Source organism: Psittacula echo, assembly GCF_963264785.1.
Source record: "Psittacula echo genome assembly, chromosome: 2".
NCBI lineage: Eukaryota > Metazoa > Chordata > Aves > Psittaciformes > Psittacidae > Psittacula > Psittacula echo.
The window spans coordinates 56,114,350-56,402,707 of NC_137737.1; the positions used below are offsets into that span (position 1 = coordinate 56,114,350).

Consider the following 288,358-nt stretch of genomic DNA (forward strand, 5'->3'; position numbering starts at 1 on the left):
ATGTGCCTGGTGCAGCCACTCTTTCATGGCAGAGGACCACCAGGCTCAGGAACAGCTTCGCCTTTGGTATAGCGTTCTCCTCCAGTGCCTGGTGCACCTCTTGCTCTCCTGATGCTGGTTGCCGTTGGAGACAAGATGTTGGACTAGATGGAGTAAAGGTCTGATCCAGATTGCCAATTTCTATGTTGCTTTTTCAGACAAATCTAACTTTGTGTTTAACCAGCCAACTGTATCTGACAAGGCTGCATAGGAGAAGTGAGAACTAAATTTAAGCCGAGCTGTCATATGCTCCAGTGCCTGATTAATTATACAATGAAATAAAAATGGAATTTGGCAAAATAAAGGAGGAGGGGTAAATGAAATTTTCACTGTGCTTTAGAAGGAAATATTGCTGCAGGTTTTATTAAAGATGCCACAGTTAATCATGTCAGGAGGCTTGAGGGCACGACGTGGCTTGTTGTGCTGGGTACACACAATGCTGGAAAGCTGAACAATGTGACATGGAGAGATAAGGGAGCAAGAAGCCCAGTTATTTGTTCAGGTGAATCGGTGTTTGTTTCTGAGATTTGCAAACATGATAGGTGCCAGCTGAGCCTGAGAGAACCCCTAGTTGCCTTGCTACACTGTAGATTCTTTTTATTAATTTAAGAAATAACTTTCACAGTAAGGCAAAGTGATAAAGGAGAATAAACTGTTTAAATGACAACTAACTTTCTATGCCCTTCCAATCCTCCTGATTTTCTTTAATTGCTTTTGAGCATCTAATTAGCAAAGAAAGCTTTTCTTTTTTTCAGCCCGTATCTCCTACAGCTTCATTGTGTAGCCCAAGCCTACGGTTTCCTGTACTGCTGCCATGAACATAATTGCGGTGTCTGTGGCTGTTTCCATATCCACCACACTCATCTGATAAGAGCTTGAAATTAATAACTGGTTTACACACAAATGGGCCTGGCACTGATTTCCAGCCTGGCCAGATGACAATGATATGTTTGCTTTTCTGCCCTACAAGCAACAGGCTTCTCATTCTTGAAGACTCAGTTGTTGTTTGGTTTTGTTTTCCTGGGGAGAGCTGCAGTCAGGACTGGTGACTGCAGGGCTTCTATCAGGAGTGAGAAGGAAGGTTTATGGCTGTAATGCACCCAAATTGGAAACACCTCCTTGCCCTGCTCTGCCCCAAGTAATGTCAGCATTTTGGGACGTATCAAACATCACCAGGTCTTCTACTTGGTGAGCAGGGAACTGGGGTGCTACAAGGACCTTGGGACCTAGCACTGCACTAGTCACCCTTTCATCCCTGGAGTCCCACTCTCTTCACCCTTGATTGCAACTTTCTTTCCCAAAATGACAACCCCATCATAAGATAACTTAAAAAACCTAGTAAGGTCCAAACGACATGACCAAGCTTGAACACCACACCAGCAGCAGAGCAGAGAAGCATCTCAGAAGCTGGTGTAAAGCATCACAGCTCTGCTGCTTAATAGAGCACCCTTCCGAGTCCCTTTCTAACACAGCAGCTGCTACCCACTGCTCTTACTCTCCTGATCTCATCCTTTCTCCACAGACAAACACCATACATCCTCCCTGCTGTAATCAGTAAAGTTGTAGCTACTTGAGTAGTGAGTGCTACTTGCCTTCTAATGTCTTCCATTCCTCACATTCTACTGAGAGGGAACCCAGACTGTTAGGTATTTTCCAAGCCCACATGATAAAAGTGAAGTCTGGGCATGAATCTGGCCTGTGCTGGTGCCACAGTTTCCTTGCCTGGAGGGCAGTGTGGTCAAACTGAGCTGTAGGCACTACTGAGAAGGTGAAGTCTTTGCTTTCAAATACCTGCAGCAGAGCTAGGCTCCCTGGCAGTGAGTGGAGCTTGTATTTAGTGGAGGAATTTCAAGGGCATGATTCATCTGCTCTAATTTAGATACCTGCCTTAGGCTGAGGTGAATCACTTCTGGGCCTCCCTGACTTGGTTTCTCCATGCTACCTAGGAAGCCCGGCTCAGGCACCGATATGCACATATTGCTGTTGTCAGCGACCTGCCAAAGGGACCAAACCTGATATGTTGGCTCCCCTTTCCTCCTGACTCTTGCCCGCACCCCTCCTCTCTAGGATTTGTCAACAGAGACTAAAGGAAAGAGGCAGGTGTGAATTTACACATCAGGAAGACAAGGAGATGTTATGCCTCCTCTAATGCTGCCCATGTCACAAAGATGCAGGGCACAGGGGAACCCCCTGAGCCACATACAGCCCTGAAAGCTGTGAACAGCTGTGGAAGAGCTGCTAATAAATGTAAGATTAAATCCCCTAGGCTGCCCTGCTGCACTGATCTTTCTCTTTCTTTGCCTTTTAGTGTAGAGAATGTTTCCTTCCTCTTTGCATTGCTCCCTAGATACTGAAATGCTCCATCTATGCTTAAAGGATGGGCTTCCTTTGGCATGGATCAGTTATTTCTTCTTTCTGCTACAGTTTGACTTGATCTCTCTGATCCTCTCTATCACCCTTCTCAGACTCATTCTCTCTCCTTCACTTGAGAAATGAGAGTCAGGATTTCTATATGTAAAGTCTACAAGACTTAATAAGGACAGTGAAGTCATTTTTAGAGGTTAGAAATACAAGTTCAATGTAGTTTTATCTACTGAGGACCAATTATCTGGTGAAGAGAAAAATCTGACCAAGACCTTCCATCAGCTTTAGTAACTTCCTCAAAGGCCTAGAAAGCCTAGTTCACAAATTTATCTCTTTTAAATGATGTGAAAGGCCAGTGGAATTACCGTCTTCGTATTCATCCTTCAAATCCTGTCCGCTCTCATGTTTAGTGTGCTTTTAGCCAACGCAGCCAGAAAACCCTTTGGATTAAAAACAAGCATCCCTAAAAGCCAAACTGGCAGATGAAGAAACAGGGTCGTGTGGAGTTACAGCAGGATGTGGAAGCCAGTATTTTAAGAATACTCTCTGAGAGTCCTCTTGCTCAAGGACATTTAGGACCAGTAACACTCATGCTCCTAGTGATTCAGTCACCACTCTGAAAGGAGACACACTTAGAGCATTATTCATACTTCAGTGTCCCCAGGGCTTCACAGCATTGTTAGCCATTGTGAGAGACCTAGAAAGGAAGGCTCTTGACAGCTGTTTATAAATATTTAGTGTCTTGTCCAGGTGAGCAGCCATGGTAAAGAGCCCATATTTGCAGTGTGCAGGAGTTTGAAGCATGAGCTAACAGTAGTCATGAGGATTTGTTGGGTGCCAGCTCAGAAAGGATTTTTGACATTTTAGGGTTTGTCATTTTGTTTCCTTACACTTCTTTTAGGGGTGGAGAAAATGAGTGGCATCCTGGTGCTTGTATTTTATATGCTACTTCAAAGAGAGGATGCTTTTAAAGGTCAGAAAACAAAGCTGGGAATGAAAAAAAGCACTGTTTCCTTGTTAACCGCTCAGCCAGTGTGGGCTGTGACATGCTGTCAGGCAGCTGCAGCTCTGCATAGCATTAAATATACCTTCACTCATCTCATACTCTCCCCATTTTCTTTAGAGCAAGCCAAATCTTTTGGTGGAAGGAAAATCCTTGAGCAAGCACTGGCTTTCAAATTAACAAAATGCTGACACTCAGCACTGATTCTTTGTAGGAGCAGAATGGATGTGAAAACAACCTGAGTAGCATTGCTCTTTGAATGTGTGATTTCATTCTCTATGCAATTAGTTTGAAGCTCTTGGAATCATCTTGTTTGCAAGCATCAGAATAGGGCAGGAGACTTGTTATCAACCAGCATCAGCAAGATAAAAAAATGATTTTTTAGTACTAATCTGCACTGAGATTCATACATCATAAGCCAAGATATGGATGGCTTAGTGTCCAAACAGCAGGTACTGGTAAGCTACTGATAAGTGCACCAAAGTTCTCCACTAAGTCTTAATACTGTCCAGCATGTTCATGATCTTCAGTTAAGAGGAGGAACAGCCTGTCCCATGAGGTAGTGCAGTGTCCATCCATGCAGTTTTCAGGATCCAGCTGGATAAAGCCCTGAGCTTGCTGTGAGCAGGAGGCTGGGCTATACACCTCCTGAGATGCTTTCCAACCTGCGCTATCTTGTGATCCTAAGATCCTATGACCTAGGTAATGTTGGAATTACTCTCAGAAAATCATCAGGTAGCACGTAAGTGCCTGGTAGAATTGCAACTTCGAGGGACCTTGGGAAGCGTGCAGAGAAACTGAGGGGTCTGAGCTAACCTAGCCAGATGAAGTGAAGCTGCAACTAACAGCTATCTGCAACTGTTTGCAGGCGAGTGACAAAGATGCTGGAGCCACTCTTCTAAGCAATGGTAGATGTTATAACCAGTGGTGATGACCACAAACTGCAGCTTGTGAAATGTAGGTGAGGTGTTAGGATAAACCTTTCCTCTATCTAGGGAGGTGAGGCACCAAACCTGTTTCCCTGTGCTTGGATCTGCTCTTTTGGGTATGTTAGAACACAGCAGTGTGATTCTGCAGCAATGGTCATTGCTCAGTGGTAGCAAGCACCAAGGGAATTTCTTCCCCTTCATTTGAAGAGAAGCCCTGTAAAGTAGTGCCGCACCTGAGCACATCGCACTTCCCTGGGACTCTGGTATTGCTCTGGGCTGAGATGGGAATTTGGAGCAAAGCTTGTTTTTCTCTCTTTTTAATTTCTTTCATAGGTCATATGTAGGTTTAGTGTGTGTGTGTCTATATATAAAACCCTGGGGTGTCCATGGTGGTATCAAATTTGTTCTCCAGTAAAATCTGTCTGGAGTTCAACAGAGAGTTTATTCCTGTACTTAAAGGGATTTCACAGAATCACAGAATGGTTGAGATTGGAAGGGAGGTTGGTCTAATTAGTTGGGAGGTTGAGGTTGGTATCTTGTCTAAGCCCCATGACAAGCAGGGCCACCTAAAAGTGACTGCCCAGGACCATGTCAAGATGACTTTTGAATACCTTTCAGTTTTGACAATTATAAGTCAAAAAAATTGATGTTGCACTCGAAGAGTTGTCCCAGCTTTAAAAATGGTGAGAATGTATGCTCTTCAGCTACTCTGTTCTGGGCGCCACAGAGGACTTCTCTAACTCCCTAACTGATACATGCTAATTGTGTGATACTAAGTCTCATTGAATGTGAAACCAAGCACTTATCTCCTGCTCTGGGGACTGGGCTGAGTTAGCAGTTTGTGTTGCAGAACTGAAAATGCGAGGGCTTTCGGCACAAGCACAACGCCTTTGTTGGAAAGTAAATCCTTGTTTCTCAGGAGCTCCTTCTGTGCAGTGGGAAGCTGTCAGTCCCTTCTCTGTCTTCATAGGAGATCCATGATTATATAAAGATGGGCTATGTCCCTGGAGAGCAAAGTGCTGTTAGCAAATCAGTGGATGGCTCCTGTGTTGAAAGGAATAGATGGTGCTTATTGGCAGGATAAAGCATCGTAAAAAGAAACCTTTGAAGTGCCAGAGCTTTGTTGTTCTACCGTTGAAGTCAATGAGAACTTTAATACTGGTTTCTGCTGGAGTGGATCTAGGCTGTCTCCACTGATATATAGTTAGGCAGAAGATCTCTGATCTTCCAGTCTCCCAGGTGTGCTTAGGTCAGAGCTCTTCTGTCATGGCAATTTGTGTGGGCATCTGTGCTGTGATTCAGGTAGCCTCCAATTGCACAGGTGTCTGCAAAGTGCCAACCCCATGCTGAGTCCTCCACCAAGCACGGTATCAGAGGCTGAAGAGGGTTATAGGGCATCCTCCTTGGGTAGGAGTCTGCTCAGCCTCCAGATCCAGAGATATCTGACAAAGGGACCAACCACTTGAGTCAGCACAGCACTGGCTGAGTGGTTGTGCCATCCTTGCAACAGGAGTTGGTTCAGTATCCATGTCTGGTCTGCTTGTACAGGGCAGTGGCCCAGGAGGGTGAGATCTTGCTGTCACATGAGCCAGAGCTGCTGCAAAAAGAGGAGCCCTCAGGCATCCCAACACTGCAGATCAACAGAGTCTGAGAAAACATCCCTGTGTGCTTGCCCTCTTCTCGGTCTTCCTTAGGTAGCCTTAAAGGTGGTGCTAAACTGGTGGTACTGCAAACCACTGCAGTCCTCAGTCAGCTTCGAATCCTCTATGAGGCCCTTGCATGGATGCCCCACTCTTGCTGCTCCCTGGCAGACGACTGGGAAGTTAAGGTCAGTGCCAGTATCTCCAGTTTCACCACTAGGGAAACCAAGGCCCAGAGCAATTTTTCTCTGTTATAAAGTTATAAAGCACTAATATACCCCTGGAAATTAAACCCAAGTTTCCATCCACTTTCCTAGGTGTGTGTAGGACATGTAGGCTTTAATTCACTTCAGGAATGATTTTAAAGCAGTTTTATGCATTGATAGTGACCAGTTCTTTCTGAAAGGCTAAACAGAAATCAGTGACTCATCTTGGCCAGGAACATTCCTCTCTTTTACGTTACCTTGGCATAATCTTACACAGGAAGCACGGCCACTACATTTCTGTTGCCTCCAGTTTTTTTCCTGAAGATAGTTTTATACAAATGATCCTATCTTTAGATCTTTCTTGCATTAAAGGGTCACATTATTCTGGGTTGTCTAACACCTTAAAAGCCTCCAGTGGTGGAGAAGATGCTTCTTTCATAATTAATCCTGTCCTTCTGATCCTATGGTGTGGTTAGCCACCCAGTGCAGCCCTTTTTCTGCTGTTGCTCCTGATGAAAACAGCCTCACCAGCCTCTACAGCATCTCACAGTGTGTAACTTTTATTTGCGAGAGTGGCTGGTGTAATCACACTGAGCAGTACTCTTCATACCTTGATGGTGTATCAGGGGCTGGGTAATCAAAGTTAATTCCAAAGCAAAGAGTCTGGCAATCACATGCCGGAGACTTTGCTTGGTAATGAGCTCCTAAAGTTTCTCTTTCTGAGGGATGTTGTTGTGTCTATTTAGTAGAGTGTGTTTCAGTGTGCTTTTGCAAAGAAGAAACATGGTGTTTCTGAAACAAATGGGGCTGTTTATCCAACAGCAATCCACAGAGGTGGCACAATCCCAGCCATGTGCTTGTAGACTTTTTCCAAGTTTCGCCTTCATATTTCTCCTTCTTGCTGCCTTGGCTCCTCCTTCCAGCTCTTATGCATCTTGCTACAGAGCAGATCCTGATAACTTTGCTTAATGCTGAGCCGCACATTGGGATAGAGATCATCTGACCTAACTTCAGACTTCTGAGGCAATCTTGCTTTAAGTAGTTATTAGGATTTCTCTGTTGTCTGTAGAATCAGAATCATGGAATGGTTTGGGTTAGAAGGGATCTTTAAGATCATCTAGTTCCAACCCCCCTGCCATGGGCAGGGACACCTTCTGCTAGGCCAGGTTGCTCAAAGCCCCATCCAACATGGCCAATTTTACATATGTATTTATTTATTTATTGTTGTCAATAAAAGATACAATGACTTATCCCACCCCAAGATAATGTTTTGAAATAAGCCAGCTGAGAGGACCCTGGATATCTGGCTTAGGTTAGACGCTTAGTTCACCACAGGGAGGTGAAATGAAATCCTAGCTTCGGTCTGCAAAGGTTATCATTGATGTCTGTGAGGCTGGTGTGGAAATGTAGCGTGGCCTTGGCTCAGTGAATTAAACATAAATATCTAATGACTTTTGAAATGCAGCTTCCAACTTTTGCTCTAGGGAAGCACAAGTCTCTAAAGGCTCTGTCTCACCCGTGTGGGTATCCTGAATACCTCAAGGTTGCATAAAATGTGATAAACACCTACATTTAGACAGCTAATTTGAATCTTCTTTCATATGAGTGAAAGTGTACATGCTGACGTGGTGTGCATATACAAAATTTAGGATGATTACTTCTGCGTCATCCAAATGTTCTGACAGTTGGCTATTTTCACAGGGTCACCCAGGAGGCCTCTCTGCCGACTGATGGAGGTTTAGAAGAGAGCATTTTCATGGGGAATTGCTGGATAACCCAAGTGAGGACATTGGTTCTGCCGAGAGCCTGATAACCTGGTTCTTTCAGTAGCTTGTAGACTTTGGCCTCTTCAAAAAAAAAAAAAAACCATCAGTCAGGAATGAACATACTTGTCAGGATTTAGAATTTTTCAGTACATTTTTATCAGTAGGTGCAAACTTCTTTTTTTCCAAAGCAGAGAGAACAGGACCTGTGAAATCAATCAGCTCATGTCAGCCACTCTAGAGGTGCTGGTTGAACATGCCAGAGTTTAAAAGCTCAAGTTAAACCTCCTCCTAAAATCATGAAATATGTTAAAATAGATTAAAAAGAAAAGAAACTTGAGATTCCCATGATTTCGAGTGGTGTAGCAGTGAGTGGAACAGAATAACCAAGGTTCTCAGGAACATCAGAAGTGTTTAGTCACACTTCATGGAGGAATCAAGTAGTCAAGATAGTGATAAAAACCAAGACTCTAGTGAAATAAAGGCAATATATAAGAAGTAATTGTTCATCCAAATAAAGCCTCCAGCTGAGTTGATCACTGTATACTACCTTGTCATCAAAAGAGAATATAGTCACTTTCACATCATGATTCATCTGGCTTATTTTGGCTCACGCCTGAACTGTGCTTCAGGACCCCCTGACCAAATTGACTAGATCTCTGCTGACTCCATAAGGTCTGAACGTGGCTAATTCAGATGGAGACAGCTGCTTGCCAGATATATATAATTTCAACTGAATATTCCTCCCTCCAGCTGTCCCAGACTTTGCACATTGGACATTTTGCACAGAAGCCCTGCACGTCTCTGTTTCTGCATTTGCAAGCCACATTTAACAATATTTGCGACTGCTTCCTATTTCTTTATCTGACCCACAGTAATTGCAGGAGTGTGGGAGGGGAGCATGATCTTGCCAAGTCTTGGACGGCATTCATGTGCTAATACCATGCAACAAAATCCATGTCCCATGGTGCTGAATGTTCTTCTGATTTGACAGGGAGAAAAATGTTGTTAATTAGTAGGCTGAAAATACAGGAATGGGTGTGCAGTGCTAATCTTTCCAGAGGAGCTATTCTGGTTATCTGCATTTGTTTGGTGATGACCAAGAAATGTAAAGCTTTTCCCCACTATTTTTGCTGTCTGCTTGGAGGATGTGTGATCAACAAGGAGACCTTAGTAGCAAAGGACCTTGCTAAACCATGATTTTTAATTTCCATGATACTAAAAATTTCCTTTAAGAAGCTCCCAAGTATATGACAGCTCAGATCTTCTGTGTTTTATCATTCCACCCAGCCTCCTTTATATACCTAACGTGCTCTCAGAAAGAGATCTCTATTCAGCTCTGTCCTCACTTCAAATGACATGTGCCAGCCAGTTTGTATAAGAAAAAGCTGTTTGTTAAACTTTGGGGGTTCATGGTCCACCCTCCAAAAAGGTGATGAGCACAGCTGACAATGCTCAACACAGCATCAGGAATAATTACTTCCTAATTAGTGCTATACAGCACAACACTGACTTTTCCCCTGATCCCAGTCAGAAATAGCACACTGGCTTTTTCCCCAGAAGCTGACAAGACATCTGATCCTGGAGCAAGCTGGCTTCTGGAAAGGTGGCACATCACAGAGCTGGCTCACCCAGAGCCACCAGACGGAGCAAGGTGATGCCACATGGTGCTCTGCCCTGGTGAATCAAGCCTGGACAGCGAGCTGATGGTGCAGACATTACTGCTTATAAGTTCCCTGAGCTCACAGCCAGCAAGTCTTCAGAGGTTCTCCCAGAAACTTCCAAGGAAATTTCTCAGCACTAGTGACATAATGTCTGTGGAGAGAGGCCTTTTTAGGGAAAACATGCCGAACTCATGCCTCCTCCCTTCTTTAAGTCCAGACAGTGTGAGAACTAAGCACTGTTCATGACAAGCTTTGCCCATAGTAATTCCAGTGGAGGAGGGTAGCCTCTGGAGGACTCAGTGTGTGCCCTTGCATTGTGTACTGGATATTGAGTATCAGAGTCTCCTGCCAGTGTCCAGCTTTAGGGTCTGTTGGGGGCCTCTGTATCCACTTCTGAAGCATTCCAGGAGCGCCAACCCTGCATGACCAATGCCAAGTAGGTAATGGTGTTGTGGTTCCCTTCTCAGAAGGGTCCTACCATTGCCTGCCCCAAGGGCAGGTAGTATTGCTTACTTGAAGCTTTGCCTGTCTGTCTTTCAGAGGGGATGAAGAAGAACCATGAAACAGCTGAATACCTGTTCCTTAGTCCAGTAGAGAGCAGTTCTGCTGTGCCAGAGACATCCTCCTGGAAGGTATTTGGATGTGATTGTCTTGTGAGTATCTAATGGGAGTCTGAGACTTACTAAAAAAAGTAGTAGCTTTGTTCAAGTTAAAATCTGAAGTCCACCAACCCAGGAGATAACAATGTCATAGCCAGCTCTATGTTACATGCTGCAGAGAAGAAGGTAATGCCAAGATATTTTTCCAGTGGTGATCAGTGATGTGGGAAGACTGAAGTGTTAGGTCCTAATTGCCAGAGGGTGAGCAAGCAGCGAGACCAGGTATGCACAGTGTCTCATGGTAAAAACAAATAGGATGCTCCAAATTTGGCAGCCTTGTCTCTGAATTATGCTCTGACACTCTTCACTCTTTGCTTTATGCAGCAATGCAGAGAGGAAAGTGACTTGATCTGTGTAGACAGCACAGTGTAGCCAGCAGGAATCCATTATTTTCTTTGCTGCTTGTTGGAGATTAGCATTAATTGACAGTCATTAGCTGAGAAGTGCCTTTAATCAGTCAGGTTTTTTTTATCAAGTTTTACACCCATTTATTCTAGAAATCAGTCATCTGCCTTGCCATAGCCCATGGCAGTTATATAAACCAGAGGAAGACATAACCTTCAACCCCTCTTTCCAAACAATCAAGCTCACATTATTAGCTATCCTTTTTTTCCTAGATATCCATTGTAGTGCATGGAGTCAGTCTCAAGATTTTATGTAAGGTCTTGATAAAATCCTGCTTCAGAATTGTCCCCTTTGAATGCCTAAGAGTGATGCTCAAATTTAGCAATTTAATCTGCAAATTTAACAGATTCAAATTTAACAGATGATTAGCATCAGGAAATCACAGTATGATTTCCATATAAATGCCTGAAAAATTCCACATCCCAACTGTCCTCTGGCAACAGCAGCTGAAGCATCCTGGCCCTGACATCAGCCAAGATATGTGGCCCATAATAGCAGGCACATAATTTACTAAATTTTTACCATTACCAAAGTTCAGAAATCTCCAAAGGAGGAGCTGAGTTCCCAAGACATGAAATAGTCATACCATGTAATACAGGAGGGTAAAAGCATGGAAGGCAAACCTTGCAGGATCTTGGCATTATGATAAGACAGAACGCTGTTCAGTTTAGCAGGTTTTGTCTGCAAGATCCCCAGGCAGCGAACACAACAGGACCCAATTGACAACTGCAGTTGGTTGCCAGGTTTTGTCTCTCCTGGCAGAGATATTTGCAGAAAGAATCAATCTTTCCAGCTCACAAACACAATGAAAGAGTTGAAAGAGTGAACGTATCCGAATGATGGGTATATTTACTGTTGTAAGCAGGGTGTAAGAGTCTCCAGTTAAAAGCATCTGTGCTGTTCTCAGGAAAAAGCCCTATTTATAATTAATATTAGAAGACATTATTTATTGTGAGGATTTGTTACGGATCTACTTCATTTGGGAAACAATTTTCTCTGACTTGGAAAAAAAGATGTTAGTGAGTATAATTTTAGAACTAGCTGCTTAAAGGGAAAGTTCACATGCACTTAGGAGAACAGCAAAACATTAACCAGCTGCTTTCAGAGAAAATTCTAATATTTTGCCTTAAAAGATCGTTCACATTTCGAGGGATGGATCACTGAGGAAATTTCATCATAACTTATGTGCTTAATTTGGAAGAAAGGAGCAATGTTTTAGACACGCTTTGCCTGCGATTCCTGGTGAACGGTGACTTGCAGACCAGCAGCATATGGAGTCTTGAGGGCCCCTTTCCCATCTCATGTTTGTCCCTGGTGTTTCCTTATCCATGGCCTCTATTCCTTTCCTCCCTTAGTATTACTGAAATGCCTCTACATAGCCAGCAATGACCTTCTTTATGTCTCTGACACTCTCTGTTGATAGAGACCTCTCTGAGTAGAGGAGGACCCTAAGCGCTTCATGGTATGTTCCCAGCTCACTTGCCTCGGCTAAGATATGTTATGTGAGGATAGAGATGCTTATGGTGGGTTCCTAAATGACATGTCAGGATGGGAATGAAACATCTACAGAGCACATGTGTGAATTCCCTTGTAGTGACTCCCCTCAGGTATTTCTAGGGCACAATTCCTCTCACCTGAAAGTAGATCTCAAAAAACAGAACACATGTTTTACAAATGTCCATTTATCTCCATACTCCTGCAAAGGTGAGAATAGACAAGTCACTTAATGCTCAGACACATACCACAGATGTCCCAGGTTAGTTGAGATGACTTTCTATTTGTGTCTGCCTGAAAAGCCTGTTCCTGTGCTGGCCAGCTGCTCTCCTACAGCAGGGGAAACCAGCCATGGAGTTCCACTAAATCCTTTAGATTAGTGCTTTATCACTATGTGAGAAACCACTGTGTCTGCAGCAGTTTTGGGGGAAGGGAAAACTTCAAGTTTTTGGTTTTGGCAGGCAGTTTCACAGGCTTTCTTCCATTTATCAGCACTTCTTATTCTTACATTAAACAACTGTGACAATAATAGCTGCCTGACAGTAGGAGGAAAAAATTGCTGGGGTGAAAACAGCAAGCTTCTTTAAAAACAATGGTACATCACTTAATATATTTTTACATACAAATGAGATCCACTGCTATAGAATTAATTAAGATGTGAGAGCCGTGGTTTTAGGCAAATGGAAAGTTTTGCTGAAAATTGAGATATTAAAAAGTGATGGAGAAGAGAGCAGTGGGTGGAATTACTTGGGGAAGGTTTCTGCATTATCCTTTGAGGAGTCTGTGTACTCAGATAATATGTCAGACTTCTGTAACTTTTCAGCATGGTTTTATTATTTTTAGTGGTATAAAATTTGTAGGTTCCAGCTGAGAGCTAGGACCACCACAGCAAGGGATGCAGACCTCAACGACAGAAAACCACTCTCCTCCCAGGAAACACAGCTTGTCTGGGAAGAAAGGGAAGTAAATTAACAGCGAAGGACCCAACAATCTAATACTGAAGGCCAGCAAAACCCAGAAGGGCAGCTGCAGTCCCTGGCTCATGTGTTCTCCTTCCCTTATACCTCCAGTTTATGGTGGGGAGCTTAGAGTGTGCTTTCTAAAGCATCATGTTCAATCCCTTTTTTCACTACCTTGACCTGGTGTTGCCATTCAGTTTACCTCAGAGGCACCTCCTGCATGCAGAAAGAAGCAAGTATGAGTTGGAGGAAACCCTAGCTTGTGACTTACAGGTCTTCTGAGTTAAGAAATACCAAGCCCTGGATAAAAGGTACAAATGAACCGTTCCATTAGGGAAAGAAATCTCAGAAAGGTCTGCCTAAATCATTCATGACAGCTGGAAAGGGGAAGAGAATGTGCAGTTTTTATGTAGCTAGAGGCAATGACTCATAAGCTTTTATTTTCTGGATTAGACATTCAGAAGGTCTCTCTCATCCAAAGCCAGGCTAAATAATTCATGCTCTAGAAGAGGTTTTTTCTTTCTGGTACTACAAACGGGGACTGGAGGTGTCTGACTCAGCTGAAGCTGTCTGCGCTTGTGTGAGAGATCAAGAGATTTCAAAGGCCAAATGCAGTTTATTCATTAGTTCAGTGTCAAAGAGCCTGTTATAGTCTCTGGAACCCGAGGGCTTGATTCAGTCATCTTAATGAAGGAATAAGGTGTTGATAAATATTAATAAAGGTGTCTGAAACATTTGTATGAGGCTGGCATAGATGACATCTGCCCCTGGGACACATATGACCTTCCGGATCAGAAGCCAGGCAGGATGCTCTAAGTCATCTCAAATAGCACCCTAAACCTATCTTCAGAGAGATGATCCCTAAGCCTCCATAGGTAGGAAGGTGAGCCATAGACACGTAGTCCACTGCACTCAGGTGAGGTGAATCCACTTCTAAGGCAATGTTGGTTATGAACCATTCTGTAGACTGTAGATAGTCATAGTCTTGAACTTAAGTCTCACAGAGAATGTGCCATAAATGCTCCAGTGTGCTGGAGGTCTTCAGTCCAGTCATGGCTGTGCTGATCAAATAATGGTCATTAAAAGTAATCAATAAAGGCTTACCAGTTTCACCAGTTTTCATACACACTTCTGCAGGGAGCAAAGGTTGAACATCTTCCAGCATGCAATGTCATTGGAACAAATAGGGACCTTGACACGCTTGTGAGGTGGGCAGATGCCAACCTTATGAAGTTTAACCATGCCAAGTGCAAGGTCCTACACACAGCTACAGGTTGGGCAGAGAAGAGATTCAGAGCAGCCCCGCGGAGAAGGACTTGGGGGTGCTGGTCGATGAGAAAATGAACATGAGCTGGCTTCAGTGTGCGCTCACAGCCCAGAAAGCCAACTGTATCCTGGGCTGCATCAAAAGGAGCGTGACCAGCAGGTCAAAGGAGGTGATCCTGCCCCTCTACTCTGCTCTTGTGAGACCTCACTTGGAGTATTGTGTGCAGTTCTGGTGTCCTCAACATAAAAAGGACATGGAACTGTTGGAACAAGTCCAGAGGAGGGCCACAAGGATGATCAGGGAACTGGAGCACCTCCCCTATGAAGACAGGCTGAGAAAGTTGGGGCTGTTCAACCTGGAGAAGAGAAGGCTGCGTGGAGACCTCATAGCAGCCTTCCAGTATCTGAAGGGGGCCTACAAGGATGCTGGGGAGGGACTGTTCATCAGGGACTGTAGTGACAGGACAAGGGGTAACGGGTTCAAACTTAAACAGGGGAAGTTTAGATTGGATATAAGGAAGAAATTCTTTACTGAGAGGGTGGTGAGGCACTGGAATGGGTTGCCCAGGGAGGTTGTGCATGCTCCATCCCTGGCAGTGTCCAAGGCCAGGTTGGACAGAGCCTTGGGTGACCTGGTTTAGTGGGAGGTGTCCCTGCCCATGGCAGGGGGGTTGGAACCAGATGATCTTAAGGTCCTTTCCAACCCTAACTATTCTATGATTCTATGATTCTATGAATAATTTTTCTTTGCTCTCCTTGGCAATCTCGCCTTTGAAATCACACTCTGTCTTGCCAACCTGCTCCTCTCCTGGGCTTCCAAGCAGCTGGTCATGTCAGAAGAGAAAAGCTTAATTGCTTTGACCTTGACAAAAGTATAAATGCACAGGAAGAAAGGGGAGAAAAAAGGAGCCATGCTCTTCAGTTGTTAACATCAGTTCATAATAGTTCAAATGAACTGAGTAATATGATTACATTTAAAAACAGATTCTTTTTCATAATCTCTCTCAATAGAAGTCTAAATGGAATATATCTTTTTTTTTCTTCTTTTTTTCTTTCTTTCTCCTCCTTCCCTCCCCCCATTTGGCATAGCAGAGAATCACTATTTTCCTTCCCAAAGTCCTACTGTGCAAAATCCTGATTAGTAGAACACATAGAATCATAGAATCATAGAATAGTTAGGGTTGGAAAGGACCTTAAGATCATCTAGTTCCAACCCCCCTGCCATGGGCAGGGACACCTCACACTAAACCATGCCACCCAAGGCCTCATCTAACCTGGCCTTGAACACCGCCATGGATGGAGCATTCACAACCTCCCTGGGCAACCCATTCCAGTGCCTCACCACCCTCACAGTAAAGAATTTCTTCCTTATATCCAATCTAAACTTCCCCTGTTTAAGTTTGAACCCGTTACCCCTTGTCCTGTCACTACAGTCCCTGATGAATAGTCCCTCCCCAGCATCCTTGTAGGCCCCCTTCAGATACTGGAAGGCTGCTATGAGGTCATCTATTGTTCTATGTAATTTCGGTTATCATACATGGTGTGGATGTTTTTTTTTGTTGTTTCTATTGAGGTCCAGCCAGACCTGGCTCTGCCTGGCCAGAAGTTTGCTTTCTCAAGCACTAATTCTGCAATAGCAGGGAATTTGCAAGAAAATACCATGTTTGAATTAATTCTTATGGTTCAGCAGTACTGGAAATACACAGGGATCACTTTTCATCTGCTGATGTCCTTGACACTATATATACTTAATGTATATATTAAAAAGTCATTATTCTTGGTTAGTGTTCCTTTTGAAGACAATGTCCCCAGGAGTTGGATTATTAAGGAACCAAGCTTACTTTTCTAGTGCTGAAAGTTGTCCCATTAGCTATTTAACTTTCCAGTTCTTTAACTAACCAGCAATTCAGGATGTACTGTTTACTTACATCTGGTCCCAAAACCTTCTCACTATCTTCTTAACATCACCTTTTGTGGGAAGACACCGATCTAGTCTAATCTGGCAAATGCAGAATATATTCTGCCTTTGGGAGAGGTGGACTACTGCCTTCTCATGGAGATGGACAATAACACTGCAGAGTTAGTGTCACCAAGGTTGGGCTAGCAAATAAAATGAGCTAGAGGCTGCTTTGTAGCTCTGACACCCTCTGGCACATTCTGACATATGTATGTCTTGCTAAACTCTTTTGTTCTACTGAAGAGGGTGACTGTGTTCAAGCTATCTACTGGGCACGTGTCCCACCTTGTGCTAACCTCCAAATGGTGTCTGGGAGTCTGTGGGAAAGAGTCTGCGGAGGTGGAACTTGAAGTTTTCCAGGGTGCTTTACCCAGACTTTATTCCCCTGATACATTTCCAGCTGGTGTGTCTCAGCAGAATCACATGAGCTGTGTGCGGTTCGGAAGAGCTGACTGCGACTTACACAAACGTGGTTGGATATTTTTACAGAAAATATTTCTATTTAAATATTTCCTTCTCTACTGTCACACTCGCAGCAATTTACTTCTGTCTGTTATTTTCTTAAAATTGTCTTTCCATGTAGATTTAATTGTGACAGCAGGAGGGCAATCTCAGAGCTGGCATGTCTTCTGTTCCCATCAAACCTAGGTAGTTTTATCCTAAATAGTGACATTGTTAGATTCATCCCTGTTTTCAGCATGGATAGCCAATGAAAAGCATTTCAAAGAGTAAGATGTGTGCCATTAGCTAACATTCTATAAGGTGACTCAGAGAGGTGCATGGCTTAGCACTGAGCTGTTGCTCTCCAGAGTGCCGTTGCCAGGCTAGGTGCCTGCCACCTCTGCCAATGCCAGTAGTGATACTCATGGGTCCTTGGATTAGAGTTTATTTGGGCTGTCCTGATATTTAGGTGTTCTGAGTGCATATAATAATAAAATAAAAAAAAAACAACCAAAAAACAAAACAACAAAATAACAAACCAAACATAAAATAAATAATGTTGTGTGTTCTGGACATATGTAATAAACTATATACAGGCATATGCGGTATATAAGAACTAGAGAGCCAAATTGTCACTGAACAACCCATACAACAACCAGTAATGATGAACAGTTCGTCATATTCCTCATCTTGGGTGAGATGTGCCACGAGTGCATGTGGGATCTGCTGTTTTCTCCTCTGAATCACCTGCCCTTTGGCATCAGAGTTTGAACCAGGTGGCTTCCCAGCAGCTCCAGTGCCCTGATCTCTATGCTCATGAGAGAGGAGAATTTGTGCAAGATGCATCCCTCACCTGCTCTGTTCTCCTTTTGAGCATGTCCTCCCAATACAGAGAGGTGGATACCAGGTAAAGTCCCTCCCACAGGAGCCTAGAAGGTGTCCTGTGTAAGAGTGACATTCTCTTCAGTTCTCTAAAGCAGCTTTGGAAACATGGGAACTTCAGTTTTGCAGGGAGTCTACCAGAAACTTTCCTAAAAGATAATGATCCCAGATCCGAAGCCCTGATGGTGTGATGACTGGAGAGGCAGAGGTTACATTGCTGACCTCCTGAAATATTTTTTTTTCCCCCTGGACAAGTGTTTATACTCAAGTGCTGTATCCTTATTATTTTCCCATCCCGCCTGGTTTATCCACCTACTGCACCTTATCATATCCTCCCTTGTGATCTCTCTGCCTCTGGGCTCTCCTTGTTCTGCTTTCATGCATGATGCATAGCACAACACAGCTCTGATCCCAACACACTCTGAAGGTGCAATAGAAATAAACAGATCTGGCATCGTCTGGAGCTCTCTCTAGTCCTGCAGTGCTGTGGTCATGTGCATTCCTTTCATATGCTTTCACATCAGAGATAAATACAATGTAAATGTGCAGATAGAAGAGCTTCATGCACAGCCACAGCTCTGAAAAATTATCATGTAAACTAATGAACACACTAGATTGTATTGGGTTCACTGGAACTGAGTCACTTGAATCAGTAAGTTTGTGAGAGGAAGTACAAAGGCATTTTTAATGCAGATATCACTAATTACCATATAGAAATGAGCTCCCTTCACTAGAGACTAACCCTTATCACTTGCTGTATCTGATTAAGATGAAGCCTGGTAGATGGAAGTGGAACTGGGAGGTCTGACCCAGATAGTTGATAGGCCTGCTTTAGCCTAATTGCAGATGAAGTGATTAATTGAAAAATTACATTAGGGATTGTATTTTACCTTTGGACTTCTGCTTGCCTGCCGAGGAGAGGTCTCCAGGCCTTGTACAAGCAGGTGAACATGGATTTCTTTTTCCCTGGGGCCTCATCGAAGGGGAAGACTTTTGCAGTCTACAGCACAGCAGAGCAGCCTGGAAAACATTGTATATCCAGAGGAGAAAAGAGAGAGACCAACCAGATCTGAATAAGCAAGCTCAGGTCCCAGCAGAAATATGGACTCAGCACTTCCCAGGCTGATTTATCTTTCTTCATGGTTGTGTCTTTCTTGCTCTGGAGCTGGGGTACACAGATGTTTCAGAGCAAAGCACTGTGTCAGTTTGCATGGAACTAAATGTAGTGAATCAAGGTCTTCTCAGGGCTCTATGTGTGGTCCCCCAAGGGATAGATTTTGGGCCCAACACTGCATAGTATCTTCTTAAGTGATCTGGAGGTTGAAATTAGGTGTACCCTGATGAAGTTTGCTGATGACACCAAACTGAGTGGGGAAGTGGATACTTTGGAAGGGAGAGCCACCCTGCAGGAAGACCTGGATGGGCTGGAAGAGTGGGCTAACAAGAACCTTATGAAGTTCAATAAGGACAAGTTTAAAGTCTTGCACCTGGAGAAATATAATCCAGGAATGCAGCACAGGCTGAGAGACCCGGCTGGGCAGCAGCTCTGTGGAAAGGGACCTGACATCCTGGTAGGCAGAAGCTCAGCATGAGTGAATAGTGTGTGAGGAGGCTAAGTTACATCAACAAGGGCACCACCACCAGACTTAAAGGAGTTATCATCCCACTCTACTCAGTGCTTGTCAGGCCACACCTGGAATACTGTGTTCAGTTTTGATGCCAAATATACAAAAAAAAAGATGTGGATGGGCTGGAGAGGGTCCAGATAAGAGTCACAAGGATGATCCAAGGACTGGGAACCCATATGAGGAAAGGCCAAGAGAATAGATCTGTTCAGTCCTGAGGAAAGAAGGCTCAGGGGAGACCTTCTCAGCATGTTCCAGTATTTAAAGGGTGACTACAAAGAAAATGGAGATTCCCTTTTACAAGGAGTCACAGGGAAAAGATGAGGGGTTATGGGCACAAGTTACTCACAGAGATATTCTGACTGGGCACAAGTGGAAAATTTTTCACAAGGAGAACAATCTTTCATTGGAATAATCTCCCCAGGGAAGTGGCGGTCTCCCCAACGCTGGACACTTTTAAGTTTTGGCTGGACAGGATGCCAAGCTATCTAGTGTAGTTCATGCTTTGTCTAGAAAGGTTGGACCAGATGATCCTTGAAGTCTCTTCCAACCTAGTATTCTATGATTCTATTATTTGTAGGCTGGGATAAGCTGCCCAGTTGTGGGCTTTCTTGCTTTTTCGTCGTTGGTCTGGGTATGTCTAAGCAGTTCAGCCTTGTGCAGAACTATATGGACATTGCTTTAAACACCCTGTAGGGAGCTTTTTCTCTGCCTTTTCTCTTTTGGTGGCTTTAAAGGAAGATCCTTTAATGCAGCTATTCAAGCTAAGAACTTGTGGGAAAATTTACAGTGAAACAAAGTTCAGTCTAAAAATGTCTTCAAAGTATTTCACCTATGTTTCAATGAACTTTCCCTAGGCCTTAACTCCAAGCCTTAGGTGCTGGAAGCTCTGAATTTCCCAGCCCCATGCTGGTTTGCAGATAGTGGGCCAAGGGCACTGGGCCCTCACAAGCTCTAGATGACCAATTATGAGACCAATGAGCATGCCAGCTTCCTTCAACACCTACAGACACAGGCAATTCCAGGCCCCAGAAACGCTGATTATGTTTTTGTTTGTTTGCCTGTTTCTATTGACTTCCTTCTGAGTCAACACTGACCCCAGATAAAAATAAACATGAAACATTTTGCTTTCTCCCTGTCACTCCAACACATCACGCTCACAGACATATATACTCCCTTCCCTGGCAAGCATCATGAATTTCATATGAACTTGGGAAAACAAGGAAACCCTATTTTTCTGCCAGATTTAGCAATTGGTTACAATCTGTGCGATTGCTCAAAATCATGTTCAGTTTTGAAGGTTGAATAGCAGGTTGAAGGCATCTGCTTAAAGAACAAGCAGCCTGCATACCCAACAGCCTGTCTACTTTCTCTCTATGTACCGGTTAGTTTAACAAAAGATACTCTTTCTACTTACAACTCTTCTGGACTATGAACTTTATTCATGAGAGTCATTCTGTGGTTCCAAGTGTTAATATTAAACAATGTTTGTCTGTGAAGTATGAGCTGTCCTAACAGAGGTTCAGCCTAGTTCTGGGACCTCTTGCAGTATCTGAAGGCCAGTCTAGGGTTAGAAGGAAGCTTATTACCTGTACTAACAGAGCATGGAAAGCCACAGCTTACAGCCCAGGCAATGTGACTTGCATGCACTTACTACCTCAGGATATGTTTAAAAGCCTTTTTTGGCCAGGGAAATCTGTTTCTTTATATTTTCACTGGCTAAAGAGCACCTATAGCTCCTGGCTTTTCACTGGGGATAAAAAAGAAGGATGGGGTGCACAGGCGCTTAGCTTCATCTCATGGATTTTGCTTAGGCTTTGTGCCTTGATTGCAAGAACCAGCTCCAAAGCTGTTGCTGTAGCATGTTTGTGTAATGTAATGGGTACAGGGGAAAGAAAAGCAGACAGATGGGAGTGAAACAGGGAGGACTTCTGTGTGATTTATTCCTGATATGATGAGCAAGATGAAAATGGCTTCAGGAAGGCACTTATTTGTGGTCTAATGAAGGGAAAATACTTGAGGTTTCTTACAGACTCCAGGAATTTTGAAAATACACATAAGATGCTAAGAGGCTGCTTAGAAGCGTGGACAGTGTGCATGAATGACAGAAGCAGAGGGGCAATAAAGCAGATGCTGGCACCAAGCTGTGGAGTACTAGTAAGGGAAAGCAAAGCTATTGCCCTAAGCGATTAGGATATGGGCTGCACAGCTAGTGACAAAGGAATTCTCCTGTGAAGCCATAGCAGGTGCACCAGCTTCAGCCTCATCATAAGTAATCAAGGGTGGGATTGCCTCATTGAAAGGTTTATGAATCTCTCCTGTGCAGCTGTATAACATGGGTTTCCTCCAGACATGGAATTCTGAGGACAGTTTTTATCATCATGGGAGAGTGGGGTTTTGACTGTCCCCAGGACATAAAATCATAGAATAGTTAGGGTTGGAAAGGACCTTAAGATCATCTAGTTCCAACCCCTCTGCCATTCGCAGGGACACCTCACACTAAACCATGCCACCCAAGGCCTCATCCAAACTGGCCTTGAACACTGCCAAGGATGGAGCATTCACAACCTCCCTGGGCAACCCATTCCAGTGCCTCACCACCCTCACAGTAAAGAATTTCTTCCTTATAGCCAATCTAAACTTCCCCCATTTAAGTTTTAACTTATTACCCCTTGTCCTGTCACTACAGTCCCTGATGAACAGTCCATCCCCAGCATCCTTGTAGGCCCCCTTCAGATACTGGAAAGCTGCTATGAGGTATCCACACAGTTTTCTGACATCTGACATTTGGAAGAGACTGGGGGCATGGGTGACAGACCAGCCATTTTGTGACATCCTATCTCAAGTATGAGTTAAGTTTTTCCAGAATGAAAATACAGGGAACACATGTTCTGCATTAGGCATCCTATTGTGCTGATGTTGTGCTAAAATTTGAGATACGTTTAGACCATAAAGGAATAAATACAAAGACACTGCTGAGATTTCTGAGAATTATATTTGAGAGGCTGCAGGATTTTTCAGTGGGTTACTCTATTATCAGAGCAACTCTAAGCTGCATGCCTCCTTTGATTGCACTTCTTGAGGACATTTTATTGCTGTCTGTGGCATCAACACAGATGTCACATACAACCGAGAACTACCAGTGCAGGGATGTGCCCTCTAGGTCTTCCTCAGAAATGTGACAACAGAGAGCATGTTGAATAAGAACCAGGTCTGCTAATGAGTCAGAAACGTGCTGGCAGCCATGGAGGTGAGGCATATGGTCACCCTTTCCTCCTTGTCTTCTCTAGTGTCAATTGTCTTCCCTATGTGTTACAAAAGACTCAGTGCAATTACAGTGTCAAAGGTGGACTTTTTACCAGTCTCCCTTCCACTTCTGATGCCACTTTTTTGTTCAGGGCACCCTGTGCTGAAAAGTCCAGGGAAGGACATGTACAGTTCTCAGTGGCATTTATTTTGGTATGGAGTTACTCAGAAGTATCGGTGCTGGAACAGTGCAATGGGAGAGAAAGCAATAGCCCAGCAGGAGATTATTAGTTGACTTCAGCTGTGTGGGTGTGAGGTATCACTTTGCTACCAACAGCCGTCTGGCCCTGGAGACTGGGAAGACAAGTTTAGAGATGATGCTTCATTGCTGCTGACTACTTAGCTGATGGCTTAGTTTTATAGGGCAAGCTGAACTGCCAATATGCTGAAACAATCTGAAAAAACTTGCTGAAAAGAGTTATGAACAGCATAAGATTCTATAAAGCAATGAGATATTTTTGAGCATCCTTTTCTGAGATTGTGGGTGAAAGCTACTGCAGGGTTGTGATAACACATTGCACAGCTTGTCAAACTCCCTGTTGATGTCTACTTTGAGTCAGGATGGGGGGGAACATGGGGCTTAGTATTTGACTGGGCTTGTTTGCAAACACCTACTTGTGCACTCTGTAATGCAATGAGAAAGAATTGAAAGAATTTTTGGGGGCTGAGAATCCACTGAGCAGCTTTGTGTCTCTTAAACAGAGCAGTGGGAAATTAGTCAGGGGGACATGGCGGCGCCTGTGTGCTCGTTCTTGGGAAAGCTGCAGATAACTGATTTATGAGCATGTTTTGACATTGCAGACTCCTTGGAGAGCTTCTCAGGAGACCTTAGGGACATGAAGAAGGAAATAGTTCACTAGAAAGGGAAAAAAATGGAGCCAGCTTGACCTGCAGAGGGTCTTAAGTTAAGAAGAGGGCTTGAAAATGCAGTGGGAGATGCCAGGGTTCAGGGGCCCTGGGGCAGGGGCAGGCAGCAGAGACACTGTAAACATTCTGGAAGTAGATCAGGGATAGCACATGGAGCTAGGGGAATGACAGGCTCTCCCTCTCCATAAACAGCAGTAGCAGTTAATAAATGGCACAGCAAATGTCCCAGCACTGGTGCATGGGTAACGACAGTCCCTCAGGAGAGCAGCAGGTGGCTCAAGGAGCTATTTAGTCTGCAAGTGGGTGTCTGTCCCAAGAGCTGTGGAATTTTCTCCTTGGTGCTTTCTCAGTGATCTGGACTCTCCGGTCCCTTCAAGGGCGTTTCAAGGTGTTTTGAGCAGATGCCAAGGATTATCCTTAAGGAGGTCTTACAGCTGTCCTTTTGGACAGGCTAAAAGGGGAGATGTGGAATGGGCCAAGAACAGGAAGACCAATGCCTGCTTGAACTAGTTTGCAGAACTTTGGCTTCCATGCCCTCAAGCAAACATGGAGAGAACAAAAGACTCCAATCCCCGTTGGTCCAATGCAGCTGATGGCTCCTTGAACACAGATCTTGCAGTATGTTAAATTCTGCAAATCCTGCAAGGATTTCAAACTCAGCTATAGAATGAGAGTGGTTTCTCTAAGCTTTCATAGTGTAAACCTAGGTAGGATGGATCTTTTCTCAGCTTTGCATTTCCTAGCTTCTTATAGCAGCCTACTGTCTCCCAGAAGATATAAGTGGAGTATCAGAAGGAGACAAAGCTGTGCATTCTGGATGAAACCAGACTGACTGTGGAATCCATGACTGTCCTGCTTTGTTCTGGGACCTCTGCAATGGTAATTAACAGCTCTTGGATGGCAAGGAGTCAAGAGTGTGACAAATCAAGCTTGGGAAAGTTATGTTTATAGGAGATGTCTTACTGTTACTGAGGCATTTCTGACGGGACAGAAAAGTGCAGAGAAATGTCTGGTTTCTGTACGTATCTGTAATTTGTGTTTAGCATTTTGCAGTTTTCACTGGGTGCTTAGCAGTTTAATGCATTCATTTTTGTCCTTTAACCTTGATTCCTTTTAGAGACTTGCCAGACTAATTTATGCTCCATTCTGATGTTTTGGTACTTGCTCCAGACAGCTAAATGGGTGATATTTGTCAGCTGTAAAAAACCAAGGAGCCAGTAAGCCTTTCTCTCTTTATTCCCTTCCTATAGTTTCTTAGTAGCTAAGCTTCAAGAAAAACTCAGTCCTTAGGTTTAATTGGTGACTTCATCATATCCCTGACTTCTATGTGCCTTCCTTGACACTGATCCTGGACACCTCTGAGGAAGCCAGTGTGAATATTCCTGCAAGGGGAATCTTGACCCATCCTTCACTTGTAGTTTGCAGAGAACATCCATGTTCCTGCTGTGGCTTCACAGTCAGGCTAGCTGGTGTCCCAGCTGAGGCTGTTCTAAGGACTGAAAGATAGCACAATTCGTCCATAAACTCCTTGCACAATCTCTGCTTCCTATACTGTTCACATACATGGAACGATAACATAGTTACCTGATGTATTTTTATACATCAGAAGAGGGTGTTGGAATAAGCAGGTTTTTTCTGTGCTGTGTTTGAGCTAGTTGCAAGCTATTCAAATGTTACTTTACTACAAAAATGCACTCACAGCTTGGACCACTGCGAGTAGGGAGTGAGTTTGCTGATTTTGTTGAGGTGCTTGTTGAATCCAAAATGTTTCTGCTGGGACTGCCAAGGTTTTGCCCTGCAAACTGTAGGGCTGTTTTGTCTTAGGACTGGTGTACATGTGAGAGCATTGAGTTACATTTAGGCAATACTTCCACAAATCTAATTTGGGGCTCCTAATTCCTCCTCCACAGGGAAAATGTCATGGAAAATGTAAACATCAAACACTGTAATGCTGCTGGTGTCAGAAGGTACAATGCTATCACTACACTGTAGACCTCCCTGTACTGGATGTTGGTGTCAAAGAGCTTATTTCAGACAAGTTGGCTCTGGCTTCATCAGCTACTGGTAAACAGCTCCTTCTGTTGTGTTGAAGAGGATTGTCAAAGCTATTTATCTCTTATTTTCAAAAAGTGAGTCAGGGAACTGACTCACTGAAGGATGGGGAGCTTGTATTGTGGGTTTACTTTTCTTCCTGAAACATAAAGATTAGGCCAGTGTCTATTGCAGAGCATGGGAACATTGATCCAAGAATAGACTGTATCATGACTGTCCCCCTGTTTCTCTTTCTGTAGATGGCTAGCAGGCAGAAAGGTTGTTAAATGGTGGAGTTAGGGAAATTTCTCTCGCTTTGACTCTGCTAGTAATTTCATATTAAATTCAGAATAGCAATTTGAACACGGATCAAAGTATTATGACAGCTGCCAGCCTTTAATATAAAATTTCTGTTTGAAAAAGTAGTGGAAGAAGCACAGCTTATACATCGGTGGGTAATGGATTTTAAATTGCACATACTGTCACACCTAAAGAGGTCGGGATTTTTGCTGAGAGCTGTTGCTCCCTTTCTTTAGACCACACTATGCTGATGCTCCAGGGAAAATGGGTTGGTTGTTTTTTAAGAACCAGTTTCCTGGCTGCATTGAGGCTTTGTTGAACTGAGAGTATTTAGTAAGACCTTGAACTGACAAAAAGAAGTCTTCAAGGCTATTTTTCCCCCTTTACTGCAGCCTGAAGCCAGCAAAGCATTTCAATACAAGCAAGTTGCTGCTACTTACAGTTTTTTGGCATGCAGTACTTGTGTGTTACAGCTATGCAGTTTTAGATTAGGCTATGTACTAGTGGTGTTTGCTGCTGTTATCACAGATTGGTTCTCAGTAAGTGTCTTGGATCCTCAGCGACGTGCAGAGCAGCTCTCATGCAGGCTGCACACAACCACATCAAAAAGACAGATCAGGCATGATTTATCTGACAACCTCAGATGTCTAAAGCTGGAACAGTCTCCTTCAGCTCCGTTTGTTGCCAACAGAGAGAACCACTTGTAGAGGCCTAAAAAGCTGTTTTGATGCCTCATTTAAAATGAGGTAAGTCGTGTTCTGGACTCTTGATGTTAACTAGCTCTTTGTTGACCACTGAAGGGGCATAGGTCTATTAACTATAAGCGACTTTTCTGCCAAAAGTAAGTGTCAGAGGCTGGATGCTGTGGATGCTTGTGCAGTATTTCATGGCAAAGATACCTTGTCTCCAGAGTGGTAGAAATGACTGACTTTTGGCAGAAGCTGGGTTTCCAGTTAAACCATTCAAGCAACCTTTAGTAATAAATAAAGCCTTGCTGCCAGTTATTCAGTCATCTATAGCTGTTCCACCTCTGCCACCGCAGAGCATAGCTGTCTGTTGGCTGTGACTGCAGGGTTGAAAGTGGTCCCTCAGTAGTAAAGTTCAACTAATGAATGGTCACCTCATGTTCTTACTCTTAACCAACCTGACCTGCGAATGAAAAGCTGTGTTTGACCAGGATAACACTTCATGGGAAAGAGTGATGTGCTGCTGATTTGTGAGTGACCACAATGTAAGAAAGCTGTGATCACATCCTTTGCTCACCATGGTTTGATCTGTCTTGTCTTCGGGACTGTGTTATTAGTGTTTTCTGATTGTGGGGCTCCAAGCATTTTTGCATCAGTGCAGATGAAGACAATGCATAGGATGGGATCTAGGCTGCAACCCATCCTAAAGCAGATGTCTAAAATAGCAGATCACGTGTCAACTTTCCCTTCTGTGACCTCTATTTCAGTCAAAGTCGCTCCAAGATTAATCTGTCCAAAACATGGACTATTGAGACAATTTATTTCTTCATTTTTAAATCTTTTTTAACAGCCTTGAGCACTGTCTATTTATAGACAGAATAGTACCTTTAAACACAAAGTGCAGTCTTTAGTGGTGTTATTCAACAATAACCTTTATTAATTAGAGATGAAATACAAGGTCACCTCTTTGTTCTGATTAACTTGCTTTATTTAATTTGCCTTCACTCCACACACTATTGCTTCTTTATTGAGAAAAAAGACAAAAAACCAAACCTGCTTAAATTGCTATAGTGCTCACTTCAAGCCCAGAAGAAGGTATCGTGCAGAGAGGAATTTCTGCAGTGGGACCATTTCATGTTTAGTTTCAACAGTATTGATGCAATGTTCAGAGCATGATTACACGATGGTAATATTGTGTGACCTGAATACCTCGATCATGCTTTACGCTGACAAAGCTGGTACCACCATCTCCATAAATTCCATGTATCTACACACAAGTGGATGAATGCACAGGCTGCCAACCTATGCATTCGAAGGTTGCCAGTGGGTCAGGCAACCAGGAAAATCTGCATTTTCTTATGGCATCTGTCTGTCCATCCCCTACAGAGGATGCCTATGTGCACTACGTTTCTTTGGTGCCTCCAGTAAATTGATACAAAAAAAAGATGCATACAAAAATAAGAGTACAGTATTGCTTTGTATTACTGAAGCATGGGGTTGAAGTACAGAAAAAGGGCAGTGAGCATTATTTGTGCTAGATTTTATTCTAGTCCCATGTTTTCTTTAAATTGGAGCTAATTCCTCAACCAAATTCACTTGTGGTTCACATGAGCATGATGTGGAAATAATCCTATGGGTTTTCAGGTAATGTTTTGGGTGTACACTGATAATAAATCAGGGTAAGACAATTCATCAGGATTATAATGGAGTAAAGCTGTATAAGAGACTAGAATATGAGAGTGACATTCGCCTCTAGTGGGGACTTCCAGCTCCCATTGTCACCTGTGCAGATCTGTTTTACACTATGAATGGTACCAAGAACTGCTCAAATGGAAGGACTTCATTTGCTTGCTAGCACAAAGGCATCTCCTGTCATTTAAGACCTCCTAAGGTACTCCTCGTGGCTTCTGGCTGCTTCCCCTGAAAGTCTACATGCAAGTCCCATGTCATATCGGTCAGCCAGCCAGGAGTATGTCTCTGATGCTCTGGGGTGTCTCTTATGACAATAGACACCCCTGTTTTGGCAGAAAAAGACAGAAGGAACTGTGTATTTACAGGAATGAACAATGTTTCTTTTGTAAGCTTTTGTAAAAATTGAATGAAAAAGGACAGTAAATAATGAGATTTTTAAGTACCTTGGATTTTATTTTCTTTTTACCTAGAGGTTGTTTTACCCCTACTCTTTCCTTTAAGGATAGGATTTTATTTTTTCTTCTGTGTACTTTTGTCTGTGTGAAATATTTTTATTACTGTGTTACTGAAATTTCAATGTTCAGCTTTGCAAAATCAATTTGTAGTGACAGTCTGATTCAGGAGATGTTTTACTTTAGAAGGGTAATGATATCATGAGTAGTTTTCTCCTCCCATTTATGCCACTCCGGATCAAAAAGAGCTCCATATAAAACAATAGACGAGATTCACCATTATATTATCCTAATATAAGAACAAAGTGATATATCAGTGAATCAATCCCAGTGGATTTCAGCAAGTTCAGAATATTGGTCATTTCTATGCATAAAGGATGAATTCATCTTGCTAGTAACTGAGGCTTCCTTTACAGTAAGCAAAGAAGTTGATTGTATAGTAAGTAGAATCCACTGTGCCTAGGGAAGAGGTCTGTAAGAAGATAGGTGGGTCATAGCCTCAGAGTGCCCATTCCTCTCCGCTTCCTTGAGTGAGGAGCTCAAAGATAGGTTTCTACATCCCACATGAGCTGAGATGAAGCCTTCTATCCAGCACCTTTTCTATAGTACCCATAGGATACTTGTCCTCATTGTACCTGCAGTAATTGTTGGAGTTTGCCATCCACAGCACACGAACACGTCCTAAACCAGCACAAAATTGGGCTAAAGTTACTGATTTTAGTTTATCCTACCCTTAAGTGCAAAAAAGAAAGAGGAAATTGAGGCACTGGGCATTGGAGGGCATCAAGACTTTTTGCATGAAGACTGCAAGATCTGCAGCGTTGGTTCAAGGTTTATTCCTGCCTTCCTGGGCTCTGGAAAGACTTCACCATCCATTGTTTAATTGTTGTGCATTTACTGGGAATTTGCTACTCATCCTCAGAAAGCACAAGATATTTTCCACCTGCCAAATCTTTAGGAAAGTTTTGTGAGACATCAGCAATTGCTAGAGAAATATTTGAGCTTTGATGAAGGTGCAGCCTTTGCTTTAACTGAGATAGAAGTAAAGATGCACTCCTCCCTGCTTGGATATCCACATCAAGGCACATACCCCTGAAACAGTTATTTATGCTGAAAACCAATCAACCAGTAAACTAAATTTTCTAAAAAATAAATATCCACACCAAGAAAACTCAAGCTGAAGTGGGAGCATTGGCTAATAAAATCTTAAAAAGCCCAGCAATTTATTGGCAACATAACTTAGAGATTGAAGTGAATTTGAGGTTAGAGACAATCTGCTTTTTACATTATTTCAGCCCTGATATTAGTGTGCATTAATTGCCACTTCTTATCCCAGAACAGTAAAAGCTGAATATTTAAGGCATATGATGTGCAATGGGAAAGGATCACAGCAAACACTTACGTGTCTCGGGCTGAGTGAGTAAAATTAATTTATTTAGGGTTTTATTTCAACATTAACCAGATTCTTCTAGCAAAAGCTTAAATTAAGAAAGGTCTAAATAATGCAGTAACCATGGATTAAAAAGAAGACTTTGAATTTTCTGATCAAACTATTGGTCTCTAGAAAAGAACAAGTCATTGAGAAAAAAAGGTGATGTTGGAAGTCATTAGTTTTGAAGATTCTCAAGAGATAAAAGCAATTAATGGCAAAAGATAATTTGCTATGACATTCCTGACATTGCCCATTTTTGCACGATTTTTTCCTCTTAAAAATCTTCTTAGCTCAGAAGTCTGAATTAATATCCATTAAAACAATAGTTTTAGAAGGCTAACATCAAAATTAATTATTTTTTCCAGCAATTTCGTGACATTTTGCAAAATTTTTTTTTTTCCTGTTTCCTTCCACTTTTTTATTTCCCTTGAGATGGTTCTATTAAGTTCATTTGCATTATGAAGAAATGAGAGATATCCTGTGAAGTCTTGATAGATAGATCTGGAGCGAAAATCCACCCTATGTGGTAGCATAAATGGTACTGCCATCGACATGGTGAAGGCCTACAGCTTCCCTAGAGCCACAGCAGAAAATAGCCAATGCCACCTTTGTGTTAGATAAGCATTTCTCTTGGGCTGGGTTTTTGTGAGTTTTATTATAGAGCTCAGAGAATTATGAAATCAAATTATACCCATATGTCTCTTCAATCTCAGAGAAGGTCAGGTTGTTTGTCTTTGGGGGGGTACGATCGTTGCCAGCCTTTAACTTAAAACCAAATGTAAAAGTTACCCTGGCTTGGTTTGCCTTGCTGCTATTAAAGAGTATGGTTAGGAAAATAGTGGAATAAGCATATAATAACTGAAAGCAGTAAAGGCTTTCCTAAGGGTTGTTTCATATTTGTTATTTGTTCAAGATGCAGCTTACACCAAATCTTCTGTTTGATGTTCAAATATTGAAACCTGACAGCTCAGTTATAAGCTTTTCATGTACTAAGAGCAAAAGGCAGCAAAAAGGAGCTGTTAAAAGAAAAAAAAAAGCTTTCCATAAACACAGTTGAGAGACTCCCTTCAGATTCTGTGCATGTTTCAAATCTTTATCAGTTATTTTCCTTCTCTTTTTCACACCGGCATCCTTTTCTCTGAAGGTAGGACAGAGGATGTGGGCAAATGGGAGACATGCCTATTCAGGGTCTGGATCAGGATATTTCTTAGATCTGAAAGGAGTTAGAGCAGCATCTGCTTTGTCTCTAAATATTAGACCCACCTATAGATCTGCTGATAGTGCCTTAAACAATTATTTTCTTATTCTTACTGGCCTCCAGACAATTTTACTTTGCGATTCATGGAGAAACCTGGATTGGACTCCACAGGGACAAAGACCCTTTGGACCTAGATGAAGTTTATATCAGCTATCCACGTCAGAGAGAAAATCTCCAGAAAAACTGCAGGTGTATTGTTACCTGGCATGCATCTTCCATTATAAAATGAACAGAGGAAGCCACAGAAAACTATGTCAGTGTAAAGACCTACCAGCTGCATCTGAAATAGATTTAGGAAGAGGTAAGGAAAGACTAAAGGAATGAGTAAGATTTTGGCCAAATAATGGAGCAGGTGTGTCACATTAATTAAAACTGGCTCTCAGTTCTTGATGCGGTTACTTCAGCGTTTGAGATGCTCTATACCGTCAGACACATGGATTTGAAACAGTGTACGTGATGGGTGTGCTTAGCAACCTAAAATGCCTGGACTGCCCTTGACCAGCAGGAGGAAAACCCCAGGTGCCTACCCTATGAATGTCCGTGCAAGAGGTCTACGTGACCATTACAGGGAATGAAGAGTAACCCAATATAATAAATTCAAGGAACGCTGTCATTGTAAAACACACAACCACAGCTGCTCAGAGGAATGCCAGCTGGATGTTCAATCTGCTTAGTCGGAGGAAGAGGGTAAAGGAAGAGCTGTCCATGACCTAGAGAAAAATTTGCATGCAAAAGATTTCTGATAGTACAGGACTCTCCAGCAAAGTAGACACATGCAAAGGCAGATCTGCAGCCTGGGAACTGAAGCTAAGTCAATTCAAACTCCAAAATTAGCATAAAAGCAAGATCGTTGTTATTAGTACCAATGCCACTATTTGCAGTAAGTGGAAACAATGTGTTAAATTCCCCTTCATTTTAATTGTAAGGTGCTGGGATCTGATCTAGTTCAACAACAAAGTGGGGCCTGACCAGGTAAAGGTCTCAAAAAAGCTGTCTTGGAAGGTTAGTAGTCTTTATTTGGGCCTCAAAGTATTCATATTTCTGATCTCTCACTTGTGATAAGATTAAGGACTGAAGCAAAACATCTGAGATCTTGTCCTGCAGTTGACTTTTGGCAAAGGAGAACTTTCCATAATAAGAGTAAAGTTTTCTGGAAAAGTAAACATTGGTGGGAGCTAGTTTGAAGCTCTGGGATGAGCTTTCTGCAAGAACTAATTGCCTTCACAAGCCTCAACACCTTCTGCCCAGGCTGCTTTCAATCTCAAAGATACGGAAGCGCTTATAGGTTACTTAAAAATAACCCACTGTTACCTACATACATACACACACACACACACACCCCCCTGCCAGGAACAACAAAAAGGAAATACATGTGAAAGACATTAGTCTGATTAATGCCTGTTTCATTACTAGTTATTATAGTCATGGTCAAGAATGAAATTGAAAAGTTATAATGAAATCAAAAAAAACATCATTGTGTCCTTGGACTCTGGTAGTCATTTCCCATACCAAAAAGCCATGTACTTTACTAGGTCCAATCTCATAATTTCATACATATTTTCATTTTTCCTTTTTTTTTTTTTTTTTTTTTTTGTCCTTACTTTGGACATTCAAATCTTTCTATGTCATGGTGCGATTTATCTTTTCAGATTATAGACAGCTGAGACATGGAGTCTCTGTATCCCTTGCTCTGATCCATTTCACTGAAGCAAAACCATGTTTTAGCTCTCAGATAGCTGCTGGAGCAATGAATAGGCAAAAACAATTAAAGTGGTGGAAAAGTGCACTTATGCCACCTGTCACTACCTGTCCATCATATTTGAAAAATCATGGCAGTCAGGTGAAGTTCCCAGCTACTGGAAAAAGGGGAAATATAACCCCCATTTTTAAGAAGGGGAAAATGGATAACCCAGGGAATTACAGACCAGTCAGCCTCACCTCTGTGCCTGGCAAAATCTTGGAGCAAATTCTCCTGGAAGGCATGCTAAGGCACATGAAAAACAACAAGGTGCTTGGTGACAGCCAGTGTTAGCTTCACTAAGGGGAAATCCTGCCTGAACAATTTGGTGGCCTCCTATGACGGGTTGTCCTGGGTTCAGCAGTAGCAGTCAGTTTTTCTCCTTCTTAGTAGCTGTTGCAGCACTGTGTTTTTGACTTTCAGCCTCGGAACAAAGCTGATAACACTGATGTTTAGACTGACCAAGGACTTTGTGAGTCTCATGCTCTGCCAGGGAGGAGGAGGGGCCGGGAGGAAGCAGGGACAGGACGCCTGACCCAAACTAGCCAAAGAGGTATTCCATACCACAGCACGTCATGCCCGGGGATGTAACTGGGAGCTACCCGGAAGGGCACGTCCTCTTTTCGGTCGGGCTCTTTTCCGGCGAGCGGTATCATATTTTCTTCCCTTGTTATTTCTCTTATCATTATTATTATTGGTGGCAGCAGTAGTGATTTGTGTTATACCTTAGTTACTGGACTGTTCTTATCTCAACCCGTGGGAGTTACATTCTTTCGATTCTCCTCCCCATCCCTCTGGGGAGTTGGGGGGGGGGAAGTAGACTGCGTGGTTCTGATTTACGGCCTGGGCTTAAACCACGACAGTTCTTTTTGGCGCCCAACGTGGGGCACGAAGGGTTGAGATAACGACAGATCTGACCGGAGTGTGTCTAATCGTATTTGTGATAAGCATTTAGTGTTTTGGATTAATAGTCACTCGTCACAATGCTGATTTATTGGCTCTCAAAGTTGTTGTTTTTGATCTCACAGTCTCAATATGCCGTAGGTTACTTAGAGCCGGTATTTGCTGTGTTGGTGTTTTTCAAGTGAGGGTCTTGCATGTTCCTGTTCCGTTATTACAGGTGAAGCCGAGGCAGAAGGGGCCCTTTTAAAACTGGGGAAACAAGAAGCAGTCACCAGAGGAGGAGGTGATGCGTGCTGAAGAGGCCCCACCATATAATAAACTGTCAGAAAGTGAAAAGCAGTATGCCTTGTTTACTGATGGGTCCTGCCGTATTGTGGGAAAGCATCGGAGATGGAAGGCAGCTGTATGGAGTCCTCAACGACAAGTTGCAGAAACTGCTGCAGGGGAGGGTGAATCGAGTCAGTTTGCCGAGGTGAAAGCCATCCAGCTGGCCCTGGACATTGCTGAACGAGAAAAGTGGCCAGTACTTTATCTCTATACTGACTCATGGATGGTGGCAAATGCCCTGTGGGGGTGGTTGCAGCAATGGAAGCAGAGCAACTGGCAACGCAGAGGTAAACCCATCTGGGCTGCTGCACTGTGGCAAGATATCGCTGCCTGGGTGCAGAACCTGGTGGTGAAGGTACGCCATGTAGACGCTCATGTACCCAAGAGCCGGGCCACTGAGGAACACCAGAACAACCAACAAGTGGATAAAGCTGCTAAGATTGAAGTGGCTCAGATGGACTTAGATTGGCAACATAAAGGTGAATTATTTTTGGCTCGGTGGGCCCATGACACTTCAGGCCATCAGGGCAGAGATGCAACATACAGATGGGCCCGTGATCGAGGGGTGGACTTAACAATGGACACTATTGCCCAGGTTATTCATGAGTGTGAAACATGTGCTGCAATTAAACAAGCCAAACGGTTAAAGCCTCTTTGGTATGGAGGACGATGGCTGAAGTACAAATATGGGGAGGCCTGGCAGATTGATTATATCACACTCCCACCAACCCGCCAAGGCAAGCGCCATGTGCTTACCATGGTGGAAGCAACCACCGGATGGCTGGAAACATACGCTGTGCCCCATGCCAATGCCAGGAACACTATCCTGGGCCTTGAGAACCAGATTTTGTGGCGACATGGCACCCCAGAAAGAATTGAATCAGACAATGGGACTCATTTCCGGAATAACCTTATAGACACTTGGGCCAAAGAGCATGGCATTGAGTGGGTATATCACATCCCCTACCATGCACCAGCCTCTGGGAAAATCGAACGGTACAATGGGCTGTTAAAAACTACACTGAGAGCAATGGGTGGGGGAACTTTCAAGCATTGGGATACACACTTACCAAAGGCCACCTGGTTGGTCAACACCAGAGGATCTGCCAACAGGGCTGGCCCAGCACAGTCAGAACTTTTACATATTGTAGAGGGGGACAAAGTTCCTGTGGTGCACATGAAGAATTTGCTGGGGAAGACAGTCTGGGTTATTCCTGCTTCAGGTAAAGGCAAACCCACTCGTGGGATTGCTTTTGCTCAGGGACCTGGATATACTTGGTGGGTAATGCAGGAAGATGGGGAAGTCCGATGCGTACCTCAAGGGGATTTGATTTTAGGGGAAAACAGACAATGAACTCAATTGTACGCTGTTGCCTGCTATAGCCATCAACTAGAAGTCTGCAGGGCACCAGCGACTGGCCCTGACTTCCCTCCGACCATCATCCCAACAGAGAATGAACTTTGATAGAACCGGATGAGTTCTACAGTAAAGAAACGATCAGCATCAGCAGACAACGATCCAACACTGCACACAGCTTCTCCTGCTCTGAAAGACTGTTACAAGAGATGGAGCCCAACATCATGAACCGAACGGACTCAGTAGCTTTATAGGAATTGGTCCGTGCACTAAGATAACAATGCACTGAAATGAGAGTGAGGGTATATGGAAAATGTGGGATCTGAGCATGACGTGAATGGTATGGAATAAGGGGTGGATACTGTCCTGGGTTCAGCAGTAGCAGTCAGTTTTTCTCCTTCTTAGTAGCTGTTGCAGCACTGTGTTTTTGACTTTCAGCCTCGGAACAAAGCTGATAACACTAATGTTTAGACTGACCAAGGACTTTGTGAGTCTCATGCTCTGCCAGGGAGGAGGAGGGGCCGGGAGGAAGCAGGGACAGGACGCCTGACCCAAACTAGCCAAAGAGGTATTCCATACCACAGCACGTCATGCCCGGGGATGTAACTGGGAGCTACCCGGAAGGGCACGTCCTCTTTTCGGTCGGGCTCTTTTCCGGCGAGCGGTATCATATTTTCTTCCCTTGTTATTTCTCTTATCATTATTATTATTGGTGGCAGCAGTAGTGATTTGTGTTATACCTTAGTTACTGGACTGTTCTTATCTCAACCCGTGGGAGTTACATTCTTTCGATTCTCCTCCCCATTCCTCTGGGGAGTGGGGGGGGGGGAAGTAGACTGCGTGGTTCTGATTTACGGCCTGGGCTTAAACCACGACATGGGTCTACGGAACTGATGGACAGGGGCAGAGCAGTTGACGTCATCTACCTGGACTTGTGCAAAGCCTTCAACACTATCCCACATGACATCCTTGTCTCTAAATTGGAGAGACATCAATTTGATGGGTGGACCACTCGGTGGATAAAGAACTGGCTGGATGGCCGCACACAAGGAGTTGTGGTCAATGGCTCAATGTCCAGCTGGAGACCGGTAACAAGTGGTGTCCCTCAGGGATCGGTGTTGGGACTGGTCTTGTTCAACATCTTTGTCGGTGACATGGACAGTGGGATTGAGTGCGCCCTCAGCAAGTTTTCCAATGACACCAAGCTGTGTGGTTTGGTTGATACGCCGGAGGGAAGGGATGCCATCCAGAGGGACCTCAACACGCTTGTGAGGTGGGCTGATGCCAACCTTATGAAGTTTGACCATGCCAAGTGCAAGGTACAATACACCTGAGTCAGAGCAATGCCAGGCACAGCTACAGGTTGGGCAGGGAAGAGATTCAGAGCAGCCCTGCAGAGAAGGACTTGGGGGTGTTGGTCGATGAAAACATGAACATGATCTGGCTTCAGTGTGCGCTGGCAGCCCAGAAAGCCAGGCGTATCCTGGGCTGCATCAAGAGGAGCATGACCAGCAGGTCAAAGGAGGTGATCCTGCCCCTCTACTCTGCTCTCGTGAGACCTCACTTGGCGTATTGTGTGCAGTTCTGGTGTCCTCAACATAAAAAGGACATGGAACTGTTGGAACAAGTCCAGAGGAGGGCCACGAGGATGATCAGGGGACTGGAGCACCTCCCGTATGGAGACAGGCTGAGAAAGTTGGGGCTGTTCAGCCTGGAGAAGAGAAGGCTGCGTGGAGACCTCATAGCAGCCTTCCAGTATCTGAAGGGGGCCTACAAGGATGCTGGGGATGGACTCTTCATCAGGGACTGTAGTGACAGGACAAGGGGTAATGGGTTAAAACTTAAACAGGGGAAGTTTAGATTGGATATAAGGAAGAAATTCTTTACTGAGAGGGTGGTGAGGCACTGGAATGGGTTGCCCAGGGAGGTTGTGAATGCTCCATCCTTGGCGATGTTCAAGGCCAGGTTGGATGAGGCCTTGGGTGACATGGTTTAGTGTGGGGTGTCCCTGCCCATGGCAGGGGGCTTGGAACTGGGTGATCCTTAAGGTCCTTTCCAACCCTAATTCTTCTATGATTCTATTCAATAACTATGATTTTACCTGCAAAACCTTGTGATGGATCAGTTATATGTAGATATATAATAATATATTCTTGATCAGGAAGAAGGGAAAAAAATCTGGAAAAAGCTGTAGTACTGAGCTGTGAGGATCCTGTATCTTTTCCATCTCATAGCTGGGCACTCACTGATGGTTCCTAACTACATTATTATGAAATTAGACAAGTAGTTTCCAGGAAGATAGTATGGCTGGAGATGATTAAACAAACTGATTTCTCCAGAGAGTTACAGGTTAAATATGGATGTGTGAAAAAGAGGGTTTTTTTCACTTTTCTGTGTCTGACTCTATAATGGCACTGTCTGTGCATTGTATCAAACCTCAAATAACTCCCTTCCAATTTTCTGCTGAGCATTAATATGACTGACTAATTTTTCTTTACTCACAGTGAATTTGTGCTTGAACACCATGAGCCCGCTGTGTTTAGCTAATAAACCCGTAACAGGGGACTGCAGGTAAATCCTGTGTTAGGCATAATGTGAATGAAGGCTTTGTACACCTTCTTGTACATGAAAGAAGCAGAGAAATTCACTGAAGTCAGATGGGGATTGTCATGGCCATTGTCTAGAGACATCTGGATTCCGTAATGAGACAAGAACATCTCACAGGCTGGCAGTGTAAGGAGAGGCAGTAGTGGCAAAACAGAATGCAAAGTAATGAAGGGATGGACAAATGGCAGCTTGCTGTCCTCATCTGAGACCTGACTTTAAAGCTTTCTGCACAAGCAGAGCCTGTTAGTCACTTACTTTTGGAGCCTGGACTCCACAGACTGTACAAACCAGCATTTACATTCAGGTGAATACCCCAGTCTATTTAGGGAGAAACTGTAACTTAGCTGAGACATAAGCCATTGTATTTTTTCACTAATGGCGCTAAGCATTGAAATATATTACCTGAGCACAAAGAAGATTTTAGCTGTATCCAAAAACATAGTTAGGTGCAGAGGTAGCAAATCTGCACAACCTATTTTCAGCATAGAGTAGAAAACCGGTAAGTGTTCACTGATAACCCAGGGGTTCTTATATGTTAAAGATATTGTTTATGTACAGCCTCTAAGCAAATAAATAAAGTATTGTATTGTTATATTCAAAGTGCTTGCAACATGGTCTGGAATTTTAATTTAGAGAATGGGGGATAATGAACAGGGGAAGCAGTCTGTTGGGAAGATTGTTGCTTCCCAGTCTCAGTGTCCTGGTGTTCATTTTGTTCTTTGCTCTGAACTGTGAATGAGGGACAGTGATGATGCTCTAATAAAATATTCCTTGCTGGCTCTTGAGGGATAACAGCAGCAGGACAGATTGGAGAGTGCACTTCAGGCTAGTAACAAGTGGAGTACAGTGAATGGAAGCCCCAGGAAATATAAATGTGTAGGGGAAATGGAAACATCATGGGGGATATATATGGGATTATAGACTGCACAGCAAGACACATCAGACTCCTTTCCCCACGTATGAATGGTGGAATCCAGTACAAAGGGTCACCCAAGAATAAGTGTCCATGATGCCTTTGCTGATTGTCCTAAAGGAGGTTTTGTGCAAGCACTGCTGGTTTCCTGGGCTGGGCAGATGGGAGCCATGTCCCAGCTACATATTACTTGAACCCACAGGGAAACTACTGCCTTCTCTTGTCTCCATTTTCACAAGGGATGCCTTCTAACTTGCCTACCAGGCATGTGTCTGCTCCAGAGACTGATGCATACAGCCCAAAACCTGAGTTAGATAAAGGCTCAGAGTTGCTTTTAATGGAGTTTCTTTCATCAGGTCTCCAGCCAAAGCCAGTGGTTTTACAATGGAAAACTGCTCTGTAATATTGGAACATTTTCCTTGGCCTTGCGTATAACCATTTCATAGCTTTTATTCTCTTTTTTTTTCTTAAAAAATCATACTTTTTCTTAAAAAAATCATACAGCTTAATCACACTATAAAAGCAGAGGGCATAGAAAGCAAACAGCAAAAAATCCCCACACTCAAGTGTTCAACACCCCCGGCTCTTTCCAAAGAAATACAAATATTATTTTCCATTCCTGAGAAATAATTTGATGACAGTGAACCCCAGACAGTGCCATTTTATGTTGCCTGTAGGAGTGCTGAGGGTTGAGGACTAGATCTCAGCTCATGACGCCTGCTTGTACTACAGAAAATGTAACAGCGAGCTCCTCTTTGTCCATCCCTTTGCTACCTCACAGTCATTTTTCTTTGCTGCTGCCTCCTCTCCTTACACTGCCTGTCTGTGAAATGAAGCTCAAGCCAGCTTGTCTTGTTCCAGCACCAAACCTTCATCTGTCTTGGTCTGCAAGTGTGCTGGTCTCTGCTGACTGCACTGTGCTGATTCAGTCATCACAGCAGAAAGGGACATAACCTCATGGGCTTTCTCTCTCTTTTTAACTAGTGCTTTCCAGTGCTGAGATAAAAGAACAAAATAAATAAAAGTCTTAATTTAGGGAATTGCAAAGAGAAGAAAACTGGGTGACTAATGCAGGATAATCAGAGCATTTCAACTTCAAATGAAGAGAGGGAGGTACAGGAGAGGTTAATAAATGCAAAGCAGCTTTCTTTGACTTGATATAAAATGATAATGTGATGTGGTACTTGTGATACAGAAGATCCCCACACAAGTGATTCACCTACTAGTGTCTAGCAGCTTCAGAACCCTGCCTGATTTGGTTTCTTACCCTGCCACCCCATGTAGGTGTCTTGGGCATCCTAGGCCATCTCAGGTGATACTTAGCAGGTATGTTTAGACAAGTCAGTCAACCAAGTTCTGAGGTTTAGCTCAGGAGATACCTCTTTTTAACCCACAGGTGTCTGAGCCAGCCTCCAATCCCTCTCATAGCCTCTGGGAATATTGTTAATACAGCCTGTGGGAGCTATTGCGGTCACTCAAAAGCAAACACCTACATGGGCACATGATGAACAACCCTCTGGGCTGTGCTTGCTCCATGGACGAGACTTCAACTATTTACCATGAGGATAAAGGCACCAGCTCCTTGGACATACCTACATACTGACACAGCCTAGGTATCCTTCTCAGGGAGGTGAATCCCAGTGGACAGCTGTGAGCTTGACCTGCCCTCAGAGACAGGAAGGAACTGAGGTGCTTGGTATGCTGCTCCTGCTGTGGATTTGAAATGCCTCCATAGGTTGGGACACAGATGAGCCAGGAAGCCTGCTGCGTTGTCATACAGCAAAAAGATACTTGGGAAACAGCAACCCTTTTGAAAGCCCGTTTTGAATCCCATGCAGTGAACGCCCTCTGTATGACAGCAGCTACAGACATTCAGCATGATAAGGTGAGTCTTTCATGTGATTCTGGATACAGATGTTACTCTGGCCCTGGCAAACAAAAGATTCTCATTTCAATATGGGCACAAATGGGATATATATAGCATAGTCGAGGGGTATGCAGACACTCTCATGCCAACAAATTATTTGTAAAGAGTGAAATAACTGTGTTGAGATAGTTTGATTGTTTGGATTGTTGATTCAGATAGGAACAACTAATAAATAACACCATTCAAATTTATGCTGATGAGTAATTAATAGGGAAAAGCATGTAAGTCTTCCTTGCTGAAACAGGGACCTGGAGGTCTGATGTATTTGTTTTTTAATTGTCTTTGACTGCACAGTCTTTCAGTTTTATACTGCAGATGGGACTGCTTGTAATCATTTCACAAGGAGCCCGTCCCATATGAATCATAAATGTCTTGTGGCTAGAAGCTAATATCATTTCAGAAAGTGTGGGAAGGGATGATTTATTGGTGGAGTCACATGAGGAGTTTTAGGTCTGCACAAGCCTGAGGCTTTCCTTTCAATCCTTAGGAGCACAGAGAGTTGGAGTGGGTGGTAGATTGGATCTGGATGTCTGCCTTTACGAGTTCAGCAGGAGAGGGAACTACATGCTTCCTAGAAGAATTATGATGTTGGCAACTTTGAGAAAACATTTTTATGCAACTTTTTCTCTCTATTGCTTTGCAAGCAACTTCCCAATACTTGTCAGTGCTGACCAAAGCAAAAATGATTTTAAAGCCTGTGTACACCAAGTGGGGGAAAGAAGGAGGATAAGCCAGGCAGATGTTGCTAACAAGGTGAAGGTTAACCTGGAGTACAGCACAAATGGGAAGACATATTACTAGTCACAGGTCTTTATCAGTGAGTGTGCAGAACATGCAAAGGGAGTAGCTCAAAATGAGAAAATGCCAAGCAGCAAAGCTGAAATAAAACCTTCAAGCAACCTTACTGATTACAGCATTGGATATTTGTGTCATTGTCATGTGCTGCTTATTTGAGCAATGACTTGTGCACAGCACATCTCCCTTTCCTACTCGAACACCAGGACTGATGGTTTTCCCTGCAGAGTCGTATGCCTTCAAAATACTTAGTCATTGCAGCATGTACCTACTGAGGGTAGCAGGTGATCTACATTGTTTCTACATTCAGCCCTTGTTTTTGTCTTAGCAAGCCTTTTCTCAGATCAACCATCTCTCCCCTCCTCTAGGCAGGTTGTTCACTAAATTGTCTTACCCAGTAGGTTGGTCCTTGTTGTTCTAACCTCTGAATTGACGCAGCCCAGAAACCCAACAATATGCTGGGCTGCATCAAAACAAACGTGGCCAGCAGGTTGAGGGAGGGGATTCTCTCCTTCTACTCCACTCTGCTGAGACCCTCCCTGCAGTCCTGCTTCCAGCTCTGGGGCCCACAACATAAGAAGGACATGGAGCTGTTGGAGTGAGTCCAGAGGAGGCCACAAAGATGACCAGATGACTGGAGCACCTCTGCTATGGAGACAGGCTGAGAGAGCTGGGCTTGTTCAGCCTGGAGAAGAGAAGGCTCCAGCGAGACCTCAGAGCAGCTTCCAGTGCCTAAACGGGCAGACAAGAAATCCAGAGAGGAGCTCTTGACAAGCACAAGTAGTGATAGGGCAAGGGGGAATGGCTTTAAGCTGTCAGTGGGGAGATTTAGATTAGATATTAGGAAGAAATTCTTTCCTGTGAGAGTGGTGTGGCCCTGGAACAGGTTGTCCAGAGAAGCTGCTTCATCCCTGGAGTGTTCAAGACCAGGCCGGAAGGGGCTTTGAGTAACCTAGTCTAGTGGAAGGTGTCCCTGCCTATGGCAGGGGGTTGGAACCATATGGTCTATAAGGTCCCTTCCAACCCAAACCATTCTATGAGTCTAAGATAAGAATATCCCATTTTTACAAGCCCATCTTTGCAAGGTGTTCATGGTAGGACTAGAGTCTGTAGACATTTGCAGAAGTACTCTCAGCCTCTTCTGCTGACCCACAAATGCTAGAGAAATTAGGAAAAAAAGAAGGAAGCACCATGCAAAAAGCTTCCTGTGATATGACATAGGAGTTGTTTTGGGGTTTGGATTTTATTTTATTTTTTTTAAGAATTTGGTCAATTTCAAAATAAAAAAAAGAATTTTCAAAAATGTGACATGCAGTTCTTAGTCACCAGTAACATCATTTTGAGCAACCTGTTTTCCTTCAACAAAAATTATTGCCTCATTTAACCCAGTTTTGCAAATATCTTCAGTTCCTGTGAAATTCCCTTTTGGGCTAGAGACATGAATTTGCTATCTATTGGAAAAATATCATGCTCTGGTTCAGTGACCTAAACTGAATTGGTGATGGAGCTGAATATAGAAATGGTACCAGTTACACATATTTATCTGTGCAAAATGGAAATGCTGCCTACAAAAAAATCTGAGGAAAAAAAAAAAAAGAAGCCCACCCACCTAAATTAAAAAGAGCAAGTGAAAAATAACAGAGACTTTTCCTCTTTGTATGTTCATATAAACCACCATCAAAGAAACCTAAAACACCTTCAGGAAAAGGAGCAGTGCTGTTCCTCCCGCTTGTTATTTTCCCAAGGTATGTGATACTGGGTTCAAAAGCTTGATCTTTTTCTTCAAAGCTCTAAGTAGATCAGATCTAAATCATCAAAACAAAAGAAACCAACTGGTGACTGTGGTTAATGCTTTTGCATTGATGAAACCATGGAGATTTCTGAGTGCATGCGGGACTCATCACCAGTGGTTGCACTCAGCAGCTGGGCACTGTGCTGTCATGGCTGGTTTTGTTCACTGGGACACATGTATCCAGCCAATGCCTGCTGAGGTCCAGGACAGCCCACCCTTCCAGTTCAAAGGATAGTTTCAGAAGACCTGTCAGATGTGTTTCAAAAGAGCACTTATACACTGAAAAATAGACAAGCACCTACAAGGATATTTACTGCAAGTCAATTCACTCTGATACGCATTCAACTCCACCAGAAATCAATGGGAATTAAGTACTCAGTCTATACAAGAATGTCTGAAAATCCCTTTAGGTGTCTATCTGCATGCTTAGAGCCCACTACACATTTGGCTAATAGCATGAGAAATGTACATTGCTACTGGATGACTGTTTGTTACCATGCCACCTCTAATAGGGGCTTGCTATTAGCACAACAGCTCACAACTCTGATGCCTGTGCTACATCACAGATGCACAATATCAACCCATTGTTGAATGATATGTGTCACATGTGGATTGAACTGTAGACCTCTATTATTATGGGTTGGGTTTTGTTTGTTTTTTTTTTTGTTTTTTTTTTTTTTTTTTTTTTGTGTTTTAGTGTTTCACATTAAAAAAAAGCCCACACTGTGCTAGATGCTGTATGGACAGCCACCAAGAAAAGTCTGTACCTCAATGGGCTTTCAGTTTAAGTGCTCAAGCTAGACAAGAGCAGAGAGAAATTAATACAAGCAGATATGGAAAGAAACTTTCTTGAAGCCACTCGGGAAGTCTACAACAGAAGTGGGAAGAGTGTGTAAGGGTCCTACTCCCAATCCAACATTTGATTTGGTTGCTGAGTGTTGCTTGGTCTGGGAGTCATGTTTTAGTCATGAGACATCTTCTTAAGTAAACAGAAGGATCAAAAAACCATGTCTGCTCATATACATACATGCAAACAAAGAGAAGGCTATTAAAAGCCATCACTAGATATTCAAAGTGAACTTCAGCTTTCACTCGAGTTGTTATTGAGGCAAAACAGCATAAGATGACTAGATTTGTGGTTGGTTGGTTGGTTTGGTTTTTTTTCCCAAAAGCTTATACAATCCTTTTGTTAAAGAAAGGCTGCCCTACATCTGATGACTTATCTGAAATGCTTGCACACAGGTACCTGCTCACAGCTCTGAGCAACCTGATCTAGCTGAAGATGTCCCTGTTCATTGCAGGGTGGTTGGACTAGATGACCTTTAAAGGTCCTTTCCAATCCAAACTATTCTATAATTCTATGATTTACAGAATTGAGGCCAATCCCCATCTGGTCGCTGGGCAAGGAGACTTGCAGGAATCCCTGGGAGATATAAAACCATGGCAATCACCAGATCTCACAAATAAGCAGTTGTGTTGACCTTGTGGCTTGCATTACTTTGTTTGCATACTGCTCCTGAGTACAAGGGTGAGGCTTAGATGTTGCTTCACCCTTGTACTAGGGGAAGAAGCAATTTCTGTTTCAAACATCAGAAGTGGTCAGGACCCACAGGTTGACCTGGCAGCTGATCAGTTGGCCTCTGGTTGAACTGCTGAGCTGTAAAACAGCAATCAGTGAGCATCTGCAAGGTCAAAATGAGTCAACTGCTACATCATGGATGGGCAAGCCAGCTGAAGGACATTCAGAATTTCTACTGTCTAAATGTGCTTTCAGGCTGGATGTGACTGGTGAGGGTTGGGATGACCCAGGTTAACCACTATTCCCTGCTTATTCTGCCCATTTATTGGCAGCTCATCGTGCCAATAAACACAGTACTGCTGGACCCTGAGGAAAGCATCCCTGCAGGGTCCTGATGCTGTTTCTTATGACCTTGCCAGCAGTTTTATAATTTGTCATCTTTCCACCCCAGAAGACTGAATCACTCATTTGACATATGCCAATATCCAGAGTGCAATTAATTGGTTCAACCTTTGACATGACCCTTTGCAGCCTGGAAGCACAGAGGAAAGATGTGTCAAAAGGGTCAGAGGGTTCATTCTGCAGCCTTTGGAGACTGCAGAGCACACATCACCTTCGTGGAAGCTGTCTCATTCATTAGCATCTAGGAAACTCATGAAAGTTTTTTGAGATCTTTTTTAAAGCTTTGACTTCTCATAGCTTAAGGTCACTGTAACACTGCTGTAATTAAACTAACCAGAAATACTTTCTTTCTATGACACTTATTAGCAAGTGGAGAAACTTAAGAAATCAATGTAGAATCCAACAGGACTACCCAGATGATGCATGTTTTTGTTTTAACTACATATTTTGCCATCAGTCCACAACTTCAAAATATGCTCTATTTCTTTTCTGCAAGTTTCTTCTGAGATGCTTGTTATCTTCCAGCTCTATGGCATTAAATGAGAAGTGAACTACTCTATGAACATTTTAAGGATCTATGTGAAACCTTCACATTCATGAGCCCACAATATCCTTTCCACACAGGAAAATACCATTTTCTGGGCAGTAAACTCAGAGGGTTGTAATCCCAAAAGCGCTTTGTTTCTCCCATGGACTAAAAGGAAAGCCTTGTGATGGCTGTCTGCAGCAGAAGTAGGTGCCAACACTGCAGAAAAAGTGAGGCTGACCAAAGACCAGGGTGATCAGAAGCTGTCTACATCCCTTTGCAACTCCTCTCTGCCCATCCTCCTGCCCCACACTGTTCTGAGTGGCTCAGCCCCAGCATCAAAGCATATTTCCCACCCAAGACCCATTCATATGTGCACACCACCTTACATGGCAGAGCACATTATCAGTGGTGTGATATGTAGCCAAGGTGATGAACACTGCTGGCATTTGGAGCTATGTACTATACACCATGTTGTTCAGGGCTGTGCCATTCCTGCCCTCCAGCCAGCTCTGAGCTCATGTCGGGCAAACTCCTTCAAGGTGCCATGAAGAGAACCATCTTTGTGCACTCTCCTTGGACTCTCTTGAGCTTTTCCCCACACTGGAAAGAGTTTTGCAGTGAACACAGCGTATTCACTGTGTTCCTCCTAGTGACCCTCACCTGAAATTGGACTTCCAGCTGGCCATAACATCAGGTTCCACTTTTCTGTCTGGCCCTTAAGCCATACTGACCTCCAAGCCCTGGAGGCACATCTTATCTTCTTCCAGTGCATGGGTGCTCTAGGTCTTGTGTCTAGGTCTCTTGCCTCCCTTGTCCAGATCATTGATAAAGACATTTACAGAACTGGTCCCAGTACTGAGCCCTGAGAAACACCATCAACTGGATTTAACTCCAGTCACCACCACCCTTTGGGTTTGGCCATCCAGCCAGTTTTTCACCCAGCAAAGCATAAGCCCATCCAGGCTATGAGCAGCCAGTTTCTCTAAGAGAATGCATTGGGAAACGGTGTCAAAAGCTCTACTTAAAATTGAGGTAAAGACAACATCCACAGCCTCATCCACTGAGCAGGTCACCTTGACATAGGAGGAGATCAGGTTAGTCAAGCAGGACCTGCCTTTCATAGTCCCATGATGACTGGGCCTGATCAACTGGTTGTACATGTCATATGATGGCACTCAAAAATCCCTAAGCTGATATCTCTATATTCAAAGAACTGAAGTTCAGCATCACTGACTCCCACAGAGAATAGTCAGGATGAGGCAACATGTTGTCTCTGCTGCAAGCTGGGACTGAGGATTTATTGCAAAGGAGGAGGGAGAAAAGATTTAAATTGTGTCAGAAGGAAGCAATTAGTCCAGATCCACAATAAGCTTATACTTGCTCTCAGATGTCAGTTGGCACATGCATTATCTGCAACACTCAGCACTACATTTTCCTGGAAGACCTTTTATGAGTTCTATTTCAAGTACTTAAGTGCTCATAGTTGTTCATTTCCATAATGATTCACTGAACACATGAAGTCGTTTTCTTCCTATGTAATATGCTACAAATTGGAATGAACTTGACCAGTTTTCTTCAGACACAGAGACATACATTCACACATACATAGACAGTTGGATATGTATGTACATGTGCATACACCGGTACATAAACACACATATACACACAGAGAGAGGCTTTCAGTCCATCATACCCACAACCATTTTCCTGGCATAGCTGAGACTTTTTCTGCTGATCCAAAAACTTTTGATGAAAGGGACATAGGGCTTTAAAAGGTATTACAATGTAAAGGAGATAGTTTTGCCCAAAAAAAAGTGACTTCATCTTTGCATCCCTCCCAGGAGAAACTACATGAAGAAGCCTTTTTTGAAGGTAGGAGACATGAGCATATTTCCGTATCATATGCTATGATTGCACACCAAGTTGCTCAGGGCTTTATCCAGCTGGGTCTTGCAAAATCTCTGGAGATGAAGATTGAACACCCTCCCTGGATAACCTGCCCTATTGCTTGACTGTTCCTCTGAGGAAAATCTTTCTCCTTACATCTGATTTGGTCCTTTCTTGTTTCAGTCTAAGTCTGTTATCTCTTCTCCTCCTGCCATGCATCATTGTGAAAAGCCTTGGTCTGTCACCTCAGTGATCTCCTTGTAGGTACTGCCAGGCTGTTGTTGGGTCTCCTCCTCCCTGTGCTGAAGCAGCTGCTCTGGCCTTATCTGCACATGGCAAGTGCTCTAGACCCAAGCCTCTTTGTGGCCTGGGGCTGTCATTGCTTTAGTTTATTGATGTCTTCTTGTACTGGGGGACCCAAACTGCGCACAGCATCTAGATGTGGTCTAATGAGTGCAAAGCAGAGGGGAATAATCACTTCCCTCAAAACAGCCCAGACTGCTGCTACCCACCTTCGTTGTCAGGCCAACGGCTGGCTTTTGTTCATTTCAGAATCTATCAAGGTCCCTGGGTTCTCTTCCACATGATTGCTCCTCAGCCAGTTGGTCCTCACCTGCATCTACCTGGACTTCTGCAAAGCTGTCCCGCATGACATCCTCGTCTCTAAACTGGAGAGACATGGATTTGATGGATGGACTTGGTGGATAAGGAATTGGCTGGATGGTCACACTCAAAGAGCTTTGGTCAATGGCTCAACGTCTAGGTGGAGACCAGTGGCATTCCTTAGGGGTTGGTATTAGGACTACTGCTGGAGACACATGACTAAGATGACCCCTTCCCTACAGTACTAGCAAAGTGTCATCTGACAAAGGGCAGGCTTCACAGCACAAAGATAATAGTGGGTCACTCTGGCTAAGCAGTCCAAGGGCAGATGCAGCTTGTGCCCACAAAGTTGTGTTTTGTGTCTCCTGAGATAAAAAATTAACTCCACCATAAGGGAAAGGAACCAGTCCAGTGCAAGTGTTGCTGTGTTGCTGCACTGCTCTTTTACTTCAGATCTGTGTGCATGTCCACAGCAGTGAGGAAAACTGAGGAAAACTAGCTTTTCAGCCCTGAAATGTGAAGGGCAGGTTGTTTTCATTGCTAACATAGGCTATACTAACTCATGGTACTGAGTAGAACCTTACTGCACCTAATAAAACCAAACAAAGGATAGAGGCAGACAAGTAAACTTAAGAAAGCAATAAGACAATATTGATCACTTGATAAATCGGGGGTAACAGTGTTCAAAGCACTATTTCCTTGGAGACTACTTTCCACTCCGTTTCAATGGCAGCTTTCATTGGGAGAACTTGATTGCCCTAAGGTCTGCCTGGTCCTTGTTGTGGAGGACAGAAAGATAGGAATTGCCTCTTTTAGTTGGAATGAGAAAAGGACACTGAGAGGGCAAGTGTGAGCCTGACACCAATTTTACTCATATCAGTAAGAGTCCTCAGGACTTCAAAGGTAAGGAATCCTTCCAGGGACTAGAAAACAGGCTGACGGTGACCAACCTGCAAATGAAGAGAGCTCACTGGTATGTGCCTCAGCTTGTGCCTCCAGAGGGATCAGAACATGAGATCCAGAACACACATATTCCATTTCTTGCTGCCAACCAGAGGGTATGGTGCCCACTGAAAGGTTAGGCAGCCTACAAACCAGTCCTAGGTTGTCTACAGGGCAGCCATGTGCAGAAAAGCTAGAGCTCACTCTATATAATATGTCGAGCCTCATGTGTCCAATCCTAGATAGGAAACCCTCAGCTTTTTTTCTTAAATCCTGGCTTTTATGACCCCCCAGATATGCTGTGTTCAGAATTACACCTATCTATATCTCTGTCATCCACCTATCTGCTCTGCACTCTCTGACAATAAAGTAAAGCTGCCCTTAAAATAATTTTTTATTGTTTTTTTGGGGGATGGTCTGAAATCTTGCTTTTACAAGGCTGATAGTAGAAATTCAAACTTGATTTCCATCACAGTGCTCTAGAGAAAATGTGCCATGGCTGTCAGTACCTCAGGCCTGACAGACTTCAGAAAACTTCCATGGCAAAACAAGTAGGGGTAGTGCATGTGTTAGATAGAACGGCAATCACTGCAGCATTAACATAAGCAGTATCTCATTAATGCTCTATGCCCACTATGATGGTTTGAAACAGGGTCCAGTACTGGAAGGACTGAAAATCTCTGCTTTGGACAAACACCAATAGGAAAAAGGACTTTATTTTTTGCGAAATTACACTGCTGGTAGCAACAATAATCTGCAATTTCTGTTGTATTGCAAATCCCTTTTTCATTTCAGACTGGCCTAGAGACAGAGCAAATGCGGAGGTACTCAATCTACGTATTTCTAACCTGTATATATGTATATCTACCCCTTCAAACACAAATGCCAGGAGACTGTGCATCGCTATGGTGATGCATACAAAATGAATAAAAGCACTGACACAGTCCTCTCTCATCAGGCACTTTTGTTTCCCAGCTGAAGAAGGTTTGCATCACTTTGCAGAACTCAGGGCATTGACAGCAGTGAGTGGCATAGGCAGGCACAATTCCAGTCTTAGTTGTATTTCCGCCACACTGGGATCTATCATGCTAGTTGGCATGCCACATGGAAGGCTATGTGAAGACTCTTTCCTGCTCCTCCTCTTTGGCAGAGAAGATAGGTCTAACTAGACAGAATCTCAAATCTCCCTTCTCCCTCCTCCCTCAGTTACCTCACTGAGGCACATAAATCCAAATGAGAGTTAGGAGGGGCAAATGTTACAAAATTTGAATTTGTCAAGGCAGAATGGCTTAGATTGGATTTTTGGAGCTTTGAGCAACCTGGTCTAGTGGAAGGTGTCCTGGCCTGCGGCAGGAGGTTGGAACTGGATGAGCTTTAAGGTCCCTTCTAACACAAACCATTCTAGGATCTTATGATTCTATGAAGTTTGCTGTGCATTGCCAATCAGCTCAAAGCTGAATGTGATTGAGCTATTAGGACAGGCTGTCTCCAAAATCAGGGCATTAACATCAGTGTTTTCCAAGATATTTTCCAGCCCCACATACTCCTTCTAAAACCTAACGAGAAACCAATATAAATCTGAAAGTTTAAATCCAGCTTGTGCTGGAAAGTCCTCTAAAACATGTGAAGAAAATTCAGAATAAGCATGCTAAAGGGGAAAGAGCAAATTACTCCATCACTAGTAAGATACAGGTGATGGAGAATATATTACACAACTTGTTTTTTGTTTTCTGCTGTTGCAAAACCCAGTGGAGAGAAGGGGAGCACAGAGGGACAGAGATTCAGTGTAACACCACGAGATGAGAAAGGAGGCATCATTATATCCCCTCTTGCCCAGATTTTATCATGAGGTTGCTCTTGGCTCACTATCACACAGTATTTCTTTCCCTCATCTTAGATACAAAACCATTCTCAAGATAGGTCTCCTCTTCCTGTCCAGAGTAAAGAAAATGATACCTTGTTTTATTGAAACCAACCCAGAGTAGTGTTTATTACTGAAAATATACAGTATTTTTGAACATCACATAAAAAGCCTGGTCGATACATCTGCTCTAGTTCAAAATGCTCAATAGATAATCTTGGTGCAGCATGTAGCACTATCCTCATAATCCAAACATCCTCTCCTCATTATTTTTACAGCGCTTCCCTTTTATATTTTTAAAACCCAGAAAACATGTTCTGTTGTCCTTCCCCACCCCAATCCTCTTAGCTGAAAAAACACAAAGACTGTCCAAAGACTACTTACTTACATTGTGTTGAAAGCATGTGGCTAAGAGGAATAAGAATATTTTATAGAGCTATCTAGAGATATTGTAGTCCTTTTTGAAATTCTCTGTATGAACAGAGCATGGTTCTTGCAAGGCAAAGTGCCCTGTGTTAAACAATCCCGTGATGCCCTGGACAACTCCCAGTTTATCAAAGGGAGAAATGAGGAAGGTAGATAAATTCGGGTTTTTCACACCACCTTGCAGATGCTCTTTTTCTTGCTGTCATGTGTTCTCAAATGACAGTTTTGCAGAGAAGTAATTTTTACAAAGAAACAAGAAAGGCATGGGCTATCCATACACAAAACTGTTGAAATCATTGGGAATCAATGTACAGGGTGAGATGGGCAGTATTTTAAAAACAGTTCTTGTTCACCACAATACAGAAGGGAAAAACAAACAAACAAACAAAAGGTGAAAAAAATGTATTGTTCCAGCCAGTGTGCTGTTTTAGACTTTGTACTGCAAACTTCCACAAGGTGCAGTCAGTGTTGAATCTCTTTCTTCTTTGAAACTGCTTCGCCACCACCTACTTCAGGAGGCCTTTGCCTGGTTGCCTTAAAGCAGCATCACAAATACAGGAGATGAGAGTCCACAGAAATATGATGGGCACCTCACTGCAAAAGAGATCAGTGAAGAATAAAGGAGGAAAGTTTGAAGAAAGGGGCTTGGGAAGAGTGAAGAAAGAAGAACCCTGAAGGCCACCAGGTGTATGTGTATGTGAGGGCGTATCACACAGCTGCGGTCTGTTTGATGCTATGGAAGCTGATTCGTGTTGGAGAGGTGGGGATAGACATGGCACGTGCCACACGCACTCGGAGGGAGTGATGGTCTTGCCAGCGGTGCCATCTTTTCCTGGCAGCAGAACGGACCTGGTGAAAAAACAAAAGAAAAGAACATGACCACTTAGAATACTCAGGTGTTCTCTGTAAAGGGCACTAGACAGCATTGAGACAAATGATGGTATGTGTCAACACTGAAACATGCAGGGCTTGATTCAGCTGCCTAACAAGGGCATTCACTTGATATTTTCTTGGCTAACAGCATGGGTTTCCCATATCTCATATGTCTCGTATCTCACCTCTTAAATAGTCCAGGGCATTTCAAATGGCAATACATGCCTAAGCTTATGCAACTGGATCAAGCCCTCAAGATGGATGTACCTGATGGAGGTCTTAGAGTGACCTATCACAGGGGCTATAGTTGCCTCTGTGTCCCTTGCATATGAATAATCACAGATCATTTAATTAAACATTTGAGTCTCCCACACAGACAGACCTGACCTAATCCCTGTGAGCATTTTCTATAGGCAATGGAGAGCTACTCTACAGTCATCAGGCTATTCTCAAGCACATGGCTACAAATAGGCCAGATAAATCTTGAAATGCCTTTTTTTTTTTTTCATGGACCATAGAGAGAGCTCAGGAGCCCTGGCTCAAACATATATGTATATAAGCAAGAGAAAGATAAGAGATAGGAAACCTAGCCTACACACAATGAGAGAGAAGGCTTGATATACTCCTAACACAGGGTGTAACCAATTCATGCCAAATCACTGGCAGAGAAGACTCAAAGTTAGAATCTGGAATGAAACATTTAGAACAATCTCTGGATACTTTTTTTTTTGTCAAGAGCAATTGAGACCCCTAACCTAGGCAGCGAGGTAAGCTTACAAAATCAGTTGAGATGAATCTGGGTCCAGATTCCTGGACAGTCAATGGGTCAATTGTACTCATCACACTTGGAAAGGATGTTGACATTGTGCTGCCAACCTGGAATCCAATGCACTTTTAAAGAAAGAGTACTTTTACATATAACCTATATATCTAGCCGGGTCTCCTTTGCTAAAATCACATTGTTTAGAAGGTGGGGTTATAAATAATATAAAATAGACATTACACCTCAGCTACCGACCCGCAGCTTCCTGACTTCCTGACAAAGAGAGCACCAGTCAATATGATCGAAGAGCATGATTCATCTCTTCCTAAAGTAGATGTCCCAGGTAGGCCAGATACTGTGTTCAGATGAAAAATAGCTATTTCCTTTCATTAGTTTTAAAGTGAGTCTAGACAACTAGCTCTGTTTTAGATGTCTGGATTATAAATTTAGCTAAATTTAAACAATATTGATATCTTCTCCTGAATGTTTTTCAGTCTTTAATGTACCTATCTTCACAGAATCTCTCAAAAGTAATGGAGTGCTCTTACTCCCATTTTACCACCGGCAGGCTAATGCTTGGGTATTAATAGCAGTGATGTTGTTGTAGAGTAGATCTCGATGTGGTTCAGCTGCCATAGCAACTGTACAAGGCCTGGGATGAGCTTACACAGCCTGTGTGAAACATGCTGACACAGCTTCTCAGCTACCAGCGCCGGAGGTAGAGCAAAGCCATCCTGGGCGTATCTGCAATCACCACCAGAACTGCAGGGAAGATGGTGTTGAAATAAATTGTCTGAAGCTCTACAGCCACTGCTTTTCTCCATTTCTTGTAAAACCTGGTTCTTGTCTTCAAGTGCAGTGTGAGGTCTACTCAAAATAATAAGGAACACCCAACCTCACTTCAGAACATCTCCAACATGCTGTCTAATGGGTGCTCAAATGAGTTGATGAGCTCTAGTAGCAGAGGTTATTTCCCACCAAACCACACACACTGTCAGTATTAGGTGTCCTAGATGAACAGGAATTATGACCTAATGGTTAAACCACACAACAGTTCGTAAGGAGGTCATGGGAAGGGGGGATCTGCACTTCTCTCAGATGGTTTCAATCATCTCAGGTATTGATGGGCCTTCAGGGACTTAGACCCACAGTCTGCAGCATAACTACTTAAACCCTCTGAAGTGCTGTGATCTGGCACCAAACAGTGCCCTCTGATTACCAGCTTTGTCCATGAAATACACTCCATACACTGGAAAACAATTTTGCAATTGCCCTCTTCAATGCCTTCTCAGGAGAGTCCTAAATGTGGAAATGTGGCTTTTCTATCAATCAGAGCCCTTCTAGAAGGCACAGACTGGGCACATTGGACCTGAGGATCTCTGTCTTTGATTATTTTCTCTACTACGTGTGATCTGTGCTGCTTGATCTGACATTTAAGACAAGTAGATGCAGATGTTTATAGCAAGGTGAGAAGAATGCCACATACAGTTTCTTTCTTTTGATTTTGAACCTATTATTTGTTTCAATATAAACCAGTGATTTTTACATTTCACAGGGGTGGGGCAGACCCTAGGAAAATAAAGATTATGAGGGAATAGGACTGCTTGCATGGAGAAGGGGAAGAGTGAATATCCAGTGAAAGAGGAATTAATTAAAATAGAGCACTTCCAGGAGCATAAATGAATTTGAGAGAAGGATAAGAATAATGTTGTTAAACAACAGTGCAGGGGATTTCCAGAAGAGCCTCTCATTACGAAGTACTAGGTACAAGATGACTCCACTAGTTTCAAGATGAGGTTTGGTCAGTTTATAAAATGAGTTAAATGAGATAACCACAGTCAGGATGGGCTGACTCAAGTCATATATGACTACAGCAGAAGCCAGCCTGGAATGCTTTCACTGCCTCATCCAGCTGACCTCACTGGCTCATTGAACCCTCTTCTTGAAACATGAGAGACAGTGTAAAGATGTGTCATGGTGTTGCACTTTCCTGGTTGCCCACTATTTTCAAACCCATTACAGTTCTACCTGGAGTGGCAAAGGGATACTTACCATAGAATCACAGAATGGCTAGAGTTGGAAGGGACCTTAAAGATTATCTAGTCCCAACCCCCCTTCCACTAGACCAGGTTGCTCAAATGGGGCAGACACAGCTTCTCTGGGCAACCTGTGCCAGTGCCTCGTCACCCTTATAGAAAAGATTTTCTTGGATTTAAGGGAGGATATAACATACACACAAAGGCAAATATATGTGCCAGTGTGTGGATGATTTTCTGGCAAAGAACGGCCACATACCCAGATCGGCAAGTGCCTACATGGATTTCGACAGGAACCAAGGGACAGCTAAAGGTGAAGGAGGATGGGAGTGAGGCACTGGGGGTGAGAATCCCAGCAAGATAAGAAGGAGCTGGAATTCACTGAGTTGCTAAATTGAGGACTGTTGGAAAACTTTGAAGGTCAGGTTCTTAACCAATTATATGTTAGTTGTTAAGGGCCTTAAAGATATGTATCCAATCACAATGGGCCAAGTTAGTGTAAACAACTTTAAGAAATAGCATATAAAGAGTTAGTTTTCTATAATAAATGGCTTTGTCTGATCACATTGATCTCCAACTGAGTCCATTCCACGACACCAGCGTACTTACAAGGCGGGGGGGGGATGCATCTCTTTGGAAAGCTTGATACTTAGTCTTGGCCAATTAATTATGTTTCCAATATAGCCAATGGAGAAAGAGATATGATTACTCTAAGGAGGTGACTTAGATATGTGGAATAAGTAAGTCCTTGCTCAGTCTTGCTCGTCTGAGTACAAAAACAGCTTAGCTAAATGTTGGGCACTGAAGATCTAAGCATGGTATAAATACCATGTGAAGTGTCAGAGGGTAACCACTGCCCTGGGAAATTGTTCCATGAAGAACATGCGACTTGATCTGGAGGGGGATGTTGCCTCTTGAATGCTCATTTCTCCCCAGATGTCAATAAATACCGAGATATTGTTAGAAAAGATTTTCCCCCTTTCTGCTGGAAATTCACCCGTGTACAGGGAACCTGTGATTCACTTAAGTCTTTCAAAGAAAGAGGTGAATTTCTTCACCTTTGGTGCAAAAGCAGAGAGTGCTCAATCTTTGGGTATAGCACAATCTTGCTAAAGACATTAATAGCAGATTGGCAGTCCTCGGCGTTCCTGTACCCCAGGTACTCCTACAGCAGCGTTCTAATGGGTCATGAAAAGGGGGAGTCACCTGGTGGGCTTTTTGTTATTCTGAGCAACTGATGTGAACAGATACTTACTTAGCCAGTGAAGCCAGATTAGATTTATCATTTGTGCTTCAAACCAATCAAGTCAAAACCAGTCATGTGGAGATAAAGACACCAGTCTAAACAAGCAGTTGTCTGAATGGCTTTCATGATACGGTTTGCTTACAAGCTTTAAGAAAGGATATAAAGTAGTAACAAAAATGCTTGTACAGCTGGAGCCATTCCTAATGGACTGGGAACATGCAAACAGACTCTGCACTTAAGACAAGCGTGATCGCAAAGCATTTTTTAATGACAGAATAATTCACTGCAATTAGGATGTGACCAGAGCGCAAGCAGAAAAGGTTAAGCTCAAATTTATGTCTTATAATTGAACTCAGAAACAAAATGTTGGCTTAACTTTAGGTCAGAAAAAAAAAAAAAAAAAAAAAGAAAACTGGCTGTGACTGTTGTAAGATCGTGTTAAAAGAGACCCTGAAAAACCTATTACACAGCGAAAGAGTAATAGAGAAAGATAAAGCAAAATAGCAACTTCAAACCTCATTGTTAATATCCATGAGAGCAACTAGGTCTATCCATTCAGCATTTGTAGAGTCAGTACTATATCCCAGAGTCAGCATTAGCACACCTATCACCTGAAATTAACAGCATTTGCCTGTAATAGCCCAAAGATGCAACAGGCTATAGTCAGTGGTTAAAGCTTTACAAAGAGTCTCAGGAATACAAATGATAACACTCATCTCCATGTAACTTTGGTTGCTGATATGGCAAAGAGCTGCTGAGCAGAGCATTCAGTTCTCTATGTTGACCCTTGGCCAAGGGTCTGTCTTCTTCTTGCAAAGTTAGTCTCTCAGAAGCTTTTTGCACTTTGCATACTGTGAATAATCAGTTTCTGAACATGTGGTCAAATCAGATTTACTACAGGCATAGGTTTGCTTTTGATAAAATAGACATCAACTTTGCATTGCTATTACTTATGCTAGACGCTGGCTGCTGGCTAATTTCTTGCAGCCATCAATTAGAAATTAGCTGAAGAAAGAGCCTTTAGCAACATTAAAAAGCAGGTTTTGAAAGAAATGTCAGGTCTTACTAGCAGAGAGGAAGAGAGCTTGATCCATTTACACCATGCTTAGAACAAAGGGGCCCATTCACTTGGGGCTTTTTGACTTAATGCTGAAATATAATGGTAGTAATGTAGGTAGAAAGGAAGGGTCTGATAAAAAGAGTAGGATTAAATGAGCTGTCATGGTAATGGAAGCTGGAAGTAGACTACTGGGACCCTGCCATACTCTGTCCCCAGAGAACATCCCTCACATGAAAATGTTAATAAGTGAGGGGCAAAAGGACAACAGGTACTCTCTGACTACAGAATAATCACAGTGTTCAGGAGACTGTGACTACATAACCCAAATTAAGTTCTTGCTTTGCTCATACGCAACATTTTACTCCCAGAAAACCTGATCCAAAGGTAAGTGAAATAAATGAAAAAGGTTTATATAGATGTCAATGGCCTTTTAAACGTACTGATTTTTGTGCTATGAAAACAGGTTTCAATGATAAATTCATCAGGTTCCAACTACACTTAAGCGCCTTTGTGCTATGTTTCAGATCCTTGTGCTGCAGTTTGGAGGTTAAGTGGAAAATAACTTTAAGCATCTTTGCTTCTGAACAGCAGTGCAAACTGCGGAAGAGTTGAAGATTTATTCTGTCTTATTGTAAGATACAGATGAGTAAGAGGGACTTTCAAGGAATGTCCAGATCAACAGAAGGGAACTGACTATGTGGATTTCAGATTTCAAGACACTGTGTCTGGCTCTGCAGCATAATCCACTTTCATGAAGTTTCTGAAGACCTGATCTCTCTGTATCAGATACATAGGAAAGGCCATAAGGCATTGACAGCAGTTCATCAAAAAGAGACAACTAAAATAAGTCATTTGAAATCTACCCATATTTGAGTGAATCGTTGCCTATAAATGAAGTTGAAGATCATGAGCTGAACTGTGTATGTGCATGTATTAGATGTCTAATCCTAGGGAGATAAATCCCATCCATTACATAAAAGAACTTAAACCAACATAAGGTGATGCCTTACATGATACCTTGAAAGCTTTCCAAAGGGTTAGGGTGACGCTCGAGGGAGGAGGAACAGTAAATGCTCTGAAGAAGCCTATGGGTCAAGACTCTTGGAAGGATTAATTGCAGTCCTGAATGGAAGCAAAGAAACAAACCAGCCAAAATACAGAGACCCCTGGATTGACAGACCTGGGGATAGGCAGATTAAAATGCTAATACTCTCAGAGAGACAGGAGTGAATCTTTATTTCTTGTAAACAAAGTACATTGCTGAGCAACTATACATATATCCTACATGACTTCTCACCATATTGATATGGATTTACAAGGCTCCCAGTAGAGTTAACCTCCCAGGTCAAGGATGATCATGTTACCATTAGAATAAAAATTGAACCAAACATATCTATAAAGATGCCAATATCATTGTCTAATCCTCCTAAGGTAGGGAAGGGATGTAGTCAAAACAATCTGAAGCCTCAAGGGAAACAAAAATGAAGCTTGGGTGGATTTTTTCTTTTCCTTACATAGCCTACATTACACCACTATTTTATGTAACATTATTTTCTTTTTCTGCTGGTCTGCAATTAGGCTGCTTAGCTGGTCTGTAATCTGTTTGTTTGTTGAAGTCTTTGGCAGCAGTTCCATGCAACCTGATAACAGGTTTGCATCACCTGCCAGACTGGGATGTTGAAGTTTGATTTCTGAAATCACGACAGTACAATTCTGTTATCATACATGACTGCTCGAGAAGCTAGAACCAGTTCTCACTGGTTACAAAGATTTGTCACATATCTGCAGTTGAAGCAAGTGCTGTTCCTTTCCTCTGGGTCACAAATGACCGGAACTAACCACTAGAGGAGTTGTGAATGCGATCAGCCCACCTCTAGCCTCTGTGATTTTGTTGTGGAGTGCTGTGCAGTCACCTCACAAGAGCAGTGTTTTAGTGAAAAGGAAGATGGGGTAGGGAAGGACTGTCTGACCAGTTGCTGCCTTTCACCATGCCTGGACTTTTAATTTTTCGCTCTCTGGCAGGACCCTGGTTTGAAGACACCTACTGTAGTTGCAGCAATGAAGGTAAACTTCTACAGAACACAGGGTGTAGGAGATGGGTACCGACAGGGGACTCAGTTCTGGAATTAACTGCTGACCGGTGGTCCCGAAGGGAAGGTTTGACTCTTTCAGTTGACTCTATATTGTCCAGGCATCCTCAGTAGTACTCATACTTGCACTGTTGGGCACCTTTGCTCAGAAAGCAATCACTGTGGGAGATGGAATTAGATTTTAGGCCTCTAGTCCACCCCCATACTCATATTTATTCAGTGATTTGAAGGAGCTCTTAATGGACATCCTTTGGGTTCAGAATGATTAATGTGAAGTCTGCTTAGATGCATGGTAGATGACTAACCATTTAGGTGGTGATTCATAGCTGGCAATTATAACGAATAGCTTCCCAAGATGATCAGATCAAAGTAAGCCACTTTGAGCTTAATAGATTTTGAGAGACAGATGGTGCCTAGGATCAACATACAAAAAAATAAACATATTTATCCTTGCCTTGCACCTTGTTGTGAGAATAATTTACAGTGACATCTAACAAAGTAACCTGTTTTATTGCACTCTGGTTATGATTTCTTTCTAAGTCAGCTAATTGCTTTCCATTTTACATGTTAATCCATAGCCAATTATCAATATTGACCAGATAATACTAGAATCTGAGGTCTTCTTGAGGTAGGAATTCATGCTTTGCAGGACGATTTCAGACAGAGTATTATGTGAAATTAAATTCAGTCTTGTGATCTGTGAGTTGATATAAAAGATTTTGAGGAGCATCTGTTTTTTTGCAGTCATTGAAAAATAAGTTCACAACATTCATTCTTTTCAAGTGGCATTTAACATAAACACATACATTTTTTTTATTATACCATTTTTCATAATATCTTGAATTCTCAGAAACCTCTTCTCATCAATTTTCTTGGAAGTCCAGAGATGTTCTTTATCACTCAGATTAAATGAATTTTGCATTAAAACATTTGCAACAAAACATTAAAAATTGTCAACTTTGTATCTAAACTGCCTCTTCTCATTAGGTTCACTGGAAGAATTTGTGTATAATGTGTTGGCTATTCAAAATCTAAAGAACCAGTATCTCCAGCAGAGAGGCTCAAATTGAATACATTCTCTCAAGACCTGGCCCATCAGCCTAATTCTCCCTGCAGCTGACAAAGCTGGTCCAAGATCAGTGGGAAACATTGTGTGTTGTGGAAATGAGGGAAAGAGATGTGTTTGTATTCCCATGTCAAATGTAAGGAAATAAACTCATCCCATTTTAAATCTTTTGCATGGAGTGCAATGTAATAACTCAAGTTTTTCCCTTCAGCGACCCCACTGCTGACCTGCCAGACCAAATCACTGCAAAATCAGGGACAAGACCTTTTATGGTGATATCTTTATTACCTAGATGCTATCCTCAGTTAGAACACTTGAGGTGCTGCCTTCTCCACTAGATCATCAGATCTATTCAAGCAGCACAGCTATGTAACTCCTCTGATCTGGGGCAAAAGAGGTCACAGGAGGAGAAAGACTCAAAAGTCATAAGGACACATTTGTTTAAATCAAGAGAGGCTACAAGATGTTACAGAGAAAAAACCTCTTTTCTGTTTCATTTGCCAAACTTCACAGATAGAACACTTTCAAAGAGAAACTTTCATTACTTTCATCTGTGATCATAGAACAGAATAACAGAATCACAGAATATCTTGAGTTGGGACCCATACGGGTCACTGAGACCAACTCCCTGCTCTCTTATGTATGCAAACACTTCTTAGGAATGCACTCTGAGTGCTTTTTTTTTTAAGAAGTTGATTTTGATCTTTAAACCTAATTTTAGTTGTATAGAAGTTTTGAAGTTATACAGACTGAGATGCTCAGAACTGAGATGCTCAGACACTGTAGCAACTGGACTGACTGGTATAATATATAGCCATCAAGCTAGTAGAATTCTCTTTATTTTCAGTTCATACAGATTTGTCATGACACATGGGTCTGTTTTTTTTGACTCTATCACCATGCAGCCTTATGTTATCTTTCTGCCATTTGCTCAAATTTTGGTAACTGCTATTAATGCTACTCTTGTATCCAAACCAAGTAATTCTCACATCAAACCGATTGAGAAATACTCTCGTCACACTTACTAGGTTTCACTGCAATGTATACATGCAATACATGCAACAAATTAATTTCAACTTTTTCTTTCCTCAAAAATGACTGGGGTTAATTGTAGTTTCTCCTTAGTCTTAGAACATTAAAATCTAGCATGCCTATACAAAGGCTGCATCCAATTACCTTCATCACCACTTCTAGTAGAGATGCCTCTCTAAGAGCAACTGATGTCAGAATACAAATGATATTTTGGTCCTTCTGTACTTCTCATGTGATGCTGTTCACATGCACTAAGAAATACAGGCCTTTTAATTGCAGATAATTGAGGAAAACAATGTACTGCAAATCTAACTGAGCAGTAAATGACTTTACTGCTTAGATATGGAAGGTTGCAGTAAGAAAACATACTTTTGCTATGCTAACAAGCAAGGTCTTCATATATGCTCAGTTGGCAGTGTAGCCTGTACAGACCTCTCTCTTCACAAAAAGGCAAAACACAGCAATATTGCCAGCTTTTGCAATGTGATGTGGCCTTCAGGATGCAATCTGGGAAACATAAGCTCTTTTTAGAATGATTTATGAGTATGTGGAGATCTAGGGAGGATAGGCGCTAACACAAGGGAGAGCTTTTATAATAGTATAATGTAAAATGTATCTTTTTTCTTGGAAAATATGATTGCAAACCCAGAAAGCACTGAAAATTCACTGAATCTTGTACTTGTTTCTGAGCTGTGCAAAGCTGAAGCTAAAACAGAGCAGGAAATTTCACCCTTTAAACCTTTATGATACTTCAAAAACATTCCCACAGCACATTAAGATGAATCCAAAGTCCTTTCACTGTTTTGAAATAGTCAATGCTGCAATATTTGGGGAGTTTAGAATTATATTATACCTCAAAGAAGTATTTAGGGAGTTGCCATGGTTGAGGTAGTCAAGTGGAAGTTGCACGTTAGATGTAAACATATGGCTACAGGGAAGATTCAGCTCACAAATTCAGCTATTTGTAGGTGTCTACAGGTGAGCAGAGTGCCTAGGCATGCATAACAGTTAATGGAGAGACAGTCCACACTTTCAGTAAAGTCTAGAGTTGTTCATATGAGTAAATGGAAGTGTCTACTGTAGGCTAAGCTGACAAGAAGAAGATTGTATCCACTGGCTTGAATTAGTAACATAGTCATTTTAGAAGCCACTTGTATCCCGCTTGGCTTCTTACTTTCCAGTCAGAAGGCGTGAATCTTCTATAGATCCTATATCATAACTGGTAGAACCATGTGGATGCCTCAGATACTCTATAGCCTCTCAAGTGGCACTAGATATCTGTGTTCAAGGAAATTAATCAAGATCACCTACATCACCCAAGATGGGTGTCTTAACCTTGAACTGACTCCCACAGAAGTGCCTATCCCAAGTGTAACAGTAGTGTGGTTATCTGGGAAAATCAGTTATGGACATCATTACAGATCTGCTAGTAGTTTGTTATCAAGGCATAGAAGTACATGACGTGAATCATCCTGCATTTCAACAAACTTGATTATGTCTGAACTCATTTACGTTACAGGAAATGGCAGGTTGGCTCATGGCTTTGAACTGAGAACCTTGGAGCGCTGTAGTGAAGGGAGTATTTCTCTCAGTACAAGGCAGCTGAAAGAATCCCAGAACAGCCAAAAGAGTGGAAGCCTGGAATGAACAGCCAACTGGCCCTAGCCCAAGTGCACAAAATGGAAGTGAACTAGGATGATACAAAGTCCTGACTGAATAGGAAATCATATGGCTTGGGTTCCAGTCCCTGATGAAGGGACATGCCAGCCTTTTGGTGCCTTTAACCTCATCAGACTGTACAGCACAGCAGCTCACAAAAATAAAGCATGGTCATGAGCAACTCAGCTATATGGCAAGGTAGTCCCTCAGTTAAGGTGCCTGTACTTCTTGAGGACGATTTCACCTCGCTATTTATTAAGAGGCAAACAGAGTGGTCGGAATGTATTGAAGGCAAGTTGGAAAGAGAACTTAGAACACCCTGCTGCCAGTATGTAAAAGTAGCATGTGCCTAACCTGAGAAAGCAGTGCTGCTTCTTATTAACGTCACCTCAGAATTAATGAGGAAGAGGGAACATGAAGAAGCAAAAAAAAACCAACCACTAATCTTGGTCCTTCATTGACTGAAGTGTAGAAAATGCTGCAGAGCAGCTGTGTGAGAAGACATGCCCATTCTTTCTCATAGCCCACAATGAAGTTAAGAAGCAGCACAAATCAAGTACATACCAAAAGGAGCAGGAATAACTTGAGACATAGTGAGCAGGAATAACTTGAGACATAGTATTAATTTCTGCAGAGGCACAAATTTTGACTGGACAAAGATGACACAGTTAAATGCAGGTAAATGAGACACTGGCAGTGTAAGTAGGGAAAAGATATAGATCTCTCAGACTTTGGGGTGTAAGTAAAACACTGAGGGATATTAGTGAAACCTTTCTTGTCTGAGTAGCAGTACTTGAAATTAATTCTTAGGAACACCAGTGACCCTGTCCCCAACCCTCTTTTCTGAATGCAATAGGCACTCATTGCTCAGCGATAGATATGCTTACAGAAAAACTCAGCTCAGCATGACCATAATGAAATAAAAATGGGTCACCTGCAGAATATCTTTAACAAGAGCCCGGATCAGAGGAAATGCCCAGGTATGCCCAGAAATCATATTTATAATTAACGGGAAACTTCAAAAAAAGCCTTAAAATGAAAAACAAAAATCTGAGAAAACTCCTTTTCCTCTGCTCTGATCTCCCAAGTAATAACCTGATTTTGATAAACCTTTGTGAAAAAAGGACACCTACAAAGAGAATTGGGAAATTCAGATGCACATTAACAGAAACTTCTGCAAGAGCAACAGACTGAAGGGACTGACCCCATGTAAAAAACATCTCACGTCTCTACAATCAGGCATTCAAGTAAGTTCCACCTCCCAAGAATTAATTACACTGACAAAAGGGGATGCTACTTACCTCACCATTCAAAAAGCAGTAAAATACTGACACAAAGAAACCCTGTAAAGGATAGAAAACAGTCAATTATTAAGCGTGAATTTCAACACACAGAATCAGTGACTGAGCTGAGATCATCCTGAGCAAAAACATGATCTTGTTGAGACCATCCACCTTTAAAGAGATTAAATTGGTACTGTACAACTTGATGAGAAAATAGTCTCTTTCAGCTCACAGGTGAGACATGACAGCTAGAATCTAGGCAGCTCTTCTACTATTAGAGGGCACTGCCTCTTCAGCTGTGCTAAAGCATATCTACAGCTTCCAGCTGCCTCCCTAAAACAGCATAAACCTCTCACAGGTACTATGGTATGCCTGCCAGATCTATATGGATGTCTCAGACACTTTCAGGGAGGTGCCAAATGACCTGTGATGGTCTTGTGTGGGCAAGCATATCATCAGGTTGCTTAAGTTGCTTAAATCTGAGCTGAATTGCTCTGTGGAATCTATTGACAGCAGTGACTAGACCCCTGTAATGACTGCAAAGATTGTAATGACTATAATGGAAGCTCAGATGACAACATGATGACACTTTCATCTCTAAACCTGTGAACAGAATCCTACCCATTTTGCCTTCAGAAATGGACTGTAATTATTGTCATCATAAAGGAGAGATTTCCTGTTTTCTTTCTTACACATTTCTTTATAACACTAACAATAACAAGTGTAGCATTTTTTAAGACATTGAGCATCAGCAGATAAACAGTACAATTAATTTTAGGGAATGAAAAATGTGGATCAGTTAATTAATAAAAGCTAAGGTTCCTTTGTTCATAGATAAAAAGGGACATTTCTCATTTTGGATACTCAGTTGTGATTTCTGGTGGGATGCTCTCTTTCAAAGCCAAACATGCAATCAGTAACAACAGTAACCCAAACCTCAAAAATTTTGTAATCCATAACCCTAGATTTGGCTTGACAGTGTGTGTGCTGCATATTTGTATTGATATCCTGGGTATCAGAGTACTTGTTCCTGCCCATATGAGAGAGAAAACATTAATGTCAAACAGTTCCACCCTAGTTCAGTAAGGTCTTTAAGCGGAGGTAAAGCTGTAGGACACATCTACAAATCCAGAAGGCTGATACAAATACTCATGTTCCACCACCTTTTATCCTGGCAGAATTATTAAATTAAGGGAAGGGAGGAGATAGGTATGAGTTCTTAGTTGGTACAGTCTGATAGCTGAGTGCATGTACCACTGCAACAGAGCTGGAGTGAGAGACTGAGCAATACAGCTAACATCTTAGTCAAGTGAGCCCAACTGGCAGGAGTTGTTTTCCCTTTGCTTTAGCAACACCTACTCTAAGTCTCAGATCACTGTGTGCTTTGCAAAGACAGAGGTTCCTTGGGAGGCTGATTTCAGGGGCAGTTTAGGATAAAGGCAACATCATCTCTCTCTCCCTTGGCTTTAGATGGAGCCCAGGTGAGAATCTGTAGCTATAGACTGAATATAGCACTGATATTAAGAGAGATGAATCCCTCCAGTACACACCTGAGAGATGTCCACTCCACATGACATGCTGATGTATCTATTATGTAAGCATGAACAAAGCTGACCTATTTTTAACTAACATTTCTATCATGGACTTAATTGCCATAAATTTCATGGCTGAAATGCACTGAGGATCCTTTCAGCTGTAACTGATATCAGCTGTAAACATACTCTCTTACCTGAAAAGATTGCAGGAAGGAATTGAAATAGATGAAAACAATCTGGGAAATGTCATCTTCACCAGGGTTGACAAAGAAAAGCATGTAGGTGATGCCTAGCAGAGGCAGAAGAACTAACGTTGCCTTGACTGCCTTCCTGTGGGCAGGAAATAGAAAACACAAGTGAACACAAGAAAAAACAACTGTGTTATCTGAACCACTGTAGATTGACCCAATCCAAATAAATCACTCCTTAGTGGAGAGAGTGGATGAGTCTCAGAGCAATTCAGAGGGGAGTGAAGTACCTACATCCGCTAGAAAGGGAACTGAGGTGTCTCCTTGAGACAGTTCAGCACCTGCACATGTCAAACAGGGTGAGAAGAAAACAAAAGGATGGCCTAAGACATATCAAGGCTATCTGAAATGTATAGTCACTGGAGGAAAGAAGCATTTTAAGAGAGAAATTCATGTCAACTTCTGTCCAGTGTCTACCACTAGTAAAGAGTTAGGGAACCCAAGTTCTCCCTGTGGGTACCTCCATCTCACAAGGCATGCTGCTAAGAGCATTTGCTGAGGATAGTAGTGGAAGCCTATATTTGCATAATGGCCAAAAACTCTGAGTTTTTTTCCCAGGCGGACATCCAAGTTTTAGACACTTCTCAGTCTGCCTGCACAGGAACAGTTCCAAGGTTTGTCACCAGATTATTGTGTAAACCAAAACGAAGGCTCCTAGGGTCCTCAGGCAATGAAGAACACCAGTTTCGTAGGGCTTGGGAGAGGCTGTTTAAGAGGGAGCCTATGGGATACCATGTCTGAAAGGCTGGATAGAGTTTAGCAGAGGACTATGGAAACAGTGACAGCCTCCACCTTGGGTTGTGAAGCTACAGGTGAGTTTGCCAGTTAACACTTTCTGACCAGTGCCTGATCCCTTGGAGAAACATGTTCTGAGAAAGTCTTTGCCTTTAAATCCTGCTGTTTGTCCCCAGACTGTGAACTCCAAGGGATAAACGGGAAACATTTTATATCCCTCCCTTTCTTTCTCTTCTTCCTCTAGACAGTTTCTTCTCCATTAATGAGGGTTTAATTTCGCCGAAGCCCTGAGATTCTCTGCAGGTTTGGTGAGCGATTTCTTATACCTCAGGGTGATGTGATAAATGCACAACTTAGCTGCTGACCAAGGCAGGAATGCAGTGCTCATGAGACCTGTTCTATGCCCATCTTTTGATTCTGTCTGGAGTGTAAACGTTTTCTCTCTTTCTGCAACACCTGCACACTCAACTCAATTGCTTAGGGCTGTCTTACAAATAATCAACAAGCAGGCTGTACACAGTGAAGCACAGTGATTATTAACAGAATTATGAAGGGCTAATCTTTATTATTGGTGCTATAATAGTGTCTTGGGATATCAGTGCAGAACAGCACCTCATTGTGCTAGGTGCTGTACACACACAGAAGACTGCAATTTTGCTAAGTCTGTAAAAGTCTCTGTATAATGCTGTAACAGGTAGACAAAGACAGGCAGGTAGGAAAGCAGGGGAGCACAGAAACATCACCAGTGTCATGATAGAGTAAGAGTCTGAACAATATAGCTGCCACGCCATTTAATACCTGCTTAACAAATGTTTGTACTACTCAGCTTTAAAGCAGCAAGGCCTGCCCCAGGCTTTTCTGGAATTGTAAGGGTTTCTATTTAGGCTGTGAAAAAGAAGTTTCCCTCACAGAGACTGTAGCAAGGATAAGATCACCATCATCTGTTCAAGGATGAAGGCAGTTACTTCAGATTGCCTCAGAATCTAATATTTCTAATGCTCCCTGCAAACTGTGGAGGGATAAAAATGTACTGGAATTTGAATAAGGGCTTTTCCATGCTAGTTTTAGTGCAATGGCATAAGGTTTGAGCAAGAAAAAGCGGTATTTTCTTCTCTCATTTCTCAGGAATCATGCAGAGAAATGTCTGAACAAGAAAATCAGACTTCTACATTAACTTCACGTTTGTCTTCAAACCCCAGACAGGAGTGAAAAGAAGGAATCATGCAAAACAACAAAACCCCATTATAGCAGCAGAATTGCCTTCAAAGTCAAGAGCAGGCTAAATTGAGGACATCAGGATTCAAGCATCTGCTTGAGACACTGAAATTTTATCTCAAAGTGATTTAGAGGATTGAGACCAATCTTACTGTGCTATTTCCCAGTGTAAGGACCTGTCTGTCCATAAATGCTCCAAACCTTGCAAGATACTGCAAATGCTAACAGACTGTTTAGACTGATCTAAGTCCACACTGCTGCTGGAAGTGGCCAGACCACATTCCTTCTGTTGCCCTGGGCTAAACATTCTTGTCTTCTCCTTTCTGCTGTACTGGTGCTTGTCAGGTTGCATAGCCAGCCAGCTGGGGGAACTGATCTACCTGACAGGATACCCCATATGAAGGCAATGATTTGCTGAGGATCAGTTCTGTGATGCAACCCACTGAGTGGTTACACAAATGCTTGCACCAGCTTAGAAGGGGCACAGTTGCCCTTCATTCTCATACCCTACACTTAGAAAGAACATTAAACCCTACTACAAATACCTGGATGCACACAGTAATCATCAGTAATGGTACTGCTATTGATTATAGATATCAGTGTTTTGGCCCAGGCTCTGATCTTCTTTTACTTCTCGCTCTGCTAGGATATTAGTACGAACAAGGATCTTAATATGCATGATTTATTGGGTAGTCTTCATATTGTATTGTTCTGTACCTACAAAGCTAGAGACTGGGACAGAGAAACAACCTACTAGAGACCACACAGTTTTTCACTGATCTAGCTGCATGAATGGCCTAGTCATCAGTGAAAGAAGTTGTGATATATTTATATAATATGTATGATTGTGTGCATACAGAAATTGATAAAGTTCCTATCCCTACTTGAAATCAAATCCTTCTGATTTCACTGGAAGTGGGAAATTTCATAAGTGTGTTGGCAGCATGTGCAAGCCTGAAGGGGGTGAAGAGGCTGCTGACTGTGGTGGGGCACATGGCTGTGCCTGTAAGCCTAGGCTGTTTGCTTTGCTTGGACATTGAAATAGAGTGGACAGACAAAATGCAGGTACACTTTCATAGGCAGCCTGCAAAAATAAATACTGTGTACTTAACTGTATGAGCTCAAAGGGCAAGAAAGACACCCTCTGAGATCAACAGTGGCATCTGAAAAGACAAAAATGGGACAAGGGCAAGACAGGCAAGGCAGTTCTTTCTTAACACCGGACAGAGCAAGAAGCACCAGCTGCCTTACCTGTACTGTATTGTCTCTGAAGTGGTTGAAGCTCTCAGCTTTGTCATTAAAATCCTAACTATATTAAATAGAAATACAAAATTTATCTGGAAAAGAAAGAAAAGAGAGGAAAAAATAAGAATGCTGAATCAAATAACAGCTTAAAGGATGTGATACTCCTTAAAAGGCACATTTTGCAATTCCAATCTGAAAACCGCCTTTTGGTTTTACCACTGATTGCAACAGACTCAGAAGTTTACTAGCAATATCAGACTATGCAGCAAATATCCAACAGCTATTAATGCTTTCAAAGCAGCAATGAAAATGGAGTACAAAATTCAAGGTCCCAGCAAGGTACTTATTTTTATTCTCTAATACTCCCTTCCTGGGTGCCGCAAAGAACTAAAGGTGGGATTTGTTTGGCTACTCACCTTTGTTTCTGATTGAGCTCATCCAAGACTCTCTGCACAGACCTTTTGGCAGCATTGTGCTGTGTTGTTATGACAGGCATTTGAAACCATCTTTCCATTCCACAGGAGGCTGTAATGGTTAGGTAGGGCTTTCCAGGCCTACAGTACAAGGCTGCAGTGCAGAGATCTGAATGTGAGCTAGCCACACTAGACTCCCTTTCTATTCAGTGAAAGCTACACCTTACACTTGCAAGAGACGTTTAAAACAGAGCAGATGAACCATACCTGAAAAATCCTTATTTTTTTTTTTTGCAGTCTTTAAAGATGAGATGATTGTATTTACCACTACCCTTTTTAATCTGCTGAGCTAGGTAATTATTATTTCTGTTACCATATCATCACTGAGAATTGAGTTTTGCTCTAATTGCTGTTGTTGTAGCATTGCTAGCAACCTTGTTACATAAATTTCCTCTCAGTGTAAACACAAAAGAAAAAAACCCCAACCAACCAACCCTGAAAAGAAGATTCTGGATTATAGACTGTGATCAGCAGAGGGATTTAGCACTGAGGAGCAAGTTTTGGGTTGCTTTCAATACATGAAGTAGGGTGGCTTACAACATACTGATCTGTCTCAAAATTGTTGACGATGTACACTGTCAGAACTACAGAAATGTTATCTCAGGACTGCCGAGGTCACAGCCTGCGCTTTTGAGAAGACATTTATCTCACACACATTTCCAGAGCATTTTGAATGGAATGATTCTATGATTGACCTCCAACTCTATGAATGCTGTAGCAGAGCTGCTAATTTAAAGGTGCTCTCAAAATAGGCTGATATTTTTTCATGCAGTGTGGTATATTTCAATGATTGCAGCATCTTGGCATCCATCAGATCATCCCCTGCAGTTCTTTAACATTATTTATAAGAAATAGTACAATAAGCACCTGAATAAACACTGGGAGACTGGCAGCATTGGTAATCATGAACATTAAACACTTATTATGTAAGATAGATACAAAAATGCTGCTCTAGGAGTTAACGTGACATTTTTGAATTATTTTCTTATCAGAGCAGGGCTTTAGGAAGTATAATAAATAAATAAAACAGTGTAGTTTGTATTTTTTTGCTAGAATTCTCTTTGTCATACTTAAGAGCTTGAAGTTAAACGGTTCTCTATTTATCACAGCCTAAACCAGCTTCATATCACTGGTTTGACTCGAAACTTTAACTCCTCACATTGATGACTACACCATTCCTCAATTCACAAAATGTTCAGGCAACTTCTACTGATGAGGAGGCAGATGGGGGTGTCTATCCCACAGAAAGAAAACTTCTGCCTCTGAAATTCTGCTACTAAATCTGGAGGTTCTTTGTCAGCTCAGAGCTAGGCTTGGGTTATTTCTACCAAGGATGCAAAAAGGGCACTGATCCAGAACTTGCCACTTTGGCAATCGTAATGGAAGGTGCCAGATGGAATTATACACTCTTAGGGAAGGGTAAGCTCCAAATATAAGTAGGACTAATCACATGGGGTTAACATGATGAACTGGACAAGAGAAAGCATTTCAAGTTTCATGAGTCGTAATTTGACGTGGCAGGAGGGAACTGGAAATTCAAATTGCCGCAGGCTGCATCAGAAAAATTAAGAATTTTGATCTTCTATGAAATTAAATTGCAGAAGCGTGATTCATCAGTCCAGAAGGAGAATTGCTAGCTGAAAAGTTTGGAAGTTACTTTACTAGAAATAGCTTTTTATTCTGCATAAATTGATTTTTCATTCTCCCGCTCTTTCCCCTAAGATTCCCCTATTCGAGGGTTGCAGAAAGAAAACATTGATGATATACAGAAAGGATGTATTAATACTGCTCACTTAAATTTTCATGTATGTTTGTGCTGATCCCTGTGACAGCTGGCTAGCTCATCTGGTTGGCAGCAGTAATACTGACTCTCAGTTGAAGCTTGCTTGTGCTGGGTACCACCAAAATCTGAGCATCCCAATGGAGGCCACATACAGAGAGACAATTCAGCTACCAGGAACTTTCACACAGTGACGGCCTATGGGTGGCACTGGTCCATGTGACACAGGGCTGGTAAGAGACCACAACTGTCTACGGCAGCAACAGGAAGGCAGACACATCAGCGTTTACTTCTAAGAAGCTGTCCAGTGTCAGAGGAAAGCCTCCTGGGGCATTATTTCTGTAATATTTCCTAGGAGAGAGGACATTCACCACAAGTCCTCTTCCTAGTTCATGCATTGAATATCCTTAGTCACTTGGGCAGTGTTCAAGCCTGTGAGCCCAAAGACAGACACTAAAATCCACCTGAGGATGTACTGAGCAATCCCAAGTCTTCATTTCAGAGTGACTGTCACCCTTCCTCTTCCACTAATGTTTGGAATCATGTACTTGTCAATGAGGTGTATGGTCTTGCAAACATCTTACTATTATACTGTTTTCCTTCTATCTTTGTCCCAAAGTTCTCCTTTGCTGTGCAGTCCTTCAAATGCCAGACAGGATGCTTTAGGTCTCATGCCCACAATAAAACTCAGTAGCCTTGTAGACAGCCCCAAGGTAGATACCTACCCCTGAGCTAGTTATCACTACCTCTTTTAATAACCTATGAAGAAAAATAAGTAGTTTTACAATATATTTCCTCTTGTCTATCTGAGATGTTTAGTTCAGCATGAGACGGCTCTCCCCACTTTGAAGTGCCTCCTTATGTGATTTGCATAGAGGGACGTGTTGGGAAGGCATAAATTAAAGAGCTGTATTACCAGGTTGTGTTTAGTTGCCTAAACACAGTCACTGAGAGCCATTTTTGGTGCCATGGTGTATCTTGCTACATTAGCTACCTAGGCGTGAAGTGACTTGGCCTCGCATGTAAAGCGATTCCATCACACAGTAAAAGCACAAATAGCTGAGTTGGACTGGCATAATATCATTTTAGATTACTTCTAGGCAGCTGGTTATCCCAGGTTCTACTCATATTCAGTGGAAAGAAACAGGTACCTCTTAACAGTGGTTCATTTGACATATTTTAAATGAGAGTTTTTGGATAAATAGTGCTTGGACTTGAATCAGTTGCCCAAAGAAATCATCCAGCGATCTTCAGCTTGTCCGGAGGTATCCCATCTGAGCTTCAACTGAATGAGTGTGGCTGTATCTACTGAGGATCTGTGACATTATATTATATGGAACCTAGTTCTAGTGACTACCAGATTGATTCTGATTAACAAGCAAAGAAGACGAAGCCTCTGGTGTTTATTGCTTATGTATGTATGTATAGTAGTGTTTCAAAGTAAGAAAGATCTTACTACTGCAAAGTGAGTGTTCCTAGGAAAGAGATTCTGCACTGTATCTAGCACACAATTATTTGTCAAGGACTTTCTCGTTATTATTGGAGCTCTGTGTCAACAAATTAGTCTCAGAACTAGACAGCTCTAACAAAACCCACACATTAGTTCCATAAATGGAGGCTGATGAATGGGCATTTAAGAGAAGTAATGATGACAGGCAGTGCATCCTCTTTATTTATGTTTAATCTCATTTGATGTTTATATTAATTTTTGTTTATACATGTTTTCTGCTTCATAATACAAAATAGAACTAATGATTTTTCCCTTTATATTCATTGATAGGTAAAATGAATCTGAAGGTGAGGTCTTGATGACAGAATAGACCAGCTTATTTCTTATTGTCTTACTTTTATTTATGGTGTGCTAAGAATATCCTTCCTGCTGGAATAAAACTCTCTCCAAGTACAGATGAGAAAGAAGCAGTTTTCCTATCTTCCCAGGTCTTTGGAATTTTAGTGTTTCCATTTCTAAATTGAGATTAAAATTCAGATCCCCAAAATGGAGCTATAAACCAGTGACCAATCCAAAAAGCATTTGAGCAATCTGTTTTGGCACTGATCAATTATAATCTGAACATACAAACCCAGAAGCTCTTTTGAACCAGAAGAAACTTTTCAGTGAAAGATTTAGGTCATAAAAATTTTCTGCCATAAAATCCAAACTCCACTTGGGAGGAAATTTATCTCCCTTAGAGAGCTGAAATAGCCAAAGTATTCCAAGATGTGCAAAAGAGGGAACGATGACTGTGAAGGCTTCTTTAGGGTTTTCCTTAAGCTCAGGAATTTAAATGGGAAGTAATTAAGCTCTTCTTCTTCTCTTTTGAGAGTTTAATGAGCAATTAGAATTTATTTTGCTCATTTCTGCTGGGCTTTCTATTTTATGCTTCACAGAAAGCTTGTACTTCTTTGCTTCCTAGAATGTTTGCTCCTCTTTACTCCCAGGAAATGTAAATATTATTCTGTTTAGACTTTACATTTTTATGCAACGTGATAAAATCCACCCCAGGATTAAGTAACCCAAATTGGCATCAGAGCAGTCATTTTAGCTGGAGCATTATATACTGTCACCCTGACCTCAAATGAATAGTCTGCCAGTTTATTAATGCCTTGTTTTAATTTTTCTATCATACTGTCCTGACATACACTCAAACAGGGCCTTTTATCATAAAATTTTTCCTTTCAAGGGTTACAGGCACCACAGTGACTCATTTTGGCATATAGCAAAGTGCTGGAAAATACGATCTGATCAGGAATAATGAGTTATGATTAAGAAGAGTGGGGCATAATGTGGCAGATGGTCATGATTGGAGACTATGGAAGGGACTAATGCTTCAGGCAAGCACAGCAAGACCATACCCATCCTGAAGATTCCATGGGATGGTGTGTTTTGGTGAGGAAGGGAGAAAGTGGGTAAATGAACAGACACCCTCCTTACCTAAGGTATGTGTTACATGTCAGCACACAAGCCCTTCTTTGCCCACACTATCGCCTAAATTCAAGTCCAAACACAACTCCAGTCCTAGTTGGGATCACACCATTTTCCTCACTAGAACCCTGTATCATGCATGAGCATGTTCTCAGCCTCTTTTCCAGTCTTATAACCCACCTCTTACCACTGTGCTGGTCCTTCTGTCTCTCCTGAAACATCTTGTGTTCAAAAAGCTTTGTTAAAGAAACACACTGCAGGTAACTCCCCAGTCAAATCAACTATCATTGGGTCTCTAGTCACATGTGACTCAATAGGGCTTCTCTCCAATTATTTCACCTGAAGTCAGGAACATGTTGAATGTTGCAACACCAGAAAAACCACCCCTTGCAAAAATAACAATGGCACACAGAAAGTTCTTGCCTGGAGAGAGGAATAGCCCCTCAACAACCAGCTCATCCACCACTCAACCAGCACATTGAAAGTTACCAAGATGACATGAGACCCTAAAACATGGGCAGGCTGCTGTGAATAGTCCACCTGGCAGTTCCCCAGGCAGGGCAGGTTCAAGTCATCAGGAATGAGATGATTCAAGAAAGGAAACAAAAATATTTGGAATTGCTAAGAAAGCAAAAGAAAATAAAACAGAGAACAGGATGCTGCTATAAAAATTGATTTGCGTGGTCACACCTTGAGTACTGCGGCAAGCTTTGATCTTGTCACCACAAAAATGGTATGTTGTTAATGATTAGCACATCATAAAGACCACTTCAGTACACGTCAGCTGTCTCCTGAGAAAAATTCCACACTGGAACAAGGAAGAGCCCAACTCATAAGAACACTTAACTCTTCTACAGCACTTGCCATCCAGGGATCTCAAAGCATTTTACAAAGGCAGATAAGTATCATTAAGCTTGCTTTATAGCTGGGGAAACTAAGACCTAGAGCAGCAATCTACCTTGTTCAAAAGTAAACAGATGATGAAGACAAGAGATAGAAGTGATCTCCAGGTCTTCCTATCAGCTCATATACTCACTTACACCAGCAGTTAATTGATTGTGGTGAATTATTTTCAATAAGACCCAAAAAGCAGAGGTTAGAAAACCATTCAGTTCTCAAGCACAAGGGAAAAAAAATCTATTACAACTGAAAGAAAGGTTTGAAAAAAACCCTAAATATTTGATCTGCCTGTTTGAAAAACAGAAATTTTAATTCAGTTTTAGCTCTGTGAAATATTGCAGAGCAGTCCAACTCACAACAGTAGTTACTGAGAAAAAAAAGTAGCTGCTTCTGGTGCCTATTGGTCCCCCTGTGGTTTGTCCTCTGATCTTGCTGGTTTAATGGATCACCAGTTCTTTGACAGAAATTGTATTTAAAATTACACATAAGAAGTTAATTTTTCTTAATAAAATCAGGCTGAAGTTCAGTTCTCTGGCATGTATTTCCAACCCTCTGACCCTTCTTTAAGTTCTGAGAGGGATGTATGATTAAAACTTGGTTATGCCACTCTGAGGAAAGACACCAGAATTAAAAAAACCCCATCAATTTCAAGAGAAGATATCTAGCAGAGTGTATTTTTATAGTGTTATTGAACTGCAAAGCATCCAATATACTGAATGGTTAGATCTCTCCTGGAATATGTTCAAGCCAAAATCCATTCAGAAATGAAGCAAAGAAGGATGATTACCTACACTTTCTCTCTCACAGTTTTTTGTCAATATACAAGTTTCTTACTCAATGCTTAGCATCAGCATATCGGCATTTATACCCAGCTTCCTTTGCCTCTGAAATTGTCTCAGAAATTGTTTCTTGTTTTCAGCCTATGTCAGCATTCAGGTTTATTCTAAAGACAAGTAGAAAAGCAATCAAAGAAATCTCTCTACTGCAGTGTTCAAAGTTTTTGTTCCCTGAGATATAACAGACAATAATATGATGTAAAGATAGACTTGAGGACTACTATCATGATCAAAGGGCTTATTTTGGGCCAATCTTTTTTTCCCAGTGAAGCTTAGAACTCCTGCGTGACCTTAGAACTCCTGGTGTTACGCTGTCTTCTGCTGCAGCAGTTCAATGCATAAAGGCAATAAAATGAGAAATCAAAACGAGTGGAAATAATTTTTGACAGACAAAATCCTTGTATCTTTTAAAGAGACTTGGTATCTTTAGAAGCAGGTTTCACCCCTCTGGAACTAAGAATTTTACCAACAAGAAGACTCAAATCATATTGCCACTGGCTGGTACAATGATGCTCTCAAACACATAATGACACTACCTTTGTCAAACAAGTAACCAAAACGCAGCTGAGCTCTACGCTGGAAACCTGGCTCTTAGTTAAGTAAAGTGGGTGAAACCTACTTTAACTACCATGGGTTGAGTGGTCACATGTGGATAGGGACTGTAATTTGATGGAGTTTTAGTGTGAGCTCCCAGTACACAGGGATAGTTCTCTCTTAGAATTGCTATGTTTTTTCTTTCATAAAACATAAACTTTAATTAAAATTTTTTATCTTCATCTGTTCAAATCCAACTCAATAGCTGTGACTCAAAGAGGTCATAGACTTGTATGATTTGTGAAATCTCTGTGTGTTCCATTTCTGGTGACCATTGTTCACTGGAGGGAAGAGGAAAGCAGCATTTTGTCCCCATTTGTGTAAGGCAGAGGCATACTGACATACTGGGGGTCAATGTTTGACTGTGCTGCCTGGAGTACATGTCATATCATCAAACTTCAGTGCTCTTAATCCAGCATTTTTCATGGCACCCTTGAAAGGGTCAGTAACTTCTTTAATAATAAGTGATGCTTGAGTCATTACATACAATTTGATTTTATTCGCATAAGGATCAAAAAATGACCTTGTCAAGTTGCTTTAACACATTGTGAAGTTATATATTTTAATTATAAACACAAGACTCAACTGCTAGTTTGAAAAGAAAAAGGAGGGGTGAGGGCATATTGTAGCAATCAGGAGTGTATTGTAAGAGGAATTTTCAGATTTGCCTTTTAGATTATATTTCCAGAAAGCTCCTTTCCTCTCCCAGCAGTGCCTTCTGATGCGAGTAACCATAAGGAGAGGGAAGGAAGGGCTTGCGCTTACGTTACTTCTCAAAATTGTATCAGCTGCTTTCCAGCCCACAATGCAATTACTGTTGTCATCTCATTAGTGTTTTAATCAGGGCTCAAGCACAGGCCAATGTAGAAAGGTTCAATACAGAATGTCAGTTCAGGCCAACAAAGCTACTGGCTCAGCTTAGAGGGGTCTCAAGGCTGCTCTAAATTGGAGGTAGACCTGTATATAAAGAGGCAGCCTCCAACCATACCTCGATTTTCTGCGCCTCTTTGGGGTCTATAAAGAGCAGTTTTTGGGAGAACAAAGCTATTTTCAGGTCTCTAAGGTACCTGTGGTATCTGCCAGAGGCACTTTACAGGACTTTACAGATCTTGTTGACTAAAGGCGTTATGATAGATTCACAGACTTCTAGACAATGATTTGAAATCTAAATGCTGCAGGCATTGCAAGCCTTCTACCTTGTGTTGTCTAAATAGGATTCCTTTGTGAGTTAATCTCTATATCAGTGAGACAATTTACTGTGAGGCTCTTTGTGGGTTTGGGATGTCTCCCTCGGTGACACACAATTATATTGCGCACACCAATTTTATTTCTCTCCTTATAAAACAATAAAAAAAGAGTTTTTAGACAAAACCAGACTCCTACTACATTTTGTATCTTTTCAGATACTCACAATATTGCCTATTTGCTGCATTTTAATGATTACAGAAATTAACTCATGATTTCAGGTTAGGAAACATTCAGATTAGTAGCTAGCTTCCTAGGCAACAGAGAAGGTTTTTTTCATGTTGAATCACATGAAAGGCACAGCATTGACAAGGTGAGAGCATAAGGCTTTGAAAAAGCTGGCAGTGGCTGCCTATTCTGGAGCGTTTGTGTGCTGGAGTGGCGTAAGAGAGCTATACTGAGTCTTGGTTCCCTGAAAAGGGACCCCAATGAGCCCTGTGAATTCTCTGTTAGGACATTTGCCTTCTTTCTAGGTGGCTTTTACGGCAAAGGAGTGGAAGAATAGAATCAGCTTTTTCAGCATTGTCTTTTCTAATAACATTGGTCTTTCCATCCACACCCAGTATTTTCTGAGAAAGCATCACTGTGCTTTAGTTGACGGTTCAAAATGGTTTATGAATGAGCTTCCTTCTTCCTCTGCCTACTCTTTGTTGGCACAGGAGACAGTGTTGGGTAAACAGATAAACAGCCTGTTAACTGTAGGCGGCACTGAAAATGAAACTTAACAACAGGAAAGCTAACAAACAAATACACAGCAATGATGAGGATGTAGAAGATCTAGACACCTGTACAAGGAGATGCAATTCCTTACCATAATAATCACATTTTTCTAATCTGTGCAAGATGGAATTGCCCTATATATCAAGAGCCTCAAGTGAATGAGCGGATATTGTACATACCTTCTGGTTTTGAACATTTTTCCTTGCCACATCTCAGAACATTGTACTAAGGCAAAGACCGTTACAGATGGAGAAGGAAAGAATGCCCTGAGGTCAAGGAAACAGTCAAAACCAGACCACTGTAATTCTGACTTGTAACGTTAGCTGCAGTGGCAACTTCAGAGAACAGCTGAAGATGTTTGACCTTGTTTGGGTCTTATTTTACATAAAAGTAGATGTGGAACATCACAGATGCGTATCAAATTTCCCTTCAGTGGAAGATGGCAGCATCCTTCCACCCACATACATGCTTACCAGAAGAACAAGAATCACTGGCCCTTGATATATGTAGTCGATATATTTCCCTGGTTCTTTTCCAAACCAGCACCTGGAAGGAAAAAAAAAAACAAAACAAAAACAAACAAGTAAGAAAATAATTTATACAGGGGGATGCACTTCTTTTAGATTGTAATCTCAGGGGCGCTGTAGAGAAATATTCCTTTATTTCCCAAGTTATTTAGTCATATACACAATCAGCAAGTGAATGAGTTTTCTGCTACAAAGCCACGTTTAGTTTGGACACAGACCCGGCCCAGATTTTCCCTTCCCTCTAGACCATTCATGTTCCTACTATGTTTTTTGCTATTGCCCATGTAAATATTTCCAAGAAATGTGAGAACCTGCTGTAAGAAAGACGCAGATGTGTCCTGCTGGGTCTGAAAAAAGGATGAAAGAAATATTCTTTGTAAAGAAAAAAAAAATCTGTTATCTATTGCAGTGCCCAGAGACACTTAAATTCCACAAAGTAAGGGCTAAAGCAAATATGTCTCAAGTAGCATGGAAATGCTGTCTAAATAAGCTACTGGCTTGGCTACCAAGCTGGTGACTACCAAATCCAGCATTAGTACAGAGACATCAGCTGAAGCTAGCAAATACCAGATCCAACATCACCAAAGGGAAATCAACTCAGGTGAAGTGAAACCACAGGTAAACTGAAAGCCCTCAAACTAGCAGAGAGCCTGGATGTGTCATAAGTGACTGAGTGCTGGCTTGGCTTTCACTTCCACTAGTGACAAGTGTTTTTCTCCCAGCTGTGTAATACAACAGACTAAACCTATGATTTTGCAGCAACCCATTCTGTTGTTCACTTCATTCTCTTAACTGAGAGTAATAAATCAGTTATATTTATGTCAGTAAATGAATCAGAAACTGGGCTCAGGTCTGAACTCAATAATTTGAACTATTATTTTTTTCCTTGGTACATTTTTGGCCTAGGCCAAACAATAGCCAACTCCAAAACTACTCCTGGAGAACGAATCTGGAGCTAGCATGAGCCAGGGGACATTCCCAATGGTCCGCATACTGCAGCTACCCTGATTTGGAGGACAAGAGGGTTTAATAATACGGATGGAACTACTCCATGCTATTTGGACTCCAGCCTCAGTAACAATTCCAGGCCCAGCTAATTGAATATTACAGACACAGCCACATGGCCTGGATCCTGGTTCCACCAAGCAGATGCAATTTTGCTATCATAATGCCTTAAGGTTTAGGTCGCTGAGCTGCAGATCCTGTAGGAAGTGAAATTTGGAGTTCAAGGATGTGAGAGTTTTCTTCCCTTGTGTGGATACCACATAACAAGTTTACACAGGAAAAGTTATGCCTTCCCTGTGTTCACCTTGTGACAAAAGACAAGCTTAGTGCCATTGGAGACATGAAACCAAGAGTAATTCCTGCACCAAGGAGACCATGGAGACAGGTGCAGATTTGCACTTTTACAAGCATGCAAGAATTAATACCTGTTGCCTCAAAGAGATTGCAGTCTGTAAGACATGACTACATGAGTTCAAGGCAAATAAACTGAGATAAGGAAAGCTATGGTTCATGTGGGATTCTTTTGAATCACATAATGCCTTTCTTCAAAATGTGTTGCTTGCTAAAACAGAAGAAGAAGCTGTTTGCCCATTGCAAAATGCTCTTACTGAACTAACCATATGGAAATGTTGAGATATGAAGCAAGTATTTAGGAACACAACTCAGTATCACACAGTTGTTTGCCTTTTCTTGATTGAATTTCTACATCTTTTAAATTCCAAATGAATGAGAGAGCTTTGAATATTTTATAAACATAGACATGTCTGTATTCCCTGGTGCACTGACTGCAAATTAGTGTAAATTGGCAATTTTGCAACTAATCTTCCAAAATTTCATGATGAGGGCAAGACGGAATAAAGGACTTCCTCCAGCCAAGATATCATCTAAGAAGAATCCCGAGGGCAGCCTTAAATGAATGAAACTGATTTTTTTTTTTTTTTTTTTTTTTTTTTTTTTTTTTTTTTTTGTTATGCAGATGGAAAGATACAAAGATGAATGAATTACAAGATGTGCCAAGGCAGGAAACACAACTCTCCAGAACTTGTAGGATGTACATTTGAGAGAGGCTTTTGGAGGGCGTTTTGGGAGAACTATTATATAGTGCCTGAAATGCAGAGAACCAAGAGCTATTAGAAGAGCAGTTTCTGGGAAGCTGGCTTTTCTAGCAGTGGAATATATCAGAGGGACTAGTAAGAAGCAGACTGAGGCATGTGGCAGAATTAGTGGCCTAGAAAAGGTCAGCACAGAATTTGGAACTGAGCTGGGAGAGCACACATGATGTTCCAGGGCAAAGGCTGCTCACTGCTCTTAGGAATTCAAATATTGTTTAACTGTAAGACAATATTGAAGAGCAAAATGCTGACATTTATTATCTGATGCCCCGTATTAGACCAAGGGTGCACTGAGTGAAGCATCATGTGTATAAACACACAATCTGAAGCAACAAGGTTGTGGCCAAAGGTAGACTTCTACAACAGTTATCTACTGAGGACCTGGATGCTTCAGATTTTTTTTGTAGTTAGTGGAGGAAAAAAGGCAGCTTTTCTAGGACAGTGTTCCAGTCATTAGGCTATAAAACAGATCTGTTACATTGTAATCTAAATGTTTCTAATATACCGCTTAAATCAGGTGAGTAAGGGTGGGAGGGCCGATATTTGCCACTGACATTACAGATGCCTACATTTGATTAGCTGTAATCCATATTTACAATCTAGCTGTTCAGTCTGGGACCTTAGTTGAGATACTGCAAAATCTTCTGCCTGTCATTTAACTCATACTTTAAATCCAACAGAAGACATTATTTCTGCAATGAAATCAGCCCTGTATATTTCTTTTAAATCAAAACACACTGAAAATTACTTAGTGCATCAGAATTTTAATTCAACCTGTGCAAAATAAACACAATTTTCTTTTTTTTTCTTTTTTTTTTCTTTTTTTTTAACCTCTGAAAGAATAAGCAAACACTCCCTGAATATTGAAGAGGACAATTAGGAAGACAGTTCTGATTAAATTAAGATACGTAAACACTCCTACTGAAAAGCATTAATTAATATTCTTCATGGTTCTCGGATACTTCTTTATATACAAAAACCATCACTGGTTTTATCGTTAGTGTTAATTAGATTTTACTAATGTTCTTCCCCTTACCAACTGTCCATCAATGAAATTACTGCAATAATATTTAACAATTTGTGTGTGTTTTTAATTGAGACTTAACAGTACTGTTTTTTCAGAGTTGTCAGATTTGGTTAAAGCGCTGCAAAACCCTAGGGAGGATATTTGCCACAGTACTGATTGTATTTGCCTCACTATGCAGAACATGGTCTCTAGTAAGGACAAAAATGAAAAATACTAAGAAGCTGGATGAAGCATTTTCTAAACATTCTTCCTGTGTACTATTTTGAGTTTTTAAATTACTGTCAGTTACTTAACTAGAACTCCAGTTCAACCTCCAAACAACTTAAGTTACACTTGAAATGCATACTCAGATGAAGGAGTTTCCCATTTTGTCCTGAATTTTGGGCTGTCCACTGGGATGTCCAAACAGTCTTGGAAGCTGCAGGAGGGTGTATGTTTTCTGCATGTGTCCAGTTTGCTAGGTCTAACCTCATGGGGGAATACACATGATTTCCACAGTGGTCAAGATAAATGGAGCATAAAGACAGGCTGCCTGGGGAGAGCAGCATGTTTTCACAGAACAGCTGAGGTTGGCAGGACCTCTGGAGATTGCCTAGTCAACCTCCTTGCTCCAAGAGTCAGCTGAAACAGGTTGCTTAGAGCTGTGCCCAGTTGGCTTTGGAGTAGTTCCAAGGATAAAGACCCCACGAGTTCCCTGGGCAACCTCTTCCATCGTTCTACCACCCTCACAGTAAAAAGGTGTTTCTTGATGTTCAAGTGGAATTTTGAGAGTTTCAGTTTGTGCCACCACCTCTTGTCCTGTCACTGGGCACCACTGAGAAGAGTGTGGCTTCACCTTCTTCATATCCTCCTGAAAGTTATTTATAAAATTGATAAGACTACCCCTGAGCCTTCTCCTCTCCAGGCTGAACACTCCCAACCCTCTCAGCTTCTCCTCAGATGAGAGATTCTCCAGTATCCTGAGCTATTACTTCTCAAAGCCAGGGCTCAGTTTTCTCTCATTTATCTGTATTTGCACACTCTTGGAGAATTCAAATAAAAAGCATGATTTCTGTATCATCCCAGCACAGAGAAAGGGTTCTGTAAATATCTCAAAATTTAGTGTAAACTGTCTCAATGGCTGATGGACTTCAGAGGAGAACAGACTCTTAAGTAAGTTAAATACACACACATGAACATCTCACACACGTACCAGAGATGTATTCCTACATGTGCTTCAGTTTGACTATTTAGCAAGCAAAATCTATTCCTTTCCTCAGGCTAGGAGTCAGTGAGCAGGGGCTCTCTGAATTATTACATGCTCTAACGCTCAAGAAGATGACTGAATATTTATGACAACCGACAGGCCCTCAACAAATTATTAATTTCTTGTTTTGCTTTGGTTCATTTATTTTACTCAGTCTCCCCTGCATACAGTATTACTACAAATATGAAAAGCAGAGTTCATTCTATAGCCTTTGCCTTACAGCTTCATGCACTTATTAGTTCTTCTTTTAAAAGAGCTCTGCCCATCTGTCTAGGTGCATGTGCTAGATCAAAAGAATGGCACTCTTGAAGCCGTAAGGACTTTCCCAATGCACGATATATTTAGAGCAGCTATGATATGCAGCGAGGATGTGTGTGAAGATTTCACTCCAAGGCAAATGTCAGCATTAAAGACAGAAAGGTGAAAACACCTCAAGATATCAGGTCTAATTGTCTGAATTTATCAAGACTAACCCAGCACCTCCTTTATCAGTAAGCATATTAGGCAAATGTTGTGTATGAATTAAGAGTGCATGAGTTTGTCCATGACATGGATTTAAAAGCACAAGTTCCATTTGATAATCCACCCAAGGACGAGATCTTGAGCCTAGAAATTCAACGTGAACAGCCTAGATATTCTGCATACGAAATAGGATAATTTTGTCTTTCTTGCCCTGATGACTGTATTTTGTATCCCCCTTTTGTTGTGAAGGGTCTGGGCCAGCTACACCTTTGCTGGTGAGAGATAGCACATGTACTTATATAAACATACCGTGTTTTTCTTCTATGATACATGAAGGTGAGAGCCCTTCACATTCACTCTGCAGGTGTACAAAGATGGTGAAAGAAAGCACAGGTACAGATGCTGTAGTGATTTCTCCATCTGGCCATCTTGTGTGCAGTGTGATCACAGAGTGTGTGGTGTCTCTGCCTGTGGCAGGGGCGGCTGGAACTTAAAGATGATCTTAAGGTCCTTTCCAACCCTAAGTATTCTATGATTCTATGTTGTGGCATGTTTCAGTCAGGGGTCCTACTTTCCATTATTTTTTTTAGGACTGATGAACAGTCTTCCAAAATCAGGTGTTCAAACCTTGGTGTTAAACTCCTTCACAATAGGAATGTTTAATGTGCATTGCCATTATTAAAGCATGTGGTGTTTTGCCTCTCCAGTGTTCAAGACAGAAGTTTCAGTTATTTTGGTTTGTGCTGCTTAAGCTAAACCCTTCAGCTCTATTTCTTGAGTTCTGAAGTCCTTCTTCAGCACAATGAGACAGGTGCCATGCTGCCTTGGCTTGTGCAAGGTAAAAACTACATAGAACCTGACCATGAAGCAGACCCAGAATGTTGTGATTCTTTACCCATCCAGAAACAAGAAGGTCTGTGAGCTCAGAAATCAGTGAAATCTGGTGATCTGAGGTCATGTCTCAGGCCTAATTGACTTGGACACCCATGAAACAAGTTCCAACTGAAGTTTTCCTGGTCATTTTGAAACTATGGTATGAATTCTCCTGCTTGATTACTGTAGTGAGGGACAGAATTACTGAAAACTTTTCCCTCAGTGAAGGGGAGCCACTTTGATTGCCAATATGCAGAACTCTTGGGAATTAGATTATCACCTTCAAAGTACCATTAAAACTAGAGAAGAGAGATTGGTCAAGGGTTCAAAAGTTTGTGGGGATCAGAGAAGAGGAACTTTGTAGTGCAGAGTAAAATTCCTCTCATGCCTATACTACAGATGCTCAAAGCTCAGCCTGTCATCCTATCCATCTCCCTTATAGTCAGGAGAAATAGTGCATGTAAGTCTAATCCATCCAACCTACTTTGGACACCTCCTTCCAGATGAGACAAAATGCGTCCCAGACTGCATTTACTGTTTTGACTGACCGTCACTGATTGTAAGACACAGCAGACTAGTAGAGATGCAGACACCTACAAGGTAGATGCTTACATTTAATCAGATGTGATATAGACAGACAAACAGCGTGGTCATTTGAAAAACAGGTTCATGGAGAAAAGATATTTTTTTTTAATATTAGGGAAGGGAGCTGTAACAGACAACAGGCATTGATCCAGACACTAACTAGTTGAAAAGTAGAAGCTAAGCTTATACTTGGAAAGTACATCTGACCAGTATTGATGTTTGAGGAAAATGTTCCCAAAACACAGATGCCTGTTTATCTCCCATATTTTTCAATGTCACAGAATCACAGAATCACAGAATCCCGAGGGTTGGAAGGGACCTCATGCACTAACTGCTTCTAATTGGAAAAGCTAGAAACAGAAATGTGAAAATTCCAGCCATAAGATTATTCTTGGCAGACTGTCAACTGAATTCTATATACCCAGAAGGCTAAATCCTTAAGCACTCAACTGTAGTTTTTATCAAGGTCTTATTCAAGCAAAATTCCCATTGAAGGAGATTACTGTGACCGTTAGTCATGTATAGCGCTATGAAATGATAGCTTCAGGGCTTGGATAAAGATATTTGAGATAGGTATTTTCAGGAGTTGACTCAAGTAGTACTCTGAAATTTGACATGTTCTGGGCTTGAATGGAGGTGATTTGACCTTTCCTCTTTCCTATCAATCAGCCTCATTTCTAAATCACCAGTTCAGCCTGTAGGCCTTTCTTAATCTATTTAGAGAGGCACATAAACACAAATGTTAACATCACTTACTGTTCATTTTCATAATATAGCTTGCCAATGGCCCAGGCAATGATGATTGGGCAAGGAATACCTGCAGAAGCAAAAAATCAGGAGTTAATCACGTATATATGGATGGATGGATGGATGAATGGTACCAAAGTTGTTTCAGATTTGTGTGAGGAAAGTCTTGGTTAAAGCACTTGAAGACTCTGAATACAAGTGATCTTATCTTGGTAACCTTGAGACATCACAATAGCTAAGACCTCTTTTAAATAAAAAAGATCATCTTAACATCTGGTAGAGTAAGAACAGTTAATAAAAACATTAAGAAACACACACGTATGCCTCTGTAAGAGATCAGAACAATTCTGGTTGACTTTAAGGCAACTGTGGTCCCTTTCATTTTCTTGCTGTTGATATAGAAAAACATTAAAGACTACTTGGAGGTGAGTGGTTAGATATTTATGTCTCAGGCTGCAAGAAGCTTGTAAACTCATTTGGATCTTTGGATGAAGCACATTTTCAAAATTTTCAACATTTTTTTGAGTTGAGCCTTCCCTATGAAACAGGATTTGAGAATGATGATGATTAAAAGATTGCGTATGGGAAGGCAAAGCAGAGACAGAAAGCACCCAAAAGGGTGAGAGGAAAGGTATATTCAGCTCACACCACTCCTACAATTAGCCATCAGAAAGCCAGAGGGCTCTGAGAGAGGTATGGAGGAAAAATACAAGGGACCAAACCAGTCAGGGGGTCTGTGAGTGCTGTGTGAACACCATTTTCTAATTTGGTGAGAGAATTGAAAAATATTGGGAAAAAAAATTTAATCAATTCCCCACATAAACATTTTCTTTCTTCTACAACTCCTCTTTCCTCCTATATGATTCTGGATTAAATGACATACATTGTTTTAAAATAATTTCTGCCTTCAGAACTGTGATTCAATTACTTCCGCTCAGCTCTGAGAGGAGGGGGCATTTCTGAACAAAACAGCCTTCTGCTTTCGGAAAAGAAAATATTTGTGACTTTTTTCCATGTTTCTCCTTCCAACAGAAAAGAACTGCCAAATTCGCTAGTACTGTTTGACCTCAGATTTTGCGTTCAAGCAAAAAAGCTGTCTGCCCAGGGCTTGTGTTGCAAATCATCTCCTGGCCAAGTTCAAAACATGGACATGTTTGGAAAGACCTTTGAATGTATCACTCCAATCTCCTGCTCAAAGGAGAACTATCAACACCAGCCCACCTCAGCCAGGGCTTAGCCTTGTTGAATTTTCAATACCTCCAGGGTCAGAGATTCCACCGCTCGTAAGTCATCTGTTCCAGTGTTGTACTAGCTTTTGGTAAATCTTCTATTTTCTTAACATCCAATTGGAGCCTCCCAGCCTGCAATTTATGGCCATTGTCCCTTCTTACAACAGCTGCTATTACCAAGAAGAATTTGGCTCCATCATCTTGCAGTTATCTTTCAAATCATTTTTGCTATTAACAGATCCCTCCTTAACTTACTCTTTGCCTGACTAAACAAGCTCAGCTCCTTCAGCCTCACTTCACAGGTCATGTCCTCTACATCCTTGATCATACTGACAGCCTTCTATTGAATAATCTCATTTTTACACATTCCTTTTGACTTAAGAGACCCAAACCTGGCCACACTATTCAAGAGGCAGCCTCACCAAACCTCAGTAGGAAGTACTAGTAATTTCTCTCAATCTTCTGGCCACAGTTCTAGTGCAGACCAGTATGTGTTTTACTGCATTCATGATGAGAAGGCACAGATAACTTATATTCAGCCTGCATCCACTGCAAGCCCTATGTCCTTTTCAGCATGACAGCAGGATGGTGCAGGTTATGTTGATGCAGCTAGGGAAAAGGAGCAGCCTTTGCTCTGGCCCAGGCCAACGCAGTAGAACTGAAGAAACAGGGACTTTATGTCGTGGTTTAGACCCAGCCACGTAGCTCGTTCACTCACCTTCCCCCCCAGCCTTAAAGGCTGTTTTCTAGTAACAAATTGCTCAGCAGTCCAAAAGACAGCTGTGAAGTTTGACTGGAAGTCAAAGCTTCTAGTCAGCTCCTCACTTAGAAGTGTCCCTTGAGACTGAACGGTCCACAGGGCACAGACTGTATTTTTCTGTCTCATGCTGTGCTGTGATCACTGCTTTGCTGATCAAAAAGGGACATGGTATGAACTATTTAATTCACAAAATGCTGAGTCCTCAGAGCTCTCTTTCTTTAACACCAGCTACCTGAGGACCTAAATGAAGAAGATAAATCCAGCAATAACCTATTAGCTTAGTGAAGAACTAAACCTGATCTCATGTCACTCTGGCAAAGTTAGGTCTGAATGTCAGATTTCACCCCATTTGGATTTTTAAAGTTTATTCTTGCTGCTCTTGTCTTTATCACTTCAATGCCAGGTACCACGTAACACCATTTTAAACACACAAGTCACTTACACCATCCTATGAAGAGAAAGACCCATTTCCGTAGCTTGTCTGTGGAGTAAGTCATCACTATAGCAGTGTGTAAGTAGCAGCCTTCCACAAACATCCAGAAAAAGTTGGTCACCACAAAATAATTGTAGACAGTGGTAATACATCGACACCAGGGCTGGAAAAGAAACACAATAGAATATTTTAAAATCATGGTGAGAACACACACAAGATTCTTTTTCCTTAAAAATCAATGGTAGAATTCATTCATGGGATGCAGATTTACACCTGTGACTTGGAATCACAATATCTTAGGTGCTGTTGGAAACTCACAGTTATGTCTGTGACTCTGCTGAGGCTTGGCTTTGACCACAACATGCAGGATCTCCTACACCTAAGCATGTCTGGAAAGTTAACGTGCCTTATGGCACTTCCACACAAGAAGTCTGCAAGCAGTTTAAGAAGCAGCTTTTTAGAAAGAAGACAAGAGGAAGCAGGCCATTTGACTACAGATGATCTCTCAGAGAGGTGCAGCAATAGCCTAAGGCTGTATCTAGAGATGACGCAAGAGTCTAAGCATATCTTGGGCAATATAACCCACCTGCTGAGCAATTCAAAGAAACTAGAAGATACCAGTTAATGTCAGAATCTTCCTTCATTTCCACTGAAGGGAAGAAGCACCACTGACATTTAGAAAAAAGATACTTTAAATTAAAGATATGCTTTTATCAGCGGCTTCATCCCCTCTATTCCTGCCATTAGTGCTTCAGTCTGTGAGTCACATCACTTCACACATCATCTCTGAATTTTGCCGTAACTTCAGAAAGAATTTTTGGTGAGGCTCAATATATCAGTAAAGGCATTTTCTCCTAATGGCTGTGTGCAGTGAGAGCACAGCTGTGGAATACACAAATAGCTGTAGCGAGGCAGATGGTAACATCACATCAATAAATCACAAGTAACTGCTGGTGGTAATTTCCATACTGCTACACACAGAAGTCTGGGGAAATTTATTTCTGACCAAGCAGGCATTCAGCATATTCCCTAAAGCATGACATTAATTACCTATGTTAGCTGGTATCATTGATGCCATTTTGGTCTCACCATTCTCCAGCCTTTTAATTAACTCTACTAAAGTATTTGAAACTTTTGACCCTCAGTTAATCTTATTTCAGACTTCATAAGCATGAGGTATTGATGATCTCTAGGCAGTCAACAGAACAGCAGATGCACTATCAAACCCAGGACAATTCTGTGGACTAAGAATTTACTGGACAAGAAACACAGTTACAAATTGATAGCCCATTCACAAGTTGTCATCACTTCTGTTTGTGGAGCTGAAATAAACAGACGAAGTCTTTCGGATGTATTAAAGCTTTCATTTCTGTATTATTTCATTAGGATTTGAAATTTAGTTTGGCTTCATCTTTAAGATAGGATTAAAACAAATAAAAGAACTCAAAAGAAGATGAAACATTTGTTTTTCAAAATTTTGTTTAGACCAACTTTATTTTTTTTCTCTTTTAAGCTTTCAGCAAAGAGAAGTAAAGCCACAATCAAAAAAACACCCCTAGTTTTGGCTAACACTTAACAAATATTTTGGCTCCATTCCTGACTGACTCCCAAACTAGTAAGACTAGGCTTTTCAAAGACTCTAAGTCTCAGAGTCAATTTTTCAAAGGTATGAGCATGAATTAAATCTTTCCCAGCCTCAATCTCATGTAAATTCTCTGTTATAACGTCTAGACTCTTGTTCCCCTCTCTCCCTCATTTGCAACACTTACTTACACAGTTTTTGTCCTCTCCACAGCTGCCCATTTTCACAAGAATTGTAAAAACTAACTGTATCTGAGCCTGTTGTTCCTGTGTCAGAACTGAGTGGAATTGGCCACTGGACTGGGAAGATACTGGGACAAATACAGGAAAATACACATAATGGTGGTGAGATCTCCCTCTGCATCGTTTTCGTAGGAAACCAGAACAAAATGAATTTTGAGCAATTCCATTTGGGATTGTGGATTTATTATTATTTAATAATAAACTAAATTAGCAGAACTCATTAATTTATACCTTTTCATTTATTTCACCGAGGATTCTTGATCCCCACGTATATCCACCATTACTCCAGATATATTCAGCAATTCCCCTTCTTGATTTATTATTATAAGCACTATAACTTCATGCAAAATGTTTCCACATTGAGTCCTTGATGCTTCTGTAGCTGTATTATTTAATCTCCACTGATCAGCACAGAAGAGATCACATCATTAGCTAGCATAAATGATGTTTCTCCCACTGATTTTGGTGGTGTTATTTTGATTCTGACTTGAACCACAAGAAGAACATAACAAATTTATCACAAAGCTTTTATAAAGCACCTTCCCAAAATGACTGCAGTCTTCTGCAGAGAAAAGATGTGTTAATGAAAACTGAGACATGTGAGGATCTTTCCTTATACTTGCAGGTTTATATTTTTCCTGGCACTTTGTGACGGTCACATTATAAAAGGTATTTGAACGCCTGACTCTAACTGTGGGATTTTTCATAAATAACTGTAAAAAATTGTATTAAGATTTCCAGTATTGTCATGAGAGTTAATCACACAGAATAAAACTGTCAACAATAAAGCTCATATGCCACCATCTTCCGTGGTCTGAAAATGTCAGAAAGACAGACAAAGCGAACAATGAATTAATAGAAGCTACATCTTCTCAAAGGAGCATCTGATTGAATAATAATACAGAGTTATGCATAGACTTCTTCTTTATCTGGATGCTAATGACTTTTCTATTTATTTTCCCGAAGTGTGGGATTAAAGTTCAGATGTCAAAATTGAAAAATTAACCAAGGATGACAAGTGCCCAGCTGACATTAAAACGAATGAATATCCTGGCTCCTGGGGTGGTTTTCAATTTCTGCAGGACTAGTTCCTACATGAGTGGAGCCGCGACTGATATCAGCTACGGATCCAGCTCATAATCTCTAGGCACTTTAATCCACCTGCTTTCCAAAGACAGAGAGCATGAAGGGTGTGAGTATGTGTAAGGGTGTGCATGTATGTTTGTAGTGCACTTTCTTTTTGATTATGAAGGTTATTATCAGGAGGTAGCCCTAAAAGGAGAATACTGCTCTATAAGAACGTTACAAGAGAACTAGAACAGAAAAAAACCCTGCCAAAAAAGACTACTTGCCAAGGAAATGTAGGTTTATTCCCCAAGAAAATAAAGAAAAAAAATGCTTTAAATCCACACCAAAAACTTTGGATTATTGGGGCTGCTGGGAAACAGGGAAAGGCATTACACTACTTGCACAGAGACTGATTCAATGTCCTTCCTTAGACAAGCATTTGCAATTGGGAGTTACTTGAGTGAACAAGTAATAATACGGAGAGAAAGAGAAATGAGAGTATGGTGACATGCTCACTTTCTCTACAATGCTCAAGGCCATGCAAAGATGTGCCACTTCTTGCCCCCTTCAGCTTTCTAGTTTTTCATTGAGCGGATCTGTCTGATCCCTTGAACTGTCTCTCTCAATCATGCATCAGAAAGCTAACATACAGCTATGCAAGCAGAAAAGTCCTCCTTGCTTTTTTGTCAGCTAGGTTAGCTCTCCATCAGTGTAGTGAATTCAGTTTCTGAGAATTCAGTCCTCACCGGGGGATGAGGAAAAGGAACAGAGCTGATGCAAAAGAAACAGCAGGAGCTGGAATAAGGCATTTGGATCTCTGGAGGAATGAGCACACCCTTTCAGTGACCAGGAGTTGCTGCTGGATGCAGTCCATATCATAGAACTTCATCCTCAAGACCAGCACAAAAGTGAAGAAGGGAAATGGAATTTTGTGAAAAAAACCCAAACCTTTAAAGATATCAACAAGCAAAAATGGGACTGTTTCAGGCTCTATTTCTTATTTTCTTGGCAGTTCCACTGACTCTGGGCAGTAGGGTGCCCACTGTCATCAAAGTAGCTGACTCAGAGCCGGATCAATTATTTCCGCTCATGGAGATGTTGCCCTCTGGCATTAATGCTTTCCCTACACAGGTGTACATCACTGCAAGAAGATCTGACAAGAATGTTCAAGAAACACCAAATTTAGTGTCTTGAACAATATCGTGTCTTACAGTACATAGATTTGGAAAGTATCTGTGGTCAATGAAAATAAGAGTTCCTGCTTTGGGGCGGGATTTTTATTAAAAAAAACCCAAACCAAACAACCTTTGATATTAATGTAATGAGATATATATATTACATATATATATATACACATATATATTAATGTATGAGAGATGAAATGAGGAGATAAATAAAAATTTAGCAAATCTAAGCCTAATTTTCTTCCCTTTTTCTATTTTTTTTAAATTACATGAAAGCCAGTCTGAGCATATTGATGTGTCCTTTGTAATATTTCTATCAGTTTAACAAATTCAGCATCCCTGCCAGTTCCCAAACTACATGCCAGACATGCTACCTCCAAGCACTTACTTCATTGCTTTCATGTATGTTGTGATCTATCATTTGAAGCAGAAACCACATCACATTCCTCAGGATGAACGTGGTGATCAAGTTCCAGTGGATAATATTCCGCAGGCATCTGATACTCCTAAACAGAGAAATACATTTCAATCAACATATGTAGTCAATATATACACATACACATTAATGACTATATAAAATGAACAAGCTAATTCTGTTCATTTGCAAAATTCCTCATGGTTTATCCCCCTCCACAACTTCCCTTATGCTATGAGACAGGAGGTTCATGGGTTCAATGGGTTGTCAGTAACAGTGTTTGAGGCTGTCTGCAGTTACATCTTTACCAGCAAGCATATCTGGGTCTGGTCCCATTCTCAGGCTCTCAGGATAAATTGCACAGCCCGTGCCAAAGCCAAAACTTGGATTCTGCAGCATACTCACAACACAAATAAATGACATAAATATAAAGCGGCAACAGAAGAATGCCCAAATCTGTGTTGCTTCTCCTTGCTCTATACCTTACTTAGAAATCACAGCATAAGGTTTGCAAAAGAGCCATGTACAACAGTTTTTCTTGATAACATGAGGAGCTCTCATTGAAAATACTCAATTCAATCAAGTGAAACAGGATCTACTGGAAAGACTCAAATATTCAGATGGTCATCTCATCCTTGGTTATAATTTTTTCTCCTCTCTGCTTCATCCCTAGAACAACTAGAACTGATAAGACCTTAAACAACCAGACTGGAGTAGAGTCTGTTGCATTGTTCACAAAGGAGATTTGGTGATAAATATCTGCACTGGAGTGCCAAAACCGAATTTACATTTGGTCAGTCGAACAGGCTCACCTGTTTGAACTTCAAAGTTTTCAGACCCATTAATGCAATAGGAAAGCATGGTCTGCCTGGTTTTCAGTTCAGGGCTTAATTGGCTGTACCAAGCTTTCTTAAATCCTTCTTAAATCCTTCACCAGAAAATATCCATGTCCATTTTTGGTCCTTTCCCAGCCTCCATTCAGATGCAATGTAAAATAAGAACGCAATGTAAAATAAGAGCACAATGTAAAATAAGAACACAATGTAAAATATGAGCTACAGTAAGTTGGGACACGCTGCTTTAAAACAAAAGACAGGATATCTTATATAGCACTTGCTGCTGAAAAAAGCTCCAGGAGGCAGCCAGTGCATGGTGCTGATGCTAGCAACTGAAGTCTCAGTGAAGCCAGACAGAGAGTTACTCATTGCAGATCCAGTCATTTAAAAGAAAATCATTTGTCTTTGCATTCATTGTGAAATGATAAAAGAAGGCAAATGCCAAGCTGCAGTTTTGCAGTTACAGAGTCTTCAACTAAATGATCTTTTCTCAGCTAAAACATTCCAGTTACTAAAATCACTTCCACAGGGGTTCACACAGCCAGTGCGTTTTCTGGGATCATTGAGTTAGCATTCTTCATTTTCTATATCAGTCTCTCTCCTTGCAAATTAAGCTGTCAAATAACATGAGGCAAACATAGAAAATGGTGTTCTCAAACCTGCTCAGCTGTAACTGACTGTAGCTTGTGCCAGTGGCAGCAAAAAGAGAAGGTACAATCCAGCAACCGACTTTGTTGTTGCCTCAGGTGTTTTGCATGCCAATCAAACTGGCTTTCTTAACAATAAACACTATTTTGCTATGATGAAACACTTATTGTCCTTTTCCTAGGACTTGATTAGTCAATCTTAGAGCCAGAAGCAATTCTGTTATGCCCTTCAGCCTCACAGATCTCTAACACTTCACAGCAACTCAGAAAAAAAACCCCAACAGACAAGTAGAAACCCCCACATATGAGATACTGCAACTTACAGAAAGATGCCCAGAGGTATAACCCTACTAAGTCAATGTTAAAATAGCCTCTGAGTTTAACAATCCCAGTTCAAGGTATGAAACTGGCATTTGGTTTTTCAGAACCACAGTGACTCACGACTGGAATCAATTTGGAAAACAATCTTCAGCTGCTCAGATCCATTCCCTTTCATTTAAGCCACAAAGACCAAAAGTGTTGCTCTCGGTGTGACCTTTGCAACCAGAGAATGTGTCAAAGACATGTATCACTTTCAAAATTTCACTGGTAACAAAAGGCAAAGGCTCAGGATTAGTCTGCCACAGAAACAAGGCAACCAACACCTACAGCCTTTCCTGCTGAACTCCAGGAACCCAGCTGGCTCTAGACAGACTTTGAAACATAGAATCATAGAATAGTTACGGTTGGAAAGGACCTTAAGATCATCTAGTTTCAACCCCCCTGCCACGGGCAGGGACACCCCACACTAAACCATGGCACCCAAGGCCTCATCCAACCTGGCCTTGAACACTGCCAAGGATGGAGCATTCACAACCTCCCTGGGCAACCCATTCCAGTGCCTCACCACCCTCTCAGTCAAGAACTTCTTCTTTATATCCAATCTAAACTTCCCCTGCTTAAGTTTTAATCCATTACCCCTTGTCCTGTCACTACAGTTCCTAATGAATAGTCCATCCCCAGCATCCTTGTAGGCCCCCTTCAGATACTGGAAGGCTGCTATGAGGTCTCCACGCAGCCTTCTCTTCTCCAGGCTGAACAGCCCCAACTTTCTCAGCCTGTCTTCATATGGGAGGTGCTCCAGTCCCCTGATCATCCTCGTGGCCCTCCTCTGGACTTGTTCCAACAGTTCCATGCCCTTTTTATGTTGAGGACACCAGAACTGCACACAATACTCCAAGTGAGGTCTCACGAGAGCAGAGTAGAGGGGCAGGATCACCTCCTTCGACCTGCTGGTCACGCTCCTCTTGATGCAGCCCAGGATACGGTTGGCTTTCTGGGCTGTGAGCACACATTGAAGCCAGATCATGTTCATTTTCTCATCGACCAGCACCCCCAAGTCCTTCTCTGCAGGGCTGCTCTGAATCTCTTCCCTGCCCAACCTGTAGCCGTGCCTGGGATTGCTCTGACCCAGATGTAGGACCTTGCACTTGGCATGGTTAAACTTCATAAGGTTGGCATCAGCCCACCTCACAAGCGTGTAGAGGTCCCTCTGGATGGCATCTCTTCCCTCTGGCGTATCAGCCGAACCACACAACTTGGTGTCATCGGCAAACTTGCTGAGGGCGCACTCAATCCCACTGTCCATGTCACCGACAAAGATGTTGAACAAGACCAGTCCCAACACCGATCCCTGAGGGACACCACTCGTTACCGGTCTCCAGCCGGACATTGAGCCATTGACCACAACTCCTTGCGTGTGGCCATCCAGCCAGTTCTTTATCCACCCAGTGGTCCACCCATCAAATTGATGTCTCTCCAATTTAGAGACAAGGATGTCATGTGGGACAGTGTTGAACGCTTTGCACAAGTCCAGGTAGATGATGTCAACTGCTCTGCCCCTGTCCATCAGTTCCGTAGCCCCATCATAGAAGGCCACCAAATTGTTCAGGCAGGATTTCCCCTTAGTGAAGCCATGCTGGCTGTCCCCAACCACCTCCTTGTTTTTCATGTGCCTTAGCATGCCTTCCAGGAGAATCTGCTCCAAGATTTTGCCAGGCACAGAGGTGAGACTGACTGGTCTGTAATTCCCTGGGTCATCCATTTTCCCCTTCTTGAAAATGGGGGTTATATTTCCCTTTTTCCAGTCGTCGGGAACTTCACCTGACTGCCATGATTTTTCAAATATGATGGCCAGTGGCTTAGCAACTTCATTCTCCAGCCCCTTCAGGACCCGCGGATGGATTTCATCAGGTCCCATGGACTTGTGCATGTTCAGGTTTTTAAGATGGTCTTGAACCAGATCCTGTCCTACAGTGGGCCTAGGGTCTTCATCCTCACAGTCCCTGCATCCGCCTTCGAAGATCTGGGTGGTGCAGTCAGAGCCTTTGCCAGTGAAGACCGAGGCAAAGAAATCATTAAGAACCTCAGCCTTCTATTAAGCATGCTTATATAGCTCAGCATGCTATTAAGGTCTGTTCTCTGCTGATCTCCAGCCCATAAATGTCCTGTGGCTGCTCTTCATCTACATGTTTCACTCACTCCTTTAAGGTTAAGGATTAGCAGATGAAGAAAGGAGTTTAAACACTGCTTCTACTGGGACAGGGAGGCAGGGGACTAGAAATGGAGGAAATTCAGGTCAAAGTCTAGTTACTGACATGAAATTAATTGCTTCTGAGAGCTCTAACAACAAAACAGATCCGGCACATTTGATACCTGAATGTATTTCTTGACAGTGAGAAGATAAATGAGTGGGGAAAAAAATCCTTGTTGCATGCCTCCATTTAGACATAGTTTAATCATCCCGTATGTTGGAACATCACTAAATCTGACTTGAGGAAACCTGGCTCCCACAAGATTTACAGCAGAACATTGAACTGGCTACAGAGGCAAACAGGATCAAACAAACATGGTTTTGCTTCAGTTCATAAAAAGAGCTTTTCCTTCCAGTAAGATCCTAGTCATCCTGTGCTTGGAATATAAAGACAAATTCAGCATCTACTGGCTACATGATCTTTGCCCTCCATACTACTACTTCATTCATATTATTTTATCTTCTTTGCCCATCAATCTGCATTTAGCCACTGGCTTTTATTTGGATTTCAAGAAGCTTGGGATAGAGGCAAACTTTTAGTGATGTCTGTTCAGCACACAGAGCAAGAGGGTCTGGTCTGTGTTGGGAACTCCCAGGCTACATGGATAATTATGATCAAAATTCTCCTTGCTGCTGGAAGATGTATTTCTGGTGTAAAATTAACTAAAGCATAAATGTGATCAGCAGCTGGAATTTACTAAAATGAAGCCTGAAGCCTTGTCAAATGATGCTTTGAGCATGAAACAGGGACAGATGGCTCCCATGTTCCACTACCTTTAGCAAAAGCCATACTTTGACTACCAGCAACCTTCTACTATGGCCTCATTCTCTTTCTGAGACACTCTGTGTGTGGCATGGAGGGTAAGTAGATGCTTTCACTTGCTAAAAAGCTTCACGTCTTTGGGGCTAACAGAGTTGTAGAGCAAGCATTTGCTTTCCTGGCTGCAGGCTCTTCCTAGACACACTCCCCATCAAACTGCTGCCCTGGCAAAGCAGCACAAACAGGTGAGAGGCAGGATTTGTTTTTGTGATGCTTGGGCTGCTACTTTGCTGGTGTTAATAGCAGTTAGGGTTTCAATGGAAGCACGAGTATAGTCAGGCTGAGAAACACATCTGAAAATGCTGTAGAGCTTCTCACTGGCTCAGGCAGTGATGTGACACCAGGCACAGAGTGGTTTTAACTTTTTCTGGGGGGGGAGAGGTTGGTGGGTTGTTTTTTTACTTTGTTTTCCCTTTCCTTTTCTTTTAGTAAGAGTCCAAACTGGAGACTCTGAGCTTGGTTTTGTTTGTAGAGAGCTCAAAGCACATGATTTCTGTTTGTTTCTGTCTCCTAAGTACTACTAGCACAGAAATCACTGTGGCAGTAATGCAATTCATAGCCAAAGGCAGGAAAAGCTTGAGAAATAACTGTGTCAGGTTCATAGTGGCGAGGGAGAAACAGCAGGATTAATATAGTGTGGAGGCTGCAGGGCACAGCAGTGGAGGACTGCGGCTAAGTCAATTGATGTAACAAGGGAAAGATCTCTTGCCAGTCACCTGAGAAAGCTGTTCTTATCTATAGGCATTGCTGGTGACTGTTATTACTGTAATTTAGAGAGGGCAAAGCATCTAGAGGGGTCCCTTCATTTCAGGCACTATTCACATGAGACTGCTCTGCTGGGCTCAGGAACTTACCCCCTGCATCAAGTCTATCTGTGTAGCCAGCCTGGAGTCTGAGGTTGACAGTGAATGAAAGACATGTCCCAAACTGGGTGACAAAGCTAGTGAGTAACAGGAGACCTGCAGCACAGATAGTGTTTGGTGAAAGGACAAAGCTAACCTTGTCATACTCACTCATCTCCAGGTAGATGGAAGCTAGCTTAAATTGATCAGCCTTAATTTAAATTTCAGTACTCCTGTTATTTGTGAAAATGACCTGTCCCTTTTTGAAAACTCTTAATAGTCTTCCACAACAGTGAACTCCACAGTTCCTTTCTCCTTGATGAATTATTGCCTTCACTCTATGGAGTGAAAAAATAAGCAATTCTATGTTCTAGAAACAGCAATAACTGCCCTTATAGGCAGCACTGAAAAGGAATTCACATCACTGTGATGAAACTGGCAGGAGGTAGAATTTGAAACACATTGAGCTGTATTGTAAGTTAGTGAGTTGAGCTTTCCTACAGTCACAGTGACTGGCATGAGTGCATTCCCTCACAACTCAGAAGCTAAGAAATGTGTTACTCTTACTTTGGTAGGGAGAGGATAGCATAATTTGGACAGTGTGGCAGTGACAATATCAGGAAAATGAGAGAGCAGTCAGCAGGGAGCTATCTTGAGGACTGGAGGAAAGCAAATGTCACTCCAATCTTCAAAAAGGGCAAGAAGGAGGACCCGGGTAACTATAGACCAGTCAGCCTCACCTCCATCCCTGGGAAAGTGATGGAAGACCTTATCCTTGGTGCCATCTCAAGGCATATCAAGGATAAGAGGGTCATTAGGGGCAGTTAACACGGCTTCACCAAGGGGAAGTCGTGCTTGACCAACCTCATAGCCTTTTATGAAGACATAACAAGGTGGTTGGATTATGGCAGAGCAGTGGATGTGGTCTATCTTGACTTCTGTAAAGCGTTTGACACAGTCTCCCACAGCATCCCCACAGCTAAACTGAGGAAGTGTGGACTGGATGGTCGGGTGGTGAGGTGGACTGCGAACTGGCTGAAGGACAGAAGCCAGAGAGTTGTGGTCAATGGTCTAGTTGGAGGGCGGTATCTAGTGGAGTGCCTCAAGGGTCAGTGCTGGGGCCAGTATTATTTAATATATTCATCAATGACCTGGATGAGGGAATTGAGTGTACTATCAGCAAGTTTGCTGATGACACTAAGCTGGGAGGAGTGGCTGACACGCCAGAAGGCTGTGCTGCCATCCAGCGAGACCTGGACAGGCTGGAGAGTTGGGCTGTGAAAAATGGGATGAAATATAACAAGGGGAAGTGTAGAGTCCTGCATCTGGGTAGGAACAACCCCAGGTTCCAGTACAGGTTGAGGAATAACCTATTAGAGAGAAGTGAAGGGGAAAGGGACCTGGGGGTCCTGGTGGACAGCAGGATGACCATGAACCAGCACTGTGCCCTCGTGGCCAAGAAGGCCAATGGCATCCTGGGGTGTATTAGAAGGGAGGTGGTCAGTAGGTCGAGAGAGGTCCTCCTTCCCCTCTACTCTGCCCTGGTGAGACCGCATCTGGAATATTGTGTCCAGTTCTGAGCCCCTCAGTTCAAGAAGGACAGGGACCTGCTGGAGAGAGTCCAGCGCAGGGTGACAAAGACGATTAAGGGAGTGGAGCATCTCCCTTATGAGGAAAGGCTGAGGGAGCCGGGTCTCTTTAGTTTGGAAAAGAGGAGACTGAGGGGTGACCTTATTAGTGTATATAAATATATAAAGGGTGAGTGTCACGAGGATGGAGCCAGGCTCTTCTCGGTGACAACCAATGGTAAGACAAGGGGTAGTGGGCTCAAACTGGAACACAAGAGGTTCCACTTAAATTTGAGAAGAAACTTCTTCTCAGTGAGGGTGACAGAACACTGGAACAGGCTGCCCAGGGAGGTTGTGGAGTCTCCTTCTCTGGAGACATTCAAAACCCGCCTGGACGCTTTCCTATGTAACCTCATCTAGGTGTTCCTGCTCCGGCAGGGGGATTGGACTAGATGATCTTTTGAGGTACCTTCCAATTCCTAATGTTCTGTGATTCTGTGATTCTGTGATCTTCTCAAGAGGGCAAAGAGCCATGTGAGAGAAGGCAAAAATGGGAGATGAGGGGACTGGGTGCTGAAATGCTACTTCAGACACAATTGCAGCATCCCTAGGAAGACATTGTGAGTTACAGTGCCATATGAAGTCCCCCAGACTAAAAGATCAGATGACTGAATGTTTCATATTCTTCTTCATGTAAGGTAACACTTCTACTTGTTTTACACCCCTTCATGTGGATTAAATGGTGCAAGAGTAGCCCAGCTTCCAAGAGCAGCAACACAAGTCACCATCCCAGAGAGCCTGAAGGCTTGCACATCACAAGACACCATGGAATGCAGCTCTGGGCTTCCTTTGAGAAGCCTTTTCCTATATTTGCCTCTAGCCCTGATCTTTTTCAGACTAAAGTGTTGGTCAAGGGCCTGGCTGGACTCTTCTACTAACTCTTCCCTGGTGTATGGGTCCAAGGATGGAAGGAATAATAAAAGAGGTTGTAGCAGTTCAGCCAGAACAGACTTAAAGATTGAGACCACAACATAAAGATATAAGAACTTCCACATTCTGTCAGACCAATGAGCCATGTAGGCTGTGACTCAGTTCCCAGTCGTGGTCAGTAAAAGACAGTCTGGAAAACAGTATTGGCAACAAGGGATGTAGACTTTCAGTTGTTTCTTGCCTTTACTCTTTTCTTCCGTCAGTCAGGGGATCTAAAATATTCCTGATGCAGAGAGCACATAAAATCACATTAAATCACTCCAATGGTGGGCCCAAGTTCTCACAGGAGTCACTGAACTCCTTTTGTGGTTTATGTTGATGGAGGTCAGGCCATGGTATATTCGACTAAGATGATGGAATGAAGAACTCATAAGCTGTTACTCAGGGCAAAATACATTTGTCAGTGTTGGTTCCTCTTCTCTCCTTGCCTGTCCCGTCCCAAGGGCTGGATGAGGATGCATTTTCCAACAACTACATTCCCTCCTGTCCCTTGGGAATTGCAGGGAGGAGGGACAGAAAGAGCCAAGAACTGGAAAGCAGGAAACTGCTAGTCCCATGGGCTGTGGGAGCAAACTGGGAGGAGTATCCTTAAGTAGCACAGTTCATTCAGCAATTTCACTTCTGGATATGCCTGACTGCAGGTCTGGGGCCTGAAACAGCCCCCTGAGATACAGCAAGTAGTGTCAGACAGGCACATGCAAGATGTGCATGTTACACTGAGTGAAGGAATGGGCAGAAGGAAAATTGTTTCCTTGAAAAGGTGAGAAAAGGACTTTCAATTTCTGACTTGGAGGTAGAAAAGATACTTCCACTGGGAGCATCTTGGTTCTATAAGTGAAAGGGCTTATTGGCTCTTTATGATTTAAGAACCCATGCTTTGCCTGCTACTGAGTGATCTCCAGACGACTGCTTCTAACAAGGCAAATTTCCACGGAGAGGCTGTTGCACAAGAGATCTGCTGCAGTGCCACTCTGCCTGGTTTGGGCAGAGATGTCCTCATGTCCCTAAAACCAGGTAAGGGATCAGGAGCACAAGCAGTGTTCTCCCAGATCCTTTCAGTTGCATGGAATGATGAGGGAAGAAACAGGAATAACCAGAAGATCAATACCTGGCTCCCAGCCTGGTGCCACCAGCAGAATTTTGTGGGTTTTGATCATGGGTCACTTTATATGTCTCCAGGACTTTCAGTAACAGACAGGGTCTCAAAAGGGGTCTTTGCACAGCAGTTCACTGTGAACAATAAGCACAAAGCTAATTGAAAGAGCTTTAAACTAGATTTCAAGGGGAAAGAGATAAAACAAGGCTCACCAGAGAGAAGCCTGGAGGCAGCATGCCAGTGTTTGAGTGATGATGTGCTAGCAAAGTCCTTCAGCCTGCCATCCCAGTGGAGGCAGGGGATGGAGATCCATGCGGCAGCAAAGACACAAGTATTAGTACAGTGACTTGCTTCAAGGCTAATGATGTGAGGCTTCGGAAAGAAGAGTGTAGCAAACGACAGGATATTTTCAGAGACTATGTTATGAAGTACCTTGTTTTATATATACAGGAATTTGGGGACAATAGTACAGGAAAATGTGTGTGTTCCAGTGAGTTGAGAGTCCCAGAGTATGTCTCTGTGCTGGACAAAACCAGATAAGATGATCTGGGAGCACTCACAGCACACACAGAGTGCCCCACAAAAGCACTAGCTTCAGGTCTCTGCAGCAGGTTAGACACAAGTAATTAAGGTGAAAGCAAACATACTTCTCTTCGGCCTTCCTAATTATTAAATCAAAAGCCAGGTGTATGGTGGGAAATTACACATAATGACCTCTTTATTTGATTTGAGAACAGACCATGTTTTAAGCCCAAATGTCATTCTCTGACTCAAAATCACACCACTGACATCCTGAACTGCTTTGTGTGCGGGGTGTCATAACTGAGCTTCCGCATTAGGAACAGCAGCAGCAAATGGAAAAAAAACCAACCAACAGAACCCTGCAGCAGGTGACTGCAGCCTGTGTTAGAAGAGGGTAGAAAGAGCTTCTGACTGCCGGTAGAGAAAGGACACTCTGCTAATTATTTCCATCAAGTGACCTTAATTGTATGGTTGGATGCAGAAAGCAGAGAATTAGAAAATCCATTCTTTTGACTTGGGAAATGCTGAGATTTGAAAAGCCAGAAAATCTTATCAATTATTTCTGTACAGGTGGCCTCACTGATTCAGAAATGGACATTTATAAAAGGGTTTCTAAAATAGCATTGGTAAAACTCAAAGTAGCCTTTCTGTTATTTTATTTTTCCTTGCTCTATCCATACAGTGGTACTTTTCCAATTTTTCCTCTGGGATATGCAGAGCTCTCATTTTCTGATTCAAAGGATGACACAAACAATTAACATCAGCAATCCCAATAATGTGCCAGCATGGTTGAAAGCTAGCTGAATTAGTTGAATCATTTGCATGGAAATAACTGCAAAACATAACTTTAATAAAAAAGTTTAGACACCTTCTATTAATTCATGTAGTATTCCATTAATAATTATGTTCAATTAAGAATGCTGTCCCAAAGTCTGTCTGAAAACAGCTGGCAGGAGAAATCTGAGCACACTTTGTTGGAGTCCTTCCCATTCCGTGACTGTTGAAAAAGCAGGAAGAAGAATCATGGACAATACTTAAAAATGTCTTTTCTGGGGCAGGCAAAGTCCATGTACAAGCCATAAATGGCACAGAATGGGAAGAATACCTAACAACAAGTTGTTTCCCAGGCTTTGTGCCTGTTGTGGCCTATTTGCTTCCATCTACATGGAGGCCTCCCCTGAGGTCCTCATGGTTTCACCTCCATGCTCATGTTCAACCAGTGCATATATTTTGGTATTCCTAATGCTTACAGATGGGAAAAACAGCTGGAGAGGTTGGCAGAGGAAATGAGCCCATTGGTGGCAGTTGCCTGAGGGAATATAAATATTTTCATAGGAAACGGAAGGGGCAGTTGCAGGGAAAGAATGAAAGCCTGGAAAAGAATAACAGCTTTATTACAAGGACAGGTGAAATACTCAGGTGAAGAGAAGCAGCAGCTTCCATTAGAGTTAGGATGTGCATAGACCTAAAAATAAAACCATTGTGGAACCATATGTGCCTTTTCAAAAGCTTCCTTCTGCTGCCTTCAAGCCAATCTTTAATCCAGGACACAGGGCATTCTGCCTGCTTTAGACACAAAGGCTTAAAGCACTGATGTTTCTAGGGCTGGAAGGATGCAGCCAGCATAGCACAGAACAAGACCACCAGCAGGACAGCCCCAGGGCAGGACCAGACTGAATGTGCTCACTCTCTGTGCCCAGCACTGCCTGGCTGCGTAGCACAGTGAATAGGGGTCAAAAACAGCACTCTGCAAACCACCCATGAACAGTGTGAATAACTATAAGGCACTGATCCATCCTGTGTTTTGTTCGTAGTCAATACAAAGATAAATATTGCCCCTGAGAACTACGGGTTAAATATGGGCTAAATGAAAAGTGGTCACTAGATACTCCAGTCTGAGAACACGGCTCCAACCTTGACGGTGCAATCAGCTCTTTCATCGGAGAAAATTCCTCTGTTCTTTTCACAGGGATGGCAAAGTCAGATGCAGATTATTTAGTACAGAATGAGATAGTGGTTTAGCTGGTTGAAAAAGATTTAGGAATCGGCTCTAATTTGCTTTACTAAATAGAGGTCAGCTGACAGTTATTTCTGAACCAGTCAGAACACAGGGCTGCGGAGTATCTTTTTAGCAGAAGCTACCTTGCAGCTCAGCTTTTAGTACCGCATAACCAACTAACTTCAGAGTAGCAGGGGCATGGTACATGGCTACAGCCCTCTGGCGTTTATCTAAAACATTGCCCTGTTGACAAAGGTAGTTATCAGTCTGGGCTGTGGAAGGCTGAATGTTTTCTATGAAGTGGCCACTGCAGCTGGATTGTACAAATTAGAGTTAGAACTTCAGAAGCCAGAGACTGAGAGCTGATCTTGGTTGATCTGGGTTACAGCTACGGTTTGGGAAATGTAAGGGCGCACAGCATGTCCTTATTCATAATCCCCTTGAGAAATTATAGGGAATTTTTTATATCTGAAAGAAAATTAATTTAAATTACCAGCTAGGGATTTCAGAGGTTATGGTTGGCTGTTCTTTTTTTTTTTTTTTGACTCTTAATACAATCATACAATTAACAATGTTTATTAAATTATCTACATTTACAGATACTGTGTAGATAAACCAAGGAGGAAAGTCTGGGGCACTGATGTTGCTGCTCACACTCTTCTTGGCCTCATTTCCACAAAAACATGGTGTGAAATGTTTCATTATTTTTGAATATTTGACCGGGAATTCAGGAAACACTATATAGGATCAGTGCATTTGTCACAGGCAACTCTAAACATCTAGGCTTGAAAACATCTTCTCTGATTCTCCTTCCCAGAGATTATTCGTGACCAGTTCTATTTTCAAGTAAATTGCACTCCTATGCAAGATTCATATCTAAACTGTGAAGACCAAACTTTGCTTTCTTCCTTCCTCTGATATATTGGAAAAATTGCAAGGCCTGCTCCACTGTCCCCAAAAACATTCCATCATCATCAATTGGAGGAAATAGCATAGACAAGTTTTAGCTAGCCAGTCAACATAGATCTAATCTTGCACAGGACAGTTCTATTACCCAAATTTAAACAAGAGAGCATCCATCTCCAAAAACACTGCCTCATGGCTAAAATCTTGGCAATAAAAGAAATTTATATAGGAATATATTTCAAGCAGGAAATGGCCTCCTAATACTCCAAAACTCAGGTCAAGAAAATAATTGAGTCAAAGCCCTTCATAAATTCCTGAAACTCTAGATTAACTCCAGGTTAAATTTTTCCTCCGTTACATTGCTCCTGGATGCCTTTGCTTTGTGGGTTGGAAATAATCCACTAATATCCACTCACAAGTATATCCGTAGAGCACTTACTTATACCCATTTCCTCCTGCACTGACATTGTCCTTGACTGAAAGTAGCTCTTCAGTTTCTAATATTTATCCAACAGTGATGTATTTATAGGTAGCACTAATACTCCTTTTCAGCCTTCATATTGCTAGGCTACAATAGCACTATTTCAGACGAAGCTTATGAGACCTCCCACATTTTAGGAATATAGCTCTCTGGGCACACTTATTACTGATGTCATTTCAGGACTTCATGTGGGCTCTGTTCTTCTCTGCGAGTTTTGCACTGAGATATGAGATGAGAGGGTAAAGTCAGTGGGAAGCAAAGACACTGGCCTAAGGTTTATCAATAGAAAATGTGTTTCTGCCCTTTATCAGAGTTGGTGAGGTAAGACACTTCACACGCTTTCAGGCACTTCAGATGTTTTGTATTCAAAGATAACCATCTCCTTGCGTATGTGCTTCTTTACAGAGCTCCACTGTTTCCATTCCTGCCTTGCCTTGAGAACTTTACTATGCTGTCCCACTCAGGGTGGGACAGAGTGCTATGTCTAAGCCTGCAGCCATTGCATCCACAAAAAATATGCACTGCAATTACTGGTATTTATGATGAAGTTTAAAAAATGCCATGTGTCTGAATCATTACTTAATGCTCTGCTATTCTAAGTGGTAGATGGAATAGACTAGGTGGAAAGCCAGAAGATGAAGTGAAAAAGGGGAACACTGACATGAACTGACAAATTTAGTTGATACCGTGGCATGGGACTTACTCTTTTTCCTCTTGCTCCACTACAGAAAGTCACATATGGGGGGACTGTGCTTTAGATCTGGACTCTGCTCTGCTCTAATCACACCAGATACCACATGACCTTTAAGTGCAAACCGGTACTAATTTTGCAAATCACCTACCCAGTTGATACATCCTCAGTATCTAGGTGCTGACAGGCATCAGATCACTTTGCTCTATGAAACCTGCTCTGTATGGACACTTTACATTTCTTCTGAAAGGATTCTTAAAATCATTTAATCAAACTCTTCCATTCTTACTAACAGAGGCCCTGTAGCAGCAGTCTCACCAACTGCATGCCAGCCTGAAGATCAAGAGGCAGTTCAAAGGAGTTTGGAACAGGGGAGGAAAAAGGAAGGTAGATCTTCCTCTCCTAAACACTTGGAGATGGTTGGGAGGCTGGGAGAGAGGTAGGGGATAAACTTTAAAGTGCCTGCATTGTCTCATGAAAAAACTGTTTCAGTCTTTTGGGAGAAAAAATGTGTGATATTTAGGAAATCTGGCTGTAATCACAATAAAGAAAGGGAACACTGCCTCAGACCTATAGGGTGGGGAAGAAAGAGGTAAATTTAGGTGTTAACAGGAAAACAAAATTTCCCTTGAAACCTGAATTTGCTTTTGTTACCACCACACAAGTGACAAAAGATGCTATGCAGTGTTTGCAGGTTTGTATTTTTATGAGCTGCCCTTATCCAGCAACCTGTGCAGAAGGACAAATTATTTTTAATCTTCAGCCTATCTTCCTTTCAGCATCATCCCTTATTGGATTCAAAACTCAGCAGGGACTTAAATATTTCTCAGAACAAATACCTGTCTCCCTGTATTACTTCTTCAGTCACTACTGCCCCAATAAAACATCTTCTGATTAAATCCAGTCAGGTCACTGCTGTCTATTGCCCGCAAATTGTTTAATCACAAGTCAGGAGTTTTACAAAGGACTCTTATTCCACCTCAGAGGCTGGTACAATAGCACACTAACAAAGGAAAACAGGACAAAGCAATTTGGATTTCTGCATTATCAGCAACACTAATGGAAAAATATGACTCAAAAGAACAAAAGAAGCTTTTCAATCTTTTTTCTTGGCTGGTTGGTCTTCTTTTTTTCCCCTCCTTCAGCTTGATTGGTATTACTGATAGGAGGATTCCTCCTCTGGATTACTAGTGCGAGAATGTGATTATGTGGGACAATGAGAGCCTTGCCAGCGGGAACTACCTCTGTGCACCTGTGGGATGGCTCAAACCTTTACTAATGAGAACATATAGATTGAGATTCACAGTAGTGCAGATACATTTAACAATGCCATGTGAAGTGCCCTGAGCAAGTCTCTCCAGATCCTGCGTTGGAGATCAGCGCAGCTCTACAGCACATTTAGTTTATACACAAATTCTCATTTTTCCTTCTCAACATATTTCTTTCTGTATGCTTGTTTTGTTTTGCATTGTAAAGACAGTATGGCTCTCTTACTTTTAAGACCACCTACATTTTAATCTTGGGGAACTATCCTTGACTTAGATCTTCAGGAGCTATCTCAATGACTCACTGCCGTTCAGTCAGCGTGCCAACAAAAATCAAGCCCTCTCCCGTAAGTCTGGCTTCACTTTTTATTATTCAGGTGCTAAATAAAATGTTTACTGGCTTATTTTTCATTGCACAGCCAAGAAAGAAGGATTGGTTCATATGTGACAGAACTGAAGAAACAGGTGTGGAATAAGTCTTCACAATAAAAGAAAGTCCCTGGCTGAGCTCTTCTCACTTCCCAGTTGTGATGGGGTCTCCTGGCAACACAAGTACAGATGGCAGATGATTTCATTACTTGTTGCTATATCTGAGATTTCTGACCCTCAATTATCTTTTGTTCTATGGTTCCTTAGAGTTTAAGACAGTAAGAACATTTCTAGTGGTGTGGACAGTGGGTTGTGAATGCAGGACAGAGGTCTGTATAAGGAACTGAGTAAGACAAGAACTGGGGACAAGATAATACAGGATAGATTTGAAAGAACAGGGACTAGATACAGTACTTTCCCCTTCCCACTTCAGCACAGCTGACGTCTAAGCTTCCCACTAATACAGCAGCTGCCTGGACTGGGGCAACAACAGCAATGATGAAGCTTACATGTAAAAGTAGAACACTCATCTCACTAGCTGATCACCAAAGCAACACTCTTTGCCATGCCAACCAGGTATTTAACCTGCTCTTAAAAACTCCAGTATGACAGACCCCACAGCCTTTCTAGCAGTTATGTTCCAGTACAACAGGCATGCTCAAGTTTCTTCCTTCGGACCGGACTGCCTTTGAGAGTCCATCTGCGCTAACAGAGCAAAGGAAAATCAAGCAGGTGATGAGGGAGAACCATAAAAATACAGAGAAATTGAGCCTTCCCAGGGGTCTCCTCCATCTTCACCTTCAGCAAGCACTCATGGAATGAGGTAGATGGATGGAGTGGAGCAAGGATAAGGAACTGGATCATTGAATCCTAGATTCTGATAGAGCTGAATCACAGAAACTAGCAGATTCCAACTTTGGGCCAAGACGTGGGACTATCAGGTCTAGCCTTCAGGCTCTTCTATTGATTTTTTTTAGCCAGGAAATTCCAGATTCTCAATTCACCCAAATAGTAGATGCCTTCTTCCATCCAAACTAAAACAGTTAAAAAAATCCCAAATAATAGGACTCAATTATCAAAACTGATTTGTTCTTGGGACACTTAGAAGAAGTAAGTGTGACAAAGATGTGCATAACCTAGAATTTATGGAGTAGAAATCTGCAATGCAACATGAATCTGGACTGCCTTAACCGGAACATCTTTAGAACTTTTGAAAACAGATGTAACACTACAGACACTGAGGTAGCTCATGCTGGTTAAAGCTGGCTGGACACTAGATGTTTTTTGCATGATAGAGTGGGAATTTGAAAAGATGGATTATCTTGATTCACAGCATGCATAGGGAAGTAGTTATTTGCTGCAGCCATTTTAAATCCTGAAGCTAACTACAAAATTTAAATCTTCAAGTCAAAGTTGAAATATCAGAACAATTTAAGAGATAACTAGGCTACGTCTGTGTTAGAAGGTGGATACATTTATATCATAATATCTAATTGCTTTTGTGTTATTTATTCAAACATTTATAAAAGATTCAGCCACATAGCAGGGAATAGAGTTACAATTAATAATTTGCATTTTTTTATTCAATGTAAATTAATTCAGGTCTTCAGCCACTATGGGAATTAGCATTATACATACAGTAAAAAGGCTGAAATGGAAGGTTAAAGCAATGCACCATAAATGTTCCCACTGAATATTTTAAACTTTTTTTCATTCCTATCAGCATAGATTATTCTGTTTATGGATGCTGGGGTGAAAAAAGATTCCTGTTTCTAATAAGAAAGACCCTCTTGTTCAGAAGGCTCATGAGGGAGACTTAGCAATAGACTTTGTAGGGATGTTTCACTCTAGGAAAGCTTTGATTCTCTCATTTAGGCCACCATCAATCATCATGTTGTAATCTGGCGGTGGAGGTGGTGGTGGGTAATCCACCCGTTTCTTCTCTGCTACTATATAAGCTACTACATACAAGATTTTTTCCCAAGGATTATCCCTGCATAGCACTCAGTGCAGTTGGTTCTAAGCTCAGGTTGAAAGCTCCTAGACAAGACAGCACAAATAGCACAGAAATATCAATCAGGTAATCCAACAAATAACACAGAAATATCCAACAAGGCCACTCCTATTAAAATACATTTTCATGACTCGGGCTGTGTACATACAATATATATGATGACTGACGCATATCTACCTATTACTTTCCATTAAGTTTCCTTCCCTCCCATCCTTTCTCTTCTCCATGTAGCCCTAACTCTTCTCCACAGATTTTCTTTCACTGACATATCCATTCGACCTGACAAACTCCCTTCTGTACCACTGAACCAGAGAAGGAAAGTACATCTTGTGCAGTTTCACTGATTTGCATCCATCATTTCATGAGCACTGCTGGGGATAAAGCTCCTCCAAACATGTTTCTCTTGTTATTTAAGAAAACTTCTGTTCTTTCATGGGAGAAAAATTGAAATTAACCCAAAGCTAAATGGAAAGATTTAACTGCATTTCCTTTGGTCTAGATCTGGGCATCATCTCTCAGGGAATGCAAAATGACTTATGCTATCACACACTGACTTATAAAAAAATGAAACTTGCCCCCAAAACTTGCAACTTGACACACACAAATCCCAGTTGCCCTTAATGAATCACTGTGTGCTCACTGAATTCTTTGCTGCATCAATAAATCATGCACAGTTCTCTTCCTGAATACAAATAGGCATGTCCTATGCACAGAAGCCACCATTACAGCTTATCCAATGCATCAGTCAATGAATCCATGTATATGCTCATGAGTATGAAAGCCACGATCATTTTTCAAGACCATATATGACCTGGACAGTGTTATTAAAGGGCTTGAGTAACCCAGTAAGTGTCACACACCCAACCAAGTTAGAAGCATGCAAAGAGATTACTCACCTCAAGCACAAGAAAAGCATAAAGGCAACTATAAGGGCCCCTACTGATATACAGTGCCCCAGGTAGTTTATGATGAGAGCAATCTTGTAATGGAGTGCATACTTCCTCTGGAGGTAAAGAGATAACATGATTAAATCAGCATGATTCTCTAAGCACTGACATTAAGGAACAGTTAACCAGTTTATGAAACAGTAATTACTTTTCTTGACTTTAAAATGATATAATAGCCCCAGGGCTGATGCCTATGTGTAAGCTAAACATGCTGCCCAGGCACAGCAGTGTAGGCTTGGTTTCATTTCAGTTTGGGATTTGTTCACATTTTCTTACAAATCTCAGCAAAAAAGGGTGCTGTCCCCCCCTTTTTTTTCTCCGATTTCCTCAGGATTTCTTATTTTTATTATTACATTATTTTAAAACTTTGTAATTTTAAGGTGACAAAGACACCAAATACACATTTTCTCACTTTCAAAAGTTATAATACATTATTTTGTATAGGAAAGTGCATGGTTTTAATGAGCCAAGTTATGCTACTCTCCTACTCAAATGGCTTGGTTTTCATAAAAAAATTAAACAGTTGTCAGTAAGAATAAATAATAAGTGCTTTCCATACTCTGAAGTACATTCCTTGCAAGCTATGATTCTTATCTTTCAAACTGAGGGCAGAATCAATGCAGACTGAAAGAGCTGGAATAATCTTGTGGTGTCCTTTCAGTTTTGAGAGAGCCTGACAAACCAGAGATCCTGTTGGCTTTAGCAGCGACCCAAGTAGGTGGTGAAACTTAATGTATTAGTATCTATTTCCTAGGATGCTCTGGAAATCATTGGTAGGTTCTTGATCCTGTAAACAAAAGATTAAGTACAAAAATGCTCCCACCTAAATCAGTGAATTTAGTGATGTGACCAAAATTTGACCTTGAAGTAACTGGAACATTCTTTATTGGTGGGCTGCTGCTGGCTTCAGAGAAAAGAGAAGCATCTCCTCTCTTTGCCTGATGGATAGGAAGAAGTAGAAAAACACTATTCAGACAAGTACTGAAGCTGGTCAAAAATTGACAGTGGTTTGCTACTTGAAGAACAAATCCCCCTGAAAAAAGGATTTTTTTTTTTTTTCCTTTTTAATTAGTTTTAACATTTGTTTCTTTTCAGGTTAAGCAGATCTTTCCCCACTTTAGGCTGTTGTCCTCTTTCAGAAGAATGAGACCTTTGAAAACTAACCACATAAAATTGTGTTTTTGTTTTTTTTTTTTTTCCTAATAATTTCCCTTAACATTTTATTCCAGTCAATGGAATTTGTCAGTGAATGAATATTTGGATGAAACTACCACCAGCAGCTGTAGTTAATTTGTTCCATTGTTCTGTGAAGATAGCATCTTCCAGCACTTTGCCAAAGAGCAAGCAAGCACTCTTGGAATAATTTTTGTGATGAAACCTGCCTATATCTTCAGCACATGTGGTAATGTGCTGTTTCTGGACAGAACTCAACTACGCAAGGTATTTTTAAGTCTATTATAAACCTCCCTAAAATAAACTTCCCCTGCACAGGCCTATTTTCTGAAGGAAAAAAAAACAACCAAAAAACCCCAAACAAAACAACAACCAAACCCACAAGATCTGAATTCTCCACTCAGTTCTGTTAAACCTTAAGTCACAGACACATCTAAAGGGGAAGTAAACATGCTTGACCTGATGTGCCTACATGAAACACAACGTTGTAATGTTCAGCTAGTGCCCTGGCAACCTGCTTTACTTATTTATTCTCCCATTCAGGTCATAGAATCATAGAATGTCTCAAGTTGGAAGGAACCTACATAAGGAACACTGAGTCGAATTCCCTGCTTCTCACAAGACTACTAAAGCTAAACCATACGAGTAAGAGTGTCATCCAGAATTGCTCACATAGTGATAGAAATCTTCTGGAGGATGACAATGTTTCTCCCAGGCTAAAGAGCCTGCTCTTTGAATCTGACCCTTCAGCTCCCTCCTTTGGCTCCTAACCACTATTTCAACTTCACTCAAATTTTAAGAAGGTATGGTTCACAAGAAAATGAATGGGAAAATAGTATAATTAAGTTCCCCTTTGACACACTGATGCTGAAGGAAAAACAGACACAACTTTCGTTTTTTCTGTTGCTTAAACTAACAAGGTTTCCTGAAGGCAAATACAAATACCATAGAAACAAGAACTGCCTCAATGCCTCTGAAAAACTAAGCTGTCAGGGTGGCAAGATCACTTTCCACCAGCCTACGTGCAATCTGCATCTCTGGTAGAACTGGAGGCAACACCTTCAGGGCTGAAAAACACATGCCCAGAATCAGTCATGTGGTGGCCAAAGCTCAGTTCATGTAAACTACTTGCATAACTCTTTGTCTCACCCTCTTGAAGACCAATACATTTGAAATGGTAACAACCTTCTACTGTCACACAATATTCCTTTGCTTTCAGGAAGGTGGATCACTTCACTAAAATGTAGGTTTAAATCCTGTTCAGGCTTAGGAGGAGGGTCATTACATTAGAAAGCAGATAGAAAAGCAGTAATAATCTTACTCTTGGACCACAGAAGGACACATCACTGAAGTCCTCCTCCATGCCATACCTTATGCATGACAATCATGTTATATGAGACAGCACAGAGTTATCTTCCAGCCAGCTTCTACCAGGTAAACTGAGGAAGCCCAGCTTTATGTCTTTACCTGCAACAGCTTTAAAAATCTAAAGCACACTGGGCTCCCTACAGCCACATTTCAGGCTAATGATGGAGTCATCCTGCCTAGAGGACTTTTTCCCTTTGTTTTGGCTAGGACATGACTGTTCACCTGTCCAAACCTAATCAGCCAATTATTTGAGCTAATAACCACATAATGACAACACTCTTAGCTCTCCAGATGACAAGGATCTTCCTCCTTTTAACAGAACTTCCTGACAGGTCCTGCCAGTGTTTACAGGTCACGCCTTCCTGTGAGGCTCTGCACTCCATTTCCAGATCAGTCACTTTAGATTAGATTTCTTCCTGTTGTCAGAATGATCTCACCACCAGAAGAGTTTAAAAGCACCATATCTCTCTCCAAAGATTTCCAGAGGCAACTGGGAACTATCTTTGTCACCCAGGATTCCTCTGAGTTCACTGCTTTCCTGCTCCTTGCCAGCTGGAAGCTGGCTATCTGTGGCTAATGTGACTGTGCTCCTAAGTAGGATACATTAGCTTAAGCCCAGCGTGGTGCTAACTAACTCAGCTACACAGCTTGAAGCCACTTCAAAACATTAGGAGAACCAAATTCATATACAGATGCCACAGACCACATAGACAAGACCAAAGAACCTAATTTATAGCTCTTTTTGGAGGCTAAGATATATTTGTTACTGCCTGAGACTTCTTCTAAAAAGAACACAGATTTGTGCCAGATGCAGTAAAGGTTCCTTTGACACAGGAGCTTGTAGGCTGAATAGAAGCTTTCCATTTGTCACACATTATGCAATCAAACAGCAAGTTGGATCAGAATGATTTCTATACCTGATTCCAGTACCTGGAGAAGGAGCTAACTGGTTGTTCAGAGGATGGGATCCAGTCTGGCATTAGGACACCTACATTTGGGTATCTACCCAATATCTGAACTAATATGTGAAGCAAAGGCTAGAAATAGTTACATACACAGAGGCACCTATTGCCCTCTGAAGTGCACTCAGGAGACTGTGCTTCTTAGTTGGTCCTGGTGACTGACCTCCAATCGCTGCTGCTGCTGAAGGACACACGCATTCCAGAAGGCCTGTGTCACACCTGCCAGATGCACAGAGACACACACTGGGGCATTTTAAGCTACACTGTCTAACTACATTCCTAACCAAAGTAGTAATCTAGGGCCAAAGCAGTCCCAGAGCACAGCTTTATCAGCTACTGCCACAGGTCTTGACCACAAGTAAAGCAATGATGTGTTAATGTAACCCAGTGAATGCATGTTACAGGACCTTATGTCCCCCAAGACTGACCCACCACTGAAAACTGAAATTTCCCTTGCTACATTATCAATACTATGTGATAAAGCATGTAGCCTTGGACATGGGGTTGGTCTTGAGAAGTCCTGTTCCTGTCCCAGGTATCAATCACTGCATTTGAAGTCAAACCACGTAGTTCTTTAGCACTCTGCCTGTGAATGCTAAAGAACTGAAAGTAGTGTTGTTTTCTGTGTTAAAAATAAACACGAAACACAGGGCATACCTCCTGGATGATGCTTATCATCTGCTAGGAACAGTCAATAAATAACAATGGACACACATGCATGCTTGCATCTCACCTTTAATCAAAATGAAAGATTAGGAAATCTAGGAGGATTTGTCTTTTTCTGTCTTTTTTTTTTTTTTGGGGAGGATCACAAAGCAAGCCAAGTATTCATCCATAACACTGAGCATTATGTAGAGATTTAAAAAATATTCACAAATATTAATATTTGCAAAGCTTGTTGCAAATCTTTAAACATCTAAGAAATTAGATTTTAAGCTTTTGCAAACAAGGGTGGGGGAACATCTGTACTTTCACCTGCTTAAGGAACATGCTATTTAAAGAGTTTTAAGCTATCACCATAGCTGCAAAGTTTTTAAAAGAAAAACAGAGTAAAGGAACTGATCCTGTCCTCTAGTCGCAACACTTCTCCAGCCTCCTCAAATAAAACTCGTCTGTATTTGCTTGTGCAGAGACAGCAACTGTTAGAGTCATGCAGACAAACACATAAAGACTGTCATTAAAACACAGTAGCATTTTCCTGAGCTGGTAGAGCACACTGCTACCATCAGGCCCAGGCTTCCCATACCAGTTAAAGCTCATGAAAGATTTTCACTCATCTCTGTTCCCCATTCTCTAAATCAGCACTAGCTGCTACACACACCCCATCTTGCTCATTTTTGAGAGGGTGGTTTCAGAAATGCAAACCCATTTCAGTCAGAGATGGTCTGATACCATGTTCTGCTGTTTTGCTCAACAACAACCACATTTTCACTCCCCTTGCTTGTGCTGGCCCCAGCACTGCAGCAATAATGCAATAAGATAGATAGTTTAGGGAACTGATGCATCTGAAAAATGACCCATCAAAAAGTTTTTAATTCTAAGTGGGAAAGAAATGTAAAGAGGGGCTGCACTGGAGTGATCCCAACTTAAATCAGCTTAAATTGCCATGGGAGCCTCTCCACTATGCTATACCACCTTGAACATGTATCAGTCCCTCTGGATGGCAGTCATGTACTGGTACATTTTTTCTTACTTTCTAGAATAATTTTTTTCTATAATTTATTTCTAGTAATAGAAAAAAAAAAAATTATTTCTAGTAATAGAGGGTGGGAGGTGGCCTATCACCAAATTACCTAGCCAGTGGGCATGAATAGGCCCTCCTCAGCAGCTGGTGTGTAGTTATGTGTTTTTCGATTCACTTGTCAAAGCCCACATTCAGCAACAACATGGATCTTACAGGATGGATGCTGGGCCACAGCCAAAGCACATCATTACTGCTTTGGGTACAGCACTAGTCCAGATAGTTCCCGAGTACTAAATCTGGATTAGCTCTGCAAGCAGCATTCAGCAGGTAAGACCCTGTCTTCCTCCTCTCCATTTGCAACTGGCATGGTACAACTCTAATGATAGAATGAGTGTAATGAACCCCACAACATAAACAAGCCTGAGCTGCTGGTCTCCATCCTGGTTCTTAGAGGGGAAAGTCACTCCTGGCAGATAGCACAGAGCCCATGTATGCTTATGTCCCACCATAGTACTCAAAACAAGAGAAAGCAACATGGCATGAGGGCTTCAAGGCTTAAACTGTGTGAGGACTAATGTTCATGATGCTTCCAAGAAAAGCTCAGACATTTGACAACAAAGGGACTTTGCGTAATTGCTTGCAGCCTTTCAGAAGGAGCTTAACCCTATATGCTAATTTCATTCTGTAAACTCCTATATAATGCAAGACTAGCTCAATCTTTTAAAAGACATCTAGGACCTGAGTCTGTTTTTTATGTATTTTTCTGTTGCTGTGCTGTTACATATTTGCTGAAGGAAAAATGTTATTGAGATCTAGAGAGGCCAGTTGTTGATGAGACCTTAGGACTGGTACAGGGTGAAACCAGCTCGTGAAAGCTTATTTTTCAGTGCCAAAAAAGCTTTTGGTCTTATTATTACTAACATTTACTGTAGCAGCTGTAGGCTTTGAACAAAGATAGGAGGTATCTGCATAAGCACACATCATCAGGGATAGAGTGTAATAAAGCACCATTTTGTAAAAACCATGTGAGTAGGGGATATGGAAAGAGGATAAGTGTTTTGCCTGAATTCACAGGGAGGATTTTTTGCACAGATAGAAATGGAATCAGCCCCAGAAATCCCAAATTAGTAGGTTAACCTTAAACTTAGCTTTGCATTCATGTATGCTGTGAAATGTCATTAAGAAGAATGAAGAGAAAAATACAGACCTTGTCATCCAGAATAGGCTCGCACTGAGAGTAGTTTATCTTGGAAGCCCATGTCCCATTGCCCAAGCATTCTCTGTAGGCATTTCCTGGTACAGACCAAAACAAAAGAGAGATGAACACTCTGTGCTGATCTTTAAACAGCCTAACAATTTCATGGATTTAAGAAAACGTTAACAGAACAGATTAATCATGAGGCAAATCAAACCTCTGTGAGGATTAGAATAGCCTGCTGAGGAGAGCAGAAATAAAGGGTGTAAACACATCTAGAGACAACAAGTATTTAAGATACTTACTGATAATGTTTTCTTACAGCATATGGGTTCAGAAGACAGCAAAGCTGTGAGAATAATTTTGCAAGAGAAAGCTTAATGTGATAGTTTTTTAAAAAGAGTTAAATTTTGTATTAAAAATGAGCAGAGATATTTAGGTCTTTAGTGCTCCACGTAGGTGAATGGTATCTGTATGGTAAACTTACTGCTCTACTCTCCTCTCATTTAAAAACTGTAACTATAAGAAATGCTCCTGGAGATACTAATTTTCTAGAGTCTTCCTATGCAACAACATTATGGGTAAAACTTCTGTGAAGAACCTGAAGGAACAAGATAACCACACTGCCCAGCCCTGGGCAGGCAGGTTGGGAAAGCCACACAAGGATGTCTCTGGAAAGATTTCAGGAACTGGTACACCTTAGGTTAGGATGTGTTCACCCATTGTCTGTGAAAAACAAATCTCTTCCGATGTTCTTCCAATGTGCCAGTTCTCCCAGAATATAAGTTACTTTACAAACTACTTTACTGAAGCAGAGGGATTTCATGTCCAATTGCAACGTCACCCTGAGGAACTCTGGGAGTGGCATGTAGAAATACTTTGGGAGAGGAGGGGAATTCAGTTTTTCACAAGCACTCCTCTTTATCCCAAGGAACTCAGAGAGAAAACTATGCAGCATTGCTGTACAAACTACCTTCCTGCACTCATCAAAAGTACATGTAATCCCAAGCAATAGGGTTACTTCCATGCTTATTTTGAACTGTATCTTAGAAACAAGAGAATTAAAATAAAACAGGAAATTCAGAAAGATCCCCAAAGGACACATACAGGCAACTTCCTAGCGAACTCTTCCTGATGTTCTTGCTGCCCTTTACCCAACTTCTTCTTGGGCCTTTGCCATGGTCATTCAGTGCTAGTTCAGCACCAACCATTAGGAAAATAGCATGTCAAATAAAAGCATCATACTGAATATTTCTTAAAGTGCTGCTGACAACAACCTTTGAAAAAGGTAAAAATAGTTTTGAAAAGGTGCTTTGTCTTGGGACACATGAAGGAAAGTCCACATGGAAAGTAACAAGTAACAGTTCACCTAGATGTTCCAGATTATACCATATCCATACAGATTGATGAATTTTTTGTTGCTGTTGTCTATTTGCATTTTTTTGCTCTTTCTTTTTGGAGTGAGAAGGCCAAAATAATAAAATAAAATGACTGGTAACATACCAACTACAGGAACTCATGCTAGATGTTAAGGACTTCAGTTTCCATTTCTGTCACAAATTCACACATTTCCTTCTCTTTCTTACTGGAAAATCAGGTATAAACTGCCATTTCCATGCTATTTTTCTCATGCAATTTTGCCCTGAAGGGTAAGCAAATGACTAGATTTCTTTCCTCACTGTTGTGTTAATTATTCTTCAGTATCTCAAGCTAAATGTATGTCAGGGCATCTTTTACTCTCTTTTCTCTGAGACCAGGTCTGAGTGGGATTCAGCTGGCTGGATCTGAGCTCCATCCCTAAAAGCCCTTGTATTTGGCCCCTGCTTTTGGCCAGTGCTGAAGATCTCTCTGCCAAATGGTTGCTGATTTTGGTCTCTGTAGTATACGTCTGACTCTCCAGAGTGGGAAAGTTTGGTGCTTAGTCATATGTTGAATACCACTTCCAGGATAGTGATTATATGAAACTCTAATTTTATTCATTGACTCTTCCTTTCCCTCCCCAGTTCTTTCCAGCTTGGGTGTGGAGACCACAAACATAGTCAACACTTAAAATGTACAACTGGAGCTACACCAGTACCTGAAAGGGAGAGGTGCATTTGAATCAAGCACTTACTTATCCCTGTAAAAAGAAAATCACCCTTCTTTTTCTGATTTCTCTCTAGATGAGAAATTGACAGAAAGTAAAAATAGCTTGAAGTAGGGTGAAAGAGAGGGGGAGTGTCAAAACTAGGGAAACAAGACCCATTTGATACCAAAGCTCTCTTAAAAGAATTCACGTAGTTGAGAAAGAAAGTAAATTTTAGGGGTGCTCCCCCTATCCACTTTTTCCTCTGCTCTTTTCATTGTTATTTCTATTTAGTACAGAAAGGGAAGCATAACACGTGTCCATGACTTCTGGAAAATGACCTGTCAGGACCATGGCAGAACTGTGAACCATCACAAACCATGTATTTTACCTTATGATGCCCTGATGCCTCTGTCTTTTGCACTACATTTTCCTTGCTCATTATAACCTTCTTTAAAGTAAAAGATGTGCCTCATGTTACTACCCAGAACAGGTATTAGAGAACAGATCATAAAAGCAAGACCGAGTTTCATGAATACCATTCATTTGCACCTCTATTTTGATATATAACCTTTCCACTTAGGATACCAGGACCCATAAAGTACCAGCAGCCATAAAATGTGCCTCTGAGCTCTCCTTCAGGAATCCTATACAATATCCACATCAAAGCAGTTATTTGAGAAACAGTGATCTGGGTTTACGAGCTGTCCCACCAGATCTCTTACATGGTGAACATGTGAACAAGACGAGGATAAAAATTAAACTCTCAATTTCTCTAGTTTAGAGTCTCCTCCAGTATCAGCCACTTCTTGGAAACAAAAGCAGCAAGTAGATCTGACTTCTGGGAATGTCTCATTCCAAACATTAGTAATCATAAGGAATTTATAACCTAAAGCAAAGGTCTTCTTTCTTCTTACAGCATTAGTTCTAGCAGGCACTTGGAAACAAGCTTGTGGTCATACTGAATATATTTTCACATATCTATTTTAACATAATACAGATATTTTACATAGTGCTTTAAAGAAGAATAATAGAATCATGATTTAGTGAGAGAGGTAATATCAGAGGGTAAGATAGTCACTGCAGGCACCTGCAAGAAAAGCTCTTGTTCATACACAGATGAATCCCAAGGCATAGGGTAAGTTTAGCATTTCTTGAGCACATTGGGCCAATCACATATGCACTGGACAGAGTCTTGCTGCATTCAGAGACAGTCACAGAATGACAGAATACCAGGTTGTAAGGGACCTCAAGACATCTGGTCCAACCTTTTCTAGGCAAAGCATGACCTGGACTGGATGTCCCTGCACCCTGTTCAGCTGAATCTTAAAAGTGCCCAGTGTTGGGGAACCCACCACTTCCCTGGGGAGATTCTTCCAATGTTAGATTGTTCTCAAAGTGAAAAATTTTACTCTTGAGAAGGAAAATCACATCTGGTATGTGCTGAACTTCCCATGTGTGGTTGTATATCTCTGCACAGAAGACCCCAGATAAATCAATGGCAACTTCAAATAATCACCATATTCTTTTTCATAGCAGTGAACAGCTGCTTCACAGCATCCCTACTTACTGTCAAAGCAACACAGAGAAGATGAAGAAATAACAGACTGGACTCAGTGACAGGCTGAGTCACTGGAACATGCAGAGTTGCAGCAGTGATCAAAGCAGCAGAGAGATGCCAAAAAGATGACAGAGACATTGGTTTTATGAAAGGCAGCAATAGAAGGTATATGTCCCCCAGCTTCAGAATATGTAAAGGAAGAGAAGAGGGAAACCAACAGTTGGTGATCTCACTAAGAGAATTCTATGATCTCTTTTTTGATTGAACATGCTGAAGAATATTCTTTCTCACCTGGTTTTCCAGTGAGAACTGGGCTTAATGTGCTTTGTGTCAGAAGTATTCTTGCTCTTTGCTTTAAAGCACTGTGTACAGAAAGAAACTGGATCAAGTTCAGCTTTTCTTAATGATTGATTGTCATGAAAACTAAAGAGAAAATGGAAGAATCATGATGGAGAACTCCACTGTAGAAACAATGAGCACCCAGGAAGAAAAGAACACTTACATGATCTTTCTAGGGCAACAATAGCTAGCAAGAGCTACTAGCGGTATTTCTTTTCTTCCTAGATAAACAATTAAAGAAAAAAAAGGTGACAATTTTCATTTTCTTAGACAAATGGCATACTGAAGCATTCAGTATACTTTCTATTATTATAATTTCTCCTTCCTTACTGACTTTATTCTAAAGAACAAATACACAAATAGAGATTTTTAGTGGTCATAACTTGTGGTTATTTGTGCTGTGTGTGCACCCGCACTTGTATAATACAACTGTACCAGCAGATTTAATCTTGATGAAAGTGAACAGTAAGCAGTAGATGACTCATGATGACACAGGCAACACACGGCCGTTATATACATAGATTTTGACACATCATCCAATACTCATTTCTATGCTTCAGTCTATGGCCTTTTCTTTGACTTTGAAAATGTTGATTCTCTTTTGTTGTAGATTATTAGCAACATTTACGGCCCTTGACTGCTTCTGCTTAATGATCAGTTCAGGGGACAGGCAAAGAGGTAATAGGGAACTCCCTGAATAGAAAGCAATATGCAGTAGGGCTCAGACTGTCACTCAGGTTGCTAGCTTCCAGAAAATGTATTTCATCCCATCCAGGCCAGCCAGCATAACATATGCATTTTCATATTTCCTCTAAGGGCTGATTCAGTCATGCTAATCACAGTCATATGCTATCAATAAAGCAAATGACAGCAATGGCAGTATTCCCAGAGTCAAATGCAGCAATTAAGAGCCTCTCAGACAGTGTACTGCACTGCTTTTCACTACTGTTCCTGCTTTGTAGTGGTGGCTGCTGTGCCAGGTCTTAATTCTACAGCCAATATTTCACCTCCATACACACTATAGACGCACATATACAAAGACTACATAAGTACCAACATTTGCAGTTCTCATAGGCTCTAAAATTATGAAAAAGGGATCTCCCTTTCTGAAAAAACTTTGTATCACATCACAAAAAGGTAGGTAAAAGATCTGAGCATAACTCCAACAAAGCACTGGCAGGAACAGAACTGGGAAACCCTGTTCCTTATAGTAACCAGCCACCCACAGCAGGAACAGGGACTCTTCGATGTATAAAGCTATTTTAAAAGCAATGCTTACTGCAAACTCCTAGTGAACAAGACTGGTCCAACCCACTTCATAAAGTCTTTGTTATAAGTCACTGTTCACTCTTAGCTTAAGTAGTCCTTCAGAGTCCCTGCAGTGAGCAGAAAACTTATATCACTGCAGATTTCAGAGGACCCTCAGAAATGACTTCCTGCTGGTAAGCATTCAGGAATGAGTGGTGTAGTGAGGACACTGTAGGTAGCAAAACGGTGCCAAATCTCCCCAACTCCAGACTTTGGGAAAGGTGTGCCCAGCTCAGTCCATTTTCTTATGGCTCTTCTCTGAATAAAGCCAGAGAAACAATCAAGTAACTATAGAAATGTTTCGCTCGTATGTGATTGTTTATATATACCCACATACATATACATACTACCATAGCAAACTTGATCTTTCCTTAGTGGAGTATAATCATTTAAGAACAACTGAGAAACTCCAAGGTGGAGATCAAAAGTTCTTTGAACGGAGAAGAAAAATAGTGTTGCATTTATCCAAAAATTGAGCATGATATCAAAGCTCTGTCTGCTTGTCAGCAAACAAAATTTTTAAGAAACCGCAGCATATCTATTGTTTAAATAAAGAGAAGCTTTATTTAAAAATAAATATTTTAATTATTTAAAAATAAAAAATTAATCTGGGATCAACCCAGATTTACAATTGTATCCCCAAACACCCCATAAACCAATAATAATGGGTAACAATTTTGACCTGACATGGAAGGACATGAGAGAAGCTTGCAGAGGTTTTTTGGTTCTTTTTGAAGGACTCTGCACATTCAGGACAGCTGGTGTTTTATAAAGGGGGAGACATCCAAACTCTGTTTACAGCTTTGTCCATAACCCTCTTCAGCACCCCTGCCACTCAATACTGGTATCACAACACTAGCTCTAGGAAAACTTGCAGAGACACAAGCAGTTTTTCACCAATAAGCTCAGAGACCTTTATCCCAGAACAGCAGTATGACTTTTGGCCATCTAAACTCACGCAATATTAATTTCTCCCCAACAAGAGGAGACTTGGGACTCATCCAAAAAGACCTCAGTGCTGCATCTAACCAGCAAATGGAGCAGCAAGAGTCAACATTTGTCATCCCAACTAATTTTTCTGCAACTTAGAAACCACTGAATTTAGATGACTGTGGTAAGCCCTAGTATTCGGTATAACTGACTGCTTCAAAACTGCAAGTGTTTTCATGAAGATTATACTTAAGATACTGATAACACCAGACAACAAAAGTACACACAAACACAGAGCAGCTACAAAAGCTGTACTAATAGGTGTACTGCAAATTGGCCAAATGGCAAGGTCCAGAGGGCCTGATGAGGCCACCTCTGGAGAACTGTCTCCAGTTCTGGGATCCCCAGTAAAAGAGACACAAGGACATACTGGGAAGAGCTTTGACAGATGGCCACATGGTGATTAAGAGACTGGAGCATCTCACATATGGGGAAAGGCTAAGAAAGCTGGAAATGTTCAGCCTAGAGAACAAAAGGTTTAGGGGGTAATCTTATTAATGTATATAAATACCTGAAGGGAAAGTGCAAAAAGGATGGATTCAGGCTCTTTTCATTGGTGCCCAGTGACCAGAGGCCACAGGCACAAACTGAAACACAGGAGGTTCTATCTGGACCTCAGGAAACACATTTTTACTATGAAGGTGACTGAGCACTGAAACAGGTTGTTCAGGGAGGTTGTGGAGCCTCCATCCTTGGAGATATTTAAAAATCATCTGGACAGAGTCCTGGGCAACTGGCTCTAGGTGGCCCTGCCGCAGCAGGAGGCTTGGACTAGATGAACTCCAGCTCTCCCTTCCAACCTCAACGAACCTGTGATCTGTTATTAACAGGACACTATTATCCTCTGGAACAATTTTAAAACACATCTTAGATTCAGTGCTTTACATCAGTATGAGAGGTGAAACCTTGATCTTAATTTCATTTCTAACAGCAGATGATGTTGCATTTCTGAATAGAATATGCCAAGAGGAGTATTTGATGAGTGGTTTTCTTTTTTTCAGTTTTTTAATTTTATTTTATTGACACTGTTGAAGAACATAAAGCCCTCCAGGTAGTGGTAACTCAATCTGTATAGATTGACCTGCTGGCAGGCTTGTGTTTAGTCAGTAAAAGTTCACTAAAAGCATGAAACAAACAAGAGACTGGAACACAGGGTAAAGATAAGTGGATGTAATTCTCAGCAGGAAGTTAACCACATCCTTCCAGTCATTAGGGGGTGAAAGATAACTCCAGACACTGCATGCAGGCAGTATTCTAAGGGATCTTGTCCTTGACAACTGGAACTAAGCTAGCTTTGAAAAGGATTTTATTCATCTTGCCATGTCTCATGTAGATGACCTTCTGACAAGGCTTACATTTCCAGTTGTCATTAAAATGGAAATCTGCCTCCTCTAACTATACATGCCTTCATCCTGGATCCCACATAGAGAATGGCCTATAATCCTGAGACAAGTTCATCTGCTACTGGAGTGAATGGAATAAATATGCAAATGAAAAATAAATAAAACAGTCTGTTAAGTTCTGAGCTGTGCACAGCTAAGGGTATCTGACTGTTTTGAAAACCTGCTGATCCATGTTAGATGTCAGCCGAGCTGAAAGGAAGGGTCCATCAATCAGAAAACCAGAACCCCCACTGAACAAACTCCCTAGAAAGCACAGAGTTTTGAAAAGTGCAGTTTGCAGTGACTATGCCAATCTCAGATAATCACAGATGCAGCAAATAACTGAAAGAGCACAGTGGGTTACCTGTTGTCCATCTCCCTACCAACTGGATTTGTTCAGAGTAGATTAAAAAGTGTAAGCCCCAGGAATTTCTAGTAATTGCTTTGCAAAACCATTTCAGACAGCCTATTAAATCTCTCCACTGGGAATGTTTTTGTTGATGTCCTAAACAACTTTTCCTCCCTTTTAAGACATCTGTTAAACTCTTTTCTCCTCTGTACTGCCCTCTGACCAAGCTGAATAACTTGTCTTCTTTTCTGGGGTAGGTTAGGCCTGCATATTTACCACAGGAAGAGTTCAACCTTGTAATTTTAGAGTATCAACCTGTAACAACTCTTGTTCAGTACACCTTACCAGTCCCTACAGTGGCTTCAGGGCACAGCAAAGTGGCTGTGGAGCAGCCAGGCAATGATGCCCAAATCATGGAGGTATTTATGCTAAGTTTACCAGTGGAAAATTTTAGAAAAATTCCAAGAACACAGGAGTAAGCCAAAACAAAACAATATATTCCAGCACTGAACACTGTAGCCTATAAGTTAGTCAAGTTCCACTGCTGGACTTCAGGAGGAACTTGAAACCAGTTCAATGGATTCCTTTCTTTCAGAGTGTCCTAATCACTGGGATATTGTGAGATTCTCCCAGTGTCTCCTCCAAATAATTTTTATTCATTTAATGTTCAAAATAAGACACTTTGCTTCATATTAAGCAAAAATTTTTCTCTTGGGTACTTATCCACCATGATCCCCAGTAAATCCAACAGGAACTGCATGATACATATTTCTTAGATTGGCTGCTTAGATTTCATAGAATCATAGAATAGTTAGGGTTGGAAAAGACCTTAAGATCATCTCGTTCCAACCCCCCTGCCATGGGCAGGGACAGCTCACACTAAGCCATGTCAGATCAAATGAGACAGAAAAAACCTGCGTTGCATAAAGGATAAATCATTTCATGTGTATGCTATTCTTAGCCATTTTTCAAAGGCTTAGAAAACAGCAAGTCTCTCAAAATAGGGGCTGAATCACAGGGCTATAAATTATTCATGTGCCATCCTTCCTCTTTGGTGGGTTTCTTCTGATGTTGCAGTGACAAGCTAGAGTCGGGTAGGATTCACAATGCACCAGCACACTGGTTACTATTTCTAGAAATCATAAGTGACAGTGGTATAATTATAACAGCAGTCAGACATCCATGAGATTGAAAAGAAAAGTCTCTCTTCACAAACTTTATTTGTGAATGGGGAGTATTCAGGGGAAAAAAAAATAAAATAGAGGAAAGAACAGTTATCCAATCAATGTTTATTACTTTGTACATTAAACAACATCATCCTGAAAGCCAAGCTTTTGGCAGAGAGAGATTTTCTTGATGTCATGGTTGGTTTTTTTTCTTGTTTTTGTTGGGTTTTTTTCTGCTTTATAGAATTATAATGCACTTATAGGAGCGTCTTGGAAGGCAGCTAAATAATACTTTAGGCAAGAAATACTATCCTAGGAAAAAAAATTCTGACTTCTGCTCTGTCTAGCTCACCAACCTGATGCTTTTTCAGGCTTTCATACATATTAAAAAAACTTTTGCTCAGATTTCTATTGTTTTCCTTTGCCAAGAAGTCCTAAAAGGCTTTATGAGAAGCTCAAGCAGTCTAATTATCATCACTTTCTGAATTGATTTCCTATCTGCTAAAAACCTCAAGTGATTCACCCAGGTCATGTAAGACATCAAAAACAAAGGCGGGAACAGAACCTTTTAGAAGCTTCTAAGTCCTTCAGACTTCTTCAGTTGAGAAAAACATATCTGGATTTCTATCCCAAGGCATACTCCCTTAGGCATACCTATAATCTTGTTCATACCTTTGTGCCCTGCCTTACACAGATCCACTTCCGAACACAACTTTCCTTAGACAAGCAGAGGAGGTCTAATGCTTGCTAGACTTTAGAGAATAAAAGGGCATCCCAGGTATACAGCTGTGTTTGTCTGTACCTCTTTCTTTCTCTCTCTCTCTCTCCTGTTTGTCACCTAAGTGCTGAGGTTCAGGAATCATCCTTTATTAAGTCTTTTCCAGGCAACCCCTGGCTGCCTCCTAAAGAGACTGGATAGAAAGCTATTTGATGTGTTGCCCCATTCACCGCAAACCCTACTGAGACCTGGATGCCACATGTACCTCCTTCCTGGGCCAGCCAGCTGTTCCTTTGTTCTCATTTCTGATACGCGCCTCACTGCTGAGCTGTGGCTAGATGTTGGGCTGTGCTTTCACCTTCTTACTAACAGCTGATTCCAGGTCCCACAGCCTGGCCTCTGTGCCCCTACCTCTTTTCTCCACACCGCTATGACTAACCTCAGTAATGCGAAGTTTCTGATCCTGATGTATCTCCACTGCACTCAGCAGGTCACTCTTGCCCTAGGCTGAGCTGCGTGGCAGCAAGCATTGCCATTTTAGCACCTTAAGAAAGATCCCATAGACTGAACACTGCAAAGCTGTCAGAAAAGCAGCTCTTTTTAACTTTGTTCAATGAAATACCTGTCAACATAACTATAAACAAAAGAAAGTACACATTCTTTTTGAATTTCCAATCCCTTGCAAGTCAAGCCCACACAGTTCACTTCAGGAAATACAAACACAACTCTTAATTGCTCCAGGGTTAACAAAAACTGCTCCGTAAAATATGCCTCTTTGATAATGCATATTCTGTTTCTTCACAGCTTCATTTTGAATTGTGTCAGGACTCAGGTGGACTGTGGCAGGCAATCTCCGAAGAGTTTCCTTTTCCCAGAACAATCACTCCTCAGAAGGATGATTGGGAATTATCCTGGAAGCTGCTCTCTTTGTCACATCTCCTTATAGCTCCTGTTGTAACCCGGCTATTAATCATTCAACAAAAGAGGATTATTATTAATTTCTATAATTATTATCCTTATATGCCATTAATTTCCCTGGGAAGCTATTTCATAGCTTGTGATTAAGGAGAATCTTGTTCTGAAATGCCAGGCTCATGCTGTTACTGAAACAACTGAGGGAACACCAAGAAGACAGGGAGAGACAAGTGAACAGCTCACCTGCATTTGATAACTGCTCAGTTAATCCTGCTTTCATAAACATGCAAGTGCACAGTTTTCCCTCATACTGATTGACATGACAGAGTTTGGGCCACATTTGTCAAAAGCACTAAGAAAGGGTAAAAAGGAAAATAATCTCTCCTTTTCAATGTCTATCAAAAACTGCTGCAGTGCCTGAAATTAAAAGTATATCCTGTCACAGCATGCAAAGTTCATAATTTGGAAAACAAATGGAGGTTACTTTCTTCTGTATGGTGTTACTGTGCTGAACTTGAGATGTGAAGATGTAGGGCGCGTCTGCAACCTCCCAAGGCTGTTGGCACTTTGCAGCTAATTCCTTGAGACAGCACAGATGCAAATGTGAATGCACATAGAACTAAATGGTTTTCAACTCAGACCTGCATGTATTTTTAAGCAGAAAGATGAAAGAGGGAGATTAGGAAGCAATCTGTATCGTATTATTCCTCAGATTACCACCTTTTCCCTTCACTTGGTTTTCAGCACATGAAAGACACAAGCAAACAAAAAAGCCCTATTTTCATTCTAGCTGAACAGAAACCAGAGTTCATTTGACTCCCAAAAAACCTGTTGCAAAGGGCTTAACATTTTCACATATACCTATTCAAATTAATCTTCGGTGAAAGGCCATGTCTCATACTCATTTGTCACATTTAACATGCACAGATATCACTTTTAGTTCAGCAAGTCACAGAAACCTGGATTGCTAGAAACTAAAACAGCACCCAAGAGCAGTCTTTCTTCATGCTTACGCTATTCTTACACTCCTTTCTACTGATAAAACTGAGCTCAAGACAAATTCTAGTGTCAAGATGCAGACGCTCATATGTAAGTGAAGGTTATAACATATATGCTGCTAAAGACATCTAGTAATAGTTGAGATGGCCTTTGGTGTCCACTGCATCCACTCAATCCAGGCCACCCAAACAGTACTAGATTCCCAAGTTTAAGAAAGTGAATTGACCCCTAGTTATTGCGGCCAGCACAGTCCAGACAGATTCAGCTGATCCGTGGCCATTTACTTTACGGTGCTGAATTGTTCTTCCATTGACTACATCTATATTGACAACAGAGAGAACTTACTTAACCACCTGGAGCACATAAGCACCTTCATACAGATAACTACATCTAAGTGTCTGGGTTAAACAAAAAAATTGCCTGGATGGGCCTGTAATTGTATGTGGAACACTCACTCCTATATGTATTTTAAAGACTTCCCTCACTTGAGTCTGGATGATGCAATTGCTTTAAGAAACACAGGCTGCCAATCATAGCGTTCGTACGGATCACTAGGAAAAATTCTATGGCCCAGAATTTCCACCTACATAGATACCTAAAAAACACGTGAGTGAGAAAGGCGTAACCTGAGAAAGGCGTAACCTGAGAAAGGACTCTCACTACTGGTTAGTCCAACAAGTCACTAATTCTCCCACTGTTCTGTAGTAGTAGTGAATTTCTGTGAAACACTAAGACTGGAAGAGGAAAGTCATTATCCAGGGCTGAAGCACAATTTGATACACTAGGAGAGCACAGAGCTATGAAAATCCCTGGCTAATCCCTTTCTGTCAGGGCACAGGCTGATAATGATGTTTGATTTTTACAGTAATTGCCTCTTATTTGAAATTCAGATTTCAATTAGTCACTTGCCATAATTACTGAACACGCAGAGAGATGGCAGTGACAATGAGAGGTGTAACTGTACTTTATTACCTGTAGTAAAGCACTGTGGAATTAAGAAACACTATGATCTGATTAACACAATAGTGGGAGAGAAAGGAAAGAAACCCAAGGCTAGAGTTCTAGGACAAATGACTTGAGAAGACAATTTGTGCAGCCTGCTGAGGTACATAAGTCCCAGTGTGCATCCTCCCTCTAATTTCTGCTGAGGTAAGTGGGAATGTGGGGAGGCAATGCTCTTCTCACAGAGCCTGCACTGCCTGAAATTTATTCAGGAATTTGGTGACCTTATGAAATGTCAGCTGCAATCACATAAGCAAAGCTGCATGAATGGTTCACAACGGAGCACACAGTCAATATTCAGTGGGAATCCTGACCTGATCCCAGAGCTCTGCAAAAATAATGAGAAAGGCGGTTGAGAAAAGACGGAGGTGGTGGCTGGGATGGGACTGTATTCAAAAACACACCTATTAATGGGATATTTGCCTGGTAAGGTTCGAATACCTTTTAACATGGAATTTGGATGAAACCTCAGTCCAACAGCAGAGGCTGTGAGAGAAAACCAGGAGAGACAAGGGCCCTCAGAAGATAAGAGCAAGCCAGGAACATAAGACATCACACATGACATAACTCCATTAGGAACCAGAAGAGTTGTTTTGATTTACAGTGATTTTTTTTTTTTTCCTCATGTCAAACTCCAGTCCAGATCATAGATCCAGCATTTTATCTGCCTTTTATAAAATTACACTCTTACAGGATGATTCAGACAGATCCTGTCACATACACTTGCATGCCTTAGGATGTCTGGACAAAACCACAACATATACTACTGTTGGCTTATGCTGTGTTGGGTTGCCAGAAAGCACCGTGTCTTCCTTAAGCCTAAATATGCAGCAGGGGGGTACAGGGAAGAAACAGACTGTCTACAAGACAGAGAAAATAAAAATAAGGCTGGAAGCACAAGACATATGACCATGTGCCAAAGTCACGCCTGCCAATTAAACCTGGTATAACAGCATAAAAATTCCAGATGCTTCCTGGCAGGTATGAGCCCATTTTGCTGAGCCACAATTCTCCTTCTAAAAATCTAACTTCAAAAAGGGAATAAAAATGGGCAAGTTCTACCAATTTATGTGAAGTCAACTCGATTCTTCTTAACACAAAATCCCCCCTAATCATACTATTTTACAGGATGAGCAAAATATTCTGCCACATCAAGAGCCTGAATTTTGATTGTGGAGATGACTGCTGATGTGACAGGTTATAACTAACTTCTTTAGGCATCACAGATCAGGTTTGTTTATATGAGAAAGTAAAGACCTTGCAGATACAGAGAAATACAACAGGAATTCTAAGTCTTACAGTCATATTACAGATAATAACAATGCTACACTTTCTGTAGATTTTACCTCCCTGTAAGTACCCTCCTTCTCCCACTGGGGAGTACAATAAGTTTAGAAACAACTTTATTAAAACATTTTGCAGGAGAAAAGCATCACCCAGCTTGTCTTTCTTACATGGTCACAATCAGAAACAGGAAACTTTCATTAAAGAAATTAAAGAACACTGGGCCTGTGCTCCAGTTTTGCCTCCCTCTCTCTGAGTTTTCCCATCCTTGAAACTAGTGCCAAAAGCTTTACTGAATAAATAGCATAAACCACACACAGCAATTCTACGAAGAACACTGTGTCCAAAGCTGTTTTATCTGATAAAAAGGGCAGCAGGCATTAGCTGACTGCATAGGTACGCTGTGTGCTACATTGACAATGTATCTACTTGTGAGAGCTTGAATTTGAAAGTCCATCAACTGCTTAAGCCACTCAGGGCTCCCCTTCCTACGCTTCATCTAACTACCTCCCTTGCTGTAAACACTGCCACACTTGCATGCTTTCCCAAAACGTAACATGAAACATGACTCATGTGCAAATCCTTTCCTCTAGGACAGCATGTGTCAAAACTTTAAGCTAGATCAGAAACCTAAGAGAAATAATATTTCATCTAATATATGCTAGCACTGGACAGATACCAGGAAATCTGGTTTGCAAATGGTATCAAAAAGGAAGTGAAAAAGTATGAGATTGATGTTGAGAGGGAACTGTGAGGGACCACATTATTCTATATGGGTTATTTTTCTGCACACACTACCTTATGAATCAAAAAGGCAGATCAGAGATACACACTTAGCACTCTGAGTGCAAGATGGGACTGTCTACACTGCTTCTTGGTCTCCATTTCAGTCCAGCTTCCCAGGATGTCTTCCAGCCCCCACACAAGGGATCTTTCTCCTCACAAGAAATCCCCTCTGTGCTCAAGGAGTTGAATGATCACTTATTGTCCAGGAAAACCATTAATAATCTCCAAAAACTCAGGCAGGTGGAAAAAAGGAAAAGAGGCTGTTCCCCTGACATAACCTTATTAATACAATGCATCACTCATGTGGAAAACCTGCTGTTATGTGGGAAGGTGCCTTCTTATCACCTGGTAATTATTGTCTCTTGGGGGTTTGAAACGGCACAGGAGGGAGAAAGGGGATTTTAAAATCTCTTCTAATTTTATATTGTATAATGGGTGCTGTCAGCACATGCTGTGACAGTCTAAGAAAAGCATTTCATCAGCTTCATTTCTTGGCTAAGCTCTCTGACAAATCTCAAGAGCCTGAGCTCAGTTAAACTAGGAGTGATTAGTAGGCCATCTCTGAACCATTCCACATAGTTTTGGATTCACTATAGCCTGGCAAACGTTGTGCGGCAGCTTCAGCATCACTGTGCACACCTTTATAAGACCCATATACATATGATCTCATTGCTGTTTGTGATGTTCTTCATAAAGCCCTACCATTAAAAGGGTCAGGACTTCAAATCAGGCCAAGAGCCATCCTTATAATGGTACAGTGCATTCAATCCCCTGAATGCAAACTACCTTCTGGTGGAAGCCTGCCTCAGAGGAAGACCATGACTACTGTTCAGAGATGTCCTTGTATTTCTCTCCCAGCGCTGGTCAAGCTAATAAAGAAGCATATGGGCAGACTTTTACTGGCAAAAGGCTACAAAGATTCCATGGCAATGGCAAATTTGCAAACTATTTCAGTAAACAGGGGTACGGATTTGTGTACAGTGAGAACAGAAATTGTGCTCCCAAAACCTGTGCTGGAAGAGAAGATGCTCTTTAAAGAAGTGGTGCAGTGGGTCCTTGATCACCATTGGAATTAGCTCAATCCAGCAGAAGAGAACTATGTAATAGGCACAGAAACTTCCCAGAATCTGTAGGTACTGAAGTATTTGAAACAGGAAGGCTGGTGATGCTCTAAGTATCACCAAAACTAATGTCCAAACTAAGTACTAACAACACTGGCGAAGAGGAGTATTCCCTTGATTAATTCACCACACAGTTCCATGGCTACGAGGAGTGGATGGACAGCTAAGTCATTTCATGCTGGCACAAAACATTGCACACCATGCAAATGCTGCACATCCAGTTCTCAACAGTTACATGTGTGACTTTACATACACGACATTAATCTTATGTTAATTCTTTAATTTCTCCAGTCCTGCAAGACTGGAGGATGTATACTAAAAAGGAATATTATAGCCCACGCTTGTTTGTGCTGTTTTCCAAATGAGTCCCTTGCCCCAGAAGGCTAAAACTCTCCTTCCACTTCTGTGATTATTACAAAGGAGCTTGTTCTAACTGAGGAAGGAAGGTGACTACATTAACGAGAAAGAAAACCTTCTTTCCCTATATTTCACTTTCCTTTTTTTTTTTTTTTTTTTATTTTTTCTGGAGCTGACTCTGAAGGCTTTCTCTTTAGTTCTAGAACTGAAGCTTTCCAAACCAAAATTGCTTGGTTTCATCAGCCACAGGGTTTAGGTACTAGCTGCCTAGGGAAAACGCTGGCTCCAGGGATTCTGAAGAAGCACTATAAGTTGAATCCAGACTGAAAATAACCAATAAAAATATGGAGGCTTTGAGGTATTAAGCTTCTTTTTTTTTTTTTTTTTTTTTTTTTGTCTGTTTGCTTTTGCTTTTCTAATCCAGATCAGTCTTCAGAATCTAGTGTGGTTTCCAAAGGAAACATGAATAAGCATGAATGTAGCATCAGGGAAACAAAAGATGGAAAGAAAGAAGCAAGAGGAAAGCAAGGCATAAGGAACAGTAAGGAAGAATATGGTAGAAAGTTCTCATCATTCAATAGCTGAATTTGCTTGCTCTTTAAATAGTTGCAGATTTCCTGTCAGGCTGACATGGAAAGCAGACTCCAAGACTGGTTGTTCACAGTGAGAATGCGAGAAGAGTTTTAGAAAATAAAAGGAAAAAAAGTGGTTTTAAAAAGATTTACCATTTTCATTCAACAAAGAGAACAATAAGATCAGGTAAAAAGTGTTTGAAAGTGCTTATTCACCTAGAAGAAGTGTTCGGTGCTCAGCATTCACTTCCATTTAGATGAGACTCTCCCATTCAGACACCTATTACCTTCTTTGGCAATAGATTTTCTCGCATGAAAAGAAAAACATTACTGAGAACTCACACATTCTTCTCTTACATTGAAACATTTATACACAGTGCCACTTCCCTTTCAACCACAAAATTAACCCTTTGAGTGCAAATTGAGTGTGCCCTATTTAACCATTGGGTATTCAAGGAATCCACTGAGGATTGCTTAATTCATGTTCTGCTTGGTACCAAACCATAAAACCTTAGATCCCAAATTTGCCAAGAGCAACTGTGCTGTAGAAGAGGAAGAAAAAATGAAAAATAAAATAGATTAAAAAAATAAAATACAAAAAAATAAAACAAAGACGTTAAAAATAAATAAAATTAAAAAGTTAGAATAAAAAACTGCATTGGACTTCAAATAACCCGAAGTGCATGAAAAGGTGTCTTAAATTTATAATGCTTTTGAAAGCAACACAGATTTGACTTCATCTGCAAAAATAGCAATGAGGTACTGGCTCATATGTGGAATATAGAAATGGTGATAAGAAGCTTTTTTTCTTTGATAGATTAATTAAAAGGTGGCTTCTGGTTTTTGGGGTTTTTTTTTAAAGTTAGGGAGAAACTTTGACTGCCTTTACAGAACAGTGAGTTACATTTTATGGCAATACAACCTTCATGTGCACGTACAGAAAAGCTACAAAATATTATTGAAAAGTATTTTAGCTTGACAGTTTGGACCTACTTTTAATTTAATGCAAACATGAAAAAAAATCTGCAATGCAACATAAAACCTCTGCAGCTGCACAAATGAACATCTGAATCCTGAAGCATCTTCAGTAAAAGTAAGAAGTCATTTGCAGTTTCCACTGGAAATGTTGACTTTGGACCAGAGCCTCAAGAGACTAAGTAAGTGCTGTTCTGTTGAGCTGTAACACTGTTGGTTTCTGTTTTTACCCTATGAATTTTATTTTTAAATACTACAACGGGGAGACCCAGTCTCTCTCCAGCTGCTCTATCATCTCCCTTTCAGAGTAATTCAAAATGGTAAAGACCTTCTGTAAGACCTGCAGTTTTTCATTCACTAATGTATTTGTCACCCCTGAAGGCATATAATTTCATGTCTGGGTCAGACCTTCTCTCTGGAGAAGACAGAAAGACAGGAATAAAGAAGAAGCAAAGTTTTTTATAAAAGTAACAAAATGTGGTATAACGATTCATAGTGATAAGCTCTAATTAGCTACTCCACCATCCCAGCCAGTCTGGCAAGGCTGTCTAATTAGCCATCATAAACTATGCCTAAAGAATTCTACAAGGTTCCTCTTTTGCTTCCATAGCAATGATGGCTCTCAAAGCACATCTCAGCAGCCTATCACTTTTAAAGCCAAGGTAAAACAGGCTTTCCTCACTCAATTACTTTTAATCATAGAAACCTAGAATGGTTTGTGTTGGAAAGGACCTTAAAGATCACCCAGTTCCAGCCCCACCTGCCACGGGCAGGGACACCTTCCACCATACCAGGTTGCTCAAAGCCCTGTCCAACCTGGCCTTGAACACTGTCAGGGATGGGGCAGCCACGGCTTCCCTGGCAACCTGTGCCAGCGCCTCACCACCTTCACAGGGAAGAACTTCTTCTGATCTAATCTAATTCTCCCCTCTGTCAGTTTAAAGCCTTTACCCCTTGTCCTATCCCTACATCCATCTCCAGCTTTCTTGTTGACCCCATGAGGCACTGGAAGCTGATCTAAGCTCTGCCCAGTCTTCTCTTCTCCAGGCTGAAAAACCCCAATTCTCAGATATGGCACCTTCTTGAGTTATTACTAAAGATGGGCATGCCCAGAGGGTGATTTGGTCTATGCATCTCTTCCTCCGTTGACTAGAAATGGAATTGAGAAGACAGGCTTAGATTAGTCATCATCCAGAAATGGCTAAAATTCACTGAGATAAACCCCACCTTATGCATACAGTCCAAACAAGAATTTATTTTGGGTCTTGAGGTTCAGCAAGTACAATGCTATGGTTTTCTAGCATTGAACCTAGATGAATTCTACAGTAACTAAATATAAATGGAATTGTACATTATTTCAAGAAGGGTGTGATGTGGCAGGGTCACCTTGGGTGCATACAGACCATGCAGCAAGCCATAGCTACAGGAGATGAATTAATAATTCCTGAATCTGGACTTTGATCCCTCTGTGGTTTTAGCAGGAGTAGTGAAAAATTAATACCCACAAAAGAACAATTTTGAGTCTTCCAAATTAGATTCTTTCTATTGAAGTGGCATCTGGGGGTTTTGTACAGCATGAACTTCAGTTATAGTAGCAGAAGCCTCAGCCAAAGACCCAGGCCCTCACTGTGCTGTAAGATGTACTCACGAAATAGAAAACAGCACCTTTCCTAAGTTTCTATGAGCAAAGATTATGAAGGAACACTCTAAGAAGAAGAAATTAGGGTGCAGGATCCAAACCAGACAGTGAGAAGACTGCAAATAGCATAACAAAAAACCCAGTCACAGATCACAGGAAATAACAGTTGTTTGGGACAGACTTGCCATTAGCCTCCATCAAATCCACACAGCATAGGACAAACTTGCCGTCCCAAAGAACCAATGATCACAACAAGCACACCAAGGGAAGGATGGCTTTTATGTAACTGCTCCTGACACTCATATAAAAGCCAGGCTCAACCCATCCATCACAAAAATGCAGATTTGAGAGTTTGAAGCTGAACCTTAGTTTCACCTGCTGTAACTTACAAAGCGAGAGTTGCTGCATGAGGCTTCCCGAACGAAACATTACTGAGTAAAAGACAACTTCCCTGTCACTTAGGCGGTTACAACATCCTGGAGTAGTTATCATTAAAGACTTTTTTTAAAGAAAATCATTACCAAGAATTGGGTTGGGGTTTTTTTATTCTTATCTATCTAATCTTAATTATGTCATGTAAAATAAGATTATTCAATGCACTACCCTTTAACTCTTCTCCTCTTAAGATAGAATCAAAATCTTTATATAGATAGAAGATTCTTTTTTGCAATTACACATGAGTGCTTAAGATAAAATGTCTTTTCCTTTCCTGTGCACAAGGAATTGTGATCTTTGGCTCAATCAACAGAAGCAGTTTAGCAGGTTTTCTAATAAGAGTAGAGTGTTAACTATTATTTGTTCTCATTATTTTTAAAGCATGAAGGAGATGCAATATATATCAAGAAACAGTTTCTTCTGGTCATCATCTCTGAAATTCCGTTAATGACTATAATTAGCTGTTACATGATTGTACATTGTCGTGGTTTAAGCCCAGGCCGTAAATCAGAACCACACAGTCTACTTCCCCCCCACCTTTCTTCCCTCCGCTCCTGGAGGGACGGGGAGGAGAATCGAAAGAATGCAACTCCCATGGGTTGAGATAAGAACAGTTTAATAACTAAGGTATAACACAAATCACTACTGCTACCACCAATAATAATAATGATAAAGGAAATAACAAGGCAAGAGAATACAACCGCTCACCGACCGGTACCTCACCCCCACCCCGCCGTGATCCAGCCCTTCTGGGAACTCTCAGTTCTACATCCTAGGCATGACGTGCTGTGGTATGGAATACCTCTTTGGCTAGTTTGGGTCAGGTGTCCCGTCCCTGCTTCCTCCCGGCTTCTCCTCCTTCCTGGCAGAGCATGAGACTCACAAAGTCCTTGGTCAGTCTAAACATCGGTGTTATCAGCTCTGTTCCCAGGCTGAAAGTCAAAAACACAGTGCTGCAACAGCTACTAAGAAGGAGGAAAAATGACTGCTACTGCTGAACCCAGGACATACATCCAGAATATAATTTAGCTTCAGAGAATTACTCAGGATTTAGTTCTAAGAGAAGAATATAGCTCATTATCTCTGTTTAGACAGATTTACAGTGCAGTATGCATATACCACTTATTTCAAGGGCTTCTGTTAACTTAGTATTGAAAATCATTTATGAAAACTATTCACAGGATGCTTCAGATTGCAGTGACTGATAATTGATGGTGTGTGACCAAAGCTAGTTTACAAATCCTCCTTTAAAGCTTTCTACTCTCTTTTACCACTCACTTTCCACTTAAACATTTTTCCATCCTGAAAAAAATGTTGTTCATGGTCTGTTAAAATAACTGATCTCAGAAATTGAGCACTGATAAGTGATACCACCAGTAATAATAATATATGAGATATATATTACATATAATATATAAACATAATTCTATATATTCTATAGCTAATAATAATGAACACATATAATACTTTTGTAGAAGGATTTTGTGAGCCATGTAGTAGCACTAACACATCCTTAACTGTTGAAGCTTTCTAAACATTTCATTCTGTAACCAGATGAAAAATCTGGCTCAACAGAAGCAAGCAGTTCATGGAATGATATGTCAGTGCTAATTCCCATAGTGACATTCAGAGTGCCTTTACTAGAGCCCAAGTTAAAGAAATAAAAATGCTGAAGACCAAGAGCTTCACCTTTTGCCCTTTCCAATATCCTGTGAAACTGCAGTGCAAAAGACAACTTCCCATGCGGTAACTGTGAAAGAAATGGGTTCACAAAAGCTGCTGAAACAGTGGAAAACGAAGTTCCGCGAGATGTGTTGACTGGAGAGCAATTAGTGAAGGAAAGCTTGGAGGTGTCATGGTAGAGTTCCTTTACAATCAGCTCATGGCACCAGATTGAAAACTGAGCACCTTATCTTTGAGCTACGTTAGAGAAGGTAGAAAAATACATTTACTTTTCACAGCCCTGTGAAATTCTAACGAACATGTTAGACAGGACATGACATCAGAAACCCAGGAAAGCTTAAAAATATGTGTGGGGAATTAAGATAATTACTACAGATCAATGAGCTTGTTTCAACAAAAGAAGATCTATTTTGAGATTCTTTGAAGTTAAGACAACCAACCTAGAATTTCAGGTAAAAATAAGTCAATTTAGTCTGTTGTCTCTATTTTGGGAAAGGATATGTGCTGCAGGCAGAGAGAATTTCTCCATATGACTTCACTAAGCTATTAAGAGATAAAAACGTCTTTGAGTCAGAACACTGAATCCCGATTGTTTTCTGAAAATGAAATCCAGTCAGTGTATTTATATATGCATATTTATATATATATTTATATATATAAAACATATATATAAATAAATATAATATAATAAATATAATATATAATATATTATATATATTAATTATATATAATATATTATATATAATTAATTATATATATTAATATATAATATAATAAATATAATAAATATATATATTTATATATATATTTATATAACACACATATACCATGTGTTGAATGTAAAACACTTACACCTGGCCTAAAATACAGCCAGAATTTACTGCTGAAACAGCTATATGAGAATCAGGACCGTAGGGAGTATTTACAGAGAAGTAATGAGAACATAACCAAGCTGAACTGGCCCATGAGACTGCAGTAGCATACCCAAGCATTGACATCTCTGCCTTTTAGTCCTAGCTGGGCCAGAGCATCAGAAATTGCTGGTTGTGCTGTTACAGCTTTGCTGATAATAGTACTAAGTCAAGCTATACAAGGTGCATCCGTAACAGTCAGAACTTAAATTGCACCACTGACTGCAGAGCAGACCTATCCCTTTGCATGGTTCTTCAGAGAAATAACTGATCTCCTTCCAGATTCAAGGTAGGACACACTGCTAAAAATTAAGTCACCTGGGGTACACTGTATAGAAATTTCAATCTGTAAATTCCATAAAAATGCTCCAGTTTATCTTTCTGGAAGCCTTTCCCTAGGACATCACCCTGTGCTCTGTAGCGTTCAGTTGCCATAACCATATGACAAGCTTATTTGACAAGATTAATAATCTGTCAGAATGAATTTTGCTGTATTTGTTCCATATCCTCCTGTGGTGTGTTGACCTTGACTGGCTGTCAGGTGCCCACCAGACCTCCTCTGATTCTCTGCCTCTCCTCATCAGGACGGGGGGATAAAATAACATGTAAAACTTGTAGGTCAAGATAATGCCAGTTTAATTAAAGAGGAACTGAAACTAGCTCTGTCCAACATGGGGGCAGCCTCCAGCCTCTTTGCACAGAAGCCACTCTGACAGCCCCCCTCCTATCAAAACCTTGCCGTGTAAACAGGTACACCTCCTCTCTTCCCTCTCACAATTTCTGGCCTTTTAGAGCCTCCTAGTATTTGCCTTGGGCAGCACAGACTTTCCAGAGTTTGTTCAGAGCCCATCAAAACCCGGTCTGGTCCATAGCCATCACAACAATGGAAGTAAAATGAAGGCAACTCTATCAATTATCTGGTCCATATAGAAAGAAGCAAGCAAGAAAACACTTCAATAAACATCACCACAACAACAAACCACAATATCACAGCAAACAAACAAAAATCTCTTGCCTGATCTTGCAAAAAAATGAAATCAGTTCTTCTAAAACTGCAAAGCATCGTTTACATTTGCATGAGATTAAATATTCATGAGATTAAATATTCAAGATATCACTAATACTGGAGCTGAAACCTACTTATTAAAAACCTTTTTGTGGATATATTAGCACTTACAAATGAACAGAAAAATGTCTCGAGATCTTTTCCCCTATCAGTGATCTGACTTTTACTTAACTCTTCTATGCAAAGTTTGCCTTGCAAAGCTTCCTGCCAGACCCTTGTAGTCAAAGGCAGGTTTATGTGGGCTGTTATTACATAGCACTACTGCTTCATTACAAAATTATATATATTATGCACAGGAAAATTGCCTAATCTGTGTAATTAGCTCATCTCAGTTACTGCTGGCAATGGAAATAGCTGTGATTGTTGAACAGGAGAGGAAAATTAATGGCATTCATTCTCAAACAAGAATTCCAACTGTAGGACTGACTGGCTCTAGTTGTCCATCCTATCCCAGAGCACAGAAAGCTGAGATGATCATTAACTAGAGGCACTCAGAAGATACTGATTTATAGCAAATACCTGCTGAAAACTGCAGCAAACCAGAAGCAGACATATAGATAGATTCATATCTGTGAGCTGTGGCATGGAGGGACAGCTAGAGACATTATCCTTAGCTATGTCAGATCTACTGATGCAACAAAGCCCTAAAATGCACAGTAAAAACTAATCCTTCATTCCTAGTTTTCTTTACTCTCTCACCACCACCCAATCCTGACAATAACTTTGTTTCACCTTTCACTACTTACTGAAGTGTAAGCCCTGATTCTGCTCTTTCTTTAACCTAGGGTTAAACAACTTGTTTCACTGCCACTCCATTTCTTACACTTGTGAGCTACTCAGATGCCAATGACACTGTCACACACCTGCACTGTTCACAGACAAATTGCAACTGTATTCATGCAGCTGATCAAATGGGCAATAAGCCTTCCAAAAATCAATACACCGTTACTTCAGTTTTAGCATGAAAAGGCAATGCAGAACCTGTTTCCTTCTAACATACCATCTTTCTCACATAAATATCTGAAAGTTTGAATTCCTATTCTTATTTTGTGTTTCAATTTTGCATGATGTTTTTGAAGTATATTTTCAGAAAAAAAAGTGTGAATAACTAAACTCAGCTGATGGAAAATGGAGACAATCTCCACTGATAAAGCAGGACAGTTCAATAACTTGTCTTCATTGGATCAAGGAATGATGCAAAATCAACTGGGTGGGATAGCTGACAACAGAATATGTATTATACTAGCAAATGTAGCCTAGGAAACAACTCTGCATTGCAGATAGGAGCACCGAATAGCTGAATAAACATGACTTTGATAACTAAGCATTTCCTTTGGCACACAGAAAAATTGCAGGTACCACAGACCAGCAGATCTGCACCTAGACGATAAGACATGAGAATAAAAAGATACAGATGAGCTGTGAAAACATCCAGTTAAACACAGAAATACATTGGTAAACGTAGCGTCACTTACACAGATTAAATATCCAAGCTAATGGATATTTTCATAACTCTGAAGGTGTTAATTACAATAACATCAATTTTTCCAGACCATACAAACGAATTACTTCCATTCAGCTCATGGGTTTGCATTGAAAATAGAAGATTTTTGTTGCTGAAAAAGAGTCCTGGAGACAACAGTATTAAGACACTGAAATCTGACTGCCTGCTAAGCACTTTGTACATCTGAAAGTCTTTGTATGAGAATTCTTAAAGTACTTCAAAATACAGATTCTGTCCTCAAAACTGTCCCTGCTCAGGCCCAAAAAAGCTAATGACACTGAGGAATAGAGGTGGTGTATTACCAGAGAACTTCTCACACTCTGGACTAAAAAAGGAGAGCAGTTTTTATAGAGTTGGAAAGCTTCAGAGTTCCTGATTTATTTGAGTTACTTTACAAAGGGCAAGATCGAAGGATACCAGACTGAAGTGGCTTGCCTGAGGTCAGTTGCAGAGCATGAAATAGGTCTCATTTACTGTCTGTTAGGATAGTTACAAGCTGGATTCGGCATGAAACTACCTTAGTCCTATCCTTTTCAAACTAGCAAAACCACAAACACTGACTCTAGACTGCAGCAGGTTACCAGAACAACTCCACACATTAGTGATGCCCCAGATGGATCAATGCAAGCTGTGGTCAGGCAAGTCTTTTCATTCACATTGGAAGCTGCTCTTTCAAGGCAACATAGTGAGAACTGAAGTGGCTTTAATGTGAGGTGATGTTCCTGTCCATGCCTGCCCACCAACTCAGGTGACAAGAAAGCCAAAGGAGAAACAGCAAGAAAAGAACATGAAGGTAACTAGCCTATGGACATCTCCTCCCACAGGAGCATGGAAAGAGAGAAAGTACTTAGGCCAAACATGCTAATAATCAAGCTGCACATCACCTTTTCATTTACAAGCCAGATATGTAAGCACTGACATTCTCTTCTGTTGAGTTTTAATCTGCTGAAAGACTCTGGTGGCACTGCTGTTGGTAACTGTGCCTGTTATTCTATGCTGCCTGCCTTGGATGCTGGACAGCTCATATCACACTTATTCTTTATATCTGGTATTTAACCAACAATTTCCTCCTCTCACCTGCTGTTCTTTGGGATGGCATCTCAGATTTTTGCTTGTTGTCTCAGAGCTGACAGTCAGCTCACATGACACTCAAATTCTTCCCCACAAATGCTTTCCGCATGCCTCCTAATGTTTGCCCCATCCTTCTATCAGGGTTCATGCACTGCATTCTTTGACAGCACTAATGCCTGAGCCATTCCTCACCTGCATTCTGTTATGACATCTTTCCACCCAACTTCACAACACTTTGTCCTTAATTGTCTAGGAGCTTCTCTGCACGACCCGCCATGCTACACTGCCAGCTGTTACTCCTGCACAATAGCATTTCTGCATTGTAAATCACTTAAGCTGTCACTAAAGCCTTCTGCAGAAACTCCACCTTCACCCATTCCCACAGTGACTCTTAACTCATGTTCTTCTGCAGGCACAAAGTCTCTTGTCTCTCTGCTCACTTTCACTTCAACCAGTAACCTCTTTTTCCATTCCTAGTCTGCCTGGGTGTTGCTCTACTCTTCCTCAGTCATTTTTAACTCATACTTCCACTCTTCCTGCAACCTTTTGTAACTCCAGAAGAGAACTAAATTAGCAGTGGAAGCCAGTCAGTCCCAGGGAGATAAAAATATTCCGACTCAGAATTGTTCTACATATTGCCCAGATGCTCTCGAAGTGTCATCTTTCAGGGGTGGTAGGACTCCTGCAGCAGACATTTAGCTCACTTCCTGAATGCAAACTCCAGGCTTCTCAGAGGGACATCTGAACCAAGTCACTGGTGCTCTCTTTCTTCTGAGAGTTAAACAGAAGATTTACCCCTCTTATCTTGAGGTAGAAGAGGATGTGTATGCCAAAGTCAGAGTTCAAGCTTCCAGCAAGCAGTATGCAACACCCAGGGACTAGACATTTGAAACTTTCAGCACTTAAACTGCTTAACTTCATAACAAGGAAGCTATTTTTACCCTTCCTTCTACTTTGAGCAGATAGCTCTTCTGAATAAGCCATCAATGAGTCATTGACATTTCAGGATTAAATCAAAGCAATTAGCCCTGCCTTTTCCAGCTGATTTTCATTAAGGTAACATGGAAACTAAACAAAGATCAGTGCCCTGTGAGTTTCACTTCATTCCCCTAAAAGCAAGCAAAGGATGAATGCGTAAAATGGTGATGAAAAATTACACGTTGTGCATCAATAGGTATTTGGAATCAAAACAAGAGACTGAGATTACTATCACTCTGTTGCATACCATGTAATACAAATTCTTCATATTCTGATTATAGCTCAAGTGTCCTAGAAATGAAAACACACACCACCACTAAGTGCCATGTCACAGGTGCCCATGTAGAACAAAAAATTTATGACAGAGATCACTGAAGGACCCACTTGAAATCTCTAGGAACACCACAAAACTCTAGAAATACTGGTTAGAAGGAGCGGTAGAGTTAATCCAGTGCAACTTGAAGTATGTGATGTTGCCACCCATGTTTATTCTCACCTAGCAAAGCCAGGACTTGAGCATAATGTTCAAAACCACTAAAAATGCTTCATTTCCAGAAGGTACTGAACTTGAACACATAACCAACATACCACAGTGAAATCAATTTGTTTCCCTGAGATTTCAGAGGCTGAATTTTAGCTCAAGTTTACCAGAAGCTGAGCAGAGAGCCAATTTCTTTACACTCCCAGAGCACTGGTAGCTCATTCATGTTTCTGCCCATTCTAGGTACTTTCTGTGCCTAGTCAGGCTACTGTGGGTCATGAGGAAACAGGACTGCAGTTTTGATAGAGAGGTTAGAAGAGATGGTGCATTGAAGGCAGACAGGAGGTATGCAGTTATCTAACCAGTCAAAGAAGTGATGAGAAAATAACAACACAAATTTTCTTGAGACCCTGTAATTGGAATGAGTGTGGTCAGGTAGGTGTTCCACCTCTGCTTGTCCATGTGCTGATATAATCACAGTAACTCAGTCACGGATCTGCAGCTGAGATCTAACAGAATCCATAAAATATGACTCTCTCGGAAATACTTTACACTCATTTGCTGAAAAATCCAACTATTATTTATCGTATTTCTAGTTACAGGAGAGCATTTTACATATGCCCACGACATTATAAACTGAAACATGCTACTGTGATGCCTGTGCTCTTCTCACATATTTGCCTCTCCTTATATTCCCTGCAGCATTCACTGAAGGAATCAAGCAAAATACTTATGTGAGAATAAAACTTCTATTATTATTTGTTGCCAGAATTTATTTTACAGGAGCATACAGTGAATATAGTGAGAGAAGAAAGGGTACAGTGAATATAGGAGGGATGCAGGGGTTAAGAACAAATTAGGACGAAAAAGACAAAGCCAAGCTCAGAATGGGTTTACAGGTGGGTAAGGATGACTTAACTACAATACCTTTGTGGTGACCTTTTAGCTCTCCCTCAAGAAAGAATAAGAACAGCAGCAAAACTCAAACTCAGTATTTGTAGTACTGCAACCTTTCTCCCTGTGACTGGATAACGCAATGCACCACCATAGCTGCATTTGGATTCATCCCTGTCCTTTTTTTATTAAGACTTAGGCTTTGAAGCAGAAAGCAGATCCAAGCAGAACTTTGTTCCCTCACTTCTCAAACAAAATAATCTGAAAACCTTATGTTAGTGCTGCAAAGGCTTCCTAAATCAGTCAGCTTTAGCACAGTGCTGCCAGCTGACAGGTGGAAATGTTAATTTTTAGAGACCTAAAGAGAAGGAGACATTTGTTAAATATTGGCAAATCAATGGGGCAAGTGGGTGAGTTTATACATGAGGTTTATGTGAAGTGGGAAATTCAGAAGGTCAGATCAGGTAACCAAAATAAACTTAAAAGTTGATCTATGGGATCCTGGCTTTCTTCAGTAGAAAGGGTTAGCAAGGAAGAATGAAGAGACCTCTGCGGAGGTTTTGTGCGCTGGTGGCAGTGCTACATGGCTCGCACATAATCCTATGGCACTCAGAGGACAGATGCCTTGACTCTGCAAATCCCTGCAACTTCCTACCCAAGATGTCACAATTGACATCTTGAGGAAAGGAGCTCTCAGAACAGGAACATAAGCCCTTGAAGAAAAGGGCTTCTCAATCCAAGGGGTCTCCCCCCTTTTCAGCTTCTGGGACAGAAGCAGCTCCTACCATGTAGTAATCTGCTAGGTGCTTTCTCTGTGGAAGACTTAACAGTGGGAGGTGTCTCTGAAATGCACCAGCTTCTCATCATCCCCATCATCCTCTGCCTTTTACTTTATTTTCTTGAACAGGAATAGGGTGTCCATAGTTCATGATATCTACAAATCCATTTCCAGCAACTAAACAACTGATGTTCCCACTGATTTCCAAGCGAGCTCAAAGCATTCAGCTCATCAAAAGCATCAAAGCTGATCAGTTTTCCAACCCTAACTATTCTATGATTCTATGATTAAGATCAGCACAGAAACTAGGATCCTGGAAAGTGCCTTCTCCTTCCAAACTTTAGTTGAAAAGCAGCAATCACTGTGGCAAGCCTGGGGATTCTGCAAGAAGTAATGCCTGCTCATCATGCACTTTGAAATACACGAATTCTGATGTTTCAGGCATTATGGGCATAATTCAGCAACAATTAAGTTAAACTAAAATTATTAGCAGTGAGAAACAGAATCACTAGGAGTTCACATCTAAGTTTAGTTAAAATGGTGATGATGCACTAGCAAAGTAATTTCTTTACTTCTTTGTCTAGTTTGCATAACACATTTTCTGGTTTCCAAATCTCTATTTGCTCCCATGGCTGACTCAGGAGGATAACGAACTGCATTAATTCTCGTGTCGCTCTATGGTCAGTACTGTCTGACCACCTGGGGTTTAGGACAATGCAACCACATTGGGAAAGGCTCTTTCTTCTTCCATTTTCCCAGGCAAAACTCTTCATGAGATCTGGGTTTTTTACAAAAAACTCACTTGAGTTTCTATTCCTATAATTTGCTTCAATGTATTGTTTCTCTCTGCACAAGTCTCATACGGAGCAGGATCTGCCCCTCTGTTAATCCCAGCACAACAGAGAAAGAAGTCAGCATAAAGCAATCTGAGTTTTACTGATTTTGTGATTTTTTTCCCAAGAGCTATCAATTACAAACTCCATGAATAACACCTGAGGGGACTGAAACTGCACTGAAAAAGGAAATTATTTACTAAAAATCCATTCCCCTCCAAGTTCCATGGGAAACCATATTTCTCACTGCCTTCTCAAGCTAGTAAGAATCGTTATTCTAACCTGGATGTCAAGTCAAGCAATGCTGGGGTGCAAAACTGAGTAAGTTTCCCTTTCACAGAACAGCAGAGCACAAGCAAAGTCTTGCACGACTTTCAGTCTGAGAACTTTACTCGGACCAGGACACAGATTAAAGTGCCGTTCTTCCAAGCCACAGAAATTGCAAAGATTCACCACTACATGAATAGCAAAGATAATTTCGTGCCACTGAAGAACATAGAGTAAAATACAAAGAATCTAAACCTGGTCAATGAACTTACTGATCTATCTGCAGAACACCCTTCCCAAGAGCAAAAGGCAAGTTCAGCGGTCAAAGCTGAGGAATGTGTTGTCACACTGTTAATGTACCTATTTGTTACTCTTGATAAGTGGAAGCGCCTAGTACCTAAAGGTCCACAGGGACATTCTAACAGTTCCTGCACTTGGGCAGGAGAGATCAGGTTGGTGCAATAGGAAGCAGTAGAGCAATAAACGTAGTGTATACAGCAAGGAGGAATCCCTGTATCATCTAAATGCAAGTTCTTGCTGACTGCTTAAGCTGCTCTGACTGAGTAGCTTCACATTTTAATGGCTACTTTATGTTCTGCATAGCTCCACATCTTCTCACATAACAAAGCTTAGCACTTCACTACCTTTAGACTTTCAGAGCAGCCCTGGTGAAACCACCAGTAGCCACCTACCCTCAGCCAGTGATCTGCTTCCAAGCAAGCACTCCACAAGGGCAGGGACAGCAGGGTTCCTGCCAGAACATCCTCCACCTCCTGTGTCCTTGTCCCCACCTCACTTCGGTGAGTCTCTTCTACCACCCAGCAGGATGGGGAAGCTGCAGGGACAGCACTGTTTGTAATTAGAGAAGGACAAAGTGCAGGACCACTATTCACACTAGTTTCCTTTTACCCCATCCATCTTTTCCACCCCCAAGTGACTCAGTGCATAGGCCTGTGGACACTTTGCCTGCACTTTAAGTGACACCCTGTGGCTAAGAGGAGGAATTACGGGTGACCATTCCTTCAGTGACACTCTCCCTAAGGTTTTGTGACATTAAACACTGAGGCTGAAACCTAGTGAGTCGCAGACAGGCGTTAGGTGTTCAGCTACTGGAAAGAACTATCTGATTCCACCTTCTCCAGAAGGGTTTCAGGCCTCATCCTCCTGCAGCTTGGCTGGCCCAAAAATGGTTTTTAAGGAAGAATAAAACAGGAAAACCCATTTCAGCAAGAAAGTAGCCACACTAGATGAAGCTGGGTGAGATTTTTCCTCTCATTTTGGCACTGTGAGATGAGGATTTCCTGCTTGGTCTCCCTTCGTGATGTGTTTAATTCTTTCCCTTCCCTGTATGTTCCTGAGCTATTCCTTCTTCCACTCCTCCCCTGGCCTCAGAAGCACACGATTTTGCTAGTGTCTAATTCCTAACTTGTGGAAAGAAACTGAACCTCAGTCCATCTGTTTGCCAGCTGGTACTTGCTGTCAGCTTAAACGACAGCTCACTATCTCATGCATGTTACAGAGAAGTGGATGGGGCAGCTTCCTCAGAGAGAGAGTCATAGAAGCCTCCAAAATAATGTGGGTAACACTATGTTTGCTGACCCTCCTGAAGGCCACAGCTTACGAGCCCTCTCCAAGACCCATCATTGTTCTCTTGCTTTGACAAGCCACTTTCACCAGCAATTCTGGGTGATGATTCCTCTGCCACAAGTTCAAGGTCACCATCCTGGGTAAAGCCTGGGACTGAGCCTCCTGGTACTGTTGTGAGGTCTGATTAACTTCAGCAGAGGATCAGATAGGCTTGGTGCAGAATGTCGGCAGCAATTCCTGGCTCTGGAAGTCTGCCTCAAAAGTCAAGCCTAAACTTAAGAGAAGCCCAATCAGCTACAATAGGATTATAGTAAACCCACCTCGTAACTTAGTAGTGAAGAATAAAAATACTAATCAATGTTTAATTGCCTGGAGAAAAGGTCCCTGAATGTGACTGAAGTAATATTAATAATCTTCTTATTTTACTACATGGAATTAACTTGTATTCTGTGCTCAATGAAGAAATCACACATTTCACAGCATGACAGCAGCAGCAGCAAGAAAAATGAATTCTCTCCATTCCTCATTTTAAAGATTGTTTTCAACACTCTTCTTCCACACTGCAAAATTAGAGCAATCTCTTACTGCAAATTATGCTTCACAATGGAAAGAAGAATATAAGAAAAAATTGAGGAAAAAAAGAAAATAAAGTCTCTACCATCTGTGCATACACTGAAATCAAGAGCCTCCCAGTGCTGTATTTGTGGAAGAATTCAGTCTAAACTGGCAAGAGAAAATGAACAAAGATGGTTGAAATCTTAATCTGGATACTACTGGAGTCAAGCTGGCCTAATCAACTGCAGATTTGGTCTCCTGTGAGAAAAGATTTACGAGCTTAAAAATCATATTTTATTTCCTCTCCCAGAATTCCATTTCTGGCCGCCTTTTTCCTCTGCTGTGTTTGTTTGGTTTCTCATCTGTCATGTATTTCTGACTCCTTAGCTGAAAACGATGTGTTGGTCACCCCAGGATGGCTAAAACATGGCTTCTTCAAGACTGTAGACACTGTTTGGGTTTTTTTATTTGTGTTTGTTTACTTGTTTCTGTTTCTCGTTGTTTGGTTTTTGTGGCTTTTTTTTTTTTTTAATAGAAAAAATCTTTTTCTAATGAGTCCATAAATAAAATTGGCTACAAAACATTTCTACTTATCCCAAATCTCCTTCTATCATTAAACAGTCAAGTGGAATAAAAGCCTTCTGGACATCTACCAAGGTTACTGAAAAGATATGAGGTGGTAGTAGTTCTAAAGCTTCATAGTACTTTTCTAAGTCTGAAAACACCCATGCATTGCGTAGCAAAAAGAGGAAGTTGTGCATTTGATCTTTGAAACTCTTCTTTCAGAAATGTGTTTTAAATATATAAAGAGCCCTTCCATTCAAATTGCAATGAACCAGAACTGCTTAGCATTTGCTGCGTCTCAGGCTAAGATGTTTCTTCTTATCTTGTCCTTTCCCCAGCCCACACCTTAGCTGCATCTCCTCAAGGCATCCAGCTGCACCTTCACTCATGCTTACAAGGCTGTGTTGGTGGGCAATTTCATTTTTCTCTCTCCAATAAAGATGAAAGGCCACCAGAGCATAAAGGGTCTCTTTCTTTTACAAAGGGACTTAGTTTCAAAAAGGCACCCTTTAGAAATCAAACCAGGATAACCTCTGAGGAAAAAGTAATGTGAATGTGATCAACAGAAGTGCTCAAGACACTAAAATACACAAGATAAAACACAAGTGAAAATGTTAATTGAGCCTCTAGGCTAGCTGCTTATAAAAGTGCACATTTTTGTAATTATCAGGACACGTCTTACCCATATAGTTTGAATAAGACTCAGTGAGCAATGATTTCCAAGCAAGGCTCATGTTTTATATGCAAGCTGAAGCAACCACTCCAGAGAACTTTGAACAATAATTAATCAGAAAGAAAAGCAGCAGAGTTTAGATCTTGATAAAAAATGGCTGTTTAACCTATGAAAAATAGCTCTTTTGCTCTTTTAAAAATTAAATAATCTCTTTAACCCCTTTCAAAAAGGGGGGGGGGGGGGGCAAAACAGAAAAGCTATTAATTTACTTCTTCACCCTTCCCCCAAGCACACAAAATATTATTTGCCTCTGTTCAAGACAAGACATCAAATAACTGCAGGAATTTTTCTTTCGGTGTGGAGTAAACTAAGTCAACAGGTACAACTGTGATACTCGTGCCAATGGCTCTTTCTCCGATGTTCATCTGTGTGAACAACAGCCCAGTTGCTAAGTCACCAACCCTCTCCAAATCATTCTCAAAAAGGCAGTTGGTTAGAGGGCCACCAAGGAAAAGATAGCGTACACCCCCTCAGAACAAGAAGCAGGGAAGGAGGGGCCAAATCCCCATCGGTGCAAGGTTAGCAGTGCTTATGTGCCTGGTTTTGGCAGCATAGTCCCTGGAGAAGATGAGGATGCTTTTAGCAATAACCAAAACACTCGTCTGAAGTGGCTATCTCAACCAAAGAGCTTTCCTGTACTAAGAAGAGGTGACAGGATTTGCAGAGAGGGAGTTAGAGCTATAGAGACCTTTTCTTCCTGTTGATCACAAAAGCACTCTTACCTCAATCCCCAGGTGTGCATTCAATTCAGCTCAACAGACATCCAGGGATGAATTCAGCTGCCTAAATACAGGCATCATATCATTTGTCTTAGTGTATCTGAAACGCCTTTGTGGCTTGGAAGATAAAGCACAAACCTTCACAAGGCCTTGGCCCTCTGGGACAGGAATGAGATACCAGGCAAAATACCCCTGGACACATCAAATGGCACTAGCACTTCTGCATGGACTACTGAACGGATCTGTACATTTAGACTAAGCTGAGTAACTCCCTAAGGCTTCGTCCCCTGTGTCAATTAGAGCTTCACTAACTTGTATTAAAGCTTAGGTACTTAAATTAGCTATTGATACCTACTTAGAATTACCTACATTTGTGTGTCTTAACCTGTATGACCACTTCTTTGCAAGCAGCAGAAAGTCTCATTACTGCACATTTGCCGAATTAATCAAGCTTCAGGATATTCTAATAAGTGAATTAATCTGTTTCCTAAAATAAGAATAAAAGCTTCACACTGTCAAAGCATAAACACATCTAGAGGGCAGCAATAATATTGTCATCTTTAGCTAAATATAGAACCTGAGCAAAGGCAAGTGCACAGCCACACACTGCACCAACACATACATTTCCCTCCCCCCCGCCTTCTTTTTTTCTCTTTTGAGAATAATACATTAGCTTTGCTGCAAAATTGCAAAGTTGCAAGTGTATGGCATCATTTTCAGATCCTTGGTCAAAGAACATTTTGCCTATATTCACAAATCATACCGCAGGATCATGAGATCTTGATTTGTCAGCATAACTTTATATCCCTGAGAGGGAGAAAAAAACCCCACCAAAATAACAAAGCGTCAGAGATGAAAAATACTCGGAGACTGATAGATTTTGTTTTACGAATCCAGCTGAAACTTACCTGAATCATTCAGCAGTTCCCAAGAGACACACAGAAACACAGACACAGGCGAAAAATCACCATGGGAATTTTTTGCAGTTATACTGGAAATACTTTATGCAAACAGTTTATTCTATAGTACCAAACAAGAGAGGATTTTTTTATGCACCAGTTCTTATTCTTAATTTTTTTTACTCAAATACTCTTTCATTAAATTTTACTGGCATACTGAGGGGTTTGATAGCATTCCCCATCCGAGCACTCAGGGGTTCTGAGTTAGACAGAGCTTACATGCATGCAAAAGCATGTAGCCAGGGTAGGTACACCCAAAGCCTTTGATGAGCTGATATGTGAAGCAACCTATTTGTCGCATTTTGTCTTGAATTACACATACTGTGTGCACAGAGAGCACAATAAGGTGCAGAAATAGCCCTGTGAGTACCAGAAATTGGGCAGCGTGGTTTGCCGTGGATCAACACCTTGTATCTGACTGAGGCTGGTGTAAATTTTTCATATAGTTCGGGCACTTCCCAATCTGGATATCTGGATTTTCTAGTGTCTACAATGCAAAAGCTTTTGCTTACAGGAAATGCTACTGGGTTCGTTCCCTCAAGCTGATGAGCTACTTTTAGGAAACTGGTAGGAACCTGGAATTTTTGCGAGCTTCGTTTCTAAAAATAAACAAAAATAATCACAGAAATTGCCCCACATTAGAATGACAAACGTACCCACCGCCATACAAAGCCAAACTAAAGATACGCTACAGTTCCTAAAAGGTGTCAGCTTGCAAACACGGGATGCATGACAGTATAATAAATAGCTGAGTTATTATATCCACCTAGAACTGGATAAGCTCTCAGTAGAAAAAAGGCATCACATGCTGCTTTTTCTAAATTTGTCTGAATTCACTCTCAAAAATATTACACACCATCATTTCTCCCTTTGCCTTATCAAAATGCAGAACAAACCAGGACAAAACAACACAACATGTCCTAGGCAGAAATCTCATATTGATCCAAGCCACTTACTTATCAAACTTTCATTTTGCAGCTGTATTATTCACCTCTGAAATTTGCAAGATCCATTTTCCATTTTTTTTATCAGTTGGCTGTGCTTATTTTAATATCTCCGTGAGGTACACAGTCTAGGTTTCAAACATATGAAGTCTCATTACAAATGGCACTCTAGTCAGCCCACAAACTAGCATGATGAAATCATGCGCGTACAAGGAGTAAGATCATGTCAGTATTCGGCCATCCCAAACTATGGATGTGATCTGAATGTACTAATTGCTGTGTCTTCCAAATCAAAAAAGAGCTCACACCTCTGTATCTGAATCTTAACTTGCTGTCCTACTGCTTTCCCAAGCTTTAATCACCAACTGCTAACTCCCATAAGCTACTGATTTTACAAGTTGACTCAAATCTTGGTATGGTCCTTCCCTTCCTTTTCTGCACCACAACTTGGAGCAGTTACATAGATGGAAGAGTATAAGATTAACTGAAAGCCATATATACAGCGGCTTCAATGTACTTAATTTCTTTATTGCAATCTACATACACTACTACATCTGAGCACTAGTATGCACTACAAATCAGTCTTGCAAACACACATTTTCTCAATGTGACTACTCACATTTTATGTTGAAAGGAGAAAAATGTCCATTTCTCCAGCCTATGATAAAATAATGCATGAGCATAGCGAAAATATATTTTCATCAGTCTTTAGTTAACATGCTATTCTTTTAAAAGCAATGGATTTAAGAAAATTTATTAGCACTATGCAAGCATTAGCCACCACTGAGAAGGAGAGGAGCAGGGAAGAACTTTAAATGATGTCACTGATGAACTAGTAAAAGCATTAACAAAGTTCATAAAAATAAAACAGGGTATTCGAGATTTTTTTCCTTCCATGCATGGGAAAAACATTTAAATTCTCTCCACTGTGATTATGATCTAAATAAGAAATCATCAATAGTGCCTTTTCTTTTTTTCTTCCCTCTTTCCTTCTGGAGAAACGAAAATAGGGCAATGCAAATACTGACGTCCCCCACTAAAGAAAGGAAGCAGGAAAAAAAACCACCATAGTTTTTTGAGGTACTTTTTAGGGTCCATTCTGCTACACTTGCTCTTGTCTGATCTATCCTTAATTCTCAGAAATTTTCTCCTGAGCTCAATTGAGATCATAAAGGTAGTGGACTACCTGCTGTAATCAAAGACAGCATAACCCAGCCCTTTGCATGTTCCCATCTATTTTATCGCAAAGATCTTAGATCAGAGAATATAGGGTTTGAGGACGATCTTGCAGTTCTCTGAAGTAACGTACTTAACACTGCTCAAAGATAGGGATGACAGAAGCTGGTCCTTAAGAACAAATCTGGAAGAGGGTTTTGTTTTGTATAGCAAATACTCTGAACTTTCATCGGGTTTTCTTACCTTTAACACTTAAAGCTGGAGAAACAATAAATCCACTTTCAGTTAGTTAAAAACCAAGATCTAAGATGACAGGGTCATTCTTTTATGGGACTTCCTGAGAATGCTAACCCCACAAAATTAACACTACCTGAAAATTAGACTACTAACACCTGAGCAACAGTTCTGAGTGAAACATGGAATGAAATGTCTCCACAGTCAAAAGCACACTGAGTACTGAGTGACAACAAGTGGGTACACATATTTGGGACTAATATCTTAAAACCTCTTAACAAAAAGTGCAACCAGCATTGACAGATAAGGAAAAGGAAATGAGTGCCTGGGTCCAACAGCCTGAATAATAAATTTTTAGTGAGTCATCATGATTGTTTACCTCTAAGACTAAAGCATATCTAAAGCAAGAGAATTCTAAGGAGCCCCCATGCTCCCTTTGTTTTGAATATTATTTGCTTCATAACATCCTATACTGTTTCCCTTGCAGTAACGACGCAGCCACTCCAACTCATAAGCCAACGCTGATGAAGTTACTTAACATATTCCAGATCTCAGTCTTCTACTTGTTAGATACAACTTACAGCCCAGTTTGTCCCCCTGTTCACACAGCCAGCCTCTCAAAGGGAGAGTCCTTCCAAAACACAGCTTTTAGGTGTTTAGAGTAAGTACTTCACAAGCCGAAGGACCTTTAATTATCCAAATGTCTGAAACACTGTTACAAATACATTCAGCTATGCATATCTACATGCGAGCAAACACACAAAGCACAGTATACCCTCCTTAGATTGCAAAGGGCATTTTTGCCCAGATGAACCTAAATACACTTAAGTAAAAAGGAATCAGCGTACAAAAGTCTGTGCTTTTGAGAAATCTGAATCATTGCAGGCAGGAATTTTGAATATACAGACTGGAATGTAGAAGAAATGTTGATTCCCAGGAAAACACTCTATTTTTTTTTTTTTTTTTTAATGGAAAATATATTTTGGATCTCCCCAGGCGCCTTCTCAATACCAGATCTGTGGGAGAAGGAAAGGAGTTTGTACTTACTTGTGGTGTTGTATTTGATCCCATTGAAGAACTCAGGGCAGGGTCTCTCTACTAGTTCCCCTGCAGAGGTTTTGGGCCAGCATGTCCCGATCTGATCAGTGGTGGCATTGCAGTACAGACCTTTCGCATTAAAAAACGAGACAGAAAGGGGAAAAGAAGCAGTTTAGCGAGCACAAAACGACACACTTGCATCACAAAGCAAACCGAGCCTTTGCACTTAAAAAGCTTTCCAGAGCCCTCCCTTAGGTAATGTTTCCTACCATCAAAGCCCAAGAAAGGGATAGAGGAACTCTCTAAAAAAGTCTCTTGTAAACGATCCAGGAGGCTGCAGTTGACATCAAATTCTTCTAAGATGAACTGAGATATGGTCACATCCATTATTCACCCTGGGACTGCTGGACTGGATCAGGCTCCTTGACCCTTTTCTGTTTGGGGTTGTTATTTTTTTTTGTCCCCTCTCCTTTCCTTCTTTCTGGAAACAAATGAATATCAAGCTGCGGACACCCTGCAATCTCGTGTGTACGAGCCTCTCTTCTTCTCAGCGTGCTGACAACTTGGCTGAGAGTCTGCGTCTGGCTGTGCAGTTCAATCCTGCGAGCTCTTCTTTGCTTTAAACCAGCAGCTCAGGAACCAATGGGATCACACTGAGCCCAGAGTAAGGGGCTTGCGTCTCTTAGCCAGCTTCGCTGGTCTAGCAGCTCTCCAATGCCGCCTCACATTGCCAGACTGTTGTATTGCTTTCTCTCCCTCCCTCTTCTCGCTCTCTCTTCTCTCTCACACACACACGCACGCACACACACATGCAGAGACAGTTTTATTGTTAGCTTCGGGGATGAGCACTTTTGCAAAAATACTCGCTGCAAACTAGAGCCAGGGAGGAAAGGAAAAGCCATCAGATGAACATAACTCCTCTGGCTTTTTGTGAAGCAAAGCAATTCCTGCTTTTACTGTGTGGAACTGAGGATGAGCAGAGATGCTTGGATAGGGAGGAGGAAGAAGGGACCCAGTCCAGTAGCTGCAGTACTGGATCCTGAGCAGGGTTTGAGAAAAAAGAGAAATAATAAAAGCTGGGATGAGGGAGGCATCAGAACAAAGGAATCTGGAGTAACGACCAACAGAGTGGGGAGGGTGAGAGAAGGGTTGGGAGCCCAGCCTGGGAGAAGCAAGGCACAGAGGCAATTATCACATCTTTCAGCCACTCATGATGGTGGGATGGGATGCACAGTAGAGTAGGGGAAGGCAGAGAGAGCAGAGGAGACCTTTGGAGTGAAGGATGGGCCACTGAGGGGACAAGGAAGAAAAGCACGGCCACTTTCCATTTTCCAGTGGTAGGAGGGAGCAAGCATTTCAGAAAGAATGGAGCACACCAAGGATGAGGAAGAACTTCTAAGCAAGGAAACCACAGTGTGGGGAGAGACAGAATAGCAAAGGCTTGACAAACTGAAGTTGTTATGGAACAGGAGAAAAGGGTTTGGTGACGGGGAAAGATGAGAAGTTTGGAGGGAGTTCTCCATATGGTTGGTCATCTACTGGGAAATCAAAACTCAGTACAATGGGAACTGGGTGAAGTTCTGCACTCTGGGACATGCTGGAGAACAGCTTAGACCTAACCAGCCTTTCTGAAGTTGTTATATTAGAATATGAGGAAAGTTTTACAAGAAAGTGTCAAAAACTTGCCAAGGAGGATTATCTAGGATCACAGGTTCAGAAGGCTCTTAGGAAGTAAATAAAAAACTGTCTTGTAAGGGAGAAAAGAAGACAAGTATATATGTTGCAGCAGAGATCAATGTAGAAACAGAAAGTAAGGACAATAAAGAAGCTCTGAAGAAAGAAGAAAGAAGAAAAAGAAAGAAAAGGTTCCAGAAATGAACTCCTGTTTTACAGTCTGTGTTCATGGCTTTAGATAGGACATAAGTCTTACACTGAGTTCAAAGCAATGGTATAGGGCTTCCTATAAAATCCATCTTCCCACCTGCAATGGCCTAGACTTTCTCTTTACTCATATATTAGACTGAAGGCTTTCATTCTTTATTCTTAAGGACCGGAAGAATTGTGTTATCCAAATAAAGGAAAAAGAAAAAAAAAAATCACTAGGTTAGAAAGGCAAATAAATTAACAACATGCACTGATGAGAGAACTGGCCAGGATGCTATTTTGCCATCTTGGAATCTGGAGACTTTTAACATTTGCAGATTACAATGGGGGAGAGGTGAGGAGTGCCACTGTGGTATTTTTGTTTTAAATATTTACAACCCCACAAAAAATAACAAGTGTCCTAAATCTCTAGGCAGCATTATGTTCTGAGGCAAGTGAATACATGTCTCCATTTCTCTCACTGGATCCACAATCTCATCCCCAAGTGAATATTCCCAAAATTTCAACTCTTCAGAAATCTGCACTTCAATAAATTGACCCTTGTCATTACCATCAGGTATCTTTGTCCACTGCATCTCTAATCTCAAAAAAAAATAGAGAATATTTATATAGCATCATTCACACACAACTACCACCAATATACTGGTTGTCTTTAAACAGGGCTTTGCAAAGAAAACCCTATTTCTTGAGCTTTCAAGTGAGGGTGACAAAGGGTGCTCTAAATCTCTAAGTAATTCACAGACATCCGTCCCTCAAAGTATCTTTAATTCTACACTTTTAAGTTTCTTTGCTTCTTCCTGACAGAGTAGTTCAGTTCAGAAAACTTATTTTTGTTCCTCAAGCAGAGCCTCTCAGTGATGGCTGTGAGATCTCCTCAGAAGACAGCATTTGCAAGTGCCCAATGGCATCACTGACCCCAACAGCCATTTCTATTGAGGAAAATCAGTGAGCAGGGCACTTGTCCAGGATGCTGATAAGATACCTTTTTTCTTCTTCTGCAGGGCAAAAATCACATAACCTGACCAAAAGTCTTCATTTCTCACTTACTGTCTGCCTTGTCCATTTTCACACACTATTTGTGCAGCACCTGAATCAAAAACTTGGCTGGAGGCTTTGGGCACTAGAATTTTCTGAATCTTTGGAGGAATGCATCATTTAATAAATTACAAAAAGAAAGACAGTTTCAAAAAATAAAAATCACTAATTTTAAATTTGGTAAATGTTTCATGCTCTTAAACACTGCCTTGTATTTTCCAGTGTAAACTCTTGCAGATTTTTCAAATGGTTCAAATATTAGAGTTGAACGCTAAGCTGGATTTCACTTCAAAACTGTTCTTTATAGTGGTTAACATCCAACACAAATGCCTCAAATTAAACTATTTTTTTTTTTTTTTTCAGGATTAGGAGAATGATTTCTTCATTTAAGTGAGAAAAGCAAAAAAATCTTCAATCTAAAGTGATTATTCTCTCCATCTTTCTAGTTCAGGCAATTTTAGAAACTCAGAAGCAGTACATATCACACAGATAATACTACTGCATTACATATATTTAACAACCAAAAAAAAAACCACCCCAAAAATAAATACAGAGGTGACGAACAAATTGTCCAGGAGTAAGTCTGAAGGAAGAAAATAATTTATTGTTCCTCAGTCCACAAATTAGAACCATTCTTTAACAGTCCCTTCCCAGTTCTACTGTAGCCTCTAGCTGAAAAGCTACTTTTGCAACTTTCCCTGGGTACAATTAACTACTTAGCGAAAGTTTCCCTCTGTCTGGATCTAATCAAATCCTGACTGTGTCAATTTGACTCATTTGATATGAAAATGTTTCTCTTTATAAAAGAAGCAAATGCAATAAATGAAAGATTGACAAAAATACTGTAGCTGGTGACACTGCTGATTGATTGATTGCTGATGCAGTACCCTTTCACAATGCATTTGATACAAATAACTACTAGATCTTGCCAGGCAGTAGCTAGAAAATATCTGCCTTAAAAATTACTGAGCAACCCAAGAAAACTAGTAATTGCACTTGGCAGGCAGAAAAACTTTGTCAACTTAAAAGTGGGCTTATTCCTATGTGGTGGTACTCACTGGTTTCTCTGGGTGTGTATGCAAGACATATGCACAACTGATTTGTATAAGAACATCTGAATATGCAAGGTTATGGAAGTGAACAAAACAGATAAATAAATATGTAAACACACACACAGCTCAGCAAGCCTCTTTTACAGAAGAGATATTGGAAAGCGACCTACAGCTCTTCCAGTAAAGGAATGAGCTTTGCTCATAAATGGAATACAATATTCCCTGGTAATGGAAATCTTTGTATGCCAGCCCTTGCACCACTGTTACACAGCTGGTTTCTCAATCTGTCTCCAACCCAACCCAGCTGGTAGAACTAGCCAGAGGATAGATTTTAGTTTGCCCCACTAACAGTGACTAACAAGGATGACGTACTGTTTAACCAGCAACACCAAAACCCAGCCTCTATGCAGACACAGGCAGTGTTAGTGTGAGGTGACAGTACTACTAGAACTAGCTGATTGCTCCTTGGCTGTGTCTGCTAGAGGCACCTCTCCTCCTCAGACACTCAACCTCCACAAAATCAAGGGACCACTATATATTTCAATACCTAAGATGGGAACTGGGGGGAGGGAAAAAAAAAAAGACAGAAAAAAGAGGAAAAAAAAACCAAAATCCAAAAAACAAGCACCAGTTCTCTTCTTATTTCCCTTCCTCAGAGAAATAAAAGCCCACTGTACCACATTCCGCCTTTTTTCTCACTGCAGTGACTGTTTCATCACCCAGGTTCCCTATCCATTAATGTAAAGAGTTCACACTTTCCAGGCACAATAGTCACCCATCTCTTCTGTTACGAAACACAAAGTTGAGGACAAGAAATGCACATCATTCAACAAACATCCTGGTTACACTAATAATTTTCTTACCTCAGTTTTGCTGGCTTTCAGGAATTTACCTTACCAATATGAAAGTATCACATGGAGTCATGGTCTCTTTACATCTCTTCCATTTAATCCAAGTAGGTCCACATCCATACTCATCATCTGATTTTATAAACTGATCTGTTAACACAGCCATGGACCTGTGTCTGGAGTGTGAGATATGCAAGATGGCTACATCCCCAAATAACTGATTCAAAAGGGTGCTATGGTCTGCAGGCTAAGCACAATGCCATGTGGTTGAACCTCACTTCTGTTCGATCCTGATGGAGTTGATGCTGGTTCATGTGAAATGCCATGAACACTTTGTGATGTTTATCACATTCTCAGTGAGAAGGCCTATAAGGATGCTGGGGAGGGACTCTTCATTAGAGACTGTAGTGATACAACACGGGCTAATGGGTTAAAACTGAAACAGGGGAAGTTTAAATTGGATATAATGAAGAAGTTCTTTACTGTAAGGGTGGTGAGGCACTGCAATGGGTTGCCCAGGGAAGTTCTGAATGCTCCATCCCTGGCAGTGTTCAAGGCCAGGTTGGACAGAGCCTTGGGTGGCATGGTTTAGTGTGAGGTGTCCCTGCCCATGGCAAGGAGGATGGAACTAGATGATCTTAAGGTCCTTTCCAACCCTAACTATTCTATGATTCTATGATTCTATGAGGGAAGGACTCAGATTAATCTCAAAGAAAAGATTATCTGCCCTGGTTTTGATGGAAACATGGCAGAGAGAAAGATGAAGGAGAAGGAAGAGGAGGAGAAAGAAACATCTTTATTTGTAGAAATGACGTCTTTAAATCCCTAGAGGACAATCGAGAGGCACATTTAAACTTGATGACAGAAATACAGAGTCATCAAGTAATTGTCCATACAGCCTACCTGTTCTCATTTGGACTTAGCATCTACCTCTGCATTTTACCTTTAAGTATGAGGCAGGAGAGTTTCAAATGGCACAATAAGTTTTTTCTCATCGCCTTTTTCTGTTTGAAAATATGTACCCCAGTAATCCTTGATTATTGTAATGACCTTTCAGCATCTGACTTTAAAGTTAGTGGGACTATTCTGCTAGGTAAAGAACGCAAGACCATATACTTTCAGGAAGGCGCTAATTTAGCAGAGTGGCTTCTGAACCATAAACCTGAAGGCCTTCCTTCTCAACATACACTGCAAAACTGATTTGACTACACTTGCAAATACACTGACAGCATGACCATTACCTGGTAAAATATTTCTCTTTCCTTCTCATTCCAGATATGCTGGCAATGAATATAAACACAATTTTTCAGAGTGGAAATAAGATAGCCTCATACCATATGGAGCAAGACAAGATAAGCAGTAAGAGATGGATGACAATGTAACGATTGACAGTAGACCTCTTAACTTCCATCAGAATGTCTATATGGCTATCTTCTTTGCCACACACACCACAGCTTCTCACAATGAATTATACTCTGATACTTGAGTAAACTAAAGAAAACCATTTCTCAAACTGAGTACTGCACTTCTAACCAAAATCTGGTCCCTAGTGCATGTGCTAGAGATTTACGCAGAGATCCAAATCGTTGTATGTGGAGAGGAATATCAGACATAGATAAAAACAGATCTTTGTTTCACTTGATCGACTCATTTGTTAGAAAGAGGAGACATCCTTTATTACTAGAAGTGAAGTATGACTGTAGTGAGCAAAGATAAAATTAAAAAATGCAGGTCTGTGGTGATGAATCTTTGCAGCTTCATTGATGTTAAAAAATATTTACTGTGGGTGTAAAAAGATGCAACAGCATAAATAATAAATGGCTTGTAGTTACACATTCATATATTTCTTTCAGCACATTAATACATTTGTCATTCTCTACAGCTATGAAACCTGTACAAATGAATCATGTCACATGATACAAATGATGAGACATTGCAGGGAAACATTAAAACACACAAAAGAACCAACCTTGACACACTCAAAACCTGCCAATGTTATCTTTTTTTAAAGTGAGGTGTTTTGGATGAATGCGCAGAACACCATCTACCATGTCAGAGCACAGAAACACTCATTCCAGAATAACTCTGGTTTTATACATGGTCATATTCAAGGTCAGTGCTTCACAGACATACAAGAACACAAAGGACCTATTTTATATATTTATTTATGCCTGGCAATGGCCCAGTCCTCTGTTTACAGCATAAACAAATACAAAAAAATAATGGAGGTTAGGTCACATCTTAACAAATGATGACTGTGATGGTGTGTCTCATTCGTCCCACTTTCCTTTTCTTCAAAGAGACCACTGACAAATAAGATGTATAGAATCAGGGTATTGCACTGCTTTCTTCCTTATAACACATCAGGCAACAAGATTTATTGCATCTTACTTCAGGACACACCAGTCAAGCTCTTGCTGTCCCTGCCTCTCACTCTGCTTCATTGTACCAACTGTCAGCACACACTGTGAAGATCTGAGTAGTCATCCCATGTGGCCTTAGGGTGGGAGGAAGCACAGAAAGAAAATGTAGAGGGCAATAAAATCTTTAGAAGCCAGTCCATCTCCTCTGAAAACACACAGACACTCTGCATGATAACAGACTTTGATATATAGCTCAGAAAGCAGAGAACAAGATAGAAGTAACATGGTCATGTTGTCCAGCATCCCATCTCTGACAGTGACCAAAATCAGATGCTTCAGAGAATGATTTAGCCCACCAACAAAACCAGCCTGTTCCAAATTGACACAATCTAATTACCAGGGCATCCTAAGCAACATTAACATATGCAGTAAGAGAATTAATTCTGTGGGTTATAGGTCTTGCCTTCATTGCCCAGCATACAGCACTGTAGCTACCGTATTGCAACTCATAGTTTTAAATCATCCAACTTGCACTTAATTGGGTATTTTTAAGAGCCATCAGCATTCTGGCTTTCAGAACCTAGGCTAGTAGCTTGTGTACTCCTTTGGGCATGTCTGCCCAACCCAGAGGCAAAATCCAGGACTCATAACAAATTTAAACACTGCAGAGTTGCCAGCTCGCAGATTCAGGTTGCTCTGAATCTGAATTTTATGAGATACCTAAATTGCCATTATAGCCAAGGTGGATCTAAATTTTGATTCAACTGTCTAAAAGTACACGTCCAGCACCATCTGAGATACTCTAGCATATCCAAGATAACCACAGGAGGCTGGCAGATAAACACAGGACCTAGGAAAGACCCAGCCCTACTGAAGCAGCTGCTGGAGGCCAGGCATTTTGCGCTCAAGCATCTCACATGTTCTGGGACACCAGTATCTAAGCAACCAAATAGAACCTCAGATGTCCATTGATTACAAGGGCTGACCAGGTCTCCCTCAAAAATTTGTATGCATGGGCACATAATCTTGAAGATAGAATTCCAGCTAGCAGTAAAATATCAGTGCACCCTGCACCTCTAAATGCTCACAAATGCCTCACTCAAACTCAACAAGGAGCAATAGCAAATTTTCTTTTAAGCACTTGGTCTTCTAGTATGTATCTCCTTTCAGGTACTGGATAATAGACTGAGCAAAAACTTTTCACAGAAGGGAAGAAGCCCATCATCAGGATGTCACTAGGGAGACTCTTTCAATATTATTACTTAGGCTGTACTCTATGTAACAGATTTTTATTCTATATAATATAATAGATTTTAATTTATCTGCTAGCCAGCAGGACAGTCAGCAACCACCACAGAAAATGCCTAGAAATTAAGTGGAAGAAATCGTGATCAGTCATGTCAACTTCAAGAAGTGAAACAGTAGTTCTCAAGAGCATCATTGTGTAACAGATAGTGAGGTAGGGTCCATGCACATTAGAAAGAAGCTGAAATGATTAGGCATGATAAAGGATTATTGCAATATTATTTAGGGCCATGATAACCAAGGGAAAAGAACCTGATGACACCCTGATTTGTGATCTGCAAAGTGCTTTTGAACTGCTACCATATGAGATGGCAGACCCAGAAGAACAGATGGATGAAAGGACATTATCTCTGTAGCGTTATTTTGTGTCTGTGTCTGGATTCAGTGACCCTTGCTGTCTACATAATTTTGGATACCTCCTGGTATGCCTTCAGATCTCTTCCCTATCTTGACTCACTACCTTTTGTTTGACACTTTTATTACCAGGATCAATATTTCTGATTCTGTAGCACAGGGTACCTCAGGGCTTACATAGGTACAGGCTGGATATTTGAGAGGTCCATAATAGCAAAGAGATTCATCTCATTCAATTTAATCCATCTAACACTAGGGTGTCTAGGCTAAGCCAGGTATCTAGGCTCTCTAACAGTCTCCAAGGAAGTGGCCATTTTCAGAGAATGATGATTCATCTAATTTGAAGACAAATGCTTTCTTCAAAGTCATAATTCTTATGATATTCTGCTTAGTAGGATGTAATTCAGCCCAAGAGATGGTTAGATAGCTTTGTATTTTAGATAGAGCTCTGCCAACACATCACGTATCTGAGATGGATATTGGTACTGTAGATACATGTTAGGCATAAATTGAAGACGACAAATCATGCAGTGCAGCATAGTTTCAAAGCAGAAAAAAAAAAAGCCTACACTGAGCTATCTTTACAAGATAAATGATATTAACTACTGTTCATAGAGATGGTTTGATGGGAAAGAATTCCACTAAAGGCAGAGAAACACTTCCATTTCACTGAGCCTTGTGTGCTATGAATTGTGTTGGGGAACTCTACTGTACACACAGGCACTCATACTCACATACAGCAGTTTCTGAAAACAGTAATTAGTGTGACCATAGTCACTTGTTGTGCACTGTACAACAGAAAAAATATTTTCAGATCATTCAGGTCACAGCTTAAAATTTTGTGTAATAAAAATGCCCTGTTTACATTATAGTGACACACTGTAGAATACTGAAAAATATGCATTAGGCTTATAATTAGTTTTGTTAGTTTTTTTCTAAACACGTCTATTGTTGGGGACATGCTTTCCAGTAAAGGCTGTTTCCTTCTTCAAAGTCAATTTCACTGAAGAGCTCTTTGCTGCTTAAACATTGCCTAACTTTAAACCCACACTTACATTTCACTGACTTCAGGAACTCAGGAGGAGTTTGAATGACTTGGTAAATAGAGGTAATTTGTTGAACTAGGGCTTAACTGCTGGTTTGGTTGAAATGCATACATATTTGTTCAAATATTATGTTCTCCCTTAAATTTTATTGGTCTTGTATAAAGGTTACAGAATCTTGTTATTCTGAAACATGTGTTTTGAGCCACCTGTAAACTGACTGCATCCATTTTATTGGTAAGAACTTTCACAGTAAGGATAAACCTTGGAAAACAGTTTGAACCCTCAAAAACAATGTTTTTCTGTTCTTATCAAGTGTTTAGATAAGGAGAGCTCAATCTGTAACTGGTTACATCTGCATTGGTTACAGTGGATTTTTACAAAAGCCAAGGATCAGAACCCAAGAATTCAATGCAAAACAGTTGAAGATTGAAATAAGCACCAAAATTAAAATAAATTTATTTCAGTAAAATACATGTAACTGTCATTAAGTAAAATAGCTGATACTGTGATAGATATTTTAATAACAGTTGCAGCAAAATATTAATCCTGGTAAGTGTGGCACTTCCGATCTACTTGACAGCACAGCTGGGTTTCTTTTCCCATGATGTGTTAATTTGTTTTGTATTTGGTAAACTGCACATCTCACTGCAATGAATATTAAAGGAAGAGTTCTGGAAAAACATGTAACACTCTAATTAAACATTCTGTCATTCATATGCTCTCACACTCAACAGCAAAGAGAAGATAACTTCTCATTGTTAAGCAAGTGCTGCTTCTTGTATGGACTTATCAAATCTTATTAACCTTTCAAAAAATCTCTGACCTCCCAGTCAGAGTAGCCATTCACAGTGTTGCTAACTGGCAGTGATCCTAAGTAGATGTCAAAATCTGCAGACTGATGCCTGGAAAAGATACTATTTTTCAGCACTTCTTCTCTTTCCCAATCTAATAAAATCATCAGAATCATCATTTATTTATACAGTACTGCACACAACAAGCACCTGGTCATCACAACTTTGCCTCTGGGAGCTATTTAATGAATAAATAATTATTTTTGCAGAGACTTTTTTCTGCAGTTATTGCAGTCTGAATACTACGAATTACTTCAGTGAGGACGAAGTTTTCTTCATTTTCAATTCCTGTAAAGTTATTAAATACAAAACCTATAGTTTATCCCTAAAATATTTTCCCCTTCATGCAAATAGCGCTTCCTAGACAGAAATGATGAATGAATAACTATTTCACTCAGGGATAAAGGGTTTGTCAAGTGCTATGGAATTCTTCTGGATCAAAGGACTGATGTAAGTAGGATATAAGTCATCCCTAACAGGACTGTAAGTTACTACCTTTGAAATATGTAGCACGTATTCCTCTGCCTGGTTTCTAGACTTGTTTGGCTCACTGCCAGAGCATTGTTGACTTCTTTCACTTGGCCACTGGAGGGCTCTCCTAATTCTCCACTACTGCTAAAGAAACATTTGGTTGAGTTTAAAAACATTATAAAAGAAAACCTGTTTGTAGTTAGCTGAATACAAACCAGCAACAACCAAAACAGGAGAGTTCACTAGTTCATATAAAGATCTGCATGTGGACAAAATGCATTTTACTGTCCCTTCTTCTTTAACAGCAAAAATGTCATTACAGTATGAATTTTACTAAACAGAAGGTATCCTTTTACGCACAAGAGTATCAACTGCACAAGAGATTATGGGTTTGAGATGGACAGCAAAGTCTGTCCTCATCACCCATTCTGCCCCATACCACATCATTTCACTCCAAAATCACTGCACAACTCAATTCATTTTTCCACTAAGCATGCATTCAGACCTCTGTCACCTGATTTCCAATTTATTTCCCCACCTCAAGACCAATTTCCATGGCTAGTTCAATTTGCTTTTGAGGGAAACACTGATGGGTCAATCATCTGATCCTTTTCATATTAATGCTGCTTCTGCAGAAAGAGGAGATCACGTAAGGTTTTCCATTCTCCTGTGGGAAGAGGCATGCTGTGTCTACACTGCTGTGAGTACTCGCAGACTACTGCCAATTGAGAATTACTGACAAATTGTTTCTTTTTGGTTTTGGTTTGGTTTGGTTTTTATCAAAAGGATTGATTTAGTGAAAGCTAAATTTTCTGGTGGAAGCAGAATGGTTTGTTATATCTTTTCTTATGACAGTATTTCCAGTGCCAAAATAAGAGACAAGTAGCTTTGACCATCCCAGAATAATCATTTGAGATGAACTTTCCATTGTGATGAGGGAAAACCAGCTGTAGAGCCCTGCTGCATTCAGTTTTGCCCCATACCTTTGTCACTCACAGCTCAACCAAACTCTTAGGTATATCCTGAATCAAAATCTCTTTCTTCCCTGATGCCACAAAAGTTAACGTGCAGAAAGTACAGCAAGCCTCACGGGAAGATGTCCACCTCCAGAAGGACACCAGCTTGGTGATTACTCACTTCTCTGAGTAGTGGGAGATGAATCTGCTATAATGAGCCAGATGACAAGATATAACCTCTCAGCTGAGTTTCATACTGTTCACCCAAATATACCATACGTGGGTTGAGTAAAAAAGACCAAAATCATAAAGAGTGGAGTGCAGGCCCAGAGAGTTCAAAAGAGGATCAAACACCCTTCAGTCACCTCCTACAATTTTGTTACAAGCAGCTGGGGAAGGATGTGGATTTTAACATTATCCTGGTACTGCTCCTCTGAGTTATTTTGAATGTATTTAAATGTAAGCGAGATATAAGCCAGCCAGCCTATGACACATGGCAGAAAATATTTTTTTTTCCTCGACTTAGACATAATTTTGATTAAAGAGTCCTGGCTATGATCACTTTGTCCCAGATCCTTTGAGATACTCTAACACAGACAGAAAAAACTACCTACGATAATGGACAAATGGATTTTCTTGGCCTCTGTGACTCTGCTTCTGTCTTGGAATATAAGATTAGCTAGAGTTAGGCGGGAACATTCCAGGGGTCATTTAAATTATACTTTAATTATTTAGTCTGAATTGCATGGGATTGTTAGCTTGCCAGGTGACAGAAAATGTCAACAGGAGAAGAACAAACATGTAAAATCTGGAGCGGGAGTTTACATCATTTCCTAGATTTTTTTGAAATCTTTAGATTCCTGAGTGAAATAGACAGTTAGGATCCTTAAATTTTAGGTGTTGATCAGCTTATCCTAAGGGCTTTTATGATATAATTGGTGTATTACAGTTAATGATAATATTTCTGTGCTTGGAGCTGCAGTAGGTCATCCGCAAACACTGACTGGAAGCTCTGGGTGGGAACACACTGACCACGTGGATGTGCAGCAGTATCTGCCTGAGAGCTAACCACCTGGACTCCCCTTAGCAGCCAGTGGATGAAACACGTACATCTCGTTATAAAGTGCGTATTTAAATCATATAAATGCCACAACACTAGTAGCTGCCTATATGAAGAGACTGAAGCATCTGGCTTAATTGCAGATGCCTACATTATGTATCTCTAACACTAGGTGAGCTGAATTCTTTTTTCACTTCTGATTATGAGCAAAGATTATTTGGTTATTCCTCCGATACAGTCCTGTGAGTTTAACATTCAAATTACAGTCTCCACTGAAATAATTAGCTAAATGTTTCTCCACACCAAGAAAGCCATGGTTTAATTTGAAATGATTGATTATAGGGTTGAAAGAACGGCCCATTTAACCATCTTCAGATGAAAACTAGTAAAGTACTTAAAATTCTGAAAATAAGAAGCAATTTGTACTTTTTAGGAGAAACCACCACTCCTCGTCAGAAGAACTGTACTCGTTTTTATGGTTTATGCTCCCTAAAAGTCTTTGCTTTTGGCAAAATCTGTAGAAAATATAAACCAGGAGCTCACAAAAGAATTGTCTGATTGGCATGGCTCAGGCCAGTTCTCCTCTGAGCTGCAAATGAGGTGGATGGTTTTCTCAGTTTAATAGAGTAGCTATCAGTGGCAGAGAAATCTCTAGGCTCCCTTAAAAGTCAAGAGGGTCCTAGTCAGTGCATTAAATGGATTCTATAGGATGATTTCTGTTACCATAAAGAAGATACATAAATTGGGTCAGGTAAATTGTCTTCTAAAAGTCTCTCTTTCTTAACATTTAGCTATAAAGGCAACCTGGGCTGACTTGCTCACTGGGACATGTCTGTACTATGAAAATCTAAACTTAGGGACAGGAATCCAATCTGTAGGAAAAATAAAAGAAAAAAAATCACGCCTAGAAAATCTTTCATGTAAAAATAGCCTCAATCAAAACTTCCACTGGAGCTTTGCTTTTGCTTTCATTTTTGTACAATTTTCCATTGTGATCTTTACTATGGCTACATAGGAATCCTGTTCCTAATCACAGTGTGTTTATTTAATGATTGGTTTTCACCAACCAATAGCCCCGACTAAGAGAAAAGTGAACAACGAATTAGAAATAACTTCCATGGGTTTACTTACACATAATTCGAACAGCATGAGTTTGGATTTTTATTCTCTGAAAGTAGCCACCATAAAATTTGCGGTCTCGTGATAGATAGGCCCTGACAAACCAGACAATAGAGCCAGTACTGCTCCAAAAGATCAAGTGCAATTTTTCATTTCACTGATATATGTACCTGTGTCCTCCCCAAAATAACTACCAGGGTCTTTGAAGTAGGAAATAACTCATTCAGATAATTATTTATATTGCAGAAGAATTAGTGTTCTTCATAGGAATTTTCTGACAGCAAACTCTTTAATTTAACCCAGCTGACAACTGTTCTTGCCAGGTCTGAGTACAGGCAGGAGGAAAAGGTGTCCTAAATGCACCTTTGATGTGTTCAGTACCTGTAATGCTGAGTTAGAGCAAGTTCTGCACTTTCCCTGTGAGACTGACCTTTCTGCGATTTGCTTTAAGCCTAAGATTAGTTGAATTTGGAAACAAAGCTCTCTCATGCTACAACCCCGCCTAGTAAAACACACCGTGTGGCAGCTGAAGCAATATCTGTCTTCTTGAAATGCAGGCTAAACCTGAGGCAGCTGGACCTATACCATATGTTTCTGCAGTAGGAGTTAAATAGCCGTAACAGCACTTAATGACTTCACAAATTCATAGTCTATGATAAAGCATGCAGGAGACTGTAATAAGCTAACCAGCTGAAAAACTGCACCAAAACAAGCCATTCTGCCCTATTTTCTGGACCCAGTAGGAGTCAAACTGCTCAGTACTAAAACCTTGACATTGCTGAAGAAAATACCAGATTCATACACAGGACTCAAAAAATACCGAACTACTGCAAAGTGCTGAGTTTGGGGATTTTCTGCTTGTCCTGCTTAAACCACGACACTGCTGAATAGATTCCATTTACATAGAAAACAGGTTTTTATTTTTCATAGTTTACACTTCTACTGTTACAACAGCCCATCAGCTGAGGACTGATTCAATTTTAAGAGCATTGTTTAAGAGCAGAAAATCTCATTGAAGCCCTTGCTTTCCAGAATAAGCATAAAGGGAAGGAAGGAGGAACACAAGCAACTATACTCTTACTGTTTAAAGGATAAAAACCACTTCCTTTCTGAGCACGCTGAGATCTGCAAGTGTTTATCCCAAGAGATACGCTGACCTGATTTAGCTTCTAGATACTATCATAATAGGAAAATTAATAATAGCAATAACAATATGATTTATAATCACAACATAGACTTTGACTTTTCATTTCTGAGATTAGAAATGCCCCCGAAAATGAGAACTCATTGATTTCCTAAAAGCTTTCATTAGCGGGCTGAAACAGCAAAAAGAAAGGAAAACCTGTTATTCTAGAAAACAGCTTGGGAATATATACTGATAATATAATAATAATTATAATAATAATATAAATAATAATAAATAATAATAAATAAATAATAATAAAAATAAAATAATAATATAAATTAATATTATTTAAATATAAATTATAAATAATATAAAATAAAAATAAATAATAATAAAAAATAATAAATAATAATATAAATAATAATAATATAAATAATATACTGACTGTACTTGGATTTGCAGAGAGTGAAGCAAAAAAACCCAATGTTTCCAATACAGAGCCTTTCATTTATGTCCAGTAGAGGAATACAAATGCCTCCACAGATCAATGAATTTTATCGTATGATTTGCTCCTAATAGCAGCTATCCCTCTGGAGGTGACTGTTTCTGTACACTGACTGTACCACTGGTCTGTAAAGCTTAGTGACTAGTTCAGAGGTGGACAGACACTTGGGTGAACAGTTCCTCTCCAGGAAGATGAAGTGTTTCAAGCAAGGGCCCAACAGGCCAGGAACAGATGCTGCATCTTCCCTATCCTTTTTCAATTACATACAGGCCATTCTCTTGCCTTTAGGCACCACACGTCCTCCTCTCTCAGCTGCAGCAACATAACCAGCCCTCCTCATGTTTATAATGTGACTCAAATTGTCCTTTTCACTATTGATAAAAAAATTATTTTTAAAGTTTTCAAAGAAGCCTATCTGCACTTCAACAACCATTTCAGTTCTCAGAAGCCAGAAGTATAAATAGCTCCTATCTTCGTGACCCAAGGAGAAATAGATGTTTCTGAACTACATAAACCTCCCTACAGTGTGTTGATGGTAAAAAAATGGTATCTTTTCAGCATTACATTACTTTATTATGAATCACTGGAAATGATCTTCGGTGGTACACAAATTGTGAAAGTGAGACAGAACCCCGTACCAGTGGAAAAGAAATGTTACAGATCAAGAAGCAAGCCATTGGACAAGAAAATGGCCTCAAGTTGTTCCAGGAGAGGTTTAGATTGGATATTAGGAAAAATTCTTCTCCAGAAAGGCTGTCAAACACTGGAACAGGCTGCCTAGGAAAGTGGTGGAGTTACCATTCTTTGAGATGTTTAAAGGACTTGTGGCACTTTTGACACATAGTTTAGTGGTAGACTTGGCAGTGTTAGCTTAACGGTTGCACTCCATGATATTAAGGGTCTCTTCCAACCTAAATGATTCTATGATGATTCTTAGAAATACATTTGCCTCTTTCCCTAATTGAACTCTGTAGTTCTTCAGAACAGCATCTGCACTGGATAATTACTATCAGTTTATGAGAGAAACACAAAAAAATGCAGGCCAAAGGCTATAAAAAGACAAATGTTTATGATACCTTTACAGCAGCAAAATCAATGTAAGCAGAGAAAAGGCCTGATTGTACAAACAACTGGAGTAGAATTTATCTCACCTAATTTCAGGCAGCCATAGAAGAGGATGGGTTCTATCTTAATTGCTTTAAAGTGTGCAATTGTCTGAATTTAATCAGAGAAGCCTCTCCCTTCATTTGCTGATTAGTCACAGCTTAAAGAAACTTATTTGAAGGGGGCTTGTTTCATTTATGGATTTAATTTTATTTTTTTAATACATAGATTTTCCAAACATGTCAAAAATTCTACTTTTTCAAAAGAAAATATTTACATTTATGTAAATCCAGTTGTAGTTTTTTTCCTCTGGCAGTAATTGTTTAAAATTATACACATTCCTAAAGTTAAAATCTGTATGATTTGGAGTTAAAATGAATATTGCAGGAAAACATTCATTCTGTTCTAAATAGTACAGGGAGTCAGCAAACTTCTCATCTGGAATGGGTCCTAGAACAGAAAACGCAAGCTTCGGAGGTAGTTCCACTACCTACCAATGCCTGATGATTGCTTTGAAATGAACAGCCTATCAGATTATTATTGATCTCCCTGAGAGTTATTTGGTCTTCACTCCATATATTTTATACTCTCACTGGACTCAGCTGTCAACAGATGAATCAACTTCTGAAAAATATATGTGGTCAATCATGATAAGATTAGCACAGATTGGGAAATTTCCATCTCTTCTGAGGCCTAATAAAGCACCATCCGCTAGAATGAAAAGCAAATTGTCTTTGCCTAAATCAGTTCCAGTGTGTAACAAAGTTGGAGAGGGAAGAAATGCCTTCTTAAAAATGGGCTGTGATATCAAGTATTTAACTGACGGTACCTTAAGTAAAACATCCTGCTGGTTTGGTTTTTTTTAGGCTGATGTTCTTTCTTTTATAATAAAATGACTTTTTTTTTTTTTTCTGTTTTCTGAAGGTTTTAATACTATTGAAAGTAGTTTCCAAAATATTTCCAAAAAACTTCTAAAGTAAAAATCTTCCATAGTAAAAATCTTCCTAAAGTTAAAATTTGTTTTATTCTCAATTAAAAATCTAATAGCAATCAGAAGTATTAAGATTTTAAGTAGATTATTTTTCTTTTAAGTTTGCTTTTGCCTATGGGAAATTTTATATTATCATTGCCTTAAGAATTTGTGTTAGAAATTCTTAAACAGATGGGAAGAGCAAACACTCTGAATGTAATTACATTTAGTGTTTGAGAGCCCCTTAGTATATAAGGGGAACTGAAAGAAAAGGCACTCAACAGAGGTGCATACTTATACTAATAGCTTTATACTGCTTTCCTACTAATATGTGTTGCTATTTTTAATCTAGGTCATACTTAGAAATTAATTTACTTACAAGATCATGTTTAAGTGCTTCTTGAAGAGTGACTATTGTTCAATACTGCCATGCTGACAATTACAGAAAATACTGCTTCTCTAGATGTGCCAAAAGATTTCGGGTTCAAACTGTGACCTTGATGTAGCATCCAATAAGCACAAATATAAGCTTTAAAAGAACTAAAAGAACTTTTTTTTTTTTTTTTTTTTTTTAAATCCTGGTTGGAATATCCCATAGCAATTGCTTCTCCGTTAAGTCTTAAAACAATGAGCTTATGCAGAAATGGAAGCAGAAAAAAACTTTAGCATATCCATCCCAGCCCTTATCCTAAGAGCAAAGCCCAGCTCTAGACCCTGCTGTATATCACCCCCATCTTTCTAACATTCAGCAGGCTCAGTAAGCTGAATAAGGTGGTGACTTCTAGATACCTGCAACAAAGGATACGCAGAGGAGCATCTGTGGGTACAAAGAGGAGAATGGCATGATATAGGAAGTTCTGCATCTCCGAAGTCCATGAAAGAGCAGGAACAAAGAGGAGACAAAGTAAAGGAAAAGCCTGGAGAAAAGGGCAAAGATACGTAGTCTGTCCATCCATGCTCCGCCTTCTCAGCCCCTTCCTATGCGGTGAAATTTTCAAATTAGCACTGACTCTTTACCTACTCTGTTCTCTATGATGAACCAGCTCAACCAAATCTCTTCATTTGCAAGGAACAGCAACTTTATTTCACCACAGGCAATCACAGTCTCACAATCACACAATCTAGGGTAATACAGTGGCTGCAGAGTTGTGAGGGACAAAGACTCCTACCTACAAGCAAACACAACTACTCATGATTTCATGGAGGAAGGAATGGCATCCAGATGTACTCTAGGTTACCCTGCTCTTGCAGGGGGGTTGGACTAGATGATCTTTTGAGGTCCCTTCCAACCCGTGGGATTCTGTGATTCTGTGAGGTGGGCTGATGCCAACCTGATGAAGTTTAACCATGCCAAGTGCAAGGTCCTACACCTGGGTCGGAGCAATCCCAAGCACAGCTACAGGTTGGGCAGAGAAGAGATTCAGAGCAGCCCTGCAGAGAAGGACTTGGGGGTGTTGGTCGATGAGAAAATGAACATGAGCTGGCAGTGTGCGCTCACAGCCCAGAAAGCCAACCATATCCTGGGCTGCATCAAGAGGAGCGTGACCAGCAGGTCGAAGGAGGTGATCCTGCCCCTCTACCCCGCTCTCGTGAGACCTCACTTGGAGTATTGTGTGCAGTTCTGGTGTCCTCAGCATAAAAAGGACATGGAACTGTTGGAACAAGTCCAGAGGAGGGCCACGAGGATGATCAGGGGACTGGAGCACCTCTCGTATGAAGATAGGCTGAGAAAGTTGGGGCTGTTCAGCCTGGAGAAGAGAAGGCTGCGTGGAGACCTCATAGCAGCCTTCCAGTATCTGAAGGAGGCCTATAAGGATTCTGGGAAGGGACTATTCATCAGGGACTGTAGTGACAGGACAAGGGGTAACGGGTTCAAACTTAAACAGGGGAAGTTTAGACTGGATATAAGGAAGAAGTTCTTGACTGTGAGGGTGGTGAGGCACTGGAAGGGGTTGCCCAAGGAAGTTGTGAATGCACCATCCCTGGCGGTGTTCAAGTCCAGATTGGACAGAGCCTTGGGTGACATGGTTTAGTGTGAGGTGTCCCTGCCCATGGCAGGGGAGGTGGAACTGGATGATCTTAAGGTCATTTCCAACCTTAACTATTCTATGATTCTATGATTTCAAAAAATAAAGTGGAAAGCACTGGGAAGAAGGAATCAAAACAACACTGACTTGAAAACATCCATCATGATAATATAACCTGGGAATGAAAATCATTGCTTCCACACAGTCTTTGGTAGCATTTAGCTGATAGGGCTACATCTCCTCCATCCCCAGGTAACTCAGCTGGGCAAATGGTAGTAATTACAAAGCATAACTGCTATTCACAATGTGTAATCCAATCATGGGCCAAAGGTCAAATAAAAAACAGTAATTGAAAACAGGAAATGTGTTAAAATTGGCCTTGAAAATAATAAAGAAAGCATAGTAGAAAAAACCAAACATATGGAGAGGCCATATGTGTTTGGCCACATATGTCTCTAAGGTAAATCCCACAGTTGAGCCCCTCTTAGGCTTTGTGCCATAACAACCTGCAAGAGCTCTCTGGGGTCCTTGAGGATAAGCACGACTTGACAGCTTTCTTTAACTCAGGTCACGTGGCTTGTGTTTTATTTTTCTCCTGTCAGGGTTTTTTCACCTGTTCAAAGTGTTTCCACTGTTCAAAGACAATTTTGTAGATCAGGTGAAGGCTAGACATGATCAGGTAAAACTTCTGTAGTTGCTGGCTTACCCACATCATTATTCTTTTTCATGACAGTTTTGTTTACATTGGCCACTATTTAATTAAGCTAATATATTTATGCAATAAACACTCGAACAACCAAGACAATTCAGAGCATCCATCAGTATCATTTACATATCAGTCATGAGGTGTATACATGGGACAAATAAAGAGGATGGGCATTTTTGTTACGCTGATCACCTTACCCTTGCTACATACAAATGTGAACCTTTTAAATGCCATCAAGTCTTTTGTGGGCTAGTATGGCATAAAGGTGTTTCTACAGCATAAAAGATGCCAGCCACTGCCAATGTCATGCTAACATGTATATACCCTGTTTTCTCTACATCAAAATATGCAAGTGCCACATTTCATATGGGAAAACAGCAGTTACTGCAGCATAGGGCAGAAAGACAGGAATTTCAAACCTACTTCAAACTAACACTGTGATCTCTCTTGCCCACCCTTGTGTTTCCAATAGGCACTGACTAATTATTCATTGTGAGCATTTCAGCACTGCCTCCCCCAGAATCATTATTTCTATTCCCTGGAACTTCACACCAGCCACCGAAATCCAAGTTTAATCCCTTATTTTGCCCTGGAGTTCTAACTGTGAGTTTCACCTTTGGGCCTCCAAGATTTCTGGTGATTAAATGAAAATATCAACACATAAGAACTCCCGCTAAAAGCAATAGCAGTTACATCAATCAGTTAGAAAGTCCTCATGTTTCATGCTTGCAAGGCTACTGTGGAATATTCAAAACTTTTGAAATGCAAAAATGTCAGCTGCTTCCTTTTAATTGCTATGTTTTTAGTATCAACCAAGTACTGCAGGCAGGCTGCAGAGTGAGAACGCCTCAAGTTCTAATATTCCTCCAGTAATTGGCTTTGAATTCTTGGCAAATCATTTAACTTTACACCACATATAAAACATAGATAAAAATATCTACTCCTCAATATCCATGGATTCTGTAAGAATATTTTTGCTATTATTTTTATTTCATTTTAAACTACGGAAAGCTAACCAAGACAAAATATTCCTATTCGTTGCAACGCTGGAAACAAGAAGGTAAAATAAGTCGTAACAGTCAAGCCCCTTGCGACAAGATGAAAAGTTAAAAAGTGCTCTGAAATCTGCAATGAAGATCAAAACCCAAGTATTCTTTGGCTGTTTCATCCATGGACTAAGGGACTGCAGAAAAACAAAGTAATACTGTGTAATACTGCATACATTTTTCCTCAATTAATATGTTTTCTCAAATAAAACAGACACATTTATTTCATTTTCTTGTGGATGTTGATGAAATTCTAATGATTATAATACAAAAATAGAAGGCATAATCATTTCTATTGTACATGTTTCCACTGATGCCCCTGAGCTCTGTCTCCCTGTTGAAAATGGTCACATAATGATACCCTCCAGGTTAGGGAAATAGTAGTCAAAAGTTTAATAACATATATAGCTATATTAATTCTCATCTTTTAAAAAAATAATTGCTTTTTTTTAAAGTACATATACTTAGCAAATTTCTGTATCACTTATCTCAGAGATTTCCATCCTAACTAGCATTACAAGCTATTTTATAGCAACCCAGAAAACTGTATCTTTTTTTGCTAGTAAGAGTTTTACATTTGGGTCTGAGAAGGCTTCATAAGAAATTAAGTAAAAAGCATAGCAACCAATCAAAACAACATGAGACAACACCAGCCTGGGCTGAGTGAACTGGGCAGTCTCTCCCAAGCAGAAATGACAAGATTTACGTGGCAACTGTGGCATTTAAAAAGCATTTCCCCCTCTGAAACTCAAGACTTTTAAAACCTCTAGGAGAAAAGGGAAGGGAGGAAAGGGAAGGGGAATTGGTAAGCATCCTGCATAAATCATCAAGTTTATTTATCCATTAAGAAAATGAAGATTTGTGCCAAGTTTTAAATTAACTCAAACAAGAGAAAAGGATTTATTTTTCTGGAGGGATCACAGTAAAAAACACCCATCATACTCAAAAGTCCTAGAACTCAAAGGTTCCAAAATTCACCCAGTGGCTACTGAAAGAATTTCAGCCTAATGACACTTTTTATTCTTAAAGTAATCAGACATTTATATATATTTATACGCATATGTATATATATTTATACATATACATTTATTTAAAAATAAAAAGCACAACAAATTTCTCAGAGAAGAAGCTGCCCAGCTGAGCCAGAAATCTTGGGTTTAGGCTCACTAATTCAAATTTCAAAGACCTGATGCCCACTGAAGTGTGGCTATACAATGAGGATTCACCTAAAGACTTCATACGCACTTTCACAGTGATGAACTCAAAAGCAATGTCCTCAAGCAGATTAATAATGAAATTGCAGCTATATATCCCTTCTGATATTAACTCTTTCCCCTTTATTTAAGGCAGAAAGTAATAGTCATTTATTTAAATAGTACATATAGTACTATAGAAATATATAGTACTATATATATTATATATAAATATATATATAACTATATATTATATATTAATTATATTTATATTTTATTATATTATATTATTATATATTATATATTATATATATAACTATAAATATATAGTACTATAGTATAGAAAGTATAGAAAGAACATGCTGCTAAATTACATCAGGGATGCTTTCACAGAAAGGGAAGGTTCCTAGGAGTATGATTAATTTCCTGTAACTCTAGATACTGCAAAGTAGACATCTGCAGCTGAATGGGCCTTGGCAGCACTGATACCCCTCAAAAAAAAGCAGGCTTGTTTAAAGATACCAGAACAGCCCTATTGGTTCTGAATAAAGCTCCACCTACTACATCATTCTGTCTACAAGAGTAGCTATAAGTGGCTGCTTAGGGAAGAACACAGGAACTGGAGACACGTAAGCACTCTCTCAGCCTCCCATACTCATGTCAGGTTGCTGGAAGAAGTGGCATATGCTCCATCCCTGGCAATGTTTAAGGTCAGGTTGGACAGAGCCTTGGGCAACATGGTCTAGTGTGAGGCCATGGTAGGGGGGTTGGAACTAAATGATCTTAAGGTCCTTTCCAACCCTGACTATTCTATGATTCTATGATTTCCTGAACCAAACAAGGTTTCTCTGCTATGGTAAACCTCTGTGCATTAAACAGTGTTAGCAGTCAAAAGATCAGCTCCTGAATGCTTAGCCTTATGTATCTGAGACATCTGCACAAGATGGAGTTTCAAAACGATGAAGGCAGAGCCTTGCAATGGTGCAGTTCCTTACGGTATTCTTTACAGGGTTTTAGGGAGGTCAAACAGGTCCACAGATAAGCTAGCAGGTTTTTTTACTGCAGTGCTATTTAGAATAATGAAATCCAGTTCCTGTAGCACATTAATGGAGTTGAGATACCACATAGCATTTAGAATCATAGAATGGTTTGGATTGGAAGGGACCTTAAAGACCATCTAGTTCCAACCCCATGCCACGGGCAGTGACAGCGTCCACTAGACCAGATTGCTCAAAGTCCCATCCAACCTGGCCTTGAACACTGCCAGGGATGGGGCAACCACAGCTTCTATGGGCAACTGTGCCAGCTCCTCACCACCCTTACAATTACACCTTTAGGAATGTGTTTCTCATTTGTCTATTTCTCTTAGCTATGGGTATGAGCACTCAAAATATCTGCATCCATAAACAATCTTTTTGTCTATCATGTTTATGCATATGAGTAACATTGCTCAGTGGACTGTATCGCTGCAGTGAATGAGTCTTCTCATGCAAGTAAAGATATACACAAGGTGAAGTGGTTGAACAGTTCAGTTCCTAGTGGCTTACATAAACTGTGCTAACGTTTTCCATTATCTTTTTCTTATACAGCCAGCTTTCACACTTTGACAGTTTAATGAGTAAGTTGAATGCCTGGAGGAAAAAAAAACATCATATAGTTCTTACTTTGTAATGGAATAAGGAAGTTGAACGATACAGAGCTGGAGGTTTACAGGTCAGCTTTGCATTTGACTAGCTTTAGTGCTTAACTATTTTTTCATACATGGCACTACACAATAAGATGCCCCCACCTTAGGGCTGGAGGCCAAGGCAAATCAATTCCATGCATAACAGAATTTATTCAGAAAAGTTCGATCAAGTGATGCTGTTGAGAGCTAAACAAGGACAGATGAGCTGCCAGTTACAACTTTAAAATAAGTGATTTATGCAAGCTGAACCTCTGATTCATTGACTGTGTTCACACTCTAGTCCACGGTAGGCCATGACAGCATCTGTAAGAACAAACTTTCTCTTCCTCAGACCATCCACTGAGTTCTCAAACAGCTTTGAGCACATCTTGCAACATATTAATAGCAGACGGTAGAAAGCCACCCTCTTTTTTTACTATCACTAGATGCCAGTGAAGTAAGGAAGTGCTGGCAAGTATAAATCTGTACACAGGGGTCTAAGACACACAGTGTTTACAATTACACATTCACAAAGAAACAGACGGAGCCCAGTCTCACCTTAGCCTGTCTATATGATGAATCTGGCTCCACATGTGACTCAAGGACACTCCTCCAAAAGAAGCATGGAAGCATACACTTTGTCAGATACATGGAGACAAAGGCAAGACAACTACTTGTCAACAAGAGCACATCTAGAGGCTCATTCCAAAACTGGAGAGCTAACTGAGTCCTGGGGTCATAAGCACTTTATTCAAATCAGAAACAACAACACAAATGTTTCCCACTCTTGTTCATCTCTCCCGTTTCCTAGTAATAATTATCCTCCAGTATTACATATCTTAAGACATCCTCTTGAACCAGCCATCTTTCCAAATAGTGCAGTTTGTAGTATAGCTATTGTTATTTGGGTGTACTCACTAGATTGACCACAGCATTAATTCACTGTTTGAAGGACTCATCAACCCACAAACCCAGAAAGAAATGTTGATTTAAAAGACAGAAGGTGTTTTCATTTAAGACCAGATTCGCTGACGTGATTCCATGTGAACAGAAAAGGCACTCCATCTGTTTAGTAGAACTTGACAAAATGAGAGGTTCTACAGAGTATATTTTTATCTGCCAAGTATATAAAAAAATATATCTAATTTAGAAACTGCACTCAGCAAATGGGATTTATTGTACCAACTGTATAAATTCTAAGATTTAAGTATATTTGATGAAGTGTGTCATTGTAACAGTAATTACCAAGAGTCGGCTGAGAACATGTCATGCAGAAGTGACAGATCCAGGACTGAGGTGTGCCACTCTCCTGAAATATGAAAAAAACTCAATGGCATGCTCCCAGTACGTTTCCATTACATGTTTTTGTTTATGAGTTATGACTGTATTACTTGCATTCCTCTAAAATTCACTTTTCCCTTTCCTTACTCTTCACAGCATCCCAGGCTGGCAGCATGGAACCACCACGGCAATGCCATCAAGTTGATCAGTGTAAATGCTTCTAGTACCTAACAGGAGCATGAGATCTCCCTCAGACCCACATACCAAACACCTTAGTGACTCCAGACAAAGATGCTACAGATTTTCAGTCAGTTCAGAGCTGATGCCATTGAGAGACAGTTTTAAGATGTTTAGAGGGTAGTTACCTTCCTGTAAAGTCCAAGGAAAGTGATTATTGATATCAGGGGAGTTACTATTTCATCCTAAATCACTAGCACAGCTTCTGGTGTAATTGGTCCCTCTTCTAAGCCAAGATTACTTCATTTTGTAGTTTCCTAAGGTTCTATAAAAGCAACTATTCATGGGATCAAGGCATTGGAGCAACTTCTTACTGTAATATGTTTCACATGCAGAAAAACAGCACAAGGCCAGACTAGAAGCAAGAGCTACTTATGTGAAAAAACCCAAACCAGCCCTCCACCAAGAAAAAACAAACTCTGTGTGGCTCTCATCACTATAATACCTGGGCACTTTAAAGCCCCATTTACACAGCTTAGAAGGTTTTTGCTGTACATTTTGTAAGAATTTGTCACCCTCTGGACACCTAGGGTAAATGTAGGAACCTTCAGATATGTTTCTATACCCCATCTACAAACCATTTAGTGGGAAAAACAAACAAACGTACAAACATACAGAATACAAAAGCATCATAAGTATTTTCTCTGTACACCAAATGTACAAAGTAGATGTGTTGCTTAAGGACATGGTTTAGTGGTGGACTTGGCAGCATTAGGTTAATGGTTGGACTTGATGATCTTAAGAGTCTTTTCTAACCTAAATGATTCTATGATTCTAAATAATAGTCTCTAGGGGACCATAGAACTTGTTGGTCTGTCTACATAGTTTTTTAATACATGAGAGCTTTTCCATATCCTCAGCTTGGAACTGCACCAGAAATGCAGCTTAAAAAATGCAATTTTTTAAATTATAGGGACCAGTGACAGTAATACAAATTGTGCAACAACATACAACACAGTCAGCTTTATTTTGGGAAGTATAAGAAAGCATTGCTAGACTGCCTGATATGTCATTTGAGGCAGTGGGAAAGTAAACCAACATCATCACTTCTATTTAAATAGTGTTATTACAACATCTGAAAATAGGAAACACAAGGAAGATTGCTTGTGTCTAGCTCGAGCTTAGCTTTGATCATGCAAACGTGATGCTAGGTTAACTTTATGCCCATGAGCTGTAACTCAGTTGTGTGGATATGATGAAAGCACGTTCCTAAGTGCCCCAAAGTCAGTGTCAGGATCAGTGTACATGGCTTCAGCCAGCAGGCTGGAGCCAAAAGAGTGCAAAGCATATGTTAAAATGAATAGGTTGTCCAAGTATCACTATAAATGGAAGGGTTCATTGATGTGACCTGCCGGGAAAATCAGAAGGGAAACAGTGAAAATTGCTGCCATGCCACTACTGTGGAGGAATTGTTAGAGATGCAATGAGGCCAAAACTTCTGTTTCCAAGAAACAGAATAGTGCAATGTACAGAAATAAATAACCCCCGGAGTAATGAGTGCCTCGCCTTTGCAATGCAAGTTATCAAATATGCTTGTCTGTCATGAAGCTTTCATCTACTAAAAGAATGATTGATTGAAATTGACTACTTAGAATTAACAACAGTCAGCCAAGCAAAATCTACAGCCTGTGTGCACTGAGCAGTATGGGCAGCAAGGTAAAACACTTATGACTTTTTTTTTGGTGCTGAAGTGTCTGTGGTTATATCACTTGTCAGAGAAGAATTCATGTATTCATTTGAGCTATAAATGTGGATTTAACTCTCATTTTGCAGACTATATGCTATACGGTGTTAAATTTGCAGATATCTATTAACCTCCTCTGTGGAAATGCCTATATAAGGATGCCTAGATTGAGTTCAACATCTAGTTCATCTTAACTAGTCTATCTAGTGCAGCCATTAGAGATCTAAGGAAGGATTCAGATGGCCACACATAGGCATCTGATGCCACAACTGCCATGAAATATCCTTCTAGCCAGCATCAGCTATTCTAGAAGGCACAAGTCTCTTGTAGATTCTGTGTCATCTGTCAGCCCTGCAGATCTTGGTTACCCTAAAGCATCTTAAAGGGCACTGAGCACTGATGTAAGGGCAACTAAATCCCATTCCACTAATAATAATGGGAGCTCAGATTTAAATGTAATTTAAATGTTCATGCATTAAGCAGAAATGACCCAATCAAGCCTGTATTAACAGCAAATGAGGACAGTGGTATTATGACAAGGACACACAAAGCCATACTGATACATCTGCAAGCCCAAGATGGTCACACCTCTCCAATTTGCAGAGATTCATGATCAGTAGAAGGCTCAATCAGACATAAGGAGTGAGTCAAGAAAAAAATCTAACCAGGTAGTCATGTTAACTTCTGTTTACCAGGTTTTGGTAAGAAACTGAACAGCTTAACACTGAATATCTTTCCCACAGACAGTCAGGTCATACACAGGATCACACCACTGACAATAGGGATGGAGACTGCCTTGAGAAAAAGCCTGTGTTGCTTCCAGGCTAGAAATGAACACAGTAAAAATAATGTGGAATGAAAAGAAAGTCTTCTAGTCAAAAATGAGGGAACTCTTTCCAGTAAAGTAGCACAGAGAAATCCTCCAAAAACAAATACAGAAAGCTCACATTTTGTTTTAATAAAACTCCAAGAAGACAGGAATAATTTAAAACAGAAATTGTTCACAGAGTCTGCAAGGTCCATTATCTCACAGTTGTTCTAAAACCTTGTTCAGAGACACTTGCACTTTGTTCACAAAGGCAAATCTGTTGGGGACAATATCAAAACAAAAAATTACGGAAATAAAAGCACTGTAATAAATGGTCAACTTGAAAGTGGCAGAAACACTGCACAAACATAGCATCAAGACTTCAAACTCTTCCTTATCAAAATGATGGGAATAATTTTCTGAAAAATGAACTTGTTGGGTTTTAACATTTGAAAGGAAGCTTTACAATCTTTTACTTTTTTTCATGCATGAATATTTCAAATTAAAGATAACTGTAATCTATAAAATAGTGATAAAATTATGTATTTGGTTCTCCAAAGACATTTTTCAAATTTTTATTTCAACAAGAAATCCCCATGCTAGGATGATAGTTTTCCCCAGTTTATGTGGGTTTTGTCACCACTATACAGAAACACAGTCACATCCATATATCCCTGAAGACACACACATATACGTATCCACTTTGTACAAATTTACTTTTCATAGGTGGAAACAGAACCAGATCTATAATATTGGAGCAGTGTTCCAAGGTCTGAAATAACCCTGACATATGTGGTTTTGGTTTGGTTTGGTTTAGTTTGTTTTCACGGAGAGAGTGATTTTGTGTTGATTGAAAGGATTAGCTTTAATTCTAATACAGTATCAAATTCTGAAGTTTTCTTCCTTGAATGAAGATGAATGGTTGGACTTGATCTTAAAGGTCTTTTCCAACCTGGCTGATTCAATGATTCTACAATCATGCACCAGACACACAGCTACCACCTACTGTATTTCAATATAGACTTAAAAAGTAACCTGCAAAGACATGAGTACTCAGGTTCTCCCTCCCTCTCCTAAATTGCTTTTACTGTTGTCTAGTGTACTTGTGAACAGTTCCTCTGAAAAGTGATAGCATAGGGCTGTCTGTAGTTGGTTTGCATGAGGCCTCAAGGCAAGATGTCTTTGGAAGCTCCACACTGATAGCCATATTAAGAAGTTACCTGAAGTGTGATGGTGACCGGAGAGGAAGTTTGCATGAGATTTCATAAATCCTTCTCTTGAAGGAACCTTGCTTTGGCCAGTTGTGACTTACCAATAAACCCCTACAATGGAACAAAGTTCAGAGGAGATGGGCAAGGGTGATGTGCCTGTGAAGCTCAGAGAATAATGCATGGTTGTGACTGACCACAGCTGTTGCAAAACTGACTTTATTTTAATGCAAAGGGGACAGATGGAGGCCTTGGTTTTAGATAAGTACCTACCAACAGTTAAGTGGATCAACTGGTAGGGTAAATATTCCTCCTTGAGTTCTTTTTAGAAGAGTGTGTCTCCCCGAGGTAGCCAGACAGCATAGGGCCACTGTATACATGGCTCAGTCCAAAAGAGATTATAAAACCTAAACAGCTAACAAAAGAATTGTGAAGAATGCAGCTAGCTTCAACCTACATATTCTTCCTCAATGACTGGGGATGCACAGTGTCAAGATGGTGATAGTCGGGACAGCTGACCCCAATTGACCCAAGGGATATCCCACACCATATGACGACATGCTTAGCATATAAAGCTGGAGAAGAAAGAGGAAGTGGGGGATGTTCACAGTGATGGCACCCTGCCTTCCTGGAGACGACTGAACACCTGTCTGCTGATGGGAAGTGCTGATTGAATTCCTTATTTTGCTTTGCTTCTGTGTGTGGCTTTTGCTTTACCTATTGAAATGTCTTCATATCAACCAACAAGTTTTCTTACTTTTACCCTTCTGATTCCCTTCCCCATCTTACCAGGGGAGAGTGAGTGGCTGTGTGGTGCTGAGCAGACTACCAGTGTTCTACCATGACAAAAAGGTTCAACAAAGAATAAGAAGAAGTTTTCAACAAAGAACTTTTCATGCCTTCCCAGTTATGTGCTATTGTGAGTGCTGGAGAAGCCTCTAGTATAAGACAATGTCCCAGTAACAGGAAATTATGGCAATATCCAAATGATGTCAGATTAGTTAGAGACTTAACAAGCATCTTTGAAGAGCTGTATGCTGGAATCCATCCCTGGATACATTCCTCCCCAACCCACCAACATGTTCCTTAAATCAGAGCTTCCTCAGAGACTTGAGTAAACAACATCAGAGTAGTATAAGCCAGAATTTGTCCAGGTTGAATTCTGTACCACACAGAATCAGGTTTACGCCATTTCTGTGAGACAACAGTCTTTCACCGTAGTACAAAGTGACCAGAATGAGGGCAAGGAATCAACTCACACCTCAAGAGCATCCAGTTGCCAGAGGGAACAAATAACTTTTCTTTCAGTGCGTCCCAGGACTGCATGAAAGGAAATGCATGACATTTGATCTACTATCTCTCCTTTATGGAGTTTTCTGAATAGCCTTAAACACCATAAATGCAAACTATAACCTTCAAAGTGATGGAAGAGTAAGAAAGAGAATGTAATTTTTACACTGATACAATCAGCACAGTGGCACTGGCCATCATCCATCTTTGGGGGAGAGGGGGGAGAAAGAAGTATAGCGTGACAAAATTCCTGTTTTCAGATGCAACATCTGTTAACGAGGTCTTAAAAACTGTGTGACCAAATATGTCAATGGACCAAACAGTGTGATCAAAAGGTTTCCATGAAGATCAAAACTAAGTAGGATCAGATGTAATCCAGGACTTGTAGTCACCTTTTTCTAACATAGTCACTAAAGGAAACACATAAAATGGGAAGGTCAAAGGATATGAAAGGAAGCATGACAAAATCCATGGAATATCAGTGTGAACTGTGGACCCACTTCCTCAAAGTTCCTATAAATATACAAGCTATAACTCAGTGCATGTATAACACATGTATAGAATTACAGTAATCCTGGATATTGTAATTCTAGCCAAACCATATCAGGAGATTAAAACATCACAAACATCTTCAGCTGAGTCACTGTAGAAAAATCCTGCCATTTCAACCCATTCTTTTTGTATATGAAAGCAAAATAATAATTAAATAAAATTCTTCTTTAGGTCCACAAATACAAGCACACAATCCTATTACGTTCAAAAGCTGCACTCAAACAATCATGAAGGCATCATCCAAGGATTTTTCAAGGAAACAATGCCCAAAGGAGAGAGCGAATTATATTGTCTTCCAGCTCTGAAAAAGTATTGCTTTGTTTAAGTCACTTCAGACTGAATTTACGATGTAATTCACTCAGCAATTCATTGAAATTACACACACATGAAATTCTCAAAAGCATTTTATGCCATCTGTTTAGGATACTTAATGTGAACATATTTGGGAGGTGAAGTTGGTTATTATAGGGGAGGAAATTGACACATTGGACTAATTAACAGCATCTTCTGGAAAAGAGACAGGGAAGATAGCCAATTACAAAACTTGAATGTTTACTGTTCTCCCAGCTAGAAATAAAGATTGCTCAATATGGCTCTCCTTGGAGAAAGAAAAATGTAAGAAAAGGCACGTGGGTTAAGATAAGGAGAGGGAGAGGTCATTCACCAATGGCCAAAACAGTCTCGACTTGAGTAAATTAGTTTAATTTATCGCCAATCAAATCAGAGTAGTATAATGAGCACCTCAGTTTCAACAGTGAATTACACACAAGGACTGAATTTTACTAGCACATCCACATGTCTGCCTATCCTGCCTCAATGACCCATGCTGCACTCAGAGAAATGCAAACAGCCTCTGGCGATGAGTTTGGACCAGTCTGGATAAAGATCCTTTAACTGTACTAACCTTCCAACTATCATATCATTCAGAATATAGTCAGTTTAACAGATTAAAATATGAAAAATGACTGTCATTAATGGTTCACCTGAAGTTCCTTCCAGGTGCACAAAATTCTAAGTGTTCTTTCCATGCCATACCACCATACATTGTTGCAAATGAAAACCCAAGACTGGAAGCACTATGTTTATCTCAGCAGGAAAAGATGTTCCTAGAGCAAGGACACTTTGAAAACAGATCCTACAGTAACAAGAAGCCAACAAGAAATGGAGAAATAAATACCTGTGACATTGGTGCGGGCTGACAAAGCTTCACAGTACTTTTCCAGCAGAACAGACAAGGGCAGGTTCACAGAGGATTCACAGTGGAGAACTATCTGGGTGAACAGACAGAAAACAAAACAAACTGTAAAGCACCAGCATAGAATAGATTTTCTCCTTCATGAGTACAATAATCCCCAGCACTTTCACTGCAGCTCTCATTCAATACTGGTTCAGGAACAGACATCCCCTCATGACAGAGAAAATTTACAATTACAGGTGCTTAGCTCCATGACATCAGGTGGCATTCCTCTGACTAGATGTAGGCATCTACAACTGAACCACCTATCCTGGACCTCTTCTTGTGGGAGCTAGTCAATAGCATTAACAGAGCTCAATAGCATTAACATTATCTCACCTAAAAGTAGATGCCTAAAAGACAGAAGGTGAATCATTTCCCACTAAAGGTCCTTACACGTTCAAGAGAGACAGCAATTGGCAAAGGGCAATTCAGAAGGCTTGAGGAAAGTGCTTCCACTGACTGTAAAGGTAAAATAGGCAGCCCTGTAAGGTGACCCTTGGCTGTTTTTAGCCAGTAAAAAAGACACAAATTTGTGACTCAGAACTCAAGAGCGCTGAACCCTCCACTGCATGCAAATGCTAATGAGAAAGAGAGCACTAATATCAACACGGACACTTCAAGAAAGCTGCAGAATCAGAACAGAATAATAGTATAGCCAAAGTAAATCTTAGGAAATGTATATTTAGTGTTGCATCCAAAGAACATGTTATTATTTTCACACTAAAAAAATGAAATTACTCTAGTGCCCATTGCAGGCAGCAGAGAGAAGCTCATAGAACTGCACATCTCAATGTACACCTGAGTTGGGACACTCCTTGGAGCAACAGAAGCTCTTTAGGAAAGGCAGAACTGTGGTGAGAAAATTCAGAAATGACACATCAATGATAGAAACTTTTATTTTCAAACTACGAAACAAAATTTTCTTGATTATTTCTGAGGGGGTATAAAGCTGTGGTAACACACAGAAAAAGCTCTTTGCTTTTCTATTTATGCAGACTGAGTCTAACATAACACAGGCAGCTTTTACTTAGGGAAACGACCATAGTCCTTGAATGTTGACATTACCTTTCAGTGCTTTAAGATGTGTTGAGTGATTGCAGAACCCTTTTTATGTCACTGAATTCCTTGTCACTTAATAAGAAGGGGAGTAAATGATCATGACAATAGAATTAATCAGCAATGTTGATCTCTAAAGAATAACTGTTCTTTGTGCAATACCATTTCTATCTATTTTTCACTTTGCTGTTATTTTACAAAATAAGACGTCTTGAAATACAAAAGAAAAGAAAGAAAACAGAAAAAAAGCCTTTCCCAGACTTTATTCTTTTCAAATAAACACCATGAAGCTGCTGTTTCTCCTCCAGGGAGACTTGAACTCCCACTTCCAATAAGAAAGCCTTCCAGGGCACTGACCATCCATGGTCATGTCAAGGAGATAAAGAAAGGTAATGGCTCTGTTCTGCAGGCAGGGCAGATGCCATCTTGCAAGGCACAGAGCTCCAGCCAGCCTGCCAGAAAGCAGACTTTGGAGTGGTCATGTCTCATGTCAGACTCAGCCACGTGAGCTGACACAGAAGAGACATTTCTTCCCTTCTATCCTTCCACCCCTCTGCTACCTCACAGGCCAAAGCACTGTCTCACTTCAAAGAAGAAACTTGAGCCATCTCCATGTACTGTAAATACACTGCATGTTCAGCTGTCCGCTTCGTAAGATGATGGGAAAGAACAGGCAGAGGTCAAGCGTAGCACAGCATGTGTAGGAACAAGAAAGGTTAAAAGTCACGTTTGCTTTAGGGTCAGCTTAGAGTCATTTGGCTGGAGGGAAAAGCACCTTCCACATATTATGTTACTTTTGCTTTCATTTTCTCTCCACTATCCACAGCGAACAGCTTTCTTGTTCATGATACTTTAAAAAAATTGTATGTAAAGCAGATGTCCCGGTTTCAACAAATCCCAAAAGCCTAAAAAAGCCTTTTAAAATAAAAAAGAACAGAAAAAAAACCAAACAAACCAACCAAACAAAAAAAAACCAAACATGTAAGTAGCGCAGAATTTTAAAGATAAATAATTGGGCCTGTAACTGTGTATCTATTTTGAAATACTAGTTGCTTTGAGTAACTAATGCACTCCTTTACTCAAACTGTGTTTCTCTTAAGATAGCTAGTATTTCACACCCAGTTCCCACCAAATCAGTTTTACGTTTTCTTGCACATTTACCTGAAACATGCACAGAAATGTCTATCTTAATTTCTCTGAGCCAATGTGGACATTTATGAACAAATAAAAATAATGTTCTGAGCCCCAGATTAAGGTGAAAAGGGAGTCCTTTACTTTCTAAAGCAGGGGTACCAACTAATAGTCTGCAGGCCAGCTCTGACTCTTCAGAACAATAAATGGAGACTTTGGTCCACTTCCTGATCACATCTGAGAGGACATTCAGAAAAGTAATTGATTAATTGTTCTAGTGTGTCACTGTCTGCACCTCTCATGGTCATTTTGTTAGACCTTTCCCTTTGGCCATGGTAACTGCTCCTCACTGATCTATGAAAGGTCTTCATGTGCGTCAGAGGGCATGCAACTATAAGACACAGAGGAATTTACCATGAGATTGGCGCTAGATATGGGGAGGGCAGATGAAAAGGGCAAGAACTTGAGAGAGTAACATATTGCTATGCTACACTGTTAGAAGTTACAAGACACTAATAGTAGTGTGTGTTCTCCTGTAAATGGAAGTGTGCCAATGTTGCAAACATACTTGTACAGAATTTGTTGTCACACAAGTACTTTCATAAATTCCTAACATGAAGTCATAAAAATACATATGCAACATTATATGATACATGTAGCATGCCTCAATGGATCCATATGGAGAGATCTGGACATAGACAAGTATTTGACCCATCACAGTGTTTCCTCCTCTCAGTTCCTACCAGAATTTGTGGTTATTTAATGTAGATTAGAGATGAACTGTAACTTTAAAAAGAATTAACATAGAGTCCTGGTTTGGAAGATTACTGTGTTCCACTAAGTAGTAAGATCGAGAGATAGAGATAAAACACATAAACAAACACTGGTACTGTGTTCATCTGCATTGGAGAGGTTGTTTTCTTCTTTCAAACATGTAATAAATGGCTACAGTGATACCAACAAGCCCTGAAAGCTGTAAATAGGATCCAAACCTGTCAATATGGGCATGGGGCTACCACAGAGATATGATGGAAAACATCTTGTAAGTTTAAATAGCTAGCAACAAGGAGCATCAGAGAGGAAGAAGTCAGCATGACTGAAAACTGAAGGGAAGAGTGGAAGTAGAAAAAGACGATATATAACAGTGCAAGATGTGTTGCCAAGATAGGGGAGGCAAGCTTGGAGTCAGTGAAGCTGCCAAACATGGACAGATGCATACGCTCCACCTTCCCACTGTTACATAAGAATTCCCAGACACAATATTCTAGTTGCCTAATAAAAGCCATCTTTTTAGAAAAAGTTGTTATGCCTCCCTGTAAAACACCTGCTGGTGGTATGCTGAACAAAAGGAGAGGCGCTGACATCTGAGCAAAGTAACAGAGCAAAACTTCTCCCTTTTAAAAATATGTAGTATCTAGTACTGAGGAAGTCCTACAGAAATCTATCCCATGGACCTATGACCTGGGTTCTGCATGGGTTCAACCTACAACAGCATCTCATCAGAAAGCCACTCACAGAAAAGCAGTGGGATTTATCTCAAATTGCTCAGACTTCACAAAAGAGAGATCACTTGGGGATTCCTCTGCAATTCAAGAAGAGAAGTAGGAATTTCTTCAGATGCAGTTCATCTGACAAATTTTGAATCTCTAAGCTGAAATGAATCAGTCCCTGACCTCCACTGACTGCATTAGTTGGGTCTCACCCACTATAAGGACAATGTAACTTAGACGAATCCTTCCTGAATTTTCTTTACATACTATATATTACAAAAGGAGAGCTAAAAACATTCTTAGAGGTGACGGCCTCAGAAGACAGGAAGACATCACATCTCATACAATTATCTGGAGGACTTTCCAAACAAGTTTGTAGTTATCAACAACACATGCTCAGTCCATACTGACAGGAGGATTCATCTCAGGTCTCTGCTGCCACATAAAAATGGAGTTTCAGCCACCTGTGCTCCTTACAAAGTCAAAGCACTTTACCCTACTGAGTGGACAGTTATGGTAATGGCATAGGTCTTGAGAAGAGGATGCTTATTCCTGCCCTTCATTTCCGTGAAGCAGCACTACTTTTAAGACTCCTGCTGCACCACCTCTCAGTGGTTTCTGTAAAACATCTCTGAGTGCCCAGGCCTTCAGTTCTACCTCATTTCAATATCAACAGTACAGTGAAATTGCCTTCAGCACATAGAGAGCTGCTACTTTGTAGTTTTGCCCCAGAACCAAAAACAAAACAAAGCAAAACCAAAAACAAAACAAAAAAAAAAAAAAGGGGGGGGGGAGAGAAAGGAAAACCTGTATTTGATTTTTGGTTCTTCAAGCAGACAATGAAAATAAAATGAATTTTGATAAATACCCAGATTAAATTAAGCTGTCCAAATGCATCATTTCTACAATGAGATCGAATGCTCTCCTGATCCTTTGGAAAGGATTGTCTCAAAGCAGTGATGAATTAAATGCAAAAACTGTAAGTTTGTGTCCAAAACCTCAGTTTAGAGAAACACATCTAACTTAACCATGAATTAGCGAAAGAGCTCGAGAGAGAAAAATCAAAGTAAATCCCACAATTCCTTGACTAAACCCACACTTTGAATACAGCTAGGGAGTTTCCAGGGTGGGTGGGCATCTGGGAAGTCTTTCAGGGAGTTCCTGCCATCACCAGTGCTTGCATGTGAAAACAGATCCTTTGGGACAAAACCAGGTATTCAGTGGAATACACTCATAACAAATGCCAACATTCATTGGAGCAGCTTTTTCTAAGAGATGGTAATACATGGGAAAGAATGAGGAGAACCAGAATATTTGCTGACTACTAATCACCTGAAGGAATATGCACAACCAGGAGGGTAAAGAATGCTACTTAAGAGTAAAAACAGAGAACAGGCTAGGAGAATAGGTGAAGGTAGTCTTCTCTGAGGCCAGTATGAATTTATATTCACTGTTGCATGGGTTACTCCATACACAAGATGTAGGCAAAAGAGATGCTTATTAAAGGACATAGCTAAGAGGGCCAGCACAGTGGAAATATTTTGTCTGTTGAAGAACAAAAAAGGTCAGTCCTCTCTTTCAAGGTATTTTCAGCCTTTCTCAACTCAGTAACTTCACTTTGCTAGCACAGCAGCATTTGGCAGTATACAATCACTTGGCTCTGCTTCACCAGAAAAATAATTTCCATTTGTAATAGAAGGTTTAAATACAAGTTTTCACAGGAACTTGCAACCTGAAACCTGAGTCAGCTAAGGTTACAGTAAAAGGAAAAGACTGCTAGTACAGTTCAAGAAAACAGTTTCTTTTTCGAGCCATCGTTTAGCTCTTTCAACTCCTTGACATTACTTGTCCCTAAGCTAATCCAAGCGGCTAGATAAAACACTGCTACTAGCTAGTGAACCCCAAATGATCCAGGAGACATGGCTCTATGATTTTAGCAGCCAGCATGCATTCTTCAGCTCTTCAGGAAGTGTGGAGAAAGAAAATAAAGTCTGCAAGAATGGAAATAGGACCTCAGTTCAACAAAGCAACTAAACACATGCTCAATTCTAAGCGTGAAATAAAATAGAAATAGCATCTGCTACACTAAGCCCACCACTGAACTTCACTGTTATCTTTTAAACTTGGAGATCTGTCTTCATTAAGCATCTGCTCATGTGTCCTGCTGAATAAGGGTGTAGATGGAAGGTTCTTCATCAACTGAAAACCATGCATGTGCTAAGTGACTTTCCGAGACACAGCATACAAAGCAAAACTGTTTAAGGCCACTCATGAGCTGGACTTGTCCAACAAAGTCTCCATGCCCTTCCAAAACAACATCAGATACTAAAAAGGAGCAAAATAGCATTTGAATCACAGGCTACAGCTGTCTTCAAGTAAAATAGTTTAATGGAAAGACTTTTCAATTTAACATCCTTGAAGAGTTTTGGTTTTCATGCCCCATATATGTGGATAATATATATTATATTCAGAACCTGGAAGGGGAGCAAGCCCTTCACAGCACTCACCTTCATGTCTGTCCTTTGCCTAGGTCTTCACACCAAACCTTTGACTAATTCTTCCCCAATCTTTTCAATCAATTCACTTCACTATGAATTCCCTCAGCAGCTCAGATATGACTCACCTTACTCACTTATTTCAGAAGACATTGCTTTAGGCTCCCTCATACTCCATGGAAGAAAAAATGTACTATCATGGAACAAAAAAGCATCTCTGCTTTAAACGTGTATTCTAGAACAAGATTATTTATGCACTGGAGACAAAACACACAGGGAATACAGAGTAGCTCAAGTTTAAAAGTCACATTTACCCAAACGAATTCTGGCATCTCGTCTACCTCTCCTGAGCAAACTTATCTACCTGAATGGTCTCTGCAAAGATCATTCACCCATCCAATGTTATGACACTGTCCCTACACTTCAGGGCCTCCCTTTGCAGGCTCTCCTAATTCTACCTCACCAAACGTGAGCTCCTAACCTTTGTTTTTCAGGTCTCTGCCAGTATGCTGCCACCTGAAAAAATGGTAAAACCCTATCTTCCATTCTGTATCAAGATTTCAATCGGCTAGTGATATCTGCTCTCACTGTCCACTGGATGAAGCCCTGAGCAACATGATCTGGTTTTGGAATTATCCCTGCTTTGAGAAGGAGAAGGGACAAGAGATCTCTAGCAGTTCCTTCCAACATAAATTATTTTTTCATTCCTGGATTCTAGAGCATACCCCCCTTATGGTAAAAAGAACGACAGATAACAGTTCCAGACCCCTTCTATTGGCAATGCTGTAATTAACAGATTACAGACTGCATCTTGAACAATAATCAGCAGCCTAGAGGTTTGAAGGGTTTCTTTTTCACTCATGTTTCTAGTATTTCAGACTCTTTTTGCTTAATCATAATTAAAATATTATGCAAAATACTATAAAAAGGTATTTTTTTATATATTTAAAGATAATTTGCCTCGTTCTTCACTGGCAAATGCTTCAGCACCACCACCCAAATCGCAGAAGGCAAACGGAGGGACTGGAAGAGTGAAGAACAGCCAACTGTAGGAGAAGATCAGCTTCAAGAACATATAAAGAACCTGAAGGTGTACAAGTCCATGGGACTGATGAGATGCATCCACAGGTCCTGAGGGAACCGGTGGATGAAGTGATTAAGCCACTATACATCATATTTGAGAAGTCATGGTCTACAAGAAAGCTGGAGAGGGACATTTTACAAGGCATATAGGGATAGGACAAGGAGGAATGGGTTTAAACTGAAAGAGGGGAGATTTAGATTAGATATGAGGAAGAAGTTCTTCCCTGTGAGGGTGGTGAGGCCCTGGCACAGGTTGCCCAGAGAAGCTGTGGCTGCCCCATCCCTGGCAGCGTTCAAGGCCAGGTTGGATGGGGCTTGGAGCAACCTGGTCTGGTGGAAGGTGCCCCTGCCGATGGCAGGGAGGTTGTAACTAGATGGTCTATAAGTTTTTTTCCAACACAAACCATTCTGTGATTCTAGGGAGGAATTTTCTTTTAATTTTTTATTCTGATCGAAAGAAATACTTAAAGTCTGACAATATTTGAAAATATTCATGAAAAAGACACTTGTTTTGAGAAAGTAGGGGTTTGCTATACCTGGGAAGGTCTCTCAAGTTCAAAATGGACAGAATAGCTGATCTCCCAGCAGTTAGGACATGAGGCAGGATGAGGAAAGATCCTCACTCCATCCGATTTGGAGTTTGCCTAGTCAAAATGTGCTCTGAGACATCATTCTTGCCAGCCAGAGAAATAACCCTGTCCTTCCTCTCCACTTCGCAAGAGTCAATCAATAACAGAAGGAGCAAACTGGTTTCTGGACATCCTCATCCCAAAACAAGGAAACAGCAGGAGCACAGCATTCTTCTAAGTACGCCTGGGGACTGGAACTGAGAAAGCAGACAGGTTGCACCTGTGACGGCTACATACAAAGTACAGCCACTGGTGCTGGCTCACAGGCCATCTCTCTGCTTTTGCTGGCATAAGCCTCCTGAAACTCAAGCTGTCTGGGCTGTGGGAGTCTGCTACTGCCACTCAAAGGGAATCGATACTTTAGTCCATGCACTGAGACGCCAGCTCGCAGAGCCTGGCTGGCAGCCCCTTTGGAACTCATCAGCACACTTCCTTTTATTCACTTCTACCTGCTTTCCTCCTTCCTCTCCACTGGAAAAGCCACCCCAGTAAAGGACAACACTCCCAAAACTAAGGTGGCACAGAGATAATAGCACTCAGAAAGCCTCCCACATCCCAAGAACCTGGGTAACAGCAAGAGAGATTATCCCATAGCCCACAGAGGCAAGGTGGCCCTTTTCCAGTTCTCTGGCACTTCAGCTACTATTACTAGAGCAAGGGTTTAGCATTGCAGTGAGGACAGCTAATGTATTTTAATCTCCATCTGCATTGCTCACTATTTACTTTCCCACATACACAACCCAGAGTAGATGAGTTATTCAGCCAGGATTACGCAAGAGTTTATAGAGCTCTAATTAGTTTCACTTTCTTACAGCTCTGTTGAAGAAGTACTTTTCAGCTCTTGAAATAGCCAATGGATTTTCTTTCTTATTTGGTAAAAACAAGCCACACTTCTGTACAAACACGTGCCATTTAATTGATCATTCCTGGAGAAGGACAGCTTCCAAGTTCTCCACCCATTTAGCTCCACAATAAAGCTGTCAGTCTGGGGAACAAGACGTGCGCCAGCAGGAGCAGCACACCCCCAGCACCTGACTCTCAAACGTGGGCTCACTTGCACAGCAATGAGGTACTCGTGAGCCAGAGGTCAGGACAGGATGTTGAAACCCAGCTCGCTGAACAGGCTTTCTCAGAACACCACTGTCCCTTCCACAGCACTTCCCAAATGGCACAGCCTTTGTCAAGATCATGTAGAGCCGGCAGCACATCTGCTTGTGAAAGCCCACCCAAACAATCCCAGACCCAAAGAACTGATCAGTAGTTACGAAAGCGTAATGTGCTATACATCAAAAAGCACTGTAGGAAGCATCAAACAATTACCCCACACTGGCACCAGAAACTGGAAATTAGATTTTCATACATTTGGACATGATTAATGAAATTCAAGCAGCCGTTCGTCCGAAGGACAGTGTTTGTTAGCTGACTTATTGCAATGGTAAATGACTAGTTTCTATTTGTCTGCTCTTGTAATAAGGGCCAAAGCAAAATCTATCCAACTTTTCAGAGGAAAAAAAAAAAAAACCAAAAACAACCCAAAAAGACCCCACATAAAGCTCTTTATCTGACACTCACCAGCTCAAATCAAATACAGCTATTTTCAAATCTATTAAGACACAAAAGGAATTTAAAATGTTAGATTCTGTATAAAGAAATAATTTGATACAGAAAACCAGCAGGAAGTGTTTACTTGTCCAGGCTGGTTGTTACAAATATAAAGGTAAGAAGGCAAAGACAATGTTTATGCAGTGCTTTATGCAGATACATATCACTACATATCTAAAGGAGGCCAGGAGGTGCCTTGTGGCTCGCTGGACAGCTCCAGCTTTATATCTAAGAATCAATGTTTGCGCTTTAATTGAGATCAGACTACTTTTGGGATTAAAACTGGTGTAGGTTAAAAGAAAGAAGGACATGTGCATGATCAAGATTTGATCTATCTGTTTCAATTTACAGACACGGAGTGGAAAAGTAAACTCCTGCAAAAATGCCATTTAGTGTGTAAAATTTTAATCTAAAACCAGCTTTTCCCCAAAGCCTCCAAACCTGAAAATGACATAACCTAAAAAGGATCAAATTCAGCAGTGTGCGTGCAGCCTGTTTTTACCACCCACCACATTTCCTCACCTCCCTCCCCCAAAAAAATAAAATCTGCGAAGAATTTTAAAAATCTAAAAATGTGCCAATGTTTGTTCTAATTTTTTTTTTTTTATACTTGGTTTACTAATGTATAGGGTAAAATGAAAATAAAAAGAAAACAGAAACACACTTCCTTAAAAAATTTATATAATCCACTACCTTGTTTTTCTCATCTCAGATCATCACCTCACCAGCAGGATCCCACAGCGATCTCTAACACAAAAAAAAACTGAGTGATGAATTTGAAGCAATGAAGAGTTTGCCTCAGAGGAAAATGCCTCCCTCAGGCAGTCAGTGAGGGCATACCCCACCTAAGCTAATAAATCAAACAGGGCAAAGGTCTGTTTTAAGTACTTAATCATTTATACTGTTAAATTTTTAGAATGGTTCCTGTCGACATTTTTGCCTCAGGCAATGTAGCAGTATCTCAAACAGTTACCAGAATGATCTGGGAGTCAGGCTGCACCATAGACCATTCTTAATGGGCAACTTGCACATCATCTCCCCATTTTAGAAGCTGAAGGAGCTTAATAGTATGGGCACAAGCCACACTGATATTTGGCCTGAAGGCTGAAGAGCTGTCCTGGCAATTTTAATGTACTAGTGGAGCTGCAAGCTATGAGACTGAAATTCAACAACATAGACCTGATAGAGCACACTGTGATGAGATACCTGCACCATCTTGCTCCACCAGCTTCAGTAGAGGCATGCAAGAAGCAGAGCAGACACAACTGCACTCTGGTTTGCAACACAAAGGCCACAGCATTCAGAGGACTTAATCATTATTTCTCCTCCAGTCTTGACAGAATAATAATATGTATGAAGATGCCTTATAGGAACAAAAGCTAAAGGCTGCTTTCTTTCCAGCTAACGGCAGCTATGAATGTCACTGAAATGTTTTATGGCAAAAGCACCAGTCAGCCAACATCAGCTGTTCCTCCATGCATGCAACTACCTCCTTCAAACATCCAGGAATTACCACAAGATGGCTACAATTTAAACCCTGCCAAAATACTACACCAGGAAAGGCTTCTCCCAAAGAGATGTTTATGTTGCACTAATTCCCAGTAGGACAGAGTTTTGACAGTCTCAGACCAGGAATATTATTTAACTTGTCACCACTGGATGACGTACTCAAAATGCTCTGGCTGTGTTAACAGCTTCAGGAGAGCATATGAATTATAGCAAGCTTTGCTTTTGGTTTTGATGAATAATCCCCCCTCCAAATTATATGAACTCAGCAAGGACTGTTTATCAAAATGCCAAAAGATTAATTTGACTTTGTTTATGGTTTGTTTGTTTGTTTTCCCATTTAAGTAAATATATTTTCCAGTGTATCCTATGTACAGAAACCCTTTAAAGAGAACATAAATCTCAGATCCTGCTCTGCAAGTCTTCACCCTTTGGCTGACCAGTCCTGTGAAATCTGACAGGTCATTTGCACCAGCGTTTTCATGTGGCTTATCTAATTCTGTACTAGAAAGTTGCCTCATTTTATAGATGTTGCAAGCCTACAGTTCCCGTCAAACACAACTGCTCAGCTGCTGTGAAAAATTAAGCTTCCTTAATTACATAAGGGCCTGCCCCCATAAGCAGCTATGCCTTTTCTCAAATTCACAAATGCAAGTAAAGCCATTGACTTCGAGTCAACTTTCAAGTGTTTTCAAGTTAAACAGGAATTTAATAGCTTTGGACTTGAGCCAAAGCTTTAAAAACATTGCTCTTAAGTTTCTTGGTGCAGCTTTGTCCAGCTGTAAAGCAGAGATAAAGATTTACCAACAACATTTTGGGATGAATACACACCCCCCAAAAAACAGGAAAAGCTCTGGTTTTGCTACAACTGGAGCAACAAGAGATGTTCTATACAAGAGGCTGAAGATCGGCTTCCAACATATTATTTCTATGTACTGTACAGGCATACACCCAAGTCTCTATCAGACACAAGTATGCTACATCCAAACAAGCTCCTCTCTAAGCACACTCAGAATCATAGAATCATAGAATAGTTAGGGTTGGAAAGGACCTTAAGATTACCTAGTTCCAACACCCCTGCCATGGGCAGGGACAAATACACTATAAGTACACATTTTGCTCAGACTAAACGCATTTTATGGAAACTTGACATTTTGATTCTTGATCTGCAGCACTTTTTTCTTTTCTTTCCTTCAAAGCAGCTGTTTTCTTTTTAAAGCAGAAACGTAACTACTGAAATGTACAGATATAAGTCAAATGCAAAGTTGCAGAGGAACTGGAAAACTGTCCATGGATTACATCTATAGAGGAAGCACATTTTTTGATTCATTGATAAACAATTAGTCTGGCAGCTCTTGGTACCTGGGTACTTTTGGTTGCTTCACTGACAGGAAGTCCCCCTGTCTGAACATAAACTGAAATATTTTTATGGGCCAAAAGGAATCAATACGGGAAAACAGAGGCTGGAGGAGAAGTGGGACTAAGAAACAAAGATTAGGAAGAACTGGTTTGGGACTGAAAACAGCAAGTGTGTAGACCATGCGACTCTGATCCCATATGTGCTGATCTCCAGGGGAAAAAAGGCATTGGCAGAGCTGAGAAAATATTCTCTGTCTTCTAAGAAACTGCAATGATTGTACAACTAAATTGCTGCTTGCTTTTGGAGCCTTTTTCCTGACCTGGCTTCCCTCTATCTTTCTTCGTAAATTAAAGAGGAAAACAAAACAAAAAACAGAATATAAGGTAATAGAACAGATTTTTTTTTTTTTTTTTTTTTGTCTACGGAAATGTTAAAGATGGGCCAGTGACACCACAGTCCAGAAGGATCGCAGCCACCTTATTAATGCTGTGACAACAGCCTTTACGAATTCTGTGCAGATCAATGTACCTCCTCTTTAATCTCACATGTTTGTTTTTCAGGTATGATTTACCACCCTTGAAACTACAACTTAAACAGCCACCAAAGAAGTTAGTCTGACTTAGGAGTGAAGGCTGGGAAAGCTGCTTGAAGTCCAGTCTGACACAGGCTAATCTTATCTCCAGCATCACCCAGGGGGAAGTTTTTGAGGAAAAAGGACCAGGAGGAAAAGCCTCCCTTCGATTTCACTCAGAAGAAACTGGGAGCAAATACTTGGATGGATGCGTGGGCTGAGCCCTGCCCTTAGCCACTGCTGCTGGCTGATCCCTGCGGTGAAAGAGCGACCGATGTTGAGCACATGCTGCAAGAAGCCGTGAAAAACGGGCACTAGCCATGGCCACGCAGTGCTCGGCTGAACTCTGGTAGGAAAACTCCCTTCCTCTGGGGCAGCGAGCTGGAACACCAGTGGGGACCCCGTGCTGGACCTCTTCTGGCAAGGAAAGAGGACAGGGAGCCGTCTGTATCACAGTGAAGGGGACACCAAGAAGGACCACGGTTCCACCCAAGGGCTCTGAGGGGACCCATAGGGGAGCGGCCACAGAGAGAGGGTGTTTCTGCGCCTGGCGACGGATGGGACCTCCAAGGGAGCAGGCAACGGTCACCGGGACGGATTCCTCAGCACCCGGGGCGGGCGGGACCCATGCGGGAGCGGTAACGATCTCCGTCCCGCAGCGCCCGGGGACGGACAGCATCTGTCAGGGAGCGGGTATCGGCCGCCAGGACGGGGTCTCAGAGCCCGGAACGAGCGGGACCAGAGAGACCGCGGATGACGGCCACCGAGACGGATCTCTCCGCACAGACCGAGCGGATTCCCCGCGGTCGTGCAGCGTCTCCCGCTCCCCCCCCCGCCCTGCCCTCCCTGCTCCGCACCACCCTTTCGCGGCCTCGGCACTTACGGGCAGGAGCAGAAGCGCGGCGGCCGCCGCCGCCGGGAGGCTGCGCTGCGGCGCCCGCCCGGCCATGGGGCCGCCGGGGCTGGGGGGGTTCCTCCCCGGGGCCGGCGCTGCCCGCTCAGCCGGAGTCTCCGCGCTGGCCTGGCGCTGGCATCTCCCCCCCGCTGCTGCCCTTGACCCCTGCCCGCCGCTGAGAAGCCAGCCCCAGCGCCGCCGGCGCGTCCCAGGGCAAACCCCCGTGAGGGAGGGAGGGAGCCAAGCCCGCCCTCCGCCCAGGATGCCTCGGGGATGGAGGCGGCTGGGGGAAAGCGACCCTCAAAGCTTCCAGGAGCAGGGAAGACCTTCCTCTCCCGAAGGGATTCCCGCCTTCGCCAGGCACTGGGTGCAATAGCGACTTCGCTGCCCACGATCTTCTACAATCAATGGGGTAACGCCCTCCTCAAGCACTAAGTGCAATGAAGATCCCCTTTCCCAAGCACTGGGTGCAATGAGAACACCTTCCACACAAGCCTCCAGAAATGACGGGGATCCTCCTCTTCCACCACCCCCCATATACTGGGGACTCGATTGCCTCAAAGTTTCCGGGAATAAGAGGATTCCCCTTGCCCAGTTACTAGGTGCAGTGGATACGCCTTTCCAAAATTAGGTGCAATGCAGACACCATACAATCCTCCAGAAACAATATGAATTCCTTCATCACCACCTCTTCCCGCCAGGCATTAGGTGCAATGTTAGCTCCACTGTCCATAAACTTTCAGGAGCAACAAGTTTCACCCACTGCCCCAGGCACAAGGTGCCTGGTGGACTTTCTATAAAACTTGAGAAGTCATGGGGAACCCTCTCTGACACTGTGTGCAGTGTGAACCACCTACCAATCCTCCAGGAGCAAGGGAACACATGCACCCACCCCACATCCCCCTCAGCCCTAGATGCAATGTTACTAGGAGCGGTGAGGACCTTCACCTCCAAGATAATGAGGAGCAAGTCTCCAGGCTTCCTGAGCAGCCAGCTGAAGGTTTCCAGTGTGTTGGTCACCGAACTCATCAGCACACCTTCCCTAAAATCTCCAAGCCTGTGGGGCATCCCTTTTGCTGTTCCCCGCCTGGAATGGGAAGCCCTTTCTTCCTCAGCACCAAGCCTTGTAAGACATCGCAACATGTACACCCTGCTAGCCAGGCAAACCAAAAGCAGCCTCTGTGACAGTTCCTTGTGCATTTTGTCTCTAAACAGGAGACATTTGTCCTGCTCTTCTCATCTATGGATACTTGCCAGGCTAGACCCCTATGCAAGCAAAGGCAAAACAAGATCACCCTGTATCTTCATGCCATATTCACACTGATACACTTGCCCGAGGGGCTTCTGGCCGTCTGCTATATTGCTCTAGGTGTTGGTGGTGGTAAGGGAATTGAAGTCTTACAGAGTTGGACTTCTGACCCTCCTGAGGCCCATAAATTTCTGGGTTTAACAGAGACTAACTGCTCCCTCCCTTCTGCATCCAGCCAGGCCTCTCCATACAATGGGTGCAGCTGTGGTATTGTGACTGATTGTGACTGTTGGCACCAGGCCAAGCCAAGTTCTTCCCAGTGCCAGCAATGAGCCTAATAAGATTCCTTTTTAACTCTGCTCTATGCTGTCTATCCAGAGGACAGCTAGCTGTGCTGCGGATCACAGTCTGTACCTGTCCACAGCTGGGACTGTCCCCTCCATCTGTGTCCTGAGGCACAAAAGCCTCAGTCACAGTTCTAGAGCAGCAGCAGACATGACATGTGTCTTCCCAGCCTAGCTGCTGGATTTCCACACGGAGCAGTGTCATACGCTGCCCACCAGAAGTGATGGACAAAGCCTGCCCTAGTCACCTGCTGCCAACAATTGCCTTTCAGGGAGGTGGTGCTTTTTCTTCCCTGAGGCACTGCCTTTCCACCACCTTCCTTGTTTGTTTTTTTAATCGAAATCGATTGGCATAAAGATTGTGGTGGCAGGGAAGAAAGAGTTCCAATGAATCCTCAGTGTTTGTGAAAGCTTAGCGAGCCTTACTTAGAAGCAGAAGTACTCGGACATCTTTCTTTAGGGCCCTGCTGAATTATTTAAGTTTTTGTCATTTGCTCAGAAAGGCACAAAGCCAACAGTTTCTTATCCTGTCTAAACCATCTACAAGGAGGCTTACATCCCTAATTCCATGCAGGAATCCCACTTAACACAGGACGAGTATCACAGCAAGGAGAAGGGCACTTATAAACACTGGAGGACCTGGGATCCTCCTAACACACTGATTAAGTTTTCAAAAAGCAGCATTATTTTCTTTTTTCCACTGGTTATTCAACTTCTGAATGCATTTAAATATTTGAGCTTGCCTAATGTTTTCCTCCCCTGTCAGTTGCACACCAACATTTGTTTCCTTTCATTATTAAAAGAAAACAAAACCATAACCCAAAGTTGCATGCTTGCAATTAATATGAATGCTTTCATGAAAATACAAAAGCAGGAATAAATACAGCACAAATTTTTATTGCATTTAAACATCAACCTCCAGGACTGGAAACTCACACGCAACAGGATTACATGAATTCATGCGAATTGGTAAAGGAAGCCTGAAGCTGCATGTGCACAGACATAGGTCAGCTGCTCTGAAACCAGAAAGGTTTTCCAGCATGTTGCTCCATGACTTTCTGTTACGATTTATCTGTGTTTGTTGTGCTGTCCAGAACCAGAGCCTCATGTGTTGAAACAGAACAAAACAACCCCCAATTGTGACTATCTAAGGATTAAACAAATCATTCCCTCAGTCTCATTTTCAGTGCTTTTCCCCTTATAGCTGATTGCAAAGTCTAACCAAAGCTTTTTGTTGACGGTGTTGCTTATAAGTTCCCTCCCCTTCAGATCCCCTTCTGTTCTTTAAGGACTGAGCTCATGTTGCAGCTTTCCCTTCTGTCATGGTGTGCCTGGGGACTCTTTTCCCAATCATCTCCTTTTAAAAAACTTGTAGGATCATTCATCAAACTGTCTGGCTTTATGGGTGAAATCGGTCAAAGACTTAAAATAGAGAGATATATATAGACACACATATCCACACACACTAGTGTATGTGGATATGGCATATGAAACATAAGCCTTGTTCTTTTAGGGAACAGACTAAGATCCATGAGATCAATACACATAGATTCAGTAATGCAGGAGAAGAACATGACAATTTTTATCAGTTGGATAGAGTGAGTCTCCATATGGAATCATGGCATGGATCCAACTGTTCATTGCTTGTCTTGCCCAAATGAATTCCAGATATTGCTTGCAACCATGCCCATACAAGGACGACTCACCCTTGCTTTTTTTGGTGCTGTGTTTTTTTCTTTTTTAAGCTCCTTAAAGGACTTACCAACTCTAAGCCTGCAAGTATACCCACTGCTCTCAGTGGAGAAACTGTACAGAAAGTATCCTCACTGGAGGAAGGATATGGCCAGCTCTTGGTGTAACGTCAAATGCAATAAGGCCCTTGCTGTGTCTGTAACTCTGGGGAGTTTCTACAATACAACTAAGTAACATGATAAACAGTTTTAATAATAACCAGAAATATCACACTAGGTGTAAGTACAGAAAGGTTAAAATCAGACTGAATCAGGTGCCAAATTTGTATCTCTGAAATATTGGATGACCTCTCAGACAGATGAGATATTTTTCAGTTAACAGGAATCAATAGAAAATATCAAATATGTCCCTCTAGGTGAGATCCAGAGTCCTATAGATGTGTTAACAGCAGGGCAATGACAGGGATGACATGGAGAGAGACTTTTTACAAAGACATGTAGTGACAGGACAGAGGCTAATGGCTTCAGACTGACAACGGGTGGATTTAAATTAGATATAAGGAAGAAGTTCTTCCTTGTGAGGCTGGTGAGCCACTGGCACAGGTTGCCAGAGAAGCTGTGGCTGCCCCATCCATGGCAGTGTTCAAGGCCAGGTTGGACAGGGCTTGGAGCAACCTGGTCTAGTGGAAGTTGTCCCTGCCCATGGCAGGTGGGGTGAAACTAGATGGGCTTTAAGGTCCCTTCCAAGCCAAACCATTCTATGATATGATTCTATGACATAATTGGACTGCTCATCTGCTAAGTGGGGTACCTTGAGTCTTAAGCAATAGGTCAGTTTCTTGTGGCTGAGCTCCAGCTGCTTCATCTGTCCTATGAGCATCTTGAATGAGCACACTCTGTATCTCCTCTGGAAGTTAAACCTGGACTGAAAAAGCTCTGGCATAAGGAAGAGATGAGTATGTGTTTATCACAGACATATGGTTTGATGCAGAGAGGTGCTTGGAATTTTTGCTAGACCTTCAGGGGATGGAAACATCCAAAGAGCCTGGGTTCAGTCCAAAGAGCCTGGGTTCAGTTTCTGACTCTAGTCTCAACCTCTACTTAGGTTCTCTCGATACTCAGTGTAAAATGCAGGGTTTACTCCTACTGTGGGCAATTAAATGGTGCAGGTTTTTGGGGAAGGTGGACAGTGTGGGTCCCCATTTGGGACCTTGGAAAGGTTTTAGCTCCGTCATGCAGGATCTAAGCGGATTCATTTTTAAGTATGTATCAGATGTTTTATTCATCCCTTAAGCTAATAAAGTTAAACTACTTCCAGAGATGTGACAGCAGAAAACAACTAGAAACTCTGAAAGTGCTGTACTGCCCTGTCCCCTTTTGACTGCATCAGTTTCAGCTCCGTTTCAAAGAGGCAGGTGAATTGATATAGATGTACTAGAACTGAAAAAGGTCAGGCTGGGCAAAGGGATGGAAGAAGTCCCACCTGCTCATTGCAGAGTGAGCGAATGCCACAATAGCATTTGAAATGAGAATAACATCTGCAAGGGAGCAAAGTTAGCTGGAGGGTTCTTATTAATAATGAATGTAATGGCTTCTGAAATAGTGGTGGGTCAGCGTTGGCAATGATCACTGCACAGGATAACAGAAATCACTCTGACAAAGTAAAGGCACATAATTTCTTCTTCTTCATTAAGTTAGTACTCGCAATTACACTTGAATGAAGAATACAAGTACGGTGGAGGAGAAAACGGTGATATTTAAAGAAAGTTCCATTGTTTGAAACGGTTCCTAATAGTGAAGTCTCTGGGGTATAGTATAAACCTTGAGACTGGGGGAGAGGAGGAAAATGAGGTGGAAGTATTACCCCTTAGGCATAAAATAGATTTTCTGGCTTTCTTTACCGTGGAACTCATGTGGACACTGTATTCTCATGGAATAACACGGGGCTTTTCCTTGTGACAGTATGCCAAGCTTAGTGTTTTGCACATCCTATTGCCAAGGCAATGTAATCATCTTATCGCTTCCCAAGAGCCCCACAAACCTAAGCTACCATCAAGCCCATGTGGGCTGGGCAAAGTGTTCTGGTGGCTGCATAAAGAAAGAAGCTCCTCTTTTCTGCTGGCTGGGGGACAGCAAAGCTGCCACATCAGGTAATGCCAATATGGGCACCTTGCAGCCAGACTTTAAGGTGCCTTGCTCCAGCTGACAGGCATGCTGAGAAGAGCAACTGGCAGCCTGGACACCATTGCTCTGAGGGTATCCCCAAGATCCCTGGCAAAGAAGTTTCAGAGACAAACTCCTTGTCCAGAGGAGCAGGCATGGAGCCTCCTCTCAGCCCAGGACCTTCCCCAGAGGGAAAACAAAGGCTATACATCCCAGCAAGATTTTAAGATCAGATGTCCCACCTGGAGCAAGGGAGAGAGAGAAGGTCCTATCACAGGCCACAACTGTCATTAAATCATCACTCTTACTAGGGGTGTTCTGTCTTTATATTGTGGAAGGGACTGTAGACATCAGCACCTGTCAGATCTCTCATCCAAATATCTGTGAGTATTGACTGCAGGACAACACTTATTCCTTCACTTTTCTCTAGGTGAAAAAGTACCTGTGTTAATGCACTCCCAGCTTGTTCATATGATATGTGATGGGAGGCTAGCTGCACTTGGCAGGAAGAGGCTAAAAAAAGATAGCCAGACCAGGAACTACTGCAGAGAGATAATTACCAGAACAGGGGAAACGTGGAGAGGTCTGTGCCATGTACTTATTGATACAGCTATCTCTGTATTTCATCTTTCAAGGTGTCTTCCTTCCATGGTTTCTTTGGTTATCACAGAAATTATTCTGGGAAGGATAAGTTACTCGTTTTTGCATGGATCACGTGAAGGAGGAGGAGGAACTACTGATTACACAAATGCTGACCCAGATCCCCATTCAGGAATTCTTTAGTTGCACTCACTTTGTCCTATTCGTACTTAGCCAAGCACTGAAACCTCTATAAACATGTGCTATGGGTGAAATTACTTCAGTATTACTTTCAAATATAGTTAAATGTATTATTAGAAAATATTTCCTTTTACAAATGGAGGAGGAGGAAAATGTGTCATGAGAGCATCTGCCTAATTTGGTTTCAGATATTCAAGCCACACTGATACCCTCTAAGTAGATCTGACATTTTGATGGTTCCTCAATATGACTTTATTATTTCCAAATGACTTTCAAGTTACTTCTGTGGAATAAAATTTTGGATTTTCAAATAGCAGAAGAAAAATGTCTTATTTAGTCTCTCTCTTTCACTCTTTTATCAGAAGTATATTCTTTGTTTTGCATTTAGATTACAGTGTCAACCAGTATTTTACCACACTGATGCTCAAAGTGTTCTGGCAATAGACAATCAAATGAAGATTGAGGCCCACACTTTCAGCACCCACCTTTAATCCTCTGACGACACTTAAACCTGACTCATCTTTTTTCTGTTACAGTGTTTTCTGCAGAATGTAGTTTTCAGTGTTGTTTCTTAAACTTTATGTTTGTTTCCCCACTTCACAGGCAGTGCCTTCCAACAATGCTTACTCTTCAAGGACTGATTTTTTTTTTTAATATCAGCAATCTTAAGAAAAATAAATAACACAGCTTGAGGGCCAAACCCCTGATCTTTTTAACTTGAAATAATTATATAGGTTACTGTAAAGGCCTCAATAAGAACTCTTATTACAATACTTTGGGGACATACAGCATACAAATGAGAGACTTACTGGTTTGCAGAGAAATTCATATCCCTGGAAGTGTTCAAGGCTAGGTTGGATGAGGCGTGGAACAACCCATCTATTGAAAAGTGTCCCTGCCCATGGCAGGAGGAAATTGGAACCAGATGATCTTTAAGGTCGCTTCCAACCCAATCCATTCTGTGATTCTATGGTTCACAGTTTGTGTATTCTCAGCCCATCACAAGTCTCAGGGAAACAGACAAGTTAAGGTGCTTAGCTTCTATTTGCTGAGGATTGAGTGTATGCACATGGCAGGTGACTGCAGCCAGAACATGGTAATTCAATTAGGTCTTTAATGATTTCCCTAAATTTGAGTCCGTCATTTTTGACGTGCTTCATCATTGCCTTTGAAAGCTTCCTTGCTGAAGTGCAGTTTCACCAGATGAAGTTTTGAGAGGATCCTTCCCTTGAGCAGGCTGCTCTGAATTCTTTGACGTCTCAATTATTTTAGTAGCTGTGTTGTCAGCAATTTACGACCCCAGAACTGCCAAGTCACTTTAGGATTTCCTTGTGGGGGATTATCACAGCATCACACTCAGCATGTCAGGAATTTCCTTGCAAAAACTTTTTGCCAATGCACTGTTTATTTTATTTCTTGCCATCATCTGACAACACTGCTCATTTAGCTTTTGTAATGAAATATTTGAAAATCACTTGGTTTCTTTTTCTTTTCCCCCAGGAACTGTTCTCAAGCTCTCTGGAAGCTCACAGCAGAGCAAACAAACAAATAAGCAAAAAACGATCATGATATTTCTTCACATAGTTGCCTGACACTGCCAGCTTTAGCGGAGAGGCCTCTAAATTTTGACTCAGCAGTAAATGAATCAGAAGCAGTTTTACAAATATTCTTTTGTCCATCACAGCAATAATACTCCAATTCTACACTTTGTAGCCATGTGGATTTCAGTGAAGTAATACTGGAATACTCACAGAAGAACCAGGCTCAGATTGTGGAAGAATTCAACTGTCAACATAATTTATCTCTTTTCATCTCTAGCCTAATATTACTGTGTCATCCTGAAGAAAAGCATCACTCTTTTCCCAGGAATAACTGCCTCCTAATTTGGATTGTGCCTGCTGTGTTTTTTCCATTCTGGGTGCCTAAAGTTAGCCAACTGAAGCCATATTGGGCATGTAAACATATGCATTTGTGTGTAAGTACCAGCCTTACTTCAGCAAGCTAAGTATATAAGTAAAATGTGTTAGAATTATACAGAGAAGTCCAGCTTTACTTCACAGGACCTTAAACTCAATGTCTACAGTCAGTCTGTTGACTCAAATCCCAGTTCTGTTTCTTCCCTTGACTATGAAAGGAGCTGAGAGCAGTGAGTTCAGATGGGAACAGCTGCCTTGTAGATAGCTGAAGTTAGATGAGATTAATTCCAGCCAATCTTTCATGAGAGAAGAAATTACACTGCAAGTTTTATTAGTTGCCATATACTTAGCTGTTCATTGCCACAGCATTATGACAGTTTTATAAAGACTGAAGATCTGGTCCAACACACTTAAATCCTTACTGAGAGGCATCATCTTTAGGCATGACAGAATTTGATTGCTGATGCCCATCTTGTTCACTGCAATTAATTAGTGACACCTTTGGCAATACTTCCCAATAATGAACATCTGTCTCCCAGAATCTGAATCCAAGCTGCATGTGTTGCCTTATTGTATATGAAAGCTTTTACAGGCAGAAGAGCTGTAGGACCTTTTAGTTATTTATGTTAATTTGCTCCTAAATATTGCAACAATCAGCTACAGCAGTTTCAAACTTGATAGCTTTGGGTATGAAATTTTACAGAGTAATGCTTTGTGCGCTCAGTCAGTATCTAATTAAAATACATGCTGGCGGGCTTACTGTTGCTCAGCCAAGATTGCTTGTGTTCATTTCCTTCAGTCCTTCTGACGATCAGTCATAGTCCCTTTCTACAGGAGTTCTTTGCATCAGATGTCTTTAGCTACAGAAGTCTCTATTTTCACTATGAGTCATTTTGGGGGTCTCACAACATATTTTACAAAGAACTTACGGCCTTGTGTATGCTACCTTCAATTAGGATAGTTCAGCCTTTTCCAGGCTATGTGTCAGTATTGAAACCTCACACCTGAAGGGTTAGATGAAGTTAGCAGTGGATCTCTAAAGGATAAGGCTGTGCTCATCATCAGTTAAAAATATTTGGCTTTTGGGGTCCACATACTTTGTTACTAGTTGTACCCTGATGTTTCCGTGGACACTGCAGAAAAGGCGGGGAAGTGGGTGGACCCAGCCTGCAAATTACCAAGGAAAACATCTCATAAAAAGGTAAAGTAATACCTGCAAAATTCCAACAGTTTATTCATTTTAGCAGAGATGAAGCTATCCAAGCACTTACAGAAATTTCCTTCCAGCTCTCTAAGGAAGATAAAATATTTTTATGCTGGCTTTTAATTTAAAATCATGCTGAAGTATCTGTGAATGTAGCTAATTTTACTATTAAGACATAAAAGAATAAGTTATGATAGAAAAAGGATGCATCATTTTCATGCTTATTTATCAGAGAACTGGTAGTAAAGAATTTCTTTTTTGCTCAGAAATTGAGTTCTCTAGGTATTGGCTGTCAATAAATGCCGTATTACACACTGGGGTATGAAAAGGAAGGAAAAGATTATTGTTAGGGCTAATGCAATTTACACTTTAATGAAAACAGAAGCAGAGAGATTGAGCTAAAGGCACCTGCAGTTCCAATGCTTAAGGGTGTGTAATTTCTGTCATGTTTGTCTTTTTTTTTTTCAGGTGGAAAGGGATCAAGAAACTTTTTCCAGGTAAGTTGATGAGAGCAATTGACTGAATATTGAGATTTTTTCCAGAAAAAACAAGTTCTAGTCTGTGAAAGACTAAAATTAAATGTATAATATGGTCCAATTTCTCTTCAACTCCAAGAACAGATACAGAAGGTGTTTGACAGACTTAACAAAAGCTTAATTCATTCTCATTTGAAATCTTTGAGACATCTGGGTAGAGCATTTAAGGATGGACAGAATAATATTCCCCGAGTACCTGCAGCTGCAATGCTGGCTGAATGGCAGGCTCCACAGACCCTTCTTTCAATCCACATGAAAATATTCAGGATGCTGGTGAAGCAATGCAGATACAAACGTGTCCTAAAAACAGCGGCTCCTGCATACCAGCCTGTGAATCAGCGATAGCTATGATAATAAAATGCAGCTGGGTTGCAAAATCACTTCATCCTTATAAGGCTTGAATTAAAATTTAGATATCAGTGCAGATGCTGTACAAGAATTCTAAGTTTTACAATATTTCATATATGTTAAAAATCTAGACATTTCCTTATATGGAGGCAGAAAACAAGCAGCAGTAATGAAAGCAACCAACATTGCCATGCACCATGTTAGCACATCTCTTCTGAGACTGGAAAGAACTCCAATGTGTTTTACATTATTTAAGGAAAAGAGATTCAAAGAGTTCTTAGCAGTGCCACAGGTAACTAATCTATTTAAGAAATAAGCTTGGGGATTTTCTGTACCTCACTGGACAAGTCCCTGAGCCTGACTTTGAAGTCAGCCCTGCTTTGCACAGCAGTTACACTAGACATCTCCAGAGGTTTCTTCCAATCCAAGTTTTTCTATGATTCTGTATTCCATAGCTATTTATTTTACATACAGAGGCAGCATTTCTCCTTTGGGAAAATTTTTTGTAGAACTCCTGAGGAGTCAAAAGATGAAGTTCATTTATCATCAGTACCTATGTGATGTGTGCTAGGAGCCAGACATTGAACAGACATGCTTCACATCCTGCTTCCTCAAATACCTAAACTTGCTTTCAGCATCCCTCCCTGCCAAGGATGGTATCAAGCAAATGGAATCAGCAGAAAGCTGAGCGAATGAACAGTCTGGTCGTGCTCATGTGTAAAATTGTGGAGAAGATAAACAGAAATCACAGGGACACAGAATGAAACACAGACAAAAATACTTTTAATGAGAGAAAAAGCATTTATGGCACAGGGAGTTTCACACAGCTGAGTGAGCCTTCACAAAACACTGCCTACTTCAGAGGTTTCACCACCTTTTCTGGCAGGGGACCATACCTGCCATCTAAATAACTTCTGCAGCAGAGGGAAACAAAAAATAACTAATCCCTTGATCACTCTACCCAGAGAAATCATGTTCATCTACTTTAAGAAGCAATCAGGATTAAAACAAAGGCAGCAGCTTTAGTCTAATGAGCCAAGTGGGGGAATCCTTTACAGAATAATACTGTAGGTTACAGAAGTAAAACTTAAAAAGAGGAAAAGTCAACCTTAAACATGCCTGACATCTGCCTCTTGTTAATCTGCCACTGAGGTGGCGAGTGCAGCAGATGACCCATCTCAGCAGTACCTCTCCCCTATGGTGCTGTCTTCAATAAGGGCTCGTTTTTGACAGCATCTCTCTTCAGTGATATCCAAGGGGACTCAGAGCAATATCTGGGAATGTCCATTTCTCCATCCTCTGTTCAGTAAAGGGGACTCACCATACTAAGCCTATGATGGGTGGCTGTCAGAAGGCAAATGGTAGATTATCTCAAATTTGCCAAGCATTAGGATATAATACTCTGCATATAATTCTCACACTATGCCTGGCTTTCTGTGTAGGAAGCCCATTGATTTGCAGCCTCCTATAACCTCTCTCTCCATCCAGCAAGACTTACACTATGAGGCTTTCCACGATGTGTGGTTCCCACAATAATCAGAAACTAAACAAGCATCAGATATCTTGATTCTTGGAGTCAGAAAAAAACCCCAAATCATAAAATGTTTTACTGGCCTAAATGTTTACTGGTCACTAAATGTTTTAATGTGAGAAATTTTTTAAACTAAAATTAATTTTAAAATTTAAAACTAAATGTTTTAATGTGAGAAAGTGTAAATGGTTATGAAAAAACCTCTCAAAACTACTGCAGTGAACAGAAAATGTAGATGCCATGGCCTGCTGGACAGGTCTGTGTGAGCACAGCAGTGACCCCCAGATTAAAAGAGGAGTAACCTCCTTGAAATTAAATTAATGCTGGCTTGGGCAAGGGCATGAGAGACAGGAATTAAGGTCTCACATGTTCCACTGTTGATGTGTTTTAAGTCTTCTCTTCTTTGCTTTCCCTACCCATAAATTTGAAAAAACCCAAAATGTTTTAACCATAAAATGCAGAATTAGTATGCAAAGCTTGAAGCATATGGTGTTTATATCAACAATAAATATTTTTGTGCTTGGATGACAGGCAGAAAGCTCCTCTCCACAGCATGATGGGTGCATCGATTACTGACTTTATAGGAGGCAAACTAAAAGCAACTGTTTCTGTGTCTCAACTGTGTAACAATTCAATGCTGAAAGCACAGCTGACCTGTGGACCACGCTATGAAATAAAAAGAGCTGTGAGGACAGCTTCTTGCTTTTCTTTTTCTTTCAGCCTTGGTTTTGAATTTTTCATTTCCTGTATTCTTATGTCCAATATGTTACAATAACCAGTATGACCGAGGACCACTGGCATAAGGCCACAAGGATTAATATAACCAGGTAATCCAATCTTAATGAGGTTTTAAAAGAAGCTTGACAGTAGTTCACAGGCGCTTATTAGATGTATGGCTTGTCTGTGATTACTGAAGCATGCAAAGAATGTTATTAATAGGTCTGCAGTCAGGTGAATAGGTCTGCAGTCTTTGGATTAATTTCATGTAGCAACAGGCAGTGGTTTTTTAAGTAAGTGGAAACTTCAATGACAAACATGTTGATAAACTTTCCAAGAACCTGAGGAAACACAGCAGTGGAAAATGGATAAGGATAAATGTGTTGGGTAAACATTCGTATCTCAGATTCATCCTTCAAGCACATCTGCTCCAATCACCTCAAGTTCACAAACCACCACAGATAAACACACACCGTCTTTCCATAACCAAAGTCTGAAATTCCATACCTGAATCACCAACTGTGAGAAAGTGTAAATGGTTATGAAAAAACCTCTCAAAACTACTGCAGTGAACAGAAAATGTAGATGCCATGGCCTGCTGGACAGGTCTGTGTGAGCACAGCAGTGACCCCCAGATTAAAAGAGGAGTAACCTCCTTGAAATTAAAGTGTTGAAAAAGTACCATAGGCTTTATAATGGCATAACGATGGCTGTGCCTAGTCAAAACAAAGGACTGCCCAGCTCCATTTCATGGACTGGGACTGCCTAACTAGCACGTAAATGTGACAGGCAGATAGTACTGTCCTGAAGTATTTACTCAGCCTCTGGTAATTTCTGTTCCAGCAATTTCCTAGGTCAGCAGGTATCTCTTTGTATTTAAAAGCTATCATTAGCTTAAAAAAAAAAAATCTATGAATTTATCTAGTCCACATACATTCCATACTCCATATTTATTTCTATATATGCCCTTTATTTTTCATCCATGTAAACTCTCCCCCTTCACAACAAGCTGTGTCAAGGAGTTTAACAGTTCATGCAATGTGAAGAATCATTTTCTGCTATTGGTTTTGAAACTGAACTTTGGTAGTTTTGTTTTACAACTCTTAGTTCTCAAATTGAAAGAAATAGTGAACAAATGTTCTCTGACCATCTTCTGCAGGCTCCAGATCTTTCAGACACCATGGTGTTTGCAATATAGTCCATTGCAAATTCACAGAATACTGTTGTGAAATGAAAACAGGGTAACATAGCAACCACTTTTTTTTGCATTTGCCATGCATATTTGTAGTCCACTGGCTAACAATCTCTCTGTCCTTCTCTGATAGTTCAAGGTCTAAGATCAATAATTCTAAAAGTCTCATAATTGAGGACATAATGATTCTCAGGGTTCATGCATTTAAGTAAAAAGTTCAATGTGTAAAGGCAGATTGTCAGTACAAGCAATAGCGCAAACAAGCATCATTTTATAGAGGACAAAAAAGTACATGTTTGTTGTTTTGGTTTGGTTTTAATAAAGAAAATACACAGACCTTTGTGAGAACATCATCAGAAGCAGAAAAGAGATAATGTGCTATTGCTGGAGCAAGTCAGCTTTGCCAAAATTATTCTGGTTTCATACTAGTGCCAGTGGCAATACAGCTTCATAGCTTTAAAATGGTCTAACTACTGAGCCAGATCCTGCCATTGTTACATGCAGAAGGCAGTAATTCTTATCAGTCTCAGTAGTGATAGCTTCTTAAAAGCTGAGTCCCAATCTTGCTCATTTGTTTCATGAAATAAATGCCTTTCAGTAAAAGTAGTTTTCACTAATAGTAAATTCAGTCTGCTGAGATTCTGAGCAGCTATTTAAATCTGGAGACTTAACAGATTAGTAGGGGAATGCTTATTAAGAGTCAAAATGTTAAGTCTCACATTAAGGATTTTCTACAGCTGCTGTGTTCTCATGATAAAGAGGCATCAGGTCACCTGCTCCATTAAGCCCTAGTATTTGTTTATGCAATTCATTAAGGCAGAACACGAAATGTTGTCTGCTTCCAGAATCCCCTACGAAATTATTATAACTCTTTTCGGCATCCCACAAGTTGTGCCTTTACTTTAAGAACTGCAGATCGTCTAAAACAACCCATCAGAAATATTCCTAAGGAATGTTTTCCCACTGGGAAATGTCAACCTGTCAAAAGAAAAATGTATCATGGAAATAAGTCAAGTTTGATAAAACACTGTATCGAAAAAAATCGGAATAGAACACATCCATAGAAATGTTCTCTTGTCAGTCTTTCAGGAGCAGCAGGGCTTGTTTTCTATTTTAAAATAGCTTTTTGGCTTACTTTATTTCCCATGAAACAAAAGGAGAAGAAATTGTAACGAAACATTTTTTAATGCCCCCCAAACAAACAGCATTTTATGTCATTGTTAATTTTGTTTCATGAGGATTTTTTCTATTATCCATTTAAAATCGAATTTTTTTTTTGGAATTGCTAGAATTTCAAGTGAAAAAGAAAATCTCTTTCTTTCTCCAGCTTTAATTAAGCCATGCACTTCCCAAAGATTTATTCAGAAGAGGAAAATGTAGAAAACAAACAAATACACAGAATTAATAAGCAATATTGGAATGCGTATTGAAATAGAAGGGGCAAATTCATAGAAGAAAAACTTATTGAAGTTTTTTAAATAAAAAGACATGCCATCTGACCTTGGAAATCTAGCTGACTGCACACAAATCTTCACGGACATAATCTTAGCAGGTAAGTACTGTTATCAGGGCTCACTCCAGTGCAATAATCAGCATAAACTTACGTTGAGTCTAGCAATGAAGCAAGAAGCCATGACTAATCTCTGATTAATTTGGCATATTTTACTTCTTCTGAAACTAGTTTGCTTTACCCATGGGTCTGCCATTGTTGTCTCCTAAAGTAATGTGTGCTCTCCTTTCTTTGTGAAGCTCTGGATGACAGTCATGGAAACTCATTGTTTCACAGGCCGTATCTCTCTAAAAATGGAGCTATGATGGGTCAACTAGAAAGGCTAATTTATCTGAGTGGAACATCCTACTAACACAACTATATTGTTTCCATGTCCAGAATTAGCTTAGCTGAGACTAGACGAGTATTTCAGCCTTGGCAGCATATTGCAGAACGTAGATATTTCCCAGGAGACATATCCATAATCTATCTGCTTTGGACACAGATGCTGTCAGCTGTCACAATAATATGTTACTGCTTTCTATATACAATCAAGAGCAACAGCAGTACTGTACAGATTTTCTGGCATTTCTCCTTCTTAGATTCAGAATGTATTTAAGGCTACAGTGTTGTTTTGGCTTAGTTGTTTTGTGTTGATGAGAGAAATTGTGGGATAATTTCAAAATGCGAGAGATCTCCAAAACTGAGGTGTTGAAATTTTTCCTGAAGAAAAACAGGAAATGAAGCTGCTTGAACTTCTTGAGCAGATTGTCCCATAGGCAGATACCAGTGGCACACAGAAGTTTGTCCTAGGCTTTTACATGCCTTGTTTTGAGAACCACTGAATTGGCAGAGCCATGAGGATACAAATAGTCCTGTCCTGTACTTGCTGGTGTCCAGGCAACAATGAGTGGGTCACTGTAGCGTAGTGTGAAGGTGATAAATGCACAGATTGTAGAGGTTTACCAAGAGAAAAAGACTACAGTCATCAGTAAGAATGAACTACCACAAGGAATTCTGTATCATCCAAGGCTGAGGAGTTGTCGTGGTTTAAGCCCAGGCTGTAAATCAGAACCACGAAGTCCACTTCCCCCCCCACCTTTCTTCCCTCCGCTTCTGGAGGGACGGGGAGGAGAATCAAAAGAATGCAACTCCCACGGGTTGAGATAAGAACAGTTTAATAACTAAGGTATAACACAAATCATTACTGCTACCACTAATAGTAATAATGATAAAGGAAATAACAAGGAAGAGAATACAACCGCTCACCAACCGGTACCTCACCCCCACCCTGCAGTGATCCAGCCCTTCCGGGAACTCTCAGTTACATCTTGGGCATGACGTGCTGTGGTATGGAATACCTCTTTGGCTAGTTTGGGTCAGGTGTCCTGTCCCCGCTTCCTCCCAGCTTCTCCTCCTCCCTGGCAGAGCATGAGACTCACAAAGTCCTTGGTCAGTCTAAACATCGGTGTTATCAGCTCTGTTCCCAGGCCGAAAGTCAAAAACACAGTGCTGCAACAGCTACTAAGAAGAAGAAAAACTGACTGCTACTGCTGAACCCAGGACAGCAGTCAAATTATGCTGGAAGGCTTCATACCACCTTCATAATTAAGGCCTCTTAGGCTTTTCAGGGAGACAGTTTCTTGTTTGACTCTGGTTCTAGCATTTCAGCAGCATTCAGTTGGATTTCTGGGGACTCAACTTGCTTCCAGCCATTCAGGCAGGAGCAACCTGCTCTTAAGGAGGCATTATCCTAATTTGGTTACTCTGTTCTGCATATATTCTTCCTATGGAAACTAAGTAGTACTCAATAACCTAAATTCCAGTTTTCAAAAGTGCCCTGATTCTAACTGGGATGAAGTTTCCTGTGAAGCAGGGCTTCATTTTATGCTCTGCTACATCAGAAATCAAGACAGACTCAGGGAAACACATATGTCATAGCTGTGTTTGGACATGGGCTCCATAGATATGGGCTGACACACAGGCTGATTTCCCAGCTTCACCTTGGACTGCCTGTGTCATCATGGACCTGTATGGCAATCACAGGACTATGTCTGACTCTGGTTATTGTTGCTAGACCTGATCCTAACATTGACTTCCTGGCCTAGCCTTGGACTTGCCTCATCAGCATGAATTTGCCTGAAGATTTGGACTTTTGGCTGAACCTTGGTGCCATGTCTGGATTTGCCTCACTTTGGGTTGCTGTGAGGCAGGATCTTGGCCAGTGGGGTGGTAGCCTTGCTGACTGGTTTATCACTCTTGGTTATCATAGAACCATGGAATGGTTTGGGTTGGAAGGGACCTTAAAGCTCATCTAGTTCCAGCCATGTACCACAGGCAGAGACACCTTTCACTACACCAGGTTGCTCAAAACCCCATCCAGCCTGACCTTGAACACTGCCAGGGATGGGGCAGCCACAGCTTCTCTGGGCAACCTGTGCCAGGGCCTCATCACCCTCACAGGGAAGAACTTCTTCCTAATATCTAATCTAAATCCACCCTCTTTTAGTTTAAAGCCATCTCCCCTTGTCCTATCCTTACAGGCCCTTGTCAAAAGCCCCTCTCCATCCTTTTTGTCCCCTTTAGGCACTGTAAGCTGCTCTATGCTCTCCCTAGAGTCTTCCCTTCTCCAGGCTGAACAAGCCCAGCTCTCTCAGCCTGTCTCCATGGCAGAGAGACTCCAGCCATCTGATCATCTTTGTGGCTGCCTCTGGATTCACTCTAACAGGTCTATGTCCTTCTTATTTTGCGGGCCCAGAGCTGAATGCAGGACTGCAGGGGCATCTCACCAGAGCAGAGCAGAGAGAGAGTATCCCTTCCTTCAATGCGCTGTTCATGCTGCTGGTGAGGCAGCCCAGGATACGGCTGTCATTGTGGACTCTGGATTTCCTCTAACAGGTCATGTCCTTCCTACGTTGGGGGCCCCAGAGCTGGACATAGTTTCTGTATTCCTGCACCTCAGGGAGCAGCTGGCCATCACTCCCTGACAAAGGCATTTCATAGCTCGTGCTGTTGCACGAGCTGTTGCATGACAGCTGTCTACTAAAAGCTGGAACAACTCTTTGCAAAGAATGCCAAACCCCCACAAGGTGGTGAGCAATTTTTCATTACTTGAGAAGTGGCTTGATCAGCAGCCATCATAAACAGCTCACAGCACCAAAGCCCTAAGGTGACCAATCTCACCACAGACGAAACCTCATCTGTGGGGAGAGAGAGATATCCTTATAAATGAAGGAAACAAAAATTGTGCCACTGGGTAGCAGTGAGGACAAAATTGTGGAACAGTTTGAAGAGAAGCACATATTCAGATGAGTAATTAGAACCTCCCCTATGAAGTACTTATATACTTTAAAGTGATACTAATAAGCTTTTAAAGTTTAAGCCAAGCATTACTCTACCAGTAGGTTAAAATAGAAGTTTAGTATATAGCTATGTTTTTCCCCTCTTTTTCTTCAGCCAGTAAACATTAACTAAATGAACCCAGGCTGATTAGGTTTGGGTATCCTTTTATATCCAGCAAATGCAAGAAGTGAGCTAGACAGGGGACTATAATTCCTTTATTCCAATAAGCAGCTGTTTAGTTCCATAACAAGATGAATGAAGCTTGAATTGCTTAACACTTGTTGGAAGAACAGCTTGTGGTCTCTAACTTCATGGGTTTTCCCTTCAAAGGCTGAGCTGATGATGGAGCTGAAGAATGTTTGCCAAATCAGCTTGAACAACAGCAATAGAATTTTCCAGATTAAATCCCAAAACATTTAGAGTTTATAGTAAAAAAGACATATCATCCTCCTGAAAGACAGTGAACCTGAGGAGCTTTTAGGTGTCATTTTTGAAAATGCAAAGTAATAGAAATAGTCAGTGAAAGAGATTACCTGGGTTTGGTGCTTTTTTTCTCACCCCAATTGATTTAATGATCTGGCTAGCAGCTTGGCTCAAAAAGTTATAACAGCTCAGTAAGGGAGCAAAAAGATAGAAGTGAAAAGTGAGCGAACATGAAGCATTGTTGATGCTGCCATATGGAATCGTGATTTCTGCCTAGATATATATAACTATTACACTTCTGAAATACTGGTCACAGTGAAGTTTACTGAATACCCAGCAGGTAACGAATCAACTCCAAGGGTTTTTCCTTCTTCTTCCATTGTGCATCATAAATCAAAGTTTACATTCATTGCTGAAGAGCCTCGGGAAGACCTCTTTTTAAACGAACAAACCCCATTGCCAAGCCTTAATTATTAGGATCAGCTAATCTTGTCTGTAGTTACTAAGATCTGAAGAAAAGTTATCCAAGAGCTATTAGTGTTAGAAACAGCAAGCTAAGCCATCACTGTGCTTTACCACACTCCCATCTGACTTGCTTCTGGGCAGTTTCTGGTGAGTATTCAGATCAGAAGTGATTTTTAAAATTGGTGTTGCCAATGATAAATTTTTAGAAATCATAAGAAGTTCTCCAAAAGGGAGGTTATGAAGATAGATACTTATTTACAAGTCTTTTCCTATATTCACAGGGATTATCTGGTTCCTTTGCATCAAGTATTCAGGACTCTCCATAGTCAGGGCAGAAAAAATTTGGAGGGCTCACTGGGTTTTCTTTATGAAGTTCCTTTCCAATGGCTCCACTGTGGAAGCTGGAGAAATAAGTGAAGTATGAACTTATAGGATACTTATAGGATATATAGGATATAGGAACTTAAGTGAAGGGTGTGAGTTGGAAGCACTGAATTGTGGAGTGGCATGAAATTAGTGTGCTCTTCCATATTGGTAGGTAGCACAGAGTTATCAAAGAATTTATGTAACAAATCATGAGTCACTGATGGCTTTCTATAGCGTGCCAGCCAAGGAGAGTCGGAAAGCTTATTTGATCAGTTTTTTTGAGTTTGTAACGGAAATATAATAGCCATGAAAATTTAAGGAGACTTAGGGGCATTTTTTTCATCCAGAGTATTAATGCATTAACTTAATGCTGCTGTTCTAGCCCCACAACCCTTTCTAGCTTAATGTACTCTTGTCCACTCCACCGTCTCTCCATTTGAAACATTCACAAATACAGTAATTAAGGCAGTCTCTCTGCTTACCCAGCTAACAGAACACACATGAATACTTCCTATTTAAAACAGCAGCACTAAGTCATACGCTTCATAAGATAACTCCTTTAAAAATAGCAGTGTGTGTTTGGGAACACTGCCTGCCTGTTCCTGCCATAGGATACTCACTTAACGTTGCATTTCCCTATTGTGTCAGCATGAGGCTTTTGACCCTGACGGTGGAGCCAGACTTTCAAATTCTTCACTGAAATCCCAGCAGCTGCAGGACCCTCATGATGAGTGCTTTGGTCAATTTATTTTTAGAAAGACTGCTTTAAAGAGCCTAAGTTTGTCCTCCTTTGCCTGGGAGTAACTTAAGGTAAATTCTAAGTAGGGGAAGCTGAAGATACTAAACTAGTCTGTGCAACAGCAGAACCAGGCATCACAATTCCTTTCCAATACAAGTCAAATTCAGATTTTACCATTCCTGTTGATTTTAAACAGAGAGTGTTTCACCACTGTGGTGAAGAACAGCAGCACAAAATAAAACTAAGCAGAAAATGGAGGTCACTTGCACAGAAAATTTGGGGGAAAGAGGAGGATTAAATATACATGACTCCTGTAACCATGCAGGTGCTCAAAAGCAGTTTGTCTAACACATTATCATAGTTTAAATCAATGATTGTGTGCAATGACCTCCAGGGAGTGCTAAACAACGTTTTTGGCTAGTTGTGTGTGATATGGCAGGTAAGCAAGCAGCTCTCTGCCACTTATCTGATGCCTTTTGTTTTGGGATACCTGTGGTCATGGTTTCAAAACTGCATTGCATCAGTACAACGGAGCCCAAGCAGGAATTTGTACCCATAAGTTAAATGCATTCCCTGGCCACGGGGAACAACCAGCTTAGGTCATTCCATGTGTATTGTATTAAACAAGGGGCCCGTAACCAAAAAGCCTGTTGGAAACAGATGCTGACCTGTTAATTCCTGATCTGTCCAGGAGATGCTGGTTGGCTTAGGCCTCAGCTGTGCCCAGCAGCAAATTGTCCATTGACAGAGAGAAAATTATACTTCAGAAACTGTTCCTGGCATGCTTTAATTTCTCAGTGTAGGAGAAAATAAAGCAGATAAGGATGAAGCACTTAAGGTCAGACTTTTTGCATTGGCTTCAGCAGGAGTAAAGTCAGGATGTTTTCATCTGAACATCAGGAGAGAGCCCAGAGACAAGGGATGAGTTCTCTGAGAAAATGGAGCAAAGCAGGGAGCTGTCAGGATGGTTCAGGCTTGCAGCTCTGCCCCAGATGTTGCTTAAATTACCTACAAACCAACCACTGTGCAGTGCTTGGGGTGGAAATTTTGAGGGACCTTGAAGTCAATGGATTTTTTTTCCCCTCAATTAAATGCAAATCCTAAAAACAATCCAAAGAAATACTCCTCTGACTTCCCTTGCCATAGTAGATTCAGACATCTGTCCCCAGGGATCCTCCGTGCTCCGAACCCAAGTGCTTAAATCAAGAGTTTCTGATGCATTTATTCCTACATTCCTTTAGCATTTCCTACTGGTCAGTGACTGGTACTTCCCAGTGTGGGAAGTTTGAATAATCTCAATGTCCCTGCACTTGTCCCAACCTTGCATCTATCCCATTGTCACTAAATTTTGCTGTGTATCAGTAGACTGATCTTTGTAACTAAATAATCTTCCAGATTCTATGCATTAAACCCCATGTGATATCCTCTAGTTTTTTCATAATTTCATAAAAATTCTTTGGCTCTAGATTAAAGCAGATTAAATCTGCATATTTATTTATACTTGTTAAACCACAAATCTTACTGTCATTTTTGAATGATCAGTTTAAAAATCTAATCAAGCCGGATGTTTTCACAAGACACTTCATGCAAGATTCTTGGAAAGGTGCTCCTCAATCCAGTGGATTATTGAATTAATTGCCAGTAGTAATGCCATTGCTTATTTAGATGGGAAAAGGAAAGAAAAACAGCTCACTGACTTGGAATTGAGACAGTCCCCTGGGGATATTAATGTCACCAAGTCCATAAAGAGATTGTATAGTTCAATAAAAATAGAAACAAAGTCAATGCCTTGTTTAAAAAGACAAAGAAGGTCAACCATAACTTGATCAGAGCAATTCAGGGAAAGAGAGCACAAAGGGAATTATAACACATACATCAAGAATGAACAAATACCCTTAAATGAGTAATTCATTCTCCTTTTCTGTTTGTAAATTGCCCTGGTCCAACAGTTATTCCTTTCCCTTCCTCCCTCTCCTGCATCCCTGAAATTGCTATCTAAACACTTCAGGAAGTAACCCGTGCTCTCTAGCCTGCTCACAGGCTTTTCATTGCCCGAATGCAATACGTGACATTGAAGAATCAGCTTGTTTGAACAGGCTGTGGTAGGTTTCTATGTCCTCCTTGAAAGAGTGCAACTCTTCAGATGAGTTATCTTTGTACTGCAAAGAACTATGTTTACAAATCTGAAAGAAGCAATTAGCAGTAAATGGTCTCTTCTGGGCAATGAGCCTTTATGCTCCTAAGAACTAGACTTAATTGAAGAACAAGCAGTTGTTTTGTCCTCCAAGCTACTGGAGCCTGCCAAAGTGGGAGGAGGTTTCGTTCTGTGATGTTCTATGTCAGTTCTTGTGTAAGGTCTGTCAGCTGTGTTTACTCGGCTAACACTAATCATGTGGAGCTTCTTTTGTCAGGATTATTTTGCAATGTTCATTGAAAATAAACTGCTCCAACCCTTCTTACAGTTAGTAACACTGCTACGGACATCAGCAGGGGGAGAATATATAGCTGTTCTGGCAGCTGTGGGTAATTCCACTACAGTACTGGGTTACAAGGACCCCAAAGATTGTGAGTAGAATTATGTTTTATTGGTGGCCTCCACACTTGCTGTAGCATCTATAGGATAACTAGCAACTACTGGGAGGAACTCCATGAGTGCTGAGCTGTTCTGGGTGAATGATTTGAAATAGCAGTGGCTGCAAGCTCTTGACAACAGACATGGGATTTTGCTCTGGTGTAGCAAATTCTTCTCCTGCCCGAAAAGCTTTTGTGGAGGGTAGGCGCTTGCTCACTGCACAGCTCCCATGAACAGGTGCAGGTTCCCTCCTGATATGGTTTTCCTCACATTCATAAAGGTAGGAATGCTGTGCAATTCACAGGGCTGAGCTGACAATTCATGGCCTTGTTGGACCTGCCAGAGTGACAGGTAATGAAACCTGACCATTATTCATGCAGTATTATTGCAGCGTATCTCCTGACAAATTTCCCCCCTGGGTATTGACAGGGTCCTAGAGTGATAATGTTGACAAAGGCAGCTAGTTCATATGCAACTGCCTGTGGCAGTCTGATTCTGCTTCCTCCCAGAGAGCTTTCTTATAGTGGGTGTCTGTGTATGTAACTAGGATGTTGGTTTTTGTGTATTGAGTCTTCATATTTCTGAGAACTGTGACTGACTGGGAGAAGAGTTGTCATTTCTCTAGTACTGCAAGCCTGTTCAGGCACACACATTCCCACACAATGCTCTCCCCTGGGCAATGGTACAGCTATTCGTTTATTTCTGATAATTGTTTTATTATTGTATTCAGCTAACATGAAAACTGGGTGGTTGAAAATAAATGGGAAGCTGAAGCAGAGAGTGTCTAGAGGACAGTGAATGGATTGGAGAAAAAAAATTGTATTAAAGTGCTCTTAGGTGGTACTGACTCACTAAAGACTAAATCTCACACTCGGCATCAGCACCTCACAGTAATACAGAAGTCTGAGTGCAAGTCCTTGGTCTAAATCTGTTAGGAGACATTTGAATTGCAGTCCCAAAAGTCCTAGAATGAACAGTGAACTATTGCTCCTTTAGTCATATCCTTCTTTGACCAGACATGACAGCTCTGTTGAAATGCTATGCTCATTTCCATTAAAAGCTGACAGCTTTGCAAGGGGAGAGGGGAGGGAAGGAATAGGATCCCATTAGCCTTATCATTATAGTCTCTTTTGTAGGTAATTTCTCAATCTAATTTATTTGCTGGTGTTAGTTAACAAAAGAGAAGGGTTCTAGTAAGATTTGGTCCCATATGTAAGCATTAGTGAAGCTGCAGCACAAACCAGAGTTCTGCAAATAGATATGTAAATGTATCATAAATTGCTTGTTTCCTGCAGTCAAGAGGTAATTTACATACACAATCCATCACTGTCTCCTCACTGAACTTTCTATTGACAGGTCAACAAAACTTCTGTGACACTGTGATATCCAGGATGAAGACAGGAATATGTATTCAGGAGGGTGACAGTATCTGGGATGGCAGTAGTGCAGAGAGTTATGTGGTGTTATGCCAGAGTACTGGGATCTACCAAAGAACCCAAAAGCATTTACTCACCAGTAACAAAAATACACAAGAGGTCATATGAAAAGATCTAATCAAAGAGAAGTTACAGTTCCTGGTCATCTAACTACTGTATGAGCACCCAGTGGCCTACAGTGTGAAAGGATATAATCTGGCGTTTAAATCTAGGGGATCTTATGTTTATCAAATTGCAGTGTTTCTGTCAGTGTTCAAAGATAAGAAAACTTACAATTATCTTCCATAACCCAGTACTGGCATCTGAAAACAAGGCTTACAATGAGGCTCCCATGTCAATGCAGCTCAGAACCCTGTGTCCTCATTGGTCAGGTGCAGAGCTGCAGAGAGTCCGCCTCACATGCTCCAACTCGCGCTGAGCAGGAGTGATTGTACAGATCTGTAGGTTCTCCATCACTCTCAGGGTTGTTTTCTTCCCTGTTCATCGTCTTAAAAAGTGGGTGTGGGAGACAGCTGGTTCAAATTCCACACCCACCCACAACAGTAGTATCTTTCTGCTTAAGTATCAATAGTTGACAAGCCTAAATTGTGAAGTGCTGCAGGAATAGTGAAAAAGTTGAGACTGCTATGCTGAGAAAACCTTTATTCCCTTGTAGGAATGATGCATTAGCCAAAGGTTAGAACTGTTTTATTTCAGGGTGCATACAGCTATGGATGTGACTGTCTTTAATGTAGATCAAGCTATTTTAAGACATACCAAAAATCACAGAATGAATTATAGAATGGTTTGAGTTGGAAGAGACCTTAAAGATCATCTAGCTCCAACCCCTACCATGGACAGTAGTTAGATACATTAGATAAACACAGTAGATTTGTTAACATGAAGAATCTTTAAACAGCAAAGCAGACTGAACATGAATCCTTTTTATTTTCAGTCATTTAAACTATGAGTATTCAAGAGACGTTCAGCAAATATTTGCTCCTGGTTTTAAATATGTCTTTTCTTATCCTGATATTCCTACCATGTTTGCTTTTTGCAACAGTCCAGAAGAAGAATATATTTGTCAAATTACATCTGTGAGCAATTCTTGGTCTGTACTTTCTTTACAAGCATTTATTACGTAGGATTGAACATACGGATTCAAACTTCAGGATGTGTTGTGTAGCTGCTGTGCATTTTGGTTCCTCTCATAGGGAACAGAGCTATGAGAACTGCATTTCCTCAGGCAATAATTCTGTTTACAAATTTCAAATATGCTCTCTGCAAATACGCTTGACTACTAACCTAAATTGTTTTGTTCCCATAAGCACAGCAAATGATTTAATCTTTCTCTTTGACATTGGACTGCCCAATTAGCCCCTCATTTTTCACAGCTACAATGCATTACTTCACCACTTTCTTGTAGGGACTAGTTACAGAAGCAAGAAATAATTTATTACCTGGCATCTTCCCTAAGAGGCAGACTATAGGAAATATTTCAGGTCAGTAACTCAGACTGTTCAGCTTAAGGTCAATCAAATTCCAATTTATCTCACAAGGAAAACTTGCCACAGCCTTCAGTGAAAGCTAGGTTTCCCACTCCCAGGCACTCCATGCTTCAAACAAGACCTCACCACAGCTTATTTTTCCCTATGTACACAACTGTCACTATGGCCAATATTTAAATCAGCTTCACGTGGCAAAAATAACTAGAACTGGATTGAAAACAAACCTGTTGCCTGCTAGAAGGCATTGAGAGTTTTCTCTGCTCACTGGCAGAATGATCAGCAAGATCCTTTTGAAGATTTCAATTTGCTAACAGTACTAGGGCAGGCACAGGAACAAGTTTCTAAGAACTGACATAAATCTCAGCTTTTTCCAAGGTTTGTGGACAACAGGCAACAGAATGGACTAAGTGAGAGGTTCCCTCAACTAGATGCTAGAGAGAAGATAATATATTTTGGGTGTTAAAATTTAACTGTCAACATTTATTACCAAAGAAACAGTTTAATGGGACACTGAATTGGCAACCCAAAATACATTTTCTGCCCATGATATGAAGTTTTTTTGTTACAACCCTGCCAAGAAACCAGCACTACTAGACCAGGTACTGGCTGTTCCCATCGGGAAGACAGCCTGCACTCCATGCTCCACTAGAAAGGGTTGTTCTTTGCTTGAACTGCATTCATGGGATACACTTCTGAAAGGCTGAAGGAACTGAGACAAATATCCTCTCCATATCCCCACCTCAGATGAATACAGCTGTGGTACACAGCTGATGCACCTGAGATTTGGTTCTAGAGTGCAAGCATGGGGATGGAAAAGAAGATGCTTTTCTGTAAGACATCAAAAGGACAAGTCTGGGCACAAGTCTTGTCTTCATCTTTCTTTATTGTCTGACATTGATTTATCTATACCCAGAAAAAAGCAGGAAATATTCATCAGCATCAGGACCAACACGAATCCCTGAAAAACTCTACACATATCCTATAAATAATAGTGATTCTTTACTGACAGATAATTCTAAGTTCTGACATTTAACTTGTTCTTCATTTGTGAGATGTGTCCTATGAGTACTGCACAGTGCCGTTCAATCAGAATGTCATGTTGTATCAACTCAGAACCCTGAAATATTTGTTGATTATACCATAAATCAAACTTGGAATGGTGACTTGATAATTAAACCATTCAGACTGTCTACCCAGCCCTCGCTGGGGTACTAACTTTTAGCACAAGCAGTGTGCAGTAGATGTGTTACTTCTTTTTCTCCTCTTTCTTCCCAAGCTTAGATGTCAGACACACAATAGAGCTGACTTAAAAAGTGACAGTGAGTGGGATTCACAAGGCCAGATACCAAACGATGACCACAGTGCCACATTTGAGCTTTTGTCTATATTCTCTGTGTAGATAATGGGAAGGAATAGGTGCTTTCCGGGTATTTTTCATCTTACCCTAACCAGACTTTTAAAACATAAAAGGTGACTTGTGCCCTAAAATTTCCTGTTTCTTTGCCTCGACAAATAAAGCACCAGGTAATGTGCTTATCTGTAGATATCTACAACCTTGCCCATTTTAATTGTGTGGTAATGTTGCATGCTTAGAGCCCATAGGAAGTAGGAAGTAATTTATTTAGGCGCACAGCTGTCAATGGAGGGAATCTGGAATAATTTATATATTGCCTGCTGTTTGCCCTGGGATAAGAACAAACGCACAAACAACTCACCAGTTTTGATAACTTATTAGGCCTTGGAAACTTCAATGCATTTTTAAGTCCTTAGGGTAGTTATCAGAAAGGAATATGAACAAAGATGATGTATTATGTATTCTCTTCAACAAGACTCACACCTCTATACAAGCTGTGTGGAGAGAAAGACAATAGAAGTGCTAGCCAGCAAGACAAATGAACACATTTGCAGCTGATTTTTCTTGTCCAAAATCACGCCAACTGAAGAACGCATATAGCCTTTCTCCAGCAAAAAATAACACCCCTCTCCAATAATTAATGACTAAGGAGATATGTTAATGTGTACTGAAGATAAAAAAATAGTCATAGCAACAGCTATGTGGGCTGTTATCTTAGTGTCAGAAGAAGGACTTGGGGGTGTTGGTTGATGAGAAGCTCACCATGACACAGCAGTGTGTGCTCGCAGCCCAGAAACCAACTGTGTCCTGGGCTGCATCACCAGCAGCGTGACCAGCAGGACGAGGGAGGCCATTCTCCACCTCTTCTCTGCTCTCATGAGACCCCCACCTGCAGTTCTGCATCCAGCTCTGGGCCCCCAACATAAGGAGGATGTGGAACTGTTACAGCAAGTTGAGAGGAGGCCACAGAGACACTTTGAGGTCTGGAGAACCTCTGCTATGGAGACAGGCTGAGAGAGCTGGGTTTGTTAAGCCTGGAGAAGAGAAGGTTCTGGGGAGAACATAGAGCAGCCTTCTAATACCTAAGGTGGACTACACAAAAGCTGGAGAAGGACTTTTTACAAGGGCAGATAATGATAAGGGATCATAGAATCATAGAATAGTTAGGGTTGGAAAGGACCTTAAGATCATCTAGTTCCAAAGTTCCCACCCCCCTGCCATGGGCAAGGGACACCTCACACTAAACCATGCCACCCAAGGCCTCATCCAACCTGGCCTTGAACACCACCAACTCAACTCCTGGGCACATCCTCCCTGGGCAACCCATTCCAGTGCCTCACCACCCTCACAGTAAAGAATTTCTTCCTTATATCCAATCTAAGCTTCCCCTGTTTACATCTGAACCGGTTACCCCTTGTCCTATCACTACAGTCCCTAATGAAGAGTCCATCCCCAGCATCCTTGTAGGCCCCCTTCAGATACTGGAAGGCTGCTATGAGGTCTCCACGCAGCCTTCTCTTCTCCAGGCTGAACAGCCCCAACTTTCTCAGCCTGTCTCCATACGGGAGGTGCTCCAGTCCCCTGATCATCCTCGTGGCCCTCCTCTGGACTTGTTCCAACAGTTCCATGTCCTTTTTATGTTGAGGACACCAGAACTCCACACAATACTCCAAGTGAGGTCTCACGAGAGCAGAGTAGAGGGGCAGGATCACCTCCTTCGACCTGCTGGTCCCGCTCCTTTTGATGCAGCCCAGGATACAGTTGGCTTTCTGGGCTGTGAGCGCACACTGAAGCCAGCTCATGTTCATTTTCTCATCGACCAACACCCCCAAGTCCTTCTCCGCAGGGCTGCTCTGAATCTCTTCTCTGCCCAACCTGTAGCTGTGCCTGGGATTGCTCCGACCAATAGATTTAAACTGACAGAGAGGAGATTTAGATTAGATCTTAGGAAGAAGTTCTTCCCTGTGAGGGTAGTTAGGCCCTGGCACAGGTTGCTCAGAGAAGCTGTGGCTGCCCCATCCCTGGCAGTGTTCAAGGTCAGGTTGGATGGGGCTTTGAACAACCTGATCTAGTGGAAGGTGTCCTTGCCCATGGCAGGGGCTGGAAGTGGATGAGTTTTAAGGTCCCTTCCAACCCACACCATTCTGTGATTTATGATTCTCTGATTTTATAATTGTAGAGTGAAGACGTTACTATGGTCAGAGAAAATTATAACATTTCACGATCATCTGTTGCCTTAAGTCTCTCCTTGGTTTCAAGAAGCCTCCATCTGTCTCCAGTCACCTTGTGTTTGAAGCGGGACTATTAACAAACACTAGATCAACTCAGATGTGATTTTGTCTAGACGAGTCTGGGGTGATGAGTCAAGGGTGGATATTTAACAACTTCTCTGGGCAACCTATTCCACCGCTACCCTTCCCTGAAAATGGAAATGTCATACTCAGTATCCAGCCCAAAATGCTCAAGATGCAGTCTGTGGTTGTTGCCCTTTGTTATCTCCATTGCCAGTGCTGAGATGAGTTTGACTCCCATATCTCCACGTCTCAATTCCAGTGAAATCTCTTTTTATGCTGCAAGCCACAGTATTACAGTATTTCAAGTTCATTGCATACTCCTCCATCAAGGATATCTGGCAGACTGTGATGCTGCTGAAGGGGGTGATCCTGTGCTGACAGCAAGGCTACAGATGGGGATGAAGCTAATGAATCTCATCACACCCCACACTCCATCTCTAGTACTGGTGTTTAGCGAACTGCTGCATGTGAAAGGAAGAAAAGAGACATTCCTTAACAACCTTCTGAATGCTGGCATCCTTGCTGCAGTGTTAGGTTTCCTTCAAGTCTGACTTTTCTGCTTGGCACAGAGAATATGTTAAACAGAAAGAACTTATGTATAAGTTTTAATGTACATTAGCAAGATCTTTCTGATCAACCAAGTTTCAGCTAGATCTGGCATTGGTGTTCTAATAAAAGGACCCATTTTTACTGGCAGACCACCTCACCTGGAATGACCACAGATTTCCAGTGCATACTTTCCAGGCCTGGCCTCACATCCATTGAATGAGCATGACTAATAGATAGGTTTGAACTGAAACGCATAGCACTATTTAATCTGGCTCTTCTGGTCAGCAAGAATGACTCCCTGATCCAGGTGTTCCTACTCCTCCTTGCCAGGAGTCACTGAGCAGGACCAGACCTTCTGCAAATGCTGCTGCAGTGGTTTGCTTTACTTTACCAGTTACAGCTGCCATCTTACTCCAGCATCAAGATTGGAGGCTTGTTTCCCAGGTTAAACAGCAACAATGGCATTCAGTTTCCTTGACTGACTTTGGCCTTGCTGTTAATCAGGTGTCTGTACTCCTGCCACAGTTCCATGTGAATTCTGACATTTCTGTAAAGGTCCTTAATAGGATTAGTTTGTATTTGTTGAGGCCTTTCTGCTTGAGGACCCAAGTGTCACTATGGCTGCAAGCCAAGCTGCAGGATCTGCAGGTTTCCAGAGTAGCTGGGGACTGCAACAACTCTCACTGTCCTGTGCTGGTCAGGAAAACCTTTGTCAGCTTGGCTGAACCATTCCCAAAGAGTCACAGCACAGTCGACCTGACAGTCACTGGGCTCCCACCACTGATGCCTTTTAGCTGCTCTCATTGTCATGGCTTTAGATGGAACAAAATGCCTTTCTGCTGCTTCCCATCAGTCACAGTTTGGACAGCACTGCTGACAATATGCCACCAGCCATACATGGTCAGAATGAAGCAGATCTTTCAAGCTGACTGTTTGGATCCATTTGGAGGTTTTAATTCCTATCATGTCTTTATACATGCCCTTTGGTGAAATCAGTATTTCAAAGGACTACACCAGCAAATGGCATCATGTTTCTCTCCTTCTCCATGTGTGATTTAAAAGCCTCCACTGATGGGAGCTTGTTCTGGAGTGACTTGTTCTCAAAACTGAGGGTTCCACATTTTCCTCTGCTTTGGAGAGGGGCTGTTAATGAACAAACACATCTTTTCCTGCCTGCCTGCTAAGTGAGGACTATGTTTTTCTGAGTGAGTTCTGGTGCCATGCCAATGATATTTCTGTTTCTTTTGAGAGGTGACCTCTTGATGGAAGTCAGAAAGGATGTCAATTCCTTCCATATACTGTGTGTACAGAATTTCCATGCAAGCTTTAAAGCAACTTTTAATACTGGATGTATTTCTTAAGTGAACAGGTATTTTTAAATGCTGGCATCTCCACATGGCTGAGTTTATGGAGTATGTAACATTACACTCAAAACAGAATATATTTAATTGAATTATCCACACTCTTATAAAGCCACTTATCACTACAAGCTGCATGACATGCAAACACAGGTGCATGAATCTTCACAATTCCTCCTGCAACACAGAAAATTGTTATCATCTCTAGCTGCAGATGAAGGGATAGAAGATGGCATTTTCCAAAGTCTCTGAGTGATTTTTAGGATTCACTTAGAAAAATTCCTTTAATTTATCCAGGATATTAAAGGAAAAGATCTGAAAGCCACTGGCTAAGCCAACAGCTTAACTCAGATCTTCTGTATCCAACAGCAAGTGCAGAGGTAACCCTTATCTAAAGGGAAGGCTGCTAGACAGCATAAGGCAGTGTTAGGATACGAACTGCTACACATAGGTCTCAAGATCACCATTAAATACATACCCAAATCCCTTGAAACTTCTGGTATTTTTATGCAAATTGCAGAAAAGATCACCAGCTATTTAGGAAAAAAAAAAAAAATCCTCTTCTGTTTTAAAAAGGCCTCATGAAAGCCTTGAGAAAAACAAAACAAAACAAAACACCACCAAAACCCCAAAACAACAAAATATTATGAAAAATCATAGAAAAAATTATGTTGGAAGAGACATCTAAATGTCAGAACTGGCTGCTCAGAACAGGAACAATTTTGGAGTTATGTATGGCAGCTTGCCCATAGCATTGTCCAGTTAAGCTCTGAAACCTTGCAAGAAAGTTCCAATATCTGTACACATCACTGTGAAAAAATGCTTTCTGTTCCCATAATGATTTTACTTGTGACAGTCAAAATCTTTTTATGGGTAATTCTTGGAGCTATTCTAGGTAGAACATGAAGTTTTAAACACATGCATCATTCCAGTACATATGGACAAGGATTCTTTCTGAAGTCTCAAAAATGGTAAATATGACCATCAATTCACCCATCCTCCATTATGAAGCCTCCCTCCCCTCTCCACGCACCATCCTTCTGAACATGCATCTAGGAAATAAAGAGACTCGTGGTTACATGATTATTTTAACCCAGCGTAAATCCACTTTGTCTTTCCTGTTTATTTTTGCTAATTCTCTGCCCATCAGCTTGTGGATCATTTTCATTATTCACACTGTGCTTCATTCAGATCAGGAAATCAACCCCAGATTTCCTGTCCTAGGCTGTTAGGTATGACAGAGTCTCTGACAACAGTCCTTCATCCCTGCCATCCCTCCTCTGAAAACTGAGTTTGCCCTGATGTATAATGTAACTGCCACTCAAATGTCAACAGTTCTCACAAAGCACAAAGTCTTCAGAAATGGATTTAGACAGATATGTCTGGCATCAGCCTTTGCTTATTACTTAGATCTCTTTCATACTTTTGGTGGCTGTTCTCCCCTTTGCATCTTGTGTGGAAGCCACTCTACTATGCCTAGTGTAATCACTGCTCTCCAAGAGTCAAGATCCCTGTGCATACTGCCATGGGAGTGCCCTGGTGTGCTTCACAAAGGGTTTGTTCTTGACTGAGAACCAGCTCTGCTCCAGACACCAGATATAATCTGGTACCCTTATGGTGTTTGCAGTATACGTACATCCTTGCTTCAAATTATCTGTAAGATTTCATATCCTATTTGTTCCTTCCCTTATCAAATAAAAAAAGCTAAATAAACAGTAGGGAATTCACATATGCTTCACCTCCAGCCACTGAAATCCATATTAACAGGTCCTCCAAAATTAGATCTCCTCTCATTAGATGAGACCAGACAAGACAATCCTCATATATCTTACATATAGCAGAAAAAAAAATTGAAAATAAATCAATGAAGAGCAAGCTGCTAAAGGTAAAATAAAAATGAAATTAATAAACCAAGATTCTCTACACTTGGACTCTAGCAGTTGTTGTTTATTTCTGTGCAGCTCTCTGGGCCGGGCCAGATTCCCTGGACGAGAGACTGCTCAGTCCTGGAGAACAACAAAATATTCCCAGGTAGCTCTTAGAGGGTTAGTGAGAGTGGACAGAAACAGTGAAAGTCTGGGAAGCCTGTTGCCTGCAGCTGGACCATGGCTGGGAAGAGCTGTGAGCAGACGCACAGTCGGGTCTTGCAAATCTCAGGACTTTCTGTTGCAACCCATAAATGCTGACAGAAAAAAACATGAATGACAGATACCACCCCAGAGCATACAATGGAGCAAGAAACACTATTTTATTCAACATTTTATTTCAACGTCTCATTCCAGTCATCTCTTTTCTCTGTCTTTTCTCTGTTCAAAAGGAGGTTTTTTCCAGTTTCTGGCTTACTATATAAATATAAAAAAAAGAAAAATTCAAAATCCTTTGAGTGTTTGAATTGAGGCATCTTTACAGGAAAAGTACAGGCAGAACTACCTCGAAATACAATGAAAATGCATCTAAGAGAAAATAACCTCTTTTTTTTTGAATGCTCTTAGCTTGGTCAAACGGGATGACAAAGCCAAACCCAATTTTTTTCTATACTACTTTCCTGATAATATTATCTTAGTAGATTAAAAAAGTGTAGAAATAGTTCAAAATATTTAATTATTTGCTTTCTCTCTCATGGTCACCTTAGGTTATATTTGCAATGGTGTCAGGGCTGCCTGAATTAACTTAAAACATGTTAATTCAGGTCCTAGAAAGAGTCTTTCTGCAGTTTTTTGAAGCCTTGTGTTGCTGGTTGTACCTGTTTCCCAGCAGGTACAAATGCAAACAGATATTCCTCAAGTTTGAGCAGCATATGCCCATTGCATGCCTCAGTTTTCTTTCTGTCTCAAGTTCTGAGTAACAGATTTATAAACAATTAAAAATAATAAAGTTGCCATTCAGCATAATAAAACCCTGTTGTCTGAGAAACTTTGCATTGTGAAGGTGACTTGAACATAGATCAAGCTCTAAATTGAGGTTATAAGAAGAAACCTGTTCCCACTGGACTAATTTAAATACCAGACCTTTTAAAAACCTATGCTGGTGCTGTTCTCTTTGTAGTTTTTTAATTGTAAATACCCTTTACTGAAAGACATGTCAGGTGTGAGTTAACAATAACTCAGTCTCCAGATTCTACCCTTTTCTTGCAGGAATATTGCAATTAAGACTATTTTCTTGTACTTGCACCATGTGTACCATACATTCCATCAACAAAAATTTTCTCTATTTGCATGTCTTTGGCTCAGTTTCTCTCTCAGATAAGAGGACCCCCTACTATGTTTTTCAGTATTCTGATGGAATCTCTACTCCTGTACATTCTCTTTTCCAGTTTTACCCTATTAAAATTAAGCCTAATGGGTCTGAAGATAATTGGATTCCATGTACTGATCACATCCACCTAGCTAAAGTCCCTGCTGTTCTACTTTGCAGGATTTATGTTCTTCTCTGATTCTTATCACTTAATGTCTTTTTAAGACAGGGACATCTGCCAGGAACAAGGAGGTGATATGCCATTAGATTCCCAAAATGCTCTCTACTGATAAAATAGGCTACTCAGAAATTACCCTAGCTGAAATTTCCACAACGAAAGCCACATGGACACTTGATAGTGTCTCCGTGCTACTATACCAACATGAACTCATGGAAACTTTCCTGACAAATCAGATTTTTCAACTCAGCAGCTACTAAGTTTTCAACACCATGCTCAGGAGTGGAAAATAAAACCCACTCACAAAAAATTCTGTCTGCAGACTTTCACAGTGACATTTCTGTGCTCTGTCTCAGCAAAAGCTAGGAAGGGCAACTTTCCTGCTCATGAATAATATATGTTTTTTCTAAGACTCATAGGTGGGAAAAGGTGATCGGAGACAGCCGTTGGCTTTGGCAGAGTTGCCTTGGAGCTATTTGCATTGCACTCACCTGAGTCCAGCAGCCAACAACTTACTTGACTCCAGCTTCTGTATTCAGTTTAGGGACTGAGGCTGGTACAGACTGAACAGCATATTGAGATCTGGTCCTGATTAACCATTTCAGGGACAGGAACGCTCATTGAAAGCTGGCAGAGAAAATCAAGCACTTATTCTAAGAAAGCAAAAAGAAACAGTCTATTTGTTTTTCCTCAAATGTCCTGTATCAAAGCTTCTGCTTGCTAGATTTTTCATTCTCTGATAGACTCTACCCTCTGCTGCAGGAGTGAAAGGCATCAGCCTCTCTGAGACCACACAGCTTTGCTCTCCATGAGCACAGTTTCTCAATGAAGAATTTTTGACATTTCCTATTCCCTGACACACTGTACTGCTTTTCTCCAGATTTCCACGCCTTGTAAAAACCAGCTGGTCAGTCACCTCTGATGCACAAGAGAGTATTTCAAAGAACATCTCCATTTAATCCCCAAAGTTATGGCAACCTGATAACATGATGCGTTGGTTTGATGCAGGGCTAGACAGGAATTGTTTGCCCTCAATACATACTCCTGGAATGTCCAAGAGGCACAATGTATTCTCTGGAGCTGAGCCATAAACAGAGGCTGCTGAAGACAAGAGTGAGCTGGAAGATTATGGTGATGGAATACTTTCTCTCTAAGCAAACACAGGTCTGTGTGCGTAAGTCTCTTCTTCCTCTCTCTATATGAGAACAGGAAGTTACTGAATGCTGAACACTTGCAGTCTCACACACAATTTCATGCTGATAGGCAGAGAGATGCTGCTCATTTGGAAACATAGGCCTTTTCATAGGTGAGATCATTGATTGCTATATGGTGACTACTAGGGACATAAAGCACTTTTCTCATTAAAGATCAATTTGCAGGTATGTATATCTGCTAGCTTCTGACTCCAGAGTTACTCCTCTGAAGCACTGACACTGTCACCTAGACAAATTAAGAAGCCAGAATCTTTTTGCTCTTAGTTTTACTAATGAGACCATCTGCAAAATGCACTTAACATAGAACTTCAGTGAAAGAAGAACAGCCCTTTAAAACCTCAGATCTTTGTTCATGACTGAGAAACACACTAATATCAATTAATGGAGTAGTAAGAAAGAAGGAAAAAACACATCTATTGTTAGTTCTTTGCATCTGCACCTTGACTGGCCTTCACAGGCTTTGTGGGTGTTTTCTTCTAGCAAGTAAGACCAGGAAACCTGGTCTGTTTTTTACTATCCTCTGTATTTTAAAAAGCATCACCAACATACACAACATTCACCTCTACTACTGTCATGAAGCAACCCAGAACTCATCAATTCCAACAGTTTGCTTGAATATTACCTGGCTCAAGCCCTTAAATGCCTATCTGTAGTCTTTAAACAAAATCCTCTCAAACCTTTAAACCCACAGCAGATTCTTCCACAGCATTAAACACAAAACCAGAGGATATAAAGCTCATTATAGTGGAGACCTGCTTCCTGGAGTCTGGCATTCCTTACCTCATTACTATTTGTATGCCTGTGATGAGACACTGGAGCCTTTCTTGAGAGCGCTGCACGAATTTTAAGAAAAAGCCAGCATTTGCTTACAGTTCTGACAGAAGACAGGCAAAGCATATAGCAAAGTAGTCATGCAAAAGGTAAGGAAGCATTCCTAGTGAATAAAATATTTTCTTCAGCTCCTGCAGTTAGGTCTGGAGTGTCTGGGTCTACTCAGTTTCTAAAGGAGTTTTCCTCCAGCATCGCTATTTCACATGGACCTATGGCCCAATTCTTCATTCCTATTGTTTTTCAGGTTTATAAAAGAAAATGAAAGCAAATAAATTGGTCCTGGACAACTGTATACTTTCTCACAAACTTTTGCAACTCAGTGTGCACAAATTTTAACAGTACATTTCATTATGAGACTTAACAAAAATATCAAAAATGTTACAAAATGTAAGAAAATACAAAAGATAAATTGACCAGAGACTCAAAATAATTTAGAATAATTTAAGTTGGAAAGGACCTCTGAAGGTCCTAGTGTGACCTCCCACTGAAAACAAGGTTAAGTTCAAAGTTAGGTCAGGTTGCCCAGAACATTATCTAGCTGAGTTTTGAGTATGTTTCAGGCCAGGTTAGTCATCATTTCCAGCTGGCTCCCTTTCTTCCTAGTGGATGCCTGATACTTCTGACTTCCAAGCTTGGAATTTGTCAATGTCTTGTTTGAACTAGGCAATAGAAACATTGGGCACTCAGGTATAGACGAACCTTTTTCTTAGAAACAGTTCACACCCTCTGAACCCTGAATTTCTTCTACATGTTCTTCACTAACAGTCTCCAAACACTCAACTTATATGTAGACTATAACTCTCAATAGCTGTCTAACCAACCATGACTTTCCTTGGAAAGTGGTTCAGTTTTCTTCCCTGTTTCCATAGCAGGAATCAGAAGAAAGGAAGACAGGAGTCATCTACACCAATTTACCAGAAGTTGCCCTGAACCTTAGATGACCCATCTAGCAGTTTTGACTCTCAGGTTGCTGTCCCAGTCTCCAGAAACCATTAACCAAAAGATACATAACCATCATAAATCCGAGTACTTAAGTACTCAGAACCTTTGTTGAATGCAAAATAATACCCTGAAACTACATATACAATTATCTACCTACACTGTAATAAAGAAATGGATCCTGCCTCATTATATTGAATTTGGACTTGCCCACCAGTCAGTTAAGCTTAACTTATGATAAGAAACTGAAAAATATGACAGAAAAGCTCAGTAATGCACTGTGAAATAATAACTGGTTTAGCTTCATTAAAAAAAGAAAAAGGAAAAAACAACAAACCATAGTGATATTAAATTCCTCATTTAGAAGACCCATACTCAGTCAACAGTGAGCATTAGTTTTCAGCAATGAAATTAGACAGAGACAGGAGATAAATATCTGCCTAACTCCTTCTAAAACTGTGCCTTCCTCCAAATCTCAAAATGATCCTTAAAAATTGCAAATGGATATCAAGAGTTCAGAAACAGTAATTTTACTTTTAGATGGGTGGCTGTGGGGAGTTATTTCATGTTTGTTTGCAACTCTATTTGGATCAAACAAGCTGTGACAAAGTTTTTGGATGATCAGGATAAGAAAACAATTAGGAAATAATCCAGTGATACCTGGTGTCACTGGTGTGATATTTCTGAACAGGCTCTCACTACACGGTGGGGAACAGCAGCAGAAGACAAGGCATTAGTTATTAAGATAGTTTTAGGAAATTGAAGTACGATTGGTTTTAATCTGAAAGGGGATCATTGAGTGGTGGCAGTTGGAGAATGTGATATCGGTGAAGAAAATCAGAAAAGCAGTCATTCTGGTACATGAAACTGATTTCCAAGAGCAAAATGACTCCTATAGCTATACGTACAATACAGATGCCTCCATTAACTGGCCTCAGACACTGCAGTGCTAGTAGCTGGCCCTTGGATTCTCTCATCTCCAGTTGCTTCATGCATGTAAGTGTTTAAGCAGTTCTCTCAGCAGACTCCCAGACTTCATTGTCTCTCCAGTAGCTGGCTTGGACCCCTTTGTCCCTCCAGCAGCCAACTCAGCAGTCTCATGTCTCTCCTATATCTGGCCCAGACTTGTGGCCACCCCAGTATCTGGCACCTCTCACCAGCTAGTCTGTCTTGTGTTCACTAGTGATCACACGCTAACATACACACTCAGACAACATGTACGCTCTGGTCTCTCTAGCTGCTGGCACCACAGACACGCATGCCCTCCAACCCATAGTATGACTCCAGTGATTCCAGACCCTCATACACACATGCACACAGAACAGGGAGCCCCTCACCCAGGGCAGTAGTTAGAAATGGAGTTTAACGAGAAGACAGGACAGTCTGCACTGATCTGGAGCAGGGCATGGCCAGACAAGCATGGCCAGGCCAGTAAAATATTTATATGTATCCCACTGTTTTCCCATGCTTTTTCCTCCCCAAACCAGTGAGATTCCTCCTCTTCTCCTCCTTTAATTCCTCCCCTAAACATCCAATAAGCAACCTTTTGTCCTCATCAGCTCATGAGGTGGGTGTCATCCCTGACCCATGGGGTTGAGGGTCTCCTGGGGCAGCCGTGGGACCAGCAGGGTCTCGGTATTGGTTCTTTGCCAGCATAGGCTATTGGGGTCTGTCACTCCCCAGTGTTTCTTCTTTGTATGCAGCATAAGAGCCATTAATCACACAGCCTAATGAGGTTCCTTGAAATCAATGGTCTTATCTGCCCTCAAGTATTTAAAATGACAGTCCTCGCTCTTCAGCTTTGTGAGGTTTTTCAACATCACAGTTTCTCTGCGCCTCTCCCTCCCACTTTATTGACTGCCAGAGAAACACATTAAATTTGATTCAATTTCACATAAAAACTTACATTCTTGAGATATCCGTATTGCAGACTTCTCTGAATGAACTTCCTGAAAGCTGCTTCAAAACCCCAAAACAAATCCCCAAACCTCACAACTACCAAAGACCTCAGGCCTTCTGCTGTCAGAAACATTATTTTCCATGTATTCTGCTTGGCCTGCAGATAAGCACCACAAAGCTATTAAATTCCTTCATGTTGTCCTCTATGTTTACAGACAGCTTCATTTCTGATGAGGCTTTAAATTAATTTATTCTTCAGCGCTTTCATATTTGTTGGCTTGTCTTTTTCATGCATATGAAATCCCCCCAGTAACTCCCTGGAAAAACATATCTTCTGGTTGTCATCGATATTCCTTCTTTGGTTACAACAGCCCCCTTGGCCCTAAATAACCACTTGTTCTTGCACATGCTGTTGCCAGTGGGAAGAGGCTGGGAAACGTATAATTAATGCAGCTATCTCACTTCCCACACAGAAAGACAAGATGATGTTGTTGCTTCCTACAATCCTTTCTGGTAGAGTCTGGGACTGTGGAAATAAACAAATAAAGTGGATGGCCAAGGCCATGTGCAGAACAGGCTGGGGATGACTGTGAGAGAGTATCTAAGCTGTGAGGGTCAGGCACAATCAAGTCCAAGGAAATACTTGACCCATTTTTCCTGAAATAAGACAGGTCTGGAAATTATCTTGGAAATAAAGACAGAGCCTCTACAGCTTGCAGGAATTGGGACTGAGTATAAGCTTTGGGTAAAATAACTTCTGACCAAGCTTTAAACACTGCTATATGTTCTGGGTATATTTTAACTCTTTACTCACTGACTAGCAGCCTGGTGACATGTTTTTAAAATTTCAGCCAGTGTAGGGTAACTTACAGCATTTTAAGATCGAAGAGACACAACCGGATAAGAATCCATTCAGCTAAATCCTCATTAGGCACTTTCTGCCCCTGAGCCTCAAAGCAATTCTAAGATAACCCAAGAAGGAATCAGTGAATCAGGGAACAAAAAACAAGTCTATTTTTAAGTCTATAATTGAAATAAGACACCTCAGGTAGTTTGAAGTGGTTTGACAGGGTTTGATAAAAACTCTTTCTCATGCTGCTTACCCTCAGCTCCAGGGTCCCACCAGCTACCAAAGTGATGAACCTGGGGCAACACAGTGTGATCCCCAAGCTCTCTTTGTATCCAACAGCTGGACTGTTAAGGGGAGATATAAATTTACTGCCAGGACTTACAGTGATTCTGCTCAAGTTTTTGAACCTTTTCTCACCTGGTTCCTTCTAAACTCTTGTTAAAAATCAGGACTCAGCACCTGCCATCAAAGACAAGTCCTTATCATAGCTGCAGGGAGGCTAAAGTAGAGTGAGGCAAGTGAAGAGGAGGACGATGCATTTCCCCTCTCTGTTAGGGTGCTTGCTGGTGAACAATAACTGTGTCTGTTTTAAACTGGAATGGCCCGACAGAGATCCAACAGCACTACCAAGGCTAATTGAGGGACAGAGCTGGCTGCCCCTGCACAGAGTCACCCACCCTACCAGCATTTGCAGCAGGACAAAATGCTGACACAGTGTTCTGGTCCTGCTCTTTTCAAGATTGGAGTAAAAATAGCTACTTACTGCCCATCAAATGCAACCCCAAAATTCAAATATCTCTGATTCCAGAGCATGCAAATAGCCAAGATTTACTGTGTTTGCATTACGCAGCCGGCAGATCTCCACTGCCTTTGATTTGCCCTCCTTTCTGGACTTCTCTCCTTGTGCACTCTGCTGTCGACCCTGTGCTAGGATAATGCAAATGTGATTTGAATTTACTGCTTCTAAAAAGTACCATACCAGTCTGACCCAGCATTGAAACTCATCTGGGCTCAGCTCCTGGTTCTGCTACTGACTTGCTGTGCAAACTTGGCAGGTCTGATCTCAGTTTTCCTCTGACACTTTCCCCTTATCAGCTCAGTTGGCTACTATTACAAGCCCTGCGAGGCAGGTACAGTCTCTCACTGCATTTCAGCAGCACATGGGACCATGAGCCCTGAGAAGAAACTTGACCTGTAGTGCACAAAATAAAATTTCTACACCAGTGAGAGCTGGTGGCTCGTAGCCTAAGCGTGGATTTCCTTTGACAGAGAGAAGGATTTAGAAAGGGTTACTGAGGCTTTTTCGTGATACTTTCTCAGAAGGAAGTATGAGGGCTGTCCATTTTCCACAGGACCATAGATACCCTAAGATTTGGATTGTCTAGACAGTCTATAGGAGTTTGCACTCACTGAATTTTCAGTATTAGCTCTTTTGATGCTAGGGAAGAGACTCACATGGGTTTGAAGACCCTGCTTTGGAAGTAAATACTGACAGTACTGACAATGGAGGATATCAACTTTCCCTCTCACCAAACTGAACTCTTCTTGCTGGCTAGAACACTGAGTTTAATTAAAACCTGATTTTAGGTTCCGTAATTTATGAGGTTTGTCTCCTTCAACTAGTGACACATGAAACCTGAGGTTGAAAACTGGGCAAAGTCATGAAGCAGAAAAGAGTACAATTGAGGAAACAGCAGTGCTTTTACTGAAGATGTAACAAAGGTGAGTTGCTCTTCTCCATTAAAATACCAAGCCTTTACTTTACATTCCTCTACTGTGCTCTCCTCTCTTTGTTACAAAGTCAAATTAGCATTTTCTTTACCATTCCATGTTACATTCACCACTGCACATTCAAGATCTATGGGATCACTATGCATTGAAGACGTGTCTATGCATACAAATATACATTATTATGGTAGACTTGTATTTTTCAGCAATATTATTTTGCAAGCATTCAAATTAGATGTACATTCCTCATTCCTTAATTTGCATGATTACTTGCACTTACATTTTTATTGAAATTTACTTGCAGATCATAGAACATTAGCTAATCACCAAATTGCTTCTAGTTTATAAATCACCTCAATCTATAACTGAAGACATGGCTTTTAAAGTGGGCTTTAGCCTTAATACTAAAGTTTGTCTAATTAGCTAAACTCCTGTGTTTGTTAAGAGGAACAGAATGGTGAGGGATTGAGTTTGCACCCATCCCAACCAAGGGAAATTTTCCAACACTCAAGATATCCCGGCTCCCTGGACATAGGAGGAGAGGTCCCTCATCAGGACCACCCAGACAATCTCCATATAGGATGCTCTGAAAAGCAATGCTCAAAGAGAGTCAGGGTCAGGCACATCTGAACATATTTATACCAGAGACTGCTTTTCAGGGGTGGCACTGGGATCATTTTGATCACCAAAGACAAACCCTTTCCCCTTCACATGGGTGCATATGAGGCCTGATCCTACACACAGATAAGCTTTTTGCTGTGATTCTGGCAGGATAAGTAAGCATTTTTTCAGGAATCTGTAAATGTCCTTCTGTAGGGAGCTGCTGGAGATTAATAGGTTTACTGTTAGTCTTCCCTGCCTTCTCCTCCAACAGCTAATAATCCTCTTTTACTATGGATGGAAGCTTGAGATCAGTGGGCTATAAAGGATTCATTTTAATTTTTAAAACTAATTCACCTCTGATCTGGTTTGAGGCTGGAACTTACACTCTTGCTGCAGAAATTCCTATCTATACCGCTACCCTGAAAGTCCCTCATATTTAGACCTGCTCTTGCACCTCTTTTGTTTAACCTGCCTGCTCTCCTGTCTTTCAGTTTCAGGACACATGTCAACCTACGAAGACAATGCAAGAAAGAAAAGAGTCTTTTAAGAGAATACCATATTCCAGAGCTTACAAGAAAGGACACCCTACTGCAGAAATAGTTTTATGTTAAGCAGATGCAGTTTAGGAATATGGCCTTATAATAAGTAATCACAGCTATTACTTGCAAAGTTTAACAGCCACATTTGTCTTAACCCTATATTTTGCATTTAATCCACACAGTGATGGGAATTCACAAAAACAGGGAGAGAATGAGAGAAATCCCTGTACATGTTCACAGTTCATTATACATTCAAAATTCCTCTGAAAGTCTCTTTCACTGAATTATAAGTTGCCTCACTTTCCCAGTGCTCTCTGTCTCTGAGGCCACAGTACAAATAGTTTCTCAGTATTATGGGGAGGAAAAGAGAAATTAATTATACCAACTCAAAAACTCCAGAATGACCTTGAAAAAAAGTCAAAAGTCATCCAGTGTGCTGTCCTTCTTGTACTAGACTACATCCCACCCTTGTTATTCCTAACAGGGATACCCCAGTCTCTTCCTGGCTATTTCCTATGTAGATGAACCTAAAGCATGCTAGTTATTTGGATTCAGCATGTACTAAACTGAATTTACTGGCTGTAATGTAAGCATCAGGTCTGATTAGCTCCTTTAGTGTTCATCATATCTGAATGTCAGACAGAAATGTAGACACCTGTTCTTCAGGGACACAGTGACACACACAAAAAAGAAAGGTTAGTTAGAGTTATTTGTTACACATCACTTGTGTTACGATATTCATTACACATCACTTGACAATTTTTATTTCCTGGTGGCAAGGCTTTTGTCATTTGGTCAAAAGCAGCTGCAATGTGGTAATGTTAAGGAACAGATTTCTATCTGACTTTTTGGTGGTGCTTGCTGAATTTTAGCAGACCACATGCACCTGAGAACTTGCTCACAGAGATGAGATATCAACACAATTCTGTCATCCTTAGTTTAGTTAGACAGGGTGAGCCTAGCTCTCGAATGCATCTGAGAAAGGAGTCTGCTCAGATGAGCCCAGTCTCTGTCCTGACCTGCAAACTTTCATCTACTTATTGCTGTCTTCACAGCAATGTCATGTATCCAGTGCTGGCAGAATAAAAAAGCCTCAGTTGCTTTCTAGATAAATCACTAACATATCATGCCACAGTGTCAGATGAGAGTGGCAGACAGCTATCTCAGACTCCACCTAGCTGGTCTGCATGAAAAATATGCATCCAAAGAGCTGTTTTTTGTGATCTGCAGTTGCCCATTCAGGCAGAGCCGTAGGATCCTCCTTTGGTTCAGGGGCTTTACAACAGAGAAGGGATTGAATTCTGCTATGATCACCCAAACGACTGCTCACTTAGTTTTAAGAAAAAAGTTTTACTTTGTTTATGGGGTGTTATTCAAGGCAAGAGAACTCTGCTCCAGACCCCAGAAATGGACATTATGGTGTTTTCACACAAAAGGGGCCATCTTCTTATTGGATCTCTAGTGATTTCACTAGATCTTCATTTCCAGCCATGAACTGTTGATGTAAAATATGAATATTGGTCATCATAAAACTGTTTACCCAGTTTTTTACCAGAAAGAAAGGAAAATATTACCCAGAAAGAAGGAAAATATCTCAGATATGTCATTTATCTCTTGATGTGGAAGACTGAAGAAGACCTGTACAAAAAGCCAAAATACCAAATTCAGAAGTGGGAGAAAGGAACAATTTTTCATTTGATGAAGATGTAGGTGCAGGAAACCAGTTGCAACAAGATGCATGCAGGCCAGGAATAAAGAAACATACAAGGATGTACAAAGATAATATGGATATCCTGCAGTATTATAGCTATTGCAGTCAAGCCAATACAACAAATTTTAGGTGAGGAGTAATAAGGACATGGGCACATTATTACCTATTCATAAAACAACTGGTGATAACTTTTTAGAGAGGCTTCTGGAGTTGGGGATAACAGCTCACAGCTCAGACTTCTGAGTTTCCCCATTTTCTCTTAGCCATAAGCATGGCGTATCCAATGCAGACCTTGCTCCCCCTCGTCTGTGCTCAACATCATGGTGCCAAGGGCATTTGCATAGCTGTGTAGAGGCGGAAAGTCTTCACACATGCCTGATATTTGAGAGGGCTCTTTGAATCCCATAGCAGTTCTGGGGTTCATCTGCTAGGGCTGCAGTATTGTCTAATTGAATCTTAAGGATTCACTCAGATACTGCTCAGAGACATTTAGCTTGCAAGACTGTATCTCAGTAAGAACCTGAAATTGCTCATTTAGGTTCAAATTTAAACTATTAGTCACAGAAGACAATTCAAAGGGAGGAAAATGCTAACCTGCAAACCTTATCTTCCAGGTTACCAGCTCCCAACATGTAAAAGCAAGAGATTCTGAGAGAGCATAGAGGGAAAGGCAGGGAATCTATTGCAGCAGGAGGTGCTGAGTCTGACAGTATCAGAACAGAAACTCCTACACTAGCCTTGATTTCACCAAGGCTGGTGCTCTGTGCTCCTTCTGCCCATCATGTCCATTGTCACATGGTGGTAGAATGTGAAACTCCAGGCAGTGGTTTTGTCAAACCTGGAGCTAAGTGAGAGCAAAGAGAACATCCAACATGCAGCAAGGTGCAGCAGTGTGACTCAGTACCCTCCTGTTTCTCCAAGTAATTTGCACATCTAATATTCCACCTTCTCTGTTTCCCCCACCATCTAATTTTGAGCTTTTATGTATGACATCCTTTCTGATGATTGATTTGAGTTACTCTTATTTTATCAGATTAAAGAAGACAGAAAATACAACAAGAATTAACCATCGCTCCTTGCAGAAGGCTAAAAGAAACTTCCTCTAAAAACCTGTGAAAAATAAGTGTATTAAGTCACTAAATTAAGGCATCCAGGCATAAGACGTGCTGATTGACAAAGGGCTTTAGTTCTCTTTAGTACAACAAAACATTTCATTTTCTGAGCATAGAATAGTCAAAATCTCACAAACATTAGCAATGCTAAATTAATCTTTCATTGTTTCCTTTTATTTGTAATTCTTGCCTTTTCAGGTAGTCCTGGACATTTATTTTCACCTATCCAGATACCATTCTGTCAGGAACTAGAGAACAGGGATGGTATAATGCTTCCAAAGTCAGTCAGAGATTGCATGGATGACTAACAACCCCTCCACTAAAAAAAAAATAATAATAAATCTGGATGACCCACTGCCATAGTTTAAGCCCAGCCTGTCATTCAGAAACCATGCAGCCGTTCGCTCACTCCCTCTCGCTCCTCTCCCTGATCCTGGAGGGATGGGGAGGAGAACCAAAAGAATGTAACTCCCACTGGTTTAGATAAGAACAGTCCAGTAACTAAGGTATGACACAAACCACTACTGCTACCACCAATAATAATAATGATAAGGGAAACAACAAAGGAAGAGAATGCAACCGCTCACCACCCACCGACCGATACCCAACCCGACCGAGCAGTGATCTAATTCCTTCCGGGTAACTGCCCCCAGCATGACATGCTGTGGTATGGAATACCTCTTTGGTTAGTTTGGGTCAGGTGTCCTGTCTCTGCTTCCTCCTGGCTTCCCCTCCTTCTTGGCACATCATGAGACTCAGAAAGTCCTTGGTCAGAGTAAACATTACTGAGCAACAACTAAAAATGTCAGTGTTATCATCACTGTTCCCAGGCTGAAAGTCAAAAACACAGCACTGCACCAGCTACTAAGGAGGAGAAAAATGACTGCTACTGCTGAACCCAGGACACTCACAATCCATAAAATCAAAAAGGTTATGGGGTATTTGGTGAAGGGGTAAAAGTTGCTCTGCCATGACCCACTAAATGCGTCATGGTAGAGCAACGCGTACAAAAAGGTAGATTAAAGAATTAGACAAACAAAACCACAATTATCATCTATTGAAGAAGGCCCTCAGGCGGAGAAGGATGGACTGGATGTGTCTGTGTTCAATATGCGTCAGACAGCAATTTATAAAAGCCAGCACTACAAGCCCAATGTATGGATGTTCCATGTAGGAAGTAAGATCTTCCTCCTTTCCTAACCGCAGGATGATAATGCAGCTTTTAGAGAGAACAGATTAAGAATCAATATGGATGAGGTTAATACATTTTGGAGAGAAGGGGCAAGGCAAAGTTTAGTTTAAAGACGAAAGCCGTGCCACACCATTTGCCTTCAAGGAGAAAGAAAAGTCCTTGGCTCTGCTTATCTTACTAATAAGACACAGTCTTACTACAAGATGCAGTTTGACTGGGCATCCCAGTTTCATTCAGATGGGAAATGGTCCTTAGAGCCTCCCATGACCAATCTCATGGTAGCCTCTGGTGATGGTTTTCTCTAATGACTGCAAGGAAACCCATATTTCTCATTTTGACGGTCAATTTTCAAGCCTTGTGACACCTTTCAAGCACCTAAAGTTTTGAACTTTTCAACGTTTTTTACATCAGGATTGGGAGGTGGAGGGGGACTATATATTGCTATGTGGCAGGAGAACAACTCACAACTTCATACTCATATGATAGCACCAATTATTTTTTTTTTCCCTTTAGAATGGTCCTATATTATACAGCAATTTGTTTTGGAGTACCTGGCTAATATGTATTTTCTAGTAATCTTGTAAGTCTTACTTTTTAAAAGTCAGACAGGAATTCAAGAACCTGTGTTCCACTGAATATCAGAAAGATACGAGATTCTGAACCACTTCAGCATACTTTCATACTTAAGCTTAAAGCCATACTTTACAACTTTTGTTGTACCACTTACATTTTTGGAGTCATATCTTAATCTGGGAGCATTCACAACAAGACCCAGTTGTTACAGAGGCAGCAAAGAATTGTTCTGTATGGATAAATGCTGCAGAATTGGGCTGCATGTGTTCAGATTCAGTGCTTTTTAAAAAATATGACTTGATTACTGACATCAAAGTATTACAATAATGATCAAGCATCGTAGGAAATACAAAAATCACAGCCTGAGTAAAAAGAAGCCATAAACAGCAAGCTATGTACAAATACTAGCATGACATTATTTAAACATTGTAATGCCAGAGTGAAAAATTATAGCAATTGTGTTTTGACCTTCGTCATTGTCGTGGTTTAAGTCATGTACTGCTCAATTCAAAAGGAAATGTTTCAGTGTTTATGTGTTAAATTTCACTTCCCCCTGCTGAGGGAAATCAAAATGTCAGCCAATAACTCAATAAAGTGTACTTCCAGAGAGATGTTTAATAGAATAAATCATTAATTTTTCAAAGTAAAAGGCACTTCAGTTGTAAGAAAACCATCTGTATTACTTGTTATTTACTGATAAGCAAGCTGCTTGCTTTGCTATTACATCACATCTCCAAGGCACTGAGTGCCAATCAACAGTACTTAATGCTTATCTGCATTTTTGTCTGCATTTGGCTCTGTAAAAATAAATCAAGATATCTAGATAATGACAAGCTGGCAGGTGAGACCTGAGCAGAGCTAACAATATTTCTGTAAAGACCTACATGTTCTAAGTTTAAGATTCAGGGAGTTAGTTGACTGAGGTTGTGGACAAAGAAACCATAAAGGATGGGCTCCCCCACTTTAGCTACCATTAGCTATCTAAATGTTATGCATTTACTCATCCACCTACTCATTCTCTCTACAGCCATCTTACCCATGTGAGGACTAAGCCATGTGAGATGCCTTAAGGAGGTGCATTTGTCATTCTCTAGTTGGTCACAGAGAGCCTAGACAGGCAAATCAGACCACAGTGTTAGAATTACAGGATATTAGACCAGTTTATCCACAATATCCTATTTCAAAATCATAATTGTTTCTACTGCTGTAATTTGTCAATCTTTTCCAGTGATGCTATGGGCCAGATCTTGTGGTGCTGTTCATACTCTCCCAGGGCAACCTAAGTGATTACATGTGGAATACTGTAATTCACAGGGGTTTATGCAGAGCTATCAATCAAAAGTGTGGATGTTTCAGCACAGGGGCTGAGACAGGATTTTTTGTTTTTTTCAACAAGCCGAAATAAGAGGAAATGAACAGGAAGAAATAATCATTTGAGCTCATTCTCAATAATTTTATTTGAACTGAAATTAAATGTTCCATGAATTTAAGGGGTTTAAAACAATTATTTTTAAGGCCAGTTTTCAAAACTGTTCTGGAAATAAAATAGTGAAAGTCTGAGTGCAGCATTTTGCCAAAGATAATTACCAAGAGCCAGATATAGCTTTAGTCTCTAAACTTTATTTTCCAATAAATTTACTGCATAATTTACTGAAATATTTGCAAGACCTAAAGCCACGAGTCTCTTTCCTGATGCTTGCAATAATTATAGCTTGTACAGAGCATGTACAATAGCACAAAAAAAACGTTTATGAAGACATAAATCAGCTGTAACTTCACTGAAGCCGATGCCTTGAGATAAGTGAAAGAAAAAAACAAAACAGCTCAATGTAAATGCTCAGCATCCACTGAATGCTAACTTACAAAGCAATATGCTGTATCTCAGCGTTTCTTCAGGCAGAAAGTGTGAGCAGACCTTTTTGCTCCTACACTTCATTTTCTCAAGGGCTCTAAAACTGAAATTTATCTTTAGAATAAACCTAACCTCTGAAAAAAAAAAATGATTTCTTATTCACTTCTTTATACAAGGTATTAATACTTCTTACTAGCTGTCATCTTGAGGCTGCTGAGCAATCAATAATTACAGCTCTCAACACATTCAACAATAAGCATCTATAATGAATGGCAATAGCAAAGGTTGCTATCATTTAAGGACTCTCCTTAGAATTGGTTTTAAATGTCATAATTCCATCTGCTCTCTCTCTTTCTTATGCATCGCAGAGGAGTGTTACTGTGGCTCACAGTGATGTCCTGGAATCCAAACTATGTCTGTCTTGTTATTTATGAGAACAATCATGGAGAGGCAAAATACATTTCAATTCCAGTCTGAAATACTTTAAAGAATATCAGTGAAAGCAATAGGAAGAGGCTGCCCCAGTGTTTTCATATAGGCATGAAAGGAAATAGAAATGGTGTCTAAATTAGACAATTGCCCATGGAGGTTTTCCTAATTATCAGTGATTTGTTCCAAATCAACTAACACAGCAATTGCTGCCAAGTCTGTAAATCCAAAGGGATTACTGATGGCTGAACAATATACAGGTGATTTTAAAACCTCAGTAAGTTTTGAGTAATTCCTCCTGTCACTGAAATCAAGCCTTTCTACAGAAAGATGGTCAGCCATTTGAAGTTCAGGGGCTGCAGAAGAAACTGGGATGCCTGGATTAAAGACCTCCATCCATTCAGCTTATCAGAGAGGACTGACTTCATGGACTTGCTCCGAAAAGGATATCTGACAGTGAATGTCATGTTATACCATCACAGATCTCCTGATGCCAGCAAGTGAAAACAGACAAGTTCAATTACTAAACATAAAATCAGTTCACAGCTATAGGGTAATTAATAGTGCTGCCTGAAGCCTCACTGTAGTGGTTTTCCTAACTGGGAAATATGTTTTCAAAATCATTGTTCTCAGTCACGTTTGCACTGGTTATTTTTTAGTAAAAATGAAATAAAATAAATTTCTACTTTGTTCAATATCATTTGTTTCATACTTTTGTCCAAGAAAGACCTTCAAACACCTGTCTCACACTGCCTTGTGTGGAGTTTGACCAAACAAAAGCATACAGGGCTTCCTCCAAACCATATAAAAAAGGCTTGTGCCTTTGCCTTAGAAGCATCCACATATCCCTATTTTTCATGTCAGATGGAGCTGATTCTAAATTAAACTTCTGAAGATTTCTATTCTGAGGGAGGGGAGGAAGAAAGCTTGCCTGTGTCATCAGAGTACACTGCAGACAGATATAACTGCTTTGGCCTCAGAAATGGTGAAGCTGTATTGAAATTCACTTATTGAAATGCTAACTGGGTTGAAATCATGTCTACCTGCGCTGAGACCCTGGTCTTGGGAGAGATGTAATGAAAGAAGCTACATGCTTTGCAGGCAAGCCTTAAGTAAAACAGTAAAAACATTTCTTTAAAAAACATTTTGCAAATGACATAATGGTGGAAATGGGTATTTTCTTTCTGAACAAGGCAACTTTTCTATGGAAATAAGGATAATAACTTTCTGATACATTTTAAGCATGTGTGTAGTATGATGAACCCTACAGATAAGGGCCTTGTTACTATCTATTGAGGTAATACGTCAGGATAATAAAATACATCAAAGAGCAAAAGGATGAGCATCAAAATAAGAACTCTTCCAAAGAGCTCTTCCACCTGAGTCACTGGCATGTGACTTGGCATTTCAAACACCATCATTGCTACGGAGTCAATAGTATTGACTATAAAGTAACACCAGTATAGAAATGGAGTGGTGGGGACAGAACATGGCATGGGTTGATTACATGGGGTCCTGTGGGTCACTGAATTTCAGCCAAAATGATTTAGTAACAGCTGAAACTCTCACATTGTCTGCATTGTAATATTGCATTGTAACAACTAAAAACCCTACATTCGGAAGTACATACAATTTTTAACTATGTCTGAAATAAAATAAAACAGGGTAAGAAATTGAAAAGACATATTTTGCTCACACAGTTGAAGATGAATACATTTACACTTTCAGAATTAAACACTTCTCATTTCTCGCCTAAGTTTTAGCATGTTTTCTGTAGTGAATTTATGGCTGTGAAATTGCCTTAGCTAAGAATTACTGAGAGTGAAAAGTAAAGCTCTCTATCCAGCTAGTGCCATGAATAATGTGTGCATGTACTCTCACATATACCCATGTGTGCTGTTGTCATTTTTGGACATTTCTACATTTATGAAATGTAAAATGCAATCCCCAAATGCTGGCAATTCTTACTAAGAATAAAAATCAAGAGTGACAAATGTATGTGAATGTCAAAGAACAGAAAGATCTGTATCAGAAACATGTTCAGGAAGCCTAAGTAAGTCATTCACCTCTTAGTCCATTTTAAGAACCTAGCATCTTTACTCATCTGGCATCCTTATAAACTGCCTCTTTTTTTCCTGATAAGAATGTTTGTTTTCTTCAAAGCTCTATCTATCTCATACATATCCCATGAATGACACCAGGTATTAGGCTGAACTTCAGGCCAAATGTTCAATATTTGGGTACTTAAAGTTAAATGGATTAAGGAAAAACTAAATATTTGAGTAGCCACATAAGCTCATAAGTGATGGAGGCAGCCAGTCTTTCATATTGAGCAGCAACTGGAGCATGGCAGGTTTTACAAGTGGGAGAAAGTTAAAAATCAAAATGAAACCAAGTGATGCTCCTCCACCCATTTTCTATCTCTCAGCCCTGCATTCTGAGTACAATCTCAAATCCTCTGGCACTGGCCCTTTCTCACCTCCTCCTTAAATCCCTAATCCTACAATATCACAGAATCATAGAATCGACTAGGTTGTAAAAGACCTTTAAGATCAGCAACGGAACCGTTACCCCGGGACGGGACTGCCAAGTCCTGCCAAGTCCACCACTAAACTAGGTCACTAAAAGCCTCACCTACCTGTTTTTTGAGTACTTCCAGGGATGGTGATTCCACCACAACCCTGGGAAGCCTGTTCCAATGCCTGACTACCCTTTCAGTGAAGAACTTTTTCCTAACATTCAATCTAAACTTCCCCTGCCACAGCTTGAGGCCATTTGGATGGATGGATCTAATCAACATCTTTAATCAGTCCTCTGAAATTATCACAAACACTTCTAAAATAAGATGTTAAATGCTAATATCCAGCACTAGATATCTTATTCCCAGTAGGTCAAGACTTTCTGAAATAGAAGCACCCTCCAAGGAAAGAAAGCAATTGGCCAGACAGTCATAAACAGAATTTTACACTGCCTCATCCACTCCTGGCCTATAAGCTCTCTAAGTAAATGATGTTTACTAATATGGCTATACAAATGTTTCATATTCCTAGTAAAACCTATCACCCTTTAAACTTCAAAATAGCTTGACCCAGTTAAGCGGAACAATTCTGAATAGTATTTCAATGTTTCCTTAAATTTTCTGGGTTTTTTTTTTTCTTTTAACTGTTCCAGTATTCTACGGGAGAGGGGCAAAACACTTATTAGCAAGTGGATTTCCATGTTAGTTTCTTTTTGTGAATAAAGGATCTCTCCACGGAGCTATTCATATCTAGTATTTGCCCAGACATACTTTCCACTGTTCTGAACAAAACCTTTGAGAAGCATATATTTTTTGAAAGTGATTTCAAAAGTATATTAAGGGAAGCCTTACTCTGCAGATTTCTTTGTGCTATGTGCATTTAAGTTGTACTTTTCACAGTAGATTGGAACCTCTAGTGGCAGATAAATAGTGAGCTGCTTCATCCTTTATATTTACTGATTTGAAGCACTACTATTTTAGGCAAGCATTGGGGTTGCACTGAAAGAAGAAAAGTTTACTAGAAAATGAGATAAAAGAGTACGCTGGGACTGTGTGGGTCTCAGTCATGTAATACTTGTCAAAAAGAGAAGGGCACACTGTAGAGCTGAGCTCAGCTCAGCAGCATCTTTTGCACCAGTATAATGAAGAGGGAAGAGAATGAAAAACCCATGGTTTTTTTTAAGTATGGTCCAAAAGTAATGTTGCTTTGCCAGCAAAATCTCCACTCAGCCTTAGGCAGGGTATAGTGAAAGATTTAGAGCCTTTTAAATTTAGCAGAGATGTAATCTTTAATCATATGAGTGGTGGTGTTGAGGAGCACTGGTAAGAAAGGGAGCACAATGGTAACTAGGCTGGGGCTTGCTCAGAAAAGCAGCAGTTTCACACTGCTCTTTGTGAACAAATCTACATGTTCAACTAATTTAGCACCAGCCCTGCCTGAATACACAGTTCAGAATTTTTACCTGAGATGGAAACAAATGATTCCACACTCCCTATTTAACACTAATGTTCAATTTCTTTTGCTGCCAGTGGACTCAATTTATAAGAACACAAGGTCAAAATGAAGGGTGCTTGTGTATTGCTCCAAGAGAGTGTCAAACACACTAACCTCCAGAGCACAGAAATGAGAAGCCTTGACAAGAGATTGAAATAGAAGGAGCAGATTGCAGATAAATTTCACCCTACTTCTACAAATGCAAAAAAATTTCACTGCTGTTCATATAAAACAAAGAAAATAATACTCAAGTGGTGATCTACATATTTCTTACTTAACAGACTTTTATTTACTCTTAACAGTCACCTTATGCCTGACCTTAATTAACATAAAATGCTATGCAAGCAGATATAGGTGGCCAGTGAAAAGGGCCTGGGTTCAATTCTCAGGTGTCACTAACAAATACTATCTTGAGCCATCTGGATGCTGGTTGAGGTGCAATTCCTGCTTGCAAGCAGTCAGTCAGTTGACTGGACAAAACTGCTTTATTGAGGGAAGAAAATGACAACAGGAAGACAAGCAGGCAAATACTTGACAATGACAAATAATTTTCTGGAGTACAATGGTACTTCTTTAAAGCCCTCCTCTCGTTTTTAAGCAAGAAAGACAACTGCTAGCCCACTGGCCACTGCACTTGTCTTGTACCAACACAGCATTTCCACTTGGCAAGTCCCCATCTCTGATCCAATCAATTCTGCTGGATAGGAGCTGACATAATAGCATGAAGTGGCCAAGGTCGATACCATCTCCACTGGCTCATTCCACTGTTTCCTGGCTTCTGTGCTTAAAAGACCACATAGAGAGAAGACAGCCCATGCTACTCAGAGAGGACAATGTTTTTAAGTCCTGTTTAACGTAAGGCAGCAAACTATAGCCTTAGCTAGGTTGCCCACAGTCTGGTCTCACTTCTGCATAGTCAGTTCTCCAAAGTTTTACATGTTGCTTTACTACATCTGTCTTTTGTGATTTGGCTTGTCTCATTTTTAAGAAGGAACACTTCCCAAATATGATAAAAGATAACCTAAAAACTGAGTACATATTGGGCTCTTCCCCTCAGGTTTTTCTCTCTGACAAGTCAAAATCCTCTGGCTCAGGATTCCCATCTAACTGAAAACTTTTTTAAAGTCTGATCTCATCACTCAGGAAGACACTGGACCACTGTGCTCTGCTTCAGGGATGCTGCACAGTGTGCTTTAAAAGCTTCCCTTCCCTTCTCTTGCAGCTACAGCTTCTCATCTGTAGCATTGCAGAACTGACATTTAATTTCTGATTTGAATGCTATTCATAATTTGATGACCTATGCCAGCTCCTCCCTTAAAAAATTCCTTGAAATTATAATTTTCTGCCCCCTGAGAGCTGCTTTCATGGTACCCAACATGAACCATCTTCCAGTTAGACCACATGGACTCTGTTTCTCATCAGAACCATTAAAGAGACTGAACCTGAAACCTTGTCTATTTTAATAAAAAGAAGTCCAGTAAAAAATCACCTCTTTCTCTTGCTTACCTCAGACTATCTGCCCAAACACTGACACGCACAATCGAGGCAGCGCTGTGGCTCCAAGGTCACTTGGAGATGGCTGGCTGGGCAGAGAAACATTTGTAGGGTCCTTTTTAGTCTCCAAGGCAAGCCAGGATGGCTGGAGTAGACAGACAGTTTCATTGTGCTGCTCCACCCATGAGACTCTCCCACAGACCTTTAGAATACATTCCAGTTGCCTTTTGTCTCTTGGGATACTATTAAGGCATACTAGTCAATGATTTAGAAATGCATTCATTTCTTTCCAAGATAACCCCCAAAATGACCTTTACTTTAAATGTTTCAGTTTGTCATGTGCATTAGCAGCAAATTATTTCCTCTCACTGCACAACAGCCCTTCACTCTTTTATCTAGCCTCATTCTTTCTTTTACCTCATTCCGGCAATGCAGAGGGAAGTGCTGATACAAGACAGCCTGACAAGCTGTCAGATTTTAAATTCATGCTTAAAAGTGGTAAGTGGAGGCTGGAAGCATTATTTCCACTAATAAGGCTAAAAGAACAGAACTGAAATAAATCCATGCTGATAAATCCTCCACCAAAAAGAATCTGAGAAGGAATTATTTTCAACCGAATATAAGTCTTGACCTTCAGCTTGGCAAACAGTATTCACCATTCCTCTCGAGCATCAGTTTCTCTGTATCATTTGCCCAAAGACATGTATTTCACTTCACTGTTGGGGGAGCCTTCCAAACCTCTGCCCACTATCTTCTCAGAAACATGAGTAGTCTCAGGGTGTGAAGGAGCTGTTTCTGACTCCTGAAATCAGCAGAATTCTTTCCAAACATTGCCACACTGTTCCTCTGCTATTCAAAGCAGATTTGTTCCTCTGTCAGCCACATGCTTCTCTGACGGACAGATGTCTTGAGAATGAAAATCAATGAGTGGTATTTGTGAAGCCCAAGTTCCTCCAGATTTGCAGTATGTTTCTCTTACACCATCCCACCACAACCCACCATCATTAAGCCAGCTGCCCCAGTCCTCCCTACCAGCCCCAAGACTGCAAACACTCTGGTTAATCTGTAGTTACACACATGCCAACTGAAAGCCATAGTCACTCAAAATAAAGTATAAAGGACTTCCTGCTTTTTTCTTAGTGACAAATAATTTGGGTTTCTCACTGTCAGACAGGTGCTGATTTTCACAATGATTGAAAGAAATACTCTGTTAAACTTCAAAATGTTCTCTCAAACTTAGTTTCTTTATATTCAAAAATTTTGGAAGACACAGATGGACACACAACTGGCTGAGTTTGCTTAGGGACTCAGCTGAAATACCACTTTCACTCCGGACCCCCAAAATCTGTTGAATTTACCTGGGTTTAGATAATGACAAAATCTAAAATTTCAATATATTAGAACCCAACCCTTTCAAATGCATTTTGGCTTGCTTATTTGGCATTTTTCTGACCCATATGTCAATGTGAAAACTTTTGCTACAGTGGGAATATAAATTCACATAACTAAAAAAATGGAGGGGAAATGCCATGTGAACATTTAGATTGGACTCAGAAGTAAGCTTTCAAGTGACAAATGGCACTGAGGAGGCTGGTAGTTCCTTCACAGTTGGGCAAACATATCAGGGATGTTCTTGGTGGTTTTGGTCTTGCCTTTTTATGCAGGGGTGGATGACAGGGTAGAGAGTGGTCACTGCCACTGCCTATATTTCACTGATTCCAGGTTTCAAATGCTGCTGGTAAGCTTGTCTTTCTCCAGTCCTGTGCTTCTATCAGCTCTTCTATTAGGTTTTTCTCTGTTGCTGTATCGATGTAATTTTTTGGATATCAAAATACATGTTCTGTCCTCATTTTTATGCTTCTGTGTTGCATATCCTTAATCTGTTAATACTGTCTTCTGCTGCAGTTTGATACTGGAAACATCTGCTCTTCTTCCCAATAAGACATAGGTTCTCTCTTGGTGTTTTTTTCTCCATGCTTATCATCTAAAGATTACTCACCTGGTGGAATAACCTGAGCCTGTCATTTAATCCCTTCTCTCCAGTGCTGGCTGTACTGAAGTCTTTCCTCTTATTATATACTACACAATTAATGCCTATCTCCTGGTAACTGAAATGTTTCAGTTTTACCCTTGGTGGTGAGCTTAGAGGACAAGCAACATGACATTCATCAGACCAGTCTGTACGACCTAGTGCATCCTTTCTTAGCAATCTAGGAAATTAGAAGCATTAACATTTTCATGCAGAGCCTAAAGTAAATACTTGGCCATAAGTACTGTGGATAGCCAGTTTTAAGTTTATGCCCCAAGCAAGAATCTGTTTCTTAAAATATAACATCTCTGATGTAATTAAGGTGATCATAGTGTGAACAAAAGCACAGATTTATCTCAATGAAGGAAAACTGGGAAAGTGTCTTCTGCTTCAGCAGAGGCAGGGTCGAACTCTACCTGTACAGCACTCTGCTCAGAAGAAAATGTTAGCTTATGTCCTGCAAAAAAGACTCACTACTAAGTTTTCTATCACTTTAATTTATGGACCACTGGAGTTGCAATATCAGGAGAATAGGTCAAATCCAAGAGGAAAGAAGCCATGCTATAAAGTGATCTCTAAACTTACGAAGCACCAGAAATGGGTGCACAGAAATGCATGGCAAAAGCAAGATCATCATGTTACAGTGAGATGGATCACTTCATTCTTGCACTGGGGAAGTTAAATCTGCGCTCACTATCTTCGCCTTCAAACATCAATTCAAAAAACACCCTTCCAAAGCCAGACAAAGTCATAAAGTATATGCTATTTTGCTTCAACCATGGGTTTCTACTGCTTGGATCAAATGAAAAGGATTGGGGATTCTTCTTATTCATATTTTGATTTGGGTTTTGTTCTTCCCATTACAGCTTTGTTAAGCACAGTCAGCTGGGAAGAGCTTATGCTGCTACAGAAGTGCTGAACACCTCGGAGTGCCTGAGCTGCAATAGCAATTACTTCTTCTGGCATTGTTGTCTTGAATAAGGCTTTTCTCTCTTTCTTTTTTTTTCTTTTTGTTCTCCTGGTGGTTTATTGTATTCTGCACAGTGCTACAATTACGGAGCGTTCAGCCTTGAATGGTAGACTATTAGATTCAATCCTACTTACAGCAGATTTAAATCACAGGGTTTTAAACTTGCAGGTTTTTCTCATGATTGTCATCATAACTTGTAAGTCAGTTTGGTTTTGAGTTTATGCAATTTGGTAAAAGTAGCAATGAGGGCAGGCTGCTTGCCTTTTGACCTGGGTTCAGCAGCAGCAGTCACTTTTTCTCCTTCTTAGTAGCTGGTGCAGCGCTGTGGTTTTGGCTTTCAGCCTGGGAATAATACTGATAAAGCCGATGTTTTCAGTTGCTGGTCAGAATGTTTACCCTGACCAAGGACTTTGTGAGTCTCATGCTCTGCCAGGGAGGAGGGGAAACTGGGAGGAAGCAGGGACAGGACACCTGACCCAAACTAGCCAAAGAGGTATTCCATACCACAGCACGTCATGCCGGGGGATGTAACTTGGAGTTACCCGGAAGGGCATGCTCTGCTCAGTCAGACTCGTTTTCGGCGGGTGGTATCGTATTCTCTTCCCTTGTTATTTCCCTTATCACAGTATCACAGTATGTTAGAGATTGGAAGGGACCTCAAAAGATCATCTAGTCCAATCCCCCTGCCAGAGCAGGAACACCTAGATAAGGTTACACAGGAATGTGTCCAGGCGGGTTTTGAATGCCTCCAGAGAAGGAGACTCCACAACCTCCCTGGGCAGCCTGTTCCAGTGTTCTGTCACCCTCACTGAGAAGAAGTTTCTTCTCAAGTTTAAGTGGAACCTCTTGTGTTCCAGTTTGTACCCATTACCCCTTGTCCTATCATTGTTTGCCACTGAGAAGAGCCTCGCTCCATCCTTGTGACACTCCCCCTTTATATATTTATATACACTAATAAGGTCACCCCTCAGTCTCCTCTTCTCCAAACTGTAGAGACCCAGCTCCCTCAGCCTTTCCTCATAAGGGAGATGCTCCACTCCCTTAATCATCTTTGTTGCCCTGCGCTGGACTCTCTCCAGCAGGTCCCTGTCCTTCTTGAACTGAGGGGCCCAGAACTGGACACAATATTCCAGACGCGGTCTCACCAGGGCAGAGTAGAGGGTGAGGAGGACCTCTCTCGACCTACTGACCACCCCCCTTCTAATACACCCCAGGATGCCATTGGCCTTCCTGGCCACAAGGGCACAGTGTTGGCTCATGGTCATTATTATTATTGGTGGCAGCAGTAGTGATTTGTGTTATACCTTAGTTATTAAACTGTTCTTATCTCAACCCGTGGGAGTTACATTCTTTTGATTCTCCTCCCCATCCCTTGGGGGGGTGGGGGGGGAGTAGAAACTGCGTGGCTGACTTGCCAACTGGCTTAAACCACGACACCTTTATATCAAAAATAGTAGTTATCAGTGCTAACTTGATCCCTTTAACTCTGGTAGGCAGAAAATGCTATGGGAAAAGACCCTGTAATTTAATTGGGATTGATCTGGAAGAATGAGAAGAGAACTGGGTCTAACCATCCCTCATGCACAGAGTAACACTGCAAGGCAAATATCACAGGGATGGATGGAAGAAAGCAAGAAAGGAAAGAGTTATCTAAACAAAAATATAATAAGCAAACAAAAAGCCATTCTGCAGAGACCAGACTGTACGGGCAGTTTTTGGTAAGGCATGTGTTCCTGTGCTGGTTGCTGGGAGCTGCCAAATCCAGTAGCCTGGGAGAGGGCGACGTTGCTGCAGCTTCATGTCCCCCAGGGCCAGCCAGTAGTGAAGCTGAGTACGTTTTCCCCACAGTCACACACACAAATGCATGGATACTGCATGTATACATACATATATATGTACACATGGCTGGTGACAAAGTTCAGTGCAGACAGAAAACATTGCAGTCACAGAAGCACTGTAAGCACCAGTGTTCTCACCTTGTTATTCCTCTTGCTAATCAGGATGTTCAGGTGCAATATGTGTACACAAATATATGCATAAAAATAGTGGAATATATAGCATCATAGAATAGTTAGGGTTGGAAAGGACCTTAAGATCATCTAGTTCCAACCCCCCTGCCATGGGCAGGGACACCCCACACTAAACCATGCCACCCAAGGCCTCATCCAACCCCGCCTTGAACACCACCAAGGATGGAGCATTCACAACTTCCCTAGGCAGCCCATTCCAGTGCCTCACCACCCTCTCAGTAAAGAATTTCTTCCTTATATCCAATCTAAATTTCCCCTGTTTAAGTTTGAACCCGTTACCCCTTGTTCTGTCACTACAGTCCCTGATGAAGAGTCCCTCCCCAGCATCCTTGTAGGCCCCCTTCAGATACTGGAAGACTGCTATGAGGTCTCCACACAGCCTTTCATATATATATTTAGTTAGTGTATTCCTTCAGTAACTGAGTTCAGACACAAAGTCTATCCAGCAGCTGGTTCCTGGATCCCAGTCTCTCCTGTCGTTGGCACCTGGACCTGTAAGCTCCCAAAGTCTGCAACCCCAGTCCAGCTGCTGGTACTCAGACCTATACAGACATCTATGCAGTCTCTCCTGTAGCTGGCTCAGACCTACAGTCCCTCCAGTAGCCAACTCTCAGACCTTTGGTCTCTCCAGTATTTGGCCCCTGTGCCATGGTGTCTCCTACACCCAGCTCCTGGACCTCTTATCTTACTCTTGCTTTTATCTCTTATCTTTATCTCTTATCTTACTTATTTTACACCTAGTCTGTCTCCTTATCAGGCCTTTGTGTTTATGGTGATTAACTCTTGATCACACAACCTAACATTAAAGCTTTGCTGTGGCCCAACACAAAATGGTTTAGCTATATGGCTTCCAACCCACAGCCAGGAGAAATCTGGTTGACTCAGGTTCAACACCAAGGTCCTGACTACATATGCATGCTTCACTCCTGCTTGCAAAATGCTACTGAGACAACATCCCAGAAAATGCTTAGCTGCTCCTCAAGGAGATGGATGTCCATTAGCCTCTTTGAAGAACAGCTCCTTCTCTTTGTCTTTAAACAGCATTGGGCAGTCTTGTTCTGAACACAACTAATAAAGTCCTATGACTATGACCATAAGATCACACTGGTACCAGGTGCTGACAAAACAGAAAGCTGCTTCTTTCTCTATTCCTTGGACCTCCTCCTTCTTTGAGACACATTAATGGAAAAGTGTCCTGAGGCAGCAATTTACACAACGTGGAAGCAGGAATTTTATCCCAAACCCTCCCCAAGATGGCTGTCAGCATGCATGACTTTTTCTTTGCAATCAGTGCATGCCTCAGCTTTAGCTATGTCATGATGGAATGGGAGAATCAAAAAGGTTTTATTATATTTATCAAAAAGGTTCATCTCATCAAAACTTTAGTATGGGTGTAGGGGCTACTTAAGAAGCTGCTGGTGGTCAGCTGTATGTGCTGCTGTATCCTGAGGCGTGTAAAATTAGGTGGGGTTTTGGCTAGTCTGTTGGTGTGTTGAGCTCTGTTGGGGAGCAAGCAGCTGGGACCTAAGCCAGTGAAGTATGGTGTTCCTTCTGCTCAGGGTGGCAGGCTCAGCCTGGAAGAGGTGCTTTCGCCTGCTCAACAGCTGGCTGCACAGCTGGTGATATCAGTGAAGATTGGCTTTAGAGGCAGTGAGGGACAGAGTTGTTCTTCCCTCGATCTTCTGAAGGGCCAAATATTTTTATACAACCTTGTGTGAGTCCTATCAGTAACTTCTCTATTTTTCTGCTATCTTGCAAATTAGACAGTTATTAATCCCTAGAGATGTCTTGGGGTAAGTCTGTTACTGCCCTGAAAAGGTGAAAGTGAATGTTTGGCATTTATCTGGATGACACAATGTCACTGACACAGCAGACTCTCCAGGGACACTGACTTTCTTGACATGCCTGAAAAGCTAGTAAAATCTGTGCAGACACCAGCTATATCACCAATCTGCTGTCTGTCCTAGACATACAAGAAGACCAAACTCCCTCCACTCCTCATGCTGGCAGGGCTGTCAGCTGTTTTCAGGATGGAGACCTTAAATTTTTAGTCCTGCATATAATGCTGTGTAAGGGCTCTGCAGAACAGTGTTTATGCAACAAGACAGACTGTCATTTGGCCACCATTTGCTTCCACGAAAGGGGAAGAATTATCATAAGGGGAAGAAGAATTATCATAACGGTCAGCAGCAAGGTACTGTATATATTTTTCAGACATTTGTCAGTTGTAAGGTTGCCAGAAACACCTCCACTGCTCCATCTGTCACTAATGGTATTTTAAAAATGTGACTGTATCCCTTATCCCAAGAAAGATGTCAGAAGGGAAAATGGCCTCTGAGATAGAAAGGTTTTAAAAGCTGTATTTAAAACAAACAAAGAAAGTATAGCAGTATTCTATGATTGGCTTTGTGCTTAAAAGCAGCCCACCCTGGTAGTGACTTTATTTCATATTTCTTATTCCTCATGTTTGACATTTAGAAGAGTTCTTCAAATCAGCCTGTACACTAGGTTTTTATTAATCCTCGATTTGCTTGCTGTGCCAAATGCCAACAGCTCATTACAAATAACTCGCCCATGGAGAGGACAGGGCATTTCAAGAAGTCATGAAGGTATCATTTGTAATAAACCCACAGCATGGGAGATGCAAATTTCTTGCCCAGACACCACGTGCTTGTATACCACCTATCACTGTGCTGTATCAGAGTTCCTCGATATCTTCTGCTTGTCTCTTCTTGCAACATAACTTGGGAAGAGTGAAAAGTGCTTAAATTATGTGTCAGCAGCCACACAGATGGCCTCTGTCAGATCACAAGTTGCCCGCAGTGTTTCTCTCTCACCTGCTTTGTGGCAGCAAGATAGTGATGATAGAGCTGTAAGGAAGCTATTGCTTTTAATTCAGTGTAACACTCAAGCTCAGCCTCCTCACTAAACATAGTACAGATGGAAAAGCTTTACAGCATCCCTGCTCAAAAGGGCGTTTCCAGACTAAGGACAGCATCCTAACCACAAATAACCTGATACAAATTCCCTGTGACAAATGAACAGATCTTATAAAATCAACAAAGAAAAATAAATGGCATGCCAAGAAGAGTGGCCAGATCATGTAAAGCAATTCCATCAGAGAGCCTAGGATCCATCACTGTGGATGCAGTTTAGGTGCAAGCAGCAACAGTATACACAGGTCTAAGCCAGATACTGAGAGAGAGCTAAATTTAGAGCACATAGTCAGAACATTGATCTGCTTGCTGCTGTTCCTAGACAGAAACTATCTATCATGGTTGTGCCCATCTACGTCATAACAACAGGCAGAATTTTTTCAGTGTTTGCTCTTACATCTTTTGCTCTTGCATGGTTTGCTGCTGGTCACAGCAAATATTCTTCACTACTTGTCACTTCCAGTCTATAGAGACAGAACAAACCAAAAATAGCCAAACCCAAGATATGCTGTGCATGGGTCAAGAATCCAGGACAGCACATTTCACTACGGCCCTACTGCTGTCACAGCTTGATCCTTTCCCCTCTACAAATATATTTCTGAATATAGGAATATTTACCATAATTGCACATCTTTCTGGCAATTCTTTTGATTTTAGAGGACTTGAGTGTAGGTTCCAACACCTGTCTCCCTATGCCTTTTCTCCATGATAATCTGTCAGGTGTGGAGCCTCTCTATTCTCCCCTTGTGCCAACTAATTTGTGATGAACAATATACACATTATATACATGTGATGAACAACATACATGTTATATATACAATATACATTTGTGCAGAAACCTGTACCAAAGCCCTCTCACAAAGATGCCAAGGTTTCTCATGCAAGGGGAACTGAACCAATCTAACTTCAGAACTAGCAGTCTGATCACTTTACAAGCTGAAGTTGGGGTCCTTTAATCACCAGATGGTTTTGTATCAATGTAGGAAAAAAAGCAAAACCTGATGAGTGCAGGTGGGAACATGCAGAAGACAAAAGGGGCTTATAAGCTGAAATTCAAAGCATGAGCCATGGTATATCTGGAAGAAAGCATGAGGCAGTGGTCAGAGCCCTAAACTCTGGGATTTGAGACCTGAGAGACCACATAGAGGTCTCATAGAGGTCTTTCTAGACCACATAGACTTCATAAACCCAAGAAGGAAAGAAGCAAAGAACTCCCGAAGGAGTGAGCAAAGCAGGCAGGATTAGGAGGACATAGTGTCTATCTGTTTTCTGTGCAAAACTAGTTGTTGAGTAAGGGATGACACACCAGCTGCTAAATTCAGGAAAGCACACAAATAGATCTGGGTCTGACTTTGGCATTTGCACCAGCTATATACAAATGAGCAATCTACGCACACTGCTGAAAGCACAGCAGTCTATAGTGTTTCATTCCCTTCCTCTGCCGACAGTCAGTCTTGCCTCTGGCTATATATGTGTAAGATCCTAGGGACCAGGTGACATGCGAACTAAAATGTAACGTTACTGAAATAAAGATGTCAGTCATTGCTATTTTCACCACTCTTTGGATTTAAGTGGTCTCAAAGGACTTCACACTTCTTGCAGGAATCCTTTTAGTCCCACTGGAACAGTCACCTCTTGAAAGGAACAGCACCGAGGATTTCACAGACCTTAGCACACGCAACACAGAGAATAAACGATATTCATTAGGAACAGTATGTCACAAGAACAATGGTGTAATATCAGCCTTGACAGTCACTTCTCCGCCCACATCACTGGTGTGTGCCATTCCAGGCCCCACCACAGCTGTAACCATGTATGGAAAAGATTAATTCCTCTACCTTGGCACTGGTAAGGAGAGAAGGAAAAAACTGTGAAGGAAGCGAGCATTCACGATGTGAGCTGGGACAGCTCTATTTTGACATCAACACCCTGCTGCTCAGTGACAACACATTTTGCTGATGCAATTTTCCACAGCCATGCAGGTGCACATACCATCCAAAGGCAGATCCTCACTCTAGTCTCTTTCAGAGCTGCTTGAATCTGCAACTATAGTGAGCCTGAAAAGACATCGAGAAAACATCAGTGTCCTCAAGAATATAATTCACTCTAACCTATTCAAGGTGATGCATCATGCTGTCTTCCTTCCTTAACTCTCAGGCATGTGTGTTCTCTCATAATTTCACATTTATTACCTTTTCAAGAAAATAGGTGCCTGCTGAGAAGGCTGGACCTAAAATCAGCAGGATACAGGAAAAACACATTGCCCATGCTGGCAGCACCTGAAATAGTCTGGATTGGATTTTATGTAATGGCATCAACAGATTAAAAAATTTGTATGTCTAGTCACAAACAGCATATGCACAGTCACTACAGACAACATGGCATCTTGAGGATAAATGTATTTTTATAAGGTATTCAGAAAGTCTGTTCAGTTTTGTTTTTTTCATGGTTCTTATGTGTAACTGGAGACATGGGAGGCTGTGTTCTGAAAGTCTAGAAGACGGATGTGAGCTCTAGATGTTGCTATAAATCTGCTGTATAACCTGACTTAATAGGATACCCTGTGATACTGAAATAAGTAGTAGGGAACAGAGTTGCAATCCAGACACTATCATTTGGTCATGGGTTTAATGAGGTAGATCCACCTCAGTGGATAACGCCCTAGGCAAGGACTCTTAGGCTCAGAGTCCACTCCTAGCTCACCCTGCATGCCTTGCTACAATTCCAGACACACACTGAAACCTGTGAACAAGAAATGTCTTATGAGTGGAGTTTTCTTGGACTGGCTTGAGAACCATCATGCCTGCTCCATACTTTTTTTTTTTCTTCATTCAGATTTGCTAAGTGAAATTGCAAATTTCTCTCCAAAATGAAATGGTGATTCTAAAAAGATGGGCCTTCATACCACCAAAACAACTGCAATTGAAATTAACTTCATTGCACCACGTGGCTCATGCTGAATCCCTACTCTAGTCTGTGTTTGGTATTTGATCTGTAAGATCCAAGACTCCTCTCCCAGAACTCCCCCAATTGCCAGTGAAGAAAGAGGAGTTCCTTTAACAGGTAGTTCAGAGCTGGTGCCCCACCGAAACTGCCTCCTGCTCCACTGACTTCAGAGGCAGGATTTTACAGACTACGTGATCAGCTACCACCTATTCATCACAAGTTACTATCTCACACTGTGATATTCTCATCAAAATATCACAAGTGGAATTAAACAATTCAGCTCTACTGCTGCAGCAAATCTGAATTTAGAGACAGATGTTTTTTTGCCAGAAAACTCCTTTTTTTTTTTTTTTTTTGGAACATGCGTGTTCTAATTATTTTTTTTATTTCATCATCTCTCACTAAGCTTTAGTTTAATTGCCTTTTGGGACTGATACTTGCAAAGACATTTTTAAAGTAGATAAATCTCTTGCAGTTGGTTCTGAGACTGGCAGAAACAAGCGATAACTTCAAGTCAACTTCTGGACAACTTTAAAAATGAGTGATCACTACAGATAAGACTTTAATTGTGAAGCACAGGATTTGTGAACTCAGAAGGTACTTACTTTTTCTTCCTTGAGTATATATATAAATAACCTTCAGTGACATTTTTATGACTTGACATTTGCTGAAACAGAATGAACTGACACAGTTAAATGTATTCCAATTCTTGTTAGAACCCATTTATTCTGTAAGCAATTTTGATGACACTATAACCATGGTATCTATCTGCTATATCCATGCAATCCGGATTAGTAACAGGAATTTCTGTTATCAGGAAGTCCATTTAGGTCTTTCTTTTAATCACGCCTGCTTAATGGGATGGGCAGCAAGACAAAGCTGACAGACAGACTGGAAACAACCAAACTTTTGAGAGAAGCTATCAGTGTTGAATCTAGGGTAGGACACTGGTTGCCTCCATTCCCTCCTTACAAGACTACTGTCTGTGGCTGACCCCACAGTAATTCACAGTGCTGTGAAATGGGAGTGCAATATGAACAGAAATTTTCTTGCAAAACCTCTGCTCACATTATTGTAAATGGACACATGCTGATGGAACAGGAAGACAAAGAAAACAAACCTGAGCACACACAATTCACTTGGCTTTATCATCTTATTGAAGTATACCAAGTATGACAGGTTCCCTGTCTAGAGCACAGGGAAGACATAATGACAAGTTCTCCTCAAGCAATTAGGTCCAGTGCCAATCACAAGCAGCTTTTGTCTACACACAGGTATGACAGAGCCACAGCTCTGGCTTTTAAGCGAATAAGATATATGTGGCTCATGCATGAGTTTTTCCAAGGAGACTAGGGTCTACATAAGAAAACTGGCTCTTTATTGGATCCAACAGACAGGATTTGAGGTAGCTTCCTCCGGTTTCCAAGTTATGGTGGCGCATCCTCCCCAGCCCATTCTCTGGGCTGCTCTATGAAAGCAGGAATTCCCATCTGGTCTTGGCCTTTGTGTAATGAGTTGGGTGGTGAAGGGTCTTTCGACCATAACAGGAACTCTTACTATGGCTAAGGGGGTAGACACTGATTATACCAGGGACTCCTGTCACCTTGATAAGGTGGGAAGTGACAATAGGAGTCATCGCCTGACACTCTCAGAGCATTCCTTCCCTTGATCCCAAGTGGAAATGTAGCACTGTTACTGAAGTTTTAAAAAATTCCTAGTCATTACTGACCTGGACGGAAATTTACTAATGACTAAAGCCAATCATCTTGTGACCCTATGAAAAGCTGTCCTAAGTGAGACACTCCGGGGACAGTGGCAGGTGGGCAGTTTGACTGGGGTGGTACACCTGTCAAAGCGTAATGCAGGTGTCCTAAGGTGAGCTCAGGGAGGATGGAAACCTCCCACGGAGCAGAAGGGCAAAAGCTCACTTGATCTTGATTTTCAGTACGAATACAGACCGTGAAAGCGGGGCCTCACGGTCCTTCTGGCTTTTTGGGTTTTAAGCAGGAGGTGTCAGAAAAGTTACCACAGGGATAACTGGCTTGTGGCGGCCAAGTGTTCATAGCGACGTCGCTTTTTGATCCTTTGATGTCGGCTCTTCCTATCATTGTGAAGCAGAATTCACCAAGCATTGGATTGTTCACCCACTAATAGGGAACGTGAGCTGCGTTTAGACCGTTGTGAGACAGGTTAGTTTTACCCTGCTGATGATGTGTTGTTGCAATAGTGATCATGCTCAGTACGAGAGGAATCACAGGTTCAGACCCCTGGTGCGTGCGCTTGGCTGAGGAGCCACTGGTGCGAGGCTACCATCTGAGGGCTTATGACTGAACGCCTCTAAGTCAGAATCCCGCCTAGACACTTGATGTTGTGCTGCTGCGTCATTGGTCGCTTGAGATTGACCCAGGAGATTTCTGTCTTGTTCAGAATGTGTGGGTAAAACCCTTCCCAAATCTTTATTAGTGAAGGCACGTCATCTTCACAGGAGAAGGAAAACTCCTAACTTCAAACCTGGGCTGATGGAGCTCGTCTAGCCTTGTAAGGTCTTCCATCTAAGAGAAGGACACTCTTACAAAACCTATGACCTGAGGACTTTGCTGTCACCGTCCTAGCTATCTAGGCCGTGGCAGATAAACCTCAGGTGTAAAGGGTGAGGCCAGTTCTGCACACACTGCGCCTTACCTAAAAAGTCCCTTGCGCAGGCTGGAAGGGTTTATTCACACCTGCAAAGCCCTGCAGCGACAGGTGAGGGTCGAAAAGGCAGGTGACAAGGTGCACTGGAAGCTGCAGGTCCAACCTTGCCTGCGGGCAGTTCAGGCCTGTGGTTGCTCGAGCTTGATCCAGGAGATGACAGTCTCGTGCGGAATCTTCCTGATTGCCTATGCAGCTTTTCTCCAACCAGATTTGCCTATTCCACTTGCCCTTAGTAATCATGCTTACAGTAAATGTGGGTAATGCCCTTCCCAAATCTTTGTTCGCGAAGCCAAGCCATCAATCAGATTTCTGTAGCAAGTGTAGTAAATTCTACTGACTCACTTTATAAGATGCACCTAAACCCACAAATTGCTGCTAACGAAAGCTGCACAAAAATCTCCTCTGTGGTGATAGATTCACCACAGTATATATCTAAATTGTAACCCTTTAGATATATACTGTTGACCAAGTCTGAGACTAAGACTAGACTCAGCAACACCTAAGCTCCTTCACAACTTTAGAAAGCAAGGGGGTCCCCTCTGAATCTCATGACTCAACAGAAGGGTCTCTCTTACTCTTTTGCACCTTCAGTTTCTGTATCAACCATCTTTAGCTCAATTGTATCTTGATTTTCATTTGTATGCTTCATACTATATGTAATAAGTAATAGAGTGAACCTTCCCATCGAATTCTATCAAGTCACACCTTCATAAACCATATTAAAACTACTTTTGCTAGTACCTTTGATGGTCATTCTTTGAGTGACCCTAAACCACTCTTTTTATGACACAAGCGAAGAAAGTTGTACTGGCTTTTATTTGCTACTGTTTATATGAGGGTATTTGTTGGCAGAAGGGAGATGTGGCAACTACTGTCCAGATTATTGGCAACTGTTTTAGAGACAACACTACAACTGAAATACCAGACTGTCAAGCTAAATTTCACCTTTGGGTAGTCAAAATACTCCTCTCCTCCTGTCACACATCCACAAGTTAAAATGGAAATAATTGTTTTGGAAATACCTTGCACAGGGTCTACTCCTTGTTTTCAGATTGGAAGAGGTACACGGGCACTCAGCCATCCATCCATCCACATGGAAGAATGTCCCCTGTAGAGCTTTGCCCAGATAGCACATAAGCACTGTGCCTTTTTCTTCCACAACATATGGGAATACATGCCAGATACCTAGCAGCAAGACTAAACACATCAATCCTAGAAGGTGGGATATGGACAGCTATCTGGAACTGGTGTGATCACTGCCACAGCCTGACACTTTACTAAAGTGCCAACAGCAGGCACGTTGCCCAAAACATTATTAATTTTACAGCCAAACAGTTTTCCCTATAATTCCTTCCTGCTGAACTGTAATTTATTTGTGATAACAACAACTTCATTTCACTGAATGGCTTTTTAGTATCTCTAACTATAAAAAAATTAATTTTACCACATGTCACCCTCATTGCCAGCTCAGCAGTGGTTTATTGTAGCTTGTGTTTAAGTCTCCAGGGCCTAAGTGTGGATATGTGATAATGACCAGATGGTTTACCTGAACAATAGAGAATTAATTACTGGAATTAAGGCAGAGAAATATGTTTCTGTATGCTTTCAGTTATCTGAAGGATTGAGGACTTTTTTGTCACATTATTCATCACTGACAAGCACAAGAGAGCTGGAAATTAAGCATACAGTAATAATAATAATCACAGTGTAATGGCCTTCTGGCTGGGCTGAGCATCTGTTTTGCTTTCAGCTCAGCTAATAGCAACTCTCTTCTTTTAAGTAGAAATTCATCTAACTAAATATAAGTATTTCCAAGGGAGCAGTGCATCTGAGCTGGTCCTCCTGGGCTTCCCAAACAGCAGAGTCTACAGGCTGGTCATGAATCTGCATATCCATGGACTCTTGCTGCCTCTCATTTGGCATTCTCTCAGAGCTCCCCCTCTGTGAGTCAGCTCCTGGCCTGGCCCCAAGCAGGGTAAGCAGGGGCTCCTCTGGACTCCCATCTCAGTCCAGATGTTGCAGTGATGTGACTGAACTGTCTAGTGTCACTCGTGCCCCTGGGAAAATCTTTCCTCACACCAAAACCTATGCTGTGGTTGTATAAAAACAGAATAGGCACAGTGTATCTGAAAATTGCAGGTGAGAGGACTAATCCTAATGCCCTGTTAGGAAGCCCTGCTCAGCCTTGCTGCAGATAGTCTGCTCCTCCCCTAACCAACCCATGCTGTAGATGTCCTGCTCTTTCCCAGACTAACACACTCAGTCATGCCTTTTTATCCCAGTTTCTCCCGCAAAATTATTCACTGTAGTGCTCATGTTGGGTAGATGGTATCCCAGGATCAGTCTTCCCATGGTTTCTAGTTCCATCAATGGAGAAAAAGCACTGTCCATTGATTCTTCTCACTCATTCCCAGTTGGTAGCGGAGTACTCACGCTTCAGGGACCTCAAGTCTTGGCTGGACCAGCCTCCACATCAGTCTCTTCTGCGATGGCATGGTTTGCTCGATGGCTGACAGGAAAGTGCAGTGAGCATCAACAGACATTTCCATGCTTTTTTTGTCTAAACCAGGGCAGCTAAATTTTGCTCTAAAGATTTATTCTGCCCACTCACTCTAAAAGTAGCATAAGATTATTTTAGGTGTCTAAGGCTACTCAAGTCTAGTTGGTAACCACAAAGAGTACAAGTTGCTCACAAGGATGGTGTGAGTCCTGCTTCCAGGGACCACTGCTCTTTCTCTGGGGAAGGTTGGATGTAGGGACAAGTTTTCACTAAAATGAAACATCCAAACAGCTGTTTTGCATGGGGCCAAGTGATTGAATATGGTAGCAATCCACCACAGCAAGTGGGCTGAGGTTTGAATAATGTTAGTTAAACTGTTCAGCACACCAGGCCATTTCTTCTGTGAGCTTTTTAACTCAAATATATGCCACGAGTAAGAACTGAAAAAAGTAAAAGACTGTTTAAAATTAAATTGTATGTAGCAATTTGGTTTAAGTTACTTATTGCCATTGGGAAAAATAAGAAGTTTCATTATTTTCAGGAAGGCTTTTTACATTTTACCTTTCTGATTACACTGAAATGCCATGCATGCAGGTTGTGCTGAGACACGTAATGAAGGAGAATAAAAGCTGTCAGGCAGGTTTCTTAAATGCAGACCCATTTAAAAATGTCATTACCCTTCAATATAGCACAATAAGATGAATACTTGAAGAAAGTGAGGCAGGTCTAATGTACAAGCACTTCAGCATAGTATTTGTGATCCACATAATGGAGTACTGCATGATCTCAATCTTACATTGTGATCTGAAAAACCACCTGAAGGGTTGCATGGAAAGCATTGTCAACAAGCCAAGACTTAGGTGGTGTCATGGGACTATATAACCGCTGCAGAATAACTGCTTGTCTCTGACAGGTACAAAGTGATAGGCAAAACTGAAAAGAACATTAGCACTAGAAAACTTAATTGGTATTTACCACCACATGGGCAGATTACATCTCAAAAGCATAAGATGCTCCTAAAGGACTCTTTACCAAAAAGACCAGTGTGCCACAAAGCCGATGGCTGTTCCACCAGGGTGGCAGAAGTGAAGGACAGCCTTGTGTTACCTCTGAATGGCAAATGTGCTGGTGTGCCTGATGCTTTTGTGGGACTCCATGGCACATTAATGGAGGTCACAGCCCAGGAGGATGGAAGTTTTTGGCCATTAGGCTAACAAGTTGAAGCTCAAAAATTTAGGTAGGCCAAGGACATCTGAAATGCTCCTCCAAGAAAGCAGAGAAAGACTGTACTGACAGGAGACTCTGGATCTCTGGCACAGGCTGTCACAGGGAAGAGTGCAGAGACAGAAGCAACAGCACCAGTGCAACCTACCATAACTTGCCTCACCTTAACAATTGACTCCCATTGCTTTATACCTCAGATCAATTAAATTAACTCTTGGTCTTGGAGAAGCAGATTTTGGGTCTCATTAGTATGCTGGCAAATGGGATCCCACAGAGGAAAAGTCTAACTGATGAGCTATGTAAGGATTCTATTGTGAGATGGATAGCGGTAGTTTCTGGGTGCAGATCTAGCAGTGTCTGGACTCTAGCGTTCCTCCCTAGAAGACATGCAAGAAACCATCAGACTGGTGTGTGGGAGAGTTTGCTCCCTGTGGCAGTCGCCTTTTCTCTGTCCCAGATTCTGACTGTTGGACTAGCCTAGAAGTCATACCCCTTGCCATGGTATCCCCTGAAAGATGGAAGGAAATTGGGAATGCATTGTAAATTGAACAGAATAAAGGAAGTGGGATGGTAGCTAGAACTATCACGTAATACAGATGACTCCTGTTAGAACATGCAGAAGTAATTTTAGGTAAATGTGTCATAAAAGTGAGGAAATTGGGATTTTTCTTAGGGAAACCCAAACTGATGCCTGCACAGGAAACAGATCTGAAGGGAGATGGTGAAGTCAAAAAAAACAGATCTCAGGACTGGTAATGCTAGAAGAAAACTGGAAATTTTAGGTGGGAGCAGAACAGATGGCTACTAAACCCACTGTGCATGGAGAGGCATCTCAACACATGAAGACAGTGCCTGTTCTGTGAGACTCTCTTTATATCATGCTTTATCCTGAGCATTCATCTCCATGCACAAGAGAAAACCCAAAATGGGAGCACCAGAGAAAGTCAGAAACTCATAGAGTCTGGCTCTGCCACTGCTGCCATTGAAATGTGACATTAGATTGGGCACAGAAGGAGTTTTCAACCCAAAGGGTGAGGAAGGAATTAGTCTGAGGGTCTCAAGTCATACAGTAAAACTCAGAAAGGGAATTCAATACTGAATAATAAGAAACAGTACAAGACTTTATTGTAGTTGCCATGTGTAAGCCTGGTAGACGAGACTAAAATGAATACAAAGTCCTAAAGCTCCAGCTCCAAAACCATGAAACCAGAGAGCCCTTTTGAGGTCTGGTGGAGCAAAGGTGAACTAGATGGACAGGACTAATGGACAGGTCTGAAATTTGGGGTTTTTTGGGTGAAATTATGTGAAAAGCAATTCTGCTAAAAAGCAGTTAAAAAAGGAGAAAAGTTTGAATAGATACACCAGTCTGGAGTCCTAACCACAGGCAGTGACTTCCCTCACTGGAATGTCAAATTAAGGGCATGAGAGAGAAATAGAAAAGGAAAAACAAAATATTTCAAACTGGAGTTTTGAAACTAGTCCTGTGAGAACTGGGTGAAAGTGTTAGGAGGTCTTTTGTGAGTTTAAAGGGAGATCTGTGGAAGACAGGAGTACCAGAGTGCCACAAGGAGAGTTCCGTGAAGACCTTCTTGCAGTTGTCTTTAGATGGTTTGGACAGAGCACCATCATGGTTCAGGCAGGAGAAGATGCCCACATTGCTGTGTGAATGCAGACAGGCGTAGAGCCTATGCAGGTCCCCCAGGGTAGGAGCCCATCTTCATTTATCACTAAGTGTGTTTTGTCAAAGGAAGCACCCAGTTTCCTAAAAGGCAGGAAAGACTGCATCTAGGTTTATTGCCAGGATAAGCCCCAACCCTGTTTCTGGTTGTACAACTTCTTGTATGGGCATAGTTGTGGGCAAGGTATTCAACAAAGAAATGTAGCCCTCCTCTGAGCCAGCTCCCTAAAAAGGTTATGAGTAGTATTGTCATGGGGAAGGAGAAGTGTCTAACAACCCATGTGAGCTTGAATTTGAAAATACTTTGGAAAATGGCAACAGAGCAGCTGTCAGAAATAAAATAAATACGCTTCTTAGACTGTGATGAGGGACCCAACTTGGACGACGTAACTTCACTTTGAAATTAAACAACTTGGAAGGGTATGAGTGGAAGATAATGAGGACTCTGGCTTAAGAGTCTGCTGCCATCCTGCAGAAAGGAGGAAAATTTTCTGCCCAGACCCAATTGCCAGAAAAGCCAAGACATAGAGGTATAGGTAGAAGAGCAGCAGATGCCTATGGGCTATGTGAGACTGGCACAAACCTAAAGAGGAATTCTGTACAGTGGAGTAGTGTTCTAATCAAAGGCTTTGGGGAAGAAAGATGAGGGAGGTTAGACAGAACCTCAACAGCTTGTAGACAAAACCTTACAAAGCTTCTACTAGGGAAGACTGTGTACATTCAGGGATCTCAACTACTGCATACCTACGCCCCAAAAAACCCAGTTCTTCTCTTTCTTCTAACAGGGAGCCTATTCTATCTCCTTCACACACTTTTTGCAGATGCCCTGGTCTGATACATGAGTATAATTAAAACCATGGTCATGAACAAAAACATGTGCTTCAGTACTGCCCTTATCAGCAAAGCATTATGTGTAAACAAAAAATAATTCCTTTCTTATATATTCCTCTATATAAAAATTAATTTACTTTACAGGAAGATGAAAAGCTTCAACAAAGAACAGGTTGCTACTAGTCCTGATTCCTGTATTTCCCTAATCTTCTCTTTACACAGCAAATGAAAATGGCTGGAAATCATCTTTGCAAGGCTTGTCTGGTTCTTCCCAGTCCAACAGACAACCTTTCATTTTGGTTCCAGGCATGGAGCCAGTGTGTGATCATTTTTGAAGGCTGTTTAGCTGAGATAAGTCATGCTTCCAAGTGTCAACATTTTCCAAAAAAGTTATGTTTCATAAGACCTCAAATCAAATTTTCACTTGTGACTTATGAACGCAGGTCTGGAACATCAATTGCATAAATGTCCCAGGTTCCAAAAACTTGATGCTATCAGTAAGAGTCAAGTCCTTTGAAGATCTAGGTCCTGCAAGTATCGATATTCCAGGGCTTTGACCCACCAGCAAGATTCTGCGCATCAGCTGCTCTATGGTAGTTGTTAATGCTCTTGGGCACAGCATCAGCTGGCAAACAGAAGGCAGTTAATCTCTTAGGAAAAGAGAGATTCAAATTACCTCATATTTACTACTACTGTCTTCTGAAAGGTAAAAGCACAGACAGTTATTGAGCAATTGATACAGAAGTGCATTTACACAGGAGCCTTAAGGCTCCTAAGTGATAGTGTCATAATTAAGAGTAAGATGCCAGGTTAGACAGGGCTTTGAGCAGCCTGGTCTAGTGGAAGGTGCCCCTGCCCATGGCAGGGGGGTTGGAACTGTATGATCTTTAAGGTCCCTTCCAACCCAAACCATTCTAGGATTCTGTGATCCTATGAGTCTATGCTAACTGTGGGCCAGATTCATTTCTGTGCTATGCCAATATATGTCGGGGAAACTTGGCTGCATCACCGTTTGTTTCAATATTGTTCCTCTTTTGCCTGCTTGAGGAAATGAAATCACATTTTTTTTAAAAACTGTAGGTGATAAATGTATATCATGATTCATCTGAGGAGACAAAACAGTTCATTTAAACATTTGTGATTGGTTTGAATGTCCAGAGGTGTAGTCCTGGATATCACAGAAGAAGAGAATACACCTAAGACTCGGCTCATAACCTCAAGGCTGAGTCGGCAATTGAAAATCCTGGGCAGGTGACAGGCATCCGGGTGGTGTGCCTACAGCACAGGACAACATCACCAAGAAAAGTATCTAGCCATAGGATTTACCTCAGAAGACTTAAGAAAATGTATCACTTCAAGGAGTTTTTTCTGTAGTTTGCCATTTTGGTTTTCCTGAAAAAACCCTTGCTCTGGATTGACTTGGCTTCAGCTAGAACCGGCAACTCAGCTTTTGCGGTGAACTGAGAAGGCAGCCACACACTGTGCTAATGCTGTTGCTTCCTTCTCTTATCTCACTCTCCAGGAATGGTGTCTTTTGACCATAGCCCAGTAGGCTTGGGTGGTTCTTCAGGTTTGTTGGGAACAAATCGCTACTGAATCTGTGTGCTGATCTGTGTTAGTTGTTACTTCTACAGCTGTAGGCATCGACACTTGAGCAGAAGTCGGAGTCACCAATCAGCAAGAATTTGGGTCTGTCACTGCTAAAGACATTCAGTGAATCAGGAAGGAGTAGGTAATTCAACTTGGTGGCCCAGGACTTCCATGATGGTGCCTAAATTTTATTGCTGCTCTGTGCAATCTCTGTCTCCCCTTTTCTTTATTTAGATGGCAAGATTTGGATTATAAAGTCACAAACTGCTCCTGCTAATGTGAATAAATAAGACCCATCGTACATAAGAATTAAGCCAGTGGGTGGAAATCCGCAAAAGTCTATTGAAAATACAAGGATGCTGTATCAGCAGTACAGCAACACCAAACTATAAGGATGTACTGACATCAGGTGACTTACACCAAGGTACTTTTCATACTACCCTGTAAGGATACTGGGCTAATTGAGCATGTAATTAGGCCAGACATGGAAAACTGCAGTAGTTTAGTGCTTTGCATTCTTGTTTTAACTCCAGAAATATGAGGCAGAATGAGTTACAATTTCCTGACCAGCAGACATGTTCAAAGGAACGTGTTTAGTAGGGAATGAGCTTGTATAATCCTGTACCAGAAGGCTCAGCAGCACCTCTTCATCTTGCTGCTAAGGATGCAAAGCCCCTTGCAGAACTGAGCACAAAGCACTACTACTCAGCTATTTTAGGTATGAATCTGCAGAGTCCTACTTAGTAGCAGCATACTTCAGTTACTTGAAGAGCCGCTTAGTGTCATCAGAGATAAGTTGGGGTTCCCTAACAACATTTGCTACAGGCAGGTTCAAGTATACTATATGTCCTGTTTCACATCTGCTAGCTCAATGCAAATCTTTCAGACACCTCAAATATTAGGTGTCTTTTCAGATCTTCATCTAAAACCCTGGAGTCAAGCCCACTGAAGACAATGGTGGAATTTTATTTCTGAAAAAAGTTTAACATGAATGTTAAAGATGTGGGACACTTCAACACATTACTGATGTAAGCATTGGAGGTGGAAACAGAAAGACAGACCATGAGAACAGTGTGTACTGCCTTTCTCTGGAGAACAACAGGAAAAATCCAGATCCCCTTTTATACCTATGTTGAAGGTTTTGCATTTATTCTTATAAACTAAGACACAGCCTTTAAAAAGTTTCTCTATTGTCATGCTAGTACTTGCAAAACAGAGATCAATTCTATACTAGGAATTGCAATTTTGGTACTACTCAATGACAAATAAAGACATGCCCCTCTGTACCCCTTCTTTCACATATCTATCAGATATGCTGGCTGAAAAATTAGCGCTTTCTAATACATTTTTTTTTGATCTTGACTCAAATCACGAGCACTTTGGGAAAAGCAAATGCATGCTTTTCAAGGCAGGGACTGGGAAAAAACCCCACTCCCATTCCTCTTCAAAACCACAAAGAAATCATGCAGGAAAAGCTGGATATTTTGTTTGTTTGTTTGTTTTTACCTAAAAAGGAAAAGGCAGAGTGTCTTTGAGGTCCAGTAAGGACTTTTATAAAGAACGGATGAGACTTGGAGTGCAGTGATGCAATGGAAGCTGGAAAGATTAGATCAACAGCTGGTAGCACACTAACACCTCTGGTGACTGGCAAGACAAATGCAAATCTGATTGCTCTGACCCCTGACTTTCTGAGAACTGACGAGGCAGTGTAACCCAGAAGACTTTCTGTGTTAATTAAATGACTCAGGACATTCTCTTTCCTGGATTATCACAGTTAAACTTAGTGCTCCCAAGGCAGTACCCACATGGATACTGAATTCATGATTTATTACTTGAGACAACACTTGCCAGGTTGGGAAAAAGGCTTTTTCCAAATCTCTGTGTGACTCCCAGTTTTATAGAGCTGAAGCAAAGTTGCTCCAGATTCAGTTGCTTTGTGTTTTAGTTATCATTGAGTTTTATGACTGCAGAATGTTTTCCCATTTATTAGGTGCTCTGCCTGGAATGCAGCATTGGGTGATTTATTACAAGCACAACACTCCCCTCTGCAACTGGTGATGTGATATTTGTCCAGCGGTGAAAGATTGTGAGTAAGCTGAATGAAGTCCAGCTGTGTCCCTGGATCCAAACCAGCCCCAGTCTTTGTAGGGGCAATTTTCTTTCCTGGAGTACAAAGAACTACAGTTATTTCTATCAGAGGTGACCTCTGTACTTTTTCTACTTAGATCTGAAAAATCTGCCCATTTCATTGTTCGTATCTCAGAAGACAGCTAACAGGGTGATGGCTGAACCACTCTCCATATAGTATTAAGCTCTCTGATGGCAAACCAGAAGATTCAGCTTGCCTTTCCAACTTCACACTGTGCATTGCACATCTTTAATTGTCTGGGTCATGAGCTTCTCAGAGCAACACTTTGGCATTACTTCCAAAATCCAATTAATTTAGCCTGATCCTTGGGTACCTTTATCCATATGATCAAGAGATGTTTCTTCCCCAGCTGTACCCGGAGTTGACAGTGACTGGCATGAGGATCTTCAGCTGACAGATGAAACTTGGCTGGGAGCAAGGCAGAATGATTCCCCTGTTGTTGCCTTGTGCTGGTGTACGTAAGCTGTAATTCTAGTGAGACCAGATTTTCCTTTCAAGAAAAGGGCATTGTTCTAAGCTGGTCCCACTACACCTATTAATTTCTAAAAATTAGATGATGCTGAACTCCTTACTCAAGCAACTCTTTCCCAGCTATAACAGCAAATGCACAGCCTTTGCTGCTGAGCTGTTTTATATTCCCCTTTAATTGGCCTACCTAGAGGCTGAGTAATCTGTCATTTTATATTTCCTGTGTTCAAATACTGCTGGGGGTGGCGGGAACCATTTTAGAGTGCATTCTGTCTCACTGCTGGAATAGCTGGGAAGATTTTGAAGGTCTTCAAGCACACTGGGGAGCCAGCTCACCTTGCACTATGACACAGAAATAGCAATTGTCTCCAATTTAAGCTGCAGGCAGAAGTGATAAATAAACACAGAAAATAGAAAACATGCAAAAGATTCCACAGACCTCATGGAAAACTCTTTTTAAAAGAAGCAGATTGGTAAAAGAGTACCGTCTCCTTCCAGTGCTAAAGAGGTAGCAAGCATAGGGTCTGTAACTCCTCTGGGGCAAAACCCACCTTGTAATTGGGATAATATAGTGTGTCACACAATGGGCCTCTGGTCTGCGAGCACTGCATAAGAAATTATTAACAAGTTAATTCCATGCCTGATCCTGACATGTCCTCTCCTTGTACACAGGTGGTGTGGAGGAAAGGGAAAGGTGCATTGCCATCTTATGGAATGGAAACCTGTCCAAGCACCACTGGGAAATGACTGAGCCTGATGCCATTTTACTGACCACACATTCAGAGGTGCAGGAGCAATTTTCATAGTTACCAAGTCACCAAACGGAAAATGAGGAAATTACTTAAGAGTAAGGACTTTTGGTATGGTGTAGCTAAACCTCTCCTAGAATGGAGACTTTTGGTTTTATATGCTTTTTCCCCAGCAGTATAAGATACCAGCAACAGTCTCCCAGTGCACAAATGCCCCAGAGCCCCTAGAAAGTGCAAGTCTGATAGCTGCATTTCTGCTGGCAGCTTCATTGGAACCATGCTTCATTCCAGGGTAAACTGGCTCCCACTGGCCCCTCAAACACTAGGACATAAGCAAAGGCCATAGCTCTAAAGAAGCTGACAGTGGTATTAATCCCCTTTTAGGAGCAAATTAGAATACTTATTTAATTTGGAAATTAGATATGTCTACAAGCATCTCTTAAGACTTTGAGGGCACCTATCCAGCACAGCTGAGTGCCAGTTTCTAGCTAGGACCTCAGAAACACACAGTTTATATAAAACATAGAATAGCAAAATGGTTTGAGTTGGAAGGGACCTTAAAGCTCATTCAGTTCCAAGCCCCTGCCATGGGCAGGGCCACCTTCCACTAGACCAGGTTGCTCAAAGCCCTGTCCAACCTGGTGTTGAATAATTTGCTGGGACATTTCTGACATTTCTGCCCGGGTGTTGGCTACTTAGATTACATCTCTGGTGAGCAAAATTTAAATGGATGATTTGGGCAGACTCCATATTCCCACACACTGCAAACTTGACCTATCTTTCATCCACCAACATCTAATATAGAATTAAACCTACCAAAATGCAATATTTGCTCACTGATCCCAGCAGCAGCTCTGAGAAATCAGCAAGGTTTCTCAGCACCTTCATGGACATTGGCCACTTAGGTGAGCTCAGGGAAATACCTCTTAATATAATACCTCTCTTGTCACATACAGGTTAAACAGAATGGATTATTGTCCTGGGTTCAGCAGCAGCAGTCAGTTTTTCTCCTTCTTAGTAGCTGGTGCAGTGCTGTGGTTTTGACTTTCGGCCTGAGAATAATATTTATTATATATCTATTATATATAATATATTAATATAATAATATATTAATATTATCTATTATATATATATATCTCTGATTTACGGCCTGGGCTTAAACCACGACACTGATAAAGCCGATGTTTTCAGTTGCTGGTCAGAATGTTTACCCTGACCAAGGGCTTTGTGAGTCTCATGCTCTGCCAGGGAGGAGGAGAAGCCGGGAGGTAGCAGGGACAGGACACCTGACCCAGACTGGCCAAAGAGGTATTCCATACCACAGCACGTCATGCCAGGGGATGTAACTGGGAGTTACCCGGAAGGGCACGTCCTCTTTTCTGTCGGGCTCTTTTTCCGGCAGGCGGTATCGTATTCTCTTCCCTTGTTATTTCCCTTATCATTATGATTATTGGTGGCAGCAGTAGTGATTTGTGTTATACCTTAGTTACTGGACTGTTTTTATCTCAACCCGTGGGAGTTACATTCTTTCGATTCTCCTCCCCATCCCTCTGGGGGGGTAAGGGGGGAAGTAGACTGCGTGGTTCTAATTTACAGCCTGGGCTTAAACCACGACAATTATTTTCAGCATAAGTGGGAAATTCCTGCAAGGTCCCAGAGACTAAGTTTGATACAGGCGTTGCTGTACCAGCAGTCTCAAGGCATGCTCTAAGGGCAGCACATAACAGCAACAGATGAATAGTCAGGCTGACCTGATCTCACAAGGTAGCACAAGGAAATTGCTTGCCTTTAAAGTGTGAAATCGGGTTTATTGAATTAAGTTTCATACCCCTTAATGTGCACCACAGATAGTGGATGTGCATCTCTCACAGCAGATATAAATTATGACCACTTGCCTCATTAAGATTGCCTGGTAATTTTGTTGCTCTCTTACTCCATGCCAAGGGAATTTGGAGTTAGGGATGCAACATGCTTTCCCCTTCTGCAGTTGCTGAGCAATGAATATTTTATCTGTCGGAGGGGAAAAAAGGTAGGAAGAAATCTGTGGAATTCCCCTGTTTTCAGCAGTTAGTGATCAGGCTTCTCATGTTGTCAGATTTCTGGATACCTGCTTTGAACACACTCTCTTCAGGAGCTCAAATACAGAAAACAGAGGGGAACGTTTGTAGGCATTTCTTATCTGACAGACACAAAATGTTTTACCTGCTACCTCTGGGCAAGTTCCCCAGATCACATCAGCCAGCCTAACCAGGTGCCATGAAAGAAAATTAAACCCTGTTAATTCACTTAGTGCTCTGAAGCAGACGCTGGCAAAAAAAAAGTACGTACACTGCTGCATAATTATTCGGATTTAGTATTTGTAGGTTCCCAATAACAGAGCAGTGAAGTGATCAGTTTTCATACACTGAAGAAATTTAGAAGCCTTATACTGAAGAGAGAGATTTGGTCACAGGCTAATTCTTTCCAGTATCTTGAGGACCAAGTGGAAAGAGATTCCCATTGGTAAGAAGTCAGAAGTTCACTAGCATTAAAGGAGCTCCACTGGTGGGACAGAGGATGTGGGTCTCCTATAAATAGCACAGGACGTAGGACTGAACTTGCCATTTCCTGCAGTGGAAAGAACTGTTCTTTCTCAATACATCACTGAGAACAGTTCACCCCACTAACTTAATCAGGAGGGAAATTACAAGCAACATTAGGTCTAACATGAAATTCTGATCCCACTAATGTCAGTGGGAATTTTGCCACTAATTGCACAGAGATTTTACTCCATGCCTTTGTACAGGGATGATGGGAAAGTGAAAAGTAGCAGAGAAACTTAGTGGAGTCTTGTCAGACTTTATGGGCATGCAGCCTGCAAGTGACCCTGAGTGAGCAGAACTTGCGGACAGCTCTCAAACCAGAGAGATGATCTCCACAGCCAAGGCATTGGCCTTGCTCTTTGCCCTTCTGCTTGATTTACCTGCTCAGGGATGCTCTATCTCAACTAAACATAATTCTGAACTCCCTTCTAAACAAGCAGACAGCAAAAGGGACAGA

The 288,358-nt window shown here is 41.2% G+C and overlaps 1 protein-coding gene across 2 annotated transcripts; it reads right to left on the minus strand.

Moving 5' to 3' along the window:
- Nucleotides 1-52,556: 52,556 nt before the first annotated feature.
- On the minus strand, nucleotides 52,557-204,643 carry CRHR2 (corticotropin releasing hormone receptor 2; the record flags this gene model as incomplete). 2 transcript variants are annotated; one of them, XM_080610096.1, is made up of 13 exons in its annotated part: nucleotides 52,557-52,697; nucleotides 64,975-65,016; nucleotides 66,686-66,821; nucleotides 69,941-70,026; nucleotides 79,879-79,951; nucleotides 86,999-87,059; nucleotides 89,421-89,574; nucleotides 93,876-93,993; nucleotides 112,417-112,523; nucleotides 118,862-118,947; nucleotides 157,797-157,916; nucleotides 190,712-190,805; nucleotides 204,578-204,643. In XM_080610096.1, 13 exons carry the CDS (start codon nucleotides 204,641-204,643, stop codon nucleotides 52,557-52,559), a joined length of 1,284 nt encoding a protein of 427 aa, XP_080466222.1. The 2 variants fall into 2 exon arrangements, with proteins under 2 accessions (XP_080466222.1, XP_080466223.1); XM_080610097.1 differs by lacking the exons at nucleotides 190,712-190,805; nucleotides 204,578-204,643 and adding an exon at nucleotides 158,057-158,174.
- Nucleotides 204,644-288,358: the final 83,715 nt, after the last annotated feature.